The sequence below is a fragment of the Lepeophtheirus salmonis genome, chromosome 13 (assembly GCF_016086655.4).
Source record: "Lepeophtheirus salmonis chromosome 13, UVic_Lsal_1.4, whole genome shotgun sequence".
In the NCBI taxonomy this organism is placed as follows: domain Eukaryota; kingdom Metazoa; phylum Arthropoda; class Copepoda; order Siphonostomatoida; family Caligidae; genus Lepeophtheirus; species Lepeophtheirus salmonis.
This window is the reverse complement of record NC_052143.2, coordinates 6,830,038-7,118,395: the sequence shown is the minus strand read 5'-3', so window position 1 is coordinate 7,118,395 and position 288,358 is coordinate 6,830,038. Positions and strand designations below refer to the sequence as shown.

Sequence of the window (288,358 nt, the reverse complement as noted above, 5' to 3'; positions counted from 1 at the left end):
TTCAACTTTTTTTTTGCTAACGAATATGTAACAATACAAAATGATTATCAATTATTGGGATCTAAAAAACTCTTATGTTCATTAACTTCTAGAACAAATTACATATAATTAATTTAAGATAATTTCATTCAAAGTTTTTGAGATTCCGTACTTTCCCATCCTAAATTTTAAGGATGATTTGGAATTTGGAATGATCACATCATAAATATTACTCCGAGGAGTCATCAATATAGTTGCAGAAAATATGATCCGTCGGTATGATGAAATTATCATGGTAAGCCTGACAATGTGTTCAGGGGTATTTTTTGCAGGGGACTGGCTGGAAGGTTTGTAGCTTTTTCCCACAAAATAAGGAATTTTTCCTTTTTTCTATGTTTTATTTTGCTGTTCATGGAAAAGTTTAATATTAGAATTTTTTCTCGAAAAAATTTAATTTTTTGTGAATAACAATAGGCTTTTGAATTTTTTTTGCAAAAAATAAATATTTTTTTATAAATAACTATGGTTTTTTTAATTTTTTTTCCAAAAATTTAGTATTTCGAATTTAATTTGTGACACTTTTTATGAAAACTTTGGATTTTTGATTGTTTTTTTTCAAAATAATTTAATATTTGAACTTTTTGTTAAAAAAATAAATTAAAAAAAAAAAAAATAAAAAAATAACGTGAATAGCGATAGATTTTTGGAATAATTTATCAAAAAAGTTGCAAAAACCAAGTACCCCCCCCCAAAAAAAAAAAAAAAAATATATGATCCTGCAGACGCCTCTTGTATTGAACGATAGAAGGTTAGCTATCTTGATGTTTCTTCAGACTAGTTGCGACCATATAGAAAGAGCAAAAAACAGAAAGCCCACTCCGTATCTTACAAAACCATAGGCAGGAATTACACTGATATTGATCCTCAATTCTACTTTGAGTCCATCAAAGATTTAAACTTATAACTCCATAACAAATTCTAAGTGTTACCTTTCGTCTTTAACACACTTACTAAGTACATGTTCTCTCTTCAAGAATAAAACACAAACGATAACAGCTTTGGAAAATAAAAAAAACACTGTTCAGATTACAACTACAAAACATTTAGAGGAATAAAACATATATCATACATGTTTAAAGTTTTACTCAACGAGCAAAAGCAAATTAAGTAATAATAATTATCATAATCGGATTGACAGCTTGGCTGCGCAACATATATAAATTAACAATTTAAAACGCTTATTTATTTTCAATTTAAAAAAAACAAAACCATCGTCTTGTGTGAGTAATATACCTATATTTTATATTAAATCATATTATCATTTGGGGAGTTGTGTTATGTTGCCGCAAGACGATGGTTCTCTCTGTTTCTTTTTTTACTAACTAATATCAGCAAACAACGCTCATGACTCATTGATAAGCAAAAGGGCTTAACCGTAATATTAATAAAATGAGGTACTTAAATTGAAGGAACATTTGGGAGTTTTTCAAGGAACGATAACCGAAACAAGGATTAGGATGGGATCGAATTCATATCCCATATTAAAGACCAGTACAACCTTTCTTGTACGAATATGTTTCTACATTGTACAGAAAATTGAATACGTAGTTTTTGACCAGATAATTTAATTATTTAACAACAGCATATCCCTAATTGGATAACAGAATCTGAGTCACAGGCTCGGCTCTACTATAGAGACTATAGGGGGAAGAGGAGTAATGTATATCAATCAAGAATATTTTGTCTTATTTCTAATTCTGGTTCGTCTAAAATTTTGTATATGCGCAGTGAGCTTCTTTTGCACAGTTCATTGTTATCACGTCTTTTAAGTAAGATTCATGTAATGTCATTTAATAGAAGTCAACGTGTCCGACAGAAATATAATTTTTTTTTATATTTAACTAGAAACCTTTTATTAACCTATTATTTAAACAAAAGTTCATAGTATCTAAATTAAAATTATGGCCTAAAAAATTATACTGGTTATTTCAAAACAAAAATACATAATCCTAATCATCTTCTAAGGATATTAATATTCTATATTTTTTGATTGAGGTTACGTGAATCCTGAACGTAATTCATATACATAGTTCCTGTTTACTTTTTATTTCAAGCATCTTGTCTCCTCCTTCTTTTTAACTCTCTTTAGGCTCTACGTACCACTAAATGGACTAAAGTTTGATAATTGAGAACCTTTTATTTAGAATAAACGATAACCCAATAATATAAATGATATTTATAAACGTATTTTTAAGCACAAGTAATTTAACTGAACGGAATTTTTCGTTTTTAAAAACAAATTAGAATGGGACTACTAATTTATGGTTCAACAGAGAACGCGCTACGCGGAATTAATTCTCTTGAGATTAATGTAAGATAGTGTTTGATACTCGGTCGTTCTTAGAGAAGGAAATACATTGAAGGTATATGACCTTCAAAGACAATTCCTAGGTCAGATTGAGTAATTGGTAATGCTGTAACTATTTTGAATTTTTTAACTCAGGCAATTATTTTAAAATTGGTAAGCTGATGAATGAATTTTCTTTTCTTTAGCTGTTCTCATTATTCTTTAATTCCTGAGTTATGAAGCTAATTTGCTAAATAGATTGCTTATAAAAGTCGTGAACCCCCCGAGGATTTATTACGGAATTATGGTTGTAAGTTTTTGTTAGACTCATATTAGAATAAGGGATCAATATCAGAGAAATTCTTGTTTATTTCTTTTTCCCATACTTCTTCGTCACAGCTGATTGTAGCTGATCTCCTGCGAAACATTCCTTTAAATGATCAGGGTGACCATGTTGATTTACCGTTTCTTTTTTTAACATACCCATTATACACAGGAATTTCACCACTGGTAATTGTTAGTGATGTAAACTGTGTGAATTGTTTAGATATCCCGTTGTTTTGGAATTGGTAATCTTATGAGTCAATTTAATTTTCCTTAGCAGTTGTCATTATTATTTAATTCTTTAGTAATAATTCATTTTCTACTAGATTCAATTATATTTTAAACCTGATAAAACATTCACGCGTGCACATAAAAAACAAAAACTAACCTTGAAGATTTGTCGCAGAGTTATAATTCAAAGTCCTTGTTAGACTCAGAGTAAAATTGAGGATCGGCATCGGAGTAATACTATAATGTTTACTTTTACTCGGTCAGTACAACTGCATCTGACGAATTAAAGGAACATTTAAAAAAAAGTTGAATGAAGATTAAGATATTTAAAACTTGAAAATAATCAAATCTACCAGTATGCTAAAAAAAAGAAATCGAGAATTAACATGATCACTACGACGAAGAAAATAAAACCCAAACACAACTCTGCATCTGGAAATGGTAAGTCCATCAAAGCCTTATAATTATAACTCCGTAATCAATTATGGGTATTACTCTTCGTTCTGTCCCACACCATGGATTACTTTATAACAATTGCTCTCTCTTCAGGAATAATGATAATAGTTTTGGAAAATGATAATCACCTAATTGTATAGCAACTACAAAAAACCTCTCCCTCTTTTATTATCATATTATTTTCATCAATGAATATTAATATGCATGGAAACCTACTTTATGTGCTTTCACATATACATATTCAAATTCTATTTTTTTCCACATCCATTGAACAAAAATATATAATAATCAATCAGGTCATTGATTTTTTTCAGTTTAAAATTATGAATATGTTTGTGATATTATTTTGCAGATGCTCACTTCAATAAGATAAATATCATCGTAAAAAATGGATTTGTACAGATAATTAAGAGTTACTGATGATACTTGATTATTAACTCTGATTAAAATCCTTGAGAAGTACAAAAATTTAATGTCAAATTGCTTTTAATAAAAGGTACTTACTACTTTGTTTAAGACTAGCCACATGTTGCTTTTAGAAACAGGGATATTTTCTTCATTTTTGTAAAGATGAAAAACTTACACCTGGAAATAGAGAACACAGCATTAGTGAAGACTATGTCACAATTATAAATTCCTTTCTTCTGTGTTATAGAGCGTTTCTGAACGACGTCAACTTTCTAGAAGTCTGTCATTTTTTAGGCAAAAACAACCACAGTTTATATAGGGTTTTTGATCAAGAGTGCTTCAACTTTTGTTATTAATAAAACACAAAGGGTGAAAGATTTTCCCAAATTTATTCTTTAATTATAAATATATACATTTATGTATGAAAATCAATTTCTTCTAGCTTGACGCACGTTTACAAAAGTCCAATCGCTGACCCCAATTTTTCACTACTTTTTCCAATAAATTGACCAATATTGCAGCAATTTGCGTTTGATATTTTATCTTAGCTCTTGTAACGACGTCGTTTGATGTACACCAATGACTTCACATGACCCAAAAGAAAATAATCTAAAGAAATCTAAATTCGCACGATAAAGGCAGTCAGTAAACTAGTCTATTTCTCGAAATTATACGCTTAAAAAATTTGCTTTGCAATAAATCGATTGTAACGTTTGCTGTGGGACAAGTGGCACCTTCTTGTTGAAATCAAATGATTGCCAAGTCCATACTTTAAGATTAAGGGGGGGGGGGAAATCCTTTATTATGGTATAATAGTCATTTCCATTTACAGTAACATGCCTAATATCCTAATCAACAAAATATATGACCCAATGATTCCTTCCGTGTGAAGTACACACTCCACAGTAATTATTTAGAGATGCAATGATGTCTCGTGAAGCACTTGTGGATTGATGCCTGACCAATAACGCATATTTTACTTATTAACAAAGCATTGAGCCAAAAATGAGCTTCATCACTGAAGATCCGATGAAAATAAGTATCAGGATTGAACAGTTATTTCTATAATAAATTTCGATAATTTGCAATTGCTGATTAACTGTATATCACTCCATGATGAAATGAATACTAATGAAGTTTCTAAATGTCAATGAAAGAAAATAAATATGGGGTCGTTTTTTCGCTAACGGGAAAAAATTGAAGTGTCCCTAATGAAACACCATTTATAAATAAAATCCCTACTCCGTTTTTTTAACTGGTGAATTATTGTCGTATATTTGGTTGTAAATTATAATAAAGGACTTGGACATTTACTGTCTAAAAAAAATTATATATCTTCTTTCTTTATTGTACGTGTTAAGAATAAGCGTTATATTGTTAAATGTTCCAATCCAGGGGGAATAATGAAATAATTATTACACTTTGCAAGAAACAGATGCTCCAATTTATTATTATACATTCCAATACATAATAAAAGGAGAACAAATTTGTTAATCAAAATCAATCTTATTTTAATTTCTTGTAGTCATCTGTAGTGTAAAAAGAAAAGCAAGTACTACGTTTATAAATGACTTTCCAATAAATGCTTCTCCAACTTCAAACAGAAAAAAAATACTCAAATCTCCAAGTATCATCACAAAAACCAATTAAATAAAATTTTCTTTAGATTATTTTTCAGAAATTTGTTTATTTCGTTGAATAACTACTTCAAAAACAATGCCTCCAACTAACGTAGCATCCCTTTCTCCTTATTATCAGAAATTAAGTAATATGTACATACTCTTAAACTGTGGTTCATCTAAACGTTTGTAAACCGAGGAAATAAAATTAAAATGCTGCTGTGGCTTAATATCGAAACCAATTTTTTATTTTATTTTACAAAAAATCATAACATAAATTTGATATTTAATCAATAAAATCCCCGTTAGCTTGGACCACATGTTCATAACGTCCCGGAAAACATCCCACTTCATTCTTCACCCCCCAATGTGTAATGTCCAGAATACACTCCTGATCTCAGCTGTCAGGGATGTTGTGGTGCTGTGGGTACCTTCCTTTTTAAACCCCGTTCAATATTACCACAGACAAAATATTTTAAATGATTCAATTCTGACGAGTTAGGAGGCCAAGAAATCGGCTGGACATACATTACATTATCTGAATATAGAAAATTGAGTTTCCTTTTCTAATATACCAGATCCGGTTTTAGTATTATTGGGTCAATTTTTTTTTTGCCTAAGGACAATTTGCCGAACGGAAATTTCACCGAAAGATAATTTGCCGAATGTACATTTTGACGAAGGACAATTTCCCGAACAGACTTTTCGTCGAAGTACCATTTGGGACATTAGCCCAAAAATGATATTAAATTTATTCATATGTACGATTGCATATAACTATTGTTCATTTTGTTATAATTGATAACCAGTTTTGAAAAACAAGCTTATTCAGATTGCCAACAACAACAACAAAAGCTTGCTAAAAACTGAATATAATTTAGAGCCCTGGATATGAACTTCTCTTTTCCTTTCCAGAATGACGTACTGAGCTTTAGCTATCTACGCTTGTTGCTACAATGCTATTTCTTACATCAAGTAGTCACATAGCTTTTAGATACTAAACTTGTACACAAAAATGAATCCTCATAGACAAAATAACATAAGAACTTTTCTTTATTAATATGGATATTCTTTTTTTGAATTTGCTGGACGTCTTCTTATAATGGTTTGTATAGAAAGCTTATATTAATTGCAATTATTTACTTTAAATGTAGTAATTATGTATAGTATTGGGTTGATCTAATATAGTGGAATTTCCAGTGAAAATTTAAACAAGAGGTTTTGAGAGTACATTTATTCTAACAAAATCATCTGAAAAGAGTGATTGGCAAAACTTTTATATCTTATGTTATCTCTCAACTCTAATAATTACCTCAACACGAGGCCTAAATCCCTTGGAGAGCTTGATTATGTAGTCAGACTCGAGCTTGGTCAACAATTTCTTGATGGGAGCCTCTACAGACTAGACAATCCTCTGAGGAGTAGCACATACCCTGTCCTCCAGATGCACTTATATAGATTATTCCAAAGGGTTCACATCTGGAGAGGAGGGTCGCCACATATGGAGGTCGCAAATTACAGGAAAATTGGAAAGGGCTGAGTCTTTTAGTTAGTGCAATGACTTGGAGCTCTGTCTTGAGTGAAAACAAAGTTAATATTTGGAATTTTTTTGATTTTTTTTTCAAAAAAAAAAAAAAAAAAATCAAAAACTTAGCCCCTGCAAGTTATTCACCTGCAAACTCCACTTAAGGGATTCTGGTAAAAGGACGTTTTACTGCCTTCAAAACCAGAACTGAACTCCCTCGACTATGGAGTGTGTGGTGCCATTCAGAGGAATGTTTGAGCAACCTCTCAAACCAATGTGGAGTCCCTGAAGGCTGCAGTGGACAAAGAGTGGGAGGACATGAGCGATGACTTTGTGAGGAAGACGTGCTTGGTCTTCCACCCCAGGATCAATGTCATACTGGCGGCCAAGGGAGGCCATTTTGAAAAATGATATAGCTAATGATATCCCAATAAACCAGTAAACATTTCATTTCTTTACTCCTTTTATTTTTGAAAATCTGGGCGAGATTGTAAACAGGAATAAATTAATGTACTATTCGCTGCCGCACACTGTACATATGTTACGGGAAATGTGGAAAATCGGTCATTATACTGAATACTGGAAAGCGATGATATTTTGCAGATTGCACGGGCATTATGTCAAATGACCGTTCTATTTGGTTATTTGAAAAATGCAAGGTGACATAACATGATATAGGAAACTCCCACCAAATGTATACCTGCCAAGGGCCCGTCCTAACTATCTTAAATGAATTAGTTGTAAAAAGCATCAGGAGGGGTCCAAAACATAATGAATATAGATGCTGCCAAATGCAGACCCGTTGTAAGGCGTTCTAAAAATCACAGGCCCAAAAGTAGTAAAGGGGATCGACGGACAGAACAACATCATATTGCCAACCCCTGTCTAATGTTAATATGTTGACAAAACATTGGATACATGATAATATAGTCCAAGCCCGCATGTTGTAAAATGGAATGGCAGGGCCACAAAGTAGGATAAATACAACCACCACCATATATAAGCCCGTTTTGTGGTTTTCTAAATATATTTAGTTAATTCCTGGCCGAGGATTCTAAAGGGCATCAGTGGTGCACAAAAACATGATACAGATATCTGCTCCGTATACAGACCCTTTAAAGGGCTATTATAGGTAAATATCCTAAAGGAACCACAAGCTAACGGATTCTAAAGATTATCGGCCCAATCAAATAACATGATGAGATAACCACACTCAAATCTATATCTGCTGTGCAACCATTCTAAATGTTAAGTATAAGCTCTTGGACAACGGGTCAAAAAAAGGAAGTGGTGTGGCCACATGACGTGATAAAGACAACCGGCTCCATATGGAAACCTGCTGATGGGCCATTCTTAATATCCAAAATGAACACCAGGCCCATTTATTATTAAAGCATTATCAGGGGTTATCTGCTAATGGGATATTTAATTATCTTAAATGAACCCCAAAACCACGGCCTGTAAAGGACAATGAATACCTGGAGTTCATTTTAAAATATTTTTAATTATCTTCGGGTTTCTGAAGATATCTTCACAAATTACTTTATTCGAGTATGTGGGATTTTTCATGTTTTGAAACAAAATAGCAATACTCACACCCTAATTAACCACGATGTCTTCAATGTCTATTAGCTCTCTCCACGGATTGTTGAGATTGGGAATTGCAGGGCTTTCTAGGTACGAGTTTTAAGTCTGGCAACATTGTAATCAGCCCTTCAGTTATTTTTTGATACCAAACTCCCTGTCATTGTCGCTCTGTCGAATCTGAAGTGTTCATTTGTCACAGAAGATGTGGAGCAACAGATGAGTAAATAGATTCTTCTAATTGTGCGTAATAAATACCCTGTTTAACGGGATATGTGGCTATCTTTTTTCTTTTTTTAGAAATCCAATGACTATCATTGTTAAATTATTTCTCCACGATTTTTAAAATGAATTACATAAACTACAAACGTCAATATACATTATACAATAATATAATAAGATGTATCCTTTGTTACAAATTTGTGAACTAAAAATAAAAGCAAATCTACAATTAATGACTTTAAAAACTGATTGGGTAGTGATTCCTCCAGGGCTTTTAAGGTGGAGGCTATCATTAGTAAAGTGCAGGAAATAATTGATTCATGCAAATGTAGCATGGCCCCCATTCCAACAAATTTGGAAGGTGTAATTGACAAAGAATTCGATGTTTAGGAAAATCAATCCGACAATGGTTGTTCATTCGGCTGTGGGGAGCAGCCGAAAGGTAATCTATGCAATCAAAAAACTATTTGAGGAGTCTAAACGAAGAAAGGATATAGTAGGAGGAGATCAGTTCGTCAAAGCTTGGATCAAGAGAAATCCAATCAGGACCATTTGTGGTATAGCAAAGGTTATGTCCTTGTCCTCCAGTACAGTCCAACGGATCTTTCATGAGAACCTGGGAATGCAGTCAAGGGCCAGTAGAAAGAAGCACGTAATCAATGACTTAATACAAGCAAAAATGCTTACAACAGTTTTGTTTTCTGAAGAGTTTCAAACTTGTCAACAGATCGATACATCAGTGACAAAAATCTTGCTGAAATTCCAGACCATGTCAAGTTTACATTTAAGACCAAACATTCTGCTTCTGAATGGGTGTCGTGTCGTGGCAAAAAAAAAAGTCATCCAATTTTTATCCATAACAATAAAAAAATCGATGCAGCCCATTACATCAATCTCTTAGAGACACATGTCAAGCCCTGCATTGATGAGATGTTTGGAGATGAGCAATATGTCTTCCGATAGGATGGTGCTCCATGCAACACAGCCAGAAAAATCCAGGATTGATTCTCCAAAAATATGAGCTCCTGTTGGCCCCAGGACATGTGACCTCCCAGCTCCCCCGAATTGAACCCATTGGACTACAACATTTAGGCTTGGTTGAGGGAGCTGCATGCAACAAATCACAGAGATCAATAGCCTCCCTGGAGGCATCCGTAATGTCAGCTTGGAATGCAATTCCGTAAGACAATATCATCAAAGTGTACCAAGGCTTCAGAAGGAAGTTGGAGGCTGCGGAGGGTGGTCATATTGAATAATCCAATTATTTTAAAGTAATATAACAATTTTGGAAAAAAATAAATAAAATTGTTTCTTACTTCATGAAATTGTTCCGCTCAAAACTATGTCATTATGAATGAGTCCTACTTTTTTTTTTTTTTGGAACATGGGTAATAACACTGAACCATGTCAGGTGCTTCCGCTAGTATGATAATAGAAGTTTTCAAATTATTATTTTGCGTGTTCTAATCCCCTTATACTTTTTTATCAAATAATCATTGAAATGTTTTAGTAGAAAATTAAATTTTACAAAGTATATCCGGAGAGTTTTTTTTTAGGATATCCCCATTATTATTTAAAAAGGTAATTATTAATTATACAAAATATAATTATAAAAAAATTAAATATTATCAGAACATGAATATTATACATAATTTAAAATATTAAAAATTGCACACAAAAACATTTGTGTAAATGGAAAGACTTAGTTTAAATTTGGTTATGCTTGTCATTTGCTTATATCGATCTTCATTCATTAAAGACGATTTTATGTTCTCTAAGAATAAGAACAAAAGAAGAAATTCGAGATACTTTTTCCTCAACAAGAGAGGCTCTAATTTTGATATATAAGGGGGTGATGACGGAATGAAAATTTATTCTAAGAAGAGAATCAAACCAAGCTAAGCTTCTCATGACAGTAGAGTGGATTCCTTCCTTGGGTAGAAATCCATTCATCTATAAACAACAATAAATATTTCAAGGGTTGAAACTATGGCGGGATCCATTCACATTGAGGTTCAGATTTAAAGCTCTGGATGTAAAATAAAATATGTTAATTAAAAATAGGTACTGCAACAATTTGAAGTTATTGCCATATAAATAAAATATATAAAAAACAATCCATTTAAAAACAATTGAATCATTCTAAGGGATACAAATTTGATATTTAGATGTGCTTTTATTTGACAATTGCTACGGCCTAAAATCATTCATCAATCAATAAGAACAAAAGAAGAGGACTTCTATGTTCCACCAGAGTCAGGACTAAAAGAAGTTCGAAGGAATCAAACGACAATACTTCTAACTTGATCATCCATCTTAGAGATGTTCAAATTCGGATTCCGAATTCTACGAGGGACGACGGGAGGATAATTCATTCGAGGAAAACTACTAGACCTTATAAGGGAATAGAGTGGACTCCTTCCTTGGGAATGAGATATCAGCATCGAAACAATAAAGTGATCAATTCACAATGAGTGGATAATTTTAATATTTCAGATAAGCCTAATTAATAACTCTTAGTTATTTAATATCTTATTTGAATTTGTACAAAGCATGGTATTATATTTCTTATTGTTATTTATCATGGGGTACGACGTCATGAAATTGATATTGAAATCGTCAACAATATGATTATAATGTTGTTTATTTGTTATTACACTCCTATTAAAAATTGGATCATTTAAAAAATACAAAATGGAACAAAAATCCTTGGAGATACATGTTTTTTCAATAGATCTTTTTTTAAAATCATATATAATATATTTTGTATCATCTAAGCTATGATATTCCTCGTCACTATGTATTATGAATAAATCGTTTTTCATCTTTTTTTCAGCCTAAAATGGAAAAATATCAAGTTCAGAACAAGATACAGAATCAATAAAACACTTTATAAACATAAAAAACACTTTTACATAAGTTTTATTATTCTTGCTTTTAATTTGCTAATTATTTTAAAGGTAAAAATGGCTCTTAACGATAATATTCCGGAATTACTATCACCCCAGATATTTTAGAATTCAGACGACTGGCAGAGAAACTGGGGCCATTTTTGGATTCTACGTTCAAAGATAATTTCGATTATTGGCTTCTATTTATTTGTACAAAATGAGTGTTCTCCTGTGTAATTATTTCTAAGTAATGCTAGAAAGGGCTGACCTAAATCCACTTCCTCAAGCAACAAGATGCTGTCAAAGCTGCTTAAAATTTTTGATTTACTATTATTGTGTTTTATTTTTCTGAAATTGGTTAAATGTAACGAACAGTTTTTAAAGAAGTGAGCGAAGAATGCTTAAATGTGAATTAAACACATTCGAAAAAGTGAACAATTAAAGTGAACTAAACGATGAAAATATGTAGCAATCCCAGGTTAAAAAACTTATTCTACGTAGTTTTTTTTTAATAAAACTTTTTTATTTCAGATCAAAATATTGTCTTCGTGGAAGATATATTAATTTTAGTACGTGATTCCTCTTGTTCTTTAATGCATATTGATGAAATAAAAAACGAGTAATACATAAAAAGTAAATCAGGGGTTGCCATTTTATTTTTATCGATAAAAATACTCTTCCCCCTTCATGAGATTAAGTGATGGAGCATTGTTCCACTCCAGTTATTAGTAAAACTCATTGAACCTTGCAACGGCTCAGTTTTTTTTAACAAATAAGGATATTGTTCAATATCCATTGAGATAAAATACCAGGTGCAGAAAAAAATCTTTACACTTCCTTTTTGCTATATAACTCAAGGTTTTTTAAAGGTTGTAAAATTGTTCGGGTCAAATACTAAAAAAACAAAAAAAACTAGATCTTCCTAAGTCGCTTAAAAGCCGAGAAAATGCAATCTGAACGTGACCGACGAATTTCGGTCCACGTACTTTTGGAGGCTGGCAAGAAACGAACGGAGGAGAAGTTGTTAACATGGGCCCAGACCAACTACTCGGACATGAACATGGTTTTTCATCAGGATTTCACGCCTCTGCACACGTCCAAAAAGGCTCAGAATTAGTTGGAGGATAACTTGCCTTTCTGGCCAAAGAAAATATGGCCCAGATGCAACCCATTGGACTTCACTTTTTGGGTACATGTTGAGTCCAAGGCCTGCACCGTCTGTCACCAAATATCAAAAACTTCAAGGACACTGTCAACCAGAACTGGGATGCCAAGTCTGAGCACTACCTCCGCAAGCAAAACATTGGAATTTTAATAATTAGGGTTTGTTGAAAGCATAAAAGGTTCTTCAAATATTTTTATTTATTTTTAAATTTTTTATTGTAATAATAACATAAATTTAGAGATGTCAATAGTTAAAGAAAGTATATTTGAACAGATTATTTTCTTAAGTATATTAATATTTTATTTGGATTTAAGTTTAAATATAATTTTATTCAGCCTTTTAAAATATTAGTTACTACATATTCTTAAACTGAATAAGATTCGTGAGTATGCAACAAACTTTCCTCTCACGTTCACGTTTTCCCAAATGATAAATAATTTATATGCTTTTAATAAAATATGAGATTAATACAGATAACTTATTAGACCTTTTATATCAGTCTGTAGGGAAATCAATTATCCTTATTAAGGAGCATTCGAAAAATCATTAAATATCCTCTAGATCTGTGATATAAATATTCAGATTCATGATAGACCTAAATAATAAATTAGTCCTAGTATATATATAAATACTTATGTGAAAAAGCATATATTTCCTCTTGTTGGGACGTTCCTAACTCTCCTTCCTAATTTCAAGAAACAATATATAATTATGGTCACAATCTCCACGATTAATTCGAAAATTGTCTCCGTATATAGAGGAATTTGTGTAAGTTGTTGTTCTGGATGTACAGTTATAGACCACACAGGTAGGCATGTTCAACCTAGGACTATATTTATATATATCTTATTTAAATAACATACGCGTTTAGTAATTATGTGATGTAAGGACTAATGAGATGCAAATTATGAGTTTAATTTGAGAAAAAAAAGTTGGATCTTATAAATGTTCCCCAATGTTTTTGTCAACTGCAAATTTTCTCATTTCTGATGTCCCAGAAGGTTGCTTCATCACTCTATGTATTCTATCTCTATGGATAATTAATAATTATCATTAATTTTCATAGGTTGACTCTTGTATGAATCAAAGCAGCTGACCTTACGTATTTTGCATTTAAATAAGGGAATTAGACGGGATTTTTACATTCACATTAATTTATATCAATCAAGGGCCTTCGTTTAGAATACTGTCATTTTATACTTTGTTATTGATACGATGAATTCTCAAATCAATGTACATAATAATAATAACAAATTCTTTAAATAATAAATAACAGTCGGCTAAATGAAAAATGCAGAAGCCTAAATACCATATATTTTTTTCCAAATTTTTCATCTATCCATTGACAGAGTAAGAGTTATTTAAAAATTGCATCTTTTATCAAATGACCAAATCATGTCAATAAAATTATGACTAAATATTTCTTTAGAAACACAAATTACTTTAGATACTATCAACACTTAAAGCCATTTATAAATGTACTATGCATTAAAAATTATAAGCTTTCAGACTTTTAAGCTTATTTTTGAATATGTGTGTTGTGTAATTTTAAATTTGCTATTACAATTGAAAAGTTTTGATTGAAACAATACAAATATTTCCACTGTTATTTGATAAAAATTCAAATACGAACAATCAAAAAATTTCTTGGACCGAATCACATACATGAAAATTTAATCCTTCAAATGAAAGCACATAAAATAATTTGTTTGGGTTATGCCAATGCAAAGGAAAAATCTTTAAGTACTTTATTTTATTGTTTTTTTTTATATTAATAAGGTGTGTCTCGCTCTCCTCAACAAAAAACCCAAATAGAGAAGCCAAAGAAAAAAAAAAAAAACTAAATTAACCAAAAAATTATTTATAGAGCTCACTTCCTTCACTCGCAGTGTGGAGTTAAGGAAGGCCGTTAAAACATTATTTGAATTGAATTTGAGTCAATTAAGATACTTTCTAAAGAGATCCATTGAAGAAAAAGTCTGCAGGAGCACACCTTCTACTCAGAGGAAGGAGATCTGAAGTTCTTGACTCTCTTTTAAAAACAAAGAAACAAATTTAAATTCAATATACCAAATTAAACAAATAATAACTACAGTACATGATAAATACACAAAGTTAAACAAAATATTTAAAAGATTTCAAATTTTAATTCTTAATTACTTATTTCTAATAGGAAATTATGACTCTCTGATGTGACAATTCAGGCAATTATTCTTGACTTAACATCGTGGAAATTTAGAGCAATAGGTAATTTTATAGTTACGTTCCAACATAAGACTCCTTATTAAGTCAACTGAGAAAGCTGTTTCAGCCTTTATTTAGTTTTCAAAACACAATTTCTTGGAGCCTATAAGCCATTGCTAATCCTAAAGTAGTAATGAAATAATTTTCTCTGATATAAAGGAAATAGAGCAACATTATTTTAGAATTCGGGAAACCACGATGAACAGGGAAAATGTATCACTGATATCTCAACTGTCATTTAATAACAAAAGCTAAACATGTGAAAATCCATATTAATTAAGTATGAAAAATTAGAAGGCCTTTGATCGCAATTTAGTATGAATAGCTCTCAACATGCTGAAAATCCTCTCTTTGTCGCAGTTTGCAATGGGATTGTTGCTATAAATGGAATTCTAAAACTTGCTAAATCTTCCCGTTTAGTCAATGCTGGATTTTCATATAAGAATTTTGTCAGTTTCGCATGGTTCTAGCTTGATATAATGTAGTAGTATTTTAATGATGGTCATGCTAACATGAAAACGTGTGAAGATTGTAGCTGTGGTAAGATAATTTGGTAAGACGTAGCGAAGCTACATCTTCTTAGTCCAGTACTCAAAAATATTTTTTCATTTGTCAAGCTTGAATGAATGATCAAATGTTCAAATTTGAGGAAAAGGATCTAGTCCTAGATCATTTGTGTCCTAAAATGGTAAAGCTCCCAATAAAGGCATGGGAAGAGTTGGTGATGTGGATCCTTGATATTACAATATTAAACTACCATGTACTCTAAATATTAAAATCAAATTAGCTTTTTAATTACAAATTTGGTATAGCCAAGAATCCGATTTAATATTATGTAGGACGTCAAAGAACAATTCCATCTTCATCATCAAGGCCCAAAAAAGAGAACCCAAATAAAAAAGTAAAATTGTGATGGATATTGCCGAAGTCTGATTAAAAATGAAATAAAATAATCCCTAATTTAAAAATAAAAACTTAATTAATTTTATTGGTTGTAGTCTTCTTTAATATAAGATAGAATATAAATTTATTTTCCTTTGTAAAAAATGTATTGCCCATATTAAAGCTAGTTTAATTTTTTGAAATGTATTGATTCAAAGCCTCATTGTACCTACAATTCCAGTATTATTTATTTTTCTTATGAATAATTGTTTTAAATAAAATATTATACAGGTAACATGATGAAAAAATATCTATATATATCAAATGTGAATGACTGTGTGTGTATATATGTATGTCCTTCAATTGCAACCAAACCAATGGATGGATTTTGTTGAAACATAGGTCGTTTGGTCTCCTGAAACAATTCTGATAACATTTTTTTGGTCTTTGGGGCCATGACCAGGGTTCTTGATGCTTAGAAAAGCGGATAAAAGACTGCGAATTCGGTGTTTGACCCAGAATAAAGAAACTTCTTCCTCATCGCGTGAAAGAAGACTTAACAACGTTTTGGGCTCCGATTTCTGTTGTGAGAGACTAAAGGTTTTCATTATCGATGGTCCTCCTAATTATATTAAAGCAGTCAAAAACCTTAAGCAACGTTTTCCAATAATTTTGCATAACATTTGTCTTCCTAATGACTTAGAAATGACTAGTATTCACATCTCTGAACTAAAATTTTAATTTCATAATTCTGGGGATCCAAAACGATTGATTACTGCATCCAGCACTTCAATTCATCCTCAATGATATGGTTTAAAAAAATGATACAATTAATAGATCAATAGCTATAACGTTATCCATTCATGGCATATAAAGCCTTTGTTATGGGGAAATGTGTACCCACAACTTAAATGTGTACTGATGAATGAGGCCGCTACACATTTTCACCGAGCTTATCATTAATAAAACTAAATATATATATATATATATATATATTAATAATTCTCATTAGTTATTTTGCATCTTCATCATACATAGATCCTCTTCATATTCCATATATAATTATTAATTACTCATTCTAAATAGTAAATATAATTAAAGAAAAGAATAAAGATCCAATATTCAGTTCTGTATTTGAGTCCACATTTTCCGTATTAAGATCAAGTCTGAGTCCCCAGGCTCCGGGTCTTTCTGGGGGTAAGTCCTCGTACTCCGGATCTACGGGAAAATAAGTAATATCTACATAGATCTACCGGTAATCTCGTCTAAGAAAAGATATCATTTCCCACCAGTTCTTCCTATATCTTTGGCATCACTAATTTACTTTGCCAATTCATTGACTTTGTGTGACGGCGTAGTGAGGATAAAAAAGAATAAAAGAGCAATGATGCCAGTCTTGATAAATTAAAACATATATTCAGGCAGGGAGCACTCTCCCTGCTTCACGTAACAACTGCAAAAGCAGAACATTCTTTTATAATAGTTTTTTTTTTACATCTTTGGGAATGATTATCATCATACATGTAAATCTGATATGTTTTTTAGCTGACCCGTAAATTTGTAATTGGTAGTATAGAGAAGGAATTTTTCTACTTCCAGGCTGTCCTCGACTACAAGAGTATATGCAGTGTAATATGAAAGATTATAATATAGCCTCATCGATTGCTCAAAATGGGGGGAGGGGGGGGGATATTTGTAGATACGACAATGCCTCCAAGTATTTGTCATACCTCCTTTGTGATTTTAAGACCCAAAAAGTGTCAAAATTCAACATTCTAAGACATATTTAAAGTATTATCCACGAGAGAAACTTGGAAATGTATTCAAAGAATCATATTGAAGCAAATCCTGAAACCAATAATTTCATAAATGATATGACAAAGATACTTGTTTCTTGTAATGTCCCACTCAATATAGTTAGTCATTGTTATTTTGTAAAACTCATAGAACTATATACTGGAAAATCAGTTCCGTCTCGCTACGTTATTACCAAATCAATGGAATCTCAAAATCATGTAGTGTTGTCCAAGGTAAAGGAAGAACTTAGAGGAAAGGAAAGGACAGATCCACAACAGCGATGCATTACTGGAGTATTAATTGGTCGTTTGGATGGGCATTTTATAGGCCGACCATTTTATTAATCTGGAGATGTTAAAAGAGACGACAGCAAAGCGATTACAAACGTTGCAATCAAAAGTATTAAGAAAGTTTTGGGCTCCGATTTCAAGGGTGAAAGACTGAAGGTTTTCATTACAGACTATCCTCCATATTGTATAAAATCAGCCGAAAACTTTAAGAAAAAACTTCTCTTGATGAAACATATAACTTGTCTTGCTCATAGTTGAAGAGGGTAGCTACGCTCTCTCCTGATCAATTTCCAAATACCAACATTATAATCTCTGAAGTTATGAATTTTTTTTAAGAACTCTGGTGATGGCAAATTTAGATTTATTGCCTAATGCCAAATTCCCCTACCCCTCACGTCTATCTTCATGCAATAAGGAGCTACAGGAAGTTCTTAAATTCAATCAGAGAATTTATGGCATGGAAAAAAACAGTGACGCAGTCCAAAAAGGAAAATATGTTTTGAATAATGAGTTTCTTTTTTTGGAAATATTGATTATTAAAGAGAATTGCAATCAGATTCAATTCACGATTTAAACATATGGAAGGAGAATGCCACTACTTAGAAGTGTTACAATTGTTGAAAATTTATGCAATAATATAATACTTGAACCGTTCTAAACTAAATCTATGGAGGTGAAAAGAATAAGGAATACATCCAACTGAGAGACTGGGCTATAGTGAGTTCTTTAACTACAAAAAAATTCTATAGTAAATAGTGACGTCGAGAGGGCTTTTTAGTATGATGAGGGATATAAACGTGCTCAAAAGGTATCGTCTCATGGTGGTTCATGTTAGAAATTTGATGATTATAAAATAGAGGAGTACCTTTGTAGAAATTGGAGATTTACAATAAATTATACTAAAAATCTTAAAGGTAATATCATAAATATATATTTAAATTTTTGTATCTATTTTGGGTAAAATTTGCCATTAACACAGTCTTATTTTTTAATTGTTTCTATTGGCTCTCATGTAAATATGAACGAAAATAAGTTACAAATATTATTTAAGAAATTAAAATAAAGATACTAATATTATTATTTTTAGGACTTATGGGACTAGTTTCTTGACCGCAGATCTTCAACTTATAAGGTAATATTACATTTGGCGATCATTAAATACCTAGTGGCAGTAAACCTTATTGGTGCACTTATTTTGTAAAGTAAATTATACTGAAATCCATCTCAGTTTCACAGTTTTCAATACAATTTTTTTTGTATCTTAAAAACACTCTGTGATTAATGATAATTTCTGGCACCAACTCACTCAGTTTGATGTAATATTTGATTATAACAATCATCTCCGGACTTTTTAGTTCCGAACGAAGCAAGTGTGATATATCGATATATATTTTCAACTATTGTTACACTTGTGAGTAGTGAGATTCTCTCTTTCAATAAATCTATATTTGTTTGGATCTTATTCAAATAGTGTTTAATCATCCCTATTTCCAAGGAAAAAATAATAATGTTCAAATCATCTTTATTTTTTTGGATTGCATCATTGTTTCCTTCCATATCATTAAAAAAATCTTTGAATGAATTGAAGTACTTGCTGCTCTAAATTTACGTTTGCAATCACCATTAATCTGTATTTCTTTCACAACTTAAAAGATGAAAGTGTGGGTATTTGTGGCCTTATCAGGACTAACTATTGCTATCCTGTCAATACCATTAGCAAGACAAGTGATTTTATCATCATTAAGTGTTTCGGTTGATTTTATACATTCAGCTGATAAAAACCTTTAGTCTTTCACATTTGAAATCGGAGACAAAACAATTTATAGTTGGATTTTTACATTTTTGCTGTCGGCTTTCTTAATATACTCAAAATTATAAATATTATGGATTGCTCTGGGGCTCAGTAGTAAGAAAGATAAGCTATCTTCTAAGTTCTTTATTTATCTTGGAAAACACTACTTCAGTTGATAATATCGTAGCAAGGTTTTTCAAGTATATAGCTCTATAAATTTTACATAGTTTGGATGACTAACCCTATTGAGTGGGACATTGCAAAAAAAATATCTTGGTCATATCATTTATCAAATTATTGGTTTTAGGATTTGCTTCAATTGGATTCCTTGAATAATTCTACAAGTTCTTCTCGTGAATGATACTTTTAGTATGTATGCATTAAAATGTTGAATTTTGATACTGTTTTGGTCTTAAAATCACAAAAGGCGACTTGACAAATACTTGAAGGCGTCGTTGTATCGTTTTAAAATTGGTTCTTCTCTTGAATAATTGTAATTTACTATGTATATATTAGACTGTACTAAAATAAAATAAAAATTGGGAATTTTGTATCATTGGATATTTTTTATTTTGCATTTATTCGTCTAAACAAGAAAATAACCACGTCCTAAAAATTGTCCTTCATGGATGCATTTTCATTTGAAAACCTGTAAAATGCGGAATAAGATGAAAATTTTGGTGTGGTTTCATTAAAATTGTCGATTTAAATCCAGTTACATAATTTTTATTTGCTTAATTATTGTAGATAAATAAAATATATTTTGAAATAATATTTTTACAATCTTGCTCTAACTGTCCTCAAGGTATGAGTGTTTTTGCTCTAACATGCTCAAAAAAAATAATATATACCTTTCGGTGCCGCGTATTACGTGCATTCATTTTGACGTTTCTCATCCTTTTTACTACTCAAACCTCGTTTTTTGATACCAAGTGTCAAATATATTTTTATCAAATATAATTTCGTTCTTCCTTTATGCCAAATGAGACAACTTATTTTACTCATTTATAATTTTGAAATACGAAAACTGTCAATTCAATTCTTATAAATACGAATTTTAATTTATTATTCCTTAATTTCTAGTTTTGATTTGTTTTTATTTAAACATATTTTTATTTTTATATGTTCGATATTTTTCATTTATTATGAATATTTAATTCATTTTTTCCGATAAACTTTCGGAAAAGAATCTATCGTTGTTTTGTTTTGTTTAATTAATAGAGAAAGTCAAACAAAATATTAATTTGCCTCTGATATAACCGTCCCATCTCTCTTGTCTAACAATTTTAGCTGAAGGGTTGGTTATTTCTTTTACTGCAAGTTCACAACTTTGTGTGGGGTATGGTATTTTTAGAAGTCGAAGCCGTGAAGAGACAAAACTAATCAGTTGACTTTGAGGAATTACTTCTGTGATAAAAGCTACAATGGCATTGTTCAAATCCTGGATATTAATAATTGAAGTATCATCTCAATTTAGGTTAGGTGAACAGTATGACCGTACACTGATATCTCCCAAATCACTTCCATCTCTTATGTCTCTTATTTTTTGATATGATTGGGATTTTTGATGAACTCTACAATAACTCTCAACTTTTTTGTTTTATGTCCAGCCAACCCATGCTTTGAGATATAGAGTTGTACGAAACGACTTGCCGTTATTATCCCTATTGAATGTGAAACAATGGCAATTTTCATTTTAAGAATGTATTCTTCTGCAATTCCTAAGATGATCATTTTAGCAATGCGATATGCATAAAATCGATCATTAAACAAATCATCAACAAAGCTTTCAAGCATTTGAGGGGAAACTTGTGCTTATTTTTCTAAATTTATAATTAAATTCGAAGTTGCGAACGTTACAACAAATAAAATGCAAAATAGAAAATATCCAGCAACACCAAATTCCCAACTTGTGTCATTACGGTACACCCTAATATACATGTACATATATGAATATAAAAGTTAACTTATTAAATAAAATTACAATTTAAAATCCTATATATATTTTTTTTTCGAAACATCTAAAAAATTTTAAAGTTTAAAAATACTGAACTTTTAAATAGTAAGGTTTTGAAAATTAGTATACGAGTATATACCCTTTATCAATCAAGCTTTTTTTGTACATTATACAAAGGAAAGTAACATGCAGTCCCTTTGTTTAAAGAGCCACCGCTTCAGAACAAGACACTAATGAAGTATAACTGGATCTTTTTACATATAATTGAACGTTTAATAAGTGATTTATTCTTGATGAATACAGAGTATTATAATTAATTATTAGTAAAAATAAAAGCATTTATTATATTCAAAACCTGATTGAACATTCGTATCTTTATAAAAGACGGAGAGTAATGTTAAGGATTGTAAGTCCTTTTTGGACTCAGATTGGAATTAAGGATCGACATCGGAGTAATTCTTGTCATTGTCTTTATTTACTTCCATCCACTTTTCCTCGTCCTTGTCAAAGCTGCTTGTAGTAGATGAAGGGAAACGTCATGACTGCTAAGCTACTCTCCTAGAAAAAACTCTTCAAATTCTCAGGTCTATCATGTTGATTTTGGGTGTCTTCTTTTTGAACATCCCATACCACACTGGATTTTCACTTTTGTGATGATTTAAAAAAAAGAGAGCTGGCGCCAACTACTTTTCTATTTCAATTCGCTTAACATCAACTTTTCCTATATCTTTTTTACGATAAAACATTACATATATATATATTTAATATTTTATGTTGCATTTTGTTGATTGAGCTGAGAACTGTAGACATTATGCCTCTGTTCCTCTAGTGTATACTGTAGTAATTTAAATTACCTTAAGAACAAGTTTTGGGGACAGGGAAAGCCAAAAAATGTGCATATACGGGATAATTGCCCAGCAAAAGATAGAGAATGTTCCACGTGTTATAAAAGATGTCATTAGGATTCAGTATGGTTGAGTCGAAATCTGTATGTGTAAAAAGGGATAAGATGATCAAATTTACCAGGCATGCCAATCATTCACTTAATAACATTTTCTTCTACTCATGAGACTCCTTTAGTCTCCAATGAGGTATATTCTGACCAATGAAGACCTTTTAGAATCCATTCAATGTACAATACAGGTTCTTTGGAAAATGTCATTTCCAAAGATCTTTTAAACCATGCCACAGACTATTAATTTTGCTTAACGTCATTGAGGATCTTTCTACTTTTTCACTATTCCATTATATAATAGAAAAAAAATGTACAAATGTAGTACGAAATGTCGGACAAAATGGTTGCTGCTGTGAAAAAGTCTGTCGAGGACAAGAAAGGGAAGGTCACCGTCAGCGGCCTCTCTAGGGATGTCAATCAGCAGAAGCACCATGGGCCGGCAGCCATAAGGTCTACAAAGGAACCCCTTGCAAAGCCCTTAAGCCTGTAGACAAGGAAAAACGCCTCGCAAGGTCGAAGATTCTTCTCAACAAGCTTAAGAAAAAGTCAGCCGATGTCTTCGTTTTGTTCAGTGATGAGAAGCCCTTCAGCCTAAGCCAGATGGTGGCCAACGACACCAGATTTTATCTGGCAGAGTCTCTCGGTACCAGGAATGATGACGTGGAGCATGTGGGTAAGGAACGGCACTTCGCCAACATCCAGGTCCTGGCTGTTTTTGCGTCCGACGGTCAGAATTTGATTTCATCTTCTTGGAGGACCACAATACGCTTAACTCTGAGACGTACTGCCAATCCTTGAAGGACAAAGTGTTCCCTTGGACCACGGCTACTTACGGGGACAGGTGGTGGTGGCAGCAGGACGGTGCCAGGTGCCACACTTGCAACTTTACCCAAGAGTTCCTTCAGATCGATACTCCAGCCTTCTTCGATCGGAATTCTTGGCCGCCTCACTCGCCTGATTGTTCGTCGTTTGACTTTGCAGTGTTTGGGCGTTTAAAGGGGAAACTGTCGGGAGTCCAATACACGTCCAAGGACCAGCTGATGTCTGCCCTAAAGAATGCCTGAGCCAACCTCGACCAGAGCTTCATCGCCATGTCATGCAGGTAGTTCCGGTACAGGCTGGAGTTGTTAGTGGAGAACATGGGCTGCCTTACTGAATAGACATGTGTCTAAGACTATCATTTTCATGTTAAATAAGTTACTTCGTCGACCACCTTAACAATTATAAAACTATTTAACTATTTTTAAAAATTTCAGAGTGCTCAGTTTTAGACGTGCAAACCTATATGTTTGTTTTATTTTGCCTTGTAATGAAAACATGAATATTTTTTTTGCAAGATATGTGCGATGTTCTTTATACATATCTCACATATCTTATTTGGCTTAAGAAACCATCGACATTTTTAGAAACTATTCAAAGAACTGACATATAAGGACCGCTCCTACGACTGAACTGTTCCAAATAAATGTCTACCCACACAATACTGTCTGTAATCATCTACTGCCCAATCTTAGTCATCCTTTCAAAATCTTAGCACCTAAAAGTTGTTACAAAAATTACACGAATCAATTGACATTCTATTTAAATATATTAATAGAGAAAAATTAGAATATTGAATATACTTTAGGATACAAGTAATAAACAAATAGACATTAAGATACAATATTACATTTTGATGTTTAAGTATTTGAATATTGAGAAATAAAAATAATTTTAACCTTGACAACAGCCTGTAAAAGATTAATTCATATGAAACTTTTTATAAATGTAGATTAGCCATGCTATTTTACTTTTTTCATAAATCTTCGTGACCGCAATTTTTATCATTAGCTACGCATGTATAATTATTTTACACCAAGACAGAGTTATTTAGTATTGCCTATAATTTCAAGAATTTACATAAAGGACAAACAACATCATTACTTGCTTTATAAACAATTTGTAAGAATATACGTATCGGTTAGAATTTTGATGCGAAGTCGGAGGGTCAAGGACAGAAAGGTTATTTGGAAAACATGGATATACTATGTATACCGAGTGGTAAGTATAAAATCTAAACACATTGAATTTAAAACTTCAACGAGATGTAATTTATTAATTAACAATAGAATTTCAACAAAATTAATACTATAAATAGATGTGTATGAACTCTTTTAATCATTCATGTAGCCGTCCTTAGTGGTATTGATGGCTTCCAGGCGGTGGCAGGAAGGCCTGATGAGTATTGATGGCTTCAGGCGGTGGCAGGAAGGCCTGATACCCACTGCAGATTTAGTCCTCTGTCATGGTGTCCAAGTACTGGCTAACAGCAGCTTTGAGGGCTTCTGTGTTTTGTATGAAGACACTGCAGGCCTCCTCCTCGACAAGCACCCATAAGGTGTAGTCTAGGGGGTATGCATTAAGGCTGTAAGGGGCCAAGAGTGTTAAAAAAAAAAAAGAATTCAAAAGAACTTAAAAGAGTTATGCAACAAAGAATAATGGGTTCTTTCATTGCTGGTGTCAAAAGTGGCCTCTCCACCATCACAAGGGTATTTTTACCCACTTAACATTTAAGAGGTTCAGGGCTGTTGTTGGTCCAAAAGGCGTCCATATTTTATACAATTAAAGTATATTTTCAATTACTATTCATAATTGAATGTTAATCAAAACCATTTTCTGAAATGTCACCAGTATAACATATACATATATCACTCCACTAATTTAGCAGGGCCCTGCACATTTATGTAGACCCTGTTAAAATTGATTAAAAACAACCAATAATAGTCTTTTTTTATGTTTTTTTTTATGGTCGTATGAAAATGCACTGATTATGTAAAAGTAAATATTACTGTATTACAATTACTCCATCTGACCTAGTGGGTATTGGGAATGTTTTGGAGGAGATCTGCTACAATCAGCTATGACAAAGGAGGAGGGAGAGAAGGAAATACACCAGGATATTAGCAAGAATGACTCCAATGTCAATTCCCAATTCTACTCTGAGTCCAACATGGACTTACAATCATAAGTCGCATCAAATCCTCAAATCTACTATCCGTTGTTTATGAGCACCCACGAATGTTCAATAAGGTTTTGAATATAATTGAATCAATTTAGGGAGGGAAGTTGACTACTCACGAGATAAATAATAATGACAACTGCTAAGGAAAAGAAAATTCATTCTTCACATTACCAATTTAAAAAAACGGGCCCCTAAAAAATACACATGATTTACTTGACTGTTCATATACCTACTCAATTTTTTCAAACTTCAAACTTTGAGTTCATAAGAACAACTTCTCCCGAGTGCGTTGTCCAGTGAGTTACGGGACTTGATATCAGAGTCGATTTTTGTAGTGTTGTTTCGACTTAAGGTTAGTGGAACTCAACATGAGTTGTTAATTTTTGGATTCGAATGGTGAGTCGATTTTCAAATTTAAAAAAAACCAAGTCGAGTTCATATTTTATGGATTTTTATCACTAAATCTTATTTATTGTTTAAGTTTTGTAGCAGTGTTCCTAAGTGATTTTCTAATGTTACATATCATTTTTATAAATCTACAGGGAGTTGAAAGATGATGTCATTCCATAATAGGGGCCAAAAGGGTAAAGTACTTCTTATTATCAACCCCGTTTCTAACACAGGCATCTATTATTTCCAAAATATTGCCGTTGGAGAATGAGAGACAATAAGCTTTTGAGTATGCATTCTGTTAGCGTAAGATCTCCTTGACAAACTCTCTTCGGAATCATTGCCAATCAAAATTCTCGATGCTCAAAACTCCAAAAGTTGTTCTTGTCAAAATCATAAATTAAGATACGAAAGGGCTAGACATTGAAACTTGCCTGAAGATGGAAAATTACCCCCCTTCAGAATATTCTATAACAACTTGGAACCAAATAAGAGCTTATTATCACATTGCATAAGTTCCGTCACTAGAATTAATCAACTTCAACTTTACAGCTTTTTTTTTTTTTTCTAACAGAGTCAAATACGTTTGACAACATTTGTGAGCAACTTCTTAACCTATTCCACTAGACAGAAATGATCAAGTTCAATCTTCCAAGCTGTCATTTATAATAGAGCAATGTGTCATCTCTTCAAACATCCTGAACCGTAGAATATATTCTGAAGACTCTTTTCCGTTTCTTTAATATGGCACCATGTCAGTTTAGGCCTCTAAGAGCAAATAAATAGATCCAGTATTCTATCATTTCCGTCTCTCGCCAATCTTTGAACCTAATCCAGTATGATTAAGGTAGAAATATGATTAGTTTCATCGAAGACCACGTACCTAAGAACACGAAATTATTATTCCTTACAAACCCGAAAAGATATAATATTGAGATCGTTAGATAAAATTATCAAGTTGATTTGAGTATACATTAAGTCAAAATCATTTACGTCTGAAAGTATATCAATATGATATATAAATTGTAGGTCATTTAAGAGCATTAGAGAAAATATCCTTACTATAAAACTTTTATTTCAGGATCTTCAAGACTAGCAAAGAATAGTATTTTATATTGCTGGATATATATCACAGTCATTATTGATACTCGAATAAAAAAATAAATAAATCAAAATCCTCAAACGGTCTTAGGATTTACAATCATAGGATATATGTGTGTAAAAAGGTTTGCATCAAATCAAGATATTTACCTCTAAATTCACAAAATGATTGTAGTTACTGCAATAAGTGAATTGTTCATCGTGTTATTAATCCCACTTTAACAAAAGAATTTAGTGAATTTACTCAATTGTACTGCAGTGAAAAACATTGACTTTCACGAAAAAATAAATATACTTTAACCCTGCATGCATTTGTTGTAGGATGACAATAAATCATTTTTTTTTGGACAAGTATATGGGCTTAGGTTAAAAAAATAGTTCCTAATTGTACAAAAAAAGAAAAAAGCTTCTAAAGGTTTGAAAAATATTAAGAGGTAGTTCAACAGTCCTAAAGTTGTAAAAAATTTACAATTTTAAAGAAAAAAATGAGCACTTGCTTGAATAAAAATCATATATCATATTGATATACTTTCAGACGTAAATGATTTGTTTTAATGTATACTTGATAATTTTAATTTTTATCTAAGGATCTCAATAAAATATCTTTTCGGTTTTGTAAAGAATAATAATTTTGTGTTCTTAGGTAGATGGTCTTGGATGAAGGTAATCATATTTTTACTTTAAATTAGAGCTTTTTTTTTTGTAAAAACAATAATTTCAGCTCAATAAATTTACAATAAGATATTATTTATAACTATTTAAACAAAATAATATTTATATGTTCAAAATAACATCAATTGAAGTTGATTGAAATTTAGCTCATGACCTTTTTTTTTATATTTCTTTAGCATATTGCAATATTTAATAGTATTATCTCGTGAGCCTTCCAAAAAACTAGCCTCTTCTTCATCTGCAGTTCTAGATTGATTGTTAATTTGGTTAATTAATTACCTATTTTTTAAAAATCTTTTGAATAAAAAAATCTGATGACGATTTGGCACCCTTACACTCTTGTAAAACCGTTCAATAAATATTTCCATTATATAGTGTCTTCAAGGAACTGGTATATAATTTTTCTGTCTAGTCATTTTTCAAGTGGAATACAAGTCTTGTTATTGTTGCTGGTATTTGAACTTATAGTGTCAAAACATATTGCTTTGTATTCCTATATAAGTACTACTTGTTCAATTTAAAACTCACTCATAGTTTTTTGATACATCATTATGAAAGAAGTACAAAAGTGTATCCAAATGATATATTTTTTTGTAGGTAACAACTTTGAATAGGATAACTTGGACTTTTATTTTCGGTTTTATGTGTTAAGATGATAAATTTCCATGAAAAGGTCATATAAAGATTTAAAAAGGTCACTAAGGCCATGGTAGTAAAAATTTAAATTTTTTTCGTTGAATTGAATTGTGACTTAAACGTAATTACAAAATTTCATGTTTATTTGTCCAATAGTTGGGTTGCAATATGCTAAACAAATAAAAAAAAGGTCATGAGCTAAATTTCAATCAACTTCAAATGACGTTATATTGAACATATAAGTATTATTATTTTTTTATATAGTTATAAAAAATATTTGAATTCAAATTTAGTGAGCTCAATTTATTATTTCTTTAAAAAACCTTCCATTTGAAGTATATGGACAGTATAGCAGAAAATACTTAGTTTCTTCTTTAAAAATGTAAATTTTCAAAACTTTAGGAGCGTTGACCTACCTCTAAGTATTTTTCAAAACTCTTTAAACTTTTCTTTAATGTTTTTGTACAATTAGGTATTACTTAATTAACCAAAGCCATTTAATTATCCAAAAAAAATAATTAGAATGAAATTTTCTTCCCAAAAACGGAATTGTGTTTTTCAATCATACTTAAAAATGTATATTGCTTTTCATAAAAAAAGAAATTACTCAATCACCATTAGTAGAGGTGAATAATTTATGTACCAGAGAGCGGGAGCGGATTTTTCTTGTTGTTTAACTGGACAAGATTTTTGATTTTAATTGATGTTGCCATCATTACTTAGTTCTTATTATTAAGCAGTAATATGTAGTGTATGTACTCATGAAAGACGAAGAGTAACCATTAGGATTTGCTTGGGAGTTATAAGTGTTGGACTCCGAGTATAGAGAGTGGAATTTGTGCGAATTCCCTTCCTCTCACAGCAGCCTCCAGTTCAACTAATTAAACGTCATGACAACTAAGCTTCTCTCCTCCCAAATATTCTTCAAATTGGCAGAGTGAACACGTCAATTTTTGGATTTTCTTATTGTAACATACCCGCATGACATTTTTTATATTATGTTAAGTAAAAAGTTCTGAGCGTTTTCCCCTTATTTAGTAAGCTATACCTCACGATGGATCAATTGCTAAAAAATACTTGACATATGCTTAAAGGTTAAGCATATACTAAAAAAAAAGTTCATATACAATTTTGTGTTTGGTGAAGGCAGTTGTGTGTTAGAGCGTTTCAAAATGGAAGTAAAAAAAGAGAAACTTCAATACATTCTTCAGTATCACCACGACCAAAGCGAAAAGGCAGAATAAGCGGACAAAAAAATTTGTGCTGTAGATGGACACTATAGAGTGTCAAATGCAATATCAAAGTGGTGTTTCCAACATTTCCAATTTTTTTGATTAAGGCTTTAACACTTATATAATAATATAAAATATGTAGGCAGAGGAATAAAGTTAATTTTAATTTAAAAATATTACCCTCTCCAAGAAACTTTCAGTAAGTGCTGATACACGTCCATAAAAAAGTTTGGGCAATGACTTTAAAATAGAATATGACGAGTAAACGAGCATAAATAATAAAATATTAAAAAAAATAATAATAATAACAACTAAAAACCGGGTCAATAGTCTAAAATTCTCATTCAAAACAATTACTTCCCAAAAGTGTCATAAGACCTAATAATTCTTTTTAAATTGATCAAATATTTAGCAGATATTTTCAGGTAGTATCGTACCAAATCCACTCCAAATTACCATCCATAGCCCTACGAATGTGGAATCCTCAATGAGAAGGCTTAGTGTACCAGTGCTACTCCAAACAATATAATCGCTTTTGTTAAATTAGATTTGATCTTTTCTTGCCCGTTGATATTCAATGATATGGCTCCATTTAAAATTTGAACAGGAAGACAATCAACAAAGGTATGATTGGTGTAATAAAAAGTTCTCCCACACTCTTTGCATAGAGTGTCGTAAAAAATAAGATTTTCCTATATTTGAAGTTGTCCTGTGTACCCCTTGTCATCGTTTATGTGGAGCCGTTAGCCTCCTATTTTCTTTTGTGAGGGTTTAAATAAGTCTAAAAGATTAATATAATAGTCGCATAGCTTATTAACAATACTAGGGAGACGGATGAATGTGGTATTTTGCAAATCTTTTTATGGGAAAACTAAATTATCTCATACAATGGCTGAGGAGGGTTGTTTATCAAGATCATGATCTCTTATGATATCATCGCATAAGGATAGATCCTCCAGGAAACGGGCCCCTTTGTATTTTGGAAGATATTTTTTTTTTGATGTGTTCTGATGAATGATGTCATCGTTGTATTGGACTCATATAGGTGTTCCAGACCAAATGATACAATGAGCGGCAACCCATAATGTGGATATTTTTCCAATATCTTCATTAGATTGAATAGTTCCCATAATACATTTTTTTGTCTAGTACTGTATTTTGTTTCCTTTATAGCAATATGGACGTCGAATATGAGACGCGCTCTTGAAGGTCATTCATCGAAAATATGGAAATCGTTAAGTTGAGCCGGTATGTGAGCACTTATTATATTCCCCAGGAATTGAAAATTAGCCAGAAAACCGTTTGAAACCATTTGATGATCTAAAGAAGAAGCTCGAATTGACGCAAAATAACCTTTTGGATGGAATTGATGTTTGTAACTCTTTGCTGAAATGAAATAAAATAGATCCATTTTTGAAGCGTATTGTGACTGTTGATGAAAAGTGACAAACGAGAACAACTGCCGAAAAAGATAGTGGTCCCATCATGCTGAAACGGCTAAACGATCGTGGTAAAATCACGCCAAAACAGCTCAAACAACCGCCAAACCCAAATTAATGTCCTAGAAGGTTATGCTTTGTGTTTGGTGGTATTAGAAAGGAATAATCTATTATGAGCTGCTCCCATCAGGCAAAACACTCAATTCGAAATGATATTGTCAACAACTGATAGAATTGAAGCAGGCAATCGACCAGAAGTGGGCAGAATTATCCAACAGAAAGGGTGTTGTATTCCATCAAGACAGTGCCAAGCCACACACATCTTTTATGACGCGCCAGAAGTTCTGAGAGCTTGGATTTGAGGTTCTATTGCACTTGTCGTATAGTCTATACCTGGCACCAAGTCATTATCACCTTTTCAGGTATAAGCAAAAAATTTATTGATGTTACAAAACTGACCTCAGGAGAGGATTGTGAAAATGAGCTGTTCAAATTTTTTTACCAATAGGGAAGAAGACTTCTTCAATCGAGGAATGTTGAAATTGCTTTCAAAATGGACAAAAGTTATCCAACAAAACTCTGCATATTTGTAATCTAAATCGGATAATCCTAACTAGGTTAATTTTGTTGTCAAAATAAAGAGACAAAACGCTTCAGAACTTTTTACTTTACCTAATATTTGTGCATGACTGACCTACTTAACACTACCCAGTTATTTGAAAATACTGTCATCTACATAAAATGGGATTAGTTCAGTCTATTTATAAAACAAATTCATGTGAAAGAGAGATGCGATCATTAGCGATTATTTATTAAGCAAAAATCTTTTAAACAAAAAATAAAAAATAAAATAAAATAGAAGAAATCTTAGTTTCATTGTTATGCAATTTAATTCGAATAATATTTTTTCTTAGTTATATATTATAGTTTATTATATTTAGTGATTTTTTTTAAGAGCGCGAGGAAAAGGCGGAAGAAAGACCTATAGTAGATTTGAGTTAAAAGATAATTAATTACTGCAATAAAGAAGAGAACCTTTTTACATTTAATGTAGCATTAGTTCAGGAATATATTTATTTAATTATGTATTTTTAAATCAATTTACACCAATGATAGGTGAGAATTTTTCTGTTAAAGGGACATGTTAACATACACACGATTATTAAATAATAAAGAAAAGCATAAAAAGAGAAGAAGGATCACATGTATTCACCATTTTTTCCTCTTCTTATCGCTATACTTAGTTTTTTCTGTATACACCTCCCATCCCCTCTTTCATAATATTATATGTATAAAAAGAATAATTAACCCTCCGTTAGTAAATATCAATTTTAGTTAATGAACTTGGGTTAAATGTTAAACCAAATATTACACGAATTTTAGTTATTGATACACAGGTGATATTTACTTAAAAATACGTTGATCAATAATAACAGCATTAGATTTGGACATCAACAAGATATAACTTGTGACAATATAATAGTTATTCTAATATCATTTTTGATACAAACTTTCATGAAATATTAATTACTTTTAACGAACCTTTGTTACTAAAAATGCACTTATTAACTTTAATAAAATTGAATGTGATATATGAATTAAAATCTAATATTACATTTGTAGCAATGCGTTTACCTTAATTTGAAGAAAATGAAAGAGACATAACAAAAGAACGACTTTAAAGTGAACAAGAATATACATTTGTGCAAACAACAACAAAAAAATATATTTTAGGAGCATATTAATGCTGTTTCCAACTTTAAAATCTTTTTCAAACAGATTTAAAGTAATTTTATCAAATTTGGGGTATAGAAAATCCCACTTAATTAACAAGAACTATAAATGACGTTAAGAGGGATCCATTTGAATTTTTTTTACAGGGCAACAAGTTGAACTGAATGGATATGCAGTCTTAAATAAGGGATGATTCAGTACTCACTGGTTGCTGGTATGTTTAGCTATTTATTTTTTTATCTTTCTTTATTTCATATGCAGTCTTAATACTTTAGATACGAGTTTGATTCGTTATGAAACATACCCTTCGAATATATAGATGATTTGTTATCTTTGAAGCTGTTTTGTTAATATATAGGATAGGGATGTTAAATCCAGAAAATTTCAGGATAATTTATACTACAATTTATTTCCAAAAATGAATTCAGCAATTCACAAGTCTTTAGCTCTGATATGTTGTATATAAAATGTACATGTACATACTCGTATGAACTAGTGTTATGAGTAGGTTTATTGGAATCTCTTTCCAAAACGGCCCACACATAGTAGTCCATGGGGTTCAGATCCAAATTTGAAGCAATGCATTTAAGGTAGCAATTTATAGGGGGCCCAAAGTGTTTGTTGATCTCATTTTATATATGACCAAGGTACTGATGTTGGAACCAAGGAAGGAATAACAAATAAAGTTTCGACATTTAGCAAAAAATTAAATACTTTTTATTTTTATAGATGGCCTGATTTATCGGATCGAAATCGGAAAACTTATATATTAAGAAAAAGTCCAAATAACTCCATGTTATTAATATCTGAGAAAATTAAGCTTGCTCTAATATTTTATGTTTCACTTATAAAAAGCTTTTATGCTCGGGACATAACCAACAGTTCCAAAAAAATCCACAAAAAAAAAATATACAAATTTAGCAAAAAATCAAAAACCAAGCTCGAATCTGACTACATAGTCAAGGTCTCTACAGGATTTATGCTTCGTATTGACGCAATTATTAGAACTGAGGGAATTATTATCATTATTATATAAAATTAGAGTTATTTAGAAATTATTTCAATGGATTGATCTTTTTTTTTTCAGATTTGTGGATTCCTTAACGTTGATGCTAATATAATCCGAATTAATGGAAGAAATATAGTATTGCTTTAAATTGCAGATATCTTTTTAAGCGTATTAACCATTAAGGATATAAAAATACATTTGGACACTTTTACCAAATCCAATTTTTAAATTATCAAAAGAGACAAGCAATATCGTCTTCATGATCATTATAAAAATTTAAGAAAAGAGCTTAGAGTTTTTTTCAATTTCCCTGGAAATCTATTTATACTTTTCTTATATAAATGTAATATCTTAGTCTACTAAGTAAATACAATTTGTTTAATAAGGAAAGCTATTTCTGTTGTTCAACATCTTAGCAAAATAAATTGGAACTTTATAGAAAAATATAGATTAGTTTTTTAACACAAAATATTAATCTAAAAACTCTAAGTCACTCCAAGTTACCTTAAAAAAAGACCATTTTAATCCTCAATTTCTCCAATTTGACAATTTTACAGTATATAACTAAGTGGATAATTGTTTTATTCAAATTGCTATTTTGTAAAAATTACTTCACTTACAGGGTGTGGAAACAAAAATTATTTTATTTAATGCATGTCCAATCAGACTGTAGAAGTAGTAATAGAGAAGTTTAAGTTTTTGGAAATACCCTCAGCTACTGTTATCCCTGGAAATAACGAGGAACGTGTCTTTGTTGTCAAAAATTGATCAAGCGAAAAAATCGTTTGTTCAAATATTTTACCTATTAAACTATTTAACTCTTTAGTTTTTATTGGTGGGATTTAGTAAAATCAGTTAATTGGTTCAATTTCTAATATAAAAAAATGGTAATTTTTTATTCGTTCTCATAATTTGAAATTGACTAAATTCTTCAAGCATTATGTTATTATGGCGTTAAAACTACTTTTATCAGGTTTGGTGTTATGCAAGAATTGTAAATTGGCTCAATTTTTTCTAAGCAAGTAATTAAAAATGGATACATTTGTAAATAACTATCTTTTGACAGCCTCTTCCTGAAAAGTTATTTAAGGAGTAACAAATTTTTTTTAAATAATTGCAGGGTATAACAATACTGGATTCAGGTTTGAAAAAGCATATTGACAATGATTAAATTAAAAATGATTTTCAAAAATGTGTAAAACAAAACTTATGATAAGTACAATCTAAATTAAACCAAAGTAAAACTTTTTTTATTTTTAAATCTTGTTTTATTGTCTTTTAGATAAAAAAAACTATGTTTCAGCAGATGGTATATGCTATAATTTTTACGTCTCATAATGTATGTCGTTTTAATTACGAGCTATTAATTGGTGATATATTTTTATTTTTATTGAATTCTATATTTATTATATTCTAACACAGGCTGAGGAACTTTTTTGGGTTTTTAAAAGTATATTTGAAGCTTATAACTAAATAAGAGCCTTTAAAGAATTTTTTTTTTTCATTTCGAGGACATAAAAGATCTCGAATCAAATAATCCCTTAAGTATATCTCAGCCATTTCTTTTTTTTTCAACTAAAAAGCTTTTTTTTTTGTTATTTTTTTTACTTTACTTCTTACGACCTCAATATAAGTATTCAAATTTACATAGGACATTCATCAAAATCACTTTTTCGTTCTTAATTTGATAAAAATTTTTGTTTATTAGATAGAAAACAAACTTTATATTCATATTTAGGTGATTTATTGCAAAAAAATTGGTAACTTCGAATAAATAAGTTACAAAGAACTCAGTCAAGAATTGACTTGCCAAATTTCAGTCTGACCATTTTTACGATACTTATTTACACGGGTTTTATTAATATATATTTACACATAATGGATACAAGTTTGGCATAGTAAAGTGAAACATTATTCAATAAATATTTCTACCATCTATAGAATATTCAATTTTTGGAGTATTATTGCAAATAACAATTTTTTTTTTGGTTGCCATAATAACTATTTTCTTTTACAATTCAGAACTTCTTGAGTATAAGCTGTAACTTTACGTTGCTAACGCATTGTTGCATCTATTTAAATTAGTGGAAATGAAACAAAATATTGTAATGAGAACATTCTTAAGATTTTTAAGGAATTTTGTACATTTGGCATCTTTTTTTTATTATATTCCATCCCATGCAAAATGTTGTATAGGTATTGTACTGTTATGGTTGTTGAATGAAAATATATATTAATATTTATTTTTTACATTGCGTTCATATTTTCTATAATGGATTAGACTACCTATGAATGTTCAATGCTCTCCCAAGCGTTGAAATATTATCTTTACACCCTTATATTTATATGTAAAGGGATCATTTTTTATTTAAATGATTTTTAATATGTTTATTTCACCAAATGTCACATTTGAAAGAATACGTAGGAAAAATAAAAAAAAAAAAAAAAAAAAATTGATGGACCCAGATAACCTAATATTATTATTTTAATGGGCCAAACATTATTTTTCTTCTCTGTAAACAAATTGATCACATTTTTAGCCGAATGAAGTAGATCAACAATAGCGACTATAGATGATTATTTTTATTTTGAAAATATTTTTTTTTTTTCAATAAAACTTATCAGTTGACTTTGAGGAATGAATAATTTGGGAAAAGACTTATTAGTGTTGTTTCAATCCTGGATATTAATAATTAAAGTAGCATACCCATTGAGGTTAGATGAACAGTGTGGCCGTACACTGATATTTATAAAATCACTTCCATCTCTTATGTGTCTTATTTTTGATTTCCTAAATTGTCTATCTTCTTGCTTAGAGCTTGATAGTAAATATAGTAGAATATGCTCAGGGTGCGCCGGACACAAACCTTTCTCAACAAATTTCATTTCGATATGCATCTTTTTTTTCTTCATGTTTTGAATTAATTGTATTTTGTAACCACATATAAGTACAAATTCACAATGAACTAGACTATAACGTGCAACTTTTTTTTTCTTTCGTCAGCCAACCCATGCTTTGAGATGAAGAGTCGTACAAAATGACTTGCCGATATGAGCCAATTTGAATGTGAAACAATATTTAATTTTCGATATTGATTCTTATTTATTACTGGTAATACCGGTTAAAATATTTTATTACCTTTTAGTTATGAAACAAAAAGACTATAACGTGCAACTTTTTTTTGAAAGAATTTTTCTTTGATTATAGAAAATAAATACTTTTGAAATTTGAATGTGAAAAAAAATTAGATTTTGATACCGATTTTATTTAATTTTATTAAACTGAATTTATTACTTTCTAAGTTTGAAACAAAAAATTTTATTTGATTTTTTTTTACTAGAAAAAAAATTTGAAAGAAAAAAAAAAATAGATTTATGAATAACTATGTAAAATTTAATTTTTTTTTACAAAAAAATTTTTAAAATTTTTTTATGAGCAACTGTGGATTTTCGAAAAATTTTGAGAATGGCCTTGGTTTTTGAAATTTTTTTCCTAAAAATTTAATTTTTATTGAATTGTTATAGATTTTTGAAAAAAATTAATGTCAAATTGTATATTTAAAATTTTGTTTACAAACAATTCAATTTTCCAAATTGATTTCCTAAAACAAAACCCCTTCTAAAATAAAATCCCGTGGACACCCCTGATAGCAAATTTGTTATTTTTTAACTATTATTTAAAATATTGAATAATTGGAATTGGCATCCGGATTTTTTTTAGAATCGTCCCATCACTAGTCTCTAGTCTTCTGTATTTTTCTTATTGACAACCGCTATTTATGATACAAGGAAAATATTTAATATTGCTTTATCTATAGATATTATTTACAACCTGAATTGAAATCCTTGACTTATATACATTAATGTAAAATCCAATATTATACATTGAGCAAAATTTGTTTCTTTGGGACGTCTTTTGCATATGATTTAGATAAATCTTAAGTTTTAAGACAGGAATACAAAAGAATGTTGAGATTGATTATTTTAGTTGTTATAGCCACAGTTAATTTGTTTCAAAAAATGCTTTGAAAAATATTGGTTCTCTTTGTGGTAAAGTGTATGCTTTATTTTTATTATCTTGGATAGTAAATATATTTATAGCATGTGGGACTTAAAATTTAATATTATTATACACTGAATTTGACAGATAGTTTTTTATGTACATATATTTTTCAGTCACTTTCAAAAAAATATATTCTAAGTAGATTCTTTTAAAGTTATTATTTTTATAAAATGAAAATAAAAGAATTTGAACAGACGCATACTTTTTTGTCCTATTCTTTATACTTTGAATTTTTGTATATTTATTTTTATTACAAACTATCAGGGTGTTGTACGTGAGCTGAAAGTACGGTCAAACTATGAAGTTGAAAAAAGTTTTGATAAGCATCAATAAATGTTTATGATTTACTTTTTGGAAAATTATTTATGTTTTCATTATTCTATTAATTCATGAACACTTCTAAAGTAAATGCATGATGGATTCGTTACCGTAATTTTTCATTTTTTTCGAATACGTCTCTTAAAATTTGTTTATGCAGTTGATTCAAATAATTATGATAAGTAATTACATGATTGCCCATAAAAATATGGAGCGTACTTTTTTTTCATAACTTTTCATATAAATTTTTAATTTAAATACATAAAGAATTAGTTTGTTTTCTTCGATTTTTCCATGTGTTGTGCTTCAACTCTTTCATAAAATAACAACCTAAAAATGTTGCATTAGCAAAATCTATTTGAGGTTAAGGACTGTTGAGGGTACTCAATGCTTTATTTACCAATAATTTTAATTCATTTTCATTAATTTTCCTTTAATGAAACTCAAGCATTAGCTTAAATTTGTAAGAGTTTATCAGCGTTGCTTGGGCCAAGGAGAGAGCAGAAAATGCCAATGACAATGGTCAATGTTACTTCATTGATATGTTTCAGCCTCTTCGGTGCGGGTGAGTATTATAATATGGGGCATATATAATACGAATTTAGAGAAAAAAATATGTTACAAAATTAAGGTAGCGACGTATTTAAAATATCTAAAAAAGCTCCGTTACTTTTAACAAACGCACTAGTTTCAAAATCTATCATAACAAAATATTGAGATCAAAACGTATTGACACTTTTACTATATAATATATTTATTTTTTAGAAATATCCTAATTAATTATACTAATGGATGATAATGATAATTATTATTGCAAAAATTAAAAATTTCTATCTTTATATCAAAAGTTCTATGAGATAGAAAAAAAAACTAGATAAATTGAAGAAATCAATCATAGTGAAGTTAAAACTTTTACAAATTCCCCTTAAGCAAATTATCCGTTACTAAGTGTCAAGAAGTAATTCATGAATTGACTATATTCATTTTCTTGAAGGATCATATTTCAAAACGGTTTATACTCTTCTTTATACTCGTGAGTCATTCCTTCATCCCTAAAGATACAAATTAAAGAGGGTTTAACTTCTGTGACATGCCATTTTAATGAGGATGAGAAATAGTCAAAACTCATAAAGGAACCATTCCTTAAAAAACAATGGGAAGGAGACAAAAAAATTTAAATGTCCAGATTAAAAAAAAAAAATTAAACTTGTCTTGTCTAGACAGGGTAATTTTTTTAAAATTTAGTCTCTTCCGAGAAATTGAAGGCTAAAATTAAAAACAAAAGCTTTTTTAGCCCCCCCCCCCGATCCCCCCATAAAAAAAAGGAAAAAAAAATCTTGCTTCTGCATATTCAAGAATTAATGTTTATTCTTGGAACAACCTCAATTGTCCTGCTGAAACATTCAAAAAGGATATATTAAGGATCTCTGAAAAGATAAAACCTCTTAAGCTACAAACAATTATAAAATTTTAGTTAATTTTCTTGTTGAAAGTAGCCGATTTTAGAAGTACATATAGCCGATTTTGCTTAAAATCACCCGGACATACTGAGTTAGTCTATAAGTCAAAGTAGCTTATATGTTAGAATGATTAAATCTATAGTACACAATCAAGTCAAGTTCCTTAGATTATCGTTCTATTTTCTAATCAACTCTTAATTGTGATATGTTCATTGATGGTTAGAAATTCCTGTTAAGATACAATTAGTTTGGAAGTATCTAAGTAAGGACAAATATATCAATCCAAAATTTAACCACGAAAACATATTTTTAGTAAGTACTTTTACTTTTGGAAGCTACAAACCAGGCATGTCCAACTTGTGGTCCACAGGTCCCATTGCAACTTGCTTATTGTTTAATTGCGGCCCACTACTCAATGAACAAATTTAATTTTTTTTTTCCCATCATAATACAAAAAATTAAAGTTTTAAAGACAGAAAGGAGATATTCGCAACAAGTTTTTGGGCACAATGCATATGTTTTATACCCTTATTCTATCCCATGTGCATAAATTTAGTTAAAAGGAGTGGCTTAAATATATTTTTATCCTTGAGAGGACTTTTTTTATTATTCATCTCATCAACATACGATTGGGGCCAACCCATGATCATAATAATTGATTTTTTTTACAAAACTAAATTGTGGCTACTTTTAGGATATTAGAACGCTCAAAGGGCATAAAAGTTCGGGTTTCTCTTCATTATCAATAAGACCAGATTTGTCGGAAAAACTTTTAAGTATGCGTATCATTGATTTTAAGGTTTTGATAGGACTTCCTGAATACACCACAGTTAGGTCGTCTGCATAGCACAGATATTTTAGAGTCTTGCCAGATAATTGAAGTCTTTTTATCATGGCTTCTGAGTGAACATCACGAGTAAGTTTGTCTAAGCATTATATGAAAATTGTTGAGACAGTGGATCTCCCTGGCGGACGCCCCTTTTATTTTCAAAATATCTGCACTGGTTTCCATACCTTATGTCTGTTCTGTTTCTTGCTAAGGTTAAGCCAACTATTCGAATGATATAGTCTCCAAAACCCTTTCTGTACCGAGTTTTGATAATATATTCGTGTGATAAAGTATCATAGGCCTTGGCGAAATCCACAGCCATTAACGGCAGCTCTTGTTCACTTTCTATACACGTTTATAGAGTGAAAGGAATGCAGTCCATTGGCTCATTTTGTAAGAAATTATAACAAGATTCATTTAAAATATTATCCAAGATTATGCGATTTAAAATAATGAATGTAAAAATCTTGTAAAGAAAGTTTTCCATAGTAAGAGTAATTTTTTATAAATTTTGCATCCTTATTTTTTTTTGAATCAGTATGATATTTCCATCAGACGCATATTCAGGAAAATATTCGACGCTCACTATCCATTTATAAAATTGTAATAAAATAGGAGCGATATAAAGTATATATTTTTGTAAAATTCAAAACCAAAACCATATGGTCCAGGAGTTTTATTAGATTTAGCGTTTTCTCTCACAGTAGTTATGATTTCTTACATCCTTAAATGTTTCTCACTCCTCAGAAGGAATTGTGAAACTACATCTCCGTTCTTCGCAAAAGTATGCAGATCGATGGGTACATCTGGAATATTTCTTAAGTGCTATACAATCGAAGCATTGATACAGCTAGGAAAAGAAGGTTTTTACTTCTTTACATATTTATGTAGGATCTTCAGATATTTTTCCACTTGCTAGCATGATTGACAAATTCTTGCTTTTGTTTCTTTTTTTTCTCCATCATACCACATTGTAGCCATGATTTAGATAAATCTTCGATATTGTTCATTTTTAATCTTATTCTAAGTGCTAGGTCAGAATCTCGAAAGATTTGATCAAGTTTGAATTAATTTTCACGATCCAAAATGTCTTCTATAGTTTCAATGATTTCAATTTTCCTATTCCAATTGGCAACTTCTAGGGCTACAGCTTGTCTACATATAGCTTTGATAAAATCTTTTGTATTTCATAGAAGACTTCGCATCCTGTTTCGACATTGCATCCCTAGAAACACGTCTCACGCACCAATACATAAACACGCTCATTAAATAAATTGGATATTTTAAATTTAATTTATGTTTAAAAAATCTAAATTTTGGATTTTTGTAAAAAAAAGATTCCTAAAACCCTTCACCCAAAAAATATAATCTTGTGGAACCCCGTGATTTATATATATTTGATGAAAATTTTTTATGACGTGGTTATCTACCAATCAATGTGGATTCATCTTACATCTTATTAGTTACTTGTAGTAAATAATTTTAACAAATTTTGTCTATTATTAAAGGAAATTGTGTTACAAAAAAACAAAAAACATAGAGTCTCCTCACAAACTTCAACTACCTGTTGCTATTGCAATAACAAACTGATTATTCCACGCTAGTGTTAAAGTCTAACTCTCAAAAACTCCCTCTAAATTCAAAAACCTAAATTTTTCCCCATAAACAAACCATCCCCTACATTAATATATTCAATTAAATTCTTTAATAATATGAAGTAAAAAAATAACACTTAACAACTTTGCCTTACATATTTATTTATTTAAGTATTGAAACTCAAAGTTTATTCAAGTATTTGATCATTGGAGCTTATTGATTAGTTTAATAATATTCTTTTTTTTAAACCTCAAATATGATTTCATATCATATCAGAATGAGTTTGGCTGTTCTTATGGGAATCAAAGACTTAAATACTAGCTTATACATTCGTATGTCCTTATGAAAATAATATGATTAATTATGGTTAATTTAAGAGTTCCAGGATAGTTAAGCCCCTAAGTATTCAATTATATATAACTGTACATCTGTTTAATATCAGTTGTTTCTATTATATTTTGAAACAATTTTTGTGTGTTATCTTATGTATTTTATTAGGGAATAAATATCAAACTATAATGTTTTGTTGTTTTAATTTTTTTAATAAGACAATGTTCCTCTGATGTATTTTGTATCTTATTGACAAATAAAAACCTTTATATTGAGAAAGAAAAACGTCCATTATCCTTCATTAAGAAAAATGGGAATTTATTCACATGTTCTGCTCCAATATGTGTAACAATAAAACCCACAAATTCAATGAAAAGATTAAAGTACTTTACTGCACTGAAATTGTAAGTGAAAAATAATTGTACATTTTTTAAGAATCAAAAACAGAACAAAAAATAATTTTTAAGTTACATATTAAGGGCTGATACCGGGTTAAGAGTTTTTTTTTTTACGATTTTCCAATCAGCAATGTCGTAGAATACATAATTAGCTGTCAATCGCTAAGAAAAACATTGTCTTAGTCGCCACTATGACCACAAAGTAGGAGAAGAGGATTGAGAATGTACTGCTCCTTGGCGTAGGATCATCCCAGAAGGCCATCTGGGAGTAGACTGGGGGCCTAGAGAAAGACGATTTACAATGTATTCATGCGTTGGAAGGTTAGGAAGGACCTCATGCACTCTCCAGGAGTAGGCAGGAAACTCTCTGTATCAGTCAGACGCCTGAATTCATTCTTCTAAAATAAAACCGAATTCCTCTATTTCTGATATGCCCAGGAAGATGAAAAAGTTCCCGTCAGGGTGTTCAGGGCTTTTGTGGAAGCACCGATATGTCTCCACCACCAAATGTGGTGCGTCTAACCATAAATAATAATTATTATTTTATCATATAACTTTCTGTACTTATTAATTTATACATGAACTGCTAATAATAAAAGAGTTGTGTTTTTGTACTGAACGAGTGAAAAGGTTATTATTATTATATATATTTACAGGGTGTCCACGATAAATTGGAACTACTTCAAACTTCATCCAGATCCATAATGTGGATATTCGGGGTTAAATCATACTAATATAAAAGGTTGCGTGAACAATACACTATAACTTTCACCACAATTGTTTTGACAACAAACAATGGTCATCATGGAACAAGCAAGGAGAGACGCCATCCTCAAATTGGCTTGCGCGGGACACAAGCCCTCTGCTATCTACAAACTTCTTAACTACCCCAAGACCACGATGTACCGTGTCTTCAATGCCTGGGAGGTTGAGGGGAAGGTCTGCTACAAGGCCCACAACATGAGAAGTGACCGAATCCGCACTCTCCGCTTCCTTGAAGGCCTCTGGAAGTCCATCAAGGCTTCGCCGGGGACTTCGTCATCCCCTGGATGAAGGATACGGCCGCTAGGAGGGAGTTCATATTCCAACAAGACTCAGCGCCCGCACACATCGCCATGAGGACCACTAACCTCTTCAACTCCCACGACATCACTTTCTGGAATGCAACACCTGGCCCTCCAACTCACCCGACCTCAATCCGTGTGATTACTACTGGTAGGAAGTTGGAGAGGGAGGTGTGCAAGGTCATCCACAAGAACATCGTGGCCCTGAAGGGCTCCATTACGAGGGAGTGGAATGCTGTCGAGTCTGCGGAAGTCTTCAGGGCATGCAAATCCTTTAGGGGCAGGATGGAGAAGATGGTGGCTGCAGAGGGAGGACATGTTGAATAAATTTATTGTTTAATATCATGTCTAACTTTTTCATATTAACAAATACACTCCAAAGTCCATTTTTAGCAGGTTGAATTTTAAGATAGTTCCAATTTATCGTGGACACCCTGTAATTATGTTTAAAAGTGAATTATTAGATGAGAACCTTGAAGATACTACCCTACTTGAGTGCGGATGTTAGGTCTGGTTGCATCCAATGGGACGGCCATGAATCCTGTGTGACCCTCTTTGGGGCACAGTCTGAAGGCTGATGAGTACGTCAAAATTCTGGACATCAAAGTTCTTCCATAGATCAAATCCATCGTGGGTAATTTCCAATGGGTGTTCCAACAAGATGAAGCACCTTCCCGCAATGTAAAGATCCAAGAGTGGCTGCAGGCCAACATACACATCCCGTTAAAGGACTTCTAGCTACTACAGATCCCATACCTAAACCCCTAGACTATTCTATCGAGGCACAACCGGAGTTCCACGCCTGCATGAAAGGCCACAATAGCATCCGTGCCCTAAATAGCTCCGTCAACAAGACCTCAAAGAGTACCGAGTATATACAGAGGGTCTGCAGTGGCTTCCATCACCGCTTGGAGCCCACAATCTAGTATCTCAAAATGTTCTTTGGGGTTCAATAATTATTCAATAATCTTTTTTCCCAATTCACTAAGGATTCTGCCATGGATTTCAATACTTTGTGTGTTACAATTGGTAAATAATAAGTGTTGATCCGGTACAACCTAATACCTCACACATACGTATGTAATACGAATTCGAAGTACCTCACAAGGTTATAACTACAAGTTTAATATGTTTTGCAAGTAATTTTATTTTCGTATTAAATAAAGTTTAAGGTGGGATATATATCAAAGAAAAGTTTGGTAATGTGACGATAATTTGGGAAAAGAAAAAAGATTACATGACAAAGTTGAATGTACATTATTATCATATGTCGGATATTGCTTATATACTAGCAACTTTTAAAAGCAAAGGAGACGTTACATCATACATTTATTGAAATTAAAAAAATAGTATTGACAGATACGGGTAATAAATAAATCTTGCACAACCTTGCTTCATTTGAATAAAAAAGAAGTCAAATAAAATCGAAAATGGTAGACATCAATATTTATTTATATATATATATACTCATGAATATCATTTGTGAGCTTGGCCACCATGGTTGGCTTCCCAGATGGGCTGTGAGGCTGCACACACATGTGAGATGTAGCTAGGCATATTTCTTCCACTCTTTTTTGTACAAAGAACTTGAGGTTGGCGATGGTTCTACGGTATACTCAGCAGGCATTAGACTCCACTCTTCTCAAACCTCTTTGACCTCCTCCCAGTAGTCCCAGTCTCCCAGTGGCCTATCCATCCTCATCAGGCTCTTAACACCCACTTTTTTTAAACTCTCCGGATAGTCTGGTGTGAAACACCAAGATCTTTAGAATGGGCCTTCAAGGACTTGAGGGTACTAGCCTTGTTGTTTTCTTTAAATCCTCCAGATCAAGTTTGGTCTTTTTGACAGAGCCCTTTATTCCTCTCCAACGTTTCAGACTTGTTGACGGCGTAGATGATAGTCCTGGAGACGCCCAACTGCTGGGAGTGTACGAATGGAAATTCATTGATCCCGTTCAAGTTCCATTTTCTCCACCCATACATAGGCTATAGAGCTTAATTTTTTTCATTTTGTAACTAATTGCTTATGCTTTAATATATCGAAATATGAATTAATTTCGATCATACAACCTTCACTAATTATTGAATGAATAGCTGTTCAGATTTCGATGGACCATCTTTGTACATATATAACTAGAAAATGATTTTCTTAACTTGATATAATACAAAATTATGAACACTCAAATTAATCATGATTCAAACTTTTTGGAAATGAAGCTTTCTTAGTGTGCATATCTAGTTGTATGGTCTTAAAAATACATCAAGGACAAGTATTTTTATATATTTTTTCAGCATTAAGTTTTTTGATGATACTAACCCATTTACATTATAATGCACGTTATGTTGCAAAAGTCAATATTATTTATCAATTTTTCTTCCAGCGATGTGATAAAACTGATTTTGAGATATAAATAATTTTTCGGAGAAACCATATTTTTGTTATAAAATTTAGTCATATTTTTAATGTCTTTGCTGTTATTTATATAATTTTTAATATTTTGTCAAATTGAGGAAGTGAAGTTTGGAACTGTTTTGAATAATGAAGTTTCGACGAACAGTCATAATTTTCTTAAATAATATAGTAGATAACACCACAAGAAAACACTGCACTTTTCATGAGCACAATCGCAATTACTCACTCAATGCATAAATTTTGACTCTCAAGAATTAAAGAATAATAATAACAGAGTGAGAAAGGTCATTAGAAGGTCACTCAGGCTATGTTCCGTTCGGGTTATATGGACGTCGAAAAAGTCGATCAAATAATGGAAATCTTTGAGTTTTCCCGGGATGTGAGACCTTATTTAATTTTCCAGGCACTGAAAATTAGTCAGAAAACCATTTGGAAACATATCAATGAGTTAATCATAACTATGTTAACTTTATTGTCAAACTAAACCGAAAAACGCTGGGAGCTTTTTATTTCACCTGCTATAAAATTATATAATAAAATTTAAATTTTAAAGAAAATGGTCAATTAATAAATTAAATTGATAACTCAATCTAAAAATTTTATAAATTGAGGGCAGCTGAGACAACCTAACGTTTTTGCCCAGAGCCAATAACACAATTATTTCAGATATAAAAATTTATATTGTTTTAATAAAAAAATGTTTTGATATTATTAGAAGAAAATTGGAGGAATAATGTTTTTCTCTGCAATGCTGGGTGAATATGGAACAACAGTTCGGATTTTGTTCTTAAGATAAAAAATTGAGAGAAAACATCGAACGATTTATGAAAGGAAAAAAATATCAATGACGTTGAATCGCCATTAAAAATTTCCATGTATAACTTTATTACATGTATTGTAGCAATATCTCAATCTTGAGTCTTCAGAATAGACAAGGCCACTTATGTATATACAATTGGTGAAACCCTCGTTAAGTCCATATGAATCTCGAAATTCCTCCTCAGCAATCTAAACAAAATATTTATAAATTTCCAATGATTTGAGGCACGAACAACACCCTCTTTAAAATAAAACTGAAAAAGAAGACACTGTAACAATTATCCTTTAGTTTTACTCAAATATATGGTTCTGTCCAGTTATGTAAGAAGTCCTTCAATCTGATAATTTTAAGCTTGAATTTCTTGGATCTATAATATCGATCAATGGACCCTCATGGACATGAGAAGATAGGCTTGGGATATTTTCTTTAACTCATCCGGGCCCAGTTTGGCTTTTGCCATACCCATTCTTCCTCTCCAACGTTTCGGACTTGCTGACGCCGTAAACGGTAGTTCTGGAGACACCCAACTGCTGGATTGCCCGAATGGAAATTCGTCAATAATGTTCAAGTGTCGTTTTCTCGTCTATTACGTAAGCTATATAGCTGAAGTTTGTTTCGTTTTGTAACTAATTGCTTTTGCTTTAATATATCGAAATATGCATTAATTTCAATGTATCAACCTTCATTAATTATTGAATTAGTAAGTGCTCAGATTTCAATGGACCACTTGGTAAACTGTGTTTAATTTTGACGTACGTATGTCAAAACAGCTCCGAGTAATTGAAGCAAAAACAAATATTATTACAAATGTCATGAAAAATACAATGAAATTAAGTTTCTCTGTAAAACTTTTCATTTTGTTTATACTTAACTAATTACCTTAAAAGTTTTTTTTATAAAAACAAAACAATTTTTAATTGAAAAAGACAATTATTATCTTTTAAGAAAAAGATTAATGTATTTGACAATAAACATTATTTATTGCATTATACTTAGAAATACTATACTCATTTTGAAATGACACGTCGTTTGTTATATGATTAGAGTGTAATTAAATTATATGGCTGGCAGACAAAATTAACAAGGGTATTAGAAATTTATTCAATGCTTCTCACGTTGTTACTTCTTTAATAAATATATTTACTATGGTTTTTTTTGTGTCAGCTGTTGATTTTTCTGCTCTTTTTCTCCCCCAGAGTTCTGAAAGTCTTATTTGTAATTTTTTTTGAGTATAAAAAAACTTTGTAATAAAGTTTGGTAAGATTATGAAGTATTATTTAAAAAAATATTATTAAAAAAACATTTCAAATAACAAAAAAAAATCAATTTTATTAGTTTTTATATATTTTATTCTTGACTTGATTCATATTTGACATATTTGAATAAATTGCTCAGTTGTAAGACGTTTGAGAATAATTGACCAACATTTCAACATCTTTTATTTTAGAAAGTAAAATAAAAATACCTCTTTTCAAAATACATATTAAACATTGGATCATAAATAATGCAATAACAATTACAACTTAAATAAAGAAATACACTAATTTATATTCCTCATTCATAAATTGAATGATATTAAAAAAAGTTAAACAAACTCATATTTATTCATTTGACCCATTACTTCCTACCTTTGGATATCAATATCATTCACGTACAATCAAATTTCCCAAGGGAACTCTAAAAGTAAACCTCCGTTTTTAATTCATTTTAATCAATCTATTGACAAAATAAACTTAGCTTAATGTAGCTTACATATGTTGTAGAAACATATGTAAATATGAGTTTTGAATAGATATGCTATACATGACAATAATAGCAAAAATTTGCATTATTTATCTTTTGATTTATATTAAGCATAAGATTTCCTTACGTCCCAGGCAATGCCAGGTAGTAAACCTTCTCTAGTTAAAATTAAAACTTAAGTCCAAATTGGAGCAAAAAGCCAAAGTCTTCATATTTTGCATATTTTTAAACCGATAAAGTAATATCATTAGCAGTTAGTTTTTTATCAATCTTTATTTAGAAATGAAGACTAGAGTCCCATTCATTTCAGTCTCGGTCCTGTCTAGTTCAGTCTTGCATATTATTTCCTAAAACTGATAAAGTTCAGTCCTTGATAACGTCAATCATCTTCTTTTTTTTAATCAGTTCTAGTACTAACTGTCCAAAAATCAGACGGTCTTAAGGACCGGTCCTAATACTGGACTAGACTAGACCGAATAAATAAGGACTCACATAATACTACTTACTGTAGAAATTAAGCTTAATCTCAAACTAAATAATCGTTATTTTATGCAAAATCTCAATCAGAAAAGTATTTCCACTAATTAGAAAAATGTATTTTTGTTTTTGAAATATGTACTTGTCAGATTAAGTTGCTATTTATCCAGGGGTATCAGCATGATTATATCAATATATATGGTTTTTGGAATTTAAAAAATATGTTTTTTTTTAAATAAATTTAAAAATCTATAGCTATTTACAAAAAATGGAAAATGGAAAAGAATTTAATAAAGCACATTTTTTAGAAAATTAAAATTGAAAAATTAAACTTTGCAGAATAAGAATTTGAAAAATTAAATTTTTTTGAAAGTAAAATGTGAAGTTTCTTTATCTACTCACATAAAATTTCCAAAAAATGTGTTCTATTAAATTTTTTTCCCATTTTCCATTTTAGAATCAAGATCAGTACTTTCTCCACCTGTAACCTGAGAAGATGTCTAACACAACCTGCACTTAATCCTTTCATTGCTTATTTAAGCCGTCGCAAAATCCCAATAACTCCCTCTACAGCAAAGCATCAAAGCCATTAAAAATAAGTATCTAACTGCTCCTAAGAAATAGTTTAAGTTCAAAGTACTTTCTGATACTCTTGAAGCAGCCGGGAAATACTACAAAGACGGGCGATCAGATTCCTTGTTCTGCGGTTTAACATGAGAAACAACATACCACATACTGTGAGAATGCAGCAGATTAATGGAAATCTACAGTGGCGTACAAATCATCATTGAAGAGGGATTTACCCTCCAACTTTCAAAAAATGATTTTTTATCAACAGCAAACGACAGAAAAATCAACGCAATAATTACAAAGGCGTAGTATATAGTATACAAATTACGCCCTTCAAAAGACGATAACTTTGGTGGCATATTATCTATATTAAGATTGTATTTTAGGGCTTTAAAGGGGATTATTTATTATTCATTAGTTTATTGTCATGCAGCTATTGATGGTTTTTGGTGATTGAAAGGTAAATCTACATTGTAATATATGATTACCAATGTTGATTAAAAGACTGTAGTTTTTGATGTGTACATTTTACTTGCTACATTATTATATTGATAGGATCTGTATTAGAAAATTGTTGAATATAAAGATAATTCCCTATTGGCCAACAACAACATCAACAAAAATCAAATAATAATGTATTTGGAATAGATTTTAAAAATCCAAGGCTGTTTACAAAAAATAAAATTTTATGGAAAAAAAAATTTCAAAAATGAAATTTCAAATACTGATTTTTTTGGAAAAAATTTCAATAGAATTTTGGTTCTTTTTTAACAAATATAATAACAGTGATTGCTTGTTTTAAAGGAAACTTGCCCTAGGGCTCGTGCTTTTACGTAAAATATAGGAGCTGGCAATATCTTTTTTTCATGAGAATCTATCAAAGTAAACATTATTCATACATTTTTCCTAATATGAAGAATAACGATAACTTATCAAAGTAAGTTACACTAATATTTTGAATTTCCTTTAATTACAATATTACATAAATATATACGATTCATTTATAGTACATATAAAAATATTTAAATAAACAATTCTAAACAGCAAAAATTTATTTATTATAAATATAATTTACTGAAAAGCATAGTGTTTTTTAATTCAAATGAAGATATAGGTTCCCTTGGTGTAAGATTTGCAAATATATAACCATCTCTGGTCACGTCGTTGCAATATTTTGATGATGCTTCAGTCCCATTTTTAACTGCAGTTCGGAGAGCTTGAGTATTAGGGTGGGTATTTTTGAGGGGCTAAAACCCCTTTTTTTATATAATAATTTTCAATAATTTTTTATTTAATCTTTTCTATTGTAATTTACAAGTTATGATTTTGCTAAAATGGTTAATTTTATAATATCAAAAGATATTTAATGCAAAAAGATTTGTAACATTTTTATGGGTTATTGCTAATTACATTCATAATTAGATTCTAATAAAATAACCTTTATTTGAGTAACAAGTAGAATCGAGGACGAAGAAAGTTTCAATCTCAAACTTATCCTAAAACAAATATTCTGCAAACTTTATGTAGAAATACCCGTATTTCTTTTGACAAGCAACATTTTAGCATACAAATTTTAATTGACTATAGTGCACTGATTTTCAAATAAGAGTACGTGGATAATCTCCAAGAGGTAGGTAAGATTTAAAAAAAATATATTTATTTACAACATAAAAAAGTTTATGTTCGGTAGAGAATATGTAGCTGAAAACTCAAAGGGGTTAAGTCAATTAAAAAAGTTTGAGAAAAACTAGTATATACTATTGAAATTTTTGAATTTTTTGATGTAAGATACCAATGAATGATATAATCATTTATTCCCTATTACACTTGAATTTTCAAATTACCGTGCATTGTATACTAAAAAATGAGGGTATAATTCCATATTATGAGACATTTATATTTCAACCCCGTTTTGGCAGCTAAAAACGTTCTCCCAGGCATCTGAAATTTAGAATGTATACTTATTTTTATACATAATATTGAAATGTAACAAGCCATATTCGATTTTCTAACTTTTCGGTTATCGGCCCTTCCTAATGTACAGTGTACATAGATTTATAGCAAAGTGGCAAACAATGTACCAAGTGGCGAACAAAGACCATCTGATAAATATTTGTGTGATTATAACAAGAAATGTAAATGTCAAAGAAATAGAAGGAAAGGGGAAAAGTTGATTTTTATTTTTCAAGATATTTTTGTTTCATAAGACAGAACAGATATTCTTGTAACCATAAATTTTACTCCTTTTTCTCAGAAACTTCACAAAAACAGGATCTGTCATTATTACTTAGAATCTTTAGTTTAATTTAAATGGATATTTAATAAAGTTTAATGCATCCATGAAGCTGATATAGACTTTCAAAGATGAGAAAGGATGAAATTGTATTATAGGAAAGGATAGATATTAATGTGGTATGATTAGGCTCTTATTTGAAATCAAGTTCTTACTTTATAATATTGTTAAATTCTGTCGATTAGTTATATTAATATTATCATGAGTTCCCCAAATTCATCTTCATTTGTTAGCAATATCTCTAAGATCAGAGTATGGAAATGTAGCATTTTGCAATGTGGAGGTGGAAGAATGACAAGGAATTAAAAGGCTCCTAAAAAAATGTTGTTCTTGTTTATTGGGACCTTTGGATATTCTTGGCATCGGCGGGATCAATACATAGAAATATCTTCTATTTCTTTATTGAGTCATGAAACCCATGTGTGAGAAGATCAAATTCCAAATTAGTGGACTGAGCATTTGTTTGACAACTTTTTCTTTCCTTTTGGCCATAGGCAGATCTACAGTTAAGAGACTATTTACTGATTATTTAAAGAATGGGTTCAAACGTAATCGTCATAAATTGACTGGAAATCCATCTAATAACCTGTACAATCAAAATATAAATGAAAGGAGAGAAGGTATTAAACATCTACTGGAGAGTCTAATGAAGGATATTTTTGTGGGGGGAAGAGTTGCATCTCATAATGATCTCAAAACCATACGTTTCCCTAGTCATTGGAATCGGAAAGTTGTGTACTATAAATGTAAAAATTAATGTTTGGTTCAAGGATTTCCTAACTATTGCAGTAAAACAACTTTCATTCGCTATAAGAAATATGTTTGTCCCGAATCGGGTATAACGGGAAGGTGCAGCAATGTTTTTCATATTTGTTATGATTATTCTCAAGAAATTGGCTTATTGTTAAGAGAATCTCTATAAATTAAGCCTTTGGTTTATTGGACATTGAATTTCAATGAAAGTATTAATGATCACTTGAACCATGCCCAAACAGAGGGTTATTAATTTACTAGAAGGTATAAATTATATAACTTTTCCGTTGCTTCATTTTTAAGATTTTAATCTACTTATTTTCTATTATAAGGGACATCAAGTAACTTTGATAGCACAAATACAGATTTATCTATATCTTTTGAACCGGATCAAGAAATTCCAGATGAACAAAAAATTATTTGTTTAAATCACGAAGAATAAAAAAAAAGTACTTTTCATGTGATGGATGTAATTTGCACTGTAAAAATTTGAAAAAGGAAATACATTGCACACATTGCATAAATAAACATTAATAAAATTGTGCAAAAAAATTTATTTGTACAAAATATAAGTCATAATCTATATAAAGAATTAGAAGATCATTTTTATTTGAAGGGTTTTTGTTGCCAATAATTGATTATGGATAAGAACCCATTATAAATGTACCTTTTATACATATATATTATAGTGAAAGATACAGTAGTATGCAAATATTATGATCCTAAATAATTCAAGCTACTTGAAAACAAATGTGACTCAAGAAAAAACTCCTTGATACCTTGTCGAAAGCTAAATATAATTCAACAGAAGTAGGAAAAAGTCTTTATTATGTTTATCCAAGTCCTTTAATATTTTGATCAAATTTGTTTTTGAGAACAATACAATTCCGTTAGTATAATATAGGGTGCACAGAGTTAAGGCTTTTAATAAGTTCAGTATAAAAACTAGCTTTCGAGTTGTAAGTCTTAGCTATCGAGTCCACATCAAGTCTCGAATCTTTGAAATCTTCAGCTTGAATCCATAGTCCTGCCAATTAGTGATCCAAATACTCTTCCTTGCCAGTTTGTAACCTCTAGAAGAGGACCCCCCTCGATCCAATCACTTCCTATCATCTCACCTCGCATTCCATTTCTCCCTTAAGCCGTAAACTTCCGTATCAGCACATTGGAAGAGTAAAGGCCTTCTTCCGCTTTTCAAACACATATAAGAAGTTCCTAATCTCTTCCTTCAACTACTAAAAGATAATCCCCCATTGACCATTGTGTTGCTTGAGGAGTCAAACTCCTCGGTATAATATAGGAGCCTATTTCAAGCCTCAAAGCAGACCTACTGCTTATACGAAGTAAACAGAAAATGTCCCATGTCCTATCAAGAATATAAATAAAGAAGTGGATACTACACAGCATCAACATATTGATATTTATTGTTGTTATTCGACTATTTAGTGATGATATGATCTTACTTTTGATTGAAGGAATTTCTAATATAATATATACATACATGAAAATTCGGTGTGTTTTTAAGCTGACCTGTTAATTTGTAATTGGTAGTATAAAGAATGAATTTTCTTCTCCTAAGTGGTTGTTAATATTATTTAATTCCTGAGTAGTGAACATCCTTTCCTATTTAGATTCAATTATATTCAAACCTGTTTGAAAGTTCGTGTCTGCTCATAAAAGACGGAAAATAACCCTGAGGATTTGTTGCGGAGATATAATTATAGGTCCTTGATGGACTTTGAGTAGAATTTGGGATTGACATCGGAGTAATACTAGAAAATGTTATTGTTTTATCCTTTTTTCTTTCCTCACTTGTCGCTGCTGTTTTTTGCTGATCTAATGAAACATTATTCTTTCTCTCTTCCAAAACATTCTTCAAATCATTTGGATTACCATGTTGATTTACGGTTTCTTTTTTTTTAACATGCCCATTCCACACTGGATTTTTACTGTTCCATATATTTTATGATACACCACAATGATAGCGTATCAAATAGAAGCAAGCGGAAATGATCAAGACTGAAAAGAGGCTCGCTCAAAAACATGTACGCAAAAAAAAAGGACGCCCAATTGAGTGGACACGTATTTTTTCATTCTCATCTTTGTCGTTTTATTTGATATCAAATAAATTATATCAGATCCATTAGGATATCTCAAATTAGGATGATTCTATACAAAGATATAATTAATCATATAGTATGCCTGTACATTGAAATACATACTTTTATATTAATATAGCAATGTTTGTTTGTAATTACGTACTTTCCTCCGTATTAATACTAACATCAACTCTTGCTTCCTTTAATCTAAAAGGATGTTCCATTAAGGAAATTAGGGCCAAAAATCTATAAAAAATAATGATGACTAAACAATAGACATTTAGCCAGTAAAAAATAGTTTATATACGTGTGCTGTATCTCATATATAAAGTTGAGTAGTTTATTAGTAAAAAAAGAGTGTGAAGAGAAGGCGTGAGCGTGACTGTTGGGCAGTCAGCGATAAACTATAGTATATGGATTGGGTTCATTTTTTAGCGTGCCCGCATTTTCTATATAAATAAGGCTATGTATTTAATAACATTACTGAAAATCTAAGCTTTTCCCTTTGGATAGCGAAGTCGTAACAATGGCTTCGTTATTTATTGTTGTTTCCCTGTACTATTTATATATATATTTTTTAATATGTCTCCTTTTGATATTGTTGTCGTTTTTTCTTATTATGTACATGAGCGAGTTACGCTCCCATTTTATAAATATACTTGTCTTTGTGTGTGCTGTAGGTAGCATGTGGTCGCCTTTAATAAAATCAGAATTACTGTCCATTAATTAATTTGTGTTGTGAATTAGGCCCGTCCTTACCTTTAAAAGGAAAGAAAATGCTCGGGAGAGGTTTTATTCACCCTTTATGAAATGATAATAATAATCTTTGCCGAATATTTAAATAAATATTTTTATCATTAATTAACTATATAAATACTAATCAATACACAAAGTAATTATAAGAACTATTAATAATACAAATAGACTTTGATACAATTACATGTATACATATAAAAAAATATCATCAATGACATAAGTTTTTTGAAAATGATCCGTATTCAGATGTCCTTTTTCTTTTTTCGTAGATTTTATTATTACACTCAGCAACAAAGTTTTTAGCGAAAAGGTTGAAGAAAATGGAACATGCTCCAATAAAAAGTTCAAATGGAACGGTTATGATGACAACATATCTAACTTAGCCAAGCCATATCTGGGGAAGAAAAAAACAATTCTTTATTAACCTCTAAAATTTTTGGGTCCGGCTAAGATAATAAATAATTTAATGTTTCTTCAATTCGAAACACATATGTCAAAACATAGTTATGACAACATAATAGGTACATTACATCACTTGGCTTACGGAGTCCACCTCTATTGATGCTTCTAAAAAACTTTTTATTTTCTTCTTGATAAGGCCCATTATTTTCAAACTGAATTCTAAAATCTCCATTATCTTAATGTTGAACAACAATCCATTTCAAATTTTTAAGCAGAAAATAGGTGAAATATACACTGAGATAATATATTATTCCTGCATGTCCAGCACGAGATTGTAAATCCAAAAAACAGTTCCAAGGGATCAATGATCACATATAATTTACTTCTTTTGATATATTATTTTGATCCTTTTTGAGGGAAAAAATTTTTCTTCATATTTTTAAATTACTTAATTTGTGATTTTATTAACAAGGATATGCGAACTTCTTTCTCCGCTTCCAAAAATTGACAATACTGATAAAATAATTGCCTCATCCTACTAAGCCATCCAAGCCTCCTCTCGATGGGATCAGAGTTAATTTTCATTGGAAGAATAAATTGTGCATCTTTTTCATTCAAAAGATATGCCGAAAGTACACTTTGTCCAATCGATGTCTGATATGCAGTGTAAAATGCTTCCTTTCCAACCTTGCTCCTTTGTTGATAATTCCTATTTCTTTAACCAAGAAGCAAATATTATTAAAAAGTTAATTTGCTCTCGAGCATGCTTTTTTTATACTTTTTAAAGAATCATCTCTTTTTGAGATATGAGTTACACTGTTCCAAACATTGAATCACTTCCAAGAATTTTGAGAAGTAACCACATAGATAAGTCCACGTTGGATCTTTCGATAAGTTGAAGTATAATAATATTTTGAGAAAGTTTACGAGCAAACTTCACTGGAAGGTCTAAATTCATCTCAAAAACTTCCTTAACATGCACAAATTCTGCATGAAGAATCGTATAGTATTTCTCAAAAGATGGGCACACTAATATCTTTCTATTTGAAATTATTGTAAAAGTTTTTGAAAATGTGGATGGAATCGAAGAGAGGATAAATCCGTTGGTGATTATTTGCAAAAGGATTTAAAATATATTCACAGGAAGTTCCGTTTCTAAGCTCATCTCAAAAAAACTTCCTATAAGTCGGATGAGCATCCACTATAGTTGCAACAGTCTCAAACCAAATTTTGTGACAATATTGACCATTTTCATATAGTATTCCTTTATAATAGACAAACTAACTTTGGTGATAGGAATCATAGTCACCATATCATTATACCGGCCTAAAATACTTTTTATGATGAAGCACGGGAAAGTTTTTGAATAGTATCCACTCTTTACACATCCCAAAAATTATTTTGCCGGAAAACTCTACTCTTTGATTAAAGTAAACTTAATTAATTATAATAAATATATATCTTTCCTTCGAATCCATTGTCTAAAAGATCTTTAATCGTCAAATTGTTCACATCACCTGTGACTTCAAATATACGTGTTAATTTCTTGAAATAGCGGACAGTAGGTTATTGGATGAGTGATTATTCGCAAATTTAGTTGTAGAGAGGTGGACAAAAATTTGCTACAAAGTTGATATTCCAAGGAGCTTAGGCGATTACTTTTTTCCTTTAGGATGTTGTAAATGCAAATCAAGTTGTTACGAAATGAATTCCAGATAGTCATTCGATATGGATTCTTCTTTTCTAGTGATGATTGTATTAGTTTACTTGCCCCAGCAATAGTCAATGATAGAGATTTAACATACCTATTTTTTAAGAATAATAAAATTGTTTAATTAAATTGACATTTTAAACAGTATTTAATAATGAACTTACGTAGCTTTAGCTGTTGATAGTGAAGTCGATCTTGTGGGTGCAGGTAAGATGGATAAATATGCAGGAGAATCGCGAAATTATAGTGAAATTATCTAATTCAATTTGACCATCAAAAGTACATAGTTAAAATAAAATATGATATAATTCAAAAGTTTTTCTACTAACAAAAGTGTCACAAATGTAAATTGAATAAGTCATAATTTGCTAAATTAATAATAACATTTTTAATTATGTTTATGTCACTATTAATTTATAGATCGATGTTCTGTCTTCAAGAATTAAATAATAATGACAACATCTTTAGAAAATAAAGAAATATGTTTAGATTAACAACTAGAAAAAACCTTTCCCGCTTTCGAGGATTTGTATTATACACCTTTGATACTGACTTTACGTAGCTACAAAAAAAAATTATTTCTTTTTATCCCTTCCTTTTTTTCTAATTGAATCATATAAAATATCGGACCAATTATAAAATTTGTAAGAATTTTCTCCGATACCCATGTTATGAAGATATAAAATATTTGGCCTTATATTTTGTTTTTCTAATTTCGATTGAAAATTTACGCCCCACGTCTAATGTGAAGTGGAGCAACAAAAAATATAAATTAGCATTGTTTAAAAATGTGATAATGTTAGCAGAGCAGATTTATTAAATAAATCTATCTCTTTCTATTTCTGGTGACGTCATTGGGACGAGTTTAGTACAACATAAGTTCAATAAGTAAAAAATTGTGCTTGCTCGATATTCTTTAGGGGATATTTTACTAAATTTAATACCAAAAGTAAGTTTTTTTAATGAATTATATGTAAAACTAAAAGTGTATGTGCAGTGGCTATTTGTAAAATCCCAAGAGGTGCTTCGTACCACCGGTTCCGTAAGACCTTGTAAGGAGGAAAGCTTGGATTTTGGCTTGTCGAATAAAAGACGAATTCAATACTGATGAAGCCAGAATTTGTGATCATCATTTTGATCACCAGAAATAGAAAGAGAGGTAGATTTATTTAATAAATCTGCTGTGCATACCAGCCATTTTCTTGTTGCCTAACCTTATTCTAGTAACATTGATTTACATTTAGTCTTAAAATACCTACCCTGGTGTTCTATAATCTGAGACACTTTGGGCCCCTAAGAAGTTGCTGTCTTACATGTTCACTTCCTTAAATTTGGTTGATTTGATTCTATACTCACCATTTTGTATAAAATAAATTCTAGATTTTAGTTAAATATTTAACAATAAAAATAAGAATTAATTAGAAAATTCCAGTCTTGCATTACACGAATACCATTTCAAAGTCCAGTTATTGCCACATTTCTTTTATAATTTTCAAAACTAACAATTATACTATTAGCATTTTTTTTTTCATAAAACTTTATTCATGTAAATACAAAGTCAACCTATGCATATATTACCATAGTATTATACCTATCTGTATATGTTTCTTTATTTTTTCGAGCTTGAACCCAATAATTAAATAACAAGTCATAAGCCAATATATTTCTATTGAAGTCTGAACAATAACTTATTCAATAATTAATGAAGGTTGATATATCTAAATCATTTCATCTTTCGATACATTAAAGTATAAACAAATTAATTGCAAAAATATACAAGTCTGGGCCCTCTAGCTTAACATAAGTTGAGAAAATGACCCTTGAACGAGATTGCCGAATTTACATTCACGCACTCCAACCAGTTAGGCGTCTCCAGAAACATTGTCTACACCGTCAGCAAGTCTGAAACGTTGGGGAGGGAGAAAGCTCTGTCAAAAATGTCAAATTGGGTACGGATTAGGTATAGAAAACAGCCAAGGCTAATCCTATCAAGTCCATAGGGTCCCATATAAGAGATCTCGAGATTTCTAATCACATTGTCCAGAGGGCATAAAGAAATGTGTGGAAAGAGTTTTGTGAGGGTGGCTAGGCCACTTTTGACACCAACAATGAAATAAACCGATCTCCTCCGTTGTTAGAGTATTTTGAATGTATCTTTTTAGTTCTTTTAAACTCTTTTTGACACATTTAGCCACCCTACAGCTCTGATGACAACCTCCTTGACTATACCTTTTGAGTGCATGTAGAGGGGAAGGACTGTAGTGTTCGTCATTCAAACACCAAGACCGTCAAAGTCACTGTCAGCCAGCACTGGGACGACTTGATAGAGGACTACATTTTTAGCGGGTGCCAGACCTTCCTCCGCCCCATGAAAGCCATCATAGATGCTAAGAGAGGCTACATTAATGATTAAGAGAGCTCAGCCCCACATCTATTTATAGTATTTTAAATTCTATTCTTAATTAATAAATGCTATCTAGCTGAAGTTTAAAATTCAAATTGTTCATATTTTAATGAACCACTAGGTATTTATTCTTATATCTAAAAGCTACTGATAATGACAATAGGTTAATTAATTAACCGACCCCTGTCGGGGTCCCAATGATCTTTTTATGTTTAAAAAAATATGATCTAATTCGTAAAATAAACAGATACACTGAATCACACAATTTGTCCTAACCTTAAATAATTAGCAATTTTAATGGCTTATTGAGCATGTTCTAGTTTTGTCAAAACTACGTTTTTTAAAACTGTAGTTCATAATTATGCTCTAAAAAAGTGTTACAACTATTTAAAACAAAAATAAATAACACATATACTCTATAAAGGGTATTTATATCCCATATTTTTTATCAAGGTTACGTTAATCCTGAACATAATTCATAGCCTTAGTTTTTGTCTATTATTTATTTCAACCATCTTGTATCCTCAATCCTTTTTAGTCTCTTTAGTTCTTGCAACTTACTAATTACCATATTTACTTATAAATAATAATGATAACACCAGGAGGGAGGGTGTATATTTATTTCAAAAATCATATTGAATCGTCATTCGATAAGAAGGCATCCAGCTCTTCGGATCTCTTTCTCCAGAGTGGAGACCGAGCTACGGAAGACTTGTTCTTCCTAATATACTCAAATTCAATTCAAATGATATTTTCCTGGTCCTTCCCAACTCCAGTTGGCGAGTGAAAGAAGGGAGCTCGTTAATTAATTTTTGGTTGGAGTAGTTTATTTTATGAAGTTTTTTCTTTGCCCCTACAATTTATGATTTGGAAGTGTAGAGTGAGACAACGTTTTCATATTGACTTAATAACAAAGTTATATTAGGTACACCGTTGTGTGTTGGGGTTCACAACTCAACACGTCCCCTATGGTAGGAGAAAATTATTATTTTGTTATTCTCATTAATGTGATTAGTTTCGAGAAATCCTCTTTTCTCTTTTGAGTTTCAATCTAATTAGAGAAGAGGAAATCTTTATGGTTTTAAATAAAAGTATTCCATTAAAAAAATGGGCTCAAAAAACAGTTTTCCTCTTCTCTTGATTAATGTATAAAATCGTTCATTTGATAGAAATGTCCTGTTAACGTAATTTGAAGTAGCATATCCGTTAAAAGCTTCTCAGACACCTTTTGAAGTCATGACTATCACTTTGACTTAAAGTGTCCTAGTGGGAGTATCCAGTATTGCCCGGAATAATTATTTGAAAATTCGACTCGACTCAGGACTACAAAATTAAACATTGACCAGTTTCGAAAATTTATATTTGATCATATTAAAAAAGAAAAAAATTGTGCATATGCCTCTTTATTATTGCGTCAAATGAGGGCTCATTTTGAGAAAAATAGTTAATATTAAAAAAGAAACAGAACAGAATGATAAAAAAATGAATTTGAACGAGTGTGTGTAGGTAAAATACAACCAGTGAGCGCTGTTGAGGCTAAAGTACTCCTTGCCTCATCACATCATATTAAAAAAAATTAAGGTATTATCATTATTCTTTAAATCTTGATAATTTGTTTGGAAGTTATTGACTATAGTATAAGCCAATTTTGTTAATTAGTTGTCGCAAAATTACTTCAAGCAATGCTGAATACTTTCTCTAAATACCAATTTATCAAAAATCACTTTAGATCAACTTCAAATCGTGATTAATCTATAAATATATAGTTTATCTGAATATCAAATCAATATTTCTCAAGTATTTAAATCTTTTTATCCTACACATTTAGTTGTCTTTATAAGGACAATATACCATCAAAATATTTTCTTTTGTTCTACAAGCTCAGTAATATCTAAATTTGTCGTTTTTGTATTGAAAAACTAAAAAAGAAAATTTGTTGTTGCGTTTTCTTTTTTTTTGTTTGTTCATTATTTATTTAGTCATGATGGTGTCATCTTTTCCCTCTGAAGTAAGCATTCTAGTCTATCTTTAGTGTAAATTGTTTTAAAAAGGTATACTAAAATGAAACTACACAAATTTAACTCTTGTAATAATATTTTTATTATTCTAATGCTATTTTAAACATATGATGTTATCTCCTTAGAAAAAGTAATTCATTTTCGCTCCAGCTCAATTTTCTTTACAAAAATAGTATGACATCCTTACTAATATGCCACCCACTGAATGTGTATAATCTTCCCTCACCATTGTATATATATATACATATATTCTGTCAATAAACTAGGGCTGTCAGAAAACTTTTGTACCTTCCTGCAAATAAAATTCGAGATTAAAAAAAAAAAAATGAAAAAATAAACTTTATGGCAACAAAACTATTAAAAAAATGAGTTAATTTCTTAGCTTTATTCAAGAAATAAAGCAACTAGTCCTCTTCACTAGTGATTAAAAGTGTGTGTATTTGGGGGATTTAAAAAAATAATATGGTAACCCTGACAATTTGAAGAATGTTTCGAAGAAGAGCAGTTTATCTTTTATGATGTTTCATTAGATCAGCTTCAATCATCTCTGACAAGGAAGGACGGAGATAAACAAATAAATAACTTGATGTTGATCCCCAATTCTACTCTGAGTCCAACAGAGACTTACAATTATACCTCAACAATAAACCCTCAAAGTTACTCTCCGTTTTGTATGCTTTCGACGATGTTCAATCAAGTTTTAAACATAATTGAGTATAGTGGAAAAGGATGTTGAATACTATAGGGTAAAAACTTGATGACAATAGCTCTGGGGAAGAAAAAAAAATCATTTTTCCGTTTACCAATTCCAAAAAAACGGACTAGGAAAAAAATAAAAAAAGATTAACATCACTACTCTTGATTCTCTTCAGTTTTCACTCTAACTGTCATTCATTCTTTATTTTCTTTCTGTTTCTAAATTATGGCTTAATAACGTTTATATATATCCTGTCAAAATCAATTTCAACTTTAGTCCTCTTTTTTGGGTTCAAATTATTGACGTCCTATTTATGCTAATTTTATAATATGTACTTTATATATTCATAAGTAAAAAAATTTTTTTTTTTACATTAACTTTGCTTAATTTAGTTATAACTTAATATATTTACTCATTTTTCTGTAAAAATAATTCATATTATGTATTCTTATAATAGGCGTACGACCGTTTTTTTTTTTTTTTTTTATCTAGTCCATATATGTAAGAAATCATTGTATATGTATAAGCACGGTATGCAGAAATAAATGAAATCTCACAGGCATATAGGATAGGTCAACTCATTACACTCTGATTAAAAGAAGTACATTATATACAGAGTTGATTTTATCTAGTGACACATATTATATTATTTTCAATCCTGAATGATATTGCTGTCAAATCACGTCGGAATAGAACAAGACATCTTATCTCTGAACAGAGCAAGCTGAAACGGTTGGAGAGAGCAAAGAAGATTTTAAATTTTTTCTCAAGACCGACAAAAATTCTTACAAGGTTTTGATCTTTTCGGATGAAAAATACTCACCGTTCATGCCATTGTGAATAAGAAGAGAACAGCTGCTACATCATAAGAGAACATCCATACAATGTCAGCTTCAGTGACAAACAGAACAAAAAATCCTGCAAGAACCATATTCTTAGACGTTCTGGAGTCTGACATCCCACTTATGTGGAGAGGAAGGAGCAGCTCAATGCAGATGCTTTCATCAAATTGCTGGATGATAAAGTGCTAAATTGGAAAAGATAAAAGTTTGGAGACAACCTTGTTTTCATTTCATGATTGAACTCCGTGCCTTCGCGCCGCTAAGACCTTGGCATTCTTAATGATTTATTAGAGAGTTATTTTCAATAATACTTTCAGCAAAGTTAATGTTTATTAATTGTGGACAATGCCGAGTACTTCCGTTAATATATTTCTATATACAACTTTAACTGGATTAAAATACACAATAAATAGTAAGGTTGAACTTTACCCAATCTGAAATAACAGGATAAAAGTTACTATTTTTTGAAGTAAATTTATGGATTTGTTCAGGTACAAATATGAAATAAAATAGCTCTTTTACTTATTATAAAGGAAATACATCTATGATTTTATTGATTTACTACATGAGTCTATAATAATAGAAAATACATTTATTAAATAGGTCTATAAATATATATATTACGTATATATACATAGAAAGTCTAATTATTTTGGGATTCTTTACAAACAATTAGATACACGAATAATGATGAGAGGTATCGACTAGATTTTTTTTAACAAGTAAGTAAGTAATATGAATTATCACTTGATTTAAAGTGTACATACATTGAATAACGACACAAGTTAAAGTGTATAAGTCAGAAACACATTCACAGTAAGGACTAGGTTCGTTTTAATAATTATTTTTTTTCTAAGATGAGAATATATGAGACTTAGATTTTATTTGTAATAAGGTATGAAAATTGGTTTTGAGGTTGAGAGGATACTGTTGGGGGTGAGGAAAAGCGAAGCATTCGTTTGAAGGCTCTCTTAAAGTTTCTATTACAGAGAGGGTATAGGATAGGATTGAGGGTTGAATTAAAATATCCAAACCATATTGTCACTGTATGTACTGTAGAACTCACACACTGATTTGCTTCACCGCAGTATGCCACAACCATGAAGAGTGTGAAATAAGGTAGCCAGCAAAGTATGAATGCTCCTACTATGACACCTAGCTGCGTTGCTGCTTTTTTTTCTTTTGCAAGAACAGTTTTAGGATTCGCAGGTGTCAAGTTCGAGGTAGAGCATTGAGGTTGAAGAAAGAGGTCGGATCTTTGTTTTCCAGAGCCTCCTCCGTTAGGGCAAAATAAGGTACGGATCCATCCGTTTCCTTGATCCACAGAAGTGTTGATTCTAACGCTAACATCTTGTTCATCTTCATCGGAGAATGAGGACGAAGGGGTTGCAGAAACTCCGTTGATTAATAGATTATTGTTACTGTTAACACCAGCAGTGCTAGATGTTTTACTATTATTTTTGTTGTTAATTCTATTTGTAGACGAAGTTGGTAAACATTTCCTTGAAGATCTGTAGCATTGACGATGGTTGGAATGATCTAACTTGTGATTGATGTGTACTGATAGATTTGCACTATTGTGGCATGTTTTTACGGCTGTGGTGGACTTGTCAGCCTTGTTCTTTTTGGAAGAATCTTCAGCATCTTGATTATTTGAGGACGAAGCATTGTTCACGTACTCTACATTGACTGTTACGCCTTCAAATACAGTTAGTACTTCTGAGTCCCGATAGTGTGAGTTTGAGGGTTTTTGTATTAATGGTTGACCATTTTTTGATTTTACTGTCATAACAGAAAGTTTATGGAATTCAACAACTGATGAATTTACAAAATTATTTCTTGGTCTATCACTCTTTTTAGAAGACTTGTTGAGTCGTGAGCATGTGTGATGCCGTCTCTTTTTTTTCTTCTTCTTCTTACTCAAAAGATTATTCTGAGGCCCTTGACAATAATTACTTTCAACATGGTCATGTTCAGTAAGTGAATCACAAGTCATATCATCTTGCATAGCAGCAACTATATTAGTTGTAATGGGCGTTGAGGATTGGGCCATGCCAGAGGTGGTTGCTCCAAGTCTTTCTATGTCTTCAGATCGACGTCGTATCGCTAAAAATATTCGTACATTGATAACTATCATCATAATGACTGGAATGTAGAAGTTGAGGATTGATGTGACGACTTTAAATGTAATATTTGTAGCAAATTCTGTATCGCACACTCCCTCTGTAACAAAATACAAAGGCTTTATTATCAATTAATGTTATATATATATATAAAATATAAATGTTATTAATATGTCTGTACAACCAAATAAGTAATGCTATATAAAAAGATAGAGTTAGTTAAGTGATAAACACTTATCAAAAAAACTTAATAATAGCATACCTTTTGAATTTACAAAATATACTAAAGAAATCTATTAATACTTTGAAGAAAAAAAAATCCTTATACAAATACATTAAGGCAAAATATATCACTCCACTTCTTAATCGTATTATTGAAATCCTTCGCATTCCGTATATTTGCTCAAATGAGAAGAGTATTTGATTCGAAATAATTATTATTGCACTAGTAACAAATTTTGATACGAGTACATTTTGTATTCCTATCAAATTATTTAATCAAGCCACATGATTTCCCTTCAATTATTATTATACTTTGTAGATACTAATTGCAATTCTGAAAAGTTCTAACTCATATATGCAGATTTGTGGCTCATTACTATTTTTATGTCTCATAAAGTAATTCAGCAATTATAAATCGATTTTATTACTTCATTTTGATCTATTGCAATTATTAAGTGTAAGAAACATGGATACTTGAGCTATAAAATGTGCTATATGATATGTTTGATTCAAACCCACCAAAGTTTGACAAAATATACCAACATATATTAGGTTGTGTTAAAATAAATGAACAAGCTATGGTAGTTACTAATTGTCCCACAAATTACATTCGGATGTAGGTTGTTAAAGCCAAGTACAGCTCCAATAGTTTTAACATAGTGAGTTTGAGTTAGAAATTAAGGAAAATAGACAATAATTTTTTTTGAATAACTAATAATAATCCATAATTTGGTATTATTTCTATGTATTATAGCAAATTAAGGTATAATACGACTTATATTATAGGTCAATTACAGGGTCGATCTTATTTCGTGGTACACCTTTTAATATTTTCAACTTTTCAAGGGTAAAATTTAGAGAAGAGTTTGCTCAGGACATTTATTTTACAAAATCACATGCTTGGCATAACATTTATTCAAAATGGGAGCCCTCATCTCTAATAATTGACCAAATGCAAGGCTTAAACCCCTTGAATACCTTAACTATGAAGTCATACTCGATCTTGGTCCACTCCTTCTTGACGGAGGCCTCTATAAGCTGTCACTCCTGTGAGGAGTAGCGCACACTCTCTCCTCCGGACGCGCCTACAAAGAGTTTTTGTCTCTCCGAAAGGCTTGGGGCTTAGGGGTGCAATTCCACAGAGCTCCATTTTGAGTGAAAACAAAATTCTCTACAAAATTTTCTCTGGGCCAAGGTAGCACTTTCTAATAAGGAGTTCAATTTAAGCATTGAGCCGCACCTTCCTTTCCACAAAAATGGGAGGACAGACTCCACAATGACCAAGACCATTGTTCTATCTGGATTGTTTGTTCTGAAGACATGTCATAATGAAGCTGATACATTTTCTGGATATTTGGTTGTGATGTAGCGGTTGTTTTGCTTATTCACAGTGGTATCAATGGTGAAAAAAAAAAATCACCAGAAAACAGCAAAACTTTGGCCGATTTTCTTTTGGCTTTGATAAAATTTAAAATCTTCTTTGCAACTGTCTCAGCTTACTTTGTTCAGAGATAAGATGTTTTGTTGTCCTCCTCTGTTTTTTTTGCACTAATGTAAATCCGAATAGAAAATAATAAATTGTGGACCATTAGATAAGATCAACCCTGTATAAGTATTGTAGATAAAAAAAGTTATCTTACAAAACTCTTCAGTAACTCTGAACAAAAATTATCTAGCTAGAAAATATGTTTGCTAAGAAGCTGTATAAAACGATTGAGACAAGAAAATGAATAAGAAGAAAATTGATCAATTTGTTGAACTATGGTCCTCTTTGTACTATGTGGTACAATCACTTACATTCCCCCCCCCCCTCCATCATTGACTTATAAATATATCTACTAATAGTAATAAAGAATCAATACAAAAAGAAAACAATTATATGTATATCCAAAATTTGTAGCTATGAATTTAAGCCAAGGATGGAATTCCAACTTTAAGTCCATAATATTAAACTGATCTCCGTTTTTAAGAGTCTAATTTATATGATATAAGTGAACGACAAAAAGGATTATTTTATAACAAGAATGTTGATTGTCCCAAAAATTCATTTTACCTCTGAATAATGTAAACTAAATTTTGTGGCCGCAGTCTTTGATGTTTGAGAAAATAGGCAATAGGCATGTTGCAACTTTATCTGGTCTTTCCTACTTATTCGTAAGTAATTTTTATACAAATAATTCAAAATGTACAGTCTTGACCATCCAATTTAATTCTAAAGCTTACAAATTGTACAAAATTACAATTTATACACAAATTATATGATTATTCAGTTAGTCTTTCAACCTAATTTAGTCACAATATGAAATATTTGAATTTTGTTTTAATTGATAAAGTAGTGTTTCTCAAATTTTTTGAGTTGTTTACAACTCTTTTTCATTTTTACAGAGATCTTTTACCACGGAATATGATTAATAAAAACGAAGTCCAAGGTTTGTTTACTATTATTAATCAAAAAAGGGATCAAAGGTAAAATATATTTTTGTAAAAATTTTGTTGTTAATTTTTGTTCCACGGTCCACTTATGGGACGCTCCCCAGTATTTGATAAGCCATGAAATAAGAAATAAAAAAATCTTAATGTGATTTAATTTTTTAATTAAATTTATAATAAGTCCTTGTGTTTAGTAACTGCGGGATTAAAGAAAAAAATAATAACTTAGTTTTTATTTGAAATGAAAATATGTATTTTTTGAAGGAGCAATAAAATATTATTTTTCTTTCAAATTATATCATCGTTTATTATGAACAAAATGTTGTATATACAAACATGAAAATATTCTTTTAAATATCCCTGATACTGACTAGTCAATATATATATATCAGATTGGCTGAAAGAAAAACTTTTCAATAAATTGTGAAAGGTTTATTGCTTCATATAATTTATGTAATCATAAAAAAATTCTCAAACAATGCTCATTATATACAAATGTATATTGGACATAGAAATAAATGAAATAGACTCTACTCTTTAGTTAATGTGTACAATGTAATCTTTGCATCCAAAAGTAATAGTTTTCAACCTTCAAATACATACATATATTTTTACGAATAAATGCAATAAGTTTTGATTAAAGTTTCAACGAAATTATTAGTATTATTACTTTTTTTTTTTGTCTTTTTTATTTAGAAATTTCCTTTTCCCTCGCCAAAGTTTGAAGGTTAATACTTCCTTACTCATAGATTTTTGTATTAGCTTAATTTATTTTTTCATATTGTTCTTTATTACGAAATACACATAGGGGAAAAAGTTACTCAATTGTAAACTATAATGAGTTTGTCAAATTGATCTTTTAGTAATTAATTTATAAATATAATTTGTGCGGATATCCCATTGAATTACCTGGCTGTTGTCTTTTTCCGTTATAAAGAATGTGATGCCAACCAAGAACAGGAATAAACCACATTGCAGAGGCCAACCATGCCAGGCCTATCATAATAAGCGCTCTTTTTTTGGTTCTTTTACGCAGATACTGGAGAGGTGTCGATATGGACCAATATCTGTCCAGTGACAATATGCAAAGATTAAAAATGGAGGCTGTGGAAGCAGTGTAGTCAATGACCAACCAAAACTGACACACAACGTAACCAAATTTCCAATCCCCTAATAAAAGAAAAATGATTGAAATTACTTGCCGTCAATTTGCCGTTGTATAATTAAAATATAATTGAATTGAAGTTTGAAAATGAGTGTTGTGCTGGGCTTAATTGTAGTAGATTTACAAAATCAACTGTGTAGTTTTATTGTGATAATAAAATCAGTATCTGCCAATATTTATTGTACATCAGAGATACTAACCATCAAAAGTTCCTGAACATGAGCTAACAAATTACATATACAACCTTCTTTGGGTATTGTTTCACTTTTTTGCAATTACAGGGGTGTCGCCTACATCCCCTCCCCCAAAAGAAGGAATGATATATTTTCACTTAAAAATTTAATATTTCAAACTTTTTTCCCAAAAAAACTAACTTTTTAAAAATAACTTTGGATTTTTGAATTTTTTTTGGAAATAAATTTCGTATTTTCAATATTTTTATTGAATAGTTTTAGATTTTTGACTATACAAAAAATTTAATGTTTATCCTTTTTTTTGTGAATTTTTGTAGATTTTTGGAATTTTTCGAAAATAGCTATGGATTTATAATTTTTTTTTTTAGTACATAACTATCAATTTTAGATTTTTTTTTCATACAATTTAATATTCTATTTCTATTTTCAGTGAATAGCTGTGGGATTTTGATATTTTTAATTAAAATATGTAATTTTTGGATTTTTTTTCAAAAACATTGATTTTTTCTAAATTTTTTGATTTTTGGATTTATTTTTCAAAAATGAACACAAAAAAAAAAAAAAAAAAAAAAATACATATCTAGCTCTGGGGACGCCCTTGAATTATTAAAACATGTGTTCAGATTGTAATTGGATTCTCCAAAACCATAAGTAGACTGGAAAATTTTAAATATGAAACCAAAAATAAAAATTATTCTTTTTGATTAAGAAAAGAGGAAGAATTATTATTTTGTTGGTGTTTGCAATGAATTTGTACTTTTGTAACAAATTACTAATGTAAAGATTATATGTTTTTCTCCAATTATCTATCTTTTTAGATCACCTATCATTGCGAAACAGAATTAATTTAAAAATTGAATCACTTATTCGGGGCTTTGCTGATTTAAACAGGTTTTTATTAATTTTTTCCTTTTAGAGCTATTAGATCACGTTTTCTTCAGATTTTTTTTTTTAAATTGGTTCATTTTACTTACTAGAAATATCAACTACGGATGTGCCTTTAACATGACGTCACTGAAAATGCTCTATAATAAATAGAACTAAACAAGTAGAACATAATATGAATGTATTTTACATATAAATATGTATATTGGGTGCTACTTTGAAATTTGAACTTTTACAAATTTAATAATTAATAATGGTTGAGTGATTGAAATTAATTCATATTTTAATATATTAAAGTGTAAACAAAAATTTGGGGTCCCTAGATTACGTACAAGTCAATAAATTAATTTTGGAGAGGAAGAAGGGCTATGTAAAAAATACCAAACTGGACCCGGAGGAGTTGAAGTAAATAACCCAGGCAAATCTACTCAAGCCCATGAGAGCACTTGCAGAAGATCTCAGGGTTTCACACAAGACTGTCCAGCGAGCTTTAAGAAAGTGGGTGGAAATAGTTTTTTGAAGGTTGGGAGGCCTCATTTGACACTAACAAAAAAAATAAACCCATCTTTTCTTTTGCAAGACTATTTTGAGTTATTTTTGACAATTTTGGGGCCCTACAGCCTTAATGCCAACATCCTCGACTACAACTTTTGGTTCATTGCCCTCAAAGCCATAAGTGCCAATAAGGCCAGATACATTAATGATTAAGAAAGCTCAGGCACACATCTATATATTGTATTATATATGGTGAAATTCTATTTTAATTAATAAATGATATCTTTTGAAAGTTTAAAATTCTATGTGCTCAGATTTTAATGGACCACCCGGTATTCTACCAATGTTATGATATCTACTCCTTTATAAGAATGTTACATTTCACGTCTCATTGAACATGAAGAAACGTTTTATTTTGGACGTATATGATAGCCCACTTATGAGTTATTGAATGATTCCTACATTTATGCATAGGTTGAGAAAAAGTTCTTGTACAGTCATATTTATAGGGGATCATGTTTATACAAAGTATTACCTTCGATATAATTCAATAAATAATATTCAATATTAAGAAGTTAAATAAAAAAGAATAATATTTATTGTATTTGACGAGAAAGTAATATTCGATTATTAGACGTAAAAAAAACCAACTTTGTTGGCATATATAATTAATGGACTATCGTCGAGTTTTAAACAGGCTGGCCACTCTAATAAAGGTCAATTTAGTGATAGAGGACAGCTGCTTTTTCATTCTTTCTGTGTGTTTTTTTTTCTATAAGTACAGTAAAAACAAACCATAGAAATAATAACACAAAAATGATAGAAAAGTGCAAATAGCGTATTTTTGCTCGGATAAGTGAGTCGAGCTTAATAATTAGATTATATTTACTTCAAATTCTTTTTAAATACCTTTTTGTCCCATTTCCTTTAGCCTTCTATTTGTCTTAGTACTCAAAAACATTTTTATTACTATAAAATATCTCTTAAAACCTTTGCTTTGGTCTAAAAATAATTAGAAATATTTTGACATAGTAAATTCATTTTTTATAGACATAATATAAAGGACTATTATATAATATATTAGATTTGGACATATTTAAGTAAAGTATGAGTCATTCATATTCAAAATTAGAGTTTATTGAAATCCAAATTTAGATGTTTATCGTATCGCTATGTATTTAGAAAGTAATACAATGATTTATCTTGAACATCAAAGTAATAGCACTTGTACTTTAAAAAAGTAATCATATGAAAATTTAAAAATACTGGATATTCTATTCTTTTTATATAAATATATTGGGAAAAGATAATTACTTATCATATCTATCAATAAAAAATTAATAATTGAATAATTTTACAAAAGAGTAATCTTAATACTTATTATATTATAAAATATACATTATTAGATCAATCTTTATGAATTGACTATAAAGAAAAATGGCTGCTCGTAGAAGCATTCACCAATTAAATTATCGATTGGGAGAAAGTCATCAAATAGATCCCACTTAATCCATTAAAATTGTTTATTCTGCAAACCATTAAATATTTCTATATTTATATTTTCAAGCATGTCAAAGATGATTTTTATACCTATTCTTGAGAATGGACAATTCAATATATAAGTTTTTTTCTATAGTTCTTTATAATCTGTCTATCAAATAATAATTTAAATCAATGGAGGATATTTCCTATCAAATCATTTTTAAAAAAAAAATACAAATATCCATTGCTTAAAGTTTCATATTTTACACTTAACTTTAAATGTAATTTAAAGTACAATTTTGGACAGACTTTGGAAATAAAGAAATTTGAAATAGATTATGGAGATCAAATATTAAGAAAAGTTTAAAAAAATTACAATTATAAATTTCAAGCGCAATAAGTTTTAATGATATAACCATTTCCTACTACTTTGATAAAATTATCTCAATATTTTTTCTAATTTTGATAAAAAATGCTAAATTGCAAAATAATTATGGACAATTAAATGTACTAATAATTAATTATAGATTGAAATACAAAGTAAACTCAAGATAATTTCATCCTTGTTTCAGATTAGAGGTATTAGTTGTGAGGAAGGAATTCACAAAAGTACACTTTAATAAAATAATTCTATGTATCTCTTAATCTTAAGGATATCACTTACATAATAATTTTGAACAAATTTGAACTGTTTTTAGCCGTTGCTGTTGCTGCAAATCTGGCTATGAAATATATCGATATATATAACTATTTATTCAATTTATAAAATTAATGTTTATTCTTTTTTTTTGGCTGATAAAACATTCTAATGTTAAAAAAACATATTTTTTAAATCGAAATGTTTTATGCTTATGTACAGATACTGCCGAAAAAAATAAAATATTGTAACGAAAAAAACATTGTATTTTTTTTCCAATCATATAATCAAAATAATTTTTTTTCTAAGCATATTGGTTAGATATTTATGTTACACGTGCTAGTAACCGAAATTATCTGGAGTTATTGGGCATAGGAGATACAAGGCAAATTTTGTTTTAATAATATAGAAGATACCTCTCCCAGAAATTCTGAGTATTTATCTGCGTTTTCATGAGCACACTCACAGGTTTGGGTTTGAGAAAAAAAATTACAATGAGGTTATGACTGATTAGTATTTCAGTCTATAGAGTGTTCATTAACAAAAATTATGTCATTTCTTACATACCAGGTTTTCCATCTATTGAAATCTTAATACATACTGTAAATGAATATGAATTATGAATTAATAAATAAAAACAGTTATCCTAGATTGTTACATGCACATGTCTGCTATATTGAATAATACGACATAAATGGTTATATCTGGGATCAAAAATGAAGAGTATACCTATTAAATGCTACATGCTAAACAACTACAAGATCTAAATAGACTTATTTGCCATGTCTTAGGTCAAAAATGTCTTCATTTGGATCAAAGATTCATACATATAACATGGGTTGAAAAGTCCTTGTTTTTCACATAAATACAGAACTATTTTTTTTTAGATTTCCTTCACTTTTAGGTAGTACCAACCTTCAAAAGATAGGTGTCAAATTTCATAAGAATATGTTATTTTTATCTGTTATTGTGTTAAGTTTGACGTACCTCTTCAACGTTCAAGCTAAGTAATGGCTTGAAATGTGGTATGGGAACTTTGTTCTATTAAGTAAAAAAAAAAGTGTTATGTGTTACATATATTCAAACATTCAGATAAATTTTGCTTTATTAATATAGATGTAGGTGAGACAAGGTTGAATTATAACGGCGGTTGACAACGTACATTTGATTAATTCAATAACTATCCTGGTTAAACATGTTCATAGTATAGTAAATGCTTAAACATTTTGTTGTCTAAGATTTATGAGCGATTAATTATTAAGGGGAATGTAGTTTGATCCACTCCAAGTGTTGAAAAGGCTATGACATATTTTTGAACGATTACTTGACCTCTACTACTTCCATATAGTAAAAATCTGCTAATATATGTATTTTGAATATTTTTCGAGTTGGAATATATAACTTAAATATTACCGTTGTGGGTTGATTTCCTCTGCAAGCACTTTAAAGCTCACCTGTACGGTTTCACCCTTCTTCCCGTGAGCTTGACACTATAAATCACATTTGGTTATTTAAAGAAAAAATATTCATCAAAGAAAAATAAAATGCTGATAATCATTTATATATTATATATCAATTCAATATACAAATGCCATTGTCATTGTAGTCTTAAGAATTCCTCCTCATATTTAAAATAAAATTCAGTTCTTGGATGTGGGTATGTGTTAACTTTTTAAGTTTTACATTGCTAGACAAGTACAATGATCTGGAAAACGGTGACTATCTATGATCTTCCTAAAGTTTGTTGATATATCTGTGAATTCAGTTTGTTCTTGTCAAATATAAATAGTTGATATAAAAATACATCTTTTTAATTGTGATTTTTTACAGGACAAGAAAAATTTGTTACTAGAAAATTTCCATTTAATGAAACATTCAATTAGTGTGTCTTGAGTCTTTAAAAAAGAGATCCAAAGATAAAACAATTAAGATTTGTAAATATATTATAAACTATCACTTATTAATATCAAACATTTTTTTTCATTTTTTTTCTCTTCATATTTCATTTTTCCAAATAAAATACTGTGTTATAATAAATACTTTTATTATATTTGTATAAATATTAATAAGTTGGTGATGTTTAAGATCAATTGATAGAATAATTAAACCGTATACTACCCTCCCACTCTTTCGTGACTACAAATACATTGACAATTTAAAAGAAAATGTTGAAAGAAAAAAGAAAATTGATAATAAAAATATATTCTTAATTAAATTTGGCTTAATAGAGCTGTTCTTTAATAAAAATATTTTGTTTTAATTTGGTTCATAAATGAATATTCCTTGATCTAAAAAATACGCAAGTGTACAAAATCACCCAGCTTTCTCTTATATGTTGTTATTGGCATATGAATTGAGATATTCTATAGAAATTCTATTTTTATCATCTTGTTCATTTTTTATATACCATCTACATATTAGAAATATATAGTTAAATATATTTGGTTATGACATTGAAATATTAGAGATATGTAGTTATATTATTATTTCAGCAATAAATTTGAATACACAACATTATTGTTGTGTATTTTAATTATGATCCGATTGATCTTCTTATTCTTTTCTTTCTTCCCTTTATATTATCTTGTATATATGTATGTAAAGTACCCTCTTTATCTTTTATCAGTATAAATAGAATGACAAGTTTGTATGTGTCAGAGAAGTATGTAGTATTGATGAAGTAAAAATATATATGTGTTCCTTTTAATTTAATTTTTTATTCCTCCACGTTTTTCCTCATTCTCTCCTGGATTCCTCTTTCCGATATAGATTGTATCTGGCAACCTCATCAAGACACAACAATTATATTCTAAAAAGATTTTATAACAGTATCAAAGTTTTAAGTTCCGAAGGATACTTTTAGAATGTAGATATAACTGTTTAAAATATTTGTAATTTTAATATTATAATGAAAAGGACCATATCAAATGAGATTCTACTCAATACATCTTCCATTTTCTTAATTTCAAAATAAATAGACAATTGATTATGAATGTACAAAAGTGTCTCGTCCCTACTTTAAATTTGGTATTTTTTTTCTAAAGTTTTTGCTATATTGATATACAGGGGGATAAGATCAAATCGGTGCATTTTCAAAAAATCTTCAAATTGTCACTAAGGCCACATATTTTGCCGGATTAACGTGAAAATTGGCTTACACAGTACATAAGAATGTTGAAAAAGAGCTCATTTAATGTATCTACCTCCATGCACTAATTATAGCATGGATTTGGCTCCGGGAGATGGAGAAAGCTTTGACAAAGGTAATCTTTGATATGTTGGTAATTGTCTCTTTGACGAGGGGGCAATGAGAAAGTCCTTTATGGCATGAGTTGTTCAATTTTTCTTAGATTCGACGTATCTTTAGACAAAATAATGCATCTGATTAAGATCAGGACTGTTTGGGACCATATTTTCTTCCCAATGAAGATATAGTAAAAATCACTCAGCTACTTTGGTGGGCTATCTGAGGTGTTGAGTCTTGTTTCCCAACCCAAGGCACCAAACCCTCAGCAAAGGTACTGAAGCTTTTGGATGGGCCATCAAATCATGGTCTGAATCTTTTGACCATTAATTCGCTTCTCCTTACTTTCTTGGTAGTCTTTTTTTGCAGATGATGACGGATCTGGGATTATCAGTCTCCAGAAGAGCCTGGCGAATCTTTTTCCCATTCCAAATTTGAACACCAGTAACATTTAGAGGCATCCAAATTTTGAAATCATCGTCACGGTGCAAATTCGTTCCTCCTCTGTAAATTTAATCTTATTTATATACGGATCAGTTGCCACCATAATGCCCAAAATATAACTAAAGTGAGAGGCCATGAGACGGCTGCATCATAACAAAATCGCCGCCACATTTAAGCAACGATTTGATCGCTAATATGTTCATGTTTTTATTGCTAATATAATTATAAATGTTACATATAGTTTCGTATTTATGCTGATTGAAAGCCTTTCTTAATTATAAAACACTTTTAATACAAAGATTTTTCAATTGAAAGAATATGAATCTTCAAAAGGTAGAAATAAAATGAAAATCTATTATGTTTGTGTTTTGACACACTTTAATTAATTACTAATACTTTATTATTTAAAATTCATTTCTTATACAAAACTGTCAAGAGTCTTACTATCGCTTAACTTTTGTAATAACATATATTAAAGATATGAAGATAAAGCGTACCTTTTTGATTAATTATTATATTACATCGAATTCAAAAACTTAAATAAATATATATACAAATAAAAATGTGATATTTTCCCTAAATATCATTGTTGTTAATGGGAAAAGGTGAATACTCTGAAATTTGGAATATTTTTGTTCTAAAATTATATGTGTCATAAATATTACTCATATTCATAAGTAATCAGCTCACTTAATATACTTACTTAAAATAGCTTGTTCATTAGGGTGTCCCGATAATGTATTTTTTTGAGATATGCAACCACAAGAGGCATCAAAATTTGCATAATTTTACACATATTATACAAAAAGTAGAAATATAAAATTGTGTGTTATTTACACGGCTTTACAGCTCTTCAATGTTTGAAAAAAAAAATTATGTTTTCGCAGATTTAAACCCTATGTCAAACATAATACAAAAATACATTTTTAGAGTTATTTTACGATTATAACAAGAATGGACACCTGGTAGAACACAAAACCTCCGTTTATTGTCATTTTTAGGCGTGACCTTGGAATTTGACCTTTAATTCTTAAAATGTAATCACCTTTTTCTGTGATGATATATAATCTTAGTACCAAGTTTGATCAAAATCCATCAATAACTTTATCGATTTTATTTTGTATTAGTATTAAAATCAACGATACTTAAATATTTCATCATTGGGAGGGCTCTATTGGTCTTCGAATTTCGTAAAAATTTATGTTTTTCCATAATTAAACTAATTACCTAAAATAATAAAAAAATGAATATTGAAAGGTATTTTATTATTAAAATCATTAATTCAAAATATAGAAAAATGGTATCAGTAAATTTGAGAAAAAAAACCACGTCAAAACTCAAAATTGAAACTTATTTTCGTGTTTAAAAGTCATTTCTAGAACTAACGTTAGTTACACATTATGAAGCATCTGTTACCAGTTTAACACATCCTTCCACTGATTACGTGTGATAAAAAATAATAATTTATAATTTCTTATTTTTGAAAATGATTTGAAGGTCCTCATTAAAAATATTTCAAAGAACCGGTGTTGCTGTAACTTGACATTCATGCCACATACTAATCTCGGTGTAGTCTCTTGCATAAAAGTTTTCTTTTGTTGGTTTAAATATTATTTTTTAATGATGATTTCAGTCCCCCTAGCTTTCATTATTATTCGTAATGCCAACTACTGAATGTAGTCCCGCTCATCAAAGAACATACTGACAAGTAGGTTTTCTGGGTGCAAAAAAAAAAAAAAATATATATATATATTTCTTTCAATAACAGGGTCCACGAGAGACCTAAGATTTTCTGGTAAAAATCCAGAGAAATAAAATGCTTATGTCCATTCTTAAAAGACGTGGATAGCTTAAATAGGGCCCGCACTGGAGCTTAGACTTTAAGCACGTAGTTGACAAACACTTGTAGGTTTTTTGAATGATTATGAGTACTTGCGTAAAGTCTAAGTAATCATTAGCAGGGGTAAGCCATCTTGAGTGTGCAAATTTTCCAGGTTTACAGTTTGCTAGCCCAGGAGTACAGTAACTAATCCATTGTGGTTTCCAAATAAAATGCTAATAAATAAATTTAATCTTTTTATTACATCTTTGCGAAGGAAAGAGTGCCCTATTTTCTTATTTGTCTGAGTTTTGTCTTTTCGTCCTTCAAAGTAAATCCTTCTATTGACAACTCCTTCAAAAGTTTTTGAAGCTTCTACTCAAGCTTTAGATACGACTCTGTGAATTTTATTTTTAAGTAAAATATGATAATTAACATTACAGATGGATTTTGATCAAACTTGATACTAAGATTATATTTGGTCACAGTAAAAGGCTATTACATTTTGAAAGGTCAACATCAAAGTCCAAGATCAAAGTAAAACAAAAAATGACCATCAGTGGAGGTTTTCTACTCTAACGAGTGCCCACTCTTGTTTTAATCATAAATTAACTCTTAAAATTCATTTTTGTATTATTTTAGACAAATGGTTTAAAATTACACAAATTTTGATGCCTCTTGTGTTTGAATCGCTCAAAAAAATAAATTAACGGGGCACCCTATTGTACATTGCTATGAACATTTGTGGGATATAAAAGTTGCCCTTTTTAAAGACTGCAGGCCCCACCTTCTTTTGAATGATGTAACCCGACTCGACATGCATTATTTATCAAATTCGACTACTATATAAAATTAGACAATTACATACTTTACCCCATATATTTATTTAGGTATTGAAAACAATGTTTTAGTTCAACGATTCACAATTACATAAGTATGTGCTAAGCTTTTTTCCGTGCAATCATGTTAAAAGTACATTTACGTGAGTAAAATAAAAATTTATTCTAATTAAAAGAAAATTACTAATCCGTAAACTTAATTCTAAAAAGTAAAGCGACAATTTTGTACAATTGTTTATTCGAAAAAATAATTATTTATTGTTATTATTTTATGCATAGCTTTCACAATATTTTATTTTAAAAAAAATTCGTTGATGGTTAGATTTTAAATTTATTTCGTCAATATGAAATAAATTCTTGTCAAAAAGCTATGAGGAATACTCCTTAAAAAAAGATTCCCATATTTTTTTGTGCCCCCTTACAAAAATTAAATGCAATTACTCTCTAGTGGGTACTTCAAAGGAATAGTATGATACATAAATATACAATCATTGACATTTTATCATTTCATACCTCATAAAACCAATTTAAGAGCCCCTAGGAGTCCGAATCCCAGATATCTAGCTATAAATTAACATTTCAATAATACGAATAATACTTGACTTTTTATGCTTTTCTTTTCTTTCTTTTTTTTTTTTTTTAATTTGTTCTTAATACGTACGTACTTTGATATGCATTGGCATAGTACCCTAAGCGTCTCCTTGATATAGAAAGGATATTGCTATACTAACAAATAAAGTACTTTTAATTATAACAAACCCAATTAATACGGAGTTCTGTATATTTTTTTATTTTCCTGTGCGACGCATTTTCCTTTCGTTTAGTTGATTAGATTAGGCTTTCTTTCTGTTTGTTGCTTATTAGAAGATATATATTGCCTCCATTCTGATAGTGAGTCTAATTATTCTTATAGTCAAACAATTTAATAATTTATATTTTGATAACGTTTATGTATATTACCCAAATAAACGGTAATTTGAAGCGTTAATTTTATGAACTCCTTGTATTTAGCAAATCCTTTGAATAGTGATCAAATTCGTATGTATTTTGGTTATGTTAAAAAGAGAAACCGAAAATCCAGATGGTAACTCTGATGGGGGAAAACAGCTAAGTTTTGTTAGATTATTTCTAATCAGCTGTAACGAGGAAAGAGGAGGGAAGAAGAAAATTAACAAAGACATTGGCAAGAATTACTCCTAAGTCGATCATCAATTCTACTCTAAGTCTAATAAGGACGTACAATTATACCTCTGCAACAAATCTTTAAGGTGACACTCCATCTGTTATGAGGACACACAAATGTTCCGTCAGGTTTTGAATGTTGTAGAAAATGAAATTAAATACATAAGAGTTAAATAATAATGACATAAGCTGGGGCAAAGAAACTCTATTCTTCAGACTACCAATTCCAAAAAAGGCAAGCTAAATAATTTCTATCACTAACTAAGAGTATGAGCCTGATAGAAAATTTTCCCCGTCCATTAACAATTTTAACATGTTTTCTTCTGTACGTATAAAACACTGAAACTTTAGTAGCGAGTAGTCCATTAAAATCTGAAGACTTTGAATTTTAAACTTCAACAAGATGTAATTTATTAATTAACCAAAGACTTTCATCAAAATTAAACTATAAATAGATATTTGTCTGAGCTTTCGCAAACATAAATATAACTGCCCTTAGCGGCAATGATGGCTTCCAGGCGGGGGTGGAAGGCCTAGCACTAGCTATTGATGTTTTCCTCTGTCATTGTATCCCATTGCTAGCTGAAACCCGTTTTGAGGTCCTCGTTGATTGGATAACAGACACTGCAGGCCTCCGTGTGTCTTTCCTTGATGATATCCCAAGTGACCTCTTTACCCTAAAAAGGATCTTTCAACCTACTTTTTTGATAGTTCTCTTGACAGTCCGGTGTGAAACTACAAGATGTCTTGCTTGGACCTTCATGGGCTGTAGGGGTGATCCCTGGGCTGTTTTGTTTATCTATTCCCAATCCAGTTTGGATTTTTTTCAGAACCCTGCATTCTTTCCAACGTTTTGGACTTCCTGACGGCGTAGATGGTGGCCCTTGCGACGTCAGATTTCAATGGACTAACTGGTATATCAATGCATGCCTGAATTAAATTCAGAGTACAAAGAAAAACCCCTGTCCTCTGTTATGATTGAACTGCATTTTATTTTCATTATTACAATATAATACCTTTTTTCAAAATATGAGTGTCTTAGTTGATACTCTTAGATCTTTTATTACGAGTAGTTAATCTCAGTATTATTTTTGTCCAGCAGATTTATCAATGTCCACGTAAAATTCAAAATCAAATACGACATGGACCTCTATTTACATAAGTATTAACTCAGTAATTAATTGTATTAACTGTATAATCTCTTGTTGTTGGATCGATCAAAACATAATTGGATCATGAAACATATAACTTAACAATTCACGTCATTCATTAATCTAATGATAATTTTGTAATGTTTTTCATAATCAATATTCTTTGCGTGTATAAAGACACATATTGTATGTGTCTTTAATTCTTTTAATAATTACTTTAGAAATAGGTTTTATATCCCCTTTCTATTCTAACCTTTTTTATTTTAACATTCTTATCTTCTAAATATCAACTTCTTAAGTAGAATTTGATCTTAACCTTATCCATATCTTTTTAATTATTTTGGGTTGAAGGCACAAACTTGAGCAGATTTTTCTAATGAAATAATAATATCCTACATCTTGATTACTTTTAATCATTTCTTTTCATTTTTAAGTCAATTTTGTATAAATAAAACTTTGAACCCCTATCTAATTATTTTTTCATAAATACCCTGGCTTTTGGGGTAAAACTTCAAAAAAATGTTACTTCACCTGTGGCACATAAAAGCACCATGAAGTGGGTCAATAATTTTCTAACTTTCCATATGGCACCGATATGATTGACTCATGTCCCGCTTATTGAAAGTCTTTATAAACTAGAATTGTATTAATATAAAGGGTTATAATATTAATCACAATTTATTTAAAAAAAAAATAAAGGTGATTTCTATCTTGTAAAAGTATTTAGAAATATGTGGGTTACAAAATTTATGATGAATAAAAATAGTATTATAATGTAGAAGGCCTGTCTTTTTGTAGTTTCTATAAGAATATATGTTGTTTTTTTATATTCTTGAAGAGATAATATACATGTATAAAGTAGTTTGTGACAGTAGAAAAGTGACATTGAGGATTTGTTGTAGAGTTATATGTATAATTCCTAGTTGAGGTAGGAGTAGAATTGAGGATCGATATCATAGTAATTCTGTTAGTGATGTCCCAGAAGCTGAATTTTACAACTTGAGTATTTTGAGTTTATAAAAAAATACTCGCGGAATTACGAGCTTTACTTGTTAATCGCCTGAATATTCGACGGTCAACCTAAAACTTTTTACTCCCTAAAAAACTCTTCAGTCAAAATATCATATCTTTTTATGAATTATTAAAACTTGTCATTTAAAAAATTGTGTAGCTCTCTAGAGACTGTATTTGTAATTGAATATATTCTATATGGACATATAAAAGGATCTTATAATAACAATAATATTAGTATACCAGAAAGACTACAATACACCTAAAATAAGGTACTGATGACTACACAAAACTGTTTTCGAAATATTTGTTCCACAAATTAATCTAAAAATTAGTTTAACTTATTTAAATTGGGGTCGTAATCGTAATTCAAAAGTTTATATAGCCAATAACTCCATATTTTACTAAAGTCTAGTATAAATAAAAGTTCTTTGACGACTAAGTAATTCCAAGCAATGTCAAGTGCTCCCGCTAGTCTTAAAAAAATCAAATAAAAAACATTTATAAAACGAACTGGAATTATGAGTAGACACCTGTGGGAAATCATGAACTTTAAATTATCTAAAGAAATGAAGTAAGTCTGGGAAGATTTAGCTGCTATAGTTGGTTCGAAACAGAATCCCAAGATTTGACAAGTTCCGAGTCATACTCTACTTTTTATGTCTTTTTTTAATTACTTCATAAAACTCGGATACCAATGTGCGAGTTTTGTGTTGATTTCTTTTATCGTATAGCTGCTCTTTGCTAATTTAATAAAACTCCATGACAGCTAAGCTGCGCTCCTTCCAAACATTTTCGTTTTTTTTCGTACTGTCATACATGATAATAATAATAAGATTTGCAGCTACATCTAATGTAATACCGCTAGGTTACATTCATAGCTAGAGTGGTATGTTAAATTTGGACAAAATAAGTCCTTTTGAGTGTGGGTTTAATCCAATTGTTAGATAGAGAATAATATTTTCTTTGCATTTAAAAAAAAAAAAATCGTTTTTGATTTAGAGTTAGTATTTTTATTCCTTTTTTAAACTATTTGTATACCTATTAAATATATTTACAAGGGCTATCTTATCAAGTTGTATATATTTTATTATTTTCAATCCGGAATAGCATTCACGAAATATGGTTTCTGCAGACGGAGCTCCATCCATTCTGGTACATTGCTCTGGTTTCGGAGACCTGATGAAATCTGATATACAAGACGTCATTGTTATGCACTGTGTGCTTGCACAGGTATTCATGTGCAACAAAATCATTGACTCCAAATGATACACCAATATTAAAAACTGTTGTTGTATGTGTGAGCTACGTGCAAAATAGTGCTATGATGCACTGCATCGTCAAAGAGCTTTGTAATGAAATGTGTAAGAATTTGAGGTACTTTTGTACCAACATAAAGTTTGGTGGTTAACCAGGGGAAAGGTGCAGAATCGTGTTTTATGATGCATGTGGAATAAGCCCTGTTTTGCAAAAGTACGGACATTGTCACGCAGATTACTTCAAAAATTTTGAGTTCAGTCTCACTCATGGCAGTCATTTTCGGTGCTCTTAATCATCTAAATCGACATATGCAGGGCGGTAAAGTCAAAATAATCGAAGCAGAAGAAAATCTGGAGGCATTTAATGATATTTATCTTTATGGAAGCAACTAACTCCCAAACTTTCCCCTGCTGGACGACTGAGTTAGTAAGATCGAAGATGTCGCTGGAATTGGACACATTTCTGTACCTGGAGAGCTGAAGGAAGCATTATCCGTGTACATAGAAGAGCTTGGAAAGCCTCTCGACGGATACCACAGGTCATTTCCAGCTTAGGTAAGACATGATATTACGTTTATTGTTACGACAGCAGACTTGAACGATGAATATCTCGATCAAATTATTGAACTTGAGCAGAGCCAGCTTCAATAACAACTCTTCAGAACACCAACGGGCTCAACGTTTTTGTGTCAGCAATTCTTTCCATACCCTCTTGTAGCAAAGAAAGCCCTGGAGATACTTATATCGTTTGTAACAACATATCTTTGTGAGAGATCCGTTTCTAGGATTGTCGACATAAAAACGAAGAAAAAGAACATACTCTGTTGCTAATAAGATATGAGAGTGGCACTTGTCATGATAAAGTCACACATTTCTGAACTTCTGTCTGAAAGCCAACAACAAAAGAGACATTGATTTGCGACAAATATTCGTTCAGCTAAACTTTTGTTTGAAATTTATATTTTATTGGTTTTGTTTTTTGAGCAGCATGGGGTTTGATTGAAACTGATGCATGGTTCATTTTGTGCACTAATAAAATATGTATCTATATTTTGTAGAAATCATATTTTATCACGAAGGGGTTTAGTGAAGGTACTGATGAAACTTGAAGGGGTCAGTACCTTCAATAAGGTTAAACACCATTGGTCTACAAGTTTCCATGAAGAAGGAGTGGAGGAAGGTGGAGTTTGACTACATAGTCAAGGTATACAAGGGGTTTAGGCCTTGCATTGAGGCAATTATTGGAGCTAATGACTCACATGTGAAATAAAAGTTATGCCAAGCATACTTTATTTAACGAAAATAAACAACAACTTAATATATTTCAAATCTTAATATTGTAATTCCCCATAAATATAACATTTTCTAAATTCATAAACTAAATATGAAATATTTAAGTACTTAGGATTTGTAAAGTCAATTTAAAATTTAATAAGATATTTTTCCAATTGCTTATTGTCTATTTTAATTTAGAAAAATTGAAAAAAACCCTTTGAAGTAATGTATAATATATGGGTAATATTAATTATAAATATGTTTTGTACTTTGAGACAATTAGAAGTACACAAAAAGAATACACATTATGAAATTATAAATACAAAAAAATGAACTAGGAATAAGATTGATTGATTGTCAGTTTTTTGAATGTAAACAATAGAAAATCGGTACAATTACTAAATAATTTTCCTCTGTAATTGAAATATTAAATTATTGCAATATTTTTCAATTTATTCTCATTAGTTTCCAAAGAAATTTCTACCTTTTTCAAATAAAATACAGGGTACTTAGATCGAATTTATGTCGGACCATCTCCTAAATAAAAAGCTAGATACAAAAATTTCTTGTAGTGAAGTTATTTTGAGATGATTTAAATCATCGGCCATGGTTGCTGATCCCAACTAAAGTTGGCTTTTCTGAAAAATGATCATGCTTATTATCAGATCTTTGGGATACATTAGTACAACTCCTCGAGGGTGGAGATTAGTGTCGTCTTCTTGATATCAGAGGCTTTTATGGTAAGTAATTCCAAATAGCCACTGAGAAAATCTGAAAATCTGAATTTTCTCACCTCTTGCTGGTTTTATTTCTTCATTCTAATCAATCACCTATGAGGACCTATAATTCCAAAAAAAGCATTCCTGATGTTTTGAATGGTTCTATTGGAAATTCTCGTCATTTTCGAGATCGTATAGTTATGAATATTAAACTTAGTGCAATACAACTAATCCTAATTTTGTTGACTGTATTTTCGGAATTTGAGAATTATGCCGTCAATGCAAAGATGGAAATTTGTTCTAAAAAACCTTTATATGTAGATACGTACCATAGACCTGCAGGAATTTTGATATTAGGGACTTGATACCTATTTTTGTTCCAACAACCTTTTTAGTTCAACAATACAAATACTGGGAAGGATGAAAAAGACAAAAAAATCGACAATAATTTCACAAATTAAATTTTTGGTAAAAATTTTTAAAAATCTATTGCTATTGACAATAAATTAATTTTTTGTAAAAACTTACAAATATTAACTTTTTTGGAAAAAAATTATAGTGAAAAGAAAATTTTTAATTTGAGGGTGGGGGGGGGGGCTACAGCCCTTCCAGCCCACCTCCAGGTTCGCAAATATGAATCAGTTTTATTGTTCATGAAATCAAAAAAAATATTTTTCTCTTTCTTCTGTTTCTTTCCCCCCCCCCTTTTACCTTTTGAAAATAAAACCGACACCATTTTAAGTCCAACGCCAGGGACGTCACGTAAGATCCTAACGTCCCTTCCGGTACGTCTATGGTACATAAATACTGTTTATTGTTGTTACAATATTAGTATTTTCCTATCTATCGGTTCCTGAAACAAAATTTTCAATATTTTTATCATGTAATGATGATGCAAATACTAAGTATTGTACTGTTTTACATGCATCAATACCCCGATGCGACTATATAACCGGTATTAGCATCCATTAATTTTCCTATACTTAAGATAAACTCCTTCAAAGAAAAGTCTATATAGATACGTATTGACGATAAAATCTAGTTTTTTATGAAAAATTAATCAAATCCATAAATAAATGGTAATATTTTTTAGAGAGAGTCCAAAATAATTTAGTAAAAGGTTTCAAAATGGTCTACACTGAAGAGTATAAAATTCTATTAAATGGGTCAATGAACACTAACAGCTCAGCCTAGATTTGAAGATGAAATGGTCAATTTTATCTCAATGGAAAATATATTATTTAAACAAAATATACATGTGCCTATTATTCAAGATATTACATTAATATCGCCCAAAAAATAAATCATGACTTACTTGTACATTCTTAAATACTATTGACGAGACTGAAATTTTTCGGAAATGATAAAAAAACTTTAAAAAATCCCCAACAGCAAATAAAAAGTTTTGAAACCTGAGAGACCAATCTTATTTTTTATTTTAATTGACGTAATTAATCCTTTGGAGGCTTCTGCTATAGACAAAATGAATTAGTAAATATAATACTGTAATTATATTACATTACACCGTATTAGGGAAGGAAATACTATACTCAATTATGTAAATCATATGAAAGGTAAAGCTATATACATATATATACTAAATGTCCAAATTAAAGTCCATAATTTTATAAAGCATGATGAATACTATTTAAACCCAAACTTTAACAAATTAATAACTTTCATTTTGGCTATCTTTTCTTGTATTGGATAGACCATGAGTTGAAGGAGTTTAAATACGTTTATCTTTGCTGTGAGCACACGTTGAACATGGAATCAATGATCACAATATTTTTTGAGAAGAAAAATCATCTCTTTTAATTTGTACCTCTAAGGGCTGAAAAGTTAGAATGTGCTAAAATCATTATGGATTGCAACCTAGGACCTACTACTCTTAGTATTTTTATCAAACAGAAACCAGTATTTTTGAAATTCCGAATTCAATTCTCTTTAGATTCTTAAATTTTTATTTTTATTTTGATAGTGCAAATGTGTTACAACGTATTTTGATAGCATCAGCCATTTTGCACTGTCAGTTTGTTTTTGAAAGATAAAAAGGTCATAATAGAAGTCTTATCATGTGCTTCGCCATTTTCTACTTCTGAAAAAAAAAATATTCTTTTAAAATAGTTATTTTTTACAAAATGCTAATTTAAAAAATAAACAATCTTTAAAAAGTTTAAAAATAATTTTCTTGAAATTGATTTTTGCTTCCCAATTTTTTTAATAGTAGAAATTTGCAGAGCACATTAAAAGACATCTAATCTTTTTTTTTTATCAAAAATAAAAAATGAAAACGTTGAGGAGATGTGTATCTATATAAAAAAAATAAATGATCGAATGAGAAATTAATTCAGAATTAGAAAATAACGTTTTGTTTTTATCAGACATCCTATATATAAAAATAATTACATTAGTAATACATTTAATAATGATTTCTTTACAAAAAAGATTTTCAAATAATTCATGACTTAGTATAAATATGTACTTCAACAATATTGTTATAAAAAAGTATATGTTATTAATTAAAAAGGGGTTGGATCATTTTAGTTATTAGTTTAATTACATAGTTAAGCATGAATTACTTTTTGCCTAGCTGATATTCTATATAATATAGCAATGAAAAATCTTATAGCTAGAGAAGATTGGGCTCAATTGTATTGTTTATTTGGGACATAATTACTAAGAGCCTGTTTGAAAGAAATATTCAAAATCTAGCACAAATATTATTTATTTATTGAATCTATTCAGAAATTATATTAATCAGTGGTTTATTAATAAATTACAATCGAATGTGACATGACAATACGGCAACTGTTCCCAACTAGAGGACAATTGCAATAATTATTATATTAAATACTAGCACAAACACACTATCTAAAAAATAACGAATGAAAAATGAGAAAGGTTTTATTTAGATTTTGCTTATTTACGTGAAAATTCTAAACTATAAGGATTTACAATAAACTATAATTATGAAACAGGTAAATGTCTATTGTAAAACCTCTTTGTATACAAATATTTTGTATTGTTTCTATCCATTTGATGTATATATAATCAAACCTGTACCCCATTTTGACACTCTTGAAAATGTAACATGTGAAAATACTGATTTTGGGTAATATTAAAAATATTTGACTCATGATTTATTTACTACCATTGTCGTTGACAGTGCTAACTTGAAGTGTTTCTTCTTCAACCATAATGAAGATTAAAAATGCATATTTGATATCCAATCTATTTTTTAAATTTAAATACGTTCCCCCTTTTTCTGTTGTACAATAATTCGGTTTTTGGATTTTTAATTGTTTTAGTTCATTTTCAAATCGACAACTTGTAGACATAAAATAGCTTTAGGGGGAAATTATGTATCTTTTTATATAAATCAAACTTATCATAGGAGTCTTTTGCATTGAACAAACAATGTACGTAATTCAAAATTTGAACAAATTATTGTGCAAGGATATCGTTTTCGAAAGAAATAAGACATTATCTTGTACATCTACATCGTACTCCAATGTTTCTAGAAAGTGATTATTTTAAATTGGAACAAGATAAATAAATCAATGTATCCAACCACCTCCATCAAGTTCTTCTGGTTATTTTTATTCTGATGTTTTTGACAAGCCTGTCGATGATACATTTTGTTAAATGCCATTATTAGTTTTGCAAGATCCTAAATGTATATATTTGACAACTAATTAGCAACTGCATCATATTTAGCTTAAACTGATATTTTTACAACGTAAATGTCAAGATGCAATCAAGAGAGTCAATGAATGTCAGCAAAGATAACAAAATCTAGTACAAATAATAGTTAGAGGGATATTTAATCGGTTTAGACAAAAAATATTGTTTTTGAAGGAAGAAAAATATTAAAAAAAAATATTTTATTATTTTTTGTGTATCCACCATCGTTTAATGGGAAATAAGTTGTTACGCATTAACATATTTTTCCCTCAATTAATAATTTATCAATATATTTAAAAGTTTATATTGATAAATATTATTATACGTCTAAAATGTGGGAAAAATATGTTAATTTATCATTATACAATCTTATTTCAAAACATTTTTTGTCTAAAAATTAACTATCACATTTGGAAATAATAAAATATTTTTCTCCAATTATCCTATTTTTCTTGTTCCTAATCGATAAAACAATAGAACTTTTTACTTTGATTTGATTAAAATATCAGTACTTAGTATTGACATAAAGTATTACTAAATTATATGTTTTTTTGCATAAACCATTTGATGACACAAGATAATGTCTTATTTCTTGGATATCCTTGCACAATAATAAATTGAATTATAATTGTTTGTTCAGCAAAATCTATGTTTATATTTATATAAGAAAGGTACATAATTTCTTCCTAAAGCTATCCATTTATGTCTGAGCCTGCTTGAGCCATTTCATACACAATTGTTGACATTATTTGAAATGATTGGATATCAAATATGATACCCACGTCTGTCCAGGTAGGTAAACTATATGAGCGATTTTTTTTTTTTTTGTAGTAAATAAAATGAATGCGATAAATTTTGAACAAATATAATTAAGAAGTTTCTCAAAATATATTACATTGAATCCCAAATGGGTATCAAAAATGATACCCTCGTTGTTAAGCCATTTTATTTGTTGGTTCCATTTTGACATCAATTAATTCCCTATTTTTCTTAATATTAATAAAAAAGGTTTTATTGTTACAAAATTTGGATAATTAGGCTATTAAAGTTGCCGACATCAGCAATACTGACGTCACATTTATTATTTGGATTAAGCTTCCATGCAAAATAATATAGAGGAATAATGGAAGGGGCACCACTTACTGTAGTTAACTATGTAAAATTTCATATTTATCTTTAATGAGAGAATTCTTAATTATGATAAATTAGCAAAATAATAAAAAAATCAAATTATATATAAATTTGGAACAACATAAAAAAAAAGGATTACAATACTAGAAAAGTATATATTTTACTTTTTCCCCCTAAAAATCATTTTTATCTTATATTTCAATGAAAAGCTTTCAATTATTTGATTTATTTTATAAAGACATCCTATTATACATATTATTATGTATGATTTATGGTCCTCACTTTTCGACGTTAAAAAAAGTCTCTGTTCCAATTTTCCTCAGTTACTTTTAGAATTCAAACTGAATTCTTCCTGCGTTTGTGGATTTCTTTTTGATAAACTTACATATTTTATAAATAATTATGGATCTAAGATAAGGTATTTTAAATACCACTTAGCCTATAAGGAGTGATATTGTTCTGTAGACCAGTATTATATTGGTATTAGAATCGGTACTTAGAGTCATTGCCTCATAAAATATTTGACTGCCGATCAAGTAAGCAATAGTTTGAATTATAACTCAACTTTTTATTTCATACGTAAATTTACTATTCATGCGTATGTTTAATTGGCTTTTAATAATCCTTTGTTTAAATCATATCTATTTATGCCCTCAAAAATCCAAACATTTAGAGTGTGATTAAAGAGGAAAAGTCTCATAAATTATAAATATATATAATTTTTGTCATTGTAATTTAAAGGATTTTAAGACCACAATACCAAACTATTAGGGATTAAAACTACAAATATATATTTACTTGATGTTATATATTAAATTACAAATAAAATAAGGCGTAAAAATATTTCAAGATTATTATTTAACAAGGAACTTTCTAAATTAAAAAAACAACGGCACAAAATTAAAAGTAAGGGGCAATAACATTTTATTTTTATATCCCTGCAAAAAAAAAATAACATGTTGTACCCATTTCAAAAGTTAATTAGTGTTTGAAAGACCATTATACAATATGACATAATTTTGTATCGGTTTAATCTAATATAAAAGTTGCATTTATTATTGTCTATTTACTAACGTATACTTTTCAACTTATTTGATTACATTAATAAAATGCTTTGAAACTTTTCTACTTCATTACGATTTGTGTTGCATTTTGGTATACCGGATTGTCCATTGAAATATGAACACTTACTAATTTAATAATTAATTAAGGTTTAGTATTGGGGAATTAATTCATATTTCGATAAATTAAAGCTTAAACAATTAATTAGAAACAAAACAAACCTGAACTCTCTTGGCATACGTACAAGACGAGAAAATAGACTCTTGAACGTAATCAACGAATTTCAATTTGAGCGCTCTATTAGTTGGGCGTCCCCAGAACCACTGTCTACTCTGTCAAAAAGTCCGAAACATGGAGAATAACAAGAGCTCTGTCAAAAAGGCCAAACTAGATCCGGAAGAGTGATAGAAAACAGTCCAAGCCAATCCCCTCAAGTCCATGTGGAACCATTCAAGAGATATCGGGGTTTTACAACAGACTGTCCCTAGAGGTATCCAAAAAGTTGGTGGAAAGAGCCTTGTGAGGGCAGAGAGAGCCCTTTTGACACCAACAATCAAAGAACCCCTTATCCACCGATTCAAGACTGTTTTAAATGAGTTTTTTGAGTTCTTTTGAACTCTCTTTTTTGAAACTTTTGGGCCTCCTGTTGCCAACCCCTTTAATTACAACTTTTGAGGGGATATCGTCGGGAAGACCTGCAGTGTCGGTCATCTAAACACCAAGGCCCTCAAAACTAATGTCAGCCAGCAATGGGATGCCATCACAGAAGATTACAACCAGAGCGGGTACCAGGCCTTATAATGACATCAAGAAGCCATCGTTGCCTCTAAAGGTGGGTACATTAAAAATTAAGAGGTCTTGGACACATAGTTGGTATTTATAGAATTAATTTAGTTAAAATTCTATTGTTAATTAATAAATCATATCCTATTGAATTTTAAATTTCATATTACCCAGATTTTAATGGACCACTCGGTAGGGTATTTATTATTGTATAATAATTTTCATATGAAATTTTAGTTGAAATTATGTTTTTATGAAACAGTGACAGTCAAATATTGATAAATTGTACCCTAACTTAGTTATACATAAGCTTTCTACAAAGAAAAAAAAATTTCTTTGAAATTATATATAGCTTAGTGATAAGTTCTACGGTCAATTAATCATCAAATAATATAAGAATAATATTTAATACCTGTAACTTTTTAGTGCAATGTTAATATTTCGATTATATTACAAATATGATTGATTATAATTATGAAGTTTATAATAAAAATATCTTTATTAAAAAAAGGATTCATGACTTTTATGTAATAAAATGTATGAAATATTAATACATTAATTTTTCAAAGTGCTTAATCATCATGATTTTTGTTTTGACTGTATTTCATTATGAACAATCCAAATATAATATTGTTTAAAAAATTACCTGAATTGACATTGAAGAATAATTTATTATCAGATATCTCTACTGTGCACAATCCCAATTCCCTTATAAGTTGATATAATTTAATATCAAATTTATTGAACAAGAAATTGTAGATTTCAAGTTTAAAGTTATGCTGCAATCTTTTCTCAAAATAAGTATTCCTTTCTACAAAAAAATAAAAATAAAAAAAAATACGATATATAAGAAATTTCAACCAATGGTTCCATTTAAATAAATAGAAAATCTTGGGAAAGTACCAAAGTACCAATAATAATAGTCTTTTTCCTTTATTTTCTAATATTTACTTCTGAATTAAATATATAAGTGCTCAAAATTCAATGGACCCCCAGGTACTCTTATTCATATTTTCCCTAATATTGTAACTGAATGTAAAAACACAACTTTTCAATTATATATAATCAGGTTAGTGACTTTGCACAACTTTTTGCTCGGTGCATAGAAAAATAAAAAAAACTAATTTAATAATTTAATTTAATTCGTCTAAAAAAAGTTTTTATGTGATTTGACAAGTAATTTTATATCTTTTGAAAAGAATGGATATATAATTGGGTACAAATGATGAGGATACAAATGTTAAATTGCCGAACGTCAAAGGCAAATTTATTTATCAAATGTTTAAACGATGATTTAGTGATTATTTTTGTCAAAATGTACCGGCTGTTCGATAGGCTGGGAGTTTTATTAAATGAAAACTTTAAAAGTCTAGTAGGCATTTTCTTTTGTAAATATTCGTTTACGAATTTTTTGTTGTGATGGTCTTAAAATCTGTTTAGATCAAATTAAATACTCTTAAATGGAGAATGGAAGCACAAAAATCTTGTTTACCTTTATATTCAGTGACGGTCACACTAATATCAACATTATGAACATGCTTTCAGTCTCTTACTAAAAAGTTTGGAGGATCAGAAATGGACTTGAAGCTGAATATAACATTGAAGATAAAACTGGAAGTAGTCAATCAATAAAATAATACCAGAATCTGCCCAAAAGACCTTTGAACTCAATCTAAGAGTGAAAATTAATGTGCTGGCCCAGAAAAAAGTCATTGTTAAGTCCAGAGTGTCAAAAGTTGTTAAAATTGGTATTGGTAAGTCTTTGACGCTTCACATAAAACTTTTTCTTTGTCAGGTCAAAAAAAAAAAAAAATACTCGTCTGCAGCACAGTAAATACATCCTAAATGATCTTAAACATCACAGAAACGGAGCTATTTTCTTCGGTGATGAAAAAACTTTCACTGTTATTAATAGCCAAAATGATAGATTATAAACCCTTTAGAAATCCAGACAGTCTGGTTGCTGACTGAGAGAATGTTCGTGAGTTTGGGTTTGGTTCCACCAAACTAGCACAGACTAGAAAGGCAAATTTCTTTATTTTGATATTCGTTTTCCATTCATGAGTATTTAATTTGACATGAATAGATGACATCCCTTCTAAAACTACCGCACTAAAAAATATGAACAGGATGTTTACAAAAAATGCCTAATAAACATCTTAAATTTTCATTTTAATAACATTCCAAGTCTTTTCGAACGCCTGGTAGTTGGCTCCTGGAATACTATTGTGTTTGGAAGGGATGCCAAGGGTGCCATGAATGACTCTACAGGGAGCCGGTATCAAATTTTCGCCTACTTTAAACCTTGATAACTTGAAGACGACATTATCAAACAAAAAACCGGTTATTAAATAGGAAAGCTATTCTCGTCAGCTGACGATATGTAGTTCAGTTAGCATCATGCCGTCATCATATGAGGAGATAAAGAACTATAAGTGGAACGAGGAGCTTTCGAGGTCCGCCGTAGTCATGGCATTGGTTAATAATGGAGGTGAAATCTCCATTTCAACGATTGCTTCAACCTTAGGAGTGAATTTACGGACTGTTCAGCGTATCCGTAAGAAGCTAGAGGACACCTGGGATGTTGATGCCACCATAAAGAGGGCACCCAAGGAAGAGGGCGCCGACAGGAAGGTCAGGGACACCGACTTTGTCGACAAGGTGAAGAAGATGGTTGAGGATGACCCTACCAGAGGTCTACCTGGATGTTATGGAGAAGGTGGTTCTGCCCTGGATCCAAGGGGTGGCCGGAGACAGGCCCTGGGTGTGGCAACAGGACTGAGCACCTTGCCATGTGTCCAAAATCTCCTTGCAGTGGTTAACCGAGAACTGTTATGACGTCGTAACCAAGGATTTGTGGCCTCCTAACTCTCCCGACCTTAATCCTTTGGACTATTTTATCTGAGACTATGTCGAGAGACATACCACCAGACATCCCCATAGCACCAAGGCCAGCCTGATGGACTCCATCAAGGAGGTATTCGGCAACATGGACAATGAGATGGCCAGAAGAGCCTGCGCAGGTTCAGAGGCCGTATTGAGGCCGTTATTGATGCCAACGGTGATTATATCGAATGAATGGCTACTCTATACCTATATGCTCGTCATAGTTTTGATTTTCAATAAAAAAGTTAAAAATGTATATTTTGTGTTGTTACTTGTAGAAAAATATTTTGGCGACAATTTGATCCCCGCTCCCTGTATAACAACAGTGTGTCCCAGCAAATCATTTATACTAAAGCTCGAATCAAAAATAAAATACCTCTGAAAAACGATAAGAAATAGATCATGGAAATGTATCGTGTTTTATATCAACATAGGAAGAGTCCAATTTTGGGGAATTTTTGAAATTATGAGTTATTTTATTTCTATAACGCTAATCTGCAACGCCCATATAACCAATGTTATTTTAAGAAAATTATTTCAATACATTTGTTAAGTCATGCTCAAGTTATTTACAAATTTAGATCAAGCAGATTGTCACCTGATTAGTGAATGGGTAAGTAGTCGAGAAATCAAGGTCGTGAGAATAAGTTATAGCTATAAGATAATAAGTTAAATAACTTTGGACAACCTTGATTTATAGTTACTTTCACATTCATCCAGGCGGTGATAATATACTAACAGACGCGTTTTATAACTTTTCTTAGAGCTTTGGTCAGAATGATACTCATTCTTTTTACATTTCAGGATATGTAAATGTGAGGTTTACCCTCTTAAATATATGTCAATAAATCATGATGTTGTCTATAAAAGTGCGTAGGGATTCTTCATTTGAGCTAATCTCCAATGTACAATATTAATATCTTCTTTTGATATGCATATTTTTCGTCGAAGTGATAAATATCTAATTTTTACAGGTTTTTGATAGGAAATATATTTCCATAAAATGTAGGTCTATAATAAAGAAGTATGTAGGTTGAAATCTGTGCTTTACACAAATATGCAAATATTTTTATATAGGATTTGTCCAAATAAATTCATATACCTTTTTGATAACGGGTTTCTATACTTGTACCTATATGGATGTACAACTATGAACATCGGACAGAAAGGATTTTAATATATTTCACGTAATAACAAAAAAATAGGACAAATATAGAATTTTTGAAAATGAAATATTGCTTTCTATTGCAATTTATCTAAAAATTAACTATTTTTCACTATTGATCAAAATTATATTTATTTAATTAACAAGAACAAAATGAAACATTTAACATATTTTTAATGTTCTTAGGGGACATCTAATCCAATTATGTAATATATATTTCATTTGGATGGTAGGATTCTATATATGTAGATGGTATTGAGTAAGAGTTAATTTTCTTCAAATTTTGTTAAATGAGTGCAACACGGCACATCTTTATTGTGCCCCACCTAAACACCAAAAATAAAAGAACAAAAATGCCTTTAATCAGTTTGCAGTTTAAGAATATTTCTTCATGAAGACTATAAAAAATCACAGTTTAACAAAAGCTAATTAGAGTTCAATGAATCATTAAGGAAAACACTAATATGAGAAAGAAAGCAGGCAAAAAAATAGAGTTCATATTTATATAGAATTGGAATAACGCAGTGCCTTGAGCAAAATTGTTTTTGAATATTCGGTAATAAGTGAAAATTTGGAAATATCCTTTGTGATCAATTTTTTTAATCCTCGGTGTTAACTCATTCTTGAAAAAAACTTGTTACAATATTTGTAAGGTGCCTTCTACTTAATAGTACTTCATCCATGTTTGATAGATGAGCTTTTGAATAATAGATTTAAACTATTGGATAATTTGTTGACTCAAAGACATCATGGATGCAATTTGAAAATTCATCAATGGAGTATTAAACAGAAACGAATGCAAATTTCTTATTTACGACCACCCAGTTGCACTTAATCGTAAAAGTACTACCATTAATTTTATAAGTGCTAATTGGAGAAAATCATTTTAATATTTTTCCAAATGCAGGAACACTTGCTTTTCAAAAAATCCTAACTTCTCACCAACAATTTTCTCTTTGTTTAAAAAAAAAATCGAGAATTTACAATTTTGATCAATTTAAAAAACCCACATATTTATGTTCTTAGAAATTCACGACATTCTAATTTTGTAAAAAAAACCCCAAAAAAACGACAATTCTGATTGCCCATTAGTGTAGCAGTCGTTAAGTACTTTAAAATGACCTTATTCTAATATTGTACTCAAAAATACAAAAAACAATGAAATAAAATATTGCCTAATTTCAAAACATAGTCAGAAATTTCTTGACAGACAAGTTTCATTTCTTCCTGGATGGAGCTTTTAATTCAAAACAAATTATCCCATAAGAAAAAACTTTAAAAAATTGCAACTACCCAGCATTTGTTTCCTGTCACCACTTCTCGAAAAACTCATTTCCCAAAAAATAAAAATAAAAACTCGTATTTCATTGACTTTGTTCTGCTCAGAATCTAGCTCGCATCTAAAAAAACTATTATGTAGAGGTAATGATATCATAGAGTTTTACTGTATTACAAAATTCCTATATAGGTATATATTCTATATTTTTATCATTTTATCAAAAAATTGCAAAATGATGAATTGATACGCCAATGTTTGTTATTTTATCATACACATCAAAATTAATGATTAAAGTTGATTGACAATCATCAATTTCAACTAAAATTATTAATTGACGTCAATGTCCCTTTATGTAGATATTATTAATGGATACATTGCATGTACTTATGAATTTAAATTAAAAGTGAAATGGATATTAATAGTATTTTTGTCTCATTTTGCTATCATCATATAATTATGTACAAGTAATACAATGATTGTTGTAGACTTTGTGATAGTGTTCTAACTATATGAATATTTTCTTGTAAGCTCCAGTACCAAAATTGGCATTTCAATAAAAATATTTAACACATGTAACACCTAGTAAAGCCCCATTTTCTTGTAAATAAAGTTGTATCTACAAGAATTTAGTTAGGGATTAGAAGGAAAGTATAAATTTGAGGGATTAAGTCATCGACTGATTACTATTTTATAGCGTAATGACGCTATAATATTTCCCATACTAATTCAATGTAGTACCCTTTTAAATGTGTCAATGGTCCAGTAAAATTAGTACGTATATATCAGTCAACACTACTAAGTATCTAAAAAAAATATAAGACAGAATAAAAGTTTTCTACTAATGACTTTGAAAGTCTAATTATGTTACTTTAAGCCATTTATGAAAAGCTGACATACCCACACTCATATGTATATATATTTTTTTTTTCAAAGTCATACAAAGGCTCTATTCTTTATAATTATTTTTATTATCTGTTACACTCTGTTACAATGCCCCTTTCAAAACCCGTGTGATTTTTATGACTTTTTGAAACTCATTCAAAGAAAATAAAAATAAATTGCCCTACGTGCAATATTGATACCCCTTTGATACGTAATGTATTTTTAACAATTAATTAAAAAAAAATCCTACCAGTTAATGCATAAGCGGAACTTATGGGCATGACAATAAGACCCACAGTCAAATCGGCAGAGGCTAGGCTCATTATAAACATATTGGACACCTGCAATTGAAAATGAAAACAAATTAATAATAAATATGATGATTATCGATGGAAAGTTGAAGAAGTTAGACAAACAAAATAAAATGAATAAGTAGGTGCAAGTTGGGTTTGGTACAATTTATCACTTGTATATGTAAAATGTACATGTTTGAACCATAAAAGAGATGAAGAATTAAGTGCACTTGTGATTATGATAATGCAATAATTATTAATATTATTTAGATTTTGTTATACTAATGGTACAATTATGGAATGTTTTGATGGAAATGACTAAATAATAAAAACTCTGGGGCATGACCCATCAGACCAAAGGGTAGATTTTTATATATAAGTATTTAAGCCACTTGAAATATTCAATATGTCAATGAATATTTAATTAATTTGAACTTTTGCTTTTGCTAAGGGAATTCAAGACATGTAACTAGAATTTCATGGTTTTTGACAACGATGCTCTTGAAGATCTAGATGATTTCTAATTTTTAGATATGACGTAATTTCAAAATAAATATTTGTAATTATATTCATAAGAGCAAGCCTGACATTTTTTACGTAGATATTTTTTTACTTTTATTATGCTATACGTAGTGACGGACATCAAGTTTATTTTGGGCATGTTAAAGAAAAAAAACCTAAAATTAACAGTGTAACCTTGCCAATTAAAAAGAACGTTTTGGAGAAGAATAGCTGAGCTATCATGACGTTTCATTGGATCAGCTATAATCAGCTGCGACAAGGGAGGAGGGGATGAAGGACATTTGCTAGGATTAATCCAATTTCGATCCCCCATTCTACTCTTGGTCTATCAAGGACTTAGAATCCTAACTCTGCAACAAATCATCAAGGTTACTCTCTGTCTTTTATGAGCACACATGAATGTTCAATCAGGCTTTGAATATAATTCAATTTAGTAGAATTGGAAGTTCACTTCCAAGGAATTAATTTAAAATATTGATATTTACATAATATATTAGATTCATTACTTGTATATGATAAATGAATGTATCTTGCAAAACCATGAGGATAATTATTTTAAATTGCTTAGATTAAATATATATTTCTGAGAAATGACTTTAAAAAAAAACAAAACAATTAGACACATTATTCTTTTGCAAAAATAAATTAAATAAATGTCCATTTAAATTATTTAGGTTTTAAATGAAGTATTTGTCTTTTTAGTAGCAAAATAATTAACACTTTGTTATAAAAAATATTGATGATGAGAAATTATCTTTTCACTCTCTATTATGTTTACTTAAATGTAAATGTTGGTTTGTCAATCACATTAGGCATGTGTCTTGACATATTAGTATTATTTTAAACAAAATATTTGGCTTAGTGTTAATTACATACACAATACCCAACAACATAACTTCACTTTCACAAAGGGCATAAAAATGAGGTTTATAAATTAAAAAAGTTTATTTTTTTCGTTTCATTATCCAAACAGGTAGATGACGTCCTCCATATTCTATTGACTGAATAAATCAAACTTTGGTACTTTAATACCACGTGACTTTTTCACATTTGTTTGTCTTCAAATAACTTTTCATTGAGTAGTTGTGGGTGATTAAGTAAATAGTTTATGTGCAATTATACAAAGTTCTTAAAAATGTTAGTTTTTTTTCAAAATACAACAGGTTTTATTTACGTGATTTGAACAAACTGAGCTAATTTAAAAGTACTGCATAATACATAATCGAAAGACACTAATTTTACCTCTTAGCATAATTATTCGTGGAAAAATATGTGTTCAAAATTTTTTAAAAATTTCAAATTATGAAAAGGTTTAAATTTTTTTTTTTAATATATTAGAAATTGAAGAAATTAACAGATTTTTTTAAATGGATAAACTCCTCAAATAAAAACCCTGGAGCTATATGATATCAGTTTAATTTAATGAAATATTATTTCATACTGTTTTAGGGCAATATTTATTTTCGACGTCAAACGAACGTTCCTCACTATTTCAACAATAGCGACTAACTGTATTTCAAAGTAAATGATAGAATCTTGCCTTTAGAAGTAAATCAGGCTCACTCACCTACTACTTCCAAAGCTTATTCTGCCATACTTGTACGTATTCGTGATATATATTTTTATAAAATGGATGAAAGTTAGTTGAGCAATTTTGAAATAAAGGAAATCTATGTATGTTGAAATGAGCTTAATTGGAAAGAAATAACAAAGTCAATATTTGCTAATAATTTTCAAAGTGATGTCAGCATAATTTGAATAGTTTGAATAAACATAATATAATGCCTTGATCATTTTTCATTAAACTAATAGTTAAGTTACAATTGAAAAAACAAAAAAAACAAAATATAACATATTTATACTTAATAATAACAGAGGGGAACAATTAGGGGAAGGAGGATTGTTTACAATTGAATTAAAGACAAGAATTTAATTTTATCTATGAGCGCAAAATCCAAAACTGATCTCAATTTTTCTCTCAGATATCAAAATTCTGAAATATCCGGAACTATAGTAATTCAGGATTACTATCATTCAGAGTCATTTTTTACCCTTAAAACGATCTCCAAATTAAAAGTAGTACTAACAACACTTATGTAAAAGTTGTTTTTTGGTGTTTTAAATTGATTCTGTATCTTGTTCTGAACTCGATATATTTCCATTTTAAGTCTGATAAATGATGAAAAACCACACTCTTCTTTAAACCCTTATGATTGATTCATATTACATAGTGATGGAGAATATCATAGTTTATATTATAAAAAAATATTCAATGTATAATTTAAAAAATAAACATCTCCAAGGATGTTTTCCATTTTGTAGTGATCCCGTTTTTTAATGTGGTTTAATATCACATTATCATCCTATTTGTTTCCTATTTCAATGCCAATTTCATGAAGCCATGCCTTGCAATAGGAAAATCAATGGAAGATACTTCTTCCTTCATCATCCAGCTGAAAAGATGCTCGAATTTGGATTCCGGACTCCACCAGGGACGGCGAAAGGAGAATTTATCGGAGAATTCCTGGGGAATGCGATACCTGGATGGAAACCATGAATCTATCCATTCACGATGTGTAGATAATTTTAATATTTCATAGTGGGATCACTTAAAAATACAAAATTGAACAAAAATCCTTCGATATGCATATTTTTTTATTCCATTTAAAAAAAAATTATACATTGAATATTTGTCTAAAATATAAGCTCTAATATTCCTCACCCTTATCTATTATGAATAAGTTAAGAGGATTTTAAGAAGAGTGTCGTTTGTCAACTAGAACAAGATCCAGAATCAAAGAAAACACCAATAAAAAACCACTTTTACATAAGTTTTATTTATTCCACCTTTAATTTGAGGATTGTTTTAAGGGTAAAAAATAACTCTGAATGATAATAGTCCCGAATTATGATAATTTTGTACTTTTCATTTTGAAAATTTGGATTTAATATGGAATCAAGGCCTTTTAGAATTCTTTTTTGAAACGGAATTTCTCAAATGACATGTTTTTAGGAAATAAATTTAATTTTTTTCAAAGAAGCGGGAGCCTAAATGGAAGTGCAGTGTACATTGAGTCTGCAGACTTGAGTATCCTAAGGTCAACATTGCTCAGACCTATTTTTAATGACATTCTCCTAGGCTTGGTGATAAACCTGAACATGATTTTTGACCTTTTCTCATGTTGAAGAATAGCAGATCTAAAATCGATGTTTACCCCATAAATTCTGTTGAAGGAAGGAGGCAGAGAGTAATAATTATAACTATAATGGACACACGGTAGAGTGCAAAACTTCCGCTTAAAATTAAAGTAACTTATGGATATCAATTTTTTCCAAAGTTATTGTTTGTTATGCATTTTAACCGTTTGGTTTTGCTTTGACCTATAAAAATTTAATGGGATTTTACTGTGACCCCTTATAATCTTCCTACCAGCTGTTAATTATTAGTATGCTATTTTCTCTCGTGTACCCCCACACATATTTGGATTTTCTTGTTAATATATATTTTACATTATCGTCCTATCTATCAAAAGTAAAGTGATTGTTATCATGTAATAGACACGTTGTTGTTGAGTATAATTTAACATATAGATTATTGTTTAATTACTTCATCCCATAATGTTGGGGAGCGTTTCATGCAATTCCGTAATTTTTGCTGTAATCCTGGTGACTACAAACTGAAGAATTGAGGTAAAAACATAACCTCCTTTTAACTTTGGTGGTGGACGTAATTATTAGAGTACAGAAGCAACCCAAATAGTTTGTGGGCTGTTTGAAACTGTCAGTTTTTGTAATTATCTTTTATCATTTAATTTAATTATTTTTCCATGGACAAATTGTGGATTTTATAAATATAAGGGTATTTTCTCCTGATTGGTTATATAGAGTTGTACTGATTAGGTAAAGTAGACATTGAAGTACAACAGTTCCAGGTTAATAAAAATACAAGCTAGAATTTTCAATTTGATGTATCATATCAACTGCTGGGCAAGACAGGCAGATTTTGACAAAAACTGCAACCACTCATAGTCTATGACGTCACTATTGTTAGAATTTTAAATTTGATGAAGCGTACCGACTACTGGGCAGGAACAAATTTTGATAAAACACGAAACCACTCTTACACTATGACGTTAATATTAAAAAGCAAGGTAGAATTCAAACATCAGTTGTACAAGTGCTAGTGTATAACCTTGTATTTCTATTAACCGTGCAACAGTTAAACCCTATGTCTTAGGAGACACATTTTTAAATAACTTGCTAAATATTATTTGAAATCTAATGGGAAGGGATTCATTCTGCATTCTTGAGTATAAAGATTTTGGTTTAAATTTAATTATCTAAACTAGAGTCAAATATCTAGAAATTTATTGCTGTATATGATGTTATTTATCTATAAATTATCATCAATACTTTTCAATAAAAAAATTTGTAGGCCAATTAACATGAGGTAATTAAGTATAGACTCATGACGGGCCTCCTTATCATACATCTTCCAAGGTCCAAAGACCAAGTTTTTCTGTCACCTTTCACACATAAACTCAATTTTCTGGACTACAGTGTGCAGATCATTTTGTAGAACAAGGCTGTTTTGACCCATCACTGCACTGTGGACGAATTGAAGAGATCAGCATTATCAAGGACGGAAACCAGATATCCTAGGAATACATCCCGAAGACCTGTTCCAAGTTTTGTTCTAGTGTCGAGAATTGTATTGCTAGCAAGGGTTGTGACATTGAGTTATTCATTTTTTGTTAATTTTTAAAATGATTTAATTTTGGGAGAATTTTCTCTCGTATCATTTGTGCAACAATTTCATTTTCTTTTTTACATTATGAAATTTATACTTTGGAACTTGCTAAGAAATAATAAATTATTAATTTTCTTTCTTCACATGTACATTTAATGGAACACAAAGACCCATTAAATACGAATCAGTACACTTTTTTTTTTACATTGAGGTAAATAAATAAACATATCCCACAACATTTGAAGGCAAAAGTAAACCTATAATCGTCATTATCAATTACTAGGCATATTATTTAAAAACTTCTTATTGGTCTTAGTATTAGCAAACTAATAAATATTACCGTTTGTAACCGTTTCTCAGTTCGAATGGCATGAAGCACCATGGCGTTTCCAACAAAAGTAGTAAAGCTAAAGATGTAAAGACCAAGACCTGTCGGAATGAGTGTTGATAGTGTTGCAAAGGCCGCCTCATCATGTAGTACAGACGAACCAATTTCACTCATATTCTCATTCAAGGATGATGATACATTCATGGTCAATTGAATTTCATTTGTTGACATGATGCTCCTAGTAACCTTGTTTTAATTTTTGGAAAACATTCTCTGAAAAGAATACAAAATTTATACATTAGGTGATATATTCCTTTTATATATTGAATACACTAATTTCAAGACATTAGTTGATTTATATACATAGGTAAAAAAGAGTCGTTTAAATTTGTACAACTTATTTCAATGGATTTATGTATTAAAAAAAAAAATTAAGGTTATGGACAGTTTGGATTTTATTCCGAGGCCTTCATTTGTTCCCTCATCGTTTTGGAGTTCCTGACAGCGTAGATGGTGGTCCTGGAGACACCCAACTGCTTGGAGTGCGCGAATAGAAATTCATCAATCACGTTCTAGGGGGGTCATTTTTCCGACTTGTACTTGAATTAGTATGTGTTCAGATTTCAATGGATTGCTTAATAATTAATCCTAGATATATAAAAAAAGATATTATCGATATCGAACATAGTATCTCTATTTATGCTTGGCAGTTGAATTGCTTGGTTATTCCACACAGCGTTACATCAAAAATCAAAGGTGTATTTGGTTGTTGGGGGTCGATGTTTCTTCTTCGTTTCCTTCAATCAGTGTTCTAAACAGTGATAGTTTGGATATGAATAAGATTTTATGAAGCTGTGAACAATTATATGTTATTATTCAATAAAAAATTTCAGTTGTTAAAATTGTTCAACTACCAACTGATTTTGAGCCTTTTATCTGGTGCATTTAGGAGATTAGTTTGTGAGATACAGATAAGGTAACAATAAACTCCAATTTAATCTAGTAACCTGTGCGATGTTGCTGCTTACTAGGTGCAATTTAATGATGATACATCTCCATCAAATTGTTCATTAAACTACATTGAATGGGATATGACTTAATTGGAGCACAAAATTTAACTTGTATAATATCATTAATCCATATTATAATACAAACCATAATCTGTGCGTAATGTAAATTTATTGATCATTTTCTAATTTGTTATCCCCCTGTAATACCAGTATGTATGTACAAAATAGTTTTAAAGAGTATCTTTAAAAAATGTTTCTTTCATAAAAAAAATATGAACGTTGAGATTTTAATAATTATGTTATAGTTTGTTAAAAATATTTTCATCTATAATGAATTAATTCTCTTTTCATCTACTTACATATACCAAAGTATATACTTATATAATTAGATTAATTTTTTTTTCACTTTTCAATCTTCTCAAAAGTTCATTTCTTCAAAGAAATACATCCATTAGTAAAATTATTTTGAATATTTCCTCTCTCTCTCTCTCTTTATAACTTCTTTAATTTATTTAAACTCTTTTAATGAAAAGTGTATCTTCTTTAGGATAAAAAATAAAAATATGTTTATAAATATTATAATTTAGATTATATTATACATTTATAAAAAAGTGTTTGTATGTTTAAACTAAGTTAGAAAAATGTTAAGCCAAAAAATCTCATAGTATTCCTTTGGAATGTTCACATTTATGCTGGGTAGATATGCATGCACTATGGTTCTTACAAAAAATAAGTTAAATAGGGTCACAAGTATACAGAATGGATATTCTATTGCACAATATTCACAATACTTATGTTTTTTGTCAGTTACATTGATTATGTTTAAATATTACAAACGATGTAAGTAATGTAAGTTAGTAATCTGTACTTGATAGATCTTTTTGTATTGTGTATGCACTAAAAAAAACAAAAACCCATATTAACTTTATTTTTATTTCCATATTTTTTAACTTTATCTCAAACTACAAATAGCTTTATCTTTTAATTAAAACATGTCTATATACATTAAAAATAGACATTTACTCAAAATACTTTTCAGAAAGGAATAAATTGTAGTCTCAATTGCATTTGAACAAGTTAAAAATGAACCAACGTATCCCAATGGACAACACGGTCAGGAGCAATTATTCTTTAAAAAACAATATGGGTTGGTTTGCACCCCATGGGCTGGGGAGACCGCGGAGAGTTGGAACGCTTTTTGTTTATGGCTCAACTATTTAAGAGCTGATTTGTCTTAAATATGCAAAAATTTAACATACCATACCAACATATATTCGTTATTTAAAAGTTATACAAGTCAGTAGTTTAAATCTCCCAAATTACTCCTGTAATAAGATAATCTTCCAATCTATTTTCTATTCGAAAACCTACAAGTTGGTGTGTCTGGACAAAAATATCACTTTTCCAACATTTAATTCAAATAAATAAGAGTATGAATGATTCAAACTGGTATTTTATCGGATTGATTTCCGTCACTTACACTATCTAGATCTCAAATGAAGTATGTATGTTTGCTTAATTAGAAATGAAGCTTGCCATTTGTTTCAGATTGATGATAATTATAAAGTTTTATGGAAAAAGTGAAAGCTAGTTCTTTCCATTCCTTAATTACTTTTGTTGGAAAACATAATCTATACATCAGAGTCTTATATAAAGTACAACATTAGTGATCTATCTTTTTCAATTAATAACTATTACATCAGCATAATTATATTTTTTAGACACACAAGTACAAGAGAATATGGAAGGGAGAGGGAAAGGATAAATTGGAGTGAATTGTACTTTTGATTATGTATATTTAAATTTGGAAATAGAGAAAACAAAGCGCTGATTAGATAATGACTCATGAATTTCTCTACCTATAACTAATCAAGCAACCTTTTAGCTTAATTTATAAATTAAATTATGCAAAGGAAAGTGAAAATTACAACTGTAACAAGAAAAAAGGATAAAGTAACGTCATATGTGGTATCTCAAAAGCGACATCTTGTTAGGGGAGTGTGTACTTATTGACAGCTAATAAATTTGGTCAAAAATTGATTACGTGGCTGTTGTTTCGTTGAATAAATAAAAAAAAATGAACGGAATAAACAACTTATATATGACTTATAATTAAGACGAGTTTATAGCCTTTTTTTCTTAGGAAAATTCAGTCCTTTGAGAGAAAAAACCAAACAGAATATATTTTTTATTGCCTCTTCTTTATACTTCTCGATAAATATATGATTCATCACAAAAAAAAACTGCTTAATTATTGAAAGAACTAGACAGTCAACACAGAATTATGCAATGCGATATATTAAATACTTCCCATAGATTTCTCTACGACATGAAGATACACTTCAGTTAATTATTTGTCAATATAAAAAGCACATTAGTGGACTATTTTTTCCTTTAGAGGGTGTTTCATGATATTCTGTATTATTTTATTTATTTATGTTGTATTATTGAAGTGATGATTGCTTTTGTTTTTATTTTTTCAATGAGCATTTTACTTAATTTTTGTTATGAATAATGAAGTTACATTTAAGGATATTAATTTTAAACTATAATTTTTCATTATGCTTTTTATATGAATGCATATAATCTAGAAATAAAAACCTTGTTCGTGAACGGACATAAATTTACAATTTACATGTACAAGTAAGTACGTTTGTTGGACAAGAGTATTTGCCTGGGCTTGAATGTCAGAGACTTGTGCTTTGACCCCCTAGTGTGACGTTTTTCTTTCATAAATGGATGACGCCATGACAGTTTCTTTATTTACTCCCTACTTTTCAACAATTTATGACGCTTTCTGTCTTGAACATTAAAGTAGGAAAAAATAGAAGATGTACAGACTTAGCTCCTTGTTCCAGGAAACAACACCATTAATGGATACTTAACCACTATCAATTTTTTTTATCATAAAGTAATAATAAGCTTAGTTTTTTAATTTTAAAATAATGATTACTATTTTTACGTAACTTGTAACATGCCAAAGTATGACATATTTACACAACGACAAACGGTGGCAAAATTATATCTAAAGACCTATCAGCTGTTGTTAAATAGAATAAATAAATTCCCAACATAGAATTTTACTTACACTCGTTTAAAAAAAATATTAATTGGTTCAATAAATAATTACATATACGTACTTATTAATATATACATAGGTATGATTTAGTAAAACAAAAAAGTACTCTATTTGTTTTGGGCTGAATAGTTATTATGATCTTCTTTTCTGTATTTATGAAAAGAAACTTATTTATCAAATAATAAGTGAGGAACTAAATATATATTGATACAGATGAATCTATATTTTATATTATGTTGGGTGTGAATCAAGTAATATTAAAAATGCGAATTATAAATATTAAATTAAAAGCACTATATATTCTTAGTCTAATATTCTTTCTTCAATTTCAATTACATTAATCAGATTTAAATAAATACACCACATATTTATATCATATTTTGAATAAAATTATTCTCATTTAATGAATATATGTATTCCGCACAATTATATCTTTGTTTCATCTTATAAAAAAAGATAACAATATTGAGCCTCAATAAAAGAGGTGTGACAGTTAATTTAATAGTAGAAGCTTATTTTAGTTCAACCAATCAACGTTTATGACAAATAGAATAACACTACAATGCAATACAATTTTTGTCCGCAGGCTGAAAACCACTTTTATTATTGTTATTTCAGCTGTGGATGACGAATATGACCATTAAAACTTTATACTTCAAAAGATTTGGCCTATGAAGTTTTTTTTTTTTTGTAAATTTACGTTTTTAGGGCATAACTACGATTCAGTGCCCTATTTCGATATGAAATAACTATATAGATGAAAATCAAAGTAACTAACAAATTGATATGAACATTTCCGTATTTGAAAATGTTTTTTTATTAATTCATCTTGATTTTAATTTATAAAAAATGAGTTTAGCCACTAAAAGATTGATTAAAATGAAGGACCTTACTTAGAAGCTAATATCTTTTTTTATTTTTACTTCGAGTACTTTATATCCTACCTGAAGTTATAGTATATGTATGTCCTATATTTCAATTGAATTTTTTTTTTTTTTTAGATGTCGTTTTTGATTGATGTTTGGTCATTCAGTTTTTCATATTTATTAAAAATTTAAATTAATAAGCTGGTTAGGTTGTGTTAATATAGGTTACAATAATATTCCAGGGGAAATAATTGAATTGTTGATCAGTTATAACTATCAATTATTTTGAAGATGAAGCATCTATAAACTTATTTTCCCCCATAACATCTATATTATTCATTATTTTAGTATGAATGCAGACGCACCTGTTGAGATATATATTTAAGAAGATATGCAGAGTAGTAAATTTAAGGGACTTTCGATGTATAAAAAAGGTAAAAGAAATCAAAAACTAATTAGGTAACTCTGACAATTTGATTGGATATAGATATAATATGTATTTTTGACCTAAATTTCCTGAATCCAATCTATTCATTGTAGTACTAAAACGTCTGCTTATATCTAATCGAAAAAAAATTATTTGACCAAGGGAGAAAAAGTTTTGGAGGGTAGTAGCATAGCTGTCAGAACGCTTCAACACATCAGCTGCAAATATTAATCAATATATTGAATGCAAATGTCTGACTGTTTGTTTGTCTGGTAATCCCACCCGAACCAATCATTGGATTTTGCTCAAAATTTTCATATAGGGTTTCAAGTGTCAATAAATGGTTCTGGTGACAAATGTTTTTGCCTTCAAGGCCATGGTGGCCTTAAAATAGCATTTTTTCCTAAAACAATTTTTTAAAATACTATTACTATTTAATAGGAAAAAATAAAAACCTTAATATTCTAAAAACAATATTTAATGCATGTTGATATGTTTCTCTGCACACTTAAAGAAAAAAAAGAAGAGATTATAAGGTATAGAGAAGAAAAAAAGAAGAAGAGAGAATAAAACAAAATATTTTGACAATAATATGAAAGATGAGCCAAATATAATTCAACTTGAATATTTTTTATTTTCTAAACCCTATAATCTTTTTTTTTTCATAAAAAAAAAATTATAAGGTTTAGAAAATAAAAAATATTCAAGTTGAACTTATGACGTGGTAACATTAAGATATGTAGATGATCTCCTCAAGTGAGAAATAATAATGATAACAGCTGAGGAAATAAAAAAAAACTGCCAATTACAAAAAAAAAAAACCTAGGATTTATAGCCCTAACGGTAAGTGCTAAAACTTTAGTGCCAAAAATCAATTTTTAAAAGTCTTCCATGGCTCTGAGAGGGTAATATTCATATGCATTCAGCAAATTTGAGACCTTCAAAGTTTTAAACTAATTTTATTATATGCAGTTAAACTATTTTGTAATAATATACTTTCGTTTGACAAGATATTATTGAGTTGCCAAGTATAAGTATTATTTACTTGTGTCGTGCTTTACACTTTGATTTCTATCATTGACGGCCAATCAATAAATTACTTTTATGAACGAAGAAAAAAAATGTTATTTCATTTAAATTCTGTTTTAACTTATTTCTATTCCTTCATACTCGAATCTTAATGAGAGTCATTAAAAACTTTTAGTTATGTTGAATTAAAATCATTTTCATATTGTATACAAGTTTTACTCCCAGAATACTTTTCCATGAAGTACAAATAGTCATAAGCTTATTCAATTGTTTTTGGAACTGAGTAAAAAAAATATAGTTAACAAAATCTTATTATACATCTACAGAGTGACAAATATGTGTTTGAACGATTAAAAAGAATAAAAACTTGGAAACTGTTAGTCTGACAAAAAAACATATTTGATCAACGAACAACTTGTTCAACGACTTCAAAATAATATAATTTGCAGTATTGTACTCAATGTTATAAAAGTTGCTGGTTAAGTTTTGATAAATTAATTTTTTTGTAAGACCAGCAGTTTCCGAGTTTTAATCATTTTCAATTGTCCAAATACATATGAGTCATCCTGTATATATTTATATTTATAAATGTCTCAATATTTTGTTCTATCAATGCAAAAAAAAAAAAAAAAAAGGAGGCAAAGAGGAAAAATATTAAGAAATGAATCATTCATGTACTCTTTGAAAAAATATTAACTTATGAATGAACGTACGCTTACCAACATATATTTTATGTAAAGGTACACTCAACGCAGTATTCACATGGCTATCTACCTATACGAGTAATAAAAATATTAAATGCAAATGTCTGTGTGTTTGCCTGGAAATCACCCCCAAACCAATTAATGGATTTTGCTGAAACTTTTCATGTTTTCATGGCAGTGTTAATTTCCTTCTCTCCCTCGTAGCAGGTGACTGTTGCTGATTTAATTAAATTTACCTCCAACATTCTTTAAATATACATTTACTTCAAAGTTATTAATGGCACAATCAAAATGAGGCGTCGACCAAAAACATACTAACTTTGTTTGATTAATATACAAGGTCCCTACGTTGCTCTATCGAGGTCCACTTTGTATGTCTTAATGGCTCTGCAAATACCTGTTTTAATACCAACTTTTTAAAGTACTGGTTAAAATGACTATGTACATAACATAGTTATATCAACAACAGTACTTTAAATATTAACTGATAAACGATATAAACAAAAGCAAAAAAGATATTTAGTAATTCGACCCATTTATTTATATCTAAGAGCTATAGAAAAGTACTTTCCCTAGGTGTATTAGATATTTGATCTTTCTAACATTTCATGTATAATTTACTATTTTATATTGGTAAACAAGATTTGAAATTCTATATATGGACACATATTGGTTTGGTTTGCAAATTAATCTCAGCCAAAAGTGGGATTCAATGACGCCCTCAAATGACCAATTTGTCCTTTTTTATTTGAAAAGAGATTTATTTATTTATTGAGTTCAATTTTCTCCCTTTGCGTTAGATAACACTCACATACATATCCAATCCCCATGTTTTCAGCTTTAAAGTATTTAGGGTTTTAATATATTAATATTAATCAAGCAAAGTTTGTAACGTTTGCCAACGACCAAAAGAAACTAAATGAATGATCTGGGGTGGAAGTATTGTCTCAACATTAAAGCAACGCCTGATATAAAAAAAAAAGAGCCGAAAATCACCCATACACAGGACATACTTTTCTCCGTTAATATAGATTATGAGAATAATATTAAAGATTAGTGTAAACGTGATGAATATAAAAATAATTTACCAAAAATAAAAGTCCCATAAATTTGGTACGCAATATATAAAGAAATAAAAATAACTAACAAACCCATTGCTTTCAAATCAACTTGAAATCATTTTCATACTTCAAATATGCTTAGAATTTTAGGAATAATTTTAAAATAAGTTATGGGAGTTTGTTATTATTATTTTTTTTTCCTTTTGGTGTTTTTTAGCTAAAAAAAATAAATACCTATATTTTAAATCGCCTTATCTATTTTTTATACTCAAATTTGATTTTACTTATAACTTTCTGTAGGGCAATAAATGATTAATATTGGTCTATTGACAAACTAGATGGAGATGAGTAAGGGTATGATGAACACTAAATTTATAGGATTGAATTAGTTTTAGTTTTGGAGCCTGGAAGGTCCCCTTATAGAAAAATAATATTGAGTAAAAAATAGACTTCTTTGGGACTCTCAATATTTGCTACAAATTTAACTATAAGGTAAATATTTCATCACAAAATAAATAAGGTTCAATAATATAGGTACTTGCAATTTATTAACATTTCTGATTGAGCTTTTAAAATATAAGTAGTTCCTCTACTTCCAGGAAAGTAAAAACCTATATTTTAAAGCACCTTCCCTATTTTTTATAGTCAAATTTAATTTGATTTTACTTATAGCTTATTGTAAGTCGATAAAATATTGTATTTTGACGTATCTATGAATTAGATGGATGGAGTAAGGGCATCATTAACAAAAAAGTTCGAGAAGGCATCATAATCGACTTTTTGGGTTAAAATAATCGATAGATATCAATTTTGAACTCTTCATAACAACCCAATTCAAAGTAAAATTAATAAAATGTTTTTTTTAAATTAAATTTGTAGTGCATTACATTCCATATTAAAAAATACATGATATCATAAGGAAACAAAGGAAACTTTAAATAAAACGTTATTTACATCTATTAAAAATTACTAAATATATCAATTCATCCAAAAAAAACAAAATATAATTTGAAAACTCAAAATTTTTGAGGGCATAAACATATTGGCATAAACATATTGGTAAAATAATTTGGATAATTAAAAAAAATAATTTGGAAATTAATCTTAAAGAAAATACTACTATAAGTTTTATTAAACACTAATATAAGGTTTTGAAATATTCACAAATCTTTAATCGTCAATTTCTCCCTCTATTTTCTTCGTATATAGCACATAATGGATTTTCGCTAAAGTAGTATTGATCTTCTCATTGTTCACGCCCATCGTATTTATATCCAAAGGTGTTCTTAAAGCAAAATTTTAAATTTCATATATACATCAATTAATATCAAATATTCCAATAGAAAAATTAATAACATTCCGCTTGTCTATCTGTATAAAATTTGGAACCTTTTTCAAGAGTTCTACTGAGTTTTCCATATATCAATCATTTCTCTACGGTTGTTAAAACTACTTTTGAAGGCATTGATACATCCTCATCTACAGAGTGGTCCATTCAAATCTAAACCCTTTTAATTTTTAAACTTCAACAAGATATTAAATCACAATAGAATTTCAACAAAATTAATGCTACAAATGGATGTATGTAGGAACATTCTTAATCATTAATGTAGCCGCCCTTAGTGGCAAATATGACTTCCAGGCGGACGAAGGAGGTCTGACACCCGGTGCTTGTGTCCGACCTCTGTCATGGCCTTGCAGTGTTGTCTGATAGTAGTTTTGAGGGCCTTAGTGTTTGGATAAAGGACACTGCAGGCCTTCCCATCGGCATGCACCCAAAAGGTGTAGTCGAGGGGTTGATATTAAGCCTCTAAAGGGGTCAAATACTTTAAAAATTAGTTTAAAAATACTCCAAGGCTCATTCAAAAGAGTCTTGCTATGGAGGAGATGGTTTTCTTTCTTTGCTTGTGTCAAAAGTGACTTTTCCACTCTAACAAGGCTCTTCCTACCCACTTTTTATATAGATCTCGGGACAGTCTGGTGTAAACCCCCGAAATATCTTGCAGAGGCCTTAATTGACCTAATGGGAATAGCCTGGGCTGCTTTGTTTAACTTCTTCGGGCACAGGTTGGCTTTTTGAAATAGTCCTTCTTCCTCTCCAACGTTTTACGTAGACAATGGTCCTGGATACGTTTAACTGCTTAGAGTACCTTTTTTTTTTTTTTTACACTGAAGAAGTGAATTGCAAGAGTACAAAAGAAAAGAAAATAATTAATTCCTATTATAATAACTAAAGAAAACTTTCATGTAAGCTCTTGAAGATAAAAATTAAAGTTTTTACGAAAAATAAATGAAAAACAACAACTTATTTTTAAATTAGGATTTTTTTAAAGGCTTTTGCTAATAATTAAACAAGTCTACCAAAATAGTATCAGCTGTGCTGTAGAGATAAAATAATGATTCATTTTTATAGTTTTAAAAAAGCTTATTTTTTTACTTTAGAGAGAATGTAATAAGTAAAGCTTGGAAAAACAACAACGTTTACTAGTGAGCTTTTACCACACCAATAAGGATGTCAAAAAAATATAGTAGCCTAGCTTAGAAACTCAATTCCAATTGATATGATGACAAATCTTAAATTAAGCTTAGTAACTGTTATAATTGAGCTCCTGTATTCTGAAGCACCCTTCATATATGAATATATCTTCAAGATTTACGAAAGAAGTAAAAGTTATTCCCTAAAATATGTGTATTTTTGCTATTTTCATAGCAAATGATATGATTGAAACATTTTCTAACTCATTTAAATGTCTAAACGTAATTGTTATTTGTCTAACACTAGAATTACAAAATAAATTTGACAGTTTGATTTTTTTCTCATTTTGCATCCCTAACATAGCACTTATTAGGAAAAAGTTATGACTCTTCTTAAAATCATCTGTCTGTTACATGATTTTAAGGGAGAAAATATATAACTGCCAAAAGGAGGAACCCCAACTACATTTAACTTACCGTTAGAGCTGATAAAATATTAAAATTATATCTATAATAAATATAAATCTATATTTTAAATAAAATGATTTTTAATATTATTTACAACCAACGTAGATGGATTTTTTTTTTCAGAATGACAATCTATTAATGAATAATTATTATTTAAAAAAAAAATGGAAGAAACGGTTTCTTTTTTTACAATCATAAAACTGTAACTTTTCGATTTAAAAATTATATCCTTATAATTCAGTAGAGTTGTCGAAAAAGAGAGACTTCTGTTATGTAAAGGAAATCCTAAAAAAACAAATTGTTTATCAAAGAACACTGAAATTTGGCAACAATATTAAATATAAAAATAACGGTCTTTTTAGGTTATATGTCTTGCAAACATAGTTGTTTTTATCAATTTTGGAGTAATCAGTGCTCTCCTGGAATCTTTTTTTTTATCCACAACTTCAAAAATAAGTCAAAAATTGGATATTCGAGCTGTCACTAAATGAAAATTATTGTTTAAAAATCTATTAAACAACAATATGTATTTTATGTCTTTTTTAAATTGTGAGGTTTTGTTTCAAGTGGCTTAAAAAAGCATTTGTAATTTTTTTTAAGCAGTTTACTTTCCACTTTGTTTTTATAGAACAAGAAATTTTATGTTTTGAAAACAGATTTTTCCTTTGATAAATTCCAATTAATTCTACATTTCTTATTACAAAACCATCTTAATTCATTTTTTTTATGTTCTTGCAATTGGTCTGATGGAGTTACATTGATTAAGTATAGATAAATGTTATATTATTACATTTATTTCATCCGAACTAGGATTATTCTTTAAAGTCCACATACATAATATATATTTTCTTCTCTAGGAACAACCGGGGCGCAAACCGAACCACATTGAGTTCAAGAGAATAATTCTTTCTGATCGTGTTGAATTGCTTTATTCTTTTAAAAATGAAAAAGGTCGCAAGTTTATGTTGCAAATGCATATTTCCCTTTGAAATATAACAATCTTCATGCCAAATTTTTTGTCATTAACTTTTATTTATTTCAAAATTGGGTTATATAACATGTAGTGTTTGCTAGATGGTATAAGAATATATATACTTGCATATTTGCAAATAAATAAAAGATCTAACTTTGAGCTATAGACTCATAGAAATGTATTTGAAATTTATGAAACATTTCAATCTATTTTAATTCACATTTATGTTATTCATTTTGATTTAATATGCAATATGAAGAGAAAATATATATTATATTTTGCAATTAATTATTATTTATCCTTAATTGTAAAAATAATTTCAAACATAAAAAACAAATAAATTTATAACTCTATTGAAGTTTGAATTTCATACCCTTCTGCATATGTAAAAATCGAATTTATGTGTATAAAATATAAATATCAATTTCGTGACTTGAATTAAATAATAAATAGTAGAAGTTGATCAATAAAAAAAATTCTATGAGGAAACAAAAGCAGAGTAAATTATGTTTTATTAATAATTGCTAGAAGTGCTCCATATATCAGGTTATTTAAATGGGTACTAATCATAACCAAAATTTTATTGTATTTCAATAAATATGTCCCAGGCCAATTGGTCCCTAAAATGTATCATGGAAAAAACATTTTGAAAAATCGAGGGTTTAGGTTTATGGAAACTTGCCTGTTGGAAAAAAAGAGACTTACAAAAATAGATTTATCAAGAATTTCCCCTTTACCTTTGTGTATTTTGCGGAAGGCTTAAAATACCTCATTCAAATGAAAGAGTCAAACTATCTACCAGTGTTAAAATTGAGAATTCATTGCCGTGGGAAATCATTTATAAAAAACTCATAAAATAGAGTTATGGTTGAGAGGAACTACTTATATTTTAGGAGCTCAATCAAAAATACTAATAAATTATTGCAAGCGCCTATATAATTGAACTTTATCTTTTTTTTTTGATTAAATATTTACCTCATAGTTAATTTTGTTAGCAAATATTGAGAGTCTTAGAGAAGTCTATTTTTACTCAATTTTATTCTTCTATATCGCAAATTACCAGACTCCCAAGCTAATGATTTATCGAAATTTTGTCTTTAGGATAACCTTACTCCCCCCCATCTAGTTTGTAGATGGATCGGTATTAAGCATTTATTGGCCTACAGTAAGTTATAAGTAAGTCAAATTAAATTTGAGTATAAAGAATAGGTAATCTAATCTAAAATATAGGTATGTATTTTTCCTATCTAAAAAACACGAAACAAACAAAACAAATAACAAACTCCCATAACTTATTTTAAAGTTACTCATAAAACTCTAAACATTTTTGAAGTATAAAAGTTCTTTTAGGTTGATTTGAAAGCACAGACTTTGTTAGTTTTTCTTATTTCTCGCTATATTGTGTTCTAAATTTGTGGGACTTTTATTTTTGGTAAATTATTTCAGTCCTCCCAACTGAAATAATTTTTTTTTATTCGTCACGTTTACATTAATCTTTAATATTAATCTCATAATCTATATTAACGGAGCAAAGTATGTCTTTTTATATGTTTATTTGTGTGACGTGTAAGAAGTACATAAACAAATAGAAACGAATGTTCCTCTTGATGAAGTTTAACAAAAGGGTGCGTGAAGTTAAAGCAGAGCCAACTAAAGTACTCTTTGGCTCATTAAATCATATTAATTAATATTCTTTATGGTATTATTTTTTCAGTTTTGAGGAGAGAACAACTAAGAATTAAATAGTTACGTGTGAGTGTGCATATAAAAGACGGAAAGTAGCACTGATGACTTGTTGGGAAATTACTATGGAAGAACATTTTGTCAGATCGTCCAACTATAATCACTCCGATTTATGGAAGGTAATTCTGTTAGTTCAAAATGCGGCTCACACGTTAATGCTTGGGTGTTCAATCTATGTAGTTTGAATGTGAAAATAGGTAAAGATGGAATATTTATAGGCTACAGTATTGGAGAAAGAATAAAGTTCTATACATTTCTCTAAAAGAAGTAGATAGTGATAGATATTCCAATTTTTTTTCTTATCTATTTATGCAAAATGTAGGATATATATCTTACTATTCAATATTTTTATGATGTGATACCCACTGTGAATATATTTATGTAGTTAAAAACTGACAAAGTTGTTCAATGGCAAATTATAATAAATATTAAGATAAAATTAAAATAAACAAACACAACAGCGTCTGAACGAATGGAAATTAATGTTAATTTCTTCATTCTCTGTTATCAATCATAATACCATTAAGATATTGGACAAGGGTCATGGGTTGTGGAACAAGCATTAACGTTATATATTGAGAAATAAAGGACACCTGAAATCTTCTAGGACTTAAAACTTTCCTGTTGAGTTAACCAACCATACGTACTGCAATTAACCAAATTAGATAATCACATAACTGTAGAATAAATATTTTTTTAAAGCCATTTCTGTCATTAAATATGTATTTACATATAATTCAATAACTATATATATTGATGAAATGAAACATTGGCAAATGAATTAATATGAATATTTGTTTTGAAAGTGAACGAAATTGGAGCCGGATTCTCATCCTAAATTGGATTGAATAAATATATAGAGTTGTACGTACTTTATATTGTAAAATACCATTCCTACCAAATTATGATTCTTCCATATTGTAGGAATATTTTGGAGAATGTATAAATAAGTCAAACACCAAATCAAAAAGCATAGCCATAAAAATATATACAATATGGATACATATAGTAAATTCTATAGAATTGAGTTAGGTGCGGTATTTCCATTAATCTCACACACGTACAACATCCCACAAAACCTTATATATATGTCCTTTTATAGAAAATATACATTTTTTTTTTCATCCGATTTGAAAAGTATGTTAAATAATCTATTATGGCGAAATTCAATAATAAAGTTTCAGATCTGTAACTCAATCTTATTTTAAAAATAAACATTAACAAAGAGCTGCTACCGTCAAAATCGAATTCCAAAAAGCCTACGATTCCATTGACGACAAATTAATTTTTTTGTGATTAAGTAAATATGGTTTTTAAATGGTTTTTATCAATATGGTTGCTTCTTTTCTAAGAGTTTCATCCTCTAAAATAACCTTCATCTACGGTCATAACAGATATGACAATTTGCAGGGATGGAAACAGGGAGACCCTATTTCTCCAACCCTTTCAATGGTATTAACCCTCTTCTCATTGTAAATTCTATATCAAGAGCTCATCAACTGATTCTTATATACACTGACCATTTCATAGTTGTTTTTAAAGGTTCTGGGTAAAAATTATTTCTCGTATCTCTGCAACCATGAAAACTCTATCTTATATTTAAAAAACTCAGGGTTTGAATTGTGTGAGAGCAAAACTGTTGTTCTAACTTCGATCAAAAAACTGTTGAATAGGTTTTTCACATGCTTTAAATATGAGAAAAACACTTTGCTTCTAGGACTTCATCTCTAGGCTCAAAGTCAGGAATCGCTAAGAGCAACCACGAAGTCATAGACTTGGTTTCAAAGGCTGTTACACAGCACGGCCATCGAGTATTTAACACTCTTGGTAAAGTTCTAACATGGAACTTGTTGTTTATTCCTCGAGTAGTGTATCTTTTTAAAATTACTTCGTACTCAGAGCACATGAAAGATAAACTCAGGTCAACTTAATTTCAGTTTATAGTGGGCAATAAAGATATTTTTATTTCAAAAGATCATCTCTTTACACCTTTATCGAATTGGAGAGTTGGTTTGAAGAATATTGAAGCAACCTGAAAAACGTTAAACTTGATTGGGCTACTGACTACTGGGCATCAAAATTAAAGAATAGTTTGCAAAGTTCATCTGACATAAATTTAATCAAAGACTGTTTATGGGACCACTAGAACTTTATAAGAACATTGTTAAATTTCGGAATTTTTGGAGGGAGATGGCTTGCACATGGAATTCTTCTATTGGATTAGTCCTATATATCTTGGCTTCGCAAGAACTGTTGAGCTACAATATTCCTATGTTTTATACAAAGGAGGTCTTATTTGCCAACCTTTAGCTTACTACTGTTGACCACTACAGAATGAGGTCATGAAGAGGTGATCCAAAACTTTTATGTAAGTTAACAGAATTATTGAGATTATAAAAACATTAATCATTACTTCCTTTTTCTTCCACTCCCTTTTATAATACTTTAGAGATCATGCCGTAGAAGCAAGTTTTTAATTCTAATAATGGAAACCTTATGAAGGAAACTCCAGCAAACTTAGTCAAGAGAAGGCTCCAACGTCTTGGATCCTTTGCTAATAAAAATGATTTGGAGGGCTCGAGCAAAGTCTTCGTAAATCCCTTCACAAGTCAAATGAAGAAATGGTTCCGCTACAGGATGGTGACCTTTTCATTATTCACCAATAAATCTTTGAAAGAGATGTACAATTGCTCTTTCTGTGGCTTTTAATTTATTTTACGAGTTTCCTAAAGTAAGCCACGTAGTATGCATGACTTTTGGGCTCTTGGTGGCTTCGTTTCAAACATCGATATCCAAGACTGATTAATTAGGGATGATATTTCTTTCCTTTAAAAACTGTCTGAAAATTGAACTAATCATTTGAAAGGTCGTATTTCTTCCCTACTCTACACGTTCGAATATGACCATGATTCATGCAAGTCACGATAATTTGTTAGGAAAAGAACTTCATCTTCTGGAGAAGTTTGGGAATAGAGAACCAAGTTTTTTTCCTATGGATAGATACAATGATCAACCTGTTGTATAGTCCTCACTCCTTCTTATGGTCTGATGTTTTAGTTAGTTTTTATGTATTATTAACAACTAAACAAACTTAGCTGGATTTTCCCCCCCCATAATGCTTAAAAGATCGTTTTGCATTCGAAAAGATGGCTAAAATTTAATTTACTCATTTTCATGAATTAACACCTACTGTAATAAGTTATTTGACACACCAAATATTATTTAAATATAATGAAAAAAGTGTATATTTGCCAAGGAATTACTTATATTACAAATATGCTTATAAATCAATAACAAAGTCTACTTTCATATCCTCATTCCCTCTTAAGTAGAAAGCTATAAATAACAATTAAGATATATTTCCATATTATGTAAAATAAATATAGAAAAGCCACTTAAATGAAATGTAGACATACTAACTAATCCAATATGCAAACCATTATTCAACTATTCAATCCACAGAAGCATTACTAAAGTACATCGAATGCCCTTAAATTTGAGGAAATTATTTAAGCATAATGTGCTTTTGTCAAAATGTTACTTTTGCATTAAAAACCAATTGTGTGAAATTTTATATTTACTTATTAAATTAAGTTTATTTTATATTTTGACTATTTTCATTGCATTTTAAATAATTATGGATCGATTTGCATACCATAAATATATATTAAGGCAATTTATATCATATTTAAATACTTGCTTATTATAACTAAGTTCTATAAATTCTTAAATAACACCATTTAGAAACAAGTACTTGAAGAAATTCATTTCCTGCTTTTCCAAAGGTTGATAAAAAGTTTTTGTGTAGTTTAAATTTTCTTGGAGGCTTTTTTCTTTATTAAACATATTTCTCAATTCCTCTACAAATATTGCAAATAATGATGTTGACATACTAATGTTTGATTCTTGTAGAAAATAAAGGAATCCTACCATAACCACATATGTATTTGATTTCTTCACTGAGGAGTTTTGTACACCAGTAATAAGTCCTGATTGACAAAGATTTATTTTATCTGCACTCACATATTTTGTGGCGCTTAACATTATTTTTACAGTAGGTCATTTAGAAACAGGTAAATGAAAATTATTGTCAGACACAGTTGGTGATATTCCATGAACAGTTGAATACCCTTTTGATTTATAACTATGAAGCTATCCGTATTCCTTATAAAAATGTAGCTATAAATTTTAACTGAATTCACACAAGTTCTACTTTAAATCAAATCTCTGAATGTATCTATATTTATATAATTTTGACTCTGGACCAAATAAGTAACTATCAGCACTGGTTTGGATTGATCATATTAGTTCTATTAATATATGTATATATTCTCTAATTTGTGTTAAAAACTCTGTTTTTCATAAATCTTAGACTAATTACCCCGCCTTTTATCATTGATCAAACTGCTTTAAATTTGGTATACAAACTATATTAGTATAGAGAAGCAATATATCTAAAGATGAATGCCAATGACGCATAGTAGATACAATTGATACACTCTAATTTACATTTAACCATAGCCAATAATAAATGCATTTTGCTTACTCATTCAGTGAAAAAAAATTGTTCCAAGTATGACATTTATTCTATAATTTTATTCACTGTCCTATCTTAAAGCTAATGCACTAACAAAAATTACAGGAGTGTATTTATTAAACACTCGCTGACACGAAGATCATTTATAACATTCTTTCACAAAAATCAATAAGCAGATATAATAGATAACATTGTCAGTAATATATGTACTTATAGTGTTAGGGCATATTTATGCCATCATATGTTACCAGTAATATTGTATAAGTATATTATAATATTTATATTAAAAATTATGACAACTCCATGATAAAATAAAGCTGTATTACATATAAAATATGACATTAAACGCGTGTGATATTTGGCTATTTGCCAATCTCAGCTGTGTTTTTTATTTTCCAATGCTTTAAACATTAGTCTTGAATACTTGAGGACAGAGCACTTGAGAATAAAGTTATCATCTGATCATTCAAGATAGATATTAACACTTTTGATTTCTTGTAGAATTATATGTCTTTGTTGGAATTGAGGATCACCATTGTAATATATTCTAATATTCTGGAGGGTAAAACCTCGGAACTTTGTCATAGTTATGATGTTTAATCAAGAAAAACTCTAAATGTAAGATTATGTTATTTTGTAGAATAAACCTCCAAACATACCTATAGGTCCACATGCATTTCTATAGTAAAATCTTTTGTAATCACTAATCACATAATAATTACGATATTGTAATGCTTATTCAATAAGCAAATATATTAGTAGATTTCAGTCTGTAAATAAAACGTGTTTCATAGTTGGACTGGCTCTTTTATAAGGATTTAGAAATGGGTGGTTGAACGGTCAGAGACTTTTATACATGTGTGTTATCTGTTATTGTTACCAAGGATAATAAAGAATGCACCTGAATTTAGTTTATGTTACATTGTACTCATATACTTGTATAACGTTTACTGTCTACTTTTAATTGATATAGTCTTTTTCCATGAAGTACATATGATTAAGAATAGCTTTAATATGACTTTGTCAATACTTAAGTATCTTGGCATATAGTTGAATACTAGTCATAATGCGAATACTTGAATTTCGAACAATTTAAAATAAAAAATATTATTTATATAGTATTTTTATATACACCAGCAAATGCTGTCCAATTTTCTTCAATATAATCTAAATGGACATTACAGTTTTTATGAAAATATATAGGTAGACTAGGGAATATGATATCCTTATGTATTATTTACAAAACAAAGCAATATAACTTTTATTACGTTTCCTTGGATAGGTGGGTACATTTGAATCATTCTTATATAGAATGATGAATATAACAGATCCTGTTGGTATTTATAATAAGGAAACCAAAATTCAACAGCCCTAAAGTTTTTAAAATTTACATTTTTAAAGAAAAACCGGAGTATTTTCTTAAATACTGTCCATATACTTCAGATGAAAGCTTTTTTTGAAAAAACAATAAATTGAGCTTACTAAATTTACAATTAAATATATTTTATAGCTATTTGAACAAAATAATAGATATACCTTCAAAATAAAGTCAATTGAAGTTGATTGAAATTGAGCTCATGACCATTTTTTTTTTATTTAGCATATTGGAACCCAACTATTGTACTAAAAGTACATGAAATTTTGTACTTTTGTTAAAGTCATATTACATTTCACGACAAATATTAAACTTTTTATTATTATGGGCTTAGTGACCGTTTTATAACATTTTCACGGAAATTGCCCATTCAATTCAACTTTAACGCATAGAACAAGAAATAATAATCCAAGTCATCCTATTTGAGAATAGTACCTTCAAAAAAATATATTAATTGAGTACATTTCCATTCCTTTTTTGCCTTATGATGTATCAAATAAATTATGAGTGAGTTTTAAATTATTTTCAAATACCAGCTCAATAATGGAACTTGTATTTTACTTGAAAAATGACTAGGCGAAAACTTCTACCATTTGCTTGAAGACACTATATAATTGAAACTATTTTCCACGAATGTATAGGTGCTACATTGTCACCAGATATTCTTTTTTTCAAAAAATCCAATCTTTTGGAAGGCAAACGGGATCGTGCTATTAAATTTGCAAGTTATAATCTTAAAGAAGATATCAAAGAGACGAAAATAGAGTAATATTACTTATATTTCGTAGAGATGCCCCCAAGTGTGGAGTTAAGTTCATGTCGCCTGGTGCAATACACTGTGTCTGTTGACTTTCAAAAGTGATATATAGCTTCAAGATTTGGATATTGAGATTATAATTCAAATTGACTCCAAGGGAAGAACGTGGATTACGTGATGTTTGTGTTTTCATAGTTAGAGTATGTATCAAAACCTGAGTCAATGCATCTCAGGCCTCCAATTCTCCATTGAACGATCTAACGAAGTTGTTAATCGAATATTCTTCAATTAATAGACATATTTACAAATCTGCCTCTTGCGAATTCTCTAAAAATTTATGGTACTTGTCTGAGGAACTCGTTCGACTCACTTTCTTTTATAATCGAGTAAGTATAACTACGAAAATAAAAAAACTTGCTCTTTCGAAGTGAAGCACAGGAGGAAAAAAAATAAAGCAATGATTTATTTATCAAAAAAGGTTTAATACCGGACCATCAAAAAGTCTTGGAACATAATGAACGTTGAACAATTAATTACACCTAGTGGCAATAAATGAAATTATAGATATTTATTTAAAAATTGGAACTTGTTAATTACTAATTAGATAACTTGATGAATAAATTTGAGCACCTTCAGCCTCAATAGCACGCTCCACCCAATCCCGGAACGCTTTGCACACGTTAACAATGTTGTGCTTCGAACGCAAAGAAAATAATTCGATTTACGTGATACCTCAGGTCATTGTAATGCTTTGTGATCCAATCAAATTGTAACTGTTGTTGTTGAGTGATCAAAATAAGTTCAAATACGTGGGATAGAGATGCCATCAGCTTTTTACGGAATTGGGCATCGTGGAACGGCTCTCCGACCGCTTTTTTGCCAAGTCCATCATATTCATCTTTGCATTTTTCTAAAAAGCTCTTTTTGCCATTTCAGGCTTTAATTTGATCGTCCTTCCACATCTAGGACGATCACTGATGCCTTCACTATTGCTGTCCTCATCCCTGAACTTCCCAACGGGAGTTCTGCAGACATTAAGAGTCTTTACAATGTCAGAATGGCTAAATTCGGCACAGACTGAACGAGCCACTACTTGCCTTTTTTGCTCCATTTTCGTTAATATTTATCCAAGAGACTTAGTAACTAAAAGGATCCAAAGGTAAAGAATAAGCTGTTCTTTTTTGTAAATGAAACTTTTGCATAAAATTAACCCAAATCTCTCAAAACGCAATTAAAGTCATATTCCAAAACTTTTTGACGGCCCGGTGCTTTATCACGAAGAAGTTAAAAAAATTAATTTATGAAATGTTGGAGCTGCCTGATAGCTATTAGAAGTTGACCCATCACTTTGGAATGGCAAGGAAGACTAAATGGAGACATCGGGAAAAGTTGATTTGCTCCACATATGCTGCAGGATCTTGTTGAAATTAGGAGTGGCATTCATTACAGAATACATATAGTGAGTTAATTAAGAAATGACGATTCACAACTTAAATGTCTTCTACAAGTTGTGGACGACCATTGAAGGTTCTCTCCCAACACTAGTAAAGTAATACTTACCAAAAGTCATTAGTATTTGTCTAAAACTTACAATCAGAAATTATTTATACATATCTATGATATTATAATAAATATACTGGCTTGAAAATAAATTTACATAAACAATATTATCATATAAACTGATATATCTTGTGTCTAAATATGGAAAAATAAATTAAGTTATTACTTGGTCATTTATTTGATATATCATCAAGAAAAACGGATAAACATGTATCCAAATGGTTCCTTTGTTGGTACCATCTTCGATTAGGGTGACTTTGATTGTTATTTCTGGTTTTATGTGTTAAAATAGAATTAAAATGGTCTATTTCTGTAAAAATGTCATAAAAAGGTCACTAATGCTATAGTAATTAAAAAATTAAATTTTTAGTGGAATTGATTTAAACATCATTAAAAATTTTCATATTTATCAGTCCAATAGTTGGGTTACAATATGCTAAATAAATGAAAAAAGGGTATTTTGAACATATATATATTATTTATGTTGAAATAGTTATAAATTATATTTAATTGTAAATTTAGTTAGGTCAATTTATTGTTTTTTCTTTAAAAATGTAAATTTTAAAAACTCTAGGGCCGTTCAGCTACCTTTAAATATTTTTCAAAATTGTTCAAACATTCATTAAATGTTTTTGTACAATTCGGAACCATTTTTTGACATTTACTTTTTAAAAAAAGTTGATTTTATTGTCGCCCTAATTTACATAGGTTGTGTTTTAGTCGTTTGGTGTATATGTACTTCAAAGACGATTCCTAGATGAGATGGTGTAAATGTAATCATATATCTACTAATACTTAATGCAACTTCATCTGACCAATTAAAGGAATATTTTGAAAAAAATGCCTAGACCATGAAAAAAATGACATAAAGTGATATTACTACGTCATCAGTAGTTTTATAAAAAGCGTCATCCTGCATACAGAAAAGCGCATTTAACCCCTTTCTTGAATGCTTTACTGTTAAATAACTACAAAACTCTTCTCTCAATGCTTACTTTTCTCGTTGCGTTGTTAAAAAAAGTGCAGTAGAACATTTTCTTATCATCAGAATGACTTACTTATTGTAAGAATATAGCATGCATGAATCTCCTTCGACTTTTACAGGATTGTTTTGATTGTCAAATAGGGAAAGAGGACTTATTATTGACTTTAAACAATAAAAAATAGACTTGATAGCTCCAAAATAAATGGTGTCCTACGAAAAAATATAATCTACATTTATCGCCATATTATACGCAAAAGGGTTGAGAGATAGAAATGAAGTTTATTACTTTTTTCATATTTTAATCTATTTATTGTTCCAGTGGATGTATTAGTTCTTATATTTAGTTGGTGTATTTACATACATATATTCAAAAGTGCTTAGCAATTTAAATCAGTTGAAAGTTATTTTTTCAAATTTTTTGTTTACTATTAGAGGCAATATGTGTTTTTTTTTGCATAAATAACAACCAACTAGGCAATTTAGAGTAATATAAATACAAACCCAATGATTTTTTTTCTAAGCTTAAAAATTTACTCTAAAAGTGGAGATTTTTTTACGTCAAGTTATATTTAAATGAAACAAATAGGTCAATCAAACTTTATTCTAGACAATTAGGGGTCATATATTTAGGACGTCCGGGAGAAAGTACAATTTTTGTTGATCAGTGAAAAAATGATCAGTTTTCAATGTAGTGTCCAATATCCTTTACCCCTTCCCTCAACCTAAGAAATCTTTAAATTGGTATCCCCCCCTTCCCCCGATTAACTGAACGTCATAAATTTATAACCCAATAACCAAAACAATGAGTACATCCTTTTGTTTCCAATAAAATTTTTATTGACTATTGCCACTTTATAGAAAGGCAGTAAAATTCATGCCCAATTTGCAATATAATTAGATTTTAACTATAAGTGGCATAGTATTTAGAACAAGGGTCGATATAAATATAATGGTTCTATAACATGTCTATAGGCTATAAGGTAAAATATAGAATTGGTAATAAAAAAAATCAACAAAAAACACAAAACCAATTATCTTTTCACTACACATAATCGTTAACAGGATTAGGGCTTCGTTTGTTGTTGATGAACTAAAATATATATGTTCCTAAGATTATGTGAAGTTTATAAGTCATGCTTTCTACTAAGAATATGAATCCCACCGGAATTGGTCTATTATGAAATTTTACTTTATAGAATATGAATTGAATTTTGATTACAATTTTTCTAGTTGGACAGTCTATTTTAAATTGGATAAAATATACTAAAAAACCTCTGTAAAAATATTAACATTCCACATATTGTGGGAGTCAAAAACATTTCCACAAAACAGATTGTTAATTCTTAGATCCGTCAAATCCTTGGCGTAAACACGTTACAAAACATTATTGAATTAATTTGGGGTAGAAAAGATCCATTGCTCATTCTCACTATTTCGCTTATTCTTGCTAAATTATTTAGTATAATTAGTATAACTGTTCTATATCATTCTAATGTTTCTTGATTTGAATATATGTATCCATGTGAAATTTTGGGATTTGAGAGAACCACTTCATATTACGCTAACATTAATAAACAAATTGATAATCAAATACAAAAATAATTTTAGCATTTATTTTTTAGGTCAATGAATGTATTCGATAAATTGTTATTTTTGTTTATACACAAATAAGCACAAAGCTAAATAAAATGGTTGTTTTGTTATAGACTTCTATAGTAAAGCAATACATTTTTTCTATAAAACATTTTTACAATTGATAAAAAAGAGAATTATTTTCTGTGAAACAAGGACATCAATGAAGAAGAGTCCGGAGTTATTTGGCGGAAATAGATATTATAATTATGCTTTATTAATAAAAAGATAACTCCCCTTTAAATCATTTGCATACTTTGCATTTTTCATTATTTAAAATATGATTGGATGAGGCAGAGAGTACTTTAGGTCGTTGCTACACCTCATCTAAAGTTACACTATTTTTTTAAATATTTAAATGACTTCATTTTTTTTCTTTTATAATATTAGTGGAACTAAAACTAAAAGTCTGTGAGATTAAATTCATTTTTATAAAGTGCCTCCCTATATATTATAGTCATTTTCTTTTTTCTTCATAATGTACTGATTTATATATATATATATACATAAAAACACTATTGACAGTGCACTCTCTGAACACATTTCATTCATACCGTGTAATTTGACAATTAATTAACTCTGAGTGATTGAAATTAATTGATATATCTCGATATGTAAAAGCACAATCAATTAGTTACAAAACAAACAAACCTGAGCAGCTCTTTAGCTTACGTAAGTTGAGAAAACGACACTTGAACGTGATATACAAATTTCCATTCCCACAGTCCAACCAGTTGGTCATCTCCAGAATCCCCGCCTACGCAGTCAGCAAGTCTGAAACGTTAGAGAGGAAGAAGGACTCTGTCGAAAAGGCCAAACTAGACTAAGATGAGTTAAAGAAAACAGCCAATCTTTTCAAGTATATGAAGGCCTACGGTAGATTATTTCAGGGTTTCACACAAGATTATCTATAGAGCTATCAAAAAAGGGGGTGGAAAGAGCCTTGTGCAGGTGGAGATGCCACTTTTGACACCAGCAATGAAAGAAACCCATCTCCTCCGTCGCAAGACTCTTTTCAGTTCTTTTGAACTCTTTTTACACGTTAGGCCCAACTACAGCTCTAATGCCAACCCCCTCGACTACATATTTTGGGTGTATGTCTGGAAGGCTTGCAGTGTCCGTCATCCAAACACTGAGGCCCTCAAAGTCACTATCAGCCATGACAAAGGACTACATCTGCAGTGAGGGGCAGGTCTTCCTCCTCCTGGAAGCTATCATTTCCGGTAAGGGCGGCAACATTAATGATTAAGAGAACTTAAACAATACACATATATCTATATGAAGCATTAATTTGCTTGAACTTCTATTGTGATTTAATAAATTACATCTTGTTGAAGTTTAAAATTCAATGTGATCAGATTATTCAATGTAAATAGAGATAAGCTTTGCTATTTTAATATAGAAGATAATAATGTATAAAAAATAAGGGGGGGGGGGGAAACATGATGTGAAAAAAAGAAGACGCGATACATCCAGAAAGAAGTTCGAGCCATTGCTAAAAACTGATGCTTGTAAGCATTATTTCTCTTTAATCTGCCTTTTCACTATTGCAAATTAACCGTCCCTCCTCTATCGTCAGAACACAAAAAATTATAATGGATTTTCCCCGTCTCTTCCTCTACCTTTAGACATAGCTTCCTCAAAAACTTTGGACCTTATTGCATCGATCTTAAATCCCTTGGATTGGAGGCAATCATATATTTTTTGGCTCAATCCCATACACATCCTGGGGTAAAGCATCTTTACTTGAGTAATGAATTTGCAATAGTAGAACGGATCCTTAGCTTTTCCTCTTTTTTTATAGAACAAGAGGAGTTTTGTTTGATTTATTCACGAATAAGGACGATGTTTCCATTCCGTACATAACCACTTCTTCTTCAGATTTAGGCAGGGGTTTCTCATAACGAAATTGGGACGTATATCATATATCATGTCTTGTTGGGGTGGGAGCTCGAGCCTCCGATAGTGTTATTTAACTAAAATATTTGGAAAAGACACTCCTTAATTTTTCATCAAAGTTAGACGAACAAATTGAGAGCTTCTAAACGCAGGTAGAATGGAGTTGGTGTGGTCCATGGAATTTTACTAGTTATGCGTAGACTATTATTTTATGATAAATAACATTTTGAGGTAGGGTCGATGTTTTAGTAATCCGGGCTAGTCCAATTGAAGTCAAATAATGCTTTTTAGATAGTACACCCCTTAGTCATACCCTGAAATTAAAATTTATTGGCGCATTTGGTAACCTTTACCTTTTTTTGTAAGTTATTTATTGAATATTAATATTTTTTTTTTTTTTCAAAACACAAAACAAATATTTTGTTCGATAATTATACAGTATATTATTGTCGAAGTTCCGATTTATCTGTAATTCCGATGCTAAGTTAATTATGTTGTATTGGTAATTGGAAAAACTTTATCTATGATCATTATGACATTGAGCTTTTATACAGCTCAAGACAGACCTATTGCATTACATAATTGTTCTGTTTATTTTTTATGCTAGTATAAATGATTGCTATGTTTATTCCATGTTACTTAAATCGTCCCCGCAGATTTTATATAGATATTTACTGATGTAAAGTATTTTAGTCAAAAAACATGAAATTTTTGTAAGATACAACAAATGAGTTCATCAATTAACTGTTGCCGTTTTTAGTAGCTTCAATTCAATAATTTTTGAATGATTTTAATGTCAATATCGACGCTTTAACCGATATTCCAGTCATCAATCAAAATCGTCCTCCGTTCATCAAAGGATGCTTCATGTTAATAACTCATATACAATGTAATTTTTAAACCAGATAAATATTTGATTTTCCAATAATGATATGATATGTGAAAAAAAGTACAATGATAAAACAGTCCATAAATGAGCTAGTCTTAATAGGTCTGATGTTCGTAGATATAGCTAGGTAAATGCATTTATTCATAAGTTATTACTATCTTATTACTACTTATGACGTTTATTGGAACATTTATTTAACTAATCAACACTGATGCATGGCTTGATGTCGTCGCTAATTGATCTAGAACGTCATGGAGATTGATTCATAAAAGTGCAATTTGTATTTGTTCTCAGTTTTGTTGTGTTAGTACCCTTAGAAAAATGCTAAATTAAATGTGATATAATCATCTAATTAGAAAGAACAGAAACCTTATTAGTCGAGTCTTTTGAAAAAAAATACAAAAAATTTAACAAAGCTATGAATGCACATACTGAGTGGTCCATTGAAATCTGACTACTTACTAATTTGACAATGAACTAAGGTTGAGTGAATGAAATTAATTCATATTTCGATATCCTAAAGCATAAATAATTCGTTACAAAAGAATAAACCTGAGCTCTCTAGCTTACGTACAAGTCGAGAAAATGCCAATTGAACGTGATCGACAAATTACCCTTAGCACACTCCAAGGAGTTGGGCATCTCCAGAACTACTGGAGAACTATTTGGATCCGGAGTTATTGAAGGAAAAGGCCTAAGACAATACCTTCAAGTGGACGGAAAGAGGATTGTGATGGTGGAGATACAACTTTTGACACCAACAATGAAAGAAGCTCACTACTCCATTGTAAAACTCTTTTAATCTTTTTTAAACTCTTTTTTGAAGCTTTTGACCCTTTAAAGCCCTGATGCCAACCTCTAGAACAACACCTTTTCAGTAGATGTTGAGGGGAGAAGTCCTGTAGTGTGCGTCATCCAAACACCGAGGCTTCAAATTCACTGTAAGACAGCATTGGGACGCAATGACATATAACTACTTCCGTTGCAGATGCCAAGGCTTCTACAGCCACCCAAAAGCCATCACTACCGCTAATTAATGATTAAGAGAACTTAGACAATAGATAATATCAATTTTGTTACAACTCTATTATTTATTAATAAACTAGATCTTTTTAAAGTTTAAATTCAAAATATTCAATTTTAATGGGCCACTCGGTAGTTTGACATACATAGGGCAACCCTTTAAAGATTGTTCCTCCGAGTGTGAATATGTATTGTATATACAATGGAATAAAACTGAGTAAAAAAAAAAATATATAAGAGGTCTTTTTATTATTCAATTCAGGATGCCATTTTATTTTTTAAGTTACTATTCATAAATAACACGAGGCAACCAAATTTCCATTGTTTACCATTGAATTGTCATATTGTTTTTTCTGGTTTTTATCTCAAAAAACATAAAAAAAGTTTAATTTTTTTTCTAAAGATTTTTGCTTAAAATATTTTTTATATTTATTAAGTTATTAAAGTTTATCTTAAGTACGAAAAACTATGCAATTTGTAGAACCACTGTAAAAACAAACATTTTGTGTTATTAAGGTTATTCTCACGTTTCTTGAGTTAAAGCCATAAGGAACCCACCATTTCAATCCAAGGACAAAATTTAATCAGTATAAAATCCTTATAATTGCTTAATTATGCCTTTAACATTCATTTTGACTCTAATCGGCATTATTCATGAGTATGACAAAAATTATAAAGGGTTAGTCATGTCGTATATAATTACATTAGGAAAGCGAAAAACTAACCGTGACATGCTAGAGGCAAAAATACATTATTTTTATAACTTAGTTCTTATTCCTTGATGTTATGTAATGATAAGGAGTACGTACAATATAAATAAATATTTCCTATCCGATAAAATAAGAAACAAGTTCCCTCAAGGAGAATTTGACAACTCACCATGTACAATTTCCTTCATGAAACAATAAATTTTAATAAGATTGATAATTCAAAGCTCAATTTAATATTCATTTTTCCCCACAGGATACTTTCTTATTTATCATGAAAATAAGGTACAGCTTTTCCTATCGAATTTTTATTATTTTTGAATCCAATCCTTTCTTTGTGTAATTAATTATCAAGCATTAAGAACGCTGTTATTTTTAAGGGTCATATCTTCCCTTCATTTATCATGATTTTATCATATTTATATTTACCATATCTAGAGGGAAGAAAATGTTTAGTATAAGGAGTAAATTGACACACAACACTACATAGCTATATTGAGAAGCTTTGCTTCCCCCCCCCCGTTTTTTGTCAAAAATAGCATTAGCAAATTGGCCTTCAACTTGAGTTTGACTTCAAACACTAATATTTCCACTAATACTCTACCGATTACCTTTATTATATTTCTTAAATTCACCCTCAAGTAATTCGTTTTTCAAAAAACATATGTTCTAACAATTTATTTAAATGTATAAATTTAAAAAAAAAAATGTAAAGTTCGAAAAATTGTAAAAGTTTTGAGAATTAAACGTGCTACAGGAAATGTAACACTAAGGTGGATATTTTTAAAAAGTATTGTAAAACAGTCGTAAATACTTGCAAGAAAGTAAAGACCCCCACCTAGTCCCGCCTTCCCTTTGTCTGTAGTTGTAAAAAAAAAAAAAAGGATTATAAAGTTAAACTATCATTTGGATATTCTTTTTACTTAAATGAAAATGAGAACCCCATAAAACAGAGGATTCAATATACATAAATTTCCTTTCACACATTTTATCTTTTGTAAAAAATGATATTCGTTAACTTAATACATTTTAAACGTGACTAAACCACTATTTTTAAATTCATGTAGATAATTATATTATCAAAAATAAAATAAAAGTTTTTACCCTTAACATAAGTAAAATAAATTGAATTGATACATAAAACCATAAAGTTTTTATAAAATATAGGAAAAATATATATATTTTTTTGTATTGATTTTATTACCTAAAAAGAATGAATGCACTTTGTATCAGGAACTTTTACAAACTAAGATAAAATTCTTTAAATATTTCAAGTTGAATGACATTTTATGTATGTATATCTACAATAATCAAATTACCAAATAGACTTTGTATATCAAAATGTAAAATAAACATTCACATTTTTTCATTTATATTCATGCAAATAATATGGAGATATCTTCCCTACAAATCCTTGCTGTTAATTTCTTCTTTTTATAAGCCGAATCACACGTAGCTATTCACTCAACCTCAACCATAAAAAATAGTTATAGCTGCTTGACATTTTTTAAGCATGATTTTATGATCTACAGAAGGCTTTCGCTCGTTGCTATAGTTTTATTAAAATTTTTATAGAATGTACTTCCTTTTTGTTCTCTGTAGATATATGATATACATCAGGAAACACTATTTAAAATGCACCCTGTGATTGCTTTTTATCCACATAAACTTTGCTTTATTGATATAGATGTCCTCATTCGGTATGGACCAGAGTCTGAAGTTAGTTAAAAGGACTACTGTAGCTGACAAGTACAGTTTTTTTATTGAATATAATCTAAGAAGCTTTCTCCACCTGGGATATGTTGATCCTTGCTTACTTTCGAAACAAAATTCACTATAACTTTTTAATATTTTCTACAAAGCAAAGAGCCGGGAGTTGAAATCAGGGGAAGAAAGAGGCTAAAAATGCTCAAATTATCAACTCACATCAACGTTTTTGGCAATTTGAGTGAATACTTTATTTGGTTCAGAGTAGATTGAACCAAATAAAACACATATTGGATTCATGACTGTATCTTAGTTTTCATTAAGTCCAAGTAGGTGTCCTTGTTGATCTTATCCCCATCAGGACTACGGAAAAGTAGTATATGTTTGCCATTTGACGCTATTGTTGATAAATGCAGTTGTTCACATTCTGATTTTGGCAAATTTGCAGAACATACATTTGATTAAAGACAATTTGTCAAATATAAATTTTGAAGAAACATACATTTCATCCAATTTAATAATAATTTGTTGTAAATTTGGACAAAATTTTTAACAAACGAAGAAAAATATTCACATGTCATTGAATCATAATAGAAAAAAACAGCTAATTTTTTTTGAAGGGGACTATAAGTCACTATTTATGGTTCTCACAACTTGACTTGAGATCAGTTTGTGTTATAAATTAATCATACGGATGCAGGAAATTGTGCTGCCTTTGGTCCAGCAAATCGCTGGAGAATGGTATTGGGTCTGACAACAAGGCAAACACTATGTCTTGTTTCAGACAGGTAGCTGAAGTGACTGAGGGATTACTGCTATGAGTTCATTGTGAAAGAAATAGGACCCTCCAGCAACTGGATCTTAATCCAATGGATTATGTGTGGGGCTTTGTTGAATATATAAGAATCGAACGTCTCAAGCAATTAGGGACTCTCTGATTACCTTCATCAACGAGACAACGATCAATATACCAATGAAATACATGCTCCTCCTCTCGGGCCTGGGTTCTAACCGTGATTGATGCTATATGTACAATTCAAGTTAATTTTTAAGTATTTCTGTCGAAAAATCTGGCCTCAGTGATAATTTAAAGATTTTTGAATAATGCGTTGATTTTGATTTTAACACCCCTTTATATATTAAAAATGTCCCAAATTGGTCTTTGGTGAAAAAACCGTTTGACAAAATTTTCATTCAGCAAAATTTCCTTTGGCGAAATGTCTAACAGCAAAGTTTTTTGCTCAATACTCAACTCCCGATAAACTAGAGATCATTTTTAAGTTTAACTGATGGAAATTAATGTGTATCCCAATTTTCAATGAATAAATATAAGTGTTTAAGTCTTTCCGACATGAACTCAGCCCTATGCAAATAGTTTTGAAACAGACAAATGAATGATTTAGTCACAAGAACTCTGCATATTGACATCTTTACAACTCAATATTTCTTCACTTCAAAATGAAAAGGTTTAGTTCTTCAAATTTTTTTGTTTGTAAGAATAAAATAAAAAATGTAAGAAAAAGATCAATTTCATTTTTTGTACTTACAGATGGTTTGCTAAAGCATCACATCAATAATTCAGAACACAATTCAATTCATATACAACCAAGAAGTTGAAATTGACTAAAAAAAAACCATAAATTCTACATAGTTATTCACTCTATGTGCTTTTATTGCATTAAAATCTTCATTAATAATTAATTGAATATCTGTAGTTGTATTATGGATGTAAATATTTCTAATATTCAGTATGTATTAATAAAAAAATCATAACAAGAGCGATATACAAATGTTGTGTTTGTATTTATTTATCAAATTTAAACCATATATTGCTCTTAAATATTTACTTTTTATAGCTTGTATCTTATACATATACATACATAAAAATTCATAAACAAGAAGTAAATAAATAAATCATATATCATTGTTTTCAATAAATGCATCATAGTTTGATGATTTTATTTATCTATATAATATGTAAATGCAAATTGAAAAAAAAATTAAATTAGACATTTTTAATTTGAATTAGAAAGGAATTACTGTCTATAATACAATGTGACCCATAAGTCATGGGACAACTTCAAGAGGTAAGAAAGTATACAAATATTTATTTGTACCATTGCAATCAGCCTATTTTTTTTTTACATAGTACAAGTTACGGCGGCTATAGTTATCATTCACCTCGGAACTGATTTACACGCAGTACGGATAGTTCTCATTCATGGCATTTAGTCCCATGCAGACACTATGGCGGCCTTCAAGTTGTCGATGCTGCGGCAGGAACTCACATTAACCTCCATCTCCAGAATGGACTAGATGGAGAAGTCTATAACGTTGAGATCTGGGTAAGAAGGCCGCCACATGTTCTTGCTCCAAAAGTGCTCCAAAGCCCCCCTTATGTACAGACTTTGCAGTAAGTGAAGGTGCTTCGTCCTGTTGGAGGAACTAAGACCGTTATCAGTGTTCTTCCTGGATTCACAGTTGCACTTGGTACTGTAATATGTCCAGATATACACGTTGTTTGACCTTCACGCACTTAAAAATGAAGATGAAGCGCGTTTTTAAAGCGCAGGAGGTGCCGCACGCCCAGACCTTTTCCGAGGCCAATTTTGGACACTGAATATGATGTGCTCCCTCAAGGGAATGACTTTGATGCTCCAACCTAGCATCTCATCCCATTTTAGCTGTTGTAGGTCAGCTCTACGGTGAATATAATCTCTTCAGTCCTCTTTAAACGTGCGCACTCCTGGGCATGTCATCGACACTCCTGGTCTCTTTGTACCACTTGATCGTGTAATTGACCAATGATTTGGACACATTGAGGATTTGTAGAGCCTTGATAATGGCCCTACAGCTCTTTTCTTCCAAATCAAGCTAAATAATGGCACATTTTAGGTTCGTGATGTCGTAGTTAGAGGCTCAAGAACACGTTTTAGAAAACAATTGTTTGACAACAAACAAAGATAGAGAATGCGTGAATGATATTCAAAAAGCAAAATTAAAAAAAATATAGACCTGTCTACTAGAAATCATTATATTTTTTTGACTTTTTGTGTGACCTTCGACCTTATTCTGTATAAGAAGGATCTCAATTTGTTCCAAAATTATGATCAATTGTACGTTTTTAACGTTTTGTGTGACATTAATACCTCAAAATTTACTGGCATATAGGTGTTAATATGTATATATTAACATGTTACAAACTATTAAAAAAATCAGATAGTACTTTTTTCCGTAACCCTACTCAAGAACAAACAAAGAAATCTAATGAAAACATTTTAAATTGACTTTTTGGCGGAATATGATAAAATAAACGTTTATATAAAATCTTTATATAGGTAATAATAGACTGTATATTCAAATTGAAATATCTTTAAAAAAAAATCATCTCTATATTTTAGGCCATGAGCCCTAAACAAACAAATGTACAACAAGTATTTTTCTGAAATTTTTAATTTTCAGAAATATCTGTTTTTTTTTTAAACTGAACCAAAGGTTCAGAATATATGAAATTTAGTTTATGACAGTAACAGATATAAATGCCTGAATTTCTTGAGAACCCATCTCCTGATTGCAAAATAAAATTAGAAGTTTGCAATAAAAATCTACATATCTGCCAAATTTCATCAAATTCTGGGTTGTTGTAGTGAGCGTCTTTGATCAATTTGATGTGAAATTATTCATTTTTCTAATAAAAATGATTGCTGATATAGTTTTATTTTTTAGTTTCTCTAAAAAAAAACTTTTCCCCAGCTACGGCCATTTGAAACGTACAAATCGTAACTTGTACACAAATCATTATAATAAAAATATTGCCTTTTCTTTGAATAAAGATCTTTAATTTTTTTTTGTTTTGAACAATATTAAATCTTATAAAAACATTGAGCATTCATTTAATTTACAAAAAAATCAGACTTATTATTCATGATTTTATAGTAGAAGTTTTACAAGATAATAATTTTATAATGCAGAATTAACACACAAAAAATTACTTATGAATGTAACTTAATAATTGAATCAAATACTAAAAACTGTATTAAAGTTTTATATATTCAAAATTAAAAACGAATTCTATGATTAACAAACATATTATCTAACTGTTATTTACATACTGTGTAAAGAATAAGTCTTCCACCTCCTCCTTAATTGTATTTTTTAGTGTTGTAGATAGTTTTAGAATTATGCAAATTAAGAAAAATCTGTTATTGTTATCTTTCAAACGTGATATTGCTAATAAATATATAACTTATATCCCGTGATCAACTGTTGCACGATCTCAACCTGTTTGGCAACTTCAGGGGTACTTGGAAGATGTCAAACACACTTTTAAGGCCAATCCTGCAATGCCCATAGACGAAATTCCAACAAAAAAGTCTTTAGACCTGTCTACTGTATCAAAACTGTATGGAACGACGTAGCTCAATGGACAACGGGCTCAGGAGACTTTATTTTCTATAACTCAATGTGCGTAGGTTTACGGCCCGTTCGGAGAAGGAAATTATACTTAATGTATATGGACTTCAAGAAGATTCCAACGTCCGATAAAGTTATTGTAACATTTTAATGTTGACATATACTTAATGAGTGCAACTCCATTGGACCAATTAATGGAACATTAAAAAACATCAAACAAAAAATATATTTTTTTAAAATTTAACCATCAAAATATTAGTATTATTACACAGTATTCAATTAAAAATATTTATTTTGAGGAAAAAAGAAAAAAATTTAACAATAGGATTAACACAAAGAGGTATCTAATGATAATAACATATTTCAACATTTAAACGATCGAACTATTTTTATATTATAGATATATAGAAGTCCATTGACGTCATCCCCTCCCCCACTTGAGTAATTCTTCATATACTGGGAAGTCCATTAAAATCTGGACAATTACTATTTCAATAATTGTGGAATGTTGAGTAATCGAAACTAATTTGTATTTGGATATACATATTAAAGAAAAAACAATTATTTACAAAACAAAACAAATCTGAGCTCTCTAGATTACGTACAAGTTTAAAAAATTACATTTGAACGTGATCGACGAATTTCCATTCACGCACTCCAAGTAAATGAACGTCTACAAAACTACCGTCCACGACGTTTGCAAGTTCAAAACTTTGGAGAGGAAGAAGGGCTCTGTCAAAAAGGATAACTCAGACATGGAGGAGCTAAAGAAAAAAGCCCATGCCAATCCCATCAAGTCCATGAGGGCCATGCAAGAGATCTTGAGATTTCACAACAGACTGTCCCAAGAGCTATCCAAAAAGTTTGGTGAAAAGAGCCTTGTAAGGGGGGAAAGGACACATTTGCCACCAGCGATGAAAGAAACACATTTCCTCCGGTGAGATACTCTTTAAAACTCTTTTGACACTTTTGGCCCCCTTACAGCCGTGATGCCAATCCCCTCGACCATACTTTATGAGTGCATGTCGAGAAGAAGGGATACAGTGCTTTTCATCCAAACACACGGACATTCAATGCCACTGTCAGCAATCATTGGTACGCCATTACCCATTTTTACATCCGCAGGGAGCGTCAGAACCTCTGCCACCGCCTGGAACCCATTTTTGCCGGTAATAGTCGCTACATTAATGATTAATAAATTATATCGTCTTAAAATTTAAAGTGTTATTATTTTAATCAACCACTCGGTATGTATACTCTATACATCTACAATTCTATGTCCATAATTTCTACTGACTTTATTGTTTATTTAAAAAAAAATCAAGAACAGTTAATAACAAAAAAAAACCAATCTTGCCCTAATTTGTACATTGATAATTTTAAAAATGTTAAACACAATTTAGCCCACATTTTACTCTTATTTATTATTGTACTCATAAAAGTAAAATTGACTCATTTGAGAAACTAATTAATTGCATTTTTATTCCAGATATGTTAATAATCTTTATGTTATTTGAACAATAATAGTTTTTTCCTACAACTATAAAAGGATATATAAATACAAATATAATAATATAAATATTATTTAACATAATTGAACTATTGAAATTCTTCTACAACATACGAAATATTTTTTTATCCGATAAAATGTTTTACTCCACTGGGAAGTACCAGTATTATTTTGTATTATTTTAATAATATATATACAAAAACCAACTCACTAATCCACTTCCTAATTTCTTTTTTTAATTTTGTACTTAATATATGTACATTCTCCATTTTTCGTTCTTTTTTGATTTTTTTTGTGGTTAATTTTTGAATCTACAGCCCATAACTTGCAAAAACATTGAAACATGGGGAATCAATCTTGTTTTATGAAAAAAATCAACTGACTTGCGAAAAAACAAACTTGCCCTCCAGAGCCCAGGAATCTAAATTGACCAGAATGAAACATAGGCTAAAGTACATAACTCAGAATTCGAAACAACTTTTATTTTACGTTTAAGGTCTGTATTTGTCTCCGTTTGTGAAAAGAATATCCTTGTAATGCATTTAAAAAATTTCTCTTTGAATTAGGAGAATTATAAAATTTAGAATCGTATTTTTGTAGAGAAAACGTACATTTCCATCACTGTGAGCTTTCTAAATGTCCCATCCATAGTTATTATTTTTTGTTCAAGATGGGTTAATGGATGAACATCATTTATATGTATAGTTTTTTCTATATTATTTCATTGTCCTATCGATACTGTTTAGAGTATCTGTACAACTACCAACATACGCATGTAAGACATGATGCATATGTGCAATGTACTAATAAGAAAATATGATTAAAAGAGTAAATATTATGAATAATTTAACATCCTTAAAGTTTTGAATAAATTTCCTCATATGATTTCTAACATAAAATCCCAATTTTATCATATTGTAATGCACAAGAAAATGATATACGAGTATATGCAACCTATGTCCTCAAATTAAAGTTTGTTTTGACGGGCATTTTTATACGGGATTTTGTATTTCACATTTCATTTTACACAAAAATGAAGAACAACTGTAATATAAGTAAATAAACTTGAATCTGTATGTATATAGAATGGATTTAGTTTATGCCTCTGTATTTTTTTATTAATTCCTCATTCTGGTAAAATACAAAAAAATATGTATTTCTTCATATCTGATTTTGAGAAATTTCAATGTCATTTTATTTAATCTTTAAATTGTATTTATAGTTTCATGTACATACATTGCACATATAAATCATGTAGGGTCTCATGTATTACATTGAGCAAGTCCTTCTAGGAAACTATTTATTTACGCCTCTCCACTTGTACCTAAAAATAGTATTTGTAACATTTTTTGGATATCTTTTTAATAAATGTACTTGGGGTGGTAATTTTTTTCACTCCTTTGGGTTTCTCTGCCCAACTCCCATGAGGCTAGTCCTGCAGTATGAAAATCAATGCCTATGTATGTACAAGCACAATATAAATATGTAGATATTCCCTTTGTAATTGTACCAAATTACAGACAAACTACTCAAATATCAGCCATGTCTTTTGGATCGTTTGAAAATTTTGAAAATTAAAAAAGGCAAATGGAGTTTTAATGTTTTTTTTCTTCATATGTTCATGTATACTGAATGAAAATGTAATTAACTGTAATTGTTTGAGTAAGTTTATCTTTTCTATGAAAATATTAAAATTTTGGATTGACTAGATTTACCCTTCTGAATTTACTATTTTCACCATACATATTACTATTTTTGAGAATATATTTCCATGTTTTATCTAAAATAACTAATTGGCACAAAAACAACTCAGATTTAATGTTTCTAAATTACACTACACCTATAAAGAATTTCTTTCAAAACTTTCATTAATCAAACGATTTCCAAACCATCAGATCTTCTCCAAAATGGGTAAAATCTTAGTAGAAAATATTTTTTTCAAAAATGAACTAACATTTCATACCATAACTTTTTTTTTTATTAACTTTTATTTAGACAGCAAATAATTTATAAAAATTAGAATTATCTAAAATTTTCTGTTGAAGATGCATTTACAGATATATAATTGTAACATATTTTTTTTTATTTTGCCTTCATCATGTTCAAATCAGAAACTTTTCAAAAAAATACTTGTATATTCAAAACTATGAGTGAAAAAAACATTAATCGCAATACAAGATATTTGTTCAAAAACCAACATGAATCATAGTTATTGTTTGTTAGGTCCGAAACATGAAATTGATTTTGATAAAAGTGTAGCATTGAGATCTTCCTATTTTAAGGGTACTAGAGCAATAAATAAGTACGTGTTTAATCTTCAAGCTACAAGTATTTTATTTAACAAAGTAAGTGGTAATTATTATTTTTTATTTTTTGCGTCGACTAAATTGTAATTAATAACTTTCTAAGAATAAATGGCATGTAATAAATTATTTTTATGCTAATATTATGACGACACTTTACATTCATAACTTAGATTAATTATGTTTAATCTTGATAGTACATGAAAATATCATTCCAAGTATAACTTATGTTGCTTTTCTATAGGTATTTTTTATTTACAAAAGTTAATTAAATATATCCTATGAAATTTCATTGAATTTGAATATCTTTATGTATATAGTATCAGAATAAATTTGCAAATATGAATAAAAATATGTTTTAATTTTAGTAAATATATACTTAAAACAATATAGTAATTATAATGCCAGACCAGTTAACTTTCCAACACAATTTTTTTATAAACTTAAAATAAGTTATTGATGTCCATGGGCTTCATACGGGAATGTGGCTGAAAACAGTTGTTCCGTCGCCGGAAACTTTGAGTCAAGAAAAAATCGGATGCGCAAAAGGTAAAATTTCCCAAATTTTTGGAAATCTCACTCCTGATTTGCAAATAGACTTTAAGATGTTCTTTTGAAAGGGAGTTAGACAAAAAATTATCTAAATCTTACAATTCATCATACTTTAGTTTGCAAACTACTTTTATTGTATCCAAAATTTGTGCAAGATGAGGAAATAATTGAAGATTGTAAAATTAAAAATGTTGTTGTACGTAAAGCATCAGTTAACGAATGGAATTTTTTTTTAGTTAAAATAACCCGTGATAAAGAAATCTGATGAACTCAGTTGTGTTGATAGAGGATTTAATATTTTTGTGGCTGATGGAGTTATGGATAAAAAAAGTTTACACACAATACCTCCATCAAGTGTTGAGGCTGAATAAGGTTTTTCTATATCATAATTTTTCAATTTTATTTCAAAATGTAATTGAAAGGGCGTGTTTTCTGATAAAATTATCATATAAATAATAGCTTTAAAAGGTGTACTAGTAAATCCCCACTTGAGTAAGTAAACTGCTTACACCTATAAAAATTTGAAATTACTTTAATACTTTAAATTAGAAAAATATCAAGCCTACTTTATTTATTCTATCACCTCTTATTTATATATAAAAGAAATAGTTTAGCTACTCGTTTTTTTTATTTTTTTTTTCTGTCAACAAAAAATTGCCATTAACAATTTCTTGTTATACACTTATTAGTTTTATGACACTAATTATGAAAGTGCTATATCTATATTTTTGTAAATATGGTATTGCTTATTTGTTTAGTAACTCATTAAGGGTGAACATAAATAAAGTCTCAAGTGACAAATAAACCACTAAAAAAAATAATGTGTGATACAAAAAGTTATTAAGTAAAAACTGCGTCAGATTTCATCAAACAAAAAGCAATAAAGAAGTTATATTTTTATTTGGATTGAACAATAAAGTTATTATTTTCACAAATATGTAGTTCTCGTAATCATTAATGTAGCTGCCCCTATTAGCAATGAGTGATTCCATGTGGTGGTGGAAGGCCTGGCACCCGCTTCTGAAAGTGTGATTTTTATGGAATCATGAAAGCACAACTCAAAACTAATTTGTGATACGTTTAAATGCTATATTTATTGATATTTTTTATGTCCTCCTTCAAAATCAATATAATCCTCAATACATTGGCAGCTCTTGATGATGAAGGTTGTGCCCATGGAATACCACGCTGTCACAATGGCAGCTCGGAGATAATCAAAATTTAGATGATAGGTGCTACAGACATTCTTCTCCAAGACTCTCCAAACTGAAACAAAGCTGGAGGAGGGCCACATGGGCGGAGGGAAGAAGTCAGTAATTTTTGGTCTTCTTGGCTGTATTTAATGGACTTCATGATGTTGAAAGCAGTCGGGATGCCAATAGCCTCTGCACCATTCTGGGTAACTAACACTGGCGCTAAGTAAATTAAACACACACTGCCTTTTTTGTTGTTCTCCGGCATTCCTACACTTAGAGACATGTTATTTAATCAAAACGAGTACATTTTTTTTACAGCTCTCTCTCTTAGTTGCATAATAACACCATGTAATTAAAAATAACAGGCATTAAATCAGAAATATAAAGTACTGTACGTTTTGGGTTCCCCTCTGTAATATTTTGATAAAAGAGATATTGATAGTTTTTCAAGTAATTCTTTGAACTTAGTAAATCAACTTTCCCATTAACAATAACCAATAATAAAGTAAGCTATTATAAAAAGGAAGGTAGTTTGAACTACCATAAAAAAACAACTTCGAAGACTCTTTATTATTTGATCTTTCAAATCAGTTGTTTATAAAAGTAGAAGGGTTTTTCTTGATCGACAATTAATTACAAGACAATATTCTTTTTTATTAACAGGGGCATTCAAATAATATATTTTGGTATGTAGAAGATAATTGTAAATTTAAGTTTTAAGGTTGAAAACCTTATCTAGATCAACTTGGCGGATATTATTTTCAAATTTTAATGACTGAGCCATGATAAAGATTTTGACTTAAAATAAGTTTCATTCATTAATAAAATCCTTACATTAAATTTATATATATAAAATTTAAAAAAATCATGCATGTTATAATTTTCTTCATTTAACAAATAAAAGAAAAGTAACATTGAATATCTGTATTTTCACATTTTAATTACACACTATTTAAAACATAAAAACTTTGTTTTTTTATTTATATATTATGTTTCCATATCTTCAAGAAAACTAAAGTTTATTTGTATATTCTTGAATAGAAAACTTGAAAAAGGAAGCTTTTATACTTGTTTTCTATAGCCTCTCAATGTGCAAACAATTTATCTATGGAAAACTGCATTATTTGAATTAAAAATGCAGCATGTGGAATTAAAGGCGAGATGTACACATTTATATGTTCCTACATATAAGTTGAGGACAGCGTTAAGAGCCATATTTGGAGTTGTAAACCCTAAGTATTTTCAGCTGTACAAGCTTTTGTTGTTTATGTTGGGAATCTGAACGGCTTAAAAAATATAATTAAAGCTATTATCATTAATTTATACAAACCTATCGATTAATATGGATAAGAGTTTGTACTACATTTTCTATTGGTAGAAAATAAAAACGTCAGTAAACACACTCTACGAGTGTGATAAGATGGTGATGGACAGTTAATAGGAATTACTAATTGGGTGGGTTTTTTTTTGCATCAGGATCGGGAAAATAATGATTAATTTGCCGTTCTAATTATTATTTAATAGTCGTATTTAAATATGTATTACTTTTCTAAGTTATACGAAAAAAAAAAAAGTTTCCCCCCAAAGTTAAAGAATTTTTGCTTTTTAATAAAAAAATTAATATTTAAATTTTTATTTTAAATTTAATATTTTTTTATTTTTGAGGTAGAAGGTTGCTATGAAAAGACAATGTGAATCACCTTACTTAACCGGATTGATTTAGTTTGCAAATCCAAGAGAATTATAATTATCAGGATCTTTTTCGACAACAAAGAAATTTTCATATTATAATTATTACTATAGGTATGTAGAATATAGAAATATTTTCTGAATTTTTTTTTGATTTTCTGAATTAATTTAACCATTTTCAATGTGATTTCTCTCCCCATCTTGGTACAAACAACGCCGGGTAATTAACTATAAATGACGTCTGTATGTACAATATTAAAATCAAAACTACCTTGGAGAAAATTGCCCGTGAAAGATTGCCCTGGACAATATTGCCATGGAGGAAAATTGCCAGTTAGGTAAATGGCCCGTACTTTTGTTCAAACTTGATAATGAATAATCACAGATTATAAATTTGCTTAATATTATTTGTATATAACTTATGTATTTTTAAAAGATTTATCATATAATTTTGATATATTTTTGGTCTTTAGAAATTATTATTAGAAATGTATTGTATTATTTTATGTTAGAATATATAAATCAATTCCAGCAGAAATTAGTTAGATACTCTAACCTTTACAGAAAGAAAAACAAAAAAACATTACGAAATTATAGAAAAAACAATTATTGATAAGACTATTAAAAAATACAAATATTGTTATATATGTTAAATATGATAACATATTTTTTTTCAATTAAATTTTGTGCCCCTATCTTTGCCTAGCTTAAACTGACCTTGAATACTTTTCAACTAGTAATTCTGTGTTTTTACTGTCTATGTACTACGACTAATTAAATATAAAGTAATACCTTAAGTATTTTAAATTTCTTTATTAGCTTCTCCAAGAAGTTGTAATCAAGCAAGGAGGACTTTTTTCCTTCCAAAACATAAAAAATGTCACAACAAAATTAACTAGATCGAAAATGAACCATTGCATTAATTTCATTTTGAAATTAATTTTCAGTCAAAAAATAGCAATTAAGTTCACAAAATCTAAATTTTATTTTGGTGAAAAAGAGTGAAAAAAGCACCAGGCTTCGAATAAACTCTATATATACTCAAATATTCAGAATAGTATCAACAGTACCAAAAATAATGGAGCCTTTAAAGAAAATAAGCGGAACTACAATTTTGGAGCAAATAATTGCGCTCAGAGATGGACAAAAGAGAAATATCAAAGAAATAGAATTAAGAATAAATAAAATTAAAACGACACATACTAAGTCCTAGAGATCTTAATAAACGCTGAAATAATCCTTTTTAAGGATTTTAATACTACTCATCATTGAGCTAGCATCTAATGGCGTTTACAGTTAAAAACCAACAATAATCAAAAATCCCAAAATATTTAAACATAATAATAAAAACTAATCGTATCTCATGAATACAAAACTTTATCCCATTTTTCGAATAAATTATAAATTGCAAGGAATTAAAAATATTAAGGGGGGGGGGTCCTCAGCTAATATTTGACATATGGGTTAATTGAAGGATGCAATTGATAATTTCCTTTTCTACGTTTAAAAACTATGAATATATTCAATTTATTTATTTTCTTCTATTATGGAGCGTGTTTATTGATAGTTTCACGCTAGAGTTTAGGCCTTTATTGAGTTCGATATAAACTTGTCTTTGAGTCCAAATCAAGTATTGAGTCTTTGACTGTGACATCATGTCAAGTTGTAAGTCTTTTAAGTATAAACTCAAGTCCAAGTCTCGAGTCACAAATATCAATTCCGAATCCCCATATTTATTATTCCATTCATTCACAACGTGATAAAAATATCATTCAATTAAGCTTGTTATTATTCCTCGCATTTAAAAAAGCGTCTTTTATTAAATTAAGAGTATTAATTACAATAGCTTACTCATTATATAGAGGGATATTTTCATAACAATTAACTTTAATTACCCTGTCTTATATAATTGAAATATTTTTGCATTATAAATTGTAAAATAATAAGCAATTATTGCTATACTCTTATGGTCTTATTTTAAGAAAACTTCCCTTGTTTTAATATCATATGATATACTAGCAAACAATTAGCCGACTCTGCTCGGGCCAAGGACGGATGGGGAAATTCATTGACAATGGTCAAAGAATTAAAAAAATATTCAGAAAATATTAGTAATTATAATATGACTGTTTTGTTGTTGGCAAGACAGATCTTGATAATTCTAATTTTATTGCTATGATTATAACGATGGATCGTAAAATAGACTATACTCTATACTACATATATTCATCACACTATATGAATCTGGTTGAGTAAGTTAACCCACGAAGTCTCATCAGACTCTTATTATTTTCTATTATAATCTCAGTACTATTATTATCAGTTTAAAAAAAAAAAAGAGTGGTACAAAATTGCAAAAAAAACAAACGGTTTTGCACTAATTTTGTAAATAGCATCACCTATTGGCAATGTAAGGAAAAACAGAAAACTACCAATATTTTGTTCCTAGTTGCAAAAACCAAAAAGTTGCGTATGTAATGTTATAAAATGTTTCAGACATTGAAAAAACTATTAAGATCCTGAAAATTCTAATTTAAATTTTCTTGCAATGATAATAATCATAGGTTGGGAAAGGGACTATGTTTTTACTAATCACTTTGTATAAATCTATCAGGTTAAGTAGTAAGTTCATCCACAAGTTACTTATCATTGCATCCCCTCCCCCCCCCTCCCCAAAAAAAAAAAAAAAAAAAAAAAAATCATCTTACAATTTGCACTTGTAACCTTTGTAGTATTATTATGATTTTTTTAAAATATCGTGTTATAAACTTCAAATGGCATATCATTATATGTATATGTATCAAAAAAATTACATAGATGAAAATTCTCCTTTATATTTTTGCCAAATCAAATTTTGCAAAAAAATATATTTTGCACTAATTTTGCAAAAAATATAGTTCATAAAATGTATTTACATTGTAAAGATAAACATAAAATCACCAAAAAATTTCCCGTACTTCAAAAAACAAAAACGCTGTGAAAAAAAAAAAAATCTGCGCTAACTGGTTCATTTTTGCAAATATCACAGAAAAATTAATAACATTTTCCAGAAATTGTAAATACTTTTTTAAAAGTTGGAGTCTAGTGTTTGAAGTACAAAATCCATCGTTCTATGGCATTTCTTCTTATAAATTGAAAATTGACGTGTGATGAAAAAAAAAATTATGTAGAAAATGACAGATATTTCAGTTAAAGATCAATTTTATGTGTCCAATTTAAATACAAACGAATTTGCACAAACTTTATGTTAATTACAGATCCATATATTTTATTGGAAGTTCAGTTTTATGAATCTGGAAAAAAACGTAATTTAAAAGTTTCGTAAAACCTATATCTTATTGAAAAAGAAGGTTTTAGTGGTAGGTCTATGCGCTTAGGAAATTTGTGAGATTTAAGTTAATCATATGTACTATAATATGAAATTATAGTTCTATGTTTGATTGAGAGTTTGTTTGCTAGTAAATCTGTTCAGCGAGGGTATTTATTTAAAAAATGGAGACAGATAGAGGCATTAAGCATTAAGTAAAATTTGTTCAAAATTCTAAGTTACATACCTAGAGCTATGGTTCATTCTGATAACACCAGATTTCTTGGAGGAAAGGTTTCTTTTATCACAAATAAATTGATCATTTGCATAAAAGAATATTGATTCCTTGTCTTTCAAAGTTTTTTTTTAAGGTATGGGTTGTCAATTTAAAAATACACTTAAGCAAAAAAAAAAAAAAGAGTTATTGTATCAACAGAAGAAGGGAGAACGTATATCGGATATGAATTAAAAAAAGGAATTAAGAAAAGGATTAGCGATGTTGTCTTATTATGTATGTTGTCTATCGACAAGTTTGACTAAATTCTAGAGCTATTTAATGCACTAATAAAATAATTCGAAATAAAATATAAAATAAGAGTAAATCCTATTAACTATATAAAATTATATAGTAAAATTTCACATTTAATGGTTTATAGAGGCTTAATGTATATAAAGTTAAGGAAATCTTCTGATTTTAAACAAATTCACTTGTAATATTCATTCATATAAATGTTTATTATCAGTATTATGACAGTCTTTATTCAAGACTGAAGACTGTAGTCTCGTTCAGTTCAGTCCTACATATCAGTACTATAACTTATACAGTTTGGTTCTCGATGACTAAACTCAAGTTTTTTTTAAAATCAGTTCTAGTACTGACAGTCCGAAGGACCAAGAGTCTTAAGTCTAAGGACTGATAGGAACTCTTTTAAGAATGGAATGCACTGGACCCAATAGATAATGACTGAAAAAAAAACATCAAAAAAACTAGTTGTTTTATATATTTTTTTTCACCCAAAAAAATAAAATAAAAATGGCTTCGTTAAAATAATGTTCTTACTAATATCACGAAACCCATAAATGATGAAAATAAGCTACCATTTTAATAACTAAACAATTAAGGTAAATTGACAATATTATATAAGTATTATTATATATGGGAAAAAAATTATATTAATAAACTGAACCTCTTTTATCAGTAATAGGTCAAGCCCCTTCAATCTTCAGACTATTATGCAATAATTGGTAATTTATTGAAAGGGTAGCCGTCTGTATTTTTTCGTAAGCATCTGTTAAATATTATTTGCAAATGAAACCTTTATTGTTGTATTACTTGAATTGATATTTTAATTAATATAAGAATCAATGACTGACAGTGAATATGAAATGGCACGAACAGGAAATTTGAAAATTATATCTGCTCCATAAATTCATGTAGGAAAATAAATACTAGAAAGTTATGAATAGAGTTATAAAGAGTGTACAACAACTCCCCATACAGTATGGGAAGAAAAAGAACAAGATAGGAATGAAACAGAGCTCTGTTTTACAACAATCTATAACAAAGAATCATTAAGTGCTAATAATAATTGTAGACATTGCTCTAAATATCCATCGTTGTCCCGGAATCAACTTTTTGTTAAATTAAAAAAAGTATAGAATGTAGTTTTTAATCTTTTTATCTCTTAATCAAAGAGCGTTTGTAAGAAACACAGGTCCAGAATCATGAAATTTAAAAATCTTTTTCATGATTCTAGTCTCATTATAAAGACTAAAGCAATTGGGAAATATTAGGCAAAAGAATCAAATAACATTAAAAAATTTCCACTCTACTAATTGTAAACAAAATATATAATCATGACGGCAATCAGCTTGGCAGCTCTTGAGGATGAAGGCCGTACCATTGCCGTCCCATGTTGGGAAGGAGTCATCACGGAGAAAATCCAAATGTAAAAGATCAGCACGACAGACATTCTTTTCAAAGACAACCTAAACTGCAAAGTAGGCGGGGAAAGAGGGGGGGGTCGAGATCAGGGATAGAGGAGAGCCACTTGGAGACAGGCCAGAAGTCAGCTATATTGTTGCTCCAGACGTTTTGGTTCTACTTGGTTGTATAGGGGTTGTTTTTGACTTATCGACGATCACCGCAGTCTGGATTGAGATACCAACGATATTTGCCCCCTTTTTTCTTTGTCATCGGCGTGGAAGAGACACACGTTTCCATTTTTACTGTTGCTTCGACATTTTAGCACTAAGACACAGAGGAACACAATCGTAAATGAATGCTACTCCAAGCTATGGATCTCCATTCAGCATAATTCATAATTATGCATCAATATATTATAAATTTATCTACATGAATGTCTCAGTGGAGAAAATTATCCATAGGATCAAATTATTAATACAAGTTAATTTTTAAAGGTATAAACAATTTGATTCGAAAAATTGTATATATGCATACATAATGCTTAACAAAAATGTTGAGATAATTACATTACTAAATGTAAATCCAGGAACTAACTTAGGGACCTTTATATTTGCTATGCATGGGTTACATGAATAGAAAAGTATAGGTCGATTGAGGGTATGATAAAAAAACTGAGGAGAAAAGAAAATAACATATATAATTGCTGCATAAATTCTTGAGCAACAACGACTAACGTCAAATTAAGTCGAAAGCAACCCCTTCAAGAACAACTTTGTCACTCTATATATTATTTAGGGTTACATCCCACTCAACAACAATATTTGCATATATTATTAACTTTACAATAACAATATCCCAGCTCCCTCTTGCGGAGTAAACTAAAAAAATCAAGCAATGAACTGAAAAATTGTCTTTCTTAGCAAAAAAGTTGTTTTGTGATCATTTAATCCTCTCGTAAAAAAATAAATAAGATATGTATATTATGAATGAGATAATTGTTATACTTAGAATTTACTTATGTTAATGAAATGAAACCTCCCTAATTGCACCAAAAGACTATCATAAACATATACTTCGAGAAGAGGGAATGTTATTGATTCTAAATCTAATAACAGAAAAGGGCCTCTTTCTTAGTATTATAAAAAATATCAGAGTTTGAAATGGATGTTATGTAATAAACTAATATTGTATAAACATAACGTCTTTAGAAAAATTAATGAGGCTTTCTAAAAGTACAGTTTTGAATAGGTGTTGTTCATTAAATATCAAAGTTACAATCATTTTTGAATAGCTTAGATTATAAGCCTTTGATTGATGTACATGTTGTAAACAAAAATTCTGTATATGTTGCGATAAAAGAAAGAAGAGACATCATAATGCAATTTAATCTGCACAGGGAGGATCACTTCGGACATCATGAAGGCCTTAAGCGTTAGCAATTCCATAGTCTGTCGGATCAGAAATCGTTTGGCTGATGGGGACAGCCTTAAGGACAACCCCAAGAATGGTTCCATAACTCCTTACCGTACCAAATTATTTATGACGAGTCAAAAATACTTTAGTAATAAATAATCAAGAAGACCTCAAATAACAAGTATTATAATGTCAAATAAAATTATATTTCTTGCATTATCTTCTAATAGTTAAAATTACAAATAAATAATTGTAAAAAAATATTAATTATTTATAATAATAAACAAAATATGAATAAATTATAACATGAAATATTTTTTTGCATAAATGATCGCTGTGAAGGAACTTCAAAATAAGAGTTCAATTTGTTGAGGAATATTTGGAAATCTGGTGAGTAATTCAAGACACTAGGCAGGATATCTTTGACAAATGTATAACGTATAACTATTGGTCATCCCTCTGGTTAAAGGACTTCTTAAATGCCTACTCAATATCCAGCTGCTTTCTTTATGGTTCTCCTCCCTCCCTGTCAGAACAACATCCACGTTAACTTTTATTTTCAGAGGATAGTCAACTCATTATACTCAAATTATATCTCATGTTCACATAATGAAATGTTCTAATTTATACGATTTTATATACTTTCATTTATAATTGAAACTTTGATATGAAAAATAATTAATTAAAACGATAAACCGCAGTGGTATTGGTAAAGTAAAATACAAAAACTCACTGTGTCAAAATATATGGCTAGAAAAATATTTCTTGTGTTCTATAATTATAAAAAACGGTTGAAAATATGTTTTTCTATCCTATTACGTAGGACGCTATATATATTTACGGTCTAGGCTACACTAAGTGTTGCCAGGTGGAATTTGACATTTCCTTAGGTAATCTTGACATTTTTGTAGCTTAAACGTACTCAAAATGTTTTGACGTACGATCATCATTTGTATTGTTAAAAGTGACTTGAAATCAGTTATTTGGCAAAAAAATTGAATTAACTAGTGAACATTTTCGTGAGATCATTTTTCACAACTTTCGATCTTGATTATCACGACAAGAGTGCATTAAGGAACTTAAATCTTTGTTTGGCGATGAAGCACCATCCTATAGCACTGTGAAAAACTGGTTGAATGAATTCAATCGTGGCCGACGCTCGCTCAATGACAAATTCCGTGAAGATCGTCCAAAAACGGCTATTGTGGCAAGAAACATTGATGCCGTGCGTGAAGTGATAATGCAATATCCTCATCGACAGCATCTTTGGGCAATTCTTCCACCAGCATACATTCGATATTGCATGTACACATGGCCGTGAAAAAGGTTTGTTCTCGTTGGATCCCGCACAATTTGACAATCGCCCAAAAGAAGGCTCGTGTCGATTGTCGCAAAGAAATGTTGCAAAAATACTCTCGCCGTGCTTCAAAGGACGTTTATAAGATCGTCACATGTGACAAATCATAGATTTATGCGTATGAGTCCGAAAAAAAGAATCGACCGTGTGGGTCTTCGAAGACGAGCCAAATCCAACGAAAGTTGTTCGTAGAAGAAGTTTTTCGAAGCAAATGGTCGCCTGTTACTTCGGCAAAACTGGTCGTGTGGCTACTGTTCCATTTGAACATAGTAGGACGGTCAATTCTGAGTGGTGCATCACAATTTTTTTGCCTCAAGTCTTCCGAGAAATTCGGAAAACAAACAAAAGAAGACGAATCATTGTTCACCATGAAAATTCTAGCTCTTACACATCGGCTCAAACTAGCACCTTTTTGACCGGCAAAAACGTCAAATTGATGGGTGATCCGCCGTACAGACCTATTTTGACATCCAATGATTTCTTTTTATTCATGCACATCAAGAAAAAAATGCGTGTTCAACGATTTTCGTCGCCAGAAGATACTGTAGAAGTGTTTAAAAACCATGTTTTTGACGTGTCCCAATTGGAGTGAAAAAAGAGCTTCGACAATTGGTTTGAGCGCATGCAAAAGCGTATAAATCATACTGGAGAATACTTTGAAGAACAATAAACCCATTTTAGATTATAAATATTCGCATTTTTATTATTAGGCCAAAAATATTTGATTTTTAAATCAATTATTATTACTCATGTCATGTATTCACCCTTTATTAATCTAAAAACTCTGTGTTTGAGTGTTTATAAATTAATTCTGACATTATATCAAAAAAATATTTGTACACGTTAGATTAATCCTTATAATCTTTATTATAGATACAAATAATGTTAAATAGCTGAATAATTAAAATATTGGCTAATGAATTTGGCCATATACTTATATAATCAAAGATAAATATATTTTTAAGTAAACTAAGTATAGTCGCACAACTATTTGTTTGATGCCGATTCGTCAATTTAATTTTTAAGTCTTCTCACTCTTCAATAATGTTCAATATGTTTCTCTATATTTAATCTTGGCATCTGTGACCAAAGACCATCATGATTTTAGTCGAAAGACGATCAATCTTTTCAAAAAAATACTTATCCTAATGGCTAGAGTAAAATATTTCATAATACCCCCATTTAAGAGCTCATTATTAATTTTATGTACAACTAGTGGGAGTAACCACTTTTAGACCGATATAGACCAAATGTGTCTCTCATACCTGTCCAGAAAAACTTTTTTAAGGAACAAAACTATCTTTCTTTTTTAATATTACATGCTGAGCTGGTTTGAAACTCGTTCATTGCGATTGATATGAACCATCTATAAATAATGAAAAAACAAACCAACATAGGTTTATTGGTATATATAATACATAGCTAACTATTTGAAGGCTTTAATATTAAATTTTCAATTCTTAGAAATCTAAAATTCAGCAATCTTTCACTAGTGTCCCGTATTTTCATTCATTCGTCCTTGCATTATTTTTCAATATATTTAAGATATTTTTAAATTATTAGAAAGATTAAAATTGATAAAAACATTTAATCATAGGACTTTACATTTGTCCTGTATAAGTATTCAAACTATGCCCTTTTTAGGAGCTCCATCAGATAACATTCTACCTATCATATGCTTTTCATGTACAGATAATTTAAATTTTTTTATTCATTGTTTAATATTTGTATTGTGTAAGGAGTAATTGTTGAAAATGTTGCTATGTTTTTATGAAAAATGCGAATATTAAGGCAATTTAAAATTGCTAGGAGACTGGGTGTCCCTCTGGATTTGAACGATAATTTTTCTATATTAATTAGATTTTGAAATTTGTTTAGGATGAGACATTTAGTCTTGGTTTTTGTCCTTTTAAAGTATCTATATTAAAGCACTCTTTATTAGTAGAAAAATTAGCAGGTAATAGATGTGCATACAAATATTTTATTAATACTTTATCATTGAATGTAGAGTTGTTCATAAATGAAAAAATAACAATAAAGAATAAGATCAAAGAACTGCTTCATACCACAAAGATTCAGTCATCAACACAATTTTATCTAAGAATCTTTTTCGATCATAAAGATAAAGTATGTTATATCGTTAACACATAAAATATCCAAATAAATTATCGCTTTTTGACTTCAAAGTTGTAATCACAAGAGAGTCTGATTGAATATTATGAAGGTCGTAAGCGAGTAGTCCAGTAGTCTAGACCAACAAAAAGAAAAAATGTATTTGTTAGAATGGACAATCATAGTGCACATTTACCGGAGTTTTGAACAAAAAAGAAAAAGATGTGCTACTGTCCAAACAAAAATATGGAAAATCGAACTTTGTTCATTTGTATGGCTTGCAATAGAGCTTTATACTTAGTAAGAGATAGAAATGGCTTTGTTATGTTTTACACGTTAAGTAGTTATTATATTCAATTTAATCATTTTTTCATACTAGAATTATTACTTAATTGAATTATAAATATAAAGTATATCAAAATAATTATTAAATGTTAAGAATTCAACTGCATAGCAAAACTTTAGTATTTTGTTCTACATAATAAAAAAAACTATCGTTAATACCTAGAGCGACAACAGTATCCCATCAAAATCCGGTGAACCTATTTAAGTTATTCAATCAATTAATTCTAATTAGTTCTAATATGATCAAAGAGATCAAGGATCGACTATAATTACCTTTGATTTTCTTTTCAATTCCTTGTGGGTCTGAAAGGGTTCATCACTGGTACTGGTACCGACAAAGTCGAACCCAGACCGCAATATATTGCTTATCAGTCTCGGTTTTAGTGCTTTTGTTTCAATATGGAATATATAAAGAAAATACAATATATATCATAAAAATAATTTACCTTTAATCAATAAATAAATTTTCAGAGTATTTTTTTTTTTTTTGCAATTGTAGTGTTTTCTAATTATTTCTTTTTTTACGTTGCCGGAGTGATACCGTTGTATCTGAGTTCCAAATAGCTGAAGGCTTCCTACAGATCTGGAAAATTGGTTTTAGACACCAGACTGTGTAAATAAAAGATGAAGAGGTGGGATCCAAGTACGCTACTATGCTTGTCGGCCCCTATAAAACAATTACTATTATATTTCTTAGACCAGGACTTACCAAACTTGACTATGCCAAGGCCGCTCTACGCTAGTAAATTTTTAGATGAATCCCCCTTTTTATGAAATATGTGCAATATATATGTATAGACTGAAAAACATCCTCAATTCTCTTGTTCCTGAGCCCGCCCCCCAAATAGCCTCCTCTCATGCCCCCACTTTGAAAAATATTAACTTTAAGCAACCTTATTTGTATCTAAAATCCTTTCCTTGCCCCGAATTTTCTTGCAACGCCATTTATTTTATGTATTTGTTACCAAATTGAACCTATATAAAAAAGAACCGAGACAGAAGACACGAACCGAGACCGATAAAGCTGAACCGAGACCGAAATTGTTGAAAGGAAAGAACCAAGACCGTGACCAATAGAACCACTGAACCTGAACTGGTCACAACCTTGCATACCACATTCTGCTAGTATATACAACTTTCATCTGAGCAAGCAGTTATCTTCCCAGGCACAGTGGTAAAAGTGTAAGTATGACTTAGTCGTATTTTTTGCATTTTAGAATTTTTTTTATTCGTCATCAAAGCTGAAAAATTATTTAAGTACTAAAGAAAACCATCTAGGAATAAAACTGATATCTGCTGAAGAGAAGTGGGAATTTCTACTAACGAACTTTTGAATGGAGTGTACACACTCATGGTCTGATCAAAAGTATACAAAGTTTCTTCTACTCTATTAATGATATTAAGTTACAATATTTGAGTTAAAATATATTCCTTATTATTAAATATACTTCATAGTTGCAATATTGGAGATTAAAATACTTCGGAAACACTGTTGAATTCCAAAAATCCTTTCCTCTAAACATTTTCGAATCCATTCTGCTAAATGATATTTTCAAAAGCTTCTAAAATCTATAGTTCACTCGGGCTTTTGAAAGAAGCGGTTATTTTTAGAGAGATATTTCTCTTGCGTTGAAGTTCTAAGAACTTTATCAATATGCTTACTATCTCTGAGCAGATTTCGTTGTCAAACATACATATTCGTAAAAGATGTGTTACTTTTGCAACTATATATGATTTGCAGATTTGTACTCGCTCTCATATATGAAAACTAAGAAACTTAATTATATTTGTATTTTTCTTTATCCACAAAATAAGCTCTTGTTTATTGTAGTTCTTTCCAATAACAACTCCAACCACCTTGATTCTTTATTCGCGTGTGGGGTATGTATTGAGTAAATGTAATTATTATTTATTATCAGCTCAGTTTACGTACATTAATTTTTAGACACGACAAAATCTCGAATCATGAATACTGAGGTATCATCAGCATAAGCATATATGCATTCAAAATTACTAATTATCACAGTTATCCTTTATCTGTAAAAATAAGTGATCCACAGCAGCTATAAAAGGAATTGCCGAACCTTCTTGCTTCCATCCGCATTCTACTTACTAAAATTTTACTTTGTTTTACAATTTTTTACAAGTTTTACAAGTTTACAAGCCTTTTTGCAGGAGCAACAATGTCTTTCATTTGTCGACAAGCCATAAGCTCTCACAGGGAGTTAGGCACCCTATTCTGCAGTGTCCTATCAATTCTTTAAACAAAATGCATCTTAAAAGATATTGTACAAATTTTTGCTAATTATATATATATAAATATAACATATGGTAGATATTAGGGTCTATCATTTTTTCAATTCGCAATTTTTGTTTTGATAAGACACGATGACTAATAAACAATGTTTTAATGTCTTTCAACTTTGATATAATTTCTACAATGCATCTGTTTTGTTATTAGAAATATTCATATTCGGGCTAAATCAGGACTACATAGAGGCGTGTCGAAAAGTACTGACTCTCTTCTTTTCTATCATTATTTCTTTATGAAAGTACACTTTAATCTAACACAAAAAAGTTCTTGGAAAAGTCTGAATGTGGTTAATTCCCCGTTTTAAAATTAAAAGGTTCTTTGATTTAAAATACCGGGCCGTGCAAAATTATTTACCAATGATGTAAATATACTTTTTAAGAGGTTTTGTGGCAACCAATCTGATTGTTTCGTATTTTTACTGTTAAAATAAACAAAAATCCTTCCTGTGAGAGTGTAACAACTTCCACACCTGAGACCATGTCTGGAAACAAAGAAGATCGAAATTGCAGCCCTCCTCCGAGCGGGAGTGCTTCATAACAACATTAACGAACAGGTTGGGGCCTCGTTGAAGGCAATTTACAACGTTTCCAAGCCCTTGGAGGCTGGGGGGATCTCAAGCATTCCCCTGGGCTGGAAGGAACCCCACTGTCTCAACAAGGCAAGTAAAGGCAGTGTTCAAGAGGACTCCCAACAGGTCCATTGCCGACATGGCTAGAAAGATGGGAACGTCGACATCAACTGTTTCAAGGGCATTGAAAAGGGCTGGAGGAAAGTCCCTGAGGCGTACTGAACGCCCTCTGCTAACTGAACGTCAGCAAGAAGTCAGACTTGAGCGTGCCAAGAAAATCTTGAATGATATCAAGAGCTCATCTGGACGCATCATCATTTTTTCAGATGATAAAACTTTTACGGTCGATCCTTTTTTCAACAGGCAAAATGACCGTGTTGTGAGCTTTGGAGATGTTTGGAGATCCAACGGGAAGGCCATGAAGCCGGTATGGTTCCCCACTGGCTCAGATTAACAGTGGAGGATTATGTGAAGATTCTGGCGCCCAAGGTCCTTCCGTGGATCAAATCCATAGTCGACAACTCTCCTTGGGGGTTTCAACAAGATTGAGCACCCGCCCACGCTTCCAAGAAAGCTCAGGAGTGGCTCAAGGACAAATTGAACTTTTGGCCAAGGACTACTGGCCCCTCAGAGCCCAGATTTGAACCCACTAGACTTCCCTATCTAGGCGCACGTGGAGACCAAGGCCTGCAAAAAACGACGCAAGAACAGAAATGCCTTAAAGGCTGCTGTCAACAAGGCCTGGGCCTCCATGGACGCAGATTACATCCAGCAAGTCTGTGGCAGCTTAAGACGTCGCCTGACCAGTGTCATTGAGACAAATGGTGGCTACATTGATTAAATTTGATCAATGTAGTATTTTATTATTCTAAAAATGTATGAATAAATTGTTTCTCAAGTCATTCAAATGTTATTATTGTGCGCGATATGTTATGAACAAAAATCGGTAAATAATTCTGCACGGCCCCGTATTTCCTGTTTGAGGGGGAGAAAATGTCAGGTTATTTATTTTCGTGCTTCCCAAATTAAATTTATCATTGCATTTTTTTACTCTAATAAACAATAGACATTTTAAATCACATAACTTTTAATTGTTGAGAGATTAAGTTTACAATATACAGGGTGGTTCATATAAATTGGGAAAACCTTTAAGGGCTTATATTTTTTTACCATATTTCTTATTATTCGAAAGTTACATTAAATGGCATTCAATTATTCATACTGAGATCCACATCTCTTGATATACTTGGCCACACGGCGCTGGAAGATTCGACTGGCACGAGCAACCTCGTGTGAATCCGGCTTTGCCATTGTAAGGGTAATGGACTTCTTGAGGGCCTTTTCAGACAAATCATTGCCACATGCATCATGTTCGACCTTACCCAGAGATTGAAATGGCACATTTTCAGGTTTTGGATGATTGCAGGTCAAAATTAAGGCTCAAAAGGTGTTGATATTTTCCTATCAAGACATCCTATACTTATTTGGCCTTTTGGCCGTTGTACTGTCTCGTTGAGATGTGTAATTTTTTCCATGATCTACTACATCCAATGAGGAAACTTTATTTAAATTGTAAAACCAGAACCACTACAATGCCAATGCTGGATCCTCACGAAGTCGTCCGAGCCTTTCAAAGCTTCTAGCGCCTGATTTTCCTAATTTATCTTGAGCAACCTGTACAAAGTTCTTAAAAATAAATTATCCATCGATTTGTTCCAAAAATATACCAGGTGCGACGCTGTAATCTGAACACTAGGTTATTGGAAGATTAAAAGGTACTGGTGAGTTTTTTAAAGACGGACTTAAGTGAAGTTCGGCACTTGAACATTTCAAATACAGAACAGAAATTTCATTTGTTTATTTTTTTTTAATATATAAAGATAATGGTGTGACACTCACGTAAAAATCGGTGCACTTTTTAGTGCAAAAATAATATCTGGAGGTTCGGGATAATTTTCGGATGATATTCTGGTCCTGTAATAAGACAGCACTCCTGCTTACATTGGCAAAAGCTGCTCAAAGATGGCTGAGCAATAAAATAAATTCTTCCCAAAATAAATTTGGCCCCCACATTCACCCGACGCCAAATCTTGGGACAAGGCCTTTTGGTAGTGTGTAGAGCCCAAGACCTATACTTTTAGACACGAAAACATCATGGCTAAGAAGGTCAACGCTAATACTGAGTCGTTATGTCCTAAGAAGGAGGCATACTGAGGCCATCATGGACGCAAGAAGATTCGAAGATTAGAGGAAATAATTTAGTGTTAAAGCTGGTCTCCAAATATTTTTTGTCTGTGTCTATTGACTACTCAAACATATCACGTTAAAGATAGAAGTATTGATTGTTGAGATTTTTTTCACAATCTAGACTTGACGAAAAAGTCAAACTCAAAATTTTTGCCTCGAATCCAATGTAAAATTATCAAAAAAAATGATTATTTGTTTTTATAGCCATAACATATAATAAATAGTAGTGAATATGTTCTAAGTATTATATTTTATGAACAATGTTGAAGAGTGAACCATTTACGCCCTGAATTAAATTTTAAATGCAAATATTTTGAAATTATTGAAACATTAATAGTAGGGTGTGTTTAGTTCATATTTGTATTTTTTATCTATATTTTTCGACCTTTTGGAAAAATTTAGAGTGATCTAACTAAAAATTGTCAGTTTGTACATCAGATGTGACCTTAAAGTCCCACCAATAAAAACTGTTGTATTTGTCTTAATCTCAACTTACAATTTGTTTTATTCACATAAATGGATACTACATAGCGTACCTGGAATTTTGTAAAGTGAAACAAATGTCAAGGATAACTGAAATGCAAGTACCAAACCACCAAAGTTTTTGTTTTGACTAAAAAGTAGTACACTTTTCTGATACAACACTAACTTAAAACGTAAACTGAACCTTTTCTCTACCAGCCTCGTTCTGTTTCTAAGCTCTACTTCTTTAATTATTCTAGATATATATATTATTTTATAGTATGACAAATTAGTCAAATACGAGAGTAAAGGGTTATTACTTTGAAATATGTTTAATATTTTCAAGTGTATCTAAATTCTATACAAAAATATGACATAGCAAAATAATATTTTTACTATCTATGGTATTTCAAAAAAATTAGTTGTTATGTAGAAAGGGTAAAAAAAAAAAAAAGGAATACAAGTATTTTATCAAGAATATGAAAAAATATCATAAATAATTTAGTCGTATGAATTGCAAAGAATGTTAATCTATTTTTGATATTAGCCCCTAGAGGGCGTTGTGTACAATATGCATAATATATTTCTAAATTTCATGTTTGTCTTTTTGAGTTCATTAAACTATTGACTGAATGATAATATACCTTGTAATTATGCTTCATTTAGAATTCAAGCCATAACTAGTAGTTTCATTGAACACTTTCGATCTTTAATTATTTTAATTACAGAGCACGAATGATTGAAAAATCACTATGTATCTCAACTGTAAGTATATCACGTTGAAGAATGGTAGTGAATAAGCACTTATACACTCATTTGAGACTTGTTAAAAGTTTATTACTAATTTTTTATACCGTTTCGATGAATAAACTTAAAGTCATGCATTTTTGTTTTGAGCCACCAGAAAAATTTACATTAACTACACTCACTCTTGAACAAATGAAGTCAAAATACTAATCGTTGCTACTTTAATACGTGCCGGAAACATGAATTCCGACATTATGTTATCAATATAATTCGAGTCTTACGTAACACTGTATATAAATTCAGGAAGTGTTTGGAAGACAAAGAAAGCCTCACTGATAATAAAAAAATTTATAATCTTCATCGAAAAAATGACTCTAATATTTCATTTTAATTTAATATTCATGTTTCAACTATAATAATCCAATTTTCAGAAAATGCAATTTATAAGTCAAAAACTACCTTCTTTTAATGTTTTCCTTAAAAAAAAAAAAAAAAAATAACACATTGACTTTTCATTAGTTTTTATGCAATATAAATTTATGTAAAGTTTAAATAACTAGTCTGCAGCAATATGGGTTTAATTTTTTTATGCAGAAATTGTTTAGATATAATAAGGCATTTTTTAAAATTCTGTGATAATTAATTATATTGTAATAAAAAAGTAAATAAATAGATTTAACAAAATCATTATTCCTCTCCAAATATGACAACATATGACTGATTGTGGACTTACACTGTCGAATTAGTCAAATAATACATTTCTTAAAAAAAATATATTTAATTATATTCTTTTGAAATTAGTACTTTTAGAAAAAAACAATTCCAATTTTGTTTTAATGAAAAAAAGTAAAATTCTGGCTCTTTTTAATTATATTTTTCAAATATGCGACCCCTTTTAACTTTTGAAGTTCTATAAAATATTGATTCTATGGAGTCATGGCTCAATTGCCAGTATTATTGTGCTTCTTATCTTGGTTTATGATATTCGTTAAAGGACAAACTATTTATTTTATATACATTTATATATAGAAAGGTTTTGATATATTTGATAGAGTGATATGATGGTCGTAAAAAGCCAAGTTAATAATAATAATTATTTATTTTTAAGCTTGGTTAACCTTAATTTCTTTCCTTGGCAGGGCACTAATTTAATAATTAAAAATATGAGTTATTAAATAGATAAGTAAAAAAAATGAAGACCAAATTTTCTAAGAAAGACAGCCCTGTCCTATCTCATATAGATTAATAAGCTGTTGTAGACCATTCAGTATTGAAAGACTTATAATAATTCCTTTTTATTACCAGGCCAACTGTTATTTTTTACCCATTTTAAAAAAAAAAAAATATTGAAGTTCAGGGCAGGCTTTTATGTGAATGTGAATTATTAATGTAGCCACTTTTAGGGGCAAGGATGCCTTCCAAGCAGCGTTGGAGGGCCTGTCACCCGCTTCAGATGTATTCTTCTGTCATTGTATCCCAGTGCTGGCTGACAGTGAGTTTGAGCGCCTCGATGGTTGGGATGACGAACTCTTCAGACCTTCCCCTCAACATGCACCCATAAGATGTAGTCTATCAGGATGGCATGAGGGCTGTAGGGGAGCCAAAAAAGAGCCTTGCAACGGACGAGATTGGGTTATTTCATTGCTGGTATCTAAAGTGGCTTCTTTACCCACTGAAAGCTCTTCCCATCCACTTTTTTGAAAGACCTTTTTTTCCTCTCCAACGTTTTTGGACTTGCTGACGGTGTAGTTGGTCCTCCTGGAAATGCCCAACTACTTCGAGACTTCTGTTAGAATTATTCCTGCATCAAGAAGTACACAAGTGAAAATTTGCAGATCCCGTTCAAGTTTCATCTTCTCGACTTCTATGGTACACCTGAGAGCTCAAGTTTTGTTTTGTTTTGTGACTAATTGCTTATTCTTTAATATATCAGAATAGGAATTAATTTCAATCACTTAACCTCCATAAATGATTGAATTAGTAAGTGTTCAGATTTCATTGGACCACTCAGTAATGATGTCAGATAAAACAGCAACTCATCAATTGGAGCAATGCCAAAAAATGATCACGAAATTAAATCATAATATAATACTTAAAGAACAAAAGGCTTAGAAAACTCTTAGTTCATTCATACTTTTATCCGCTTTTACTTTATATGATGAATAAATAATAATTATTATATCCAATTTTCAATTTAATCCTTTTAAATATTCCTCTTTCTCAATAAATACACTTCATACTTGAGTCTTATAATCTAATCTGCGTCTCTTTTTTGTAAGAAAATAAGTAAACTCATTCAAAAACGGAAATACCTTTTAATACAAATGCACATACATGTAACTAGCAGAAAATAATTAAACCTCATAAATGTATTTCCGGATATATGTACACCCTTAAATGACAATGTATGTATATTAATTTTTAAAGAATATTAATTTTTAAAGAATATAAATAAAACATACAAAAAACATTTGTTAGGAGCCAAATTAAACATTACTTAGAAAATAATAGCAAAGGATAAAAAAGTTTTATTTTGAAGTCCTTAAAATTATAATTAGTTATACTTAACGTTGTGATGAAACGAAGCAAAATAAATTATTATTTATTTTTTTAAATATAAAAACAAAAGGTCTATTATTTAAAAGTAGTCTATTTAAGATAAATTATTTAAAAACCTGTCAATTAAGGAGAAGTGCTTTGTTTTATTTAGGGATAAATTGAATTTTTTGTTTTCATGCTGAGATAAAAAACAAAAATAATTCATTAAATTGCGCAGCTTCATTTTTTAAAAGTTAAAATATCCTATTAAAAATGGGTAACCTTATTTAGTAAATTTCAAAGAAAAAATACAAATCCTGCTTTCATCCCTGAAACCATTTATTGTGTTTGAAATGATATAAAAAGTATTGTCTGAAAAATATACGACTTAACAAAGATAAGATACATTTTTCCTGATTTTTTATTTATTTACAACAATGTTTCCTTGTAACTTTCCACACTTCCCTGTGTTTTTCCTGCAAAAACATTGTTCCCAAGACACTTTTGTTCTTGGCTCAATTACTCCGATTTGGATTGACTTAGCCCCCTCAAACTTAACACAAGAAGCCTTTATTTGTCTGCTACTGTTTTATTATATTTGAAGGTTACACCTTAAAACAAAAATATTGAATGACAGCTCGATACTCTAGTTTATCAATTTTCACAAAAAACAGACTACAACTCACTCAAACGACTGTTACATAACAAAATGGCTAATAATTTGGTGAGCAAATGTCAACATATGTTAGATGGATTTGACTAGCTTTTATTAACAAATACTGCCATTTTCACGTTGAGGTTGGAAACTTTTCAGACCATCATTGTATTATAAAGTTTCTTGCAGTAGATAATATGTTTTTTAACGCCCTGGTTATTTTAGTTTTAAATTTTGAAAGCATACAAATCAATTTCAATGTAGTAAAGGTTTTACCTCTAACAAATTGAAAAATGAAATTTATTTTTTTAAGGGCATAGTTATCCTAATTACTGAATATGAACTACTAAAGAGCTGTGATGTATGTGTTTTTTTTCAGATAGATGGAAATTAAATCTTCTTAAATTAGTGAATGAAAGTTATATTTACAATACCTGAAACGGCATTTTCTTCCTAAAATAAACATATATGCAATGTCCATTCTACAAGAAGAAATATAATATGTACCTTGGAATGGTATGAAAATGGATTCCTAGAAACAATTTTTTCAATCTAACTTCTATTAAAAATCAAAAGAATAATTTAAAACACGTTATTTTAGTACACAGAGGCCTTTACATTTTAAATGACTGTTTCAAGTTGTCGGACTGAATAAAATGAGTTACACTCTAAATAGAAAAATAATAATTTAAAAATAATTAAAATTGAAACTCATTATCCTATGAATGTATAGTCAATTTTTTCCATAAAGAACAAACCTTTCACATAGTCAAGTTACTTTGTTCTTTTTTGTAAATACTTTATTTATTTATTATAGCTCTTTATCAGTGTTCCAACACAATCACATTCCCAAAACATTGAAAAAAATGATGTATTTTTTCAATTTGTTGAACACAATTTAAAAGATGTTTAGCTTTGAGTTTCTGTCTTATTTTTAAATTATGAAAGTATTTATTAACATATTCATTTGTATTTTTATTTATGATAATTCTATGATAAACTCAAAAAAGTTATAAATTATTTTTTCCATAAAAAATACTAAAATTTCTAATTTCTTTCATACGATTTGAATAAAATTTAGTATGTTAGATTAAATATTAATTGTAAAGTCAAAAATCAAATTCCAGATCTGTAACTCCATCCAACTTTGAGCTTTCAGCTCTGTTTACTGATGAATACGATTAAAAACTTCCTCTAATACATATGCATTAAGAATTGTACCTCGTAACTACTTATTCGATCTGAGCGCGTTTTGATATTTTTTTTATCAGAATCATAAGATATGATTTTTAAGATCAAAATATAAGGTCAAGGTAAAATTTGGTTTTTTATAGCAAAAAAAAAAAAAAAAAATCTAAAGTATTTTGTTTCATAAGTCCATGGCTATTAAATACTGTAATATATGCATATTGATCATTATTTACTATAAAATTAGTCACCTAATCGACTTAATCATATTTAATACTGGAATATTTTTACTCAGCCTTACGTTGGTTATTTTTTTAAATACTTCACAAGAAAATCAAAAGTTCAACGGGGAAAAAGATGACGTATTTTTAATTATAAATCTATTAAGTTATTGGATAATGTTTATTTTTTAGTTTTAGCTAAAATATAAAACAATTGAAGAAATTATTTTGTTTCCAAATCCGATCTTTATTTTTTTTGTTAATATATGACTGATTTAAAATATCTTTTTGAAATTGAAATCAGGATAAAAAAATGAAATAGTAATATTTTATACATTATAATAATTTTGGAAAAAATATTTAAAATTTATTTTCATATACGAGGATGGTTTGAAAAGTGTTTGAACTAAGAAAGATACAAAACATTTTTTATAATTTTTCGACATAGTCTCTTTGTAATCCTATTCTCTTCACCAAATTATTCTCCCATCTCTGTTACCCTTCCAAATTGTACTTGTCTTTTTGTCTGCAAAATAATTGTTTGTGAACATCGAGTTGGATTGATTTAAATGTGTCAAATTTTAACATAACAATATATTTGAAGGTTATATTTTAAAACACAAATATTTAATGATAGCTCAAGACTCGAGTTTTTCCATTTTTACAAAAATACTCACATCCATTACCTCAAACGACTGCTATTTACCACTCTACCTCCGAAATAAGTACCTGTCAACAGATGCTAGCCCGATGTAACTATATTTTATTTACGAGTCCTGCCATCTTCACATTGAGATCAGAAACATTTCAAACCACCCTCGTATGTATATAATTCTTTCACGGAAAGCAAAGAATGAACTACATAAAGAAATGTTTGATTATAATAGTGCTTTGTATACGATAGTGATTTATAAAAATAAAATGTACTTTTCTTTGTCTTTGGTTTATTTCACACTCCATTTAAAAAGAATATAGTAGATGTCTGGAAATGATAAACAAAATTAAATTAAATTTGATAAAATCTAAATCCAAATATTTGAAATCAAAGATTTAATTTAAGACAGATATCAATTATTTAACTCTATCTTGTGTTGTAAATTTTTATCATTTAAAGAAATCGTCTATATTAAGGTAAAAATTTATTTTATTATAAAACTAATGTCCTTAATTTATTTGAAATAGCAAAATTGAGCTTGTTGAAGTAAATGTATAGATTTAAGGGAGGTTAATCTTTCTAATTTATATAATTATGAACCTTGAAAAGGTAGTAATGATATTATAATATAATTAAATTTTGTATCTTAGTTTAATAATTTATTGTTGTTTACCATATAGATTCACTATAATAAAACCTTAAAAACACAAGGCAATGAATACATCCACATATGTATATGTGGATGGTTATATGTGCTACTACAACAATTCCTTAAACTTATTTCATGTTAAAGTTATTTTCAAAAAAAAAAAAAACAAGAAATCCTCATTGTACATTTAATAAATTTTAAAATACAAAAGTTCCTTGTCTTCTTTTTGCATTGTTTGATGTCTTTCATATGAGAAAGCAGAACATCTAATCATGAGGGGGTCTACACTTTGTGGCTTTTCGAAACACACTTTGCTGAGGTGAAACAAAAAAAAAAACCCACCTGTGACCTGTGTAAGCTTGAACTATTATTCGCATTCCTACATGCCCAAGTTTGATAGCTTTCAATTTCAATTCTTAATTGTATTTAGTGCACCAAACTTCATAGAAAAAAGTCATGAATTTTCATCTTCGTGCAGCTTGTTGGCACTCCATCACACATACAAATTTGACTCTCAGGGCCACTCTTTGCAAAGTGTTCTACAAACTCATTCCCTGCTATATGAGAATTACTTTTGCACCAATCAATATATATATATTTTTCTCACTTCTCCCTACCTTCAAGATTTTTTTATACTTTCTGACTTCCTTGCTGTTAGTCAGCGGATTAAGGATCGAATTATTCCATTTTTTGATGGTTCTTCTTGGTTGATACTAATTTTACAATAGCAAAAACCTCTTCTTAGAACACCAATGCCTCATTGTTGAGTGACATCAATGAGTGGTAGATTGATGTATCCCCTAGAGTTAAAATTTTGTATTTATGAATGACAGATTTTTCTCATTACGTAGACTTAAATTTGACTTCATAGAATAAAAGATATTAGCCCATGCTTCCATACATACTGGAACACAATTTAAGGAAGATAATAATGAATCGAATAAAATCTAGCTAGTGAATCCATAATTTCATTGAAATATGATACATCAGTAGTCAGAAATTTCAAAATTACTTATTGAATGTTTAATGAACCATAATCGTAAAAGATCAAAAGTTTTAAATTGGAATATCTGAATATTTTTTACATTCACAAAATATCCAGCATATTTAATGGAATAAATATGGTTTTAATTTTAAAGCTGCATCATCCTTCAGTAATACAAAGTTAATTGTATCCATTTAGCTATGCAGATAATAATTATCTAGTACAGTTAGAAAAACTCGGGGATATAGATGATCTATTTATGACTCAAATGAGACTAGTATATTTTTTTTAAATCTTAAAAAATACAAGTTAATTATTTAACCTATCACTAGTATTAGTAGTATTTGGATAAAAGAAGATATATTTTACTCGGAGACACGCTTGATATTTGATTATAAGATTCAAATGGAAAAATTATGAAAATAAATTCCGATATGTTCATTTTGATTTTACATGAATCAAATTTCAAGTCAAAAATATAATGCCTAAAAACATGTATAATTGATTTTATTTGTAGAAGTTATAGAAACAATTTAAATATAGCATAATGATGAATCTGGAACGCTCAAATATCCCTTTTCCCTTACACATTATACCTTTAATTGGTATTAACCAAGAGGTAGACCTGAAAAGGTGAAGGCCATTGTCACATCTTAAACTTTTGCTAGCTAATCTTCTCGAAAATACAAAAAGACTGGGTCTTTGTCTCTGTGGCCCATGCTTGATTAGGGTATTTTGCATTATATGATGTTGGAATTATAGAGAAAGCAGAGTTGTATTTATTCTAGCTTTCATCAGACTCCAAGGTTGAGCAGCAAAAGCACTACTCACAAGTTAAATTTAGGCTATCTAATCTAACTTTACTCTATAGACAGTGTTATTGCATCCAATAGATTAAATCCTTCTATATTTTTGTTATATTTAAAAACGCAATCAGGTAGGCTCACATACTTCATTTCAACCATATTTTTACCCTAACGTCTTTAAAAATGGAATAACTTTCAACTGTTGCTGGCTCAGTAATTTGCCTTTTCTTGGAAGCTATCATTTTGAACTTAATTTTTTTTTTTTTTTTTTTTTTAATTAATTCAAGTACTCTAGACAAGAGATAAACAGAAATAAATTAATGAATGTTGCAAGTGAATTGTAACATTCATACTGATATTATGTTGGGGTGAATCCCCTGTAATGGGGTCAAACATTTCTTTACAAAATCCTTTTCTACTTTTAGTGAATGTCTTTGAATGACACCTAATTTAGTAGCATAGAAACCAACATTTTGTTATTATTTTGGACGTCATACTTAAACTTGAATGTATAAAAGTGTGTAAGAATGTGAAAGTTTCCCTCTTATTTATTAATGGTGTTTAATAATAGTAAAAATGTTTAGCGCATACATAATAGTTATAAATAAAGTTTATACCAGCTTCTGATAAATGAGAAATGAACCATATACAAGTCAAAAATCATCATGATAATAATCATATAATATTTATCATTTGTGGAGCAATCAACTTTATTTGGGATATATTTTTATTTTGGTTAAATTATAATCTAATTAAATCAAATATATTTTTTCTTAAAACAATATATTTTTATAATATTTTTGGTCAGATAGAGTTGCACTGATAAAAAGTATGAGTAAACATTACAGAATTACAATGCCTCCATCTGACCTAGGAATTGTACTTTGAACTTGAAGTCAAAATACATAATGCATATGTCATTCTCTAGAATAGAACCTTGGTACATTAAGTTCATAACATTCATTTCTCCCGAGCGTGTTGTCCACTGGGCTTATTAAATTAATCAAGGTAAGAACATGCAAATTCATTATTAATAAGTAAATAAAAAAAAAGCAGTTCAAGAATGATTACTTTGATAGTGGGTACTTTTTTAAGCGTGTCCACACTAAAAGTGGTCATTTCCAGTTTTCCAATTTAAAAATTTTCCAAAAGAAAAACCTGGCTTAAGATAAATTTTGCACAAAGCGGTCGGTTTTTCAATTTCCTTGTTTGATACAGGTTTGATTTTATATGTAAATCCAGTGATTGTTTAGGTCAACTATTTATTTGATTGATAAACAATATAAATTCATTTTTAATATTCAAATAGAAAGTGTCAAAAAGTGAAATGTATTTTGTTTTTGCTGAAATTTATTTTTATCCTTATTCATTCAATAGTGTTTATAATGATATATCAATTTGATTCTATAAAAATTACATATGATCTCATATATGTGGGATTCCAACAAAAAAAATCAAGAGAAGGAGAAACTCCAAATTTACTTTTTTAGTTCATATACTAGTACATACAGTCCAATATTTTATAAACATATTTGAGTCAATAATTAACTTTGTATTCGGATTTGGGGATGGCTCTTCAAATAAAATCTATCAATTTCTCATTATTTTTTGGGACTATCAATGTTGACTACACTTTAAATGCAATTTTGTGACGCCTCTAAAGGATTAAAAAATATTTTGTGTTTATAAAAATTAAAATAATTGTCGAAAAAAAGTAATGTAATCCACTCTTAATTTTAGGAAAAATCCTTTTAGCTTACTTTTGTGTTGACAAACCACATATATTTAACTTGCGTTTCCAAGAAATACGTTATTGAACAACAGAGTAGACAACCTAATGATTTGTTATGCTTTAAATATGAGCCTTTATAAATTTATCAGGGAGTGATTGGAAATTTGAACACATAGAACATAAATCTAAACTAACAATGTATAATCGTTATTTTTATAAGAACTTATTCGAACAAGGTTTTTCACACATTAAATACCATACGGAACGAAAATATCCATAAAATTTCATCTGTTAGAACGTTGTTTAATATGCGGAAATAGTTGAATAAAATATGGATAATACTTGTTTTTATGGACTAACTTAATCAGACAAGAAAATTATGAAGATAGAATTAAGGTTTTAACTCCATTTTTGATTCTAATAACTAGGCAACAAATTTATTTTACTCTAGACGATCCCCGGTACCTTTACCACAGAAAGATGTGAAATATAACAAAATTAAAATTGATATAAGTAAAAGTTCTTATTTCAAGTTTTTCTAATAATTTTGACTTAATCCTGTATTTAAAAGAATCTAATGTGTATACTAAATTAACTAAATAAAAAAGAATCAAGTCAAAAAGAAACAGAAATAATACAACTGCTTTGTTGTAAACGTATTTAATCTTACCGTTATTTTAGGCTACTACAGAAAGTGGTGTACGAAAAAAAAAATCAAACTTTATGAAATAACTGAAAAAATAGAACTGAGTATGACAACTTAAAACCACTTTCCCCCCTAAAAATTCCCCTTACACGAAAAAAAAAAAGCTCTGAGGGAGGGAAGAAACGAAAGGCGCACGCTACTTTTTTTCTCTAAATGTACCTACTTATACATGTCTAAGAAGTACCAAAAAAATGGCTCATTTTGTTATTTTTATAACGCTTTAAGTGTTTTTAGACAATTTTTTCAAAATAATGAGTAGAAATTGAACTCGGAATTTTTACAATGATCAAAAATACTTTATCAAAGTATAACGTATTTGGTGCGTGTAAGTTTTTTTTTTTAAATCTCCGCCTACCAAGTTATTATCCCCTCGGTTTGTTTGCATGTAAGCAGGATTACAGAAAAAGTTACAAATTGATGTTGATAAAACTTTGTAGGAAGATTATATGTGTTAACAGTAAGATGCCATTTAATTTTGTGTAGTTTGGATTAAAGTTCAGTTATACAAAACGTTAAAAAATGCATAGTCACCATAACTTTTGAACATACCTCAAATGAAGAATAACTTTTTTGGAGGATTTAGGGCTAATAAAAAAATATTCTAACAAAAATTGACTTTAAAAAAGTATTTATATTTATCAAAAAAATTAATTATACTTGACTTGGCAATGGAAGGGATGTTGTCCCCTTTAGAAAATTATGAAAATATAAATGGTACACCAAAAATGAACAAAAAAAAAATGACCGGATAGCAAATAACTAATTGAATACAAAATTATGTGTCAGTTTTGTGAGTAAAAGTACAAAATAATTATAATATAGCTTTCTGTTGTAGCGATGTTCTGTTTAAAAAAAATATTTATTCTTTCAAGAGGGTCAAGACGTTAATAACGTACTTTTAGAATAAAATGTACTGAAATTGCAGATTTAGTAATAAATTAAGAATTTGATTAGAAGCTTTGAACAGAAAATGGTCATCTAAAAAATTGGAACTGACAATTGTGATCGGGTCATTACAAATAATATCATTTACAGGGGAGACCATTCATAAAGAAAATAACTTGTTTGAATATAAATATCGATTAGATTATCTCAGTCCCTCGACTTTAGTGTCTAGGGTGTCTAAGAAAGAAAGGTTTGGAAGACATCAAACAGAAATGTGGAGGAGCTCAAGGCCAGAATCAAGAAGCAATGGACCAACATTTCAGCAAATTATATTGTAGCAAACTTCACCAAGTTCTCTAAGTTCCCTAGTATTTGGAATTGCGATATACGTGAGCACTATATAGTACAGTACTTAATATCATTTTTTATGTATTCCTTTTTTTTTTTTTAATTCAATTAAATCAATTTATCAACTACAACAAATAATTTATTTATTCTAAGAAATGGTTATTCATTATTTTTGCATTGAAAGTATGTATTACACACTTTAATGGAAAAACAAATGTTCACCATGTGAAAAATTAAATTTGAGTTTACAAAATATCTATTTAATTCAAATCAATTTTTCTATTTCACTTGTTTTATTAACAGCGACAATATCGTTCTAAATATATGCCTCGTTATGTATGACAACAAAATCAATTTCTGTGATTTTTGAGATACTATTTTGAATTAAATATGAAGGTTCATAGAGCATTTTATTTGTCAAAGTAAGCTACTGATTGCGTAAAAGTGATTCGAATAATGATTCATGTATCTCAATATGCAATTATTTGTAGTAATCAAACACTTGCAGATATGATTAATTGTTAACTATGTACCAAATAGTTTGAGACATCGAATTTCTTGACTGACTTTTAAAGTTTGAAATTTTTGATATTTATGGATATTTTTTTTGAAAATTGACGTTAGCTTAGAGAATTTTAATAAGTAAAAAGGTCCATGGATCCTCCAATATCGCATCCCTAATTTTACTTCCTAATTAGAGTTTACTTTTAGTCACTCTTCTATGGTTATGTGTTTGTTACAAAATATGTAATTGACGGTGTTAGGATATATTTCAACTTCTTTACTTTTTTTTCGGAATTTATTTGCTAAAAAAAGAAAAGTTTTCATGAGTTAAAGAATAGTAATTTGACTGTTGTTGTAGAAAAAGAGTATTTGATGGCATGTATTTAAGTATTTATTATTATCTAAAATAGGATTTATAAATATACTCGAACCAAACATGGAATTCTAGATACATGGAAGTCTATTGACGTCATTTTTCTACACTAAAGTCTTATTTCCTTCTTCATATGTAAACTATATATGCATACATTTTTTTTGTTAATTTTTTATACTCATTTTAACCCTATCTAACGAATTTTCTAATAAAATTTTAAAAATTATATAATATATCTGAATAATTGATAATAAAAAATGTAAAGAACGTCAATCTTGTTTGAAATTTGTAAGTCGACATTTTAAAAAAGTTGAACAACATATATCTTTTAATCATATTTATTATTGTATACATAAAAGAAAATTAATTATTATCGGACAAAGGGAAAATGCTGTTTTTATCCCAGATATCAAGAGTTCTATGGTCGAGGTCACCTTGATGCTAATTATAATGTCAAGTAAATAATTTTTGTTCTAATAATTATTCAAAAAATTGAATGTTTATCTATTTTAGTGCATATAACATAGGTTCCCGTTATATAAAGTTAAAATTTATAGATGTTGCTGTTATAATATATAAGAATAGGATAGCCATAGTTTATTTATTTATATAAGTAATCAAATATAACAATATATATTGTGGAGGAAATCAGAGAGTGATGCCTAAATGATTTTGGTAGTTTGTACAATGACAAATTTTATTGTGCTTCTTCTTGAGCAACTCTATTGTTGTGTTGGCCGTATATTTTGGATCTCTTTCGTGCTGAAATACCAATGCCCATGTTTAGTCGTTGCCCTAAGGGAGGTTGTCCAAGATTTCCGAGTTGCATAGTCCTTCGATGTGTAGGGAAAGTGTTATTTCCCTTAGCAGAGAACTACCACAAAAATAAAGTTTCCATCCCATGCCTGAGGGATGGGATGGTATTCTTGGGATTATTAACAGCATTTTTCTACCAAGAAACACTTTTTTAGTTTGAATAATATCTCTCACTTTTTTTTACAAACCTACCGTTCCAATTATAGATCGTTTTTTTCTTTGACAAGGGGCAAACTTACAAAATTGGAAAAGGATCAAATACTATCATATAGGAGCTCATTTAATCGGTTCTACAAAATTTTGCCGTGACCATTTTCACTGTCATTAGTTTTGCCCGAACATTTTTCCTGCTGGTACCTTTAATCTCGTGGATAGTTTGGCGCATGGCATAATGCAAACCTTTATTTCATTTATTTTATCGGTTCAAAATTTAATATCAATCAGAATAATTGACTTATCATCAGTTAACCATTGATTAGTGTATTTTATAATCAGTTCTGTTCTTCCTTGATTTTGAATTGTATACATTCCGTCAATCTATCATTTTTAGGATTTCAATTATTAACCCAAAAAGGAAGAGTTGATGAAAATATTACGACAAATAGTTCAAAGTAGTTAACTGACAGAAACGTCTCATCATAAATGATAATTATACTGCAACAGGTTGGGGGATTAGAGGTTATGCTCCTCAAAAAAGTATTAGAGCATATTGTCTATTCCTTTTTCACTTATATTTATAAACTTATTTTATCAATATTTTCATTTTTTCTTCTTCTCCCAGCTTTACAATTAATATGATCAGGATGTAACAGTAAAATTCGGACCGATAATATAAAAAAAAGGCAGTATATCTGTAATACAGCAAAATTTTCTCGAGACAAAATTACTGGCAGCAAAATATTCAAGGTAAAACTACTAGTAGTCATGTTTTCATACTATTTTTTAAAAGAAAATATCCAAAATCACAAAAATATATTTAAACATAATTAAAATACTATTTTGTCAAAAAACACTATGGGAATCAAAAGTACAAGTCTAATGATGCGTACTATAGAAGGAAATACTTATTTGCCTACACAATATTGAAACAGTTTAATTATATCCCTTTAAGAAGGAAAATTAATTGAAAAAAGTTATGAAAAGAGCGGGACAAGTAAATAAACAAAGAGTTATACAAAGGATTATACTAGATAACTTTCGAATCATAACTTCATATCAGTTTTCCATTAGCTACGGGTTCTTTGACGGACCATTCCTGAGCTGGTAGTCCTTTTCTGAATTTGAGATTGTTTTCATGTTCTTTGTTATTTTTCTAAATTTGAGATTGTTTTCATGTTCTTTGTTATTTTTCTAAACTTGAGTATCCGCATAATTATTCTTCGACAATTATAGAGATAATTAGTCGGTGAAGTATTCAGTTAGATAACATAACAGGAGTGTCCGCAGGGGATGAGCTGTAGTCCCCACACCCAAATGAAGTAAAATTTAGTTTGTCAATTTTTTTTCATACAAATGATATGATATTATGATTTTGAAATTTATAGTGAATAGACATGGATTTTCGACTTTTATTTATAAACAAATTTTTTATTTTTAGTAAATTCCTTTGGATTATTGAAATTTTTTTCCAAAAAATTTAATGATTTAGAAATTTTTAGTGAATAGCAGTGTATTTTTGACTTTTTTTCCAAGAAATTTAATATTTTTAGTAAATAGTAGAGACTTTTTTAAATTTTGTTAAAAAAAATATATGTTTTTTTTTAAAATAGATACGGTCTTTTGAAATTTTATCCAAAAATTTATAGATTTTGTTTTATTGATAAGCCGTAAATTGATGAATTTTCAACTTCTTTTCTAAAAAAGAAATTATTTTTTTGGCGAATAGCCGTGCATGTTAGGCAAAAAATTTCTAAAAAGTTTATTTCGGGATTGGTTATGTAAAATGTTAAGTTTAATTATAAATAAAAATATGTTACCTTTTTTGGTTAATTTAGTTTTTGTTTTATTTATTAAATTTTATTTTCCAAACATATTTAGATTAATATCTGTTAAAGGTTGGGTTTAAGCTTGAAATCTAAATCATTGTTTAATATATATTTTCAATTTTAATGTAATGAATAAACAGAATTATGATTTTTTCAAATATTGCTTCTGTATCAACATACTCCAAAGCTCTATGAACTTTCCCCATAGATAAGCTGTTTACCACAAAAAATTACCAACACCAAAATTCCAATTATAGCTAAATTATAATTACGAAAAAGAGACTAAATTGTTTTGAATTTTCACAAAAGTGCCCGTATACAATTACAAGCTTAGTCATTGTATATAATAGTCCCGCTATTCCCCCATGCATATTTAATATAAATATATTTTGTAAATAGATAACTAATCTGCTGTCCCGTAGTAAATATAAAATAAACTGTTATTGTAACCAAATATGTCTTAAGTATTATGTACACCCAGGCTTCTATTATTTCTTTTTTTCTAATAATTTACAAAAATAATTGTGATAATCGAGTTAATTAAACAACCATAAACTCATCAATCAGTATCATAAAGTTTTTAGGTGGGTAACTTTCTTTAATAATCCATTTATTTTTAATCATAAAATGAGTATTTTTTCTTCCTTTCTGCTCTTCTTTATATAAACTTGATATGTTTTTTGATATTTTTTTCATTGATTTGAATGTCAAATATTTTATGGAGAACCTTTATTTATTTGATACCAAAAGCCAAGGGAAAATTGAATTCAAAACTTTATGAAAAACCCAGTAGTTTAATAAACTTGTAACTTAGAGCTCATACAAATTGAGTGTAAATAACCAAATCTACTTAATAATTCAAATGCTTTTCATTTTTTGAAATTCACTGAATTTCAAAAAAGGTATTTTTGGCTTCAATATAACAATAAAACGTATGTTATTATCATCATTTTGTATTTATGACAATATCATTAACCATGTAAATATTTTAAGTTAACATTTTTTATAAATTACAACTTTTTAAACTGATAGATGTGTCTGGCATTTACTTTTTTCGTAATTTATTAATTTGTGGAATTCCAGGCGGTCCCTTGAAATCTGAATAATTACTAATTCAATCAGTAATGAATGTTGAGTGATTAAAATTATTTCATATTTCGATATAATAAAGTATAAACAATAAAACAAAAACTGTAGCTCTTTAATTGACGTGCAAGTCGAGAAACGGACACATAAACATTATCGAAAAATCCCCTCGCGTACTCCTAGCAGTTGGGCGTCTGATGCCAACCCCTCGACTACAGCTTTTTGGTACATGTCGAAAGGAAGGCCTGCAGTGTCTGTCATCCAAACACTGAAGCCCTCAACTCACTGTGAGCCAGTACTGAAACGCCATGACAAAGGACATCATCTGCACCTGGTGCCAGGCCATCCCTCGTTGCCTGAAAACCATCATTGCCGCTAAGGATTGTTACATCAATGATTAAGAAAGCTCAGGCAAACATCTATTCATAGACTTAATTTATTTGAAATTATATGTTTTATTAATCAATTATATCTTGTTGAAGTTTAAATTCAAAGTGTTCAGATTTTAATGGACCATTCAGTAGATCGACTCAAATTTTAACATTAATAATATTTTTGAGTTTCATAAAAATCAATATTCTTAGAAGTTTGATTAGTCTAATTTTGAAAAACTATACATGAAAGAAGAAAGAATAATTTGTTTAAGATATTTTAATTAATCTCATATATTTCAAAAAAAGATGTGATTGTACGAGTATCATTGGAATGATAACACATATGCCTCGTTTGTGACATGTTGTTACGATAGAAAATCTTTTTAATTTAATAACTTTTTATTGTTTGCCTATCTTAACTCATTATTTTTGACGGATCCAGATAAAACTATTAGATAATATTAAACTCAAAACACAGCGTTACCTTACTAACACAAAAATATACAATGCATTTTGCAGTCATCTATCAATTTTTATGCTTCTTTTATCATAATCTGAATTTCTGAACATTGATTGTATGAATAAGAATCAGCTCTTTTCAAGCTGTGACCAATTGTCAGCAATTATTGAATGATAATTCTGTAATGGGGAATAATTAACTTATTACAAACTGATTTTGAGCTATTTTCTGTTTCTTTACGTAGAAAAGGTTCTGTGATATAATAAAAGTAATGGCGTGTAACACGGTGTTACCTCACTAAGGCAAAAATACTCATTTTATTTTGTTGACAGCTGCCCACTCACTCGTCTTGCTTGATACATCAAATTGTATTACTTTTCCTAAGTTATAAAGTTTACGTTATTTATACTCCAAAAGGTCAGGAATACAATTTATAATTGATCCCTTATTGTAACTCTATAGTGAGTAGTCTATTAAGGTCTGAACACTTTGAATTTTAAACTTCAACAAGATTTAATTAACAATATAATTGGAACAAAATTAGTCTTATAAATAGATGTGTTTCTGAGCTCTCTTAATAATTTCTTTTTTTAATTTGACCAAAATCTATTATTTGGTCGATTAAAATTACCATTTATTTCGGTAAAACTTTAACAAGCAAACAAAATAAAAGCATTAATAACCTAAAAAACAGTCAATGATCCTTAATAAATACGTAGCGATAAAAAGAAACATAAAAACAAGAAGCCGAATAATTTTTTTTAAACATGGAGTAGCAATATAATATAGTTTTTTTTGCACTAGGACATTTTGTGGCGTCATTAATTGCTTTAAGTGAATAAAAATAATATTGTACTTTTGTTATAACGGCATGATGTAAGATCTTTTTTGGTGACGTCAGAGCGAAAAAGTCGTCCCTTAGAATTTTCACTCAAAAAGATTAATCTACCTTCTTTGCAAAAACATTAAAAGCTCCCTGGAAAGCCTTGCAGTCGTATGAAAGCTGAGATTTGATCTTCTGATCCACCTTACAGAAAAAGTACCACTCCTCTGATTTAATAGTAAAATACACTTCATGTGTACTTGTACAGACTATCTAAGTAAACCACTTTTCAGCTGGAGACAAAATGAGGTTATTAAAGCTTCGACAAATTTACTTTCCAGCCACATTCAGACCTCTTTGTCTCTCAATACTCTCAATTAATTTGATTTAGATCTTTAAAAAAAATGACCTAAGATCTGACTCTCCCAAAAAGGAAATAATATTTCTAGAGGTACATTCTTTTTTTAGTTGTAGTTTCTTGGAGTTCATCTTCATGTCAAAAAAGATTTTCTGATACTGAAACTTAGCCAAAAGTCCGCTACGCTTTTAACATTTGGAATGTTTTGCAATGACTCAGGAATCTGTAGTGTTGAGCATCTCAGAGGTATATTTTGACGAGAACATAACTCAAGCTTTTGTAGAGTCTATTCAATATCAAAAAGAAGATAATTTAAAAATTTGCGACTGACAAGATACAGTATGTTGGTTGTAGACCATCATTAACATGATCATGTCCTAAGACCTCGAGAGGTACTGATATGTTCCACAAATCTTGTTATTTTAGACACTTCAAAATCCATTCCGCATAAAGTACCCTCCAAAAACCTCTAAAATCCCTAATCCTCCAACTGCCTTTGGAGTATATATTCGTTTTCAAGAAATGTTCTTCTTTTTCTCGAGATTGAAAAAGGATCGGATGTAATCATCGACTTTTTGGCATATCCTTTCGTCAAAACCTATTTTTTTTTTTAATTATATTAATGACTTTAGACAATATATATACAGTCCACACATATTTTATAGATTGGTGTGAAAGTCAATCTTTTCTAAAATAGTTAATTTGTTGAATGAAGAAGCCTTGTTACCAATCTTTACTCCTAAAACGCAGATGTTAGTTTTCACCAAATGAAAAAAAAGTTCTAAAAAACATTGCATTTTGAGACGATTTCTGTCCTATCTTCATTGATTTTCAGATCCAAGGATTTTTTAAACCAAGACAAGGTCCGTAATATTTTTATTATTTCATCAATGATGATGACTCTTCCAGCATTAATGATGGCTATAGGATCATCAACATACGCATTTAATGATTTTCCTACACGTACTCTGGTCCTCTGCATTAGTTTGTTACTGCGTATAGCCCTAAAAACAGGATCTTCCGCAATAATAAACAGAATCGCTGTAACAATGTTGCAACCACTAAGAATGACAGTTCCATCATCTGCAAAAACAGGTTCGTCACTTTTTCCCCTCCAATATTTGCACCTCTAATCTCGGGGTCTCCCAACATTAAAAGACCTAGAATTTGTCCTATTACCATACCTTGTTACAAATTTGACATGTATAGTCGTTATTGCCCATACTGTAATAACTCCAAAACCTTTTGCTTTCATGGTTGCTATAACACGGCGATGAATAATGGTGTCAAATACCCAGTTGAGAGGCATGTAACATGTAAGGTATTGTCTTCTGTTGTCGTTCAGTAATTATATATGTGATAAACATAGTATTTTCAAGTGTTATTGGTCTAAGGTTACAAACAAATTTTGAATTCTTATTCTTTTTTGGTATAGTTATGATTAATCCATCGTAAAATTACACCTTCCATACTAATAAATTCCAATAACTCTTATAAAATAGGTGCAAGTTCTTCAGCAAAGATTTTGTAAAATTCAAAGGTAATCCGAGACGTTTCTGGAGATTTTTTTTTTTTTTTTTTCAAATACTATTCTGCCTCAGAAATATGTATGTCGGTAGCAGACACTGATCCAAACAACATACCAACATTTTGAAGAACCTATTACTGAGACACGTCACAAATGGCTGAGGTATAGACTAGGGACGTCCTGTATTTTTACAAATAGGTCCCAGGAACATCCTTAGGAGAGAATTTGTTATTTTTGTCAAAACGAATTGTAGCTCTTTTAATTTATTCTACCAATGTATAAAAATTACCCCGATCCTTATGATGGTGAATGAAGTTGTTTAGGAAGTTTTGACGTAAGATTGAGTCCCTCGGATAGTCTCATTGAAAGGTCCTCATGGTATAAGGTTAGGTGGAAAATTAAGTGGTTAATCTCCAAAGTGCAAGGTATAATATACGCTGTGAAGCACAAGAACTAGGAAATCCCTTCTAGGCTTGTGATTACGTCTCTGAATTAATATTATTTCTCGGCTCCCCATCCATCAAAAGATATACTAAGAAGTGGTGAGTAATACTAAAAAATAATGAGAAACAAAAAACAATAGATAAATAAAGCTTAAATAATTAAATGCATTATTCTCCAGAAAATTCCCTTAAGTGTAAAACCCCGAGAAATCACATGAAAACATGATCCCTTGAGATAAATTTAATCTGTACATATTTCTACGAAGGGAAAATTGAAAAAAAAAATTAAAAAAAACTTTTATTAAAAGAGAAAGTTTATTAACACAAATGTAAAATAAAATAAAATAAACTTCAATTATACAGGTTGTAATTACAGTACAGGTTGTAACTGGTTCGGAAAGATTGTAAAGGTTAAAATTTTGACTTCAAATACACCCTCAGTCGTTTCAGTAAATTATTTGTTGATGAGCAATCTTTTATTTTCGATATATTACAGTACCTCATTTATTATCAACTAGCAGTAGTTTCCTAAGTGTTACTCTTTGTTTCACACGTAACTACTCAATACTTAGAAACTCTTATTTTTTTCCCCCTCAAGCATGAGAGAATAATAATAAAAGTTTCAGAAAAAAGCATTTCAAATGATGGGATGACTGATGAGTACTTTAGTCGTTAGAGTGCTCACTAACAAACACCAACAAACCATAATGATATATAAATACAAAAACAGTGCTACAAGTTCGATGCTAAACCCATATACCTGCAATATTTGATTAATATGACTGTGTTGTTAATCCTTAGAGCAGGAATATGTATATGATGTCCATCAGGAATCAGTATATACCAGTGCACCCTGTATACACGCTCTATTGTATAATCGCACGCCTGCAATGGTTTATTGAAGATATATCGTTGTTATTTCTTATACATATTAAATTATGTTGATGATATACCCCACATGATGTAAGCAGTGAATATTTTTTATACATACATTCATACTGGCAAACAGACATACAACTTTGCTTGATTGCTAATTCTTCATATAAAATTTTTAATTTCGTTGTTTGGTTTCAACTTGTACAATTTTTACAAATTGCTTATTAAAGTGACAACTTATAGACAGTCTAAACATCTCCTTTTCTGTAAAAGTTATTACCTGATACATACTAAAGACTTATTTTAGACGATACTCTGATATATATTGTTTTTAGCCCATATAAAAAGAATGAACGCAAAATTTTGGTATATTTTATATATTACCCTTGGTAAACATTTCTGTAACTCCCTTTCCTTATAAAGTAGGCAATTTCAAAACCCTAAATATGTACATATTTTTTATAGCACTTTATACCGGTAGTTGCATAAATACACGGACTAGTTTTTAAACGCTTATATCTCGAGGTTCCGTGACCAGAAATAGAAAAAATTCAGCCACGTAACTCGCCAAATCTTTTGGCTTGGTTTTTTTTTCTTACTCGCATCAAACAAAGTCGTTTACGACAAATAACGAGGCCAAATGTAATATGGTTGCCACTCTCCTTCGTGCCGGTAGGTCTGTCAAGGAGATAATCAAGGGCACTGGACTATCCAGTACTACTGTGTTCAAGGTCCATAAGCTTGTGAAGGAGGAAAAAATCTGAAAGACCTGCCCATTCTTCTAGCATGACACAGGATTGGCTCAATGCCAACATGCCATTTTGGAACAAAAACATTTGGCCACCTCAATCACCTTATTTGAATCCCCTTGACTACAGTGTGTGGTGGCAAATTGAGAAGAAGGCCTGTGCTACCCACCACCCGAATTTGTACTCATTAAATTTTATACCAGAATAAATTCTCTATAATATAATTCCCAACAAAAATACGTCATACGAATTTTATTACACATTTAATTATTTGCCAAAAATAGTCCGCGTATTTATGCAACTACCGGTATTTAATAGTCTATTTCTTTCATACAATGAATAGAAACATTTTGCAAGTATATTGACAATTATATTTTACTAAATATTTCCAATTTGAATAATAATAAATACAGATATTAGATTAATATCTATCATTTTTATGATTTATTAAAGATTACAAAATGTAATATTGGTGGAGTTTTTAAGGAAACATCTTAGTATTTAAAATTTACCATGAGTAATTATTATAGGTCGAGGTTAATTAATGAGAAGTCATCGAACGGAAAATAATATGAAGTCTATAAGGGCTTAATACAAAATTCAACACACAATTAGAGCATATTCGACGCAAAACAAGTATATTATGATTAATTTATTATTCATTGTTGCTTAAATAATTCTTACAAATCACTAAAGGATTAACTTTTATGTAATTAGTAATTTTTGATCAGATAAATAATTTAACAAGAAAAATTTACCAAACTATATATAAATCAAGTGTTTTGATATCTTATAAATGCGACATTCTAAAATAGAATGACTGTATATGAACAATAATTAAAATTACTATGACAGCGTTTTTAAACAATCTTATATTCCCCAACCCTTATTAGCCTTTTTTTTTCTTGTTTTAATCTTTTTCTCCTATTCAATAGTCCTAAGCCCGATTAGTCTTAGCTAGGACTCCAGAAAAGAATTAATGATAATAACATCATATTCAAATTTAAGTATTATATGGATAAATAGAATCTAAATTAATTTAAGGCAAATGTCCTTGTTCAATAAATACCTACCTTAAAGGAAAAGAAAGTGCAGAAGAGGAGATACGGTATGGGGTATTGTCATGTTTTTACTCAAATAATAGGCTTATCATTGAAGTAAAAACATAGATATAGGTGTTCTTATAGGTATATTACCATATATTAGTGTAAATAAGAGTAGATTGTAGTGATTTTATTCAATATTAATAATAATAGTGTACAATAAAATTAGACAAGCAAAATTTTTTTTAGGTTTGAAGAACATCATTAATATTCCTAATAAAATAATTCATCATTATATTCCTCACAATTCATTATCTAATCCTTTTTTACTCTTTATTTTTAATTTTTATATTAGTTATGTTTATATCTTTTTTTGAATATTATCATTTACTTCAAAAACTAGTTATTTTTTCATACACATGAAAATTTGACTGAAATATAAATCAGTAAAAATGATGATCTAAATTAAATTCAAAGTCAAGCTTTAGTATTAGTTTTAAAATATTATTTCTATCTTGTTGTTTTTGGGATATATTTTTATAATTTAAGAAAATATCAAATAACAAAGCGTTCACACTAAGAAAAGTAAGCACTATAGTGATTTTTTTAGACTTTAAAGTTTTGTCACTACGACAGCATTCTTGAACTTAGCAAAGACACATATAAATAAGAAATAATTGTAATTGTCATATTAATATGCTTTACAATTGTCAAGGAACATAATCTATTATTTAGTGTCAATGAATACTGAAATCATTTTTCTTATATACTCAGAGTTTTTTTGTTCTTTTTACATTATAAGCATTTAGTGTAATCTGTAATTTATTTCCTAAATTTTCATAATCGAGTGATATATAAAAATAATAACAAGTTATTTAGTAATTCAGAAAAGGACTCCCAACTTCATAATTTTTGAAATATGTTAAACGAAATTCATATTTTACAATATGAATCTGCTAAATTTATAAAATTACCGATAATTTATAAATATACTTATCACGTAAGAGTTTCCATACACTATTTATGCATATATGTAGATAATAGCAGAGTAGAATATGTCTTGCAGCTTTCCTGATAAAGATATCTAGAAAAGAGAACCACATGAAATTCATGGTCCAACATTGTCTACTACGTTTTTCCCAATGACAGAAGAGACACACAAGTAATAATGAAATCGGAGGCAAAGATGAAGTGTCTAGGATTACAGAAATAATAAACCCTTATAAATTGACTCAGTGTCATATTATTTGTATATTTGTTATGTACATCAATGACTCAAATCAAAGAAAAAAATTTCTAAGAATATTAGGAGACAAAATTACGTAGATTTAGGAAGGAGTTTTAATAGAAGAGATACAGATGAAATATAATAAGTCTCTTTGTTATTCACTTTACATTTCACTCCAAAATTACCCGTCTTGATAAAACATATCATCAGTTATAAATTATTATAGAAGTAAAAAACGATTCCAAGGAAGATATAGTGGTATGGATGTGTAATTGAACCAATTTATGACGAAGTAACAGAGTTGAACGTTAAAGGACATTTGTAAAATGACTGATACTTTCATCAAATGAGACAATATCCATCGAGTAAGGCGCATAAACCTTTTCTAATGAGATGCTACCCCTTAACATGATGGATATCCCAATGTCATAAACCCATAGGAGTTGAATAGAACTATGAGTTGACTCAGATTCACATATTCGAATATTCCGTGAACAAGATCCATCCAAACCATCCTTATTTTCTTATAAGTAATTAATTTTGTTGGCTAAAGTTTATCAAAATAGGGACATTCCACGTCAAATAGATCACTCGTTAGACAGCACCATCTCCGATTTTTTTGAAATTTTGCATATACAGGGTAGGGTGTCCACGATAAATTGGAATAACTTTAAACTTCATCCAGATCCATAATGTGGATATTTGGGGTTAAATCATATTAATATAAAAGGTTGCGTGAACAATACACTATAACTTCCACCGCTATTGTTTTGACAACAAACAATAGTCATCATGGAACAAGCAAGGAGAACACCATCCTCGAATCGGCTCGCGTGGGACACAATCCCTCTGCTATCTTCATGCTTCTTAACTACCCCAAGACCACGGTGTACCGGATCTTCAATGCCCGGGAGGTTTAGGGGAAGGGCTGCTGCAAGGCCCACAACACGAGAAGTGACCGAATCCGCACTCCCCTCCAGAAGTCCATCAAGGCTTCGCCGGGGACTTCTTTGTCCAGGTTGGCCAATAACCGTGGAGTGAGCAAGCAGCTAGTATCCAAGGCTGTGCATCAGGACCTCAGGTACAAGTCATACCAAAGGGCCAAACAACACATCCTCACAGCATCCATGAAGGCCACCAGGCTCACCAACGGTAAGCGTCTCCTCAATGACCTGAAGAGCAATGGAGGAAGAATCATCTTCTCCGACGAGAAGAACTGGACTGTCGACAGAAGCTACAACGTCGAGAATGACAGGTGGCTTACCAAGGAGAGAGATGAAGTCCCTGCAATCTTCACCACAAAGTTCCCGACCTCCGTAATGACCCTGGGTGTCATCTGCAGCACCTGTGAGGTGATGCCTCCTTTTTCTTCAACCCCAAGGAAAGGGTTAACGCGATAAGGTACTGCGAAGTCATGGAGGAGTTCGTCATCCCCTGGATGAAGGATACAGCCGCTGGGAGGAAGCTCATATTCCAACAAGACTCAGCGCCCGCACACAACGTCATGAGGACCACTAACCTCTTCAACTCCCATGACATCACTTTCTGGGATCGCAACACCTGACCCTCCAACTCACCCGACCTCAATCCGTGTCATTACTACTGGTCGGAGAAGTTGGAGAGGGAGGTGTGCAAGGCCAGCCACAAGAGCATCGCGGCCCTGAAGGGCTCCATTACGCGGGGAGTGGAATGCTGTCGATTCTGCAGAAGTCACCATCCAAGCCATCCTTACTGTCTTATAAGTAATTAATTTTGTTGGCTAAAGTTGATCAAAATAGGGTCATTCCACGTCAAATCGATCACTCGTTAGACAGCACCATCTCCGATTTTTTGGAAATTTTGCATATATGTAGCTTACTATTGAACAGAAACTCAAAAATCTAAAATTTTAGTTTTCTTTGACCTCCATATCAGGAGTTAGAGGATCCTAAAGTTCAAGCCTCGAGGCCAGCACCCATGTTTTTAAACAGCTATTTCTCTTATGTTTAGAATGATATCAATCTAATTTAAACGTGATTAGATATATATACATTGATTATTCTATATTTAATACTTTTATCAAATAAAATATCTCTTTGACCTTACAAATTTTAAACAAAGTATACTTCAATTTTTCTCAAATTTTCATGAAATGGCCGTCAACATATATTAAATAATTTCAAAAAAGTTTTGGGGCTACTTCCAAAGTTGGGTCATCGCTATAAGTGAAATACTATTATGGGATGTACAAAACTTGGGTACAATATTAGACGAAGAAACTACAAACGCATTAAAAGCTCAAGAGTATGATCAACACATTTGATCAACTCAAGATTTAGAGGATAAATTTAATAACTCTACAAAAAACAACCCAAAAAATTAAGTTTTAAATTAAAATTATCGTTTCACATATCTGGCCTATAAGGAAAATCTAAAATGCTTTCAAAACAACATATCATTTTACCCAATATGTCAAGAAGTTGAACATGGACAAAGGAATTTTGGCGGATCCAAATCCAAAAAGGGCCTCCGGAATTGATGAACATGTTGCTCAAGATGTGATTCACTTTTATAAATCCGAAGATGTGAGCAGGATAATGCCGGGACAAACAGATACCGTGAGTTTGTATAAGAATAGAGCCAAGATCAAAGAGCAAAATCACCTCATATTATGTAACTTACGAGAAGCTCATCACATCTTCAAACAAACATATTCACAATACAAAAATTGTTTTTTCGAGGTTTACAGAGTTTAGACCCAAGGAATGTGTGTTAGTCGGAAGTAATGTTAGACTTCAATCACTCTATGATTTCCTTATTATTCTCCAATGTAATCCTCCCTCCATAAAATACTGTCTCTGTATATGTGGAATGTGTGGTGACGAAATTAAAATTAAAAATATATTATTTCAGATTTTGTAGGAAAATATGGTTGATGAAATAATTTATAGAAGATGGACACATACAGTTAGGCCACAACTTGAAACATTATTGAAATCTAGTCAAGATTTCGTCAAAGATTTTACGAAAAGTCTTCAAAAATATCAACCGCATGCTTTTATAACCAAAAATGCAATTCTCCAGCTTTGAAAGAGCGAAGAAAGAGTTAGAAGATGGGGAAATGGTTGTGTTTTGTGACTTTTCTGATAATTTTTCTTTCGTTGTTCAAGACAAGGTACAAAGTTTTAATTAGAACAATTATATGGTAACACTTTGCTTTTTCGTTGGATATTTCAAGCAAAACACAAGGTTAAAGCATGTTAGCTTTGTAGTGATATCTGAGTGGAACACTTACTATACAGTGAGGGTCCATTTATATCAAAAAAATTATCCAATTTGTTAAAGAAACCTTGCCATACATCAATTACATAAAATACTTTTCGGACGGATGTGCAGGACAATTTAAATATTGTAAGAACTACTTAAACCTTTGCTACCCTAAAAAAGATTTTGGAATCTCAGCAGAATTGAACTTTTTTTGCAACAAGTCATGGAAAAGGACCATGTGATAGTTTAGGAGGTACAATTAAACAGTTAGGGAGTAAAGCAAGCAAATGTTGGTGCTGACTTTCAGGTCTTGCTTCAAGATGAAGGGCTGCATATTGTGACCCTCACTGCTAACAACACCAAGAACTATATCTGGTTGTGGATACTTAACTTTCATAACCGTAGAAACTTTAAAAGTACTTTTGCCAACTATATATAGTTCATGGAGCCATACTTCTGGTTTGCACATTTTTTTTCTCGTCGAAAAAGATCATACAAGATCATTACAAAGAGGTTTTTGTTTTAGCCTGATCAAAGCCTTGGCTCGGGTGACCCTTTTCTTCCTGTTTGACGGGTTTAGAAGCTATCCCTTGCCATGTGCATAGATGTGTTACTGTAGGTCTTCATTGATAACACAATGTATGCTCTACAGTTGAGCAAGACACTACGTCCATGCTTTCAAAGATCGCATTTATTGATTGACCAGGATTCTACTCAGTTTTTTTTTCTTTTTTCATCGACTAAGCTGTACTTCAGACCATTTTGGGTACTTCCCAGGTCACAAATCTTTCGGTGAATCATTGTCAATGGGTCCTCACTATCCTGCTTGACAGGTTTCTGAATTTTTGAAGGAATCGGTTAATGCACACAATCGCTCTAACCAAAAACATATTGGATATTTAATCATTTAAATTGCACAAAATATACAAAAGTGCACAACGTTTTTGTTACTGATTAAAAGAAGACTAGGGTATGCTGGCCTAAGTTAGCATCATGAGCAACTGACGTGGTATTGTGATATTTTTACCGTACTTATTCTCAATTAGTGTGAGTTTGTATTGAAACCGGTTTGTAGGGGGATGGGAAAAATAACTACCCTGCAGTTATAGCTGCCAAAACAAAGATTCTTCATCGTGCTGCGGTAAAATCACCATCTAATACATATGACACACATATAACATTGAACACTTAAATAAAAAAATATATCTTACACTTAGGGCATGAGACAAACGACTACCAAAGATTTTTTCATCTAGAGTTAATGGGGGAAAAGTTATGGGACTCAGGAATTATTTATGACTCAACCTTAAACTTAATGCTTAGTGTCTTTAGATGAAATATTGTAAATTTTCCGTTATAATAAAGCTAAGCTCCTTTAAATATACCTATAGAAGGTGACGCAAGAAAATTTATGATACAGACAAAGAACAGTTAGACACTTGCTCCTACCCTTCACCCATTATTAAGAAAATATGAGGTAAGAAACCCAAAGTCTTTGAAACTCCATTTTCAATACTAGTTGTATTTGACACGTTGATTAAAAATCTGTTACTATTTTTTTTATATATAAAATGATATCCTTTGGTTTATAAATAATTGAAAATCAAAGGGGTTATTCATTTTCAAACAATAACTCTAAAATATTGTGGTTTCTTAGTCTTTTAATTGCATTTTCTCATATCTGAAATAAAAATATAACTGTAAAAATAAATAATAACTTTAATGCTGATAACTGATTCTTTGCATACTCATACCTACAAAGAGGGTAAAAATAACACTTTTGAAAAACTCTCGAAAACCAGATTTCATATTAATAAAACTAATTATAGATTTACAATCAATGAAACAATTATTAATAGGCCTAAATAAGGAACTTATAAGGTTCTTGAAAATGTATAATTTTGTTGACTTTGGTAATTTTATAAAAAAATGACATATTAGTTAATCAATATGTGAAAAAAAAATTATTGAGACATTAAACATAACACTTTGGTGATAGAAAAGTACTGATAAAACACTACTTGAAATCACATTTAAGGATGAAATATCAGTCCAGATTAATCTAGAAAAAATCACTTAGAACCAAATTGAATGAAAAGCTTACTCTCAGATCCAGCCTCAACATTAGTATTTACTTTTTAAATTTCTCAAAAATAAATTCGATATGATAATCTAATGAATACTTACTAAGCATCCATCTTCTTTGTCAATTATTTTTATCTTATTTTGTGTGACTTCATGTTATTTTACAAATTGATATTTATCTAATGTTTTTTGTTTTTTTTTACAATTCTGAGGAGAGAAGGGTCGTGGTTTTTTTTAAAGTGAATTTAAAATATTAAAAAATTGTTGAAAAGAGAAAAACACAAGGGGAAAAAAGAACATGAAACCGAATAAAAAATAATTCTCACGTATTTTAAAGTTTAGAGAGATGAAAATATATGAATATATAGATATAACAAATGTATGTAATATTTGGGTTAAAAAAACAAACTAAAAAAAAGGTTATGAGAGTGTTTTTTATATAGAGAAAACCTATAATAGTTGGTAAGCCCCATTCCATCAAAAAAAATTCATATTGTCTTCTTCTTTTTAATCTGACATTGAAATTCATCGTATGGGTGTAGTTTTTAATATAAATGATCAATGGGAATGTAATATACATATTTACAATAGGTTGTGGAAAAAGTAATTTTGTGTTTTCGCTTCTGGGGCGTTATCAAAGATGTGCATGCCTGGCGTTGTCTTATAGATGTCTATTCACCAATACTGGTCGCTTCTGTTTGATTGCCAGCATCACATTTGTGAGTTGTTCACATTCGAGGACAGAATTGAGTGTTTGGCCATAGGAGAGAAGCTCATAGTAGACTCTTCCTCCCAATCTAACCGAACATACAGCAATACCTTCCTGACTGTCAATCCTGGCTTGGCCAGAGTCTGAAACGCGTTGTTGGTTTTTGAACACGATCAAAGACGCTTTACATTGACGTAAGAAATACAATTTTCATTGCCAGTTACAATCTGCTTAAATGGATGCATTACATAAAGGGGCTTCCGTGCTTCAAGCAGAGATTTTCGCCATACCACAAGATGTAGAAGCTCTTTTGAAGTACGAAAAAACACTGAGCAGTGTACTAATCAGATCAGACGCCCCATCAACAATTGCTGCAATCTTTAATTCACCTTCTACTTATAAAGAAGTTTTAAATGTAAAGAAACCATTATCAAAGGTATGGGTGAGAAAAATATACATCTAGAATGATGTCTAGGACATTCTGAAATTACAGGAAATGAATTTGCATACCATCTTAAGAAGGAGGATACTGAGGGTCAAAACCAATGTACCATTGGGACACCTGCAAGCTACATCAAGAAGTCGATTCATAACTTTTTCTAACAATATTGGTGTGACCGATATAAAAAAGATCAAAGTATGAAACATACGGATACTATGGTCAATAAGCCGAAGTCAAAGTGAATCAAGGTCTGAAGAGAAAATTGTACAAGCCTACACTACCCTTTTATGACCCACCTAAACAAGTGGACACACGTTAGCTCAACATGCAATATCTGTATGGAAAAACTGCAAAGTACAGACCATCTCAGCAACAAATGCCCCCCTCCCCCCTATCTTACGAGAGACATCAAGCAATGAATGTGGATAACGAAGACTTTTGTATTTCTAAATTTATGAAATGTAAAAAGATAAAAATATTCTTGAACAAAATTTTAATGTAAATTAGGCTTTAGAATCTGCTGTAGGAGCACGAAACCCCATTGTGTGGTCGTGGTCGTGTTTCTTGCCTTATATTTGTAAAATTTTATTTAATGGATGTATGGCAGGCAGTTATACATATTTAACTAATTAACATATTACAATCCGCTTTATAAATGACGTAATTTTCGCTTTCAGGAAGTAAAAATATTAAATTAGCAAATTTCTTCCTTTGAGACCTCATACTTGACGCTCGACAATTCCAGGCTGAACTGGCCAAGCACAATAATGCCCACAAATTGTTTGTTGTATACACTCATACATTTAAAACTCTTTATCGTATGATCCAATGTGACCAATAATAAATTAGATATAATTCGTTTCAAAGGGGAAAGTAAAAAAAATAATAACGAATTAATTTTTCCCCAGCCTAATATATTCACCTAAACAATAATGAAATTACTTATTTTAGTATTTATGTAGTTTCCTAACAAACTACATTATTATTTTCAATCAGATGTTCCCAAGATAGGGTATATTAAATTTGCAAACTTACAAAAAGTTGGGGGGTGCACAACAAATTTAAAAAAAATAATCATTTTAACAAACATTTGTTTCTGAAAAATAAAATTATGCAAAAACATTTCATGATAGAGAGGATACATTTTATTTTTATTATTATTAAAAAAATCAATTTCAAGGTGAATAACTATGCAAAAAGAGCAATTCATTACCATTGCCTTAAAACAAACTATTATATAAAACTTGGATTAAAATTTGTTAACGATGTTTTGACATACATTGTTTGTTGAAATTGAGACACAGCTTCAGAAGAAATGACATTTTATTTACACTCCTATATTTCCCAAAATTTCAATAATAAAAAAACTATATATCTTGAGAACCAATGATTTGATTGCAAAAAAAAAAAATAGATTTGGAGTTTGTAAGGAAAATCTACATATAAATACTAAATTCCATCAAATTCAATGAAGGAAAAACCTTTAATCAATTTGATGTGGAATGACCGGGGTATATTTGTTATGATTGCACAGTTTATCATCAATAAATAAAATGTCATCATAAAACCAGATGTACAATGACAAAAATATTTAAATTATACATAAAGGAGATGTAAAATAGAATTGACCGATATTCTTATATAGAATGTTATAATACCTTTGTCATAAAAGGGAAACATTGTTAATGTCTTATAATCAACAATAAATATTCTTAACAAACCTCGACTAAAATATACTAGTGATGGGGTAATTAATTGGAATCGGGAATTTATTGTTTTTTCTGGAATGGGCATCGGGAAAATAATTTTTCATTTGCAATTCTGATAGTTATGTATTACTGATATTTAACTTTTTATTACTTTTCTAACCTATAAAAAATTATTATTAAATATATCCGTTAAAATATAAAAAACGACCATTTGGATTTGTTACTTGAGTCATATGATTTTATAAATATTGTAATAAAGTAATTAAGGATAAAAAATGCTCGAATACAGAGAAGAAAACAAATGAACAAAATGTAAACGTGAACAAAGACTTTCTTAACAGATGCGGCCGGTGCAGATATTGTAATTTCTGGGAATAAGTTATGTAAAGGGCTCTAGGAAAGCTCACCTTTGCGAAATGTGCCTTTGGAAAGTTCCTTATTTAATGTAAATATTATTTACATTAAACAAAGGAAGGGGATTTACGTTAATAATTGTAATTCTAACAATTCTTTAGCAAAATTGTAATTTTTTAATATTATTTAAAATATTAAAGATTCGGCTTTAGGAATTTTTTTACTAGAATTGCATCAAAATCGGCATTAGTATCTGTTTTTGGAATTGTCTCAGCACTAATAAACACTTGATGTTGAGATGTATGTAATTGAAAGACAATTGGAAGCATAGTTTAAATTTTGCCTGCTACATATGAATTAATTATATATATAAACTTATGAAACACACATTTGGATGAAAATGCCTTGCATAAATCCTTACTGTTGAATAACAATGATCTACAAAAATAAGAGTTTTACGTAGTATTGTGCTTAAAAAGTATTGTTTTGGCTCCCTTCATAAAAATTTACAAAAATAACTTCCTTTCACAATTTCAAATTTCAGCAGCACTTATCTTTCATGATTATCTCTAAAATGATTTTGGAAAAAAAATATTTAATAATACGCTTCATACATTTGCCGATGGGTCCTTAATTGATATTTTAAAAGGCTTTGTTAGTCTTAATGTGTGCTTGATTTGGTCTTGTTTAGACTAAAATCAAGAAGAGGGGAATTTATTGGTAAAACTAAATCGATAGGGCTGTTTATTTTAAATACAAAAGCTTTAGTAGAAAATACGATGAGAAGAAGAGAGCTTATTACTGAAGATGAAATTCGCTCCATTTCATTTGCTACTGCTCCTAAATATACTAGCTTTTCATTGAAAATTCCTGACATCAAGGATCCACAGGGTAACTAACTGCAGATATATGTAATAAAATACGACCTGTCATTTCCTGAAAAGTATTTTCAAATATTACAGGTCCTTCAGGTAAATTTAGTTCACTTGTAACTGTATCCCGATAAATCAGACACTGTCGTTGCTCCTAATGACCTCAAGGGTCATGATGCTGACCGGAAAATTGGTTTTTAAAGTAGTAAAGGGAATGAACTCTCTCTTTGACCAACAATATGTCATTCTGGATGTTGTGCTATCTGTTGATTGTCCATTGTTTCTCATCCGAATAAAAGATAATTTGGTTGTCATGGAACTACAAATCTTTAATCAATTTTCTTCAGAGAGTAATGCAGGTGGTCTTCATTTTGTCTGTAAGTACATGTTTTTCGATGAAACTGGATGTCTTCATCCTGAGATAATTGTTTATGGCCATGGAGACTATTGCACGGCTTATTTTGCACTTTTTGGTAAGAACGTTAATAAGAGGCCCAAGAGATGCCTTCATGGACCGTTTCAGGCCTACGATGAATATAGGAGTGTGTTTTGTATTACTTGAGGACTTTTATTTTGTATGCCCCCCCCCCTCCCCGTCGTAGCGATGCTCTCTTGATGACCGAAAATCATCTTGATGTATGCTGGGCCATGCTCCGCGCAAGCTAATTCGATTATGGTGTTTCTCCGAGTCTCCTCCATCGTGAATACTTGATTTGAATTTAAAGTTGCGAAACTTATTATTCCTAACACTCAACATCTCACTTAAAAATTGATATAACCGAGCTGAATATTTTCCTTATTGTTCAGGATGTCGTTAAAGATTGTTCAGAGTTACCTGAACGACCCTATATATTTGGATCTTTTACAAGTCATTGAGATATTACTTTGCTTATAAAATTTAAGGTTTTTGTTAAAATATCTCATGATTTTTATTGGAATTTTTTAAAAATACAATCGCAAGTTTATACCATGCGTCAGGTTTTTCTAGAGGAATAATAAGTTAACCTTTAACTTTTATTTATGTATCCTGAGCGTATTTTTCTTTCATTTTATTGTCCGGTATTGACTGGAGTTAATAAGTGTCGACAAACATACAAATTTTGCTCTTTAATAATAAAGGGGATAACTCCCAAATAAATCTTTTGTCTTATTCTCTGTTTTTCAAAAGCACACTTATACGTGGATATTCAATGCTCAGATGTTCTAACCTCACTAATTATAAAAATAATAAATATAGAACGGGGAAAAAAGTAGTTGGGATGTATTTTTTTAGAAAAATATTTATTTACTAACAACTATGAACTACAATTTATATAATTAAAAAAAAAAATTGTATTCTTCTTTTTCGAGAGAAAATAGGTTTAATTGCTTATGTAACGAAAAAACCCATGATTATAAAACAAATGGGTCACACAATGGTAATTTGATTATGATTTTTTTGCAATTGGGTAATTTTTTGGAATTTCCAAACTTATCATTACATCTGCTTTTTGTTGCATAAAATCTTCAATGAGGCGTATATTGGGGAAAACAAGATGTTCGAATTTCAATTCCGACGAAGCTAAGCTCTTTATACATTATTTGTATTTACATATGGCAATACGCACTTATACTATAAAAAACATTGTCACCTTAAACTAATGGAACTTTAAAGGGTCCGAATGAAGAATAATTATGGTATATATAGATTTAAAAGATTCTTTAATCCCGGTTTTCACCCTAATTTGATTTTTAAGGGTCAAAAGGAAGGATTTTCAAAACCACGTCAAATAGTTATATCAATGTAAATGTCTTACTATCACGGAACTTTGATCAAGATAAAATACTAGGAAGGCCCGAATGGTCCATTGAAATTGGAGCACTTACCAATACAATAGTTAATGAAGGTCTAGGTATTGTAATTAATACATATTCCGTCATATCAAAGCAAAAATAATTAGTTACAAAACAAAACAAATCTGCACTCTCTGGCTTACTGACAAATCAAGAAAATGACACTTGAACATGATAGACAAATTTCCATTCGCACACATACAGCAGTTGCGCATATCCGAGACCACCGTCTATGTCGCTAGCAATTGCGAAATGTAGAAGAGGAATAAGGGCTCTGTCAAAGGGTTATACTTGACTCAGAGCAGTTAAGAAAAGAAGCCCTGCCCCGTTCCCTCAACTCAATGAGGCTTCATGCAAGATATCTAAGAGTTTTACTCCAGACTAAACATAAAGGAACCAAAAAAGTAGGCTGAAAGAGCCTTATGAGGGTGAAAAGGGCACTTTTTACACCAGCAATGAAAGAAGCCCATCTCCTCCGTTGCAAGTCTCTTTTGAATGAGTTTTAGATTATTCTTTTAATCTCTTTTTTTTCATTTTTGGCCCCCTACAACCCTTAAGTAAACTGATTCGACTACATCTTCTGGTTTCATGTCGAGGGAAAGTCTTTCAATGTATGTTATCCAAACATCAAGGCCCTCAAAGCCTGCACTCGGACGCAAAACAGAGGACTACATCCGCAGAGGGTGTCAGGCCTTATGCTGCCGCCTGGAAGCAATCATTGCCACTAATGGTGGCTACATTAACGAATAAGAGAGCTCAAACACACATTTATTTATGTATACATATTTTTGTGCAAACTCATTTGCAAGTATCTACATTCCAAAAGGACTTTCTTTGAACATAAATACAAATAGACAGACTATAGTGTATTAAAATAAATTAGGTATGTTTAATTATTATGGACATCCTAAATAAATACCTGTTAATAAAAAAAATGTACCCTTCTCACTGTTTGAAAAGTTCATTCCATATTATTTTTGTTCAAAATGACGTAAGCTGTTTTACTCAATACTGAAATTGACCTTATTAAAACCAATCATTTTTCAATTGTTGATCTATAGCAGCCAATCAAATATCATTTTACAGTTGAAAATTGAAATTATATTAAAACCATTATAATGATGGAATAACTCAAAAATGATGTCTTAAGTATTATTTCAATACTCAAAGTTATTAAATCAGTACCAATGACTTAAATATATTATGTACTTTAGTTACGACTTTCTGTGTATAAGAAAAATATTATTCTTTAGAGTAAATTATGGATAGATAATATTTTTTAAAGTTTATATTCAAAAACAAATGGCAGAACATGTTTATTCGTAATTTGTTTTTGTTTTTCATTGTGTTGCTTTTGTAACCACTAAGAGCATTTATTTATATTATACTTTAAATAAGTAAGACCATTTTAAACATAAATACAAATCAAAACAATTTCTTGAAAATAAGTCAAAAATAAAAGAAAATTTGATTGTAATGCATAACCTTGTTTGATCAGAAGCTAATGGATTTTTTAAATTATTTATTACGCTTAAGTAAATTATATAATTTTGAAAAAATAAATTTACCGAAAAGTAAAAAATTGAAACTATAGAAAAAACATTTATACATTCTGTACCGGGTGCAGCAATTTTTTTTAGACTTTTAATCTAGAACTTTATCAAGATGTATTTCAACAACCAATTGTAATAGGGTATGTCAAGAAAATAAAAATAAGTAATCCGAAGTCTTGGCAGCATTTATGGCATGCGGACGGCCAAGGAAGGCATTGCACACATTACAGATGTAGTGCTCAGACATGGCATCCCAGTCCTGGTTGACAGTGTCCTTGAGGTTGCTGATATTTGGGTGACGGCAATTGCAGGCTTTGGCCTCAACGTGCATCCAAAAAGTGAAGTCCAATTGGTTGGCATCTGGTGAGAAGTTAGGCCACATTTTCTTTGTCCATGCGGGTAAGTTGTCCTCCAATCACTACTGGATCTTTTTGGACTTGTGTGCAGGTGCACCATCCTTCTGGAACACACACCATGTTCATGTCGAAGTAGTTCCTCTGGACCCATGGTAATAACTTCTCCTCCACAGCCTGTACATAGTCGGCTCCTTTGAGCCTATACCCGTTCGGGAACCAGATGAGGAAATCGCCTTGCTATCTGAGGCCACAAAGCCCCGGAACATGCCAGATGCAGAGTTATTTGTGGTAGTGAGAGTCCAGAGATCCTCATCAACCTCCCAACTGCTTTGGAATCTCCGTTGGTTTCTTGCCAGTGACTAAAAGTGCCTGGACTGAAATTCGTAAGTCACGTTCAGATCAAATTTTCTCGCCTTCTAAGACACTTACGAAGATCAATTTTTTTTAGTTTATCCCAATTTTTGTTTATTTTTAGTAATTGACCGGAACCATTTTACCACTTTCACAAAGACCTTGATTCATGTGGCAAAAACAAACTGTAAATATTTTGTGTCGCAGCACCCTGTATATGTATATACAGGGGAATCACAAAAACCCAAAATTGAGCTATTATGCATTCTGACCCCTCAAAAGTTGCAAGTAGTAAATAAAAATCCGTTTTACAAAAAAAAATCCCGGATAAAAAATTTACCTCCTCCCCTTTTTATACGGAAAGGGTTCTGTATGAAGTAAAAAAAAATGTATGAACTAATCTTTTTTTTCTTAATTATAAAAAAGCTTTATTTCCTTCAAAAATGATATTCCATGATATGTAATTTTTTGCTAAAGTTAAATCCCTCACTTCTACAACAAAATAAACGTTGCACGCCCCCGAATTTTGTGCGATAATAGACGAAAAAGATAAAAATTACTTATGAAAAGGAGAAAGTTCTGCCAATATCTTATTTTTTTAATTCTATATAAGTTAGTATATAATAATGTGGATAATTATCCTTAATCTTTGTTGAATGCTATTTTTAAACATATTATATGTAAATATATCAAACTGGGTACTGACACTTAGTTTTAAATTTTCTTAGTTTATTTCTAGATTTTAAAGCGATTGCCATTGGTAAGCCATCTAGCCTCGTCCATGGTTCCTGGTGATTTAAGAGGTAAGTGGGAACCAGGAGGACGTTTTCTATACTGAATTGCCAAAACAATGTCGTAAAGGTAGCGTTGGTCATTACTTAAATCTGCCAAATATCTTCATTAATTTTTTTAACTTTTCTTACAACAGGCCTGAATTTGACGACTGACATTTTTTGTAAATCTTCATTTATTGATTATCCAATTGAGCCCCTATAAATACTAGGTCCTTGCTGACCCCCATCAATTTGTTTGAATGCTTCCTTCTATGTCAATTCATTTATATGAAGTTGACACGCCAGCCATTGAAGGGGTCATTGGAGGGAAAGTGCAAGCCTCCTTACAATGCCAGACCAAATTCCTACACTTGTATTTCAACCATCACATATGATAGCAACTATGCATTCTAAGCTTTCATAATCTTCTAAAACCAATAGTATTTCTTTAGCTTGATCCTCCGCTTCACTTCTTGGTGAACCATGGTCAATGTATTCATATTGGGGTTCTTAAATGGGGGAAAGACCAACATTAAATTGTTTGTATAATTTTAAATTTCAAAAAATAATAAGGAAATTTATTCTTGTTGATTTAAATTTTTAGTTTCAAATCATGAAAGTTACAATTCTTCACCCCTATATATTTTATACGAATAAAAATTAAAACAACTTCATGTTTGAGAACCTTTAATATTGATGTGCTCCTCCTTTTCTGTGCAAAATATATTTTTGGGGTTAGGAAGCTGCCATTGCTTCTCTCTTGATGATCAATAATTTTAACCATTTTGGTATGGTTGATTTTGCCATCATAACCAATGTATTTGATTTTCATTGGTTCTTCTTTTGAAGATTTTGCATGAATTTTCCTCTACTTCTGTCTGTCCCTTTTAACTTTTTGCCTATCTAGTATATTTGAAGGCGCAATTAATTCCATATCTTCTAAAAGAGAATTTCATATAGCAGCTACTGCTGTATCAGACAACCGAAAGCTGTCCGCCATTATTGCAAGATTAGGGTCTTATTATGGTCAGATTTTTTGAATTGCCTCACAAATTCTTCTTCAAAGTCCAAGTTCTCATCAGCATTTTCAGGCATAGGGAAATTTTCCATATCTGAAAAATTTGTTACGGACTGACTATAAGAATTTTGGTTCATTAGCCGTTTCTTTTTGTTATTTTCATGCTCAATTTGATATTCTCTCCTGCCGGCCGTATTCAAATTATTTCTGTTAGTAACATAATCAATAGGTCCTTAACATCCCCACCCTATTTTTTTTATCAATATATGTCAGCCACTCTTGAAGGGGTATCTTTCTTTGTCATTTGTATTTATCTCTTCGAATTTATTATCATCGCATTGACATGAAGATACTTCAAACATTTCCTTACATTCATTAACGAACTTTATATCCTAAAGATTATCAGTTTTCAAACCATTTTTAGAATGTCAATTTTTTCGTCTAGTTTTTGAATTTTACCAGCAACAAAGTATTTGTTCATTGCAGGAATGCTGAATTGCTCCCATATTGACAAAAATAAATCAGCAGTTGTTAAATAACCCTCTATTTTAAACCATTTACAAGGAGGAGTTTGATTTAAGTCTTGCTTTTACAATTGAAAGGGATTTATAGATATCCTCTATTGATTGGAGAATGAGGGATTTAAATGACGAAAAGGAAATCAGAGTTAAACTTTTGTAGCTATTGTTGTTTCTGTTTGAATACTACTTTCCCAAAAACCACTTGCATCGCATTTATAATTAAGTACTCTTGAACAATGGTTCGATTTGAAGTTATTTTATAAAAGAAACATGTTAATAAGTCTATTTTTTTAAATATAAAGAGGTAATTATAAGGAATGTTAAATTTTGATTTCTCTGTTCCAAATGTACAAAGTACTTTACAAACATTTAGCATTTATACTGTCCACATTATTATATACTAACTGATAAAGAATAATAAAAATAAGATATTGGCAGAATTTTCTCATTTTCATAAGTAATTTTTATCTTTTCGTCTATTTTGGCACTATATCTCGCTGTCGAAGTAAGGGATTTAACTTCAGCAAAAAATGGCATATCGTGCAATATCATTTATTAAAGCACATCAAGCTTTTTTGTAACAAAGAAAGAAAAAGTTTATTTCAATATTTTTTTCACTTTATACAAAAACCTTTCCAGACAAAAAGGAGGGAATAATTTTTTTTCTCCGGGATTTTTTTTAGTAAACCAGATTTATATTTACCATTTGTAATTTTTGAGGGGTCAGATTGCATGATAGCTCAATTTTGGGCTCCCGTGATACCCCCTAATATATATAGAATACAACAGTGGTTCCCATAGTGGGGTTTGCGACTCCTCCGGGGTTTGGGTGCATTTAAATTGACATTACTTTGAGTGTCATCAAAACTTAAATTATAATGAATGTACATGTTTTTCATAAGTATATTCATAAAAATTATTTCCCAAAAGATAGTTCTCTACAAAAATATAACTGGATACGCCCCTTATACCACCAAAGATAATCATCTGTCGTCTAAAATAGAAAAAGTGTTTATAAAACTTTCATTAGACCAAACACTAAAAAAAAGATTTTGATTCAAAATACTTGACAAATTCTGAATTTCTGTTATTCCTGTGACAAAGTACTGGACTACAGCAGTTTAAATTTAATTTATACCATTAAACTTATCTTTGTTATTTAAGAAGACATTTTCCGTTTTAACAGATACAGTATACACCAATCTCCCCTTAACATAGAGAATCTTTGAGTTGGTTGTGTCCAAAATTAAACCGAGAAAAGACATATTTTGTCCAATTCAAAGTGAAAATAAGTGAAATTAAGACTTTGATTCGTTTATAAACCTATTTGCACATCCACAACCTGTATTGTTATTTGTGTGTGAATCTCTCAATGTTGACTTTATTTACTGCAAAAAAGGAAAATTGATATTATTTGAATTGTTGCAAGTAGTACAGATATTGCTAATTTAATATTTATAATATATTGAATTATTTTATATCTATATATGATGAATTAAAATCATTATTTTATCTCAATATAGTCAAATAATATATAACATTTGTCTCGGTGTTGAACTTTACAGGGTTAATATGGCCTTTAATTCATCTATTTGCATAAAATGAACTCCAAATTTGATATTTGTCTCTCAATGAGAGATGTAGATGTTGCAAATTGTCCAGCAGTAATTTTAAGCGCTGCACTCAAAAAAAATAAAATAATAATAATGTCTGCGAAGCACTGGAATACTGAAGTAATTTAATATGGCTGGTATAATATAATTGTACAAAGGATGTCTTAAAGTGACATGACATTCCTATGCAAATCTCTGAGAGGTTAAGTTATGAAGGGGAAAAAATATAAAGAAGCGACAAGTTGGAATACGTTTTGATTTAAATTTCAGCTCTCAACTATTGGGTGTAGTAAAAAAGATCTAGAGGAAAGATACGCGTTTGAAAAGGAGAAGACAATTGCAGTATTAACAAATGATAATTAAAAAAAATAAAAAATACTACAATCTAGCTAGCTAATAGAAAAGAATCATTGGCTCTGAAAAAATTCAAATTATCTATCTAACTATTATTGGATCAGAATTCAGTATTAGTAATTAATTGACAATCCTGTCTGCGACATATTCTTCCAAGTGTAAATTAGGTTACTCCTGCAATCCAAAGGAAGAGAATATTGTTTGTCTTAGGTTACCTATGAAAAATTAAACTCTCCTCCTTAGTTGAATCTAGGATATACCATGAAATGATATATTTTAGGCATGCTAAAGGATTCAAAAATTTTAGATTTGAAGGAGTCTTTTCAATTTTTAGTCAAATGAAACGGACTCATTTTATTTTTGTGAAAGGAAACCCGCAACCCGTCCGTCCACGTCTAAAATTCAATATTATTGTTTGTTTATTGGCTGTGACGTATGCCCGTAGAGATAAAAACCAAAGATTGTTGATGTGAAAAAGTAATTGAAATGGTCAAAAAAGAAGAAATAGTTTACCAAAACATTCGAAATACAATAGTTTGGTATGTTACAAAATAGGGGGTCCTTCTATATACCCTTACTTTTTTAAATTTTTAGTGTAATAATTATAAGTGATTATCATATTTATATAAATTTCAGATTTAAGGAAGTATATATATATTTTATTCCAATTTTTAAATTTAAATATAATTCTATTCAGTCTTTAAGAATATTGATAATGGATTTGGGAGATTATTCTGAATCTAATTAAGTTCAAGAATAAAGAATTATTACTAATAAATGATAAAAATACTTTAGCGGAAAAACATATATTTTCCTTAAAAAGTAATAAAGTAATTGTTTCACTATGTATACAAAAAAATAAACTACATTGGACATCCATTGTATTAACAACAGCCCTGCTATATACAAGTCAATATCAAGGCCCTACACAATCACTCTACCTCAAGCAAGTACAGGAAAAACAAAAAATAACTTTATCATGTCCAATAACGACTAAAAAGTTACTTGCTGAAAAATTGCAATACTATATCAATTATTTAATGACTTAAAATTGAATGATTACTAACTTTAAGCTACTTTGAAGATTTTTAAGGAAAAAATGTTATAACGAATTACTTATACGACATTATTAATATGACAATCATTAGCATCATGATTGAGGAATAATTACACCATACAACGGCATTTTGACCAACATACTCGAAACCCCTTGTATTATTGTTATTTAACCCGTAGAACACGGAAAAACACATTATAACTTTCATTTCTTAAAAGCTTGCCCTTTAAAACTTTAAAAAAAAAATAAGTTTTCGGGTATAACTACGATTCAGTCCCTATTTCGACATGAGAGAGCTCTATAGATGAAAAACGAAGAAAATAAAAAATAACATTAAAATTTCAGCATTTGAAAAATGAATTATTTATTACTTAATAGTAATTACAATCAATAAAAATGTGTATAACCACCAAAAAAATAGATTAAAATGAAAGACCTTACTTAGAAGCTAATATTTATGTTTATTTTTTCTTCAAATGCTTTATATATAAGCTGAAGTTATTTGCATTTCTATTTTTTTAAAATGCCTTTAAAACAGTTTTTGATTGATTTTTGATCAATTTAGATTTTAATATTTACTATAGAATTTTCATAAAATAAGCTACTTAGGTTGTGTTGAATAATTATTACAATAATATTCCAGGAACTAAATTGAATCGCTGATACATTTATGTCTTTAAATGAATCGGTTATTTTGAATATGTAGCATCTATAAACCTGCTTTAATCCCCTTACATCAAAAAATATTAATCATTTTTAGTTATTATGAATTAAAAACTTATAACATGTTCATTTTTTTACATGGAGTAATATTGTTATCTATATTAAACAAGTTTCATTCATGGAGTTTAATTAGATATCAACTAAGGACACAGACATGATTTTCAATACTACTCTGACTCAGAAAATTGGTTATTTTACATAAAACATTTGTAATGCGTGTTAAACAGATAATTTCATACAAAAAAACCTGTTTTTTTTTCTCTAAAAATAAGGAAATTTCAATTTTTTAAGGCAGTTGAACTTCCTTTAAATATTTTTCAAAAAAGTTCGAAGTTAGCCAATGATGTCTATAAACCTAAAGCAAAATTACACGCACCTAAGTACTTCATATTTTGACAATTTAAAAATAAGCTCCACTTTAATATTTATGAATCTGAAGACTTAGAAAAAACGACTCTAGCGGCTTAACCTTTCACTTCACATATAACAACCATTCATCTTTTTTTGAACGTCGAATCGGAAGTTTAAATCCTATGAAAAAGATAGTTACATTATATTTTGATTGCTACATCTCTAAAGTATTTTATGCCAAAATAAAAATGAATCTGACAAAGTTGCTGATATTCGTAGGAAGAATTTGCATATTTTGACAACGGCATCTATGGGAGAAATATACCATATTTAATGCTGAATAGTATTATTATTCAGGGAGTTCTATTATTTTGCTGCAGTTCGGTACTACTCGTTGCCGTTTAATTTATAAGTTTATAAATGTAAAAAACGTTCATGCCCCATTGACAACGTTCAAGAAGAGCTACAGACCAACAAACCTATAAACTAAGTGACGAAACAAAGACTACGTGTTCAATATTGGTACAAAATAGTGGTCGTAGAGACATTTTTTGTTGTGAAGGAGCGTTGGATGTTGTTCCATAATTAACTACGCCAACTCTCCCCTTTCAACAGAATTAACATGATAATTCTGCCAAGGAAGGAAAAAGTTCAATACAAGATAAAAGTAAATGTCAAAAAATTTATAAACACGTCATCTGTAATATTTTAAAAAGCAACATCTTGCATCGTAAAAAATACATCAGTACGACCATGAACTCAACGGTCTAATGAAACTAGGAATCAAGCACTTGAAAAAGATGGACAACGTCACTTATAAGTAAAATATGGAGCTCAAGAGAATGATGTGGGTAAAAAAGACGTTGGGAAAATGTGTGGTAACAAATAACTTCGAATAATGCTGGGTACTCACGCTAGTTACTAATATATTAATTTATTTTTATTATAAATACTCCAAAAAAAGTGTGAAAAGTAATATTATTATAAAATAAACATACAAAATAATTGTTGCTTTTTATATTAAAACAATATAATGAAATTTGTAATGAAGTACATTTGACAAGAGTTTTTCCTTTTTCTTCGATAAACTTTCTTTTAGGTTAACTTCATGTACGGTGAAGGGAGTCCCATTAACTTTTAACCTATGAAAAGATTATATGGTATTTAGTATTTATCCAATAGCATCTTTCAAGCCAATTGGATAATTAAATATCATGTATTATTTAATTTAATTCTTCTTTACCTTCTCTTCCAGTACTTACGTGAATACTTTCCTGGGGATTTCGTACGACTAAAAGTCATTCTTATAAGTACAGAACAGTTTTAAAATGGTTTTATCCTTACCAAATCAATATAGTATGTAACATATCGATGAGTAGTTTAAGCATTTCTAAAATATTATTCATATTGGCTTACAAAGAAAATATTAACATTATATTTACAATGACCTTGAATCGAATATTTTTGTATCTTTCTGATAAAAAAAATATTTATTATTTAAGATAATGTCTTAAACCTCGATATTGTTTAAAACACCTGTATTGCAAGTTTGATGAACTCCATAGAGTTTGTGAATTATAAAATAAACCGTTGATTTACGAGGAGTCTTTGTGACTCTTTCAGTACTTGTTTCTGTAATGCTTTATCAGGAAACTAGCGGTAATTGGTTAGATGGAGTTGCACTGATTAAGTATAAGTAAACATTGAAGTATTACATTTTGGTGAAATCCATATGCACAATGTACATTTTATTCTCTTGGAATCAGCTGGGCGCGAACGTACACACATTAAATTCTAGAGAAAAACTTCTAACGAGCGCGTCGTCCATGAGCTACGGCGAATCCATTATAGTTTGCTTCAATAAAGAAAATAGTAGATAACTCCCTAATAAACCATTGGTGTTACTCACTGTTTTAATGAGCACACTCAATACTTTGATGATCTTTGATCTTAGTTTGTTTACAAACCTCATCAAAAGCCAAATTCATTTTTTTTTTAAATTTAGAGGAAGTGCTCCACTCATTTTCTTTTTTTAATATGAGTTGAACTTAACGCCTTCGAGATTAAATTCATATTACAGAGTGCTCCCTTTTGCCCCATTTTATATGTGCATTTGCACACTCTATACATACATCAGGGAGCACTGTATGCAGTGCACCTGGTGACTTCGTTTCAGAAACACAAACATTATTATTTACTCGCTATATGCTCTTAAGTTGAGTCAATATTACTTTTAAAGACTTCTTCATGACAATTAGTAAGATTTTTATTAAAAGAACGGATGTTTCACTCAGTTTAGTCAAATTTCAATAGTTCACTGAATATTCAAGTTGTATCTCATGGTCTTATAGTACAATGCTGTAAGTATCTTAACAAAACATTCTTTTGCATTAAAGGAATTAACAAGTTGAGGTTCTTATAAATACCAAGAGGTGAAGCTATGTTATAATAATAAGGATATTCACTATTTTTTTTTTCAAAACCTTGATCAAAAAATAGTCAAAACAATAAAGGAGAAACAAAAACGATGAAAAGTTAATTCCCATGTTTTTGAAAAAAAATATACTCTAGGAACATAACCTGATTGTTAATTGGAATATGTTCACTACTAAATAAGAGATAACACGATATATATGTATATGGATTGCTACAGAGAGTGTTATATTTTTGTCGTCGTAAAAAAAATTAATTTAACAGTGTCTTAGTGACTTATTGTATTGAAATTGGATATCAAAGGGAAAAACAGCTTGTCTGGATCTGTTTCTGTTAAAAACGGTTCAAAGGTTGATTTGCCTGAACTTAGAGAAATTTTGGCGAAATAATAGGCGATATAGAGGACGTGCCACACAATGTGACACCTGAAAGGGATTACGATATTGAATGTTCAAAAGTTTCGAGAAAAATAATATCCGGTAAACTGCGAATAAAATTAAAACTCAAAAGATTGCCGCGGTTGAGGAGGCAACCCACAATTCAATTGATGACATCAAGAAGATAAAATTTGTGGATGGACTGTGGAAGAAGCATTAAGTCTTTTTTACAAGACCTAAAATAATCTTAACTTTTGCTGGTAAAACTGAGGAGAAGAGACCGTGAAAAGATTTTTAAAAAAATGATGGGAAGAGAAAGAAGATTATATATTGTGTAAAAAATTAGCAACGTTATTCAATTATAAAATGGAAGGGACCCGTACTAGAACCCGTACTTTAAATGAAAACATTAATTTAGGAAATTTAGATCTATTAAAAAACATGTAAAGAACTAATGGAGTTGATATACAGGGTGTTCACGATAAATTGGAACTACTTTAAACTTAATCCAGATACATAACATGGGTATTCGGTGTTAAATCATACTAATATAAAAGGTTGGGTGAACAATACACTATAACTTCCACCACAATTGTTTTGACAACAAACAATAGTCATCATGGAACAAGCAAGGAGGGACGCCATCTTCGAATTGGCTCGCGAGGGCCACAAGCCCTCTACTATCTACAAGCTTCTTAACTACCCCAAGACCACGGTGTACCGGGTCTTCAATGCCTGGCATGAGAAGTGACCGAATCTGCACTCCCCTCTGGAAGTCCATCAAGGCTTCCGGGGACTTCTTTGTCCAGTTTGGCCAAAAACTGTGGAGTGAGCAAGCAGCTGGTATCCAAGGCTGTGAATGAGGACCTCGAGTACAAGTCATACCAAAGGACCAAACAACACATCCTCACGGCATCCATGAAGGCCACCAAGCTAACCAACGGTAAGCGTCTCCTCAATGACCTGAAGAACCATGGAGGAAGAATCATCTTCTCCGACGAGAAGAACTGGACTGTCGACGGAAGCTATAACGTTCAAAATGACAGGTGGCTTGCCAAAGAGAGAGAAGAGGTCCTTGTGGTCTTCACCACAAAGTTCCCGGCCTCTGTGATGACCATGGGTGTCATCTGCAGCACTGGTGAGGTAATGCCTCCTTTCTTCTTCAATCCCAAGGAAAGGGTTAACGCGATAAGATACTGCGAAGTCATGGAGAAGTTCGTCATCCCCTGGATGAAGGATAGGGCCGCTGGGAGGGAGTTTATATTCCAACAAGACACAGCACCCGCACACATCCCCATGAGGACGACTAACCTCTACAACTCCCACGACATCACTTTCTGGGATCGCAACACCTGGCCCTCCAACTCACCCGACCTCAATCCGTGTGATTACTACTGGTAGGGAAGTTGGAGAGGGAGGTGTGCAAGGTCAGGCACAAGAGCATCGCGGCCCTGAAGGGCTCCATTATGAGGGAGTGGAATGCTGTCGATTCTGCGGAAGTCATCAGGGCATGCAAATCCTTTAGGGGCAGGATGGAGAAGATGGTGGCTGCTGAGGGAGGACATATTGAATACATTTATTGTTTAATAGCTTTTTCATATTAACAAATACACTCCAAATTCCATTTTTATCTAGCAGGTTGAATTTTAAGATAATTCCAATTTATCGTGGACACCCTGTACTCAATGTCATTAAGACTGAAAATAATAAAAAAATCCACCACAAACCAGAAAATTAAATTCATTCAGGACTATTATCAACGCCTATACATTGCCAAGAAAGAGGTTGGGACTAAGAGAGAAATAATACAGGAAAATGATATGTCTGGAAAAGAGTAGAAGGATTTGACAAAGATATTTACTCTATTGCAGATCTGGGAATACATTACTAGAACACTGAAAGTTGAAAAAAATTTTTTTCCCAGGTATAACTAGATTCACAGATGAGTTTCACAAGTAATTTCCACAATTAACCTTATAGCATACAAAACTTATCAATAATACTTTTTTGACCCAGGTCTCTCAAATGATAAAAAAAAAGAGGGTTATTTTCTTAATACCAAAAAAAGGAATAGATAAGACAGAGGTGAAAACTTGGCGTCCGGTCATATTACTTGAAACTAAGAATAAAATTTATTCAGGTTGGAATACTGAAAGATTAAAACCGATTTATAAAAGCTTCCTAGAGCTCAATTTGGTTTCCGTCCTGATCATCAAATGGAAGATGTAACAATGTTATTAAGAACCATTGTTGGTTGTTCTCAGACAAAAGGAGAAGATGTTGCTTTGACTCTTCTGGACTTTGAAAAAGCGTTGGATACCATTGAGCATTCTTTCATTATTGACAAACTAACGGGGTTGAATTTCCCTTAGGTTTTTTTGTGCGGCTGTGAAAACGTTGGTAAATGAATCAAAATCAATCATTGATATTAAAAAGAGTGCGACAGTAAAGCTACAGCGCGGTGAGAGACAAAGGGATCCTGTGAGTCCAATGCTTTTTCTTGTAGTTGTCGCTTGCCAACAAAAAATTTAGAAGCCTAGACTAGAGGTGCAAATATTTGATGGGAAAATGTGACAAACCTGTTGTATGCAGATGATGGAACTGTCATTCTTAGTGGTTGCAATATTGGCTCCTAAGCGTATTTTAATACTCGAATATATTCGGAGAAAGATCTCTGGTTTAAGGGTGAATACATCTACATCTCAGATGCTTAGGAATATGACAACGATTCCTCAGAATCTATGTTCCTTCGATTTAGTGGAAGAAGGCAACAATCCCGGGAAATACCTTCTCCATCAAAAACGATAAGGTAAAAAAAAACAAAAAACATCTTGAGTTATACACCATATTCTGCCATACATGGAGGAAGAAAGGAATTACTATGTTCAGCTTCCAAAAAGGGTTGGGACGAGTCGTTTGTTCACTCCCAAGAAAGGTGGAGGCTTGGGAATGCTTGTCTTAAAATTACAGTGGCATCTCTTTTTACTATCTTGGAGGAGGCTCCCATGTAGGGTTCCCATGGAAGAGGGCGATATTAGAAGCTGAATTTAAAAAGTATCCACATCGTTTACAGTGGTCGCCGATGAGTGAAATTAATAGCGTTCCGATTGAATCACGAAGATCATACTTGCTAACTATAGGCTTAGGCAATCGAAGGAAATGAGCTGATTACCATATATCTACCTAACAAAGAGAATAATAATTTGGGGTTAGTGCTGGTGGAAGATGTGTTAAATGCAAGAAGAGTTCATCCTCTAGTGGTGATGCTCCAAAATTAGAGTTGATATTGAATTGATTGACAACATCTCTTGGCAAGATAATACAGAAAAATTTAAAGAGGCTGCGAGTGAAACAAAAAAAAAAGAGTCCAAGACTTCATCAAGTCTGATTGGGATCCTATCCTTACACCAAAACAGATGTACTTGAAATACTGTATCTCGTCTTGAGTGTTTTTCACATAAGGGCTCTTCAAGGACGATCGGGCAATCTGCAAGGAATGTAGTAAAAAAAAAGAGCCCAAAAAAAGATTGCCAACCTTTCTACCTGTTAGAGGAAAAAAGTTCGAATTCATATCTGATATGAAGCTAGTGCAATGTTTTAGATGTCTTAAGTATTAAGGCAGGTCATACCAAATCAATTTGGTATGTAACTAGTAAAACTATTTATAGGTATTTTGAAAAATATTTTGGGACAGAATTGGGTTTACCACTGAGAATCGGAGGAGTGGAAGAGAGACTGATGGCAGAGAGAGACACACGCCAAGAAGAACTAGAGAAAGAGGGCTGCAATTTAGATGACCAATAAAATAGGGATAATCGTATTTTGAGGCAAAATAGAAATACAGAAGAAGACGATAAAGTCATAGTTATAATGGAAGACTCCAAAAGTAAGACGAATAAAAAAAAATGAACTTTCTTTGAGAGAGGATTGGAAAAAAGTATTCAGAAAAAAGACACTTTAACTAAACTAATAAGTAAAATAACTTTGGAGAGTCCAAAAGAGGAATCTAAGACAAGAACACGGGAAATCAATCACCCCTGCCCCCCTTCCCTTTAAGTGGAACCTCATCACAAGGAATAATTGAATTTAATGAGTTCAAATCTTTATCTACAAATCTTTTTTCGGTATCACAAGTCTTGAAAAGTAAACAAGAGTTAAAGCTTGCTATTAATTTCTTAGTATATTTTAATATAAAATGGCATTCGCTAACTGTGTGCAAATAAATCTAGGGGAAAGAAATTTAGTAGAATATGAACTGTTCAAACTACTAAATGAAGAAAACATTAAAATAGCATTGGTATCAGAACCTCCTATGAAAAATGATAATTTCCAAGAAATTAAATATGATTAAAATGTATACTCACAGGTGTCCAACAGGCACTTCTGCAGGGGTGAGAATAATGGTTTCAAAGTTTCTGGACGCTATAGAGCTTTTGCAATATGGGAGTCAAGATATGAAAGCATTTACTATGAGAATTCGACAAAAGCAAGTAATAATGGTATCGTATTATGCAGAAATTAAACTTCCATGCATCTTCCCTATGCTAGAAAAACTTTTAATTAAATATAAGAAGAAAAAGTACCCGTAATAATGGGTATGGATAACAAAGCTCACACTTCTTTGCGGGTTTCAGAAACGACGAATAGAAGTGGTGAGCCAATAGAAGAAATGTGAGCCTTATTACAAATAAATGCTTGTAATGGGGGTCGAAAATTCACATTTGTTGGAGGGTTTGGATCATTGATTATAGATGTAACCTTTAAAAATGATTAAAAGCTTTCTCATAAATCATTATAAGGAGTTTCTAATAAGCAGGACCGTAAATATATTCTGTTCCGAGTGAAATTAGAAATGGAGCCGGTCCTAATAAGAAACGTCGGGAGTGTGAAATGGTCTGAATTTTCTAAAAAATTACAACTTATAAGAACAACAACTCTTATAGGTTTTGAGGACGGAATTTCTTGAAAAGAAATTAAAAAAATTGCATCTGAAGTCCCCAAAATCTATTAAAATAATGCTTGACACAGTGGCACGTCTGAGAATAAAGTCCTAGAGCAAAACTGTTCCTTGGTGGACGGAGGAATTAAGGAATTTGAGGAAGGCTGTCAAGAGGGCTGAAAGACAAGTACGCAAAATATAGAGTTCCATTCATATAATTTCTTATTATTGAAGCAAGACAGAATATAGGAGAGTAATAGACTTGGAGAGGCTTTATCACTGGAGAAAGATATGTTATGAATTGGACTCACAACAGGTTATAATGGCGGCAATTAAGCAACAAAATGGAAAAAATAAATCGCAATTGGGCATCCTACAAAATGAAGCAAAGCTAGGATCATTTTCTTAACAAAACCCAGTAAAGATAATTATACACATCCAAAAAGCATACAGACCAACTACTGTAGCGAACACACTAGTTAAAGGACTAGAAAGAGTGGTGTATTGGCATATCGAATCGTTGAAGCTAAGAGTAAAATTAGCTAATCAGTTTGGTTTCCAAAGGGGAAAGTCTACAGATTCGGCAATTGGTAAAGTGGTTAATAAGGTAGGAAGCACAGTTTTTAATAAGGAGCATGCAATAATCCATATTTTCAACATTGAGAGATAATTCGACAACCTTCCTTACGGTTAGATTGAAAAATTTTAGGAAAATAATGTTATTGACCACAATTAAATGGAACAAACATTACTTGATAAACAGATGAATCGCCTTTTCTCAACAGGGAGTAAGTTTTTTTCTTCAATCCAACAAAAGGATCTCCTCAAGGGGGAATTCTATCGCCATTCGTACAGAAGAGTGCCATTCATCACATTAATCAACCTAAGCCCATTACTTACTATTGGTTTTGCAGATGATATAGCCTTGGCGATAACTGGGATTGATCTACCTACAATGGCTGATATAATTCAAATCGAATAAGCAAGATCAGATCTCAGATGGATCTCAAGTTTAGTAGGTCAAAGACTAAGGGGATGTTCAGGTACATAAAGTAAAGTTAGTTTTCCTAAGATCAAAATAAATGATATAGTGATAGAGTGGGTGGATCAATACAAATACTTTGGTGTTATAGTTGACCGACGACTGGGATGAGTCCTCATGTTGATAAGGGTCTAAAGAAGAGTGTAGTTTTTCATTATTTTACAGCGTTAAAGTGGGAATATCGTCATAAAAACCAAAAGAGATATTGTTAGTTGGTTACCAATAGTGCCTCCAGCCTATATACGTCAAATGGATTCGAAAGGCATGTTTGGAATCATAGCAATATGGGCGCCTTAGATGATAGAAAAACAGGGAAACATCATTATGTTTCTAAGGGCCAATGACCAGCCTCTCTCTTGATGTGTAGAGTGATACGATGAACACCAACAAAAACAATGAACATTATTTTAACATGGAACCTTTACACCTTAGTATTAAAAGAAATGTGATGACAACCAGATTAAGAATTATGGATGATATTCCAATCACATGGATTGCACAGTCAAGAACCAAAAGAGGAAAAAACCGTCTCCAACGCCCTTAGAAAAAATTAATCGTAAACTTTATAACTTCCCTTCTAATGGGACTGTGAAGAAAGAGAGACATCTGCAAATCCTCAATATGTAAGTGAGTTCACTGATAGATCGAAATTGAAGATAAGGATGGGCATGGCTGGTGTATTTCGTGTGGAGGTGGGTCTATTCATGACGGCTATAGAAATTTAAACTGGTATAACTCAGTGTTACAGGCGGCAATGGAAGAAATTTATCAATCATTGCGAGCTCTTACAGGAATGGAAAAGTACAGGTTGTCCGGTGGTTTTTCATACTGATAGTATGGCTGCCATAGATTGTCTGTCAAAAAAAAAAGAAAAAAAAAGGAACCTTTACTACACAGCAAGAAATAATATTGGCTGAGATTGGCAGATTGTAAGGTTCTGTAAACATGTCATGGGTAAATGGGTGAATATGTGGATTAACTAGCTAAAATGGGATGTAAATTGACTGACAAAATCTATATTCGAAGTCCCACTGTTCACAGTGAAAAACTGAAATAAGAGTAAACAAAAAAGGAAGTGTGATTGAATGAGTGGCGTGGTGATCCAAGTTGTCGGCAAAAAAAGTACTTTTTTCCTCGTCTTTGAGCGGGTTTGAAAATAAATTAAGAGAGAAAAAGATCAATTAAAAAGTTTTCATGTTTTGTCACCGGTTTTGTTACACTCGAAGAAACAGCTAAAGAGGATGACTCATGCAGATTGTGTGGAGGCAAACCAGAATCTCCTGTACATCTTATAGAGAGATATGATGCTCTCGAAAGCGCAAGGAGAAATATATGGGGTTGTATTGAGACAGTAATCGCAAACTCTCATGAAATGGCATTATGTCTGACATTATATGTGCTTACATTTACTTAAAGAGAGGATCTTATTTTCATTGTGGAGTGTTTATATTTATGTTTAATTTATTTTTAGTTTATGTATTGGTTTGGAAGTGGTGTTTGTGTTAAGTCTTTTATATAAGTGTTCCCTTTGGGATTTTATTTTATTTGTAACAATGTGATGACTGCAATTTCATATGAAATGTACTTCAACTTCTTGGGGGTTATGCTATACGCAGGGGGTTACTGCATTAAGGTGGAGTTCCTGTGACCTTGGGAGAGTTCACATGGCATAGGCTCCAAGGGTATGAATAAAAAAAAGAGAGAGAGATAACACGAGTTCTACGGATAAATCTAGAGAATACTAATGAAAAGGAAGAGTAAGCAGATCAAGAGCTGAAACAAAATATTTTGGACTGTTGATATAATAGATATAATCATTTTATTATACTGACATACATAGAAAAAAAAATCTTTTTAAATTTCACATATATGTAGATAAAAAATAATGTCATAATTTATTCCTTAAAAGTTAGCAGATTTTGTGAAAAAAATTGCTTATGTTAAAAATATTTTCTTTTACTTTTGTTTCCACATATATCTTAGATATACCTTCTTACAGGTATATATTCATAAATACCGATTGTTCTATTAAAATCTGAATAATTTCAATTTAAACTTCTAATAGATATAATTTATTCATTAACAGTATAATTTTAGATCTGCGTCTTTGCTCTCTTAATCATTAATCTAGCCGCCCTTAGCAGTAATAATGACTTGCAGGTGGAGGATACAAATGATAAAATATTGTTTAACAAAGGAAGAAGAACAATTTTAGGCAGTAACAAGAGGAACTTGATGTTGAAAATATAATCATAATTATCACTAGAATACTGATGTTGGAAGTGATGGTTATCACTTTTGCAAAATATAGTTTACAACTTCATCAAGACCTTGCGTGTCCGTTGGAAGAGTAGATGTAACATTGGGTTGCCATATACAAACCTGAGATTTTGCCACGCTAAGGGTGGCAAAATTAATGATTAAGAGAGCACATACACTCATCAATGTATACTATTAACTTTGTTCAAATTGTATAGTTATTTAATATATTATATCTTGTTGAAGTTTAAAATTCAAAGTTTTCAGATTTTAATGGACTATTCTGTGTATGTACAAATACTAGCTCTATCATACATAGATATTTTCAAAATAATTTAACAACCATTTCATGGAGTTTAATCTAGATTCATTGGAAATTCGTTCATTTTCAATAGTAAAAATATCAAGATGCCGTCTCCTACAAATATTACGAAACAATTTATGAAGTCGGTCAAAAAACTAAATAGCATAAAGTGAAACAAAGAAATCCTTTAGACGCCCTGGTGCTTAACGCTGAAAAAAACATTAGAGTATAAAATGGAACAAATACAGAATTTACAGGCGCCCTGGTGCTTAATACAAAAAAAAATAAAAAATACGGTAAACTCTTATATTCTTGGTATTGTCCTAAAGGACAAAATTTCATTACATGTAAAAATCAGCTCAATAAATACAATAATTACACATATATATTTGATTTGACTTGGCTCTAAATAATTACATATTGTATATTAAATCTATATAAAATAAAAAAACTGTATGTATAATGAAATTTCTCAAAATGACTTATTTTATTAATAAGAATATCATTTTTATTATTGTATTAAAACAAAACTTTATAAAGTTAATTTTAATTAGGAACTTAGTATCGAACTTTGATGTGTAAAATAAAAAAGTTAATTAATGTGAAAAGTTGTGAAAAGTACTATGTAATTATAAAGGAAGAAAGTTCATAGAAATTTCTTAAATAATAATAAATTTAGGCTTAATGCCAATGATAAACAATAATATATGATTTAAATTTAAGTATTATTTTCTGAAAATCTATCGAAATTTGTTCTTTTTTTTTGATCAATTAGGGAAAAGAAAAGTAAAATATTAGTTTTTCATTCTAATTGTTAATTTATTTTATACAATAAGAAAAAAGATTTTATAACGATTTATTAAAATATTTTTAGCACATTTTAGATTCAAATATATAATAAAATTAGGCATTTTTTGATAGACAGTCAGGCTTAAGTCGTTTCATTTGTTGGTCTCATACAATATTACTAATACTATTACTTTCATTATCATAAATTTTGACTTTTGAGTCTCCCAAAATGGTCAACATCAATAATGTTGACGTCACTTGAAAACAATCGATTCGTCTCACTTCATCATACTCGATGCTTCGTAAACATGCAGATAGCTCGAGTGTGAGGCATGCAGGAAAGCAGGGGGATGAGGAAGATAGATAGTGAAAAAGTAGGATCCTAATCATGCACGTAACACACAGAAGAACGATGCTATTTCCTCTCATCTACACACAACCAAGTCGATCAGGCATAAAATTTAGTAGGTTGAGTCATACGGTATATACCCCTGAAAATTTCGAGCTACTTATTTTGTGAGCCCCGCCATTCCATCTAACACCAGCTTCAGAGAAATATATATGACCATTATTTTATATCTACCCACATGTACTGCTCCCAGTATGTGCAATGGACAAAGGAGAACAAAACTCCTCACAGAGGTTTTAGGAACATGGAAACCCTGCCCGTTCCTGGGAGAATCATCCATCTCCATTGATGTACCCTCATCCAACTCTGGATAATCACCAGTCGTCAGCCCAACTAGAGAGAACCCACAATATTCTCCAGAGGTTTATCATCCCACTTTGGATGATCATGAGCCATTGGCCCATCCCGGGGAGCAACCATATCCTTCTGGAACTGTACACATTTAAAAAACAATTGCGTGAATGATATAATAATAGTTATTCTAAAGATCTAATAATCCGTTGATTGTTTCCCCTCTGCAGATGGGGGACATTCAAGTAACCCTGTCATTTTGTGATATTCACCTCAGACACAAAGAGTTCTGGTAGGAGAACCACAGGACCTCGGTGCAGAATAAAAATTACCGTCACCACTTCAAAGAACCTCTTATAGAATCGCCTATGCTCTAGTTCAACAAGTTGTGCATTATAAACTTGGGATTTCAGGTCAGATTAAAACCATCACCTCATCTGAAAGAATGATAAAGAACCCTCTCCTAATTTCCCATTATTTTTCTACAATTGGATATATTTGTATTTTTAGGATACAGTGATTATACCGGTAGAATTTTCAGTTCTTGCCTTTGGGCCACCTAAAGATGTGATTTATATAATTGCAGATGGTGAAGCTATCTACGGTTCTTTTTTTATTATTATTATTCTCTCATATTAACAAAATTCCCACTAAAGCTCAATAATACAAAAAACAAATAATTAGAAAGCAGAGTTTAAAAAAAACATTAAAGATTTAAAAGCTTTAACTGGATAAAGTAGCGACCTAAAGTACTCACTGACTCATCCAATCATATTTTAAAAACAATTTCAAGCTATAATAATTATTTTTTTATGTTTGAGAAGAGAACGTCTAAATATTGAGTGAATGGCTACTTGTGAGTGCTCCCATGAAAAATGAAAAGTAACGCCAAGGATTTGAAGAGGAGTTATGATTTTTATTATTGAATCATTATTTTAAAATCGGCTTACACATAAGATAATAGTTGAATATAAAATTTAGGCGGTTACTATTACAAAATAAATAAAACATATTATTTTGTAATATTCAATAAATGACAAATAAAAAAACGGTATAGTCAAAAAATATACAGCTATAATAACTCAAAATTTAGTGCAACTCGAATAGTTTTTACTCCATTCATTCCAAAATGTTGAAATTGACTCTACGCAACCTTGATGCCTGAATTTATTGTAATAAAAACTCGTCATTTTTGTAACAGAAAGAAATGTATTTACAAAAAACTAATTTTTCATCATTTCTAAAATCATTTTATTATTATTGGATTTGAATATGTATAATCTGATATGCTAATATTTGGTATTTATATTAGGATAATAGAAGTAAAAAGATGTGGTCTAAATAATGTACCTAATTTACGTATTTTAATTGGAATTCGGAATCTTCTTCATTCTCTTTTTTATCAATTATAAAAAATATTTATTGCTTGACCATAGAAGTCTATAACAAAACAACCATTTTATTTAGCTTTGAGCACATTTTTGTTTAAACAAAAATAACAATATATCGAATTCATTCATTGGCTTAAAAATTAATTCATTTTTGTATTTGATTATCAATTTGTTCATTAATATTATTGTAATATGAAGTTATTCCCTCAAATCCCAATATTACACAACAATACAAATATTCAAATCAAGAAACATTAGAATGATAAAGAAATGTTCGTTAGAACACTTTTAAAATACATGTATATATTATATTTATATTAGATTGATGGTAATAAATTGTCATACGCATATTTTCCTGGGACGATCGATATTATACTAAATAATTTAGCAAGAATAAGCGAAATAGTGAGAATGAGCAATTGATCTTTTCTACCCCAAATTAATTCAATAATGTTTTGTAACGTGTTAACGCCAAGGATTTGACTGATCTAAGAATTGACAATCTGTTTTGTGGAAACGTTTTTGACTCCCACAATATGTGGAATGTTAATATATTTACAGAGGTTTTTTAGTATATTTTATCCAATTTAAAATAGACTTTCCAACTAGAAATAATAGTAATCAAAATTTAATTCATATTGTATACAGTAAAATTTTATGATAGACCAACTTAGAACAACCAAATGGATAAACTTCACATACTCTCAGGAATATATATTTTAGTTTATCAACAACAAACGAAGCCCTAATCTTGTTAACGATTATGCGTTGTGAAAAGATAATTCGTTTTGTATTTTTTGTTGATTTTTTTAATTACCAATTTTATAATTTAGTTTATAGCCTATAGACATGTTATAGATCCACTATATTTCTATCGACACTTGTTCTAAATACTTGTTCATCAGGATCTAAGGCAATGAGAGTACAAACGATTGAACTTTACCAAGAAACTTTATAAACGCCGCTCAGTCCGCAAAATTCTGTCTGAGAACATATCCAGTAGATCTTTCGAACACGTATTTGATTTTTTTTGTATAAACGTATTCACTTTTCAAGAGTCATTTTAACCAACCCAGTTTTAGATTTCTCCAAAAGACTTCTTTGTCGACTGAACTTAGTCCCTAGATATTGAGTGAGGCAATAAGGCGGTCATTGGAGATAAACTTTCGTTTCTCTCCCAATACAAGGTATTTTTTGAAACAGTCTATTTTCTTGGACGTGTTTTTGGGAAATGGTGTGTATCTCAAGAGATGGGCAATTCTGGAAACGACCAATTTGTCCAATATTCGGAGTTTTTCTAATTTTGTAACATTCAGCGAAATATACTTCCTTTGTCTCTGTCTCCACAATTTATTCGTAATTTTCTTTAATGACATGTTCTTGTGATATCAAATAGACCACACCACTAAAAAAGTTCTCGTGGATGTGTGCCAAAAGTTGGAAAATGACGTTCCAGCTTTGCTTTTTAGAGAGGTACTAATTCTCTTTCCATTATATTGAATTTCAATCCTGATGTTCCTAGAAATTTGGCAAGTTCATCCATAACGTTTATTAAAGAGATTTGGATTCCACTTTGTGATCCTGCTCTAAAAATTGTAAGATCCTCTATATAAAAAATAAGATTAAATGATTTATCTTTAATATTTACATCTTTTACGAGATGGTTCGCATCGATTCTGCGGTAAAGATCGTTAATGGCAATCAGAAACAATGAAGAAGTGAGAGGATCGTCTTGTTTGCATCCCCTTTCTATTAAAAACTTCCCCTTTGCATTTGGTAAATCAATTCGTGGGGAAAAATCTCTAATGACACAAAATATCATTCTGATGAATGTAGGAGGTAAACCACTACTGTATAATTGGATTATTATGAATTCATAACTAATCAAAGGCTTTTTCAAAATCAATTAGCGAGGAAGCAAAGTTTGTATCGCTTGACTTAGCTATTTTGATAGCCTCTTGAAGGAATAATGGAATGTCTTCTGCCAACTAGCCTTCCATGAAGCAATTTTTTGCTAGAAATATGATCAGATAGGGAGTTGAGTTAATTGTTTTTTCAAGGATTCCAGTGAGGATCTTTTTGATGCATCGAGAAGTGAGATAGGTCTGTAATTGCCGCGGTTGAGAGGAGTTCTTCCCTTTGTGGGGGATAAGCGTAATGATACCAGTATTCATAAACTGAGGTATAACTCCAGTTTGAAAAGTTTCATCGTAGACTTTTTATAAGACTTCTGATAATGGTTTATTGAAGGTTTGATAAAATTAAAAAGGGAGACCCGAAGTTCCAGGGGATTTAAGCTTTTTCTTGTAGTCTACAGTGAATTTACTTATTTCATTTTGTGAGATTGGGAGTTTGAGTTGGTTTATAATTGTTTTTGGATCAGAGCTAGCCTTTTTTCTTCCAATTGTCACATCATCGTTTATTGGTTTCTCTCTATTGAGTACAAAAATTACATTTCACAAAAAAGAGTACAATTATTATACTTAAATAAAGTAGTATAAAATGATTGTGCTTCCTGCGCAATTTCTTCTGGTTCAGTTGTCACATTTCCGGAAGTAAGATGAAGGGCTTTTATTTTTTTTATTGTTGTTTTACGATGGACGAAACATCATACCCAGACATAAATTATTTTCATAATATGTAGGACTATCTAGGATAATATATACACACAAACAGAATCAAATGAAAGGATTCTTGATAAATTCATTATTTTCAATGGGAGAGGAATTTCATCGCTTTTAATCTTGTGTAAAATTATAAATTGAAAATTAATTTTAGATATTTAATTTATAGAAATTACAAAAGAGGCACATCCAATCTCAGGGGCCTCTGCAGGATTATATTATTTTTATTATTATTGATTAAATACGCTATTGATTTTTCAGCTCCAAGTATATTGGTGTTTATATAGCCAATATTGCTGTTCAAAACATTTTTAAAAAATGCCTTGAGTGTAGTATAAGGTAAAACAAAAACTGAATTAATATATGCGAAACAATGCTCAAACACTTTGGCTGTTTATACAACAAAGTTTTAAAAAATTGTATTGGTATTCTTTTTTTATTATTATTTACTTGTAAATATATATTGTTTATTAGGTAAGAATAATATATATATATATATATATTATACTAACAATAAGATGACGTGTATAACATTGATTGAACGAGTAAAATAAAAGGAGCCAAACATAGATTTCTTTCCATCTGACAATTTCTAATAATTCATTCGAGTCGGTGGATTCATCAAGTTTTTAATATGATGCATAAATATATATGTATTTACTTATAAAAATAGTTATTATACTTTCCCTGACTAATATTATGATTAAAAACAATAAATATCTTTGCAATCATAGCAATGTAGTAGTATAGTCCCTTATAAAAAAATGAATTATGTACATATGTGGTGCGTCAATATACAACAAACTTAGAAAAAATTTAAGAAAGTTTAATTGTTTACTTTTACAGTCCAATAATTCAAAGCCATATTTGAGCTTTGTATTCCATTTTTGTGGGACGAGTTCAGATAACCAAAAATTTTAACTATAGTTTTTAACCTTTATTTGATTGAAAATACTTATGACTTATATTATTCACCTCGATATGCAGAGATGTCACCCTTTGGTATGTATTCCAAGATCTTGGGATATTGACATTACGTTACAAATGATTTGTGTCCAAATGTCTAAATCTGGAGTTTCTATATGTACATACAACAATAATTTATTTCTTTTGTTTGATTATATTAATTATATTTGTAAACTTTTTGATTTAAAGAGTTAAGAGTTTACTACTCTTTTTGTAATTTTCAATTCGTTCTTGTTTCGTCTGATTTTACTAGTGGATATATTTGAAAGAACGGTGGAACATATTCGAACTGGAAGCCTATACAAAACTTAATAACGAAATTTGAAACAGTAAAATGTTCATCAACAGTATAAAAATATGCTTAAAATGCATTAAGAAAATGATTTTATACACTTATCAGTAAATATTATTAAGGATGAAGAATAATACGTAATCAAAAATAAGTGATTCAAGGTGATTGTCCAATTGTATTTATTCTGTTAACTGTTTTTATTTTCTTGAGATTTCAGTGATGATTCTTAGAATATTATAATATTTTGTGTTGCATCCCTCCAAATATGGCCTTTCAAATAATGAATAAGGATCAATTTTAGCTAGTTTATGCAGAATTGTCGGTGCCTCCAAAAGACTATTAATTTGTTGATAGAAATTGATGATAACTTTCCCAAGAATGTAATTGTACTCCACACTGAATATCGAAAAAAAATATTACTATTTGTTTTTAAGTTGAAGTACGACATATGTTACAAACCAAAAATATTGGGATTGTATATAAACATTACATAAAATTGTATTCTTTAACTAAAATAATTAATTTATTTCTTAAATAATGATATAAATATTAAATATGTATGATGAATAAATATGTATACAAGATATCTGCATTCTATTTCGGAATATAAAAAGACGAGTATACATAAAAAGGTTCACTCTACGTACCGAGTGGTTCATTAAAATCTGAATACTTTTTAATTTAAAACTTCAACAAGGCATAATTTGATAATTAAAAATAGAATTTCAACAAAATTAATAATATAAATAGATGTGTGTCTGAGCTCACTTCATCATTAATGTAGGAGTCATCCTGGCGGTGGTTGAAGCCCTGGCACCTACTGTGAATGTAGTCCCCTGTCATGGCGTACAAGTGCTGGCTAACAGTGGGTTTGAGGGATACATTGTTTGAATGATGGACACCTCGACAAAAATTTAAAAAAAGAGTTCAAACGCACTCAAAAGAGTTTTGCAACGAAATACACAGATTCCATTGACTGCTGGAGTCAAAAGTGGTCTCTCCACCCTTAGAAAGCTTTTTCCACCTTTTCTTTTGGTAGCTCTCTCGAAAGTCTGATATGAAACCATAAGATTTCTTGTATGGGCAATCATAGGCATGAGGTCATTGGCCTGGGCTGTTTTCTTTAGCCCCTTCAGATCCAGTTTGGTCTTTTAAAAATAACCCTTATTGTTCTCCAACGTTTTGGATCTGCTGACGGAGTAGACAGTGGTACAATGGACGCCTAGTTGCTTGGAGTGCACGAAAGGAAATTCGCCGTTCACGTTCAAGTGTCTTTCCTGGATTTGTACGTAAGCCTGAGAGCTGAGATTTGTTTTGTTTTGTAACAAATTGCTTATACCTTCATATATCGAAATATGAATTATGTAATTACAATTACTCAACTTTCATTAACTATAGAATTAGTACATGGTCATATTTCAATCGACCACCATATACATATTCCAACATACATTCATGGATGCACGTACAAGATAAAGCATATAACTGATATAATATATGTCTGTGGTTATATAGTATAACATATATGCACATATGTATCTTACATATATTTATGTACAATAAATATGTATATGATATGCACATATCCACGGATAAAGGAGGAAATCGTGTGTTTTAAATCCTTAAGAATAAAATATTATCATATTTTCTAGCAATGAAATCCATTGTATTCAAAATATTATATATTTGTACGCGTATGTTTAATATATTTCAATTGATGACACTTTATTACCTAACAGTTTGATTTTTTTTTGCCAGTTTTTCAGTTTGGTTTGTCATCATCTCGTTTCGTCTAATCTCATTTGTTTTCGTTACATTTACTTTGTGTATATAAAAACACTACACATGGAACCCAACTTGACTTCATCCAAATCCCGTATGAGTGTAGAAGGGCCATGTGTTTCCCTGCTCATACAAGAGTTTAGTGAGATAAAATGTATTTCTGTTTACCTTAGACATCCATGAGAAAATAATATATTAAAAAAATCACTAAGGTAAAGAACACGATCACATTTTGGGGTATTTTTACTACTACAGCAGATCCTGATTATTCGTTATGTATTAAAAAATTGCAATCAACAATTTTATTCATTTTTAAACATTGAATAAAATTTAGTACAAGAAACTTCTGCATTTCTTCTTGCATTAATTGATATCTTTCATATCAGAGTGCAGGACATCTGTGTTTTTTTGCATACAAACATTGCATGTTGTATTTATATTTTTCCATTTACTCAGGTAGGCGAGGAATGACCCTTTGACCTGTGTAAGCTTCTACTAAAAGTTTTATCTTCCAACGTCCAAGTTTTATACTCTTAGGCTCCTTCAGCATGACTTGTGTATGATTGATACTTTAGTCTTCTTTGTATCGATCAGTACACCTTTGGGACGCCATGACAGAAAACTACACCCACAGAGGGCATCAGGCCTTCTGCTGCCACCTGGAAGCCATCATTAACATTAAGAGCGGCTGCAATAATGATTAAGAGATTTCAACACAGATCTATTTTTGTTAATTATGTTCAAACTCACCTGTTAATCCATAAATTATATCTTGTTGAAGTTTAAAATTCAAAGTGTTTATATTTTGATGGACCACTCGGTACAAGATATTTTTGGATAATGTTTATTCATAGTTTCTAATAGTCAATATTTGTATAATTTTTGCAGATCTTAATGTAGTGAGCCAAATAAAATGTACAAGTATATATATAGTCAAAATTGCAACAAACAACTACAAATGCATTTTAAATTGTAAGTAAAGATCCGCTTAATATCAATATTACAAAACTTTACTTTTTCAAAAATCTTTTGTGTTTTATATCAAGTGAATTCAATTGAATCGTAAATAATTAGAATTTCATTAACAAAAGGGTATTTGCTTCTAAAAGGTCTTATTCAAGCGCAATATTAATTTAATTTTGTTTAGTCAAGTGTAAACGTTTATTTTAAACTCAATTATAATGAATTATTGTATATAAAACCTCAAATTGTTTCAAAATATTTTTTATGAAGGAACTTTTTTATTGCAATCAATATATATCCATGTATTATGATATCGAATGCCTTGCTTCAAGTCAATTGTAATTATTTCACCAGAGATATCTTTTAATAGTACGATTGCAGCTTAAATATTTTTTTAATCGAAAATCTTCCTCCTTTTTTAGAATTTCTTTTGCTTTAGACAAAGCTTATGAGCCAAAATTGGCTTCGTTTTGGCACCAAGTACAGGTTTGATCTTATCAATTGGTAGTCATTTTATTATTTACAATATTTTTTTTTCAAAGTGTTTAAATTTAAAAAAAGAGAATTGGTTAAGACATTAATGTAACAAAATCAACTGAAAATAGTGATAAGCACAACTTTCATTTCATATGAACCCTCATCTCTAATATTTACCTCAACATGAGGATCAAATCCCTTGTAGGCTTTCTTGATGAAAATCTCTAGAGACTGAACACTCCTGTGAAATGTTGGAAACGCCATCTCCTCTGGACACTCTTAGATAGAGTAGTCCAAGGGCTCTGCTTCTAGAGAGGAGGGTTGCAACATGTTTAGGTCCCCAGAGTCCGAAAAGTTGTTTATCAGGAAGGCCTGTGTATTAGCGGTGCAATGACAAGGAGCTCCATATTGAGTGACAAAAAAAGTTGTCCCCAATTTTTTTTGGCCCAAGTAAGCACTTTCTAACCAAAAAGTTCGATGTAACCATCTGCTATTGAACCGATCCTTCCTCTCTACAAAAATAGCTAGGCAGACTTCGTCTATACTGTCCATAACGCCCAAGACCATTAAAGTACCCTATTAGCAGAGATATGGCTGCACCCAAGCTACTTATATATGGTCATGGGGGGGGGGGCAATCCACGTGAGAGCAGCTTCAAAATTTCACTATTTGTTACTTATTTTTACTCGTTCTCGTTGCTTTTGTTTTTAATTGTGTCAAAACTTTACAAAAGGAATTTTGAGTCACTAAACCTATATTTCACCTAGTTTGAGGACAATCGATGAATAAATTTCCAATTTATTAATATTTAAATTAAATGCACCACTTGATAAGATTGACCCTGCCTACAAGAAAGAATCATTTGGTTTTCATTGAGAAAATAAATGGGTATCCCGTTGTTTCAATTTTTAATCAAACCCTTATTGGGATTCAAGGCTGCTCTGAGTCAATTACTTTGTAACATTTCCATACACTTGAATATCTCAACTGTGTAAGGAATAAACCCATCACTACACCAAGTGAAACTTTTTCCACAAACACACGTGCTTTCCAATCTTTAAATCTATTTTTCATAAAATAAGTTATCCAGTTTTTTTTTTGTGAAAATCAAGTGATTACCTACTTTGACCAAGGAAAATTAATCCCCTAACTTCCAACATTTTTATGAAAAAGTTTCAATATTTTCTGAGAGTCTCTAATAATATTACAATGTTTTAGATTAAAGATGTAGATAATTAGGATATAGTTATTTCAATATTCTATTTGTGTTATTTTTAGTGTCGATCTTAGATTCAAATTCTAACTCAGCCATTTCTGAGAACCGGAATAGTTTTATAGTTTCTGAAGTAATAGTACGTAAAAATCACGAAATAATTCCTTGCATATTCTCTTTCTTTTCTTTTTTTCTTTTTTTTTAAACAAGATCTCATTCTTTATTTTTTTACAAATAAAATTTGAAGTAGTAAATTTAGCCATTTGAGACATATTAATAAAACGTATATGAAGTTTTTTTATATAATGTTCGTCTTATAATACTCATTCTAGCGATTTAACGTGTTTCTTAGACCTGCAAGTCAGGAAATATAAAAGAGGATATTTGTGGAGCCAAGGGCAAAATCGATTCGAGAAGCCTTCTGGAACTTCAATTACATCATTTAAACTCAGTTCTTTAATCAGCTTAGATAAATTTTGTTGATGGGGGCATGGATGATTTGTTTTAAATAAGTTAACATTTATATCTCCAATGATCAAAAAAAGATAAAACTCATTCTAACAGATAATAATAGATAATTTGAGTTGATAATAGATTGGAAGAAGGTGGAAAATTTTAGATATATGTGTTAAACCACCACTTTATGATTGCAATAACACATTTAAGTTTAACACATTTTGGTTCTACAATTTATTTTATAATATGATTAAATACATCTTTATTCATACCAGAGGCTGTGAAAAAGTAAAAATATTTATAAGGAATACAAAAAGATTTGCTTCACTGCTTGAAGTCATAAAATGTCAGGTTTATCATGAACAAAGTTTTTCATTAAAACGTAACATAAAATATGATTTTAACCAGCAATTGTATTTTAAAAAATAGTTTTACTAAACTCCTTACTAATTTTTTGAGAAAGGTCTATTGTTCCACCATAACAACATAGAAATAAACTTAATTCTTTGCTAGTTTTCATGATGAATACAAAATTTATCATTAGAACTTCAAGCATTTTTAGATATCATATATTAAATTTTTACTTTAAACAGTTTTTTTTTTCATTGTAAACAACACAATATATTATTTTCATCGTCACAAATAGCTTTTTTCTTATCTTTTAAATAAATCTTTAATTATAATTTCTGTAAATGTTGAGATTCATAAAGAAAAAAAATATTTTTTTAGTTTCTTTTCAAAAAATTTCTCTTTTAAAAAATTGGACAGCTACACATTTACTTTATTTATATTTGTTAAATGAATTATTTTTTCACCATTACTCTTGAAATTAGAATTTTTATATCAGAAAGCTAGAACAAGAATTTATGTATCTTTTAGAATCTACAGTGGTATATTGAAATCTGAACATTTACCATTTCAATAATTATTGAAGGTTGAGTGATTGAAATTCATTCATAATTCGATATATTAAAACATACACAATTAGTTATTTAATAAAAGAAAGGTGAGCTCTCTGGCTTACGTACAAGTCGATATATTGACTCATGATCGGATTCATAGAATTTACATTTACGCACTCTAAGCAGTAGAGCTTCTCTAATACCACCGTCTACGCCACCAGCAAGTCTGAAACGTTGGAGATGAAGAACAGGTCTGTCAAAAGGGAGAAACTTGACGTGGTATAAACTCCTCATGTCCATAAGGCCCATGCAATAAATCTCGATTTTTCACGCCAGACTATCCAGAGACCTATCAAAAAAAGATGGTGGAATGAGCTTTGTAATGATGGAAAGTGCACTCTTGACACACGAGCAATGAAATAAATCCCCCGTTGCAAGACTCTTTTGAACTCTTTTTTGACACTTTTATCCCCGTCTCTTCAGCTCTAATGCCAATCTACTCGATTATATTTTTTGGGGCATATAAAGGGAAGGCCTGATTTAAATTTTATCCAGGCACAAAGTCCCTCAAAGCCCCTTTCATACAGCTCTGGGATGTCATGGAAGAGGACTACATCTGCAACGGGTGCCAGGCCTTCTGTTGCCACCTGGAACCAAATTTGCTAAACTGTTGTATTGGTGTTCTACTTATCTAGGTGCAGTACCAAAATTAGTTCCCACTGATTCTGAAAAGGATTTCTAATTTCCAAGGGAACTGCATCATCCTAATAAACACCCCAGGGAAGTAACAGAATAAAAAAGTAAGATAATTTTACCGTCTGTGTAGATTGTGTATAGGCATACAATTAAACCTTTACACTCTTATAATATAATATAATATACTAGTAAAAATATATTAAACAACAGCTTTATAAAAAAAAATTATGGGAATACAACGACTTTTGGAAAATTCATTTGAATGAATTTGTAAAGCTGAAGCAAGTGGAATTTCAGGTAAGCCAACATTTATGACTACCAGTTGTTTTTAGAGTATTATCATTATACTACATGAGTTTGAAATTTTTTTATGAGATTGTCTTAGGAATAAAATGGTTATTTTGTTTTATTCATTAACTTTTGAAAAAAACAACTCAGGGAAGCGTCCTTTTGACCCATTTAGACTTAAAGTATGTTAAACAAGTACTTCCTACTTCTATACACTCATCTTAACAACATTTAAAAACGTAGCCAAGAAAGCCTTAAGGTAGTTATAAATAGTTTTTTTACCTTTAACGAAAGATGGTTTAAATACAAAATACTATCTGAGACTCTCGAGGTTGCTGCCAAGTATTTTAATGGGAAACGGAGAATTTGATTCTTCTGTCAATGTACAAAAGAAATAACAGATCCTATTTTGAGGGAATATCAATCTTAGTCTTAAATTTAGGAGAATAATATTAAAATATTCAATAAACAATTTTTATAATAAGGAAATAAACTTGGCAAAGAAGATTTCCTCTCTACTTCAAATAATGAAAGAGTTGATGAAACTATTATTAAAACACAATATATACATAGTCTCTATAAATTATCTCCAATCAAAGAAAAAAAACTCGATTAATCCATCCCACCCAGTCCCACAAGTGAAATGACTTATGGACTCTTTGGTGTTGTTTTTTTTTTTTTTTTGTTAATAATTTCAAGGAGGATTTTTCTATAAATGTTATTTCTTTAGCAAAACAATTTTTGACAGGTGTAACACGGATGAAGGACGTTATTTTAGTAATAATATAATTATTCCATTCCCTCATCCTATCCCATACTTTAAAATTGAACGAACAATTGCAGAAAATCGTTCACATTATTATCCGACAAATTTCTTTCCCATTCCTTTCGCAACTTCCTCCGCCTACAAAATTTCAAAAATTAAATTCTTTAAAATAGAAAATTTCAAAAATTAAATTCTTTAAAATAGAAAATTTCAAAAATTAAATTCTTTAAAATAGAAAATTTCAAAATTTAAATTTTTTATGATAAATGATAAGTTAAATACTAAGTTTTATGGAAAAATGCTTGCAAATACTAAATTTTTGTAAAAAAAAATTCAAAAATTATGAGCAATTCACAGTTGATTAACTATTTTAAATTGAAATTTTGGGGAAAAATCAAAAATTGAAATATCATATACTTTTTTTGTGTTGTTGCATAATTTTCCCAAATGGGAAAAAATCCCAAATGTTTTACGTAAAAAAATATTAGTAAACATTCATTTATTTGGGGGTGGGGCTACATTCCATCCAAACCACACTACAAACGCTCTCATTTAGGACAAAACTTCACATATATCATAATAATGGCTTCGACACGTCCCTTCCAAGTATTATACACGCTGTTGGATCTACATATGTAGAGGCTACATACTTATAGCAGAGAAGCAATTTTCTTAAAAAATGTACTTGATAATCACGCCAAATCCGTAACATAATAAATAAAAATCTTATAAATATTAACAATCATCATTAGTATTTCTACATGGAATAAAAACTCTTTGATTTGATCATAGTAAAGATCGTTATTTAATTAACTATTTGAGCAAATGACTTTCTAATTCGGATGTTATCTTTTTTGTACACTGAAAAAAACGTTTGTTTGCTTGAGTATTTGTGTGTTTGTCTCCTTGCCATTGCTTTTTAGGGAATAGTTCCTTTATGAGTTTTGACTATTTCTCATCCTCATTAAAATGGGATGTCACAGAAGTCAAACCCTCTTTAATTTGTATCTTTAGGGATGAAGGAATCACTCACGAGTATAAAGAAGAGTATAAACCGTTTTGAAATACTTTCCTTCAAGAAAATGAATATAGTCAATTCATGAATTACTTCTTGACACATAGTAACAGATAATTAGCTTAAGGGGAATTTGTAAAAGTTTTAACTTCACTATGATTGATTTCTTCAATTTATCTAGCTTTTTTTTTCTATCTCATAGAACTTTTGATATAAAGATAGAATTTTTAATTTTTGTAATAATAATTATTATTATCATCCATTAGTATAATTAATTGGGATACTTTCCACAAAATAAATATATTATATTTAAAAGTGTCAATACGTTTTGATCTCAATATTTTGTTAAGATAGATGTTGAAACTAGTACGTTTGTTAAAAGTAACGGAGCTTTTTTAGATATTATCAAAAATACCAACTGCTCTTGATTTGTAAAGTACTCAATGTCCTGACTATCATTTATGTTACATTTTTCTATAATTTTTCAAATAAATTGCATCTAGGGTAAGTTACGCATCGTCGGACGTTTCAAATTGTCGGACACTTAAGGGTTAAGTCACAACAATTCGTTATTACTTCAACCAAGGATATTAAAAGAGATTGCAATGTAATCCTCAGGCATCTTTATATAATCCTGTAGAATTTCGCATCAATTGATATTATAGTTTTTGAGAAACAAAAGTTTATACTTCGAGGCTCTAATTATTTGTTGTTAAAACTCAACACTTCTTAATTTTGTGGTGTGTGATAATATGAAGATATTTTCTCTTTATTTGGTTATATTAGAACAAAATTCCCATGTTCGAGTTCAATAGGAGTTTTTACATTAGTATTTTATTTATTTGCTGGATTTTTTTCATGTTATTTGCGAAATAATTGCTGTCTGATAATATGAACCAAATAATTGACAAATTTATATTATCGGACAGTGTTTGAAATTGAATGAAATAACAAATAGGTCACTAAATAGCCAAATAAATAGCTTGATACTGAAAAGAAAATCATTCAAATAGCTGTTGATCAGAAGGAAGAAAGGAGGAAGAGACGTACGTTACATTCAATTCCCTCACGCCTCACATCAATCATATTAATAATTAATTAAAGGGATCACGTGTATGTCCGTGCCTCCGACTCCGTCTCCGTCCTTCTTGAAAGAATATAACGGATTCACTTTGGTAAGATAATGTCCTTTAACCCATGGATACCTCCAATGCATATTTGATGGGCAATTAAATCTTTCTCCGAAATATAACTGTCCAAGGATTGTATGGAGTCTCTCAGAGTTTGAGTAGCTTCACTCCTACTCATCACCTTGTGAAATTATCATCATTTCGTTTTCAAGCGTAAATAATTGTTAAGGATCCCCTACCAGGTGCTCATACCAATATTAAGCTTAACTGGATACGCGCGACTATTCCACTTGAAGCATTGTCAAATTGGGGAGTTGAATCTTGAATTCATTTTGATGAATACCCTTTTTTGAGGGGAAAATATGAGAAGACGACAGAAAATTCTTAAGCCTATATTATTCTACACTTTTCTCATTGGTTTATTACCCAATCAAGGTGATATGTTCGTAACAAATTCATCAATTAAAAACTCAAGTTAATTCCATGAATTGTACATTATAATATTAAATTAATTGGTGAAAAAAACAATAAATTAGGCAACATGAAAACAGATATTAAAACAAGTTAATGGATGCTTCATATTCAAATTAATTTGATTAGTATTTACTTACTGTGAATAATTTTATATTAGTGAAGCATGGCATATAGAATTCGTAAAAATAAAGCAAAATGAATCTGCTTTATTTTTACGCATTTTAGATGACTTGCTTCACTAATATATAATTATTTTCAGTGGATATATACTAATCAATTAATTTGAATATGAAGTATCTATTACTTGTTTTAATTTACTTATAAATTATGTAATTATATAGACTCATAAGTAATTAAATTTTTTCGTCGGAATATCATTGTACTATATATTAACGCAACGCAATCATGTTATTATATTTAATTTTTTTAATAAATATTGTAAACTTAATTGACCATAAATCAATCAAAATCGACCTTTTTTAAAGATAATTTAAAAAAAAATTGAAATATAAGATTTATTTTATAAGTTCAGCAGATATAAAGGATTTGAATAAAAAATAGAAAAGATATTAGCATCTAAATACGGTCCTTTATTTTACTTGACTATTCGGTGGTAACATACTTTTTTTTTTAGATATAATCAAGATAACGAAATAAATATATTTTTTTTTAAATCATGAAATTTTAGAACATTGGGAGGAAATAAAGTTTTTTTGGAAGCTGATGAAATGCTATATCACAACCATAATGACATGTTTGCACATAACTACTGTAAGGCTTTTCAACCCATTAATGGAAACATTTAAATGTCATATATAACAAACTTTTGAATGACACAAACATTTACATGAGTTGAATGTTAGTTTGTATGAATTACATATACTATCACTACGGTTAAAATTACTCTCATTTAACGTCATATTCTTTTATTTCCTCTTAACATTTGTCGAAATGTGTAAAAAAAATAAATATTCTAAATTAAGTAAAGTCTCAGATTGAGCAATTTCTTCAGCAAAATCGATAAAATTTTTTATTAATTACTGGGATTCACTTTTACTGTTGGTTGAAATCTCTTCATTGAATAATGAAAATAATTTTTGTACAATACACATTTGTAAATGTGAAGGAGATAATATTATTTGGTCTATGGATTCAATTGGAGATAAATGTGGCATGGCGATTGGATACAAAAAATTACCTTTGTATTTAAATTACTTAAAATTAGAAATGAGATGTCTCACCCTTTGAAATTGCCTGAAATAGAGTTCCAATATCAGAAAATTGTTTACCTCGTGAAAACATTCAATAATGAATCTTTTAATAACTAATTTAATTGAATCGATTGAGATTCCCTGATTTAAAGCCATCAAATTAAAAATTTCATTGATTTTAGTTGTGATCGTATTAAAAAAAGAAAGTAGTCTTGGGTTTTTTAAGAAGGAAAATTCCTCTTATAGTCCTCCGGGTTTCTCTTCAAATTGCGAATTAAAGTAACTTTGGTTCTGATTTGCTGTTTAAGAAATAGTATTTTACTTTTCTGGACCAATACCTTTATAGTACGTGAGATCATTTATAATTATAATGTCTGAAATGACAAGTGCCAATATAAAAAAAAATTAATGCACAATAATAAAGTTATGAATGAAGAATCCTAATGAGTCGTCCTTCCTTCATTCGAGGTATCCATCCTATTATCGCTGGAGTAAAAGGTATATGTGAGTATTAGTTACGAATTAGAGCATGGAGTACAATTTGTCATAATCATCACTCCGTAAATTGATGAATATAAGCAGATTTCCTAAATCCCATGAAGTTTCCTAGTCTTCTTAAGAACACTTTTGGTCTCAACCTAGGTAAATATTTCAAATTAGCAAACTAGGGCGCATATTTCTCTTGCACTTATTTATTATAACAGTGTACAAAAGCCAAAAGCCTATAAGCCAAAATTATTGTAAATCATTTTTTTTGACACTTTCTACGCGAATTTTGATAAAAGATGGGCTTCTCATCTACACATATTATATGCATGTATGTAGGTATGTTATTTTAATTTTGTAACATATTTTTTTCTTTAAATTCGTATTATATATGCGCCATATTATAATACTCACCCGCACCGAAGAGGCTAAAACATATAAATGAAGTAACATTGACCATTGTCATTGGCATTTTCCGCTCTCTCCTTGGCCCAAGCAACGCTGATAAACTCTTACAAATTTAAGCTAATGCTTGAGTTTCATTAAAGGAAAATTAATGAAAATGAATGAAAAATTATTGGTAAATAAAGCATTGGGTACCCTCAATAGTCCTTAACCTCAAATAGATTTTGCTAATGCAACATTTTTAGGTTGTTATTTTATGAAAGTGTTGAAGCACAACACATGGAAAAATCGAAGAAAACAAACTAATTCTTTATGTATTTAAATTAAAAATTTATATGAAAAGTTATGACAAAAAAGCATGCTCCATATTTTTATGGGCAATCATGTAATTACTTATCATGGTTATTTGAATCAACTGCATAAACAAATTTTAAGAGACGTATTCGAAAAAAATGAAAAATTACGGTAACGAATCCATCATGCATTTACTTTAGAAAGTGTTTGTGAATTAATAGAATAATGAAAACATTAATAATTTTCCAAAAAGTAAATCATAAACATTTATTGATGCTTATCAAAACTTTTTTCAACTTCATAGTTTGACCGTACTTTCAACTCACGTACAACACCCTGATAGTTTGTAATAAAAAATAAATATACAAAAATTCAAAGTATAAAGAATAGGACAAAAAAGTATGTGTCTGTTCAAATTCTTTTATTTACATTTTATAAAAATAATAACTTTAAAAGAATCTACTTAGAATATATTTTTTTGAAAGTGACTGAAAAATATATGTACATAAAAAACTATCTGTCAAATTCAGTGTATAATAATATTAAATTTTAAGTCCCACATGCTATAAATATATTTACTATCCAAGATAATAAAAATAAAGCATACACTTTACCACAAAGAGAACCAATATTTTTCAAAGCATTTTTTGAAACAAATTAACTGTGGCTATAACAACTAAAATAATCAATCTCAACATTCTTTTGTATTCCCGTCTTAAAACTTAAAAGTGTATCCAAATCATATGCAAAAGACGTCCCAAAGAAACAAATTTTGCTCAATATATAATATTGGATTTTACATTAATGTATATAAGTCAAGGATTTCAATTCAGGTTGTAAATAATATCTATAGATAAAGCAATATTAAATATTTTCCTTGTATCATAAATAGCGGTTGTCAATAAGAAAAATACAGAAGACTAGAGACTAGTGATGGGACGATTCTAAAAAAAAATCCGGATGCCAATTCCAATTATTTAATATTTTAAATAATAGTTAAAAAATACCATTTTTCTATCAGGGGTGTCCACGGGATTATATTTTAGAAGGGGTTTTGTTTTTGGAATTCTTAGGAAATCAATTTGGAAAATTGAATTGTTTGTAAACAAAATTTTAAATATACAATTTGACATTAATTTTTTTTCAAAAATCTATAACAATTCAATAAAAATTAAATTTTTAGGAAAAAAATTTCAAAAAACCAAGGCCATTCTCAAAAATTTTCGAAAATCCACAGTTGCTCATAAAAAATTTTAAAATTAAATTTATAATCTTAAAATTCTTTTGTAAAAAAAAATCAAATATTAAATTTTTAAATTACCTAGTTATTCAGAGAAAATTAAATTAAATTTCATAAATCTATTTTTTTTTTCTTCTTTCAGATATTATATTTTCTAGTAATAAGGAAAAATTCTTTGAAAAGAAGGATAAGGCTTTTTTGTTTCATAACTTAGAAATGTAATAAATAGTTTAATACCAGTAATAAATAAGAATCGGTATCGAAAATTAAATATTGTTTCACATTCAAATTGGCTCATATTGGCAAGTCATTTTGTACGACTCTTCATCTCAAAGCATGGGTTGGCTGACGAAAGAAAAAAAAAGTTGCACGTTATAGTCTAGTTCATATGTGGTTACAAGTAAAAATAAATTAAAATATTTTAACCGGTCCATTACATACGTTACATCAAATACAATTAATTTGTATTTTTATATGTGAAATTTGTTACAAATAAAAATAAATCTATAGTCGCTATTGTTGATCTACTTCATTCGGCTAAAAATGTGAAAAATTTGTTTACATAGAAGAAAAATAATGTTTGGCCCATTAAAATAATAATATTAGGTTGTCTGGGTCCATCAATTTTTTTTTTTTTTTCCTACGTATTCTTTCAAATGTGACATTTGGTGAAATAAACATATTAAAAAATCATTTAAATAAAAAATGATCCCTTTACATATAAATATAAGGGTGTAAAGATAATATTTCAACGCTTGGGAGAGCATTGAACATTCATAGGTAGTCTAATCCATTATAGAAAATATGAACGCAATGTAAAAAATAAATATTAATATATATTTTCATTCAACAACCATAACAGTACAATACCTATACAACATTTTGCATGTGATGGAATATAATAAAAAAAAGATGCCAAATGTACAAAATTCATTAAAAATCTTAAGAATGTTCTCATTACAATATTTTGTTTCATTTCCACTAATTTGAATAGATGCAACAATGTGTTAGCAACGTAAAGTCACAGCTTATACTCAAGAAGTTCTGAATTGTAAAAGAAAATAGTTATTATGGCAACCAAAAAAAATTGTTATTTGCAATAATACTCCAAAAATTGAATATTCTATAGATGGTAGAAATATTTATTGAATAATGTTTCACTTTACTATGCCAAATTTGTAGCCATTATGTGTAAATATATATTAATAAAACCCGTGTAAATAAGTATCGTAAAAATGGTCAGACTGAAATTTGGCAAGTCAATTCTTGACTGAGTTCTTTGTAACTTATTTATTCGAAGTTACCAATTTTTTTGCAATAAATCACCTAAATATGAATATAAAGTTTGTTTTCTATCTAATAAACAAATTTTTTTATCAAATTAAGAACGAAAAAGTGATTTTGATGAATGTCCTATGTAAATTTGAATACTTATATTGAGGTCGTAAGAAGTAAAGTAAAAAAAATAACAAAAAAAAGCTTTTTAGTTGAAAAAAAAAAGAAATGGCTGAGATATACTTAAGGGATTATTTGATTCGAGATCTTTTATGTCCTCGAAATGAAAAAAAAAAATTCTTTAAAGGCTCTTATTTAGTTATAAGCTTCAAATATACTTTTAAAAACCCAAAAAAGTTCCTCAGCCTGTGTTAGAATATAATAAATATAGAATTCAATAAAAATAAAAATATATCACCAATTAATAGCTCGTAATTAAAACGACATACATTATGAGACGTAAAAATTATAGCATATACCATCTGCTGAAACATAGTTTTTTTTATCTAAAAGACAATAAAACAAGATTTAAAAATAAAAAAGTTTTACTTTGGTTTAATTTAGATTGTACTTATCATAAGTTTTGTTTTACACATTTTTGAAAATCATTTTTAATTTAATCATTGTCAATATGCTTTTTCAAACCTGAATCCAGTATTGTTATACCCTGCAATTATTTTAAAAAAATTTGTTACTCCTTAAATAACTTTTCAGGAAGAGGCTGTCAAAAGATAGTTATTTACAAATGTATCCATTTTTAATTACTTGCTTAGAAAAAATTGAGCCAATTTACAATTCTTGCATAACACCAAACCTGATAAAAGTAGTTTTAACGCCATAATAACATAATGCTTGAAGAATTTAGTAAATTTCAAATTGTGAGAATGAATAAAAAATTACCATTTTTTTATATTAGAAATTGAACCAATTAACTGATTTTACTAAATCCCACCAATAAAAACTAAAGAGTTAAATAGTTTAATAGGTAAAATATTTGAACAAACGATTTTTTCGCTTGATCAATTTTTGACAACAAAGACACGTTCCTCGTTATTTCCAGGGATAACAGTAGCTGAGGGTATTTCCAAAAACTTAAACTTCTCTATTACTACTTCTACAGTCTGATTGGACATGCATTAAATGAAATAATTTTTGTTTCCACACCCTGTAAGTGAAGTAATTTTTACAAAATAGCAATTTGAATAAAACAATTATCTACATAGTTATATACCGTAAAATTGTCAAATTGGAGAAATTGAGGATTAAAATGGTCTTTTTTTAAGGTAACTTGGAGTGACTTAGAGTTTTTAGATTAATATTATTGTGTTAAAAAACTAATCTATATTTTTCTATAAAGTTCCAATTTATTTTCGCTAAGATGTTGAACAACAGAAATAGCTTTCTTTATTAAACAAATTGTATTTACTTAGTACACTAAGATATTACATTTATATAAGAAAAGTATAAATAGATTTCCAGGGAAATTGAAAAAAACTCTAAGCTCTTTTCTTAAATTTTTATAATGATCATGAAGACGATATTGCTTGTCTCTTTTGATAATTTAAAAATTGGATTTGGTAAAAGTGTCCAAACTTAAATGTATTTTTATATCCTTAATGGTTAATACGCTTAAATAGATATCTGCAATTTAAAGCAATACTATATTTCTTCCATTAATTCGGATTATATTAGCATCAACGTTAAGGAATCCACAAATCTAAAAAAAAAAAAGATCAATCAATTGAGGAGCCGGAAAACCGGAATTAAAAGACAATAAAGAGAAATTTCTTTTTATCTAAGAATTATAGGATACCATAAATTAAATGCCTGAAGCATGTATGTACATTACAAATATATTATCAAAATTGTTTCCTTTTTTAAAATATATTTCTTTTTTTTAGAAAGTCTGTGAATATATATTTATGGAACAAGAGACAAGATGAGGAGTGAATACTCCAAACGTTGTGGAATTGGTTCTTTTCTCATTTCGAAATAGTTTAATTTTTTGGCTTGGCTTATTTGAATTCATTCTACCTCAAGTTATCTGTTAATTTTTTTACGATAGAGGATATATAACATGCATGGGTTTTTTATAGTTATTAAGAGTGATCGGACACATACAACAGTTCCTACAATTCTTTTCTGACTTTAAAAAATATCCTTAAGGATTATTGTCACATCTGATGGAGGCATCGATTAACTACTTTCTTTCACTTCAAAACATATCATGTTTTATCCCAGATGACAAAATATGTGATTGGTATAATGTGGAGATATAGGTATTGCAATATTTTTCCATGCTACTATGGCATAAAAATAATCTGTTATAATTGATATGTTATCCTATTTATATAGCATTTGAATCGAAGTTTTGATTAGTCTATCGATAACCAGCGGTAGTTCTATACCTTTTTTTCTGGAATGGCAGAATACAGAAAATATTCAACCGCATTATCGAGTGGTCAATTAAAATTTGAACACTTTGAATTTGAAACTTCAACAAAATTAATACTATAAATAGATGTTTGTCTGAGCTCTCTTTTGTGCGCTTAATGGCATTGATGGCTTCCAGGGGGTGTCTGAAGGCATGACACCCACTAATACATTTAGTCCACTGATATGACGTCCCAGTGCTGGTTGACAGTGGCATTAAGGGCTTCAATATTATAATAAGGAATACTGCAGGTATTTTCTTTGACAAAGGTGTAGCCAAGAGGCTGTAGGGAGGCCAAAATTGTCCAAAAAACTGTCTTGCATGACCCCTCGTGAACTTGAGGAGATAGGCCTACGTTTTAGACTTGCTGACAGCGTTGACAGTGGTCCTTGAGACGCTCAACTGCTTGGAGTGCGGCAATGGAAATTTGTTTATCACGTTCAAGTGAAATTTTCTCGACTTTTACGTAAGGTAAAGAGCTCCGGAAACAATTTGTTTTTTAACAAATTGCTTATACTTTAATATATCGAAATATAAATTAATTTTAATTAATCAACCTTCATTAATTATTCAAGTAGTATGTGTTCAAGTTTCAATGGACCCCCCTGTATATGATTAATCACGTATTGGAATTAATTTCAGAGTTTCATCACCTTATTAATCAATGTCTTTCGTGTCCTTTTTTTGTCCAACCCATCTCTTCTTACAAAAGGAATAGGTTCATATTGTCCAAACCACTCAAAACTATAATTTAAAGATCCTCACTTTTTCAATAAAACTATGGAGCTCATCTAATTTAAGTATACACGTAATTTATGTAGGCAAATTGGTAATCAAACACCTCTAGCTAATGTGCAATTCAAAAAGACAACATTCCTTATTCAGTTTACTGCCTATTCGAACCGTCTGCAGACTCAATTGAGATTGATTTCATTTTCAATGTTAAAATTGGTCTATCTTTCGTTCCGTATTTTCATAACTACAAAGTATTTACAAGCTACTTCAACACATTAAAACAGATGGGATAAATTCCTCTATAAACAACCTTCAAATTATTTCTGCTCATAGAAAAAGTATTCAATTTCCTCCTACTCAAGACAGTATTCATTCTCAATGACGTCAATCATCTTATAAAAATGGATTGTCTGAGCTGGAATCTTATTAAGGAATTTTTTTTGTCTTTATATCTAGGGCTGTAGAGGGACGGCAAGGCCGTTGGCAAGCAGCGTTGGAGATGAATGATGAGTCATGGATAACTAGTGACGGATGGGCGATGGACATGAATGATTTATGGTGTTTAGACTTTTGGGAAATAGAAGAAGTATATGAGTATTGGTGAGATTTCGTTCATACTCACTATACAGATCTATGATGACATCAACATAAACAACGACTGCCCAGGCCTACCTCTGTAGAGTTTTCAAAATACTCAACTAATAATTCCCTTTTAAACATAATCAAATATATATGATAATAATAACCTCTTTACTCGTTTAGTACAAAAAAACAACTCCTTTATTATTAGCAGTTCATGTATAAATTAATAATAAAAAGGATGAAAAAACAGATCATTGTAAGCTTGAAAACTCCAGAAAGTTATAAGATAAAATAATAATTATTAATAATGATTCGAGCATAAGCCATATGACGTCAATCAATATCCCTCTTCAAAGAGGGAATGAAATGTCCGGGGATGACTTTTATAGGGAATACATTTACTGGGAATGAAATTACCGGTCCAGTATAAACTATAAAGATAAATAATCTTGAAAATATCACCAATCTTACATTTCAGGCAAAGGTTATATAAAAAAAAATCCCTTCAAATCAATAAATTTTCATACTATATTCGGTTATTATTTAACTCTGTTCTTTTGAAGGATAAAAATATTTTCTTATAATATACAAACTTATCTCTATTCTCTATTTTTAGAAGACGGAAAATTGGATAGGACAAAGCTTATTTAATTTATGCCCAACGGCCTGATCCTGGAATGTTAGTTCAATTAAATATTATTATTAGGCTGATGAGTGAAAGAATGAAATTTTCTTAATAGATAAATCTCTAAAAGGTAGGTTATAGAAAGATGATCCAACATAAATAAAAAATCTTATTGTTCCTCTTGAGCTGAATATTTCGTGATATTAAATTAAAACAAGATTTATCTATCTGATGACTGTATTACAATTATATTCCTAGAGGATTTGAGTTTTTTTAAATTAATCTTACTCGAGTTTGTATTAAAATATTATAGTTTCATTTGTAGTCCAAAACTATGTACACAAGCTTATTATATAATTTTGAAATCAGATTGAACGATACGTTTTTTGATCAAATTCCTTTAAAAATCAATTTTTTTCTTCAAACTAAACATAAAAATAATCAAAAAACACCCAAAGATATGATATTGTAAAAAAATCATTATCCCAATTGAGATAGTTTGATATTATTTCAAGTTAAAAAGTCTATCAAACGGAAGAATGAACATTATTTTTTAATGAACTTCAATTTACAAAATATATATTTTAAAATGCAAATTGATGGGATTAGTATGATTCTGAGATCTAAAAGACAAATATTCATATATCAAGATAAATAACCTCATTATTTTCTATATTTAAACACATTTTAATAATATATTGTTATCAAAGTTAGAATTTATCCTTCTGAAGGGGTTTTCGAAAATTGGTCATTCTATTTAAAGTATTTTTTTATTTACTATGATAACATATTTGTAGGAGTAAGCAATACCAAAGATAAAAATATTCCATCATATGTTACGTCGTTACCTTTATTGTATAACGTAACTTTTTCCCCAAAAAACCTATAATATGTCACGTTGTTACTTTTATTGTATAACGTAAATTTTACCACAAAAAAAAACAAAAAAATACCTAAAATCATCTGGTAGTTGGCCAAATCAGTCAATCATAATACCAACTGCTATTTATCTCTTATATAATCTCCGACTATCACTGCCAAATTATTAATTCACCATTATTAAAATGCATTACTTATTATTATAATCTACATAGTATTTTATTCGATACCGTATTATAATATTGCTTAGTAATATTTTATTTAAAGAGTAGTTATACATTTCTATTTGCTTATGATTACCAAAATTTCTTATAAAAATAATAAACGGCCAATATGTATATATTATATTAACGACGAGGGATCAACAACAAGAAATTGTATTCCTGTACTTTTGGAAACGGAGTATAATATTAACATATTACATTATTACTTTGTTTATTTATCAAAAAGAGTAATTTTCCTACGGAGTATAATATTAACATTAGAGTTAGGTATATGCTTTAATATCCAATATCTTGGGCGTGTTTTTAATCAAATAATTTTATCATTGTCTCGACCTATATATGTAGGTATTTAATGGGATATTTGTGTATTTTTTAAATGTTTACTAGCCTTACCAAACTCTGCTGCTGTGTACCATATTTGTTACATGATTAACGTTCTATACTCTTTTAAACCAGAACAGCTTTAATTATTGCCCTTTGCAAACCGGTTTCACCGGGTCCATAGACCAATCCGGATAGGGATAGTAACAGAAACTGTAAATGGCCCTGGCACATTTCTTTCTCTTGAGTAAAATATTTATTTATAAATGTACAAAAATAAAAATTAATACATAAAAGGAAATTGGGGTATGTATAAAAACATCCTTTAACATTATAACTAAAATTTAATTTCTTCCTAAAGACCTATAAAAAACATTAAGCTATCACAAACTAATAAATACAAATCATCAAATATCCACACATAAATTATAATATATTTTTTTAAACCAATTTAAGTTCATAGCCAAAAAACAGTAAAACAACTCAATTTAATAAAAAAAGAACACATTTTTTTTTGTTCATGAAAAATAATTCAAGGCCATATTTTTTTGAATAGTTTTATTTAGAAAATAATTTTCAAATTTTTCTTTCAATAAAGCGGCTGGCTGGAAAAACAGAGCCCACTACAAACACATAGGTTTTGAAAATATCAACTTGAGTTTTAAGTGAATATAGAATTAAATATTTGAGCGTATCAATCATTGTTTAAAGATTTTGGAATAGTCGTGATAAACTATCACATGAATTGTGAAAACTGTTACGAACGCATTGCTAACAAGACTTTTTATTTCTATTTTAAGACTGGTCTATGCATGTTTGTAGTTATGTACCTAGTGGTACATTAAAATCTTAACATTGGGGTTTAGGGGTGGGGGGCAAAAGAAAAGTGCCATGTCAAAAAAGAGTTCAAAAGAGTCTTGCAACAAAGAATTTCTTTCATTGTTTGTGTCAAAAGTGGCCTCTCTACCCTCACAAGACTCATTCGAGCTTCTTTTTTCGATAACTCTCGGGCCAGTCTGGTCTGAAACCCTGATATATCTGGTATGGACCCTCATGGACTTGTGGGGATTGTCCTAGGCTGTTTTATTTACCTCTTCCAGGTCCAGTTTGGTCTTTTCGAAAGAGTCCTTCCTCCTTTCCAAGTTAACAGACTTGCTGACAGCGTATACGGTGGTCCTAATGACGCCTTACTGCTTGGAGTGTGTGAATAGAAATTTGTCGATGCCATACAAGTGGCTTATTTTCTGGGTAGGTACGTAAGTTAGAAAGCTCAAGTTTGTTTGTTTTGTAACTAATTGTGTATGCTTTAATTTATCGAAATATTAATAATTTCAATCACTCAATGCTGTATATATTGACAAATATACAAGTTAAATGTACTTACATTTAAATTAGTATATAATGTTACCTTTATATATATATATATATATTTATGGAATGTGTAGTTGGTTGATTTTTCTCAAATTGGTCAAATGAAGTTTCACTGACTATGTATAAGTAAACATTATTGTTTTACAATTACTCCATCTAGCCTACAAATTGTCTTGATGTCCACATACATAAAGTATATTTCCTTTTCTCGGAATGACTGAATAACAGACGTACACACATTGAGTTCAAGAGCATAATTTCTTCCAAGCCCATGGTCCATTGAACACTGTTGTTTCGTGGGAAAATTCTCCTGTTTTCTCTTAATGTCTTTTGTTTTTGATCGTTCTGAAAAAGTTTCTGAATATTTTTAGTTTTTCTCAATATTTATTTAGTCTTATTACCAACTAGTCCATTAAAATCTAAACATTTTGAATTTTAAATTTCAAGATGAAGTCATGTCTTCCCAGTACTTTGTGGCTTTGAGGGCCCCGGTGTTTGGTTAACGGACACTGCAAGCCTTCTCCCGACATGCACCCAAAAGTTCTATTCGAGGGGGTTGGCATGAGGAGTCTAGGGGACCAAAAAAGACAATTACAACGGAGGAGATGGGTTCCTTTGGGTTACAGGTGTAGAAGGTAGCCTCTCCCCCTCACAAGCCACGTTTTCAATAGCTCTGTGTTCAGTCGGGTTTAAAAACCAGAGATATTTTGCATGGGACCTAATAGACTTAAAATTGGCCTGGGCTATTTTCATTAAGTCCTCCGGACTCAATTTGTCCTTTTTGACAATGCCCTCCGTCTCTATAACATTTCAGACTTGTTGACGGCGTAGACAATCGTCCTGGTGATGCACAACGTCTCGGGGTGTATAAATGGATTTCAGTTCAAATTTGAATGGAACACTTGGTAGTTGTACTCACGCTTCTTTAAAAAAAAGTCATGTTTTTGATCTTACTTGGCATTTAAGGGCAAAATTATCGGATATATATCAAATAATTTTTTGTTGTTGATAATAGTTAAAAGATACGTTAAAATATATTGTTTTCTTTTACTATCTATTGTTATTTTCTAGGACTTCTTTATATACGAAGTTACAAACCCTATAGATCTAACAATTTTGTACTAGTTTAATACTTAGTCTGATCCATTTTGCAAAATATCATTAAACTCTGGACTATTTTCTGATTAAAAACTTGGTTTATAGTGCAAGAATACAGTAAAAAATATAAATTTAAAATGTATCAAAAACCAGATTTGTTACGAAAAAAATTACTAAAGATTCGCAATCATCAACTTACCATTTTTAAACTATATACATATATAAATTAAACAAGTTTTGAAAAGTTATAATATTGTATATATGTGTAATTAAGTTACTTTAAAAAAATATCTAACATATAAATAGATAATTATTAATAAAAGTTTTACAAATACAATAAAAGAACAGTATTATATTGTTTTTAATCAATGAAGGTTTGTTTGCACCTTCATAAAAGTCAATCATCATTTCTAGGAAACTTGCTAATTAAATGTCTAAGTGTTCGTTTTGGATTTCAAGTAGCATTTATGGGGTTCCGTTATCGTTTTCCCATCGTATTTTTATACCCAACAGCATATTGAGTATTTACTTAATACAGCTTTGTTCATAATAATTAAAACGTTTGTTGCGGACAACAATCTAAGTTAATTAATATAATATTTGGTTATTTAAATAAAGCTTGTGAGTTGCTTGTGATTGTGTGTTTTTCTATCTCTTCTACGATCTACTTTTGAGCACAGTGAGTAAAATATCCTGTAGAACTTGTGGATATGGGATTAATAATTTATCTATATTTTTCAGATCATGCCTAATAAGTGCTGTGTTACAAAGTGCTCCTCCGGATATGATGGAAAACCAGCCATAGCAAGGTTATCGCTCAATTCTTTTCCACTGGATGAATCCTCAAAAGGTGACTGGCTTAGAACCATTCCATGGCACTTGGGCACCTTCTAAGTATTCAAGGGGCTGTTCACTCCATTTTCACGAGGATGACTTTGTATATGTGAGCGCAGACAACGTGAGAAAATATCGATCTTATGTAGTTGAAGATAATATGCTCAAAAAAAGTTATTTGAAACCCTCTGCAGTGCCTATTATTTTCCCCAATCTCGGAAATACTTATCATCCGTCAAAAGTCAACGGCCTAAATCGAGAGCCACCACATCAGCCAGGAATTCGAAGGAAAATGAAGCTATCTTTGAAGCTCAACGATCATTATTACTTACAGATTCTGTTATTGACTTTATTGATTTGTGTTTTAAGTGTGGAGATGAAAAATTCCCGACGAATGTTCATTGGAGGAGGACGGAGGATTCAATTCAGTTTTACTGTCTATCTGAACTGTGTTATGATTTTGTCGAAATCAAATTCTCATTGATTATAAAAAGTGATTTGACAAATTGTATAACGCCTTCTGCAGGACAGAGAAAGAGAGACTCATCAAGGAAGCCTCTGTCATTAAATCACGAAAATTTTCAATTTCTTCAAGATTTCCATGTGTTGTTAAATTTATAGAAGTGTGAATCTACTTCTCACAAAATGGGCCTCACTAAAGAAACTTTCACTGCAGTAAACTAAACTACAGATCGTACTACAAAACTTGCAACATTTCTTCTAATAGATTGTGGCTTCGAATACTTCCTTCCATGGCAGGTACAAAGCGATTTTATCGAAGCTTGATTTAGTTGGTATCGTTAATTGTCTGGTGCAAACGGTTTTGTACCTGTGAGCCAAGTACTGGAGGCAGAAAAAAATAAATAAGGCTTTATTCCCTTGTAAAATTTGATGGCCTTGATCTGCGTGACATAAAAAATATTCATTCTGACTCTGATAAAAAACATGATTAAAACAAATTTGTTTTAATCATGTTTTTTATCAGATTTGTATTGATAAAATTTTGTCGACTTTACAATCTACAGAGTTTAGTTTTAAATTAGAGGATGACGAAACATTAATTTTATTCTTTGCTTCAGGCTATATAGCCAAATCTCAATCCCTAAAAGTTAAAATGTAATTTATGCGAAGCCAAACTTGTGTTCTCAAAAAGTTTTCCTCAAGTTAGTTTGGACAAATCAATTGAGGAGTGTTCGAAAAGCAAGCTCCTAGATCAAATTAATAGAGGAGGACTGGTCCCTCCAACTTATGACTTATTTTCGATTGTCACACAAATTTATTGTTTATATAACTTTATTATTTCAAGTGAAAATGCAAATTTTTTATTTTTTCAATGCAACAATTTAAGAAAAGTATTTACTAAAATAAGTTGTGAGATGATAGATTACTAACTAATCAAAATTGTTCTAATGGTCATATTTTTAAAGGTTTATTTTTTAGCATTTGTTGCCAAGTTTTTAACATTTTGATCAAGAATTTGTCTACAAAAATATATGATAAAATTAATTTGAAAAGGTCTAACCAATTTACACAGCAATGTAAAATCTTGTAAAAAGAATGAAAAAATTGTTAAACTTACTTCCCAATAATATATATGTAGGTTGTGACTTGTTGTTATATTATGGTCCTTTTATTTATTTAAAAGAATAACTAAAAGTTGTTAAAATTTTTACCACTCTTGTGTTTCTTAATTGAATTTTGTTCCTTTTTATATGCGTCAGACTCATGCCGGAATGAATAAAAAGGCGTGAGCGTTCAGTTTCCTAGATTTCCATGATTAAGGTTACTTATTATTATCTATCTGAATCCGACCCAACCTAAACACTTCGTGTCTTCTTGATAGTCTCAAAGTTAATCAATATTTGATTGTCATCAAGGAACGAATAACTGAGAAACGGACAAAACTTGAGCAAGGCAGATCATTTGTAAGTTCTACTCTTCATTGAAAAGAAGATTAAATACGTTATTGAGAATGTAGTGAATAAAATTTGAATATAACATTCTTTGTACAATATGCCAAAATATAGAGTGACTAGTAATAAATGATTAAGAGTTAAATAAAAAATATTGCAAAAATTAAGAGCCTCAAAATTAAATCTATTCACCCATATTTGTACAAATCCCGCCGTTATAACTTGTATCTTTTAGAATATGTTATTTCAAAGAAATATATTTTATTTTTCCTAATCTAATTAGTAAATTTATATTTATCCATTTTGAGAATGGACATAGTTTGGCGCAACTTCGAAGTGGGACTCACTGAGCTGGATTGGCTTGTCGTCACATTACCCTTATACGAGGAGTGTCTCAAAATAAAGAACATTATTTCCATGGCCTAGGAAATGCTCTACACTGAAAAGTACACAAAAGGGATTATTCCACCTTGAATCCAAAGCTGCGTGTCCCCATGATTAAAATCATGGTCTCCTTCTCAGGTGGTATGATACCACATGCCAAATGATTATTTCTGAGAGATTTACTTGTTATAATCCTCTTTAGGGGGGAGCGGATAGAAATCTAAAAATATGGAAGTCGTAGAACTAGATTATTGTTCTTGTTTAAATATAGTTAATTATATAATATAAATATTAATAATTTTACATTACAGATAAACCATTTTTTCATGGATATCAATGTATTTATTGAACTAAAATTGAAAAAAATTCAAATGATGGATGTTTTGTTAAGGTGATATTTAATTTATAGTGTTGTGTTTCTACATATATGTACCTATATAAAATATAATAATTTACAAAATATATGTATGTTTAATTCAGTATTAAGACTTTAATAGAGCCAAATCGATAGCCTTAGACTTTGAAAGATATTATTTTTTTTATTTAAGCTGCAGAGGCACTTATAAAATTTGAAAAACAATTTTTTAAACTCTTGGTATTGATAGCAATTACTCCTTGTAATTTTTTACTACCTTGTAATCTTCAATGCATAAAGTATATCGTCAAACTTTCATCTGAACAACCTTTTTACGCTTAACAAAACATAAGGAAGTTGGCAAAGATCCTAGACAGTAAATTTAATGCAACCCCAAATATATTTAAGAACAGATGATTCTTTATTTTTTCATATTTGTGAAAAGTCTAACAATTTAAGATAATAGTGGAAGACGACTTCAGCTCCCTCGCTTGGTTATCAAAATTAAATTTTTAAATGCAAAAAAAATCGATAATGTAGTATGACTTTTGCTTTTGGATTAAGAAAATTTACAAAAATCTGCACTATCTGTATTAAAAGAAAATTTCATGATATTTTTTTAAGCCCTAAATACTCTAGCAAATGAATAACTTTTTCATATAGATATAAACTTCTATAATTCCTTGAGATTTTGCTTTATCAGTCTAAAAATTTCCGTGGTAAATAAATGATCGGTTGTCAACAAGCTTTGTTAGAAGTATTTTTTTTTTGTATTCCGTCATTTACGAGCAAGGTAGGCAAGTGGGATACTGTCGTCAGGTTTCACTGTTTGGACAAGAGCAACTTTGAGTTTTTAAGTCCTTAAATGTCGACAAAACATCCACAAAAAGCAACATAGATAGATACCAGCAGACAAATAGTTTCTTTAATTGTCTTCAAAATGGTCAACTACGAATAGCACGGACTGCAAAGAATATCAAAATCTAACAAGAGATAATTTGGCGAAATCCAAAGAGGAGCCTCCGTATAATGACAATGAAACTGTTCATGTGCCGTTCAAAAAAAAAAAACTTGTGAAGAAGTATCTAAAAATACTGCATTATTGACACCAAATAAAAGAGAGTCAACTGAATCAAGAAACTCCTCAGTCTGTTGAAGTGGAGTTTAGTTCCCAAGATTTATCATTAGTAATCAGAATTTTTTTATGGTTTGTCTAAGTAGAACTCTCAAAATAATCATGTTTAGGCTATAAAATGATCTTATACATCCTATAGAATATATCAGGCACAAAAACCATCAGTCAGCACTGGTCTGGGGAACCGTCAGCAGATCCAGTTAGACATTTTGAATCCAGAGTGTATAAAGAATAGGGGTGTCTTCTTACCCTCTGGAGTCAAAAATAGCAGCTAAGAGTACATAAATACCAAACTCGAGAAAGATCTTCTTCCATGAGCAAATTTTCACTGCAAAGAAGATACTTCAACTTTTCAACTGGATGGTCCTCCTTCTCATACGTCCAATATCATGCAGAGATGGTGCAAGACTAATCTTCCTGACTTTTGGCCTCAATCCAGTTCAGATTTGAACATGATGGATATTGGAATCTGTTCTATTTTTCAGGACAGGGCCTGCAAAAAAACTTCATCGAAATTTGGATTCACTTTAAGCCTTTATAATTCAAGAATGGGACAAGAAATCGCATGTGATACACTCCCTAACAGACTCAAGGTTGTAATTTTGGCAAAAGAAGACCATTTTGAATATATTTTTTTCGCTTATTTGTAAAATAGTTAGTAGTTTTATGTATCTAATAATGTAAAGAAAAAAGTTACATAAAAATATTCATTTACAGTGTGTATTTAGGGCCTGCCCTGAATTGTATTGCAAATTCAACGTCAATCAATGAGGCTTACATTCGCTGACAATATTCAATCAAAACAACATGATAAATTGTACAATGTATATTACAGTAGCTCCTTGAGATAAAAGTGGCCCCACATACGAGCTTTTTAAAATTCTGAGGTAATCGAGCAGTGGTGGCGGGATACCCGTGCCACTTATACCTTAAAATTTAAATATATTTATATAAGTATTATATACAAAAATAATAAATTTTTTGACTTACGAGCTCCGTCGAGGAACAAATTAAACTCGTATCAAAAGATATGCCTGTAGAATCAAAAAATTAAATTTTTTATGCCATCTGCTTCCTTTTTTATCATTCAACTTGAAATTATTTTTATATATGTATGTATGTACTGAAGAAATAAAATGGACTAAATATGAGCATTGAAGTTTTTTTTAAGCAATTGGATTAAATGTTGTGAAGGAAAGTCAATTTTTATAAATATAAAAAATTACGAATAATACCTAATAATTTTTGTAGATATTTTTACATTTTAAATATAATATGAACTTGATTGGGAAGAAGTTTAACATAACTCTACTAGGCCTACATGTTGACTTCAAGAACTATATACAATGAACCTATTTTATATGACCTTCAATTTGAACAAATTCCAGTAGTGTTTTGTTATTGTATATATTATGTCAAAAGACAGATATACCAGGTGGTACATTGAAATCTTAACACATACTACTTCAATAATTAAAGAAGGCTGAAGGATTGAAGTTGATTCATCTTTCGATATATAAATTTTATATTAATATTACAAAACAATGAAAAAACTTAGCTCTCTAGCTTACAAACAAGTCGAGTAAATGCCAATTGAACGTGATCGACGAATTACTATTCGCGCACTCCTTGACGCTGAGCATCTGTAGGACCACCATCTACGCGGATAACAAGTCTGACATGTTAGAGAGGAAGAAGGGCTCTGTCAAAGTGACAACACTGGACCACTTAAAGTTTTAAAAAAAGCCCAAAACAAGTCCATCAAGTCCATGAGAGCCCATGCAAGAGATCAATAGTTTCACACCAGTCTGTTCTGAGATCTTTAAAAAAAGTGGATGGAAAGAACCTTGTGAAAGTAGAGAAGTCAGTTTTAATACCTGCAATTAAATACTGTTGCAGACTCTTTTGAATGAGTTATAAAATAGCTACATTAATTATTAAGAGAATAAGAAACAGATTTATTTGTATTTATTTTGTTGAAATTGTACATATTTTAATTGAATACAATTTATAAACATTGTAATTATTCTTAAATTAAAAATAAATATTAATTTATAATACATTATCACGAATTTAGGTACTTTTGTTAAAGATTTGAATGTTATGAAAGTTACCTCAACATTTTTGATAAATTGTTCAAGCCTGGTTTATTTTGAAGTACAGGGCGTACAAGAAACCGCATTCAAATGTGGAGTCATTAAAAACCTCCCTAACTCTATAATGGAACAACATTCAGATGCAATGTCTTCTCTAACAAAATTAAGGCTATAATTTCGACAAAAAGATTTTTTCGTCACTTATTTGTAAGATAATCAGTAGTATTCATGTTAAAAGTTACACACAATTATTCATTTTACAGTATTTAGGGCCTGTCCTGTACAAATTTGATCTTATCTTGTAATATACTTTTTTTCTCCCAATTTTTCAGGTGTAAAATTTCAACAATTATTTTTTTGAGGATATTTATATAACATTACGATCTGAAAATTGTTGTTGGCACAACTTTTATTCATTATGCGAGCCCTGAGCTCCACAATAAATACCTCAATAGTGAGCCTAAATCCCTTGCAGACCTGGACTATAAAGTTAGATGGGATTTTGGTATACTCATTCTTGATGAAAGCTTCAAGAGACTGGACCGTCCTGTGAGAAGTAGCATTTACCTTCCCTCCAGACGTGTCTATATAGTCCAAGGGGTTTGTTTCTGAAGAGGGGGTGACTACATATTCAGGTCCCAAAAGTCCGAAAAGTTGTCTATCAGTAGGGCCTTAGACGCACGATCACATGGAGTTCCATCTTGAATGAAAACAAAGTTGTACTTCAACTTTTCTATAGCCCAAAGAAGTACTTTCTTATATAAAAGTTCGATGTAATCATCTGGATTTTTTTTTGTTCTGGAGACATGTATTACGAAAGTTGGGCATTGTCTGGATGTTCTACTTATTCACATTGGCATTCAGGGTGAAAACATTTTCATTAGAAAACAGCAAAAATTTACTCAAATTATTGTTGGCCTTGAGAAAATTTTAAACTAAAAACATTTTAGAGACAGCAAGTGGATTCATTGAACAATGTCCTATGATTCTGCAAGTCATGTATAAGAATTTGATACTTTTTAGAGTGTATCCTAGCTTTATAGTGAAAATATGATTAATAAAAAGTTAGGTTGATGGGATAAGTTTTTTATACCAAAATTTGTCATAACTCCTCTCGGTTCAAAACTGGAAGATCCTATTTCTAATCTTCATCTTCTTCGATTTTCAAAGTGTTGATATGAATTTCTCCAAAAAGTATTAAATTTTCAAGTAATATTCTAATGTTATGATTAAAGGCCAATTTTTTGTGGTTTTGTCCTTTGACTTGGATGAATGACAGCAGTAAAAGGGGATAAAAATACCAGACTATAAAAATATATATTAGAAAAAGATAAGAAAGGCAATATCGGTCTAATGTACCCAAGTATGAAAAAATGTTTATCTTAATTGCTAATGGATACATTGTACACTGACATGATCTAATCAAAGGTAATAAATACCTTCAACTCATTTATTATATCATACTAGCAAGGGGTTAGCCGTCGTTGCTCAAGCCAATGATGGAGCGGAAAATCATGTTGAGAATGGTCCATGCTATTTCTTTTTTAATGTTTAGAACATAGAGACAAAATACATGGAGCGATGATGTGAAGAAGTAGTTGACGCCGTCAAAAAAGAAGAAATACTTCATCAAAACATTCAAATTGTAATAGTTCGATGTCTTAAAAGCATAGATGGCACATCAAATATTTTTATTTTTAAAATGCTTATTGTTATAATAATCCTATATAGTTGAAATAACATATATATGAGTGTGTGATGAATGTTTCACTTAGTAACAAAGAAAATAAGAACATATATGTGGTAATAACATAAAAACAAGCTCGGATTTTTTTATGATACAGAGAAAAACGAATTATGAGTTTTTTACCTAAATAAAAAACTGAGCAAGATTTTTTAGAGTTAAATACAATATGCAGTTTGCAAAAAAAAAAAACTGAAAAAATTATTTTTTTAAAAAATATTTATTCACAGTATTAAATTTTTTTTTTTTGAAAATTTCTAAAATCTACAGGTATTCTGAAAAAATTATTTTTTTTTAGAAAAATATTTCAAAATGAATAAATGGTGCTATTCAGTTGAAAATTATTTTTTTTGAAAAGATTTAAAATTCACAGATGTTTACAGAAAAATATATTTTTTGGAAAAAAAATTGAAAACTTATTTTTTTTGAAAAATTAAATTTTTTGGAAAAACATATTGACAAACAAAAATGCTTTATATTTACCCAAATTAGTATTATATGTTATATTTTCAAAAGTGTCAAAAAAATCACTAGTTATTAAAATACCAAAGTACGGTGTAAGGACAATAGGAGACTTCACCTATCCCATTTTATTTCCAAAGCTGTTAAAAACAAAACATTATTTCTGTAGTATCATTATAAAATTAAAATAAAACTTTTTGATTTTTAAAATTTGGTTTATAGTCTATTGAAAAGAAGTATACAGATATTTCTTATTTTATTAACAAATAAGGAAAAAATATGAAATAAATGTCAAAAAACCTCATTTTCTACAAAAAAAATAATACAAAAATCCTCTTTTAATTTGTCATTTACAACTACAGGGTGGGTGTCCACGATAAATTGGAACTATCTTAAAATTCAACCTGCTTGATAAAAATGGAATTTGGAGTGTATTTGTTAACGTGAAAAAGTTAGACATGATATTCAACAATAAATTTATTCAACAGGTCCTCCCACAGCACCACCATCATCTCCATCCTGTCCCTAAAGGATTTGCATGCCCTGATGACTTCTGCGGAATCGACAGCATTCCACTCCCTCGTAATGGAGCCCTTCAGGGCCACGATGCTCCTGTGGATGACCTTGCACACCTCCCTCTTCAACTTCCCCTACCAGTAGTAATCACACGGATTGAGGTCGGGTGAGTTGGGGGCCAGGTGTTGCGATCCCAGAAAGTTATGTCGTGGGAGTTGAAGAGGTTAGTGGTCCTCATAGCAATGTGTGCGGGCGCTGAGTCTTTTTGGAATATGAACTCCCTCCCAGCTGCCGTATCCTTAATCCAGGGGATGACGAACTCCTCCATGACTTCGCAGTACCTTATCCCGTTAACTCTTTCCTTGGGATTGAAGAAGAAAGGAGGCATCACCTCACCGGTGCTGCAGATGACACCCAGGGTCATCACAGAGGCCGGGAACTTTGCGGTGAAGACCGCAGGGACCTTTTCTCCCTCTTTGGCAAGCCACCTGTCATTCTGGACGTTGTAGCTTCAGTCGACAGTCCAGTTCTTCCCGTCGGAGAAGAAGAAGATTCTTCCTCCATGTCATTGAGGAGACGCTTACCGTTGGTGAGCCTGGTGGCCTTCATGGATGCCGTGAGGATGTGTTCTTTGGCCATTCGGTATGACCTGTACCTGAGGTCTTCATTCACATCCTTGGAGATCAGCTGCTTGCTCACTCCACGGTTCTTGGCCAGGAAGTCCCCGGCGCAGCCTTGATATACTGCCGGAGGCCTTCAAGGAAGCGGGGAGTGCGGATTCGGTCACTTCTCATGTTGTGGGTCTTGCAGCAGACCTTCCCCTCAACCTCCCAGCATTGAAGACCCGGTACACCGTGGTCTTGGGGTAGTTAAGAAGCTTGCAGATAGCAGGGGGCTTGTGTCCCGTGCGAACCAATTGGAGGATGGCGTCTCTCCTTGCTTGTTCCATGATGACTATTGTTTGTTGTCAAAACAATTGTGGTGGAAGTTATAGTGTATTGTTCACGCAACCTTTTATATTAGTATGATTTAATCCCGAATATCCACATTATGGATCTTGATGAAGTTTAAAGTAGTTCCAATTTATCGTGGACACCCTGTATAAATAATTGTATAAATGAAAGAATTTGGAAGAAATGACATTATGTCGACTTGTGTAATTTGTAAAAATTAGAAAATCTCATAAAAAATAACAAACGAATTATTAAAAAAAATTACGAATACAATATATTAATGGCATTTTCTTGCTATCATTAATAGAAAATTTGTTTGCACCCTCTTAACAGTCGTTTATTAATTTGTTGGAACAACCCTTAGAATAAAGATTTTGATCCACAGATATTCTAAATATTTTATTTGAATATTTAAAAAAATATGTTTCTTTATTTTTTTGCGAAGTAATGAAAGGAAAATGCTCACAGAATAGACTGTACTTTAAAAAGGAGTAAATTAGTTTTAAGTCACAGTAAAAACTTCTGTAACTGAAATATAGAGCAGTATCAATAATATAACTGAACAAAGCATCTTATTTGTTTATTCATAGAGCAATTGCCATGCTTTATTCATAAGCAACATTTACACAAAAAAACAACTGGAAAAGAAAAAAAATAGTTTTTTTAACGGAAAAATATACCTTGGGGCCAAGTGAAAGGAATATTACACCCAAAAGTACATAAATATCAAATGTGTATTCCTTTCTTTTTATTTAACATTTAGGAAAAGAGCAAGAATGTTTATACATTCAAAAGTCAGAGGATAAGTGAATATTTTATACGTTGTTGACAATACCGAATGGTTTATTAAAATCTGACCACATTGAATTTTAAAATTGAACAAGATGCCATTTATTAAATAACAATAGAAGATCAACAAAATTAATTCACAAAAGTAAAAATATACATTTACTCTTTTCAAAATTATTTTTTGTGTTGTTACTAGTGTAGCTGAGATATCCTTGTCTTCATATTATAGACTTTTCTTATATATACACTCAAAATAAAAAGTTATTTCAAAAAATGATAATAGTTATACATATTCCTTAGTAAAGAATAAAATATGTCTGCTCAATTAGTTAATGTTGAGTCAAATATCCTCTTCCACACGCAACAATTATAATTAGACTTGATGTAACAAAAATAAAGTGAAATAATAAATATTATGCATAAGCTACAATTATAAAATTTAATTAGATAAAAAATAACAAACAAAAATATTTGAGTAAATGGAGGGACAAACTATAAGGATAAAAGTGTTTTTATTTTATTTAGTTGGATTGATTTTTATCTATTAAAGACGGAAATTTCTTTATGTATTAGAACAAACGAAGAGACCCAAGATACTTTATTCTCAATAGTAGATGTTCGAATTCCAATATCTACGGAAGTGATAACAAGATGAAAATTTTCGCCAAAGAAGAAAACAGAACAAAGCTCGGACTTAATTAGAGTCGACTCTTTTCTTTTGTAGGAATCTATCTATCCATAAATAGCAAGGACTATATTCAACGGGTGAAACTATTACCGGATCCTTTTACATTCAGATATACTGCTCTAGAGGTGAAAAAATAATAATAATAACTTTTAATGAGGTACTGCAACAATGATAAGTTATAATCATAAAACTAAAATATACAACAATAACAGTTTTAAAAAATACTCAAAGGCCCAAAGTTTTGAAAATTTACACTTGTAAAGAAAAAACTGAGTACTTGCTTGAATACTGTCCATATACTCCAATTTCAAGCTTTTTTTTAAAAACAATAAATTCAGCATATTAAATTTACAAAACAATATGTTGTATAATTATTTCAATAAAAATAATATTTATATGTTTAAAATATCGTCAATTGAAGTTTATTGAAATTTAGCTCATGTCTTTTTTTTTATTTCTTAAGCATATTGGCGCCCAATATTGGTCTGATTAATATCAAAATTTGAAATGAAGTTTAATTCACATTAAATTCAACGAAAAAAATTAAATTTTTAATTATCATGACCTTAGTGACCCTTTCATGACCTTTTCACGGAAAGTGACCTTTTTAATTCAATTTTAACAAATAAAACCAGTAAAAAAACCTAGGTCATCCTAGTCGAAGATGATACCTGCAAAAAATATAAATTATTTGGATACAATTTTGTTCTTTTAAAAGATAATTTAACAATATTTCCAAATAAAAGCTTATTTCTCTAATCCGTGAACTGACTTTAATTTCCTATTATATAATATGGGGTATGGCTTACAATTTTCACCATTTGCTATCGCTTCTCTTTCTATCCTATTTTTATGTACGATGTTAATTTTTAAAAACGAAAAGCTGAGATAACTTGAGATACTATTGCTCTAACATGAGGTTTTTTTTGGATACGAGGTGGACTCTGAACAAAAGTTTCCTCTAAAATATCAGTTTTTATTGAGATACGAGCTGGTTGAGAATTGTTTGACAAATTTATACAACATTTTAAGAAGCAAAATTAATAAAAAAAACTCCTTGGACATATTTGTTTCTAAGGAATTTGGCCCGATAATAAAAGTCAGTGTAAATCATACAAAAAAAAAGGTAATAAATGCAAACAACTATACCGTAATCAACAAGAAAAAGAAAGAATCTCCCAAAAATATTAGCCTAACTTAGATTGAAGGCTGAAGCGGTATATTTTATAACCGAAAAAATTGTTTTGACGAATAAACTCGGTCCAGGAACGATTCAAACTCAAATGTCAAGGTATTAAACATATTTGAAATTCAATGATCGGAAAAGTTCAAATAATAAAGAAAGATGGAAGTGGAGATAAATTAGCTAATCTAGTTCACAATTGCAATCATACGCAAATATTGAATATTATTTCTTAGTAATTTATATATTGAGTACAAGTATAAAAGAAATCAGGGATGAAAAGAAAAATCTTGCAGGACACCCCTTGGAAGTATTCTTCCTTTCCTAATTTTCACAGATAGACTCTGAGTCTGCCTCCTCAACCTATCAAAATTCAGAAACTGTATTTTACCGACTATAAGTCGCATACAAAGAGGGCATTTGGCCATCAACAAATTTTTAGAAAGAGTCAAAATCTCACTCTTTCTCCAAGACTTGATAAATATTTGTCTATCACCATCAACGATTTATCTTTAACTCAGTATGATTGGCTACTTTTTTCTTTTATTATTAAACCAGTTGCGATCATTGAGCTTTAATTTTCTGTTTTAAAACTTATTCTGCACTAGAGAAATATTATTCATTATAATTGGAAAGTATCAGGAGTGTAGAATTCGAGTCCAGACTTGAGTCAGAACTTGTCATCCAGAACATGGATTTAGCTATTCGAAAGACGAATCTTTGTGGAAAATAAGTAATTATAAATCGGCCATTTGTACACAGAGTCAGGCTCTGTCCTATAGAGGGAGAAGTGGGGTGACGAACTGCATTACTGAAATATTGAGACAATTTATTATAAATAGGCAAAAAAAGATTCTAAGTAAAAACAATTTTATAAAGTAAGGAGAAAATATAATACTTAGAAAAAAGTAAGGACCCCATATTATTCTATCTTTCGAAAAAAGTCATTTCATGTCAGAGTTGAAAAAAAATGAGCTGTAGGTAGGAAACTTAAAAAAAAAAAAATATTCAACACCTTATAAAGAAAAATTGCACATTCCTAGCACATTATTGTTTAAACTTTTTTTTTCCATTTTACATTATTCTAAATAATTTAGGTAATAACCAATAAGATTTTTTCTCGTTTTTACTCATAAATAGGAGATGGTTCAAGATTTTCCAAATTGACATATATCAATAGCTATAATTTATATTATGATTATTTTGATATCGAATCTAATTTGGCTTTAATAAGTTACACCAAATAAATATATTGTCCGTAAGTTGCTATGACTGTCTATAACAGGTGGTTTAAACTTACAGTTTAAAAATTGGTTTATACTGATAAGAAATTTTACAGCGCCATCTATGTGAGTATCATACACTTATATGTTATATAAAATAATATTATCCCTCAAGTAGTTGTGTCATTTTAACATAAGACAGCGCCAATCTTTGTTTACAAACTAATAGGTATAAGTAAACAATGCTCATGCCTCGTTAACATTAAATATTTATTTTGTCAACAACATATTTGTTGCTAATATTTTATTTCACATAAGATGTAATACTCGAGTCGGGGCACAACCTCAAGTATTTACAGATAACTTTTACTTTATTAAAAAGATTAGTGAAATACCCTCGAAGTAGTTAGAAAATAAGCTATCTATGAATGCATGAATTTGTTCAAATTATATTCCTTAGTATTTGGAAATATCATTTGTATAAACTTTTCTATCGTATTATATATTTGTTAGACTCTTGATACATCCAAACAAGTTTGAACTCAATTTATATGTATTTTTGTTGCAAATTTAAAAAGAAACAAAATCCAGCAATACAATTCAAAAACAATTTTATTTCTTTATCAAAGTAATGAGTCAAGTAACAAAAAATTAGTGCATATTTATTTAATAAAGTAGATCTTTAAAAGAATGCTTACAGACTTTTTCATAAACCTTAAATGAATTTCAATTCTAAGTCCGATTAAGTAACATTATGGGCCGGATGATAAACATTAATTTGAAACAGATTACTAATATTTACGTTGAAGAGTTCAACTAATTAAGTAGGAAATTCGATAAACCATTAAAAGGTAGATAAATAGAATCAAGCTTGATTTTATAGGTGTATGTGTTGAACAGAGGGGGAGAATACATAAAGTAGTAAATATTATGATCTGCTGCTATGCTAAAAAATAAACAAAAAGTCACCATGCTAACTTTGACCATTTCAAGAATGTTTGGAAGGAACGCCGTTCCTTAGCTGACATGACATTTTATTAGATTATCTGCCAGCAACAATAAGAAAAAGGAAATAAAGACAAATTTTACTCCTTATCTAGCCATATAATCAGTGATGAGAATCCTGTGTAGAATGGGTATGTAAAAAAAAAGAAACCATACATCAACATGGTAATCCTGACAATTTGAAGAATGTTTTGGAAAAAAGGAAAGAATAATGGGCATGAGGTTTTATTAGATCAACTACAATCAGCTGTGACAAGGGAGGAAGGAGAAAAGGAAATAAACAAGGACATTTTCAAAAATTTCTCTGATGTCGACCGTAATTCTACTCTGAGTCCAACAAGGACTTAGAATTATAACTCTGGAACAAATCATCAGTGTAACGCTTCGTATTTTAAAAGTACACTCCCCAACAAGTCCTCAGTATTTATGTCTATCATTCATGAGCACATGCATTTTATAATTAGATATTCTTCCCTCCAGAATGCAGGAATAATGATCTAAGTTTTAGAAAAATAAATATTGTTCAGGTTAGAAGTGCAAAAAGTAAAGGATCGTGTAAGGGCATATTTTTATACAACTCTAAGTATATACTTTCTTTCTGGCTTAGAATTTATTTTTCATATTTAAAAAAAAGAAAACTTTTAATTTTTTTTTCTAAACAAAAGTCATTCAAAATTGACTACTTCTAAGAAAAAAGTCAAGCAAAGGGTAGTGTCAAGAACAGAAAAAAAAAATATTACCAAAAAAAGGTTTGTAGCAATTCAAACTCCAAAAAGAAACATTATTATAACAGGCTGAATATAATATACAATACTGGGTGGTAAAATGAGATCTGAAAAATTACTAATTCAATAATTAATGAAAGATGAGTAATTGAAATCAACTTATGTTTCGATATTTTAAATTATAAACAATTAGTTACGAGACAAAACAAATCTAAGCTCTCTATATTACGTTCAAGTTGAGAAAATGACACTTTAACACGATCAAGGAAGTTCTATTCTTGAACTCCAAGACCACTGTCTACAACGTCAGCAAGTCCAAAACTTTGAAATGGAAGAAGGGATCTATCCAAAACTGGATCCGGAGGAGTTAAAGAAAACAGCCCAGGCAAATTCCCTCAAATACGGGATGGTCAATGCACGAGATCTCGGGGTATCAAACCAAACTGTCCAGAGAGCTATCCAAAAAGTGTGTGAAAAGAGCCTTGTGAGGTTGAAAAGCCACTTTTAACACTAGCAATGTAAAAAAAAAAAAATCTCCTCTGTTGCAAGAGTCTTTTAAACTATTTTTGAAACTTTTGACCCCCCCACCCTACATCTCTGATGCGAACCTCCTCGGCTTTACCTTGTAAGTGTATGGCCTGATGTGTCCTTCATCTAAACACCGAGGCCCTCAAAAGCAATTTGATGAATTTGAAAATAACGGTTGAGTGAAAATAAACTTAAGTGAGAATATTGATAAAGAATACATTTTTATCAGTATGAGATAATTTAAACAATTTCATTTCTGCATTGAAGGATTAAATATACCAATATTAAATTTATGATTTCTGTATTGAAATAGATACCTTAGATAGGGGCATATTCATTGAAAAAAAAAAAAATATATTGTTACATTTTTGAAGAAAACGATTTTTATCATTGTCAAGCATTTGGAAATTGCCAACAAACTATTCATTAAAAGTTGATTAAAAATTCCTAATAATATATATAAAAAAAAGCCTATTTATATATAAACACATATAGTTGCTTTTAAAGACTTACCTCTATTCTTTAATAGTTTGTATTTGATTTTGGTAATGTCTCAATAATTGGATAACCCTAGGAACTATGCAAATATTCCAGGCTTTAAGTTTATCTAGTTTATTATTAATTAAGTTTGCAAAGAATTTGTCTGAGTTTACAGATGTTAAGATGAGGATTTTTTTCATTCTGTTCAAACGAAGAAGTAATATGTTCAGAAATCGAGATCCCAAATAATTTGACTTCTTTTGCTACTTCAAAAATCGGCAAATTTTCTTTCATAAAAGAATTCAACGTTGTCAGGACTTTGTTTTTCTTTATTTATTTCAAGATCAGATTTTTTTTTTAAGTTATCAATTAATTACTAGTAGGCCATCAATTGAGTCTTTGATTTCAGGCGGGGGACCTGTGAGAAAGATTCGTTAAGTCGTCTACAAGCAAATGAGCCTTTATTTATCCCATATAAGAACTCATTCATTTTTTTACTTCAGAAGATGATATTTTTTCGTTAAGATCATTAACTGCAATAAGAAATAGTGTTAGATTCAAAGGACTTCCTTGGAGACAACCACGTTCAATTTTTGTAGTGTCAAGTCAAGCAAGAACTGGCAAGTCAAGAGAACAATGTGATTTGATTGCCTTAAGATCACTTCTGACAAAAACTTCAAATTTTCTCAATCTTACACTCATTGCAACTATACTTTTCCATGAAATATCTATTTGATTCCTTTTTTATGTTATTCGTATCATCTGGCATTTTGAAAGAAGTAAGCTCATTTTGAGCTTGATAACTTTTTTCTAGATATTTAAAGAATCCACATGTTAGCATCTCTTTTGGGTGCTCTTGTTATTTTGAGATTGCCTGTGACTATTATTTTTCCGGATTTGTTTTGGAATATTAAACAACATCGGAAAAATAATCTCCGTTGTCCTTTTTTGGGCCATAAATTATGAAGACAGTTATTCTTTTACGATGTAGTTGTATTTCAACTACTACAAAACTTCGTCCAGCATCCTATACTTGAAGTTTTAGGTTCATTGTCTTTTTCACAACATGCAAGACCCCTCGGGAAGTATTCTTTCTTGTCATTTGGGCATTAGCTGAGAAATATGTATGAAAATCTGGTATCGAAAAATATGTGAGGATATCTAAGTCTTGTGTCAACTAGACCTACTGTGTCTGGAAAGGGAATTGCTTTTTAATAATTTAACATTTTTATGGTCCTAGAACGAGTTTACAAAGAGTTTACGTTAAAAAAATTCAGGGTGAGTATAGTATAAAGCATAGGTAGAAAACGACCTCTGAGAATTTTTGTTGTAATTGTTCGAGTTTTTAATAAAATAAGTATTGAAATCATATCATGGTGAATCCAATTGACATTTACATGATTACATTTAAAATATTAGTTGGACTAGTGAGTTTTCCTGTATTTTCTAATTCTCTTATTATTGTCCCCGTTAGGTGGAGGGATATCCCTTTGTGAAGCTGATTTTAAAATGTCCAATGCATTTTTTTTACTGCCCAGGGAGGGTCCGATATTCTGTTTGTGGATGATGTGTCATTTAAGGGCTGTCGTGGGTCTTGTTCGCGTTCGCTGAGTAATTTCTGGTCATCATATTTCGTTGATCGGGATAAATTATTCAATTCTTTATTTTAGTCTGGAGATGATGTTGCACCTGTGGTTGAATAGTCACTGACCAAGGAGGAAAATCTTGTTCTTTTACTAATCCTTGAATTTTCTGTAACGGTTTCTGACTCCACAACAGTCGAACAAACATTTTTATTTGACGTCTGCAGAGACTCGGATTCTGCAATTCAGTTTGTTTTTAACTTGTATTATTCACTGTCAAATTGCACATCGTCTTTTGCAATTTCTATTTGTAGGTCTTTGACTTTATCTCTCCCTTCGGGGTTTCCCTTTATCATGACCAATGTAGGGTATTCTTCTACAGTGGTAAGATAAGGACATGTTTATGCCTCAGGGTTTTTTTAATTCACTTATCTGGTTCATCAACAGGAGTCAGGCCTTGCAATTTTTTTAATTGATATTTTCTTACTTTGGCATCTAGAAAGTGTACGACTATAGCTAAACCATTTGACGTCGAGCATTCACAAAAAACAACTTGATTATGCCTCTCCTGATTGGTAAGTGGGTTGGAACATTGGGCAATGTGGATTTTACTTTAAGCGAAAGATTACAGGAGCTCGGTTCGTGCGTCCTGACCTTAGTTGTTTTTTTCCGGGTCGAACATAGCCAATAACGGACACCTCGATCGTAAATGGATTGAGGGTTCTTCAAGTTCATTTTCTGATGCTTTGCCCAGAATTCGTAGTGCCTGCATCTTAAAAGACCTTTAAGAGTTTATTGTTATTTTCAATATTTCTGATTTTTTGATGGATCTTAATTCGGGATTTCACTCCTACAAAAGCTCAACCTGGCCCCATCTTGGAGCTAAGGTGAGACATGTTATATGAAGGTAATCCAAGATTGAAGATAGCTATTTCTACCACGTCATAGTCGGTGAACTCACCTCAATTGGGTGTGAGTCATTTTTATTATTTAAATTTTTTAATTTTAAATAATATTCCTACTTTTAGAGTCACAAGAGACTAATTCTTTATCTCTTTTTTCGTCGTCGTATTCCCGGAAAAAATATAAAGCCGGATATATCTACATCAGGATCTGATACAAAAAGAGCATTAGATCTAGTTCAGAATCGTCTTTGTGTGTATCTGTATCAAAAGAACATAAAAAAGAATGCCTATATTTATCTTTTCCTTCAACATTAACTCTATACAAAGTTTAAATGTAATAATGACGTAGCTAAATTTATAAAACATGCTGAATTACACAACATTGCCATACTTTTTGGTACAAGATGTATTTAGTGAACCTTTACTCTATTCTGCTGGGTTACTTCTCTTTCTCGTCTTTAAATAGCATGAATCAAACCCCAAAAGAGGAGTTACATTACATGCTTTTTCACATTGTCTCACACAGGCAAACAATTATATAGGGAGATTTTAACGTGAAACTAAAAAGGACTAGAGGCACAACAAGAATGACAGCAAACTTCCGTCCTCGATCCACAAAAGTAATGTTGCCATTTTGTAATTCTTCTGTTTTAATGGCGTTGGATGTAAAATGAACAGTTTAGATCATACCTTCTTTTAAAATGACAAAATCCTTATGGGAGTGTAGCCTAGAGTCGATTTATTCCTGACCATACATTTGGAGGAGATACAATTGATTCTTATGACGTAATAGATGATAAATTTTCAGATCATAAGGTAATTCACTTAGTATTAAACCCCTAGTTAAAGGAACTTAGACATAAAAACAGTGGGCACTTCACTCTAGCATCATGGATGATCCTAAAGTTTTGAAGGAATAGTAATCATCATTCAGAACGTTTCCCAAAAGATGCAGTGTGAGGGGAATGTTTTTTTGCTTGAGCAATCAAAATTACATAGGATAATTTTCCAGCTTCCTTTTATTAGGCCTTAAAACGTGAACCAAACGATGATACTGAGAAATTAGAAGCATCTAAAGATCTAGCTGAAAAACATTTGACTCACTTTTGATGAAATATGCCATTGTCAAAGATGCAAAGCTTAATAAATCCCCTGAGCCATATACCTTTACCATCGAATTTTACAAAAAAGACCACTATACACTCTTTTTAAGAAAAAGTAATATCTCTTGGGATTTTCCCTGAACTGGCATTGGAAGGACGGATCGTCTTCATACCAAAACCTAACAAGGATCCTGGATACCTGAAAAACTACCGACTATTAACTATGCAGAATTCTATATAAATAAATGTCTGCTACGTTTTGATTAACAGAATAAGTAGTATGATAAACGCTAATATGAGCCCCTCTCAGCACAGATTTATGAAAGGTAAACTCATGGACAACATTCCCTTTTCTGTACAAACCTTTCTCAAAAAAACACCTTTCTGATTCCTCAGATTTTCCCAAAGCATTTGACACGCTATCTTATGAGTTCATCATTCGTACGCTTATCAGAAAGGATTTCGTAATTTTATACCCAGGATGGTCGGAGTAATCCTAATGGGTTCCTGTATCATTGTGAGGTGTGGGAATCAAGATTAATTTATCGAGAATAGAGGAAAAGTAAGACAGGGGGACCCCGTGTCGACATTACTGTTCAAAATAGGGATTGGCAGATTTCTTCAAAATATTCAGCTAGATGACCTAATCATTGTAATTTTGGCAATACATTATATCCAAAATACCTCTGCTATGCTGAAGATCTAACTTTGGTATTAGGTGGAAGCCCTTTCAAAACAATAAAGTCAATTACAAGAATTATGAACTTACTCAGAGAGTTCTCTATGACTTCCGGATTAAATATTAATCCAGAATAAACAGAGATATTGAGCACTTTTGAAGGACTGATAGAGAAAGGATGCCCAAGCTTCCGTACCACAAGAAACATGAAACTTCTTGGGGTTTGGTCTGGGAATGAAAGTCGTCAAAAGAATAATGAGGAAATCGTCTGGAGTTTGAATGAAGCTGCCCGTTTCTGTATGAACTTTAGCCTGAATATTTGGACCAAAATACCTAGATGTAATTTTTATGTCGTCCCAAATCTGGTTCATCTTCTAAGAGTAACGCGATACAATGAAGACACTCCTAAAAATATATACGATAAAGAGAGATCATTTCTCCAAACAAAAGAGAAGGAACATTTCCTATTTTAGGCTTCACGGTATAAAAAGAATATTGGAAGACTGTCTGTGATGAGTGTCTCGAAAATAAGGCAGGTTCTGAACTTTTATTGGGATAGAACAATTTGGAATAGCGGGAAAACATAGTGTTCTATTCTCAATGTCTTCCTGAAAAAGTGGCAAGTCTTTCTTATAGGTAACCTCTATACTTGTTTAAAAAATGTTTGGAGAATCTTTCATTATACTCGAAAGGAAAGGAGTGTGTCTGTAAAGTGTCCATAGATGTTATTATGAGGTTTGATTTGTCTATTTGTTGGGCACTGCCATAGGAAGACGCTTTAAGTTCTAGGCAGTGCAAACCGTCTTCGACGATATTAAAAATTTAAAAATATATTTTTTTTTTGGAAGGGGAACCTCCAGCCCACTCCCTTCAGACGCCTCTGATAATATAAATATGGCAAACTATTAAAAATATGAATATATGTATTTAGATTTCTTAATGTTTAATTGACAGTCTACGTCGTTCTTTCAAAATTTCCCGGAAAGAGAATAAAAGCTTTCAGTCGCATAGTTTAAAATATCTTTATTAAAAAAAAGTGTATTTACTATATGAACTGATAGAACTTAGTTCAAAGTATACATTTGTGAACAGTGGTCTATGTGGCTCTAGCCTTTTTTTAAATGTATTATATTGTAAATGACATTATGCTTAATAACATCCTTTTTTCATGTCTATGTACAACAAAAAATCATTTTTGTTCCTAAATCTTTTTATACAAAATAATAATATTATATAACAATTTGTTAAATAATTTATGTATTGATTTTGTCAAACAAGTATTTTGAATGCTTTGTTTCAACATTTTCTATTTTTTTTTTTTTTTTGCCGAAAATATGGAAACACATTATTTAATCTTTACTATAAATATATGTAAAGGGGATCGGGGACGATACTCTCTTTTTCAAACATCAATAATGATATATCTTCAACACATATGCTACAAATTTATAATATACTTGGCACTTTTTGTTAAGAGCATTAATCAGAGTCCCAGGAGACGACTTCAAGGAACGTTTCAGGCGTACAATGAATATAAGAGTTCGTTGTTTATCACTCTGGGACTTGTGGGATTTTCTCCTCTATACCTCATCATCCCTCCTAGGGTTTTAAGCGTCGTACACTGTTTTATGTGGAAATCTGACATCTTATTGATTTTCACTTGGCTGTGTCCCGAGCGATCAAATTCCATGATGGTGTTTCTCCGATTCTTCTACATCGTAAATACTTGTTTTGTATTAATAATTTCACAATTAACTTAAAGCTAAGGCTCAATTTCTCCCTTGAAAATTAAAATAACTGAGTTAAATGCTTTCTTTATTCTTCAGGATGTAGTTAACGATAGTTCTGATCTACCTGAAAGACCTTACAATACAGATTACTGTGGGAGGGGAAAATACTGAGGGACCTATATATCCTTTTATTAGGTGTAGAAGATGTAGCCAGAAGAGTAATCGAGCCATAAAAAATTCAGTCAATTTTGATTTTGAAAAATTCTTGTCATCCAGTGTTATTTATATGTAATAATTGCGTAATATCAAACTACCAAACAATCTAGTTGTAGTAAATTAAAGGATAAGGAAAGCCCTGGCTGTACCCGAGTACACATATGTTTAAAAAAAGGAAATAAATAATACATAATATTTTTAGGAAAAGATATATTTATTTCAAATAATGTAATTTTTTAGTGTATACATAACTTTCAAGTATTAGGTTATACATTGTACATGTATATATTAAAACATGTAGGTAATAACAAATCATAAATTATTTTTACGAAACCAATAATTGGTCATGTTAAGTAAACTTAATTATATCTACTTTATATATATATTTTTTTTTTGTAAATAAAGATAGAATTAAATTCAGATCATATGTTAAAATTATACAATGTCCGGACCCAAAACTTGCATTAAAAGTAGCATTAAATTACGATTTTCTCAACGCTTTTTACAATTATTAGGTTTCAATACCAATTCAAAGCTCTAAAAGTTTATAAATGTCGGAGGAATAACAACAACATCAAAAATCCAACGCGTGTTGGATCTCTTCAGTGACGGTGTTCTTGCTAAGAAGGTTGAAAATAACTATTGGCATCTTTATACAGACTGCCTACAAAATCAAGAAGTACATTACTGCCCCATACAGTCATAAAGAACTAGAGCTTATGTTGCATGAATATGGCTTGCTCGTTTTCTTTCTCCCTGTGAAAGTCCTCAAACCCTGAGCTCAACTCTCTGGAATTTGCAGTTGAGGGCGTTTTTGAGAAGAATGTTTGCTTCAGCTGTCATCTGAATTTGGATTCGCTCCAAACTACCATCATGACAGCGTTGTACACCAAGAGCATTATTCAACAAAGGATGACAAAGTCTGTTCTTCAGTGTGTCGAAGAGGATATTGCTTGTGACATATTGAATTAAAATATAGTTACATACCGAGTGGTCCATTAAAATATGAACACATTGAATTTTAAACTTCAACAAAATATATTTTAATAACTAATAATATAATTAATACTATAAATGGAAATGTATCTGAGCTTTCTTGATCGGTGAATGGCCTGGGACCCACTACTCATGTAGTCATCTGTCATGATGTCCCAATTCTAGCTGACAGTGGCTTTGAGGGCTTCGGTGTTTGGATGAAGGACACTGCAGGCCGTCCTTTCGACAAGTACCTAAAAGGTGTAGTTGATGGGGTTGGCATTCGGGCTGTACAGGATCGAGTAATATCAGAAAAGAGTTCAAAAGAACTCAAAAGACTAATCCAAAACTCATTCAAAAGAGTTTTGCAATGGACGAGATGGGGCTCTATCATTGCTGTTGTGAAAAGTGGCTTCTCCGTCCTCAAAAGACTTTAATCACCCACTTTTTTAATAGCTTTCTGAATAGTCTGATGTGAAATCCCGAGATCACTAGCACGGGACCTCATAGATTTCAGCAAAATTGGCCTGAGCTGTTTTCTATAGCTCATCTGGGTCCAGTGTGCCCTTTTTGAAAGAGCCCTTCTACCTTTCCAAAATTTTGGACTTGATGACAGCGTCAACGGTGGTCCCGGAGACGCCTAAATGCTTGAAGTGAGCGAAATTGAAATTCGTCCATTACATTTATAGGTCACTTTCTTGACTTTTACTGAAACTAAAGAGTTCTGGTGTTTTTGTGTTTTTTTTTTGTTACTAATTGTTTATATTTCATTTATCATGATATTACTTCATTCATATCACTTAACCTTCTTTTATTGATTGATTGATTTAGTTAACAATTTTTAATGGACCACCAGTTTAGTATGTAAATATATCACAAATTTGTTAATATAATATTTTTTTGATTTCATATGTATATATCATTTTTTGTAATCCTAATCCAAGATTTGGGTGGCTACTCTGAAATATTTAAAATGTATTGAGCATTTGAAATTTGTTGTAATTCATTGATCTATTTTCGCATTCCTTTTACTAATTAACGAAGGTAAAAACAAGATTTAGAAAATTACATTAGTGAAGTGATTATTAATAATATAGTTTTACCGATTTATGGTTAAGAATATGAAGTTAAATAGAAAATTAACAAATAAAATTATATTATAAATTATCATAAGCCAAAAACATCACTTCATCAAAAAAAAACATTTTTCTATACTTTTTAAATTTCACCAAGTATATGATAATTCCATCTTATAAAGCCTCTTAGAGTTGTTTAAAGCTCATATTTGTCTTCCTTGGCGAGTTAACATATTTCCATATAATGAATACACTCTGTGAACTCCAATTTACAATTTAAGTATGTCTATAATTAAGAAAAAACATGATTAATACTTGTGCAAGATACAATCTCTCCTTGCTTAAAGTATCCCAAACTTTTTTTATAATCTCAGAAAACTTACACTAAAGTCTCCCATGTCTTACATCTCGAATCAAATATTATCTTACTAAAGCAGGGTTAATATTTCTTCTAATGCTGTAATAGCTTATGGAATTGAAAATTTTGATTGATAAAGGTTATTTCTGGATGTATGTTTCTTTTCTTTATTTTTTATTTTTTTAATGTTACTTTAATTGGTTAGATGGAGTTGCACTGATTAAGTATATGTAAACATTATAGTATTACAATTACTCCATTTATCCTAGGAATCTTTTGCGGAAATCCATATGCATATACTATATTTCTTTCTCTAGGAATCGCGAACGTACACACATCAAGTTCAAGAGAATAACTTCCGAGCGTGCTGTCCATGAGCTATGGCGATTTTATCAAACTTCGTAACAGTTTTGATAGGTGGTCTCTTTTCACTTAGACCACTAATTAAATTATTTTACTGCATCAAAATGATGAACATAATTTTTTTAACTGTTTTCATTTAGAGAAGTAATATTTAGAGACAATATAATTAATTAAACATTCTAGTTTAAAATTAATTCCCTTCACTAAAATTAAACATCTTAAAAAAATTATATATATGATGTTAATTATCAATCCATTTTCAACAAAGAGTTCCTTCCATATAATTCTATAGTAAATAAATAAACAAAACAATACCACAAAAAACCTACAGATACTGCCACCTTCTCTGCAATCATGTTTTTACAACTTGATAAGGCAAACTCCATATCCTTTGTTTTTGAGCTCCATTATTTATTCAAATCTTTAATTTATCCAGAATAAAATTTTGCCCCAAGGTGCTTTTAAGACTATATGTAGATAGCTTCTTCTTTGTTCGTTTCAGTGTTTATATTCACTACATGATACAAATTAATTAGACAAACCTAAGAAACCCCAATTCATTGGCCAGAAACAATAGAAATCATAGAGCTGCCTTTAATATAAATAGACTCATCCATTACCAAAAATATATACTTCCCAATAATATCTTACTTTATTTTAGAGAGTTGAATCCCCCTTTATACCTTCAATGATTGTTTAACAGTATATGGAAAAGAAACATATTTTTCGATATACTTTTCGTAAAGCTTATAAAATCCCACAATATCAATAGGATATTACGGGGCACAAGCACTTTAATGACTAAAGTTGAGTTGAAATCTGATGTTGACTTCTCATGGATCTAAAAAAGAAAGCAAACTAAAATTTTATACATAACGACGGATTTCTACGTGCTTCATTACCTCAGCGGCATTTTTAATAGAATAAATTTTTTGATGACAATAAAGAATTTTCATAACTTAGTCGTCCTCCACGACTTCATTGCCTCCATTGATTCTTATTCACGAGTCTATTATAAAAAATAAGTGCATGTTTTAATATATTAAAGATGGCGCGGAATAGCTAATGCCTATTACTGATTGGTGTAATTTAAGAAGGAAGAAAGAAAAAGAACTCGCTATGCATGATCGCAACATAAATTTTTATTATTATTTTATATGCACCGATATGAAATGTTTATCTACTTCTCTATATATAAATAAGTATTAAAAAATCGATTTTTAAACGCAAATTTTTGAAAAATGCTTACTTCTTCTCCTTATGCAAATTTTTGAGGACTATGAGTACTAATATGAAGATACGCGTACAATGGGAGGGAAAATGATATATATTTTATATAATATAAAAGTATTCTATGAGTACGAAAATAAATTTGTTTGGATTTTGATTAAATTCCCTGTAAGAGGGCCCAGTTGGATCGTATCATAAAAAAGTCAGGACAACATCCAAGTGAGAAGAGAATCGTACACGAAGACGTATTCGGGTAATTAGATTACAGAGAGGAAGTCGATTAAGTGAATATGATATCAATACCAATAATTTGAAAGTTCATGTCGTGATACTTTCAACTTTGAAAAGCGTTTATGAAAACTAATTTAATATTAAAAATTTGCTCGATAAGAAGTGCTTATATAAAGAAAAATAAAAAGAAAATATGTATTTATACTTTGCGCAGAGTAAGTGTATTTAGCGAGTATTGGTATCTGGGATACTATCATTCATTTTTTTTCGGAACAAGTTATTATTTGAAGATTAAATGATACTAATATTTTCTAGCAAACATAAATTAATCAAAAATTGTATATATTAATCACGGTAACAATTTTCATACAAAAATGAATTCAATTTTTTTTATTTTAGAAAATATATTTTAAGCACTATGATTGAAAAAAATATATATATAAGTAATCTTATTTTATTTATGTTAAACACACAAACTAGCTTTATTCGTTGTTCTTACTTATTTTCTTTTAATATTTAGTGACAGTCTTTGAAGTTGTTGAACATAATGATGAATTAAATTATTATCGTGTTTTCTTCTTTGAAGTTAATTTTTATATTATTTATAATAGTTTTGTATCAAATTAAAGTTGTTTCTGAATAAAAAAAACATAACACTACGTTTATAGCAGGATTTGTATCTTTAAAAAAAACAAGTTAAATTGTTTGTCACTTTTTTGAAATTGTTATTTGACATAATTCGAAGTTGATATGTTTTCAAAAGAAATAAAACAAGTTTTTTTAACAAAAAATCTTATTTTTGTCCCTAATCATAATACGCATTAAAAAAAAATATCACGCAGTTATGAAAAATATGTCAGATAAGTGACATCTTCCATTGTCCATCCATCAAACTTTGATATTTAAACAGTTGATTTTAAATTTTTTTGTCTCTCTTTAAATAACATTATATTGAGATGTTTTAGAGCAGGGATATCCAACATGTAGCTTGTAGGCCGTATTGTGGCCCGCTTAATATTTAATTAGAGCCAACTACTCATTATCACTTTAAATAGTATTGTTTAGCAAAATTGACGCAATATGATCAAAATGAGTAGAATGTGCATAATACGTAGAAATATTGAAAAATATTTCCCAAATAAATAAATTTTTGAAAAATTATCCCTCTGAGTGAAATTTTTTTAATGTGAAAACAGAGTTGTTTTCAATAGGTTTTTTTTATTTTAAAAAAAGGTCATTCTATCAGATTATGCTACGGAGTAAAAAATAATTCTAAATAACCAAGGCCCCCAAAAATATAATCCTGCAGAAACCCCTGAACAGGCTAGCCAAATTGACTTTGAAAAATTAGACTTGTCTTCTTTTTTTTTTTTTTTTTTGATTCGACTCCTAAGCTTACAAATATAAACCCGTGACTTGCAAATTTACTTGTAATCGAGTCCATATTTAATAGGGTTGTGAATCGAAGATATCCCTATCTCTACATATTTGTATTAATTGTTATATAGTTTTATAAGTTTTGTTTTAATAAACCATTTTTTATTAAATTAAAAAAATTGGTTTTGCCCATTATATTAAAAGGTTGGACACCCCAGTTATAGAAAGATGGCTATTTGTTACAAGAAGATAAAAAAATTAATTAAGAAATGTGTTACTTTATAATCGTGGATGATTAGTTATTGTAGATTTCGCAAAGGTCTTTTTTTTTTTTTTTACAATTCTGACGAACAAAAACAAACAAACATTCTAATTGAATATAACACACTCCTTATACATAACTGATATGAGCTAATGAAAAAACAATAAGAATAAAAAAGACAATATAAATCAGAGTTTTTTCTTTTGTTTTTCTTACACACTAGTACCAAAAAGTCATAATTTACGACCATTGTTATAAAAATTAGCTAAAATGTCGAGTTCTATCTCTATAGCACCTTCCAAATTTGTTGGTATGGGTTTCTTGCTACATCTACAAGAATATATTATAACCTGCACTTTACTGATGATGGCCTCCACCTTAAAAGCCCCGGGAAGACTAAGATCGGTGACCACAACCCAATCTGTTTCTGACGTCAAGACTTGTAGTTTTTCTTTTAATTTTACTTGACACATCCTTACCAAAGGATTCACCCTATTACACTCCTAGAAAATATGTGAAAACTTTTTTATTTTCTCACTACAGAATCTTCAGTTCTTACTCTCATCCTCTTTAATTTACGACTACTATCGTAGATTGTTTAGTAGTTTGATATTAAGCAATTATTACATATAAATAACACTGAATGACAAGAATTTTTCGCATTGACCTTAAGCCAATGATTGATAATTAATTAATCAACCAGCTCAAAATCATTTTTTCAAGGCAATTCCAACTAAATGTGCATCAGATAGACCTTTACCTACTTCTGATATCTAAGCATCATAACTTGGTTCAAACTTCAAAACCTCACAAAAGGAAACTGTATTTGCATTTATTATCCTTCTGATAATCATAAGTTTACAGTATAATTTATTGATCTCTTTAGATGAATTTCGGGGCATTCGATTTTATGAAATTCTTATCAAATAGCTCAATAGTTTTTACTCTATTCATTCTATTCTCATACCGTATACACGACACCCTGGAATATGACAGGTTATCAATATAGTTATATTTTCAATCCGACTTTTTATATAAAAAATTGTTTTTTCTATACTTGACTTTTTTTTCTTCGTCAGTAAGATTGCTCTAGGAAATAGGTTTGATTTTGTTAAGGTATTCCCTCCCTCTTTTCGCAAGAACAAATCCTTTTCTTCTCCATAAAAACTTTATCCTATGCAATGTTGATTGCTCAAGCAAAAAAACATTCCCCTCACACTGTATCTTTTGGGAAACGTTCTGAATGATGATTACTATTCCTTCATAAACTTTAGGATCATCCATGATGCTCGAGTGAAGTGCCCACTGTTTTTATGTCTAAGTTCCTTTAACTAGTGGGTTAATACTAAGTGCTTATGATCTGAAAATTTATCATTTATTACGTCATAAGAATCAATTGCATCTACCACAAATCCTTTCATCAGGAATAAATCGATTCTTGAAGACACTGGCTTATAATTTTTGTTATTAGAACAGACGGTATGATTTAAATTGTTCATTTTACATCTTCCGTCATTAAAATAGAAGGATTTAGTCATTGACGACATTACTTTTGCGTATCGAGGATGGGAGTTTGCTTCCTTACTTGTTGTGTCTCTAGTCCTGTATAGTTTCTCGTTAAAATCTCCTCCTGTAACTGTTGGCCTGTGCAATACAATGTGCAGAAGCTTAACCTGCCGGAACTCCGGGGCGTCAGTGTTTGTTCCTATAGACCAATCACTTCAAAGCTAATATATAGGTTATAACACTGTGATTTAATTATATTTTTCTCTCTAGAGCTGTATTGAATTTTGGGGTTTATATTTGACTTCTTTAGCAAAGTCACTCCACGTTTTGGGTTCTGATTCATACTTTTGAAAGGCACAAAAGAGAGGTAACCTGGCAGAATTGAGTAATGGTTTTACAAATTACATCCTGTATCACAAAGTATGGCAATGTTGGGTAATTTGGCATATTTTATCAATCTAGTTTCGTCATATTTACGTTTAAACTTTATATAGAGTTAATATTGAAGGAAATGATAGATATGGTCATTCATTTTTCTGTTGTTTTTATACAGATACCGACGATTGTGAACTACATAATCATATTTTTCAATAAGATTTTGATCTAGATCTAGCCGGCAATATATTCTTTTTTTGTGAGGTTACAAAGAAAGTTTTTTGGGGCTTCTGTATCAGAGAGTCTTCTCAGATGTCCATCATTTTGTCATGTGCTCACCTTCGTAATAGTCGTAAGGTTCAGATACCCATTGCTCTCGCTATTGTCGTTTGATTCCTCATCTTTTGATGTATTTGGTTCTTCTGATTCTGGAAGTCTATAGTGGAAGTTTACACGGGTATTCCCAAACTGGAAACATTTTTGGCATTGGAATCCTATCCCAGAGTACCTTACGCTCACTAAGTTTCCATTAACTGGTATTATTTGAGGGGTCGTGTGAGGTTCAGCGTTGACCTCGAGTGTGCAATTTGAAGTTTTGCAAATTTACTTATTTATTTTTTTATTTCGACTAGCGATGATAAACAAAGCCTATAAAGGTCCACTTATTTTATAAAATATAAAAATATCGCTCTTAATAATAGTGATGCATTTGTAATACAAATAGTAAAATATAAACGACAAATTCAAAAAAAAAGTGCGAAAGTGCAAAGGAAAAAAGAAACAAAAGAAATGTCACACAGAAAAAGCATTTACTAAAAATTGCTTGAAGTTAGTTCCACTTCCTTGGGAAAGCATAATGGTATTTTGTTCCAAAGAATAATAGATTTTTAATAAAAATATGCTTAAAATTGTCAATCTTTTGTTTTTGTAGGTAGATGGTGTTTTGAGTGGAGAATTTCGTTTTGTAGAAAAGATAGTCTTCATTTAGTATCCAAATTGGGGAGATAGATTAATATTTTTGCTTAAAATTCGGTGTAGTGTAATCATATCTTTAATTTGCACGTCTATGAGACAAAGTGATGGGGCCAAGTCTTTTGATTATGCATTTATAGTTCTCATTAACTCCCAATGAAGAAAAAAAAACACGACACAAACCTGGCTTGCACGTTTTTTAAAGAATCAATCAAGTACTTTCTTGAAGGATTCAAGATCTCATATCCGTACATTAAAATCATGAGGACATAATGTTTATATAGATTTACCATACACAAAGGATCACGAGTTTTGAAGCTTCTTTTAATAATTATCAGGTACCAATTGACCTTCTTTATAATGTATTGAATATCCCTCTTCAATTTCAAATCACGAGAGTGTAGATTTCTAAGTCCAAGTAATAATCTTCCACCTTAAGACTTGGGTGGATGAACTCTTTTTTGGAGAAAGGAAGCAGGACACATTTATTAATATTTATAGGCATTCTCCAAGACTCTAGTTAACTAATTTGGTATAGACATCGTCAAAAGAGTTTAAATCAGAACATACGTTACTCGTATCATCCGCGTATAAGAGTGTATCCTCTGAAAAAGTATCTACTAAGTCCTTAACTAAATATCAAGGAGGGTGGGTCCAAGTACACTACCTTGTAGAACAGATGAAGTAACGTCACTAGGCTCAGAAACAGTGGAATTGATCACTTCACTCTGTATCATATTCATCAACTAAGCCACTGTAACAACCGACCCTTTATACTGATGTTAGACAATTGAAGGAGAAGTTCCCCATGAGGGACTTTGTCGAAGGCCTTGCTGAAATCAAAGTATATAACAACACAGTCAAGGTTACTGACGATAACATCCCAGAACGAAATTAGATTCGAGACACACGACATATTAGGACGGAATCTGTTTTGCCTTCTAGAAATACATTTATTACTCTCAGGGAGTGATTGTAGCTTCCGGTTAACTTCCAGTCATTTGGTACATATCCATTTTGAAAAGAAAGATTAAAGAGCATAGATAGAGGGAAGGCAACATATTAACAATTCTTTCCACGAAGAAGGAGTTAGTTCTATCAGGTCCAATGGAGAAAGAGTAATGGATATGCAGAATTACATTACGAACTTCTTCAGGGCAAAATAAACATTCAGTGATGGACGGGGCCCCAGAAATCATATCAATAGAACCTGCATATACATGATACAATTTGGGTTGATATAATGATGACAAATACGTGTTAAAACAAGAAGCTATGCCAACATCATCTAAGATGAGTAGGCCTTAATTATTTCGTATCGAACCAATTCCGTTGTTACCTGAACCTACTCTCTTCTTTCTGATATATGAGTAAAGAGGTATCATATTAGAGTGAGAAAGTTTTGAAGGTAGCTCAATTTCATTTTTAATCCTATTTTGTCGAATATGTTGGATAAACATTCTTTTCATAATCTTTGTAGCAAAGTGGAAAACTGTCTTAAATGATCCCAAGATCTTGGGTTAAAAGATAAAAGTCGTTTAATTTCCTTTTCCTTTTTATCGTGATTAATCTTATGCACCCGCCAGGGGATATTGCTGCCAACAAGCACAGTGCACTTTTTTCTTATTAGTATCCAGGCAGTCTTAACATTGTTTGGGTTTTGCAAATTTTTTCTCAGTATCAGTATCAATAAGAATTGATTCTGGATAAGAGTCCAGAACTTTAGGAAAATTACTTATTCATTTTTTTAGTTTATCCTCATCCACACTTTTTTTAAATTATGAACAGCTTTTATATTCACCTTCCTCCTACAATCGAGTACAAAATTTTGTATACCCTTTAATTTTCATTGTAATGGTTTTAGTTTTCAGTTTGAGTGATTCAAATTAATTCATATTTCGAATATATTAAAGTATAAACAATTAGTTACAAAAAAACAAAACATGATCTGCTAGTTTAAGTATTAGTTGAGAAAATAGCATGTGACGGACGAATTCCCATTCGCGCACTCCAAGTAGTTGGGCATCTCTAGGACCACCTTATACGCTGGAAAGGAAGATGGGCTCAAAAAGGCCAAACTTGAGCTGGATGAGTTAAAGAAAACAGCTCAGGTTAATACCCTCAAGTTTATGGGAGCCCTTACAAGATAACTCGGGGTTTCACACAAGACTGTCCAGAGAGATATAAAAAATTAAGTGAAAGAGCTTTTTGAGAGTGCAGAGGCCACTTTTGACACCAGAAATGAAAGAAACTCATCTCCTCCGTTGCGAGACGGAGTCTTTGGAGTTATTTTGAACTCTCTTTAAACACTTTTGGCCCCCAGACAGTCTTGATACTAACCCCCATTCTGGGTGCATGTTAAAAGGAAGTCCTGAAGTGGCTGTCATCCAAGCACCAAGGCCCTCAAAACCACTGTTAGCCAGTACTGGATATCTTGACAGAGGACTACATCTACACCAGATTACGGGCCTTCCACCGCCGTCTGGAATCCATTATTGCCGCTAAGGCCATATGAATTAATGATTAAGAGAGGTCAGACACACAAATATATATTGTTTTAATTTTATTGAAATTCTATCGTTAATTAATCAATTATATATTCCTGAATTTAAAATTCAAAGTATTCAGATTTAAATGTATCACTTGGTATAGATAAGTAAAATATTAATAATATTGATTCAACTGATCCAAAAACCCTAAAATTAAATTACATTCATCCTTTTCATGAAACTTCATTCATAATTTTTTATATTTGACCATGAAAGTTCAAAGTCTCTAGATTTTAATGGACCACTCGGTATATCTTGTATTTTGTATATGCAAATTATAGATGTTGCAATCAAAAAATGAAGAATTTAGATTACTTGTTTTAACGATATAACATAAAGGTAATGTTTGATTTATTTTACATACATTCTTTTTATTTTGATAGTATTATATAGGAGTATTATACTATGAGTTTTATTCTCCCTAAAAAATTACGTACCAATTTCAAAAGCATTAGTTTTTTATTATATTATGAACTCTTTTCAAAGTATAACAATAGCTTGATTGGACTATATTTCATCCAATACAGTTAAAATATCATAAAATAATGTTATTTGAATAACAATAGATACATATTATTATTCGGAATTAATTTTGTCTTATTTTCCTTTCATATATCTCCACGTCATAATAAATATTTTCCCATATATTTTTTTGGATTTTGTACATATATATATTAGCATATTTATAATTCAAATGTGAATTCATACAAAAAAACATAATAGGCCATGGGCTCATACATAGGGTAAGTTGTAGCTCTTACAAACTTTTCCAAGACTCTATATCCAAATAAACATAAACTACATATTGTGCCACAGTTTGAGGATAAAACTTCTTTTTTTTTTCAACCAAATTTATTGACGTGATAAATATATTACAAAATGAATACTTAAATCATCCAACTATACTTTTAGACTAATAAATTTATTTATAGGATCACTACACAAATTTTAAGCACTCTACATACTTCTTTATATAAATGAACATTAGAGTGTTCGCTGGTCTGTAAAGTTGACCAAATTCAAAATTATGATGGATAATTAGATGTGTTTAGGTATTGGTAATCCCAGAAAACATATGATCAAGAGAAAAGGCACAAAAATTTAATTGATCCAAATCACTCAAAATTAAAATTGAATATAAACTTTCAAAAGTCCGATTTCATGAATTAGTTTACTAAGTATTCCAAGATTTAAAAACTATGTATGGTAATACCAATTTGTATCTTGTTCTTGAAAGAATGTATTAATATAAATTGCTGAATTAATTGAAAATCCATAATCATTTATTTATATTTGGATGACGTCAATAGTTAATTCATGAGTTTTAATTTATAAAACCGACTACATAATAAAGTCAAAAAAATTACATACAAATTCAAAAAAATTATTAAATGTTTTTTTTTTTGTCTTAATTATGACACTTTTTTTTTTTTTTTTAATTCGACCTCATTTAGAAGTACTTCTGGTACTGGTACTTGGAACTTTGACTGGATGGAGGTTAACAGTTTTTGATGGTGCATAAATTTTTTTTAGGAGTTCATTACCATAACCTAAACATATTTCATGATCTAGGATAATTTTTAATTTTTTTAATGATACAAAATAGCAAACCCTTTAATTACCAGTATCACATTCTTTAGAAACTGTCCATCATTGATATATATCTGTTGATCATATTGCCCATCCGTTGAGGTATTGCCTTTTTACTAGTCCTTACCGCGTACATGACAATATTTTTGCCTTCAAAGCTTGGATTTTGAATTTTTCTAGGTGACTTGACACCTTTGACACTAGCCAATCACTCAAACATAATTTTGCAGTTCCATTTTTTCTGTACTACCTCCTCCACTCGGTTAATTAATTGACTCGCAGACGGACATAGGAAGAAGAAGTGCTCTGAATTTTCTGTTGTTAACTCAAATAAGGTGCAGTATTTATTCCCCACTGCTGATTTATTAGTATAGAGTGAGGATGTAGGCTTACGATATCGAACCCACTTTAGTTCATAGGAAGGAAAGGGGTTCCCAATACTGTTTCCCGATCACCATTAGAGCTTAACATTCCCAGTCTTCTCCAGTCCCTCCTAAAAATTGATATACCACTCTCCAAACTCTTAAATTTTGTCATTTTCAATGCGTCCCTTATTCTTTTTGAGGTCCCAAGTAAAAAAGAGAATGTAGTTGATGGGTAACGGCTTTACATTCCACCCATTTGTTCTGTCTTACATAGAAATCGAGCGTAAAATTATTGATGGGACGACCAACAATCACAAACAATATTTTGTAATGTTGTAAATCCTGTCTCTATATTAAAAAAAAACAAAAACTTGTCCCTCCCAATGTGCAGTATGAGGGGAACTAGGCTTCTTTATTACATGTCTGACCTTTAAAGACTCTCATTTGAAAGGTGCTTCAAACTTTCTCTTTGAATCGACTTCTCAGCCGGCAAGGCCATGTATCTGTACTACTTCTTAACTACTGGATCCATTTTAAATTTAAGAGTAATCCCTCCTACTCCTACATCAGTATCTCAGACCCCACTTCCTTACCGGGTAAGACATTTTGCCTCACAAAAAAGTACATACTTAAATAAATAGAAACTTTAAGACTCAAAATATATGCATAAAGTGAAATGCACCATACACAAATATTGGTGATAAGGGGGAAATCCCCCAGACAAAAATTGATTTATTTCTGTAGATAATGCACATAACTATATATCTCTTGATATATATGGATCAAAGATCTTAAATATGTTGAAGGAGAAACTTGAGGTAGTTGCAATATGCCTAATTTTCCAACTATCAATATAGCTAAAGCATAATAACTTCCAGATACACTTCATCAAATATCCTAATCTGAATGATACTTATTTTATAAAATAACCTAATCAGAAATATCCAATGATGTTATAAAAGCTTAATCTAATGGCGTTTTAGTTTTCAGTACGTTATTTAACCCAATAATCAGGTACCTTTTGAAAATAATTAGGGGAAACACCCTTAGAACATTTATTTTTCATGATCTACATTATCAAAATTCGATGAAAACTTGATGAGAACACTCTTGTGCGAGTACTTTTTACGAAATAGTTGATTTTTTTAAAACAATCCACAAACAAAATTATCATTTCTTTACTAGTAACTCAAATTGCTAAACATTAGAACATATGAAAATACTTGACTCATTTGGTTCTTTAATCAAATAACCATTTTGGAATTAAGCTTTAATTTAATAAGTTATAACTTAATAATAAATGCATCACACAAATAAAATAAATAAAAAATATTTATGATAATCGAGTAAAACATCTTTTTTATATAAATTGTCATTTTTAAAGCTTTCAAGCTACCCCTAAGCATCTCTAATCAAAAATATCTCATTGTTACCCTAAAACTTTATGTAGTTAACAATATGAGAATATTAGATGAGTTTTTTTTATGTTGTGTAGTAAAAAATAAGGAACATTGTGCGTAACACGCTATTAGTTTTCTTTTGAACTATTTTGCATTGCAAATTCATATAATTACATAAATATTTTTTAGCTCCTTAATTGAAATTCTTGTGTCCATCCCTCCTTAAGTCAACTCTGCTTCATCTCCTACTCTAAAAAGATTATGTGCATTAATAGTTCTTGGGAACTGTTCAGTGATAAAAAGGGATTTCTTAACTACTGTATACTTCTACCGAAATATCTGAATGTCATTACAATTCTAAAAATTATTTAGTCGAAAATCATCTTCTAAATAACTAAATATCTTTTCACCATATTGAAATCTTACAGTTATGAAGATCTAGGATCTCCACACAAGTT

General features: G+C 30.2%; 1 protein-coding gene across 1 annotated transcript; it reads right to left on the bottom strand.

Annotated features, from left to right (window-relative positions):
• Window positions 1-64,454: 64,454 nt before the first annotated feature.
• On the bottom strand, window positions 64,455-174,876 carry LOC121128611 (histamine H1 receptor). Its single transcript, XM_040724205.2, has 5 exons — window positions 174,750-174,876; window positions 105,295-105,555; window positions 99,640-99,730; window positions 69,623-69,883; window positions 64,455-66,161 (listed from the first exon to the last, which is right to left on the bottom strand). Exons 2-5 carry the CDS (start codon window positions 105,511-105,513, stop codon window positions 64,813-64,815), a joined length of 1,920 nt encoding a protein of 639 aa, XP_040580139.1. The 5' UTR covers window positions 105,514-105,555; window positions 174,750-174,876; the 3' UTR covers window positions 64,455-64,812.
• Window positions 174,877-288,358: the final 113,482 nt, after the last annotated feature.

Excerpts from the sequence above, each read along its gene's own strand:
- LOC121128611 (XM_040724205.2), bottom strand. The coding sequence starts at position 105,513 with ATGTCAACAAATGAAATTCAATTGACCATGAATGTATCATCATCCTTG. Across the intron at positions 99,731-105,294 it reads CTGAGAAACGGTTACAAACG|GTGTCCAATATGTTTATAAT; the intron begins GTAATATTTATT and ends TTTCAATTGCAG. Across the intron at positions 66,162-69,622 it reads CGGAAAAAGACAACAGCCAG|AGGGAGTGTGCGATACAGAA; the intron begins GTAATTCAATGG and ends ATTTTGTTACAG.